This window comes from Argentina silus, assembly GCF_951799395.1.
Source record: "Argentina silus genome assembly, chromosome: Y".
Lineage (NCBI taxonomy): Eukaryota > Metazoa > Chordata > Actinopteri > Argentiniformes > Argentinidae > Argentina > Argentina silus.
The window spans coordinates 34,747,159-35,035,516 of NC_139654.1; the positions used below are offsets into that span (position 1 = coordinate 34,747,159).

At 45.8% G+C, this 288,358-nt stretch overlaps 1 protein-coding gene and 2 pseudogenes across 7 annotated transcripts; 1 reads left to right on the forward strand and 2 right to left on the reverse strand.

Annotated features, from left to right (window-relative positions):
* Nucleotides 1-2,640: 2,640 nt before the first annotated feature.
* Nucleotides 2,641-134,805, reverse strand: LOC310824087 (girdin-like; annotated as a pseudogene). Its single transcript has 25 exons — nucleotides 134,509-134,805; nucleotides 134,008-134,113; nucleotides 132,254-132,490; nucleotides 123,283-123,341; nucleotides 108,781-108,864; nucleotides 108,001-108,141; nucleotides 82,743-82,909; nucleotides 76,528-76,605; nucleotides 75,838-75,996; nucleotides 68,568-68,719; nucleotides 68,347-68,474; nucleotides 68,200-68,204; nucleotides 67,615-67,677; nucleotides 65,296-65,433; nucleotides 59,863-59,953; nucleotides 58,962-59,470; nucleotides 58,520-58,728; nucleotides 56,833-56,866; nucleotides 56,433-56,638; nucleotides 54,083-54,250; nucleotides 13,004-13,165; nucleotides 12,258-12,296; nucleotides 11,209-11,462; nucleotides 3,927-4,004; nucleotides 2,641-2,855 (listed from the first exon to the last, which is right to left on the reverse strand). The product of its transcript is annotated as a girdin-like (transcript).
* On the reverse strand, nucleotides 30,873-31,779 carry LOC310823661 (phosphatidylinositol 3,4,5-trisphosphate 3-phosphatase and dual-specificity protein phosphatase PTEN-like; annotated as a pseudogene). Its single transcript has one exon. The product of its transcript is annotated as a phosphatidylinositol 3,4,5-trisphosphate 3-phosphatase and dual-specificity protein phosphatase PTEN-like (transcript).
* A 56,243-nt stretch (nucleotides 134,806-191,048) lies between the features above and the next one.
* Nucleotides 191,049-213,858, forward strand: LOC310824248 (translocon-associated protein subunit gamma-like). 5 transcript variants are annotated; one of them, XM_083697083.1, is made up of 9 exons: nucleotides 191,254-192,058; nucleotides 192,717-193,261; nucleotides 193,369-193,636; nucleotides 193,760-193,893; nucleotides 194,074-194,275; nucleotides 196,914-197,040; nucleotides 197,230-197,328; nucleotides 198,775-198,906; nucleotides 212,629-213,858. In XM_083697083.1, exons 4-9 carry the CDS (start codon nucleotides 193,762-193,764, stop codon nucleotides 212,693-212,695), a joined length of 759 nt encoding a protein of 252 aa, XP_083553209.1. In that variant the 5' UTR covers nucleotides 191,254-192,058; nucleotides 192,717-193,261; nucleotides 193,369-193,636; nucleotides 193,760-193,761; the 3' UTR covers nucleotides 212,696-213,858. The 5 variants fall into 5 exon arrangements, with proteins under 5 accessions (XP_083553212.1, XP_083553209.1, XP_083553210.1 ...); XM_083697084.1 differs by having other exon boundaries at nucleotides 191,254-191,892; XM_083697082.1 differs by lacking the exon at nucleotides 191,254-192,058 and having other exon boundaries at nucleotides 192,094-193,261.
* The last annotated feature ends 74,500 nt before the right edge of the window (nucleotides 213,859-288,358 follow it).

The following is a 288,358-nucleotide window of genomic DNA, read 5'->3' on the forward strand; positions in this document are numbered from 1 at the left end:
GCAGCCTCCTCCACCCTCCTGTCCACTCTTTCCTCATCCTTCAACTCTCTCTGTCCATAGACCTCAAGGCCGGCACGATCCTCTCCACACGCTCCCTGGCTGTCTGAAACCCTGCAAGCTTGTAGAATAGGGCTCCGGGCAGCTGACAGGAAATTGAGAAAAACTGGCCTCCCTGATGACCTAGAACCTTATTTCTCTCTCCTCCTCAACTACACCTCATCTGCATCAGCTGCTAAAGCTTCTTACTACCATTCCAAAATTCAATCCTCTGCCTCTGACCCAAGAAAACTGTTCTCCACATTTTCCTGACTCCTCAATCCACTTCCTCCCCCTCCTCCCTGTCTGCGGATTACTTTGTCACCTACTTTGAAAAGAAGGTTGATGACATTAGCAGCTCTTTCCCTCTACCTCTCACCAACACCTCTACTCCCAAACCCACTGTGCTACACCCGGTCTCTGGTTTATCAGATTTTTCCCCCCTCTCCCCTAATGATGTTCTAAAACTGGTCACATCCAAGCGGGCAACCACCTGCCCCCTCGATCCTATCCCCTCTCCCTTTCTCCAATCCATCTCCAAAGACCGTCTGTTCCTTACCACCTTAATCAATTCCTCTCTATCCACAGGATCTGTCCCAGCTGCCTTCAAGACAGCCAGAGTCAAGCCTCTTCTCAAGAAACCAACTCTTGACCCGTCTGCTGTCCATAACTACAGACCGGTATCCCTTCTCTCCTTCTTATCTAAAACCCTTCAATGTACTGTCTCTAACCAACTGTCTCACTACCTCCTTTAGAACAACCTCCCTGACCCTCACCAATCCGGCTTTAAGGCTGGGCACTCTACTGAGACTGCTCTTCTTGCTGTCACGGAGGCCCTCCACTCTGCTCAAGCTTCCTCCCTCTCCTCTGTTCTCATTCTTCTGGACCTGTCCGCTGCATTCAACACAGTAAACCACCCGATCCTTCTCTCCACCCTCTCAGAATTTGGCATCTCTGGCTCTGCACTCTCCTGGTTTGCATCCTACCTGGCCGATCGCTCTTACCAGGTGACGTGGAGAGGATCGCTGTCCTCTCCACAAGCCCTCACCACTGGGGTTCCCCAGGGCTCTGTCCTAGGGCCCTTACTGTTCTCCCTCTATACCAAATCTCTTGGCTCGGTAATTTCATCACGTGGTTTCTCCTACCACAGCTACGCAGATGACACTAAACTCTTTCTCTCTTCCCCCCCCTCTGACTCACAGGTGACAACACGTGTCTCTGCGTGTCTTGCAGACATTTCTGCTTGGATGTCAGCCCACCACCTCACGCTCAACCTTAACAAGACTGAGCTGCTCTTCCTCCCAGGGAAAGCCTGCCCTCTCCAAGACTTCTCCATCACAGTAGAGAACTCTACTGTGACCTCCTCCCAGTGAGCCAAGAACCTTGGGGTGATCCTTGACAACCACTTATTCTGTGTGGCGAACATCATAGCGATAACATGCTCCTGTAGATTCTTCCTTTCCAACATCAGAAGGATACGTCCATTCCTCACCAGAGAAGTAACACAACTTTTGGTCCAAACACTTGATCTCTCGCAGTGAAACGTGATCTCTCGCAGTGACTACTGCAATGCACTCTTGGCCGATCTCCCCGCCTCCACCATAAAGGCCTCTGCAGCTCATCCAGAACGCTGCTGCCCGTCTGGTGTTCAATCTCCCCAAATTCTCCCATGTCACTCCCCTCCTTCGCACCCTTCACTGGCTCCCGGTAGCAGCTTGCATCAGATTCAAGACCCTGGTGCTCGCCTACCAGGAGGCAAAGGGAACAACCCCTCCCTATTTGCAAGCAATGGTCAGCCCCCAAACCCCTGCCCGATCACTCCGCTCTTCCACCTCGGCTGGCCGCCTGGCACCGCCGCCTCTACATGGATGCAGCAGCCGCACTACTCGGTCACGGCTTTTCACTGTCCTGGCGCCTCGCTGGTGGAACGAGCTTCCCACTGCTGTCATGACTGCTGTCACTACCAATCTTCCGCCATAGATTGAAGACCCTTCTCTTCAGGCTACATCTTAACGGTCCCTCCTAAAGATCTCTTCACCCCCTGTACAAGTTTCTTGTAAAAAGTAATTTTTCCTTCTTCTAGCATTGTGACTGCCTATGGCCCCTGGTCCAAGCATTGATTACTTTATCTGACTGATGGATAGATGATTCACTTACTTAAACAAATGTATTTGTTGTAAGTCGCTTTGGATAAAGGAGTCTGCTAAATTCCATAAATGTAAATGTAAATGTAAATGAGCCATCTACTGTGCACACCACAATGGCAGGACATGTAGGGTTGTTTAATACATGGCACAGTTTTTGGCCATTTCATATTACATTCCCAGCATTAAACTGGTTGACGGCCCTGTTATTCAATGAGACAGTAATGGAAGTTTGTGTCCTGCAGGTCAATGGTCCTTACCTTGACCTCTCACACCAGTGGGGGGGTCTGATGACCGAGAGAGCGAGAGAGACGCATTAAAACAAAACCTTTCTTTTAATGATAAAAGAAAGAATACAGATATCCACAATAAAAACAAGGCTCTCTTGCTTTGCTCAACCTCTCTAGTTTACACACTTGCTTCACACACACACACAAACACACTCACTAAAGTCCACGCTCTAACCTTTGACCTTCAGCCTCTGCTTAGCCCTCTGTTTGGGCAGGGTGGCGAAGTTGATGGTGTTGGTACAGTAGGTCATGGATCCCAGCTTCTTCATGCGCTGCTGGGTGCTGTTGGTGGTCCCATTCCCCTCCTCCAGACCCTCCAGGTACTCACTGCTGCCCGTCCACTGGCCCCCCGCCAACGCCATGGTCATGAGCAGGTCATTCATGGCTGGGAAAGGGGGGGGGGGCTGAGTTTGCAAAGACCCGCTAGGATTGTGATTCATTCTAATTTGTATTCACTCAGTGGAAGAGGTGAATTGAAATTCAATTTTCAATTCTCAATCATTGAGAATCACCCATAGTTTTCTATGAGGATTTTCCCAATTCATGAATTTAATTTAATTTCAGTTTTGGCATAGTTTTGGCAGAACTGCACAGAACCGAGCAGCAGCATTCACGGAACACAGATCACAGCTACAGTCAGAGAGGCAGACCCATGTCAGCATGGCATGCACAAGATCTGAAATGCAGCTGAAGAAGGCCACACAGAGAAGAGAGAAGAGAAGGAGAGGGAGAGGAGAGAGAAAGAAATAAAGAAGGAGAGGAAAAAGCAAGAATAAAAGGCACTTGAAAGGCTCTATTTCAAGCCCTACATGGTGAGCGAGTAGGGAGAGAGCAGAGTGGTTGTGCTTGATTAATCATGCCTGCAACGTTGCAGTGAGAGGAGTGGCATGGATGCAGCTCACCACAGACAAAGATGAGGGGACACACACACACAGACATGGTACAGTGTAATGGAATGGCATACAGTACCTCCCCACTGCACTGTCAAAGACTGACTAAACCTAGACTACAACTAGAGCTCAGCTACACATACCACGACACAAAACTACAGTTCACAGCACACCACTACAAATCACAATCACATTACTTTTGGCATCAGTATTATGTTAATGTTGAATTGAGTTAGTACTTTAATCATCTACATTCATAAGCTCTTGTGATGAGCTCTTTTCATTACTTTAGAAGTAAAAAAAAATCTCACCTGTATCAAACAACACAACAATTAGTTAAGCTATTCGTTATCAATATGCAACTAGTGATTTGTGATTACAGATAAGTTATAGGCCTGTGTGTGACCTTCAATTAGTGATCAATAACAGATTAATAGTGAGAGTTTAGAAAGTGCACTACTGTCCTGTCTATTTAGAGAAATTAAAGAGAAAAGCTACAAGCTAACAGAAGACTAGCCAAGTGACGGAGGGTGGAGGAGAAAAACTGGGGCAAGTGGAGGTCTTACACATGGACCGGCGGTAGACGGCCTTCACTCTGTCTTTCTCCTTGGATCTGTTCCTCAAAAAGGGCAACCTTTTCAGAGCTGTCAGTGACCAGCCAAAGTGGAGGAGAGGAGAGGGGGCACAGAAACACCCACCCAGGAGGAGATGGAGGGAGTGAGGAGAAGAGAGAGGAGGGAAGAACAGATGAATGTTGTTAACAATGCTGAAAACCAGGGGGAGAGAACCAGTAGAACACACCGTTCTGAAGACTCAACAGACGGGGACAGAAAAAGAAAGACACACAACAATAATACTGTGGGGGGGACATGCAGCGTTCGGCCTGTAGAGGGAGCTACAGGACCGTGGCCGGGGTTGTGTCGGCGAGACTTTTGTTGCACACCTGCTGCGAATTAAGTCTCCTCGGCGAATGTTTAAGATGTGTGTGCTTCTGTCATTTCGGTAGGCGAGGTGAGCTGGGAACGGCAAGACGTGAGAGAGACTTTCGCCAGAGGCTGGAAAGCCCAAACAGTGGACAATTTGCTAAATGAATAAACGGGAAGCTGTTCCCTCAAACCAAACGCTGCGTCTGCCTCTGTGTACAACGGACATTGTTACAATTGGCGCCCAACTTGGGACACAGAGTAAAGGCGGAAGATGGAGACGCTAACAGCAGCACTATCGAGGATAACGCTCGTCCTCGAGCAACAGACGGCCCTGCAGCAGACCCAGCAGGCGACGCTGGAGGAGCTGACGGCGGCGAGGGTCGCGGACAGGGCCCTCCTCCAGGACTTCACCAGGGCCGGCGGGCCGGCGCCGGGGACCGGAGCGGCACCAGGTCCCCCCAAGGTCCAGCTGCAGAAGATGGGGGACCTGGACGACCCAGAGGCGTTCCTCGCGGTGTTCGAGGGGACGGCAAGGATCTCGGGATGGCCGGACCGAGAGTGGGCCTACCATCTGCTGCCCCTCCTGTCAGGGGAGGCGCAGCTCGCAGCCCACAGTTTGCCGGCGGCCGCCCAACGGGATTACCCGTCCCTGGCCCGGGCGATTCGGGACCGCCTGGGCCTGACACCGGAGGAACACCGGCGCCGGTTTCGGGCCATGACAATGGAGGAGGGGTGCCGGCCCTTCGCCTTCGCCCAGCGGCTGGGGGACAGCGCATGGCGGTGGCTGGACCCCGAGAACAACTCGGCGGTGGAGGTCGGGAACCGGGTGGTAATGGAGCAGTTCCTCGCGGGGCTCCCGGCCCGCACCGCCGCCTGGGTCCAGTACCACCGCCCCCAGGACCTCAAGACCGCCGTGGGACTGGCCGAGGACCATCTCTCCCTCCCACCGCGGAGGCCACAACGACCAACCCCGGCCCCGCGGCAAGGGGGGGGGGGCCAACGCAAAGGAGGAGCCGGGGGAGCAGAAGGAGAGAGGCCGGCGCCCGCCCCGAGAACGAGATGGCAGGAGCGCACCTATCCGGAACCGACCCCGGCCCCACAGGGAGCACCTCGAGCGACAGGGGGGGTGTGTTGGCGGTGCGAACGGCCGGGCCACGTACAGGCCGAGTGTCGGGCGATGGACGTGGGACGGGTCGTCCGCATCGGCGACATACCGGGCCCTCCCCCCGGACCAGGAGCGGCGTATCGTATTCCGGTAAGGATACAACATGATACGCACCAGGCATTCTTGGATTCGGGCTGCATGCAGTCCAGGCATTGTTGAAGGCATCGAGGGTGCGGGTGAGGTGTGTGCATGGGGACATTCACGAATATCCGGTGGTCGCTATCGAAATTCATTTTGAGGGGAAAAACCATAGTGTACAGGCGGCGGTTAGCCCACGCCTCACGCATCCCCTGATTCTAGGTGTGGATTGGGAGGGGTTTCCTCAAGCGGTAAAGAGGGCTACCGGGATGCGTGCACGACAGCTAGGGAGGTGTGTGGCGTGTAGTGTACTCTGTGCCGAGGCGGCGCCTCGCGACACTGCCGGGGAGCCGGAGCCGGCGGGGGCGCCTCACCCCGAGACTTCCCCGCCGAACTATCTTCCCCCTCGAGCAGTCTCGTGACGAGACCCTAAGATCAGCCTTTGACCAAGTGATAGCAATTGATGGTACTTTGATACGGCCAGACACGGTGCGCGCCCACCCCTATTTCGCGATTATCAGCGACAGGTTATATCGAGTAAGTCGTGACTCACATAGTCAGGAGGAAGTAACCCAGTTGCTGGTTCCCCGCAGCCGCCGCGAAATGGTCTTCCAGGCGGCTCATTTCAACCCCATGGCGGGCCATCTAGGGTATGACAAAACACTGCACCGTATAATGGCTCGATTTTATTGGCCGGGGATTCGGGCAGAGGTGCGTAGGTGGTGCGCTTCCTGTCGGGAATGTCAGTTAGTAAATCCCCCGGCCATTCCACGGGCCCCCTTGCGGCCCTTACCATTGGTCGAGAACCCGTTCGACCGCATTGCGATGGATATTATCGGGCCATTTGACCGGAGCACACAGGGTTATCGATTTGTGTTGGTCTTGATAGATTACGCCACCCGATACCCCGAGGCAATACCTCTGCGCAATATCTCTGCCAGGAGTGTAGCGCAAGCATTGTTTCAAGTCATCTCCCGCGTGGGAATCCCGAAAGAGATTCTCACCGATCAGGGCACTAATTTTATGTCACGCACCCTCAAGGAACTGTATGGCTTGTTGAACATCAAGGCGATTCGAACCAGTGTTTACCACCCGGCCACTGACGGCCTTTGTGAGCGGTTCAATCGGACCTTGAAGTCAATGATCCGGAAGTTTGTCCACGAGGATAGTCGGAATTGGCATAAATGGCTAGATCCCCTGTTGTTTGCGGTGCGGGAAGTTCCCCAAGCTTCCACCGGGTTTTCCCCGTTTGAATTACTCTACGGGCGTAAGCCCCGGGGTGTCCTAGACCTGCTTAAAGAAAATTGGGAGGAAGGGTCTAGCGACAGTAAGAGTGAGATCCAGTACGTCTTCGACTTGCGCACAAAGCTCCACGCCCTAGGGGCTATCTCACGTGAGCATTTGCTGCAAGCCCAGGAGCGTCAGAAACGCCTGTATGACAGGGGGACTACCCTACGAGAGTTTACACCGGGAGACAAGGTGCTCGTACTGTTACCCACCTCCAGCACGAAATTACTCGCGAAGTGGCAAGGGCCGTTTGTGGTCACACGTCGCATGGGGGACGTGGATTATGAGGTTATACGCTCGGACCGGGGGGATAGCTTGCAGGTGTATCACGTCAATCTCCTAAAAAAATGGAACGACGTGGTCACTGTTGCTCTGGCTACGATAGTTCCAGAGAGAGAGGAGTTCGGTCCGGAAGTCCCAAAATCGAAAGGCAGCACTCCGGTCGATATTGATAACCATCTCTCTGCTAGCCAGGCCGCGGACGTTGCAGATTTGCAGCTTAAGTTCGCCGACGTGTTCTCTCCCCTGCCCGGTCGGACTACGCTCATCGACCACCATATAGAAACGCAGCCGGGTTTAACGGTGCGCACGCGTGCCTATAGGTTGCCGGTGCACAAACGAGACGTTGTGTGCCGGGAGTTGGAAGCCATGCTGGAGCTGGGTGTGGTCGAGGAGTCCCGCAGTGATTGGTGTAGCCCCATCGTGCTTGTCAACAAGCCAGATGGGGCTATACGGTTCTGTGTGGATTATAGACGGGTTAATGCGGTCTCCAAATTCGATGCATATCCGATGCCCCGGGTTGACGAGCTCTTGGACCGGCTTGGTACGGCCAGGTACTTCACGACATTGGATTGCACGAAGGGATACTGGCAGATTCCACTCTCGCCGGCGTCCCGGGAGAAAACGGCATTCTCCACTCCGCTCGGGTTATTCCAGTTCACCGTGCTCCCTTTCGGGTTGTTCGGAGCCCCAGCCACTTTTCAGCGCCTCATGGACCGTATTCTGCGGCCGCACGCCGCCTATGCTGCGGCCTACCTAGATGACATTGTCATTCACAGTGACACCTGGCCGCAGCATGTGCGGAGGGTGGCTGCTGTTCTGCGGTCCCTGAGGCAGGCGGGGCTGACGGCCAACCCGAAAAAGTGCGTGATCGGGCGGAGGGAGATCCGGTATCTGGGGTACCACTTGGGACGGGGGGAGGTGCGACCGCAGATTGAAAAGACTGCGGTCGAAAAGACTGCGGTCGTGCCAAGCCGGTCCAAGAGCTCGTCAACCCGGGGCATCGGGTAGGCATTGAATTTGGAGACCGCATTAACCCTTCTATAATCCACACAGAACCGTATAGACCCATCCGGCTTGTTGACAAGCATGATGGGGCTACACAAGTCACTGCGGGACTCCTCGACCACATCCAGCTCCAGCATGGCTTCCAATTCCTTGCACACAATGTCTCGTTTGTGTACCGGCAACCTATAGGGGTGTGTGCGCACCGTTAAACCCGGCTGCGTTTCTATATGGTGGGAGAGAACACGTCAGCGAACATAGCTTGCAAATCTGCAACGTCCGTGGCCTGGCTAGCAGAGAGATGGTCATCAATACCGACCGGAGTGCTAATTTTTGATTTTGGGACTTCCGGTCCGAACTCATCTCTCTCTGGAATTATTGTAGCCAGAGCAACAGTGACCACGTCGTTCCATTTTTTAAGGAGATTTACGTGATACACCTGCAAGCTATCCCCCCGGTCCGAGCGTACTACTTCATAATCCACGTCCCCCATGCGACGTGTGACCACAAACGGCCCTTGCCACTTCGCGAGAAATTTCGTGCTGGAGGTGGGTAACAGTACGAGCACCTTGTCTTCCGGTGAAAATTCTCGCAGGTTAAATCCCGTGGTAGAGGCGCTTTTGACGCTCCTGGGCTTGCTGCAAATGCTCGCATGAGATAACCCCTAGGGTGTGGAGTTTTGTGCGCAAGTCCAGGACGTATTGAATCTAATTTTTACTGTCGCCAGACCCTTCCTCCCAATTTTCTTTAAGAAGGTCTAGGACACCCCGGGGCTTACGCCCGTAGAGTGATTCAAACAGGGAAAACCCGGTGGAAGCTTGGGGAACTTCCCGTACCGCAAACAGCAGTGGATCTAGCCATTTATGCCAATTTCGACTATCCTCGTGCACAAACTTCCGGATCATTGATTTCAAGGTCCGATTGAACCGCTCACAAAGGCCATCGGTGGCCGGGTGGTAAACACTGGTTCGAATCGCCTTGATGTTCAACAACCCGTACAGTTTCTTGAGGGTGCGTGACATAAAATTGGTGCCCTGGTCGGTGAGAATCTCTTTCGGGATTCCCACCCGGGAGATCACTTGAAACAATGCCTGTGCTACACTCCTGGCAGAAATATTGCGCAGCGGTATTGCCTCGGGGTATCGGGTTGCGTAATCTATCAAAACCAACACAAATCGATATCCCTGTGTACACCGATCAAATGGCCCGATAATATCCATGGCAATGCGGTCGAATGGGTTCTCGACCAATGGTAAGGGCCGCAAGGGGGCCCGTGGAATGGCTGGGGGATTTACCAATTGACATTCGCGACAAGAAGCGCACCACCTACGCACCTCTGCCCAAATTCCCGGCCAATAAAATCAAGCCATTATACGGTTTAGTGTCTTATCATATCCTAAATGGCCCGCCATGGGGTTGAAATGAGCCGCCTGGAAGACCATTTCCTGGCGGCTACGGGGAACCAACAACTGCGTTACTTCCTCCTGACTATGCGAGTCACGACTCACTCGGTATAACCTGTCGCTGATGATCGCAAAATAGGGATGGGCGCGCACTGTGTCCGGCCATACCAAAGTACCATCAATCGCTATCACTTGGTCATAGGCCGATCGTAGGGTCTCGTCACGAGACTGCTCGAGGGGGAAGTCACCTAGCAACGGGTAGTTCGGCGGGGAAATCTCAGGTTGAGACCCCCCCGCCGGCTCCGGCTCCTCGGCAGTGTTGCGAGGCGTCGCCTCAGCACAGAGCACATTACACGCCTCACACCTCCCTCTCTGTCGTGCACGCACCCCGGTAGCCCGCTTTACTGCTTGAGGAAACCCCTCCCAATCTACACCCAGAACAAGGGGATGCGTGAGGCGCGGGCTAACCGCCGCCTGTACACTATGCTTTTTTCCCTCATAATGAATTTCGATAGCGACCACAGGGTATTCGTGGATGTCCCCATGCACACACTTCACCAACACCCTCAATGGCTTTAACAATGCCCCCGGTCGATGCAGCCCGAATCCAAGAACGCCTGGTGCGTATCGTGTTGTATCCTTACCGGAACACAATACGCCTCTCCTGGCCCGGGGGGAGGGCCCGGTATGTTGCCGATGCGGACGACCTGCCCCACCTCCATCACTGGGCAATCCGCCTGAACATGGCCCGGTTGTCCGCATCGCCAACATACCCCCCCTGCTGCTCGGGGTGCTTCCTGTGGGGCCAGGGCTGGTTCTCGATATCCCCGCCCCTGCCATCTCATCCTCGGTGCGGGCGCCGGCCTCTCTCCTTCCGGTACCACGGCTCCTTTGGTCGCCGGGGCTCCCTTGGTGGGAGGGAGAGATGGTCCTCCGCCAAGCTCATGGCGGCCGCGAGATCCTGGGGCCGGTGGTACTGGACCCAGGCGGCGGTTCGGGCCGGGATTCCCGTGAGGAACTGTTCCATCACCACCCGGTCCCCGACCTCCTCCGCCGAGCTGTTTTTCGGGTCCAGCCACCGCCACGCGCTGTCCCGCAGCCACTGGGCGTAGGCAAAGGGCCGGCTTCCCTCCTCCATCGTCAGGACCCGGAACCAGCGATGGTGTTCCTCCGGTGTGAGGCCCAGGCGGCCTCGAATTGCCCGGGCTAGGGAGGGATAATCCCGTTGGGTGGCCGCTAGCAGGCTGTGGGCAGCGAGCTGCGCCTCACCTGACAGGAGGGGCAGCAGATGGTATGCCCACTCGCCTATCCTGTCTGATGTGTAGATGTGCTCTGTGTAACAGGTAAGGGCTTATATAGTGAATGTTTAATACTCACCTCTGCTCCTCTTGTGTTTGAGGGAGACATAGACCCTGCTCTACTCCAATTGTTGATAAGTAGATCTATTCTAGACCCTGGTCTGTTAAACAGGTGAGATGTTCTCTGGGCCTGAATGTCTAATACTCTGTTCCTCTTGTGTGTGAGATACACACCTAAACCCTGCTCTATGTACACACTGCTACTTCTCTGTTTTGCCTTCTTGCCAGGTTACCCTCACAAAAGAGGTTTCCAGGTTAAACAAAGGTTAAATGAAAACAAATCTGTTGGTTGTGCTTTCTGTTTAATAGATAAGGGTGTTCTCTGGGCCTGAAAGTCTAATACTCACTGCTACTCCTCTTGTGTGTGAGCGTGTCATCCAGGGAGTTGGACCCTGAGCCGAGGGAGGAGCTGTCCTGACTGTCCTGAGGAAGACCCAGGAAACCCTCGCTAGACTCTGACCTCATAGGGGTCAACGTCAGGGAACGCATCCTCTCTCTGCTCTTAGTTTTGATCAACTTCTTCATCTTCAGAGCGATCCAGTTACCTCGTCTGAGGAGGGAGGGAGGGAGAGAGAGAATGAGAGAGGGGGGTTATTTTAACCTAATCTTTGAGTTTTTTAAACATCTGCCACAGATAGACAGAATCTGTTGCAATGAGCATGTTGGTTCGGCACAGATATCTGGCTGTAAGGGATGTGTACGCCACGGGCAATGTATGTATTGTACTGTATATACACTCACTGAACACTTTATTAGAAACACTATACTAATACTGGGTAGGGCTGTCGTAGAATTTAAATCATAGTATTTTGAAATAAAATACCGTTAACTAGAGCTGTTGTTTCATTCAGAGACTTTATTCACAGAGAAAGAAGCCGTTTCAGATTTGCAAAGTTGAACCCCTTCCACTTCCGTTACCTGTCTTTTTATAAACATCACACAGGTCAACGCCCTCCATTCAACAAACTTCTAATTCCTGTCTACATACACCAATAACATTCAAGAACTACATTTCGTCATCCAGGGGGCTACTCCCACCTGACCTGGCGTCGGTCAGTCTGCTGAGAGATCAATTGACCCAGGCTGTTTTCTAAAGCCTTTTGTCCTGGCTGTTGACAACTGTGTTTATTACTCATCTATCCTGTCCTTAGATCACTCTATCCTGTTTCTGCAGCTTTGAACCATTGTACTTCATTGTATTCATACCCTCTGGTCAGCCCTCACTTTAACCTCACCCCTCCTTAATTGCACTCTTCAAATATTCTTAAGACCATCTGTTTTCTTGTGACCTTTTCCCCTATGTGTGGGATTACAACCCTTATATGTCTTTAAATGTCGGAAACATTCCTTTGAGATTCTGGTCCATGATGACATGATTGCGTCACGCAATTCCTGCAGATTTTTCACTCTGGGAGTTGAGGGTGGAGTTCTCCACCTAGAGGCGGGGGGGGGGGATTGGAGTACATTTTCAAACAAAAAGTTGGAAAACAAGTTATACACAGGACAAATGACATGAATGGCTTATTCAGAAATGCAGCATTTAGCATTGAGTTTTCCACATTACCTGCTACACCAGGGATAGCATTGACTTGAATTGGTCTAGATAACCTGATGATGAAGAGAACCTCAACAAGCCCCACACAAAGAACAGGTTTAAATAGAGGTAGAGGTTATTTCTGGTCAATTGGGGGCGCTGTGCATACAGTCTGTAGACTGATGGTGAATACATCTGAACTCTAACTCTGATCTGGATGAATATCAGTGGTCATCATGTTTACGCCAGTTCAAATCCTGCTCAGATCTAGATGTTACCACAGCTGAACCTCTGCCATCAACTCAATTTAAAAATAGTTGTTGTGGAGAAAAGGCGGGAGAGTGGGCTGGGCTTAGGTGGGGTTTAGAATGTAGTGTGTAGGGAGGATTACAGCAATGATCATTGGTATACAAGAGGTTGTAGGACAGAGCTACGAAAGTTGTGTGTAGGGGGCAGGGCTGACCTGTAGCTTGGTGTTCTGAGTCTGGAGTGTAGTGTGTAGGGGTTAGGGTGTAATATGTAGGGGGTTAGTGTGTAGGGGTTAGTATGTTGTGTGCAGGGGTTAGGGTGTAGTATGTAGGGGTTAGAGTGTAGGAGGCTGAGCTGACCTGTAGCTTGGCGTTCTGGGTCTGTAGTGTAGTGTTGTTCTCCTGGAGAGACGTGGTCTGTCTCTGTAGAACCAGGATCTGAGCCTGCAGGTTACTGGTCTGAGTCTCCAGCTGCTTCAGGTTTGTACGCAAGGCCTGCTTTAATGCCTACAGGGTGGCATTCTGCATACACGCACACACGCACACAGGCCCTTTGCAGTATGGTCACATCTCATATTTAAGATGATGGTAATGTTCTCCCCTGCTGCTGTCATTGAACAGGTCTTATGGTAAATTTCTATAGAAAATAAAGATTCCTAATTCCACAAAGGAAAGGTAGAGAGAGAATTAAAACCAGGATGGCCAGGGATTGATTTGTGAGGGGAGAGTAGTGGAGATGTTTTTAAGGTTACAGGAGGGAGCAAAGGTTGGAGAAAACAGATGACCAGGGCATGGGAAAGCAGGATATGGTCAACAGAAAAGGGAGGCAGTGTGGTGGAAGTCTAGGATTTTCCACTCTGTACTTCAGCTCTTCGGAGGTAAGAATCAAGAAACAAGTCCTGAGTAGCCACAATAGCTGAGTCCGGTATTTATTGCTTGCAAACAAGAGACAAGAGCGTAACAGCAGCCCAGCGTAGATCCGGGGGTCCGTTCAGCACAAGTCTCAAGAGACAATTATCAGGGTTGTCTTTTATACAGTTTAAACATAATGGTAGGCGCCGCCAAGGCTATCGGCTGATGGGCTTGTGTTTACGTGAGAGAGGGCGGGAGAGAATGAACAATGGGGAGACTTTCTTACTGATCAATCGGCGTTCAACATTTCACACCTATCGGCAAGATATGTCTGTTCCCCCATTACTGCGCTCCCTCACCACTCCCTCCGAAGTCACCGCTGTTCATATGGTAAATCATACAGTGCTTCTCAGAACAATGGCTATAGAACTGTAGAGGTGTGGCAAGAGAAAATGTCATCACAGTAGTTACACAAGTTGTATCAGTCATGAAAGTGTATAACCTGAAAATAGTTCTATCAATGTATTTTCCATAACAATCCCTCCTTTTAACATTTAATTCCTTGAATGTTAACAACACTTCAGCCTAAATATCATATTTCACAGGACGGAGGTTATCATATCCTCCTCGTCCGCATCAGATAAGTTGTACCCGGGAAAGGGATCCAGGTTAGAAAGGTCATCCCCTGTCTCCATTCGTTCGAGTACCATGTTAGTTGTCATTATATGGGTGGCCGCCCTCCTTGTACATGCCTTGCAAACCACCGACATCACTATACAACAGGTCATCAAGAAAGCGATAATTGCACATATGGTAACCAGCAACTTAGCTATTGAGGCCCCCCATGGCCCGAGCACTTGACCCATTGAGGTGAAAACATCAAAGCCATGGGTTTGGTGGAGCATCTCTATACCTCTGGGTGTTCCCTCTACCAAATCCTTTACCTGGCTAGTGGCATCTGGGATGTATGTACAACATTCGGTACCAATAACGTGGCAGACCCCCCCTTGGGAAGCCAAAATCATGTCCAGAGGCATTCTGTTTTGCAGGGCCATCGTTCTAGTCTCATCTAGTTCTTTTGCTACTTCCGAAATAGCCACTGTGGTAAGATTCTTTGGCCAAAAGAGAGTGCTCTCTTGTGTATGTACAAAGTGCTGCAATTTCCCTGTTATCTGCACGCCTGATTAAGGGCATCACATATGCCAAATAGCAAGTTCCACCTGCAATTTTAGGTACACAACTGTAAGCTTTTGGACCGCAGACTAAGTACACTTGCTCTGGCAGTGGTTTAGCTACGATGAGGTCGAATTGGGTTTGGTTTCCTGCGTTATCCTGACAATCACTCTTTCCCAGATAAACTTGGCCTCTTGTCTTATTAGAGAAACAGTATGTCACATTATGTAGCTCATATACAGCCACTGGGGATCGTGGCACCGAACAGTTCCGTGGTTTCAGGGGATCGTGAGGAGGCAGGGATGTGTTGGCAGATCCAACAATCAGTCATGTTGCCTTGTCTAGCGTAATCCACCATTATTCTTAATGCCAGATTGTCTCTGCTCGCATGTGTCGGAGCCTCTCCTCCAGGCTCGGTTCCTCTAACAATAAGAGCAACAATCAGAAAACATCCGATCACCATCCTCACCCCTCCGGAACCCCACTCCTTAGGCCGCAATCGTCTCTGCGGCTTCATGGTGTTTCAATTATGTTGGAATCAGAGGTTACTAGCACGTGATTCTTGTTGGAGCCCTGCGGTGGCTCAGTGTTGTCCTTGTCTTGGGCCTTACCACTTCTCTCCTCCTGGCTGGTCACGCCTGGTCCCGTCGTGTTGCCCCTGGGCTGGCCGCTGACGTCTAGTCTCGCTGGGTCGCTCCTGGTCTGCCCGCTGATGGCTGGTCTCTCCAGTGGTGGTGCCTTCTTGCAGTGTGTGACATGTACCCACGTGCCTCTCTCTGCTACTTTTACCGCAGACTGCGTGACGAGATGTACCTGGAAAGGACCCAACCACCATGGACTGCTCCTGTGTTTTCTCCTGCAGTTCTTGATCAGCACCCACTCCCCTTGCTGGATGTCGTGGAGGGGTCGCCCTAGCGGTGTGAAGAGTGCCTCCTTCACGGTTCTGTGGATGCCTCTTAAAACTCTGGTCAAGTTAGCACAGTATGTTAGCATAGAGTAATTTGCATATTCAATGGTTAGCTCACACCCATTATGTGGTGCACCTATTCCTGTGTTCATTGGTCTACCAGTCAGGATCTCATGAGGAGACAGGCCGTTCTTTGCCCTAGGCCTCCCTCGCATAGCTGTGAGGATCAATGGAAAAGCTTTAACCCAGTTCAGTCTGGCTTCTTCACACCCTTTTGTCAGTTTCATTTTGATGAACTCTCCAATATCACTCTCCACTATCCCTCCACTCTGGGGGTGATAAGAGCAGTGAGTTTTTTCAAGTCCACCCCTAAGTATTCAGACATTTTGTGTGACCAATTGTCACTCGACAATTTCCTAGGGATTCCCCATCATGGCACTACTTCAGTTACCAATGCTTTCGCCACTTCTGAGGAATCTGCTTTTCCCGATGGAAAAACCTCAACCCATTTAGAAAACATGCCCACAAAAACTAAACAATATTTCTTTCCTTCGCAGGGGTTTAACTCAACAAAGTCCATCATAACATGATCAAATCGGCCATCAGGGGGAGGATGGCTTGATTGGGGAACCATTTGCCCTCTTTCTACGTTATGCCAAATTCTGTGAATAATTTGAAAAGCCTTGGGTGTACCAATGCTTATTTACAATATCCGTCATCCCCCCTTTTGACACATGTGACAACACTTCATAAAAATAAAATAAACATTTTGGTAAACATGGGTTATCATTCGGGCCAACCCAAAACAAAAAAAATAACTGGTGTTTCTTAGTAATTATCTTAGGTATTTTAGTGATTGCGTCTATTCTGTTTGTACTCAGGCTTTTGCCCTCCCTGGTGAGCTTATGGCCCAAAAACAAACAACAACAACAACTTTTACAAACAGTAATCTCTGCAATCTTGCCTTGTGGCTCTGTTCTGCCAAATATTTTAAGGGTGCCTACCCCCTTTCAACACCAAATTCTTACTAAATAGATACTAAAGTTATCTCTTATAGCTGCCCAAATACTGCTGGGTTTTCAACGTAGCCCATAGGGGCTCTAGACCATGTATATATCTATCTATCCATCTATCTATCTATACCTATCTCTATATATATTATTGTGGGGGGACATGCAGCGTTCGGCCTGTAGAGGGAGCTACAGGACCGTGGCCAGGGTGACGTCGGCGAGGCTCCGTTGCACACCTGTTGCAAATGAAGCCTCGTTGACTAGATGGTTTAAGATGTGTGTGCCTCTGCGTTGGAGGAGGAAGGAGGGCGACAGGAAAGTCGCCGAGTGTTGTGGATTTACGAACATTGTATAAAATAAACGGGATTTCCCAGATCACTGAACCTCGACTCCGCCTCTGTGTCACGGAACCTGTTACAGTGGTGCCCAACCTGGGACACAGCGAAGGCGGAGAAAAAGGGAATGGAGGCGTTAAGCGTGGCTACCGGAAGGATGGCCCTTATACTGGAGCAGCAGGCCCACCTCCAGCAGGAGCACCTGACCGCGGTGAGGGAGATGGTGACGGCAAGGGCTGAGGACCGTACCCTCCTCCTGGAGCTCGTCGGCGACATCAAGACGGGGCCGGCGCCCGGGTCGGCACAAGGTCCCCCATTTTCTGGAGGTGGACCTTGGGGGGACCTTGTGCCGACCCGGGCGCCGGCCCTGTCTTGATGGCGCCGACGAGGCGTTCCTGGTGGTGTTCAAGGGGACGGTGAGGATCTCGGGGTGGCCAGACGGCGCGTGGGCACACCATCTGCTGCCCCTCTTGTCAGGTGAGGCGCAGCTCGCTGCCCACAGCCTGCCAGCGGCCGCCCAACGGGACTACCCGTCCCTGGCCCGGGCAATTCGAGACCGCCTGGGCCTCATGCCGGAGGAACACCGTCGCCGGTTCCGGTGATGGAGGAGGGGAGCCGGCCCTTTGCCTACGCCCAGCGGCTGCGGGACAGCGCGCGGCGGTGGCTGGACCCAGGGAACAGCTCGGCGGAGGAGGTTGGGGACGGGGTGGTGTTGGAGCAATTCCTCACGGGGCTCCCGGCCCGGACCGCCGCCTGGGTCCAGTACCACCGGCCCCAGGATCTCGCGGCCGCCGTTACCTTGGCGGAGGACCATCTCTCCCTCCCGCCGCAGGAGCCCCGGCGACCAACCCCGGCCCCACGCCAGGGGGCGGGGGGCCGGCGCCCGGAAGGAGCCATGGTGCCAGAGGAGGAGAGACCGGCGCCCGCCCCGAGGACGAGATGGCAGGGGCAGGCATGTCGAGAACCGGCCCTGGCCCCACAAGAAGCACCCCGAGCGACAGGGGGGGTGTGTTGGCGATGCGGACGGCCGGGCCATGTACAGGCGGAGTGCCCAGTGAGGGAGGTGGGGCAGGTCGTCCGCATCGGCGACATACCGGGCCCTCCCCCCGGACCAGGAGCGGCGTATCGTGTTCCGGTAAGGATACAACATGATACGCACCAGGCGTTCTTGGATTCGGGCTGCATGCAGTCCATGATCCAGGAGCGCCTGGTTCGGCCGGGGGCATTGTTAAAGGCATCGAGGGTGTTGGTGAAGTGTGTGCATGGGGACATTCACGAATACCCTGTGGTCGCTATCGAAATTCATTTTGAAGGGAAAAAGCATAGTGTACAGGCGGCGGTTAGCCCGCACCCTCACGCATCCCCTTATTCTGGGTGAAGATTGTGCATGCACCCCGGTAGCCCTCAAGCGGTAAAGAGGGCTACCGGGGTGCATGCACGACAGAGAGGGAGGTGTGAGGCGTGTAATGTGCTCTGTGCTGAGGCGGCGCCTCGCGACACTGCCGAGGAGCCGGAGCCGGCGGGGGGGTCTCAACCCGAGATTTCACCACCGAACTATCCGCTGCTAGGTGACTTCCCCCTCGAGCAGTCTCGTGACGAGACCCTACGATCGGCCTATGACCAAGTGATAGCGATTGATGGTACTTTGGTACGGCCGGACACAGTACGCGCCCACCCCTATTTCGCGATTATCAGCAACAGGTTGTACCGAGTAAGTCGTGACTCACATAGCCAGGAGGAAGTAACCCAGTTGTTGGGTCCCCGTAGCCGCCGGGAAATGGTCTTCCAGGCGACTCATTTCAACCCCATGGCGGGCCATTTAGGGTACGATAAGACACTAAACCGTATAATGGCTCGATTTTATTGGCTGGGAATTCGGGCAGAGGTACGTAGGTGGTGCGCTTCTTGTCGCGAATGTCAGTTGGTAAATCCCCCAGCCATTCCACGGGCCCCCTTGCGGCCCTTACCATTGGTCGAGAACCCATTCGACCGCATAGCCATGGATATTATCGGGCCATTTGATCGGTGTACACAGCGATATCGATTTGTGTTGGTTTTGATAGATTACGCAACCCGATACCCCGAGGCAATACCGCTGCGCAATATCTCTGCCAGGAGTATAGCGCAGGCATTGTTTCAAGTAATCTCCCGCGTGGGAATCCCGAAAGAGATTCTCACCGATCAGGGCACTAATTTTATGTCACGCACCCTCAAAGAACTGTATGGCTTGTTGAACATCAAGGCGGTTCGAACCAGTGTCTACCACCCGGCCACTGATGGCCTTTGTGAGAGGTTCAATCGGACCTTGAAGTCAATGATCCTGAAGTTTGTACACGAGGATAGTCGGAATTGGCATAAATGGCTAGATCCCCTGTTGTTTGCGGTACGGGAAGTCCCCCAAGCTTCCACCGGGTTTTCCCCGTTTGAATTACTCTACGGGCGTAAGCCCCGGGGTGTCCTAGACCTTCTTAAAGAAAATTGGGAGGAAGGGTCTAGCGACAGTAAGAATGAGATTCAATACGTCCTGGACTTGCGCACAAAGCTCCACGCCCTAGGGGTTATCTCACGCGAGCATTTGCTGCAAGCCCAGGAGCGTCAAAAGCAACTGTACGACAGGGGAACTACCCTACGAGAATTTACACCAGGAGATAAGGTGCTCGTACTGTTACCCACCTCCAGCACGAAATTACTAGCGAAGTGGCAAGGGCCGTTTGTGGTCACACGTCGCATGGGGGACGTGGATTACGAGGTAGTACGCTCGGACCGGGGGGATAGCTTGCAGGTGTATCACGTAAATCTCCTAAAAAAATGGAACGACGTGGTCACTGTTGCTCTGGCTACAATAATTCCAGAGAGAGATGAGTTCGGTCCGGAAGTCCCAAAATCAAAAGTTAGCACTCCGGTCGGTATTGATAACCATCTCTCTGCTAGCCAGGCCACGGACGTTGCAGATTTGCAAGCTAAGTTCGCGGACGTGTTCTCTCCCCTGCCCGGTCGGACTATGCTTATCGACCACCACATAGAAACGCAGCCGGGTTTAACGGTGCGCACGCGTCCCTATAGGTTGCCGGTACACAAACGAGACATTGTGTGCAGGGAATTGGAAGCCATGCTGGAGCTGGGTGTGGTCGAGGAGTCCCGCAGTGACTGGTGTAGCCCCATCGTGCTTGTCAACAAGCCGGATGGGGCTATACGGTTCTGTGTGGATTATAGACGGGTTAATGCGGTCTCCAAGTTTGATGCCTACCCGATGCCCCGGGTTGACGAGCTCTTGGACCGGCTTGGCACGGCCAAGTATTTCACAACGTTGAATTGCACGAAGGGATACTGGCAGATTCCACTCTCGCCGGTATCCCGGGAGAAAACTGCATTCTCCACTCCGCTCGGGCTTTACCAGTTCACGGTGCTCCCTTTCGGGTTGTTCGGAGCCCCAGCCACTTTTCAGCGCCTCATGGACCGCATTCTGCGGCCGCACTCTGCCTATGCTGTGGCCTACCTGGATGACATTGTCATTCACAGTGACACCTGGGCGCAGCATGTGCAGAGTGTGGCTGCTGTTCTGCGGTCCCTGAGGCAGGCGGGGCTGACGGCCAACCCGAAGAAGTGTGTGATCGGGCGGAGGGAGATCCGGTATCTGGGGTACCACTTGGGTCGGGGGGAGGTGCGGCCGCAGATTGAAAAGACTGCGGCCATCGCTGCCTCTCCGCGGCCCAAGACGAAGAAGGAGGTGAGGGCCTTCCTGGGGCTGGCTGGCTATTACCGGCAGTTCGTGCCGGGGTTTTCAGAGCTGGCCAGTCCCTTGACGGACCTCACCCGGAAGGGTGCCCCGGATCCGGTCCAATGGTCGGGCCAGTGCCAGGGGTCGTTCGAGGCCCTTAAGGGAGCTCTTTGTGGAGAAACGGTCCTGTATGCGCCTGATTTTAATATCCCTTTCTCCCTACAGACGGACGCGTCGGATAGAGGGCTGGGAGCAGTGCTGACCCTGCGAGTGGAGGGGGCTGACCGGCCGGTGCTGTACCTGAGCCGCAAACTATCGGAGAGGGAGGGCCGGTACAGCACGGTGGAGAAGGAGTGCCTGGCCATCAAGTGGGCGGTCGGCGCCCTCCGCTACTATCTGCTGGGTCGCGCTTTCACCCTCTACTCCGACCGTGCTCCCCTCCAGTGGCTCCACCGCATGAAGGATGTGAACGCGAGGATCACCCGGTGGTATCTCGCGTTGCAGCCCTTCAACTTTTCGGTCGTGCACAGACCGGGGGCGCAGATGGTCGTGGCAGACTTCCTCTCCCGTGCAGGGGGGGGGGAGTAGGTTGTCGGCCGTCGTGTCCCCGGCCTGTGTCGGGCGGTGGGGGTATGTGGGGGGACATGCAGCGTTCGGCCTGTAGAGGGAGCTACAGGACAGTGGCCATTGTGACGTCGGCGAGGCTCCGTTGCACACCTGTTGCAAATGAAGCCTTGTTGACTAGATGGTTTAAGATGTGTGTGCCTCTGCGTTGGAGGAGGAAGGAGGGCGACTGGAAAGTCGCCGAGTGTTGTGGATTTACGAACATTGTATAAAATAAACGGGATTTCCCAGATCACTGAACCTCGACTCCGCCTCTGTGTCACGGAACCTGTTACAATTATATCATATCACTTATCCTTAAAGCGAAATGCGAACCAGAACTGGGAACCCTTATGTACAGGAAAACTGAAGAACGCATTAGCTAGGTCGACCACTGAGAAATATGTAGCATTACTTTGTATATGTGTAATTAGTATATGGATCCGTAACAATAGAGGTGCGCGCTTGGACTGCTTCATTAACCTTTTTAAGATCCCGAACAAAGCGCCAGGTTTGTGGTTGGCCTTCCTGTTTGGCCTTTTTTACGGGGAACATGAGAGTACGACAAACGGAGGTCAGGACATGCAACAATAATGCCTCTTTCCAATAATGCCTAAAAAGCTGGTGTAATATCATCTATGGCTTCTCTCTGAACCAAACTTTTTCAACACTCATCCTGAATTTCCGAGACCTTAGCTGTACAATGAAAATTATCTTTATCTGTGAACGGTTTAGGTGTTCTATCCGTAAAAATAATTTAGCAATGCATTACCCAACGACATGTTTTGATTGGTTTTATCTCACCGGGTAATGTCGTTGATGGGACCCCTCCCGCCTCCTTCTTATCAGCCCGCGGTGCCATCAGGGGTCGGTACCGTGGTGGGCGGATAGAGAGGTGGTCGAGATCCACATCAACCTGCTCAGACAATAAAACTATCGGACACTAGTTAGAAGACCCTAGCCTACCTACTTGTGGTTACTTTCCTGATTCAACTTTGCATCTACCTTCTTGATTCAACTTGCTTTACCTTCTAGATTCAACTTGCTTTACCCTCCCTGGCTTCCCCTTACCTTCCTCTTTCATCGTTAGCTGCTTCGCCTGTTTCTTGTTGTGACCGTCTAATTGTCACCTCCGATTTCCATCCCCAATCCTTCCAATCTACCGTTCCATAACTTCTTTATTTTACCAGCAACATGATTTATTCCACTTGTTAAGTGTGTACATTATTTATGGAGCTTGTTTTCTCCACCCTTGTTTTACCGTGGTCCCCGTGTTTGTTTGTTCCCGACTCCCTACTTTTTGATATATTAAAACCCCCGCTTTAAGAACACTATACGCTGTTGTCTGAGTATCTCTCCGCACTTGGGTCCACCACACTACCACCCACCCTAACACATTGTCTTCAGACCCAGGTACGATCAGACATTAGGAAGGACTTTGAAATGTTTGATGGGACAATACAAATTGCGCGATCGCTGAAAAATCATACTGAAGCGGATCATTGAGATGTTAATTCAACGTGGACACTCTTTTAAGAAGATTGCTTGTGACAAACTAAAGACTTCAGTAACTAAGCATAACCTGCAATAAAATCTGCAAATTAATTACGACCCTGCAAATAAATAAATTATGCGCGCAACACTGAACGAATATACAGATGGCAAGAATGAAACAAAGTGATTAAATGAAGACGCTGTTTATTTGTATGTTGATGCGACATATGTATAGGAAGGAATAATTATTTATAAGACCAAACAAAATAACCGAGATCATGTCTGAGGAACAAACGAAGCAACCCGAAAACTCTCAAGAGGAGGCCAAAAGCCCAGACACGGATGAGCCCGATCAAAGCAAACTTGGTATTGAAGAGCTCAGCGCAATGCGTCGCGGCAAACTTGGGCATTGCACTCGAAAAATGAACGAAATTAATAATGACATGATAAGATTTGGTAGAGGCGATGCTGATGCTGTGAAAGCACAATTGGAAGAGTTTCAGAAAATATTGAAGACATTTAAGAAATCTCATGAATCTGTTCAAATGCTGCTATCTGATGACGTGAAAGAAAATGAAAATGTTGACTGGTATGAACCGAAGATTGCAAAATGTAATGACTTTATTTGACAAATTGAGATATGGTTAAAACGTCAGCAAGACCCACAATCACTTGTTGATGTGCATGATAGTGTGTCAATTGTATCTAAGAGTCGTTCAAAGGCATCATCAGCCCATTCAGCGCGAATTAAAATTGCTGTGGATAAAGCTGATTTACTGGCCAGAGCTAAATCCTTGAGAGAGAAACACAAAATGGAAATGGAAAAGGTTAAACTACGAGCTAAAATGGAAGCATTTCAACTAAGAGAGGATCTTGCTGTCACAAATGCCAAACTACAGGCCCTAGAAGAAATTGATCCAACTGAATCTGTCACGCCTGAGGTTGCTTTCTGGTGACTCTGGCGCCCCCCTCTGGCTATACGGGTCAGTGCCTCCCAATCTACCTCAAATCATACCACCTGTGTGTTCTGTCCCCTGTTTTAAAAATAGCCTGTGTGTTCCCCATGTCTTCGTCTGAGATTACACCTGTTGTTTGTGAGTACCCTGTCTGTCTGCTTGTATCGCCAGTCCCAGTGATTCCCGTTTGTATTATCATTCCACTTGTTAAGTGAGTACTTTATTTACGGAGCTTGTTTTCTCCACCTTTGTTTTACCGTTTGGTCCCCGTGTTTGTTTGTTCCCGACTCCCTACCTTTGATATTAAAACCCCCGCTTAAGAACACTTTACGCTAGAGAATATAGTATTCACCTTCTGTCAAAAGGGGATGACGTCACATGAATTTAATCATCAAAAATAATACTTGAAAATTATAAGTCCCGCCCCTTTGGGGCGGATGTGGTGTGTGTTGATGCTTGCACAATGAGGCGTTGGTGAGAGGCCAAGGTGTTCTGCTGTTTGTGAAATTAGATTTAGGAACTTGACAGTTTTTTGAGGATGTGGTCACCCCCATAGGATATAGAACCATTAGAATGGTTGGATTAGGGGACCTTTTCTCTTTCTAGGAACCCAGGGGCCCTGAACTGTCTGAAGACCAACCAAGGGCCAGCTAAAGTTTGTCACTGATAAGTGCTGTGTGATGTGTTGTGATGACTTCATGCTGCATACATACATCTATGTCAAAATTGCATATGAGGCTTAAAATAAAAGCTCAATACTGAGGGTTAAAATGTGCAATTAAAAAAAAAGGCAATTAAAAAATGGTTAGGCTGCTACTCTAGTGGTAGTAATGTGTTCAATAATGAAGAATAAAAATAAGTGTTCAATAATGAAGAATAAAATGGGAATTGTCCCATTACTTTTGGGTACCCTAAAATAGGGGGACGATGCATAAAAAGTGTTGTAATTTCTGAATGGTGAAACTGTACACAAATACCATCAAATAAAATCTGAGAATCTCTACTTTGGATTTAAAATATTTTTAAAAGAAGAAAAAATGCTTCACTGTCCCATTACTTACGCAAAGCACTTTATTTGAAACTTGGTCAACTTAACTTAATAAACTTCTGTTTGAAGTGGCTATTTAAACAAATTTGGTTTACAAAATTCCCCTGGCTCATAGACTATCAGGGGTAAGGAACCATCTGACTAAAGGTGTACATTGCTGAACTAATCATTTAATGCGGAAACCCAGGCCTCACCTGCTGCACTTTGGTTACCTTGTCTTTATAGATGGAATCCATGTTCGAGTGTGTTGTCCTGACCAGCACCTTCACTATTACCTCAGCATGCTGAGTGCTGAAGTCTGTTAATAAGAACAGAGAGTACATCATACAGTATACATTCTCATACTTTATTTGCCTTTACTTTCCTCCTTGCCCTCAAAATAAACAAACACAAATCTTTAACCACTAAATCGTTTTGAAAAGTTAGTGAATAAACACAATTCTTTAACTTTTGCTCTAGGGCAAAGTGAAGAAGTGTGCCCCTATCTATCTGACGTCCACTCAGAAGTGCCCCTATAGGCAAAGGTCATAGACACTTATGTGCATCTTCATACTCAAAGGGTTGGTTTAACTCACCCAGATTAAGATTGCTGAATGCCATCCTAATGGAGATCATTGATTAAACATGGTTTTAGTCTAGGAGTAGACTTAAAGGATAAATTAGTAGAATTACAGGGGTAGTTTCACTTCCTTGTGTGGCGAAAGTGCTTTCCAGGTGAAAGGTGAGGGAATCATATGTCACTCCACTTCAACCACTGGTAAAGGCAAGTCATCTCATTTCGAGAAGCGCACATCATAGCAAATGCAGTCCAAGATTTTGAATTTGAGCCAAAATTAAACATATTTCCACTCAAACGATTATTTCCTGGCTACAATAAAATCGTTGTAAAACATCATGGATAAGCACAGGACATTGTATTCCAATTTGAAAAGTTCTGGGTCAGAGAAACCAACAGAATGAGTATCAAAAACTTTCACCTGGGTCAGAGAAACCAACAGAATGAGTATCAAAACCTCCTAATGGAAGATGTGTGACGGTACTTTCATTATTTCAAATAACATAAACTTCAAACCGTTTTCTTCAAGAAGTCGAACCACTGCATGAGTATCGAAAAATAGCTTTCTGTTTCCAGACTTTGTTATATCTGTCTTCAAATCATATTGCAGGGCTTTGGTGGAGGTGCTCAGCTCTGAAATAAACATAAAAATGCAACGCTTAGAGATATATACAGATAAAAGAAAACTTCAGATGTCATGTTAAAACATAACATGGAAATAAACCTGGGGTCTCATTTATCAATGATTTGTAAGCATAAATCTGTGCCTAAACCATGCATGCGTACGATAAACAACATTTATCAAGGTGAACTGTTGCTTGAGATGACCATGCATACGCACAATGCCAAGTGGTAGAATGAGGGAATTGCTTGTCAAACACAAACAAGGAGCAAGTGAAGTAACAAAGACTGTGTTTCAAATATGGGTGTTTTTATGTTTTTGTCTATGTATTTGTATGCAACTTGTGTGATGCAGAGTTGAGTTGCAGTTGCAGCTAATGGACTGCGCAATGCGGTTGAGGTCCGCCGAAAGTCCATTGATTTCAATGGGATGGGGTGCGCACCATTGCCCCTCAGCAGCTGCATTTTGGACTTTTAGATGCAGCCAGTGAATGACGAAGGGCAGTGCACCCCAAACCAAGGGACCGCCGTAAAAGCTATTGGCTAAAAAGACAATTCCCAATGCAATTCCAATGGCAGCGTCTGTATTGTTCCTGGCCAAATTAGCTTGATTCCAGCGTGACTTTGGTGTTCTCCAATTACTTAAAATATACAAATTCATGCATTGGCTGTCATATTTTCTTTTATACCCCAGATCGGACGAACCATGCTAGGCATCCAGAAGTGCCACAATAATTTAACACTAACACTACAGTACATAAAATCACATTCTGTGTGCAGTATAGGCCAGTACATCCATTATTCTTTAGTATATTTTCAATAATAGTTGTAACATGTAGCTATAGTGCAAAATCATGAACACCACATGACAATATAGGAGCCCAATAAAAATGTAATGATGATTTATTGATTTTAATGATGACTAGGCCTATGATGCGTAATAAATAGTTCATTATGACAATAAATACACTGATTACACTAAATTATGAGACTCTTATGTTAGAAATTCTGAATTTGCAAAGGGCATCATTTGATGGTAATCCATTACTTGTAATAACTAACCATGTCCAACTATATAATAGTGCTGAAATATTTATGACTGTACTATATAATTTGAATCATTATTATAAAATTACTGCAATTGCTACACAGTTTGTTATTGATCTACCACATGAATTCGCGCCCCAAAAAATGTGTATAAAGCTTTGATAATGTGTGCGCCTAGTTTGAACTGATCAGGTGTGTGTCAAAATGCTGTCTTGTTGTGAAAGTATGACATTGGAATGCATTTTTATGGGACAAACTAAGCAACATAGCCTATTGAACTATGGCCATGATACTTATAATTTCTAATTATTATAATTTCATTTCAAATTGTAGGCATAGGCAGAGACTGTATATACTTGAGATATGCCACTCCCTTGAGTTACTATTGGTTTTGCGAGAGACTGGGAAGATGGAGCCAGTGCCATGCGGGGACACATTACTTAACAATTACCACAGTTATAGAATAGCAGTGGTCTTTGTTATGTTTGCATGACTAGGATCGCGTCTATCTCGCGCCGTTTCCCTAGTAATGCAGGTGTAAATCTAGAGTGGGAGGCTAGGCCAAAGTCAAGTAAAGTCTATTTTTAAGCCATTACAACTACCTTTAAGGATCAAATTTGCACAATAAATGTTTCTACAAACTTCAGCGATCTAAAAAACCGAAAGAAAATGTGCTATCATTTTGGGTGTGAGTGGAGTTTTTGTCCTGCCCTCCCATAGGCGACCTGTCTGAAAAAACAGCATTTTGTCTCCTTATTTAGTGAACCGGGTTTCTTTAAAGAGGCTTTGGCATAGGCATATTTACTGTACATTAGCCTACACATCGTTGAGAACACCGAAGTTAGCAGCATCGTTTCTCTCGAATGACTCCAGAGTTTGCCAGTCTTCATGTGTCCAGGTTAATTATTATTTGTTCTACATCCATTTGGTGGAAATACGCTTTTAATTAGGTACGTGCAGAACGTCATGTCGTCAACTAAATACATATTTTCGATTGTCAATACATATCTGTTGACAATCGCAGTGAAATGTTAATCAAGACTTGGTAGTACTGAGGGACGCCGCCATGAGATAACCGTGGCTAGTGATGGACGATATTAAGGTTTATTTGGCTCTTTAAAATCGGTGATATTTGGACCATGTTTTGTATGGGATGGTAATTTACTTCGGATTATGCAAGTGCATAATTACTATACACATCGTGACTGAATGTATGGCATTCTATAAGTATACTGCAACCGTTCTCTGGAGATCGATATGCTCTGGATCAAAGTGTTAATTCATTTCTCAAATAATTACCATTCGAGTAAACTTTGAATGCAGTACTCGAGTTTCTCACATTACCTAACTTCTATACTTTTTTTTAAAATGTTGTTGTTGTTTGTGATGTGAGCTGCTGTAACGCCTTAATTTCCCTTCAGGGATCAATAAAGTACCTATCTATCTATCTACTTTGATGATTTGGCTACATCGAGAATAAAATGAGATGTAGTAGGCTAGATCTTGCAGAGTAGGAGATCAAAACTTCGGTCAAGGCGAAAATAGCACCGAAACTCTTCACCAAAAAGCTATCATTGTTGAATGAAAGACAACTTGTGATCCACCTGTATTTATATCAAATACATTTTTCGAAGGAAGATTAGCCAATTTTTGGTGGTTCATCAACTTCCGTTAGAAGACTATATTATAGATCCTAACACGCGACGCGAGATCCCTGCCCGTTACAATAGAATTAAACGTGATATCAAAGCTTTTTCGCTCACTAATAAACAACAAGTGATCAACTTTTCAGTTGTTTTTGATAAGAGACGCCTTCTCCCCTCAGGTAGAACACTGCCGTTTGGTTACTGAGTTGTTATTACCTGTTATCACCTGTTATTACCTAGGTTCACAATAGACTGTGTTCACAATATTACCGGATGTTTTCTATAGTTCTGTAGGAACATTATTTGAAAAAATGTATTCTACAATGTATCCTAATGGTGTTTTATTGTATTTGAAAAATGTATTCTACAATGTATTCTACGATGTACAGTCATGAGAAAAAGTTAGGACACCCCCCAAAATATTAAGTTATTCTCTTAAAAATATGGACATATCAATATGTTATCTTCTTTCTAACAATGTCTATAGATAAAGGGGATGTAATTGAACAAAAAACTATGAAAATGTAACTTTGTAATCATTTATTTAACGAAAAATTAACAATAATGCCAATTCCTACTGAGGAAAAAGTTAGGACACCCTATGCCCTAATAGCTAGTATTGCCCCCCTTGGCTGAAATAACCTCAATTAGACGTTTCTTATAACTGTCTACAGGTCTCTGACATCAATTGGGAGAAAGTTTTTCCCACTCCTCCTTGCAGAATTCTTTCAGCTGTGTGATGTTCGAGGGGTGTCTTGCATGCACAGCCAGTTTCAAATCAATCCACAGCATCTCAATAAGATTAAGATCCGGGCTTTGACTTGACCATTCCAGAACTCTCAATTTATTTTTCTTGAGCCATTCCTTGGTAGATTTACTGGAATGTTTTGGGTCATTGTCATGTTGCATGGTCCACATCTGCTTCAGCTTCAACTGTCGAACAGATGGTCTCACATTTTCCTCAAGCACCCTCTGATACAATACAAAATTCATAGTGGATTCTATGATGGTGAGCTGACCAGGCCCTGCTGCAGAAAAGCAGCCCCAAACCATGACATTTCCACCCCCATGCTTCACAGTTGGTATGAGGTTCTTGTTCTCAAATGCTGTCTTGGTTTTGCGCCAAACATGTTTACTCTTACTGTGCCCAAATAGTTCAACTTTGGATTCATCTGTCCAAAGCACATTGTTCCAGAAGTTCTGGTCTTTCTCTAGGTGTTCTCTGGCAAACTTTAGTCTTGCCCTGATGTTTTTTTTTGACAGCAGGGGTTTCCTCCTTGTAATGCAAACTTGTTCAGTCTCTTTCTTATGGTGGATGCATGTACTTTGACATCAATTGTGGCAAGAGATACCTGTAGGTCTCGTGATGACATTCTGGGATTGTTGGAGACTTCTTTAAGCATCTTTCGGTCAGCTCTTATGCTGAACTTGCTTGGGCGGCCTGACCTGGCCATGTTGGTGGTGGTTTTAAATGTTCTCCACTTGTAAATTATTTTCCGGACAGTGGAATGGCCAATTTCGAATAGTTTGGAGATCTTTTTATATCCCTTCCCAGACTCATATGCATCTACAATTTTTCTTCTGAAGGCCTCAGAGAGCTCTTTTGATCTCGCCATGGTGATGCAACTCACTTCAACAATCAAGAGCAAACCAAACTAAATATCTGAGGCTTAAATAGGACAGGCTCCTCCAAAATCCTCTGTAACGATGTTCTAATCATTTGCACCTGATGTGGTTCTCTTTATTATAATTTTAGGCATTTTAAGTGGAACTAAATGTGGGGGTGTCCTAACTTTTTCCTCACAAGAAGATTGCATTTCTATTAATTACATTTTACCAATCATTTTTTAAATAATTTGTTTCAGTTGTATTTGTTTAGTTATATTACCTCAATTTTTCAATATTGTTCAAATGAATATCAAATGTCCATATGTTTGAATATGTTGAAGAAGACAAAGGTTTTCATAGGGTGTCCTAATTTTTTCTCATGACTGTATCTGTAGTTAATAAACTTAGATGAAGAAAGGAAGCTGCAGAGGTCCGGATGAGCCAGTTTAATCGTCTTTAATTAATCATAACTTCATCGTTACAATCCACGGCCAGATGTGGGGGTTCCTATACAGTCAATGATGTCCCCTCTTCCTAGTCTAGCCGTTCAGTCTTATATACAGAACAGCATGCTTTATCTTCCAGATTTGGGCATTGAGCATGGAATCCCTAGGCGCGTTACTCTAAACATTTTCAACCTATACTATGGTGATGTTCATAGCCTTAACCAAATAAGCCAGTCTATTGTGTCCTTTTTCATCATCTTGTTCTGCTTGTGGAAGAACTCCACTTTGATGTCTTCACAGACAGGCAGTGGCTGGGGGAACTCAAAGTACATACGCTTGTCCTCTCGCCTTGTGTGCACTGGGTTGGACGTATGGATCTTTGACTTTTAGTTGATAAACCACAAACTGCGGATCCCAATGCCAATTCCCTTTCTTGAAGCCCTGAGGAATCGGGTCACTCCTGTTTTTAATGGTACTGTCCCTGCAGGTGCCTCCACTAAACATGGGGAGCATCTCAAACACCATTTTGTGAAAGAGCAGAGCGATGGGCTTGTACTCTAGCTGGTTCTTCAGAAGGTAGCTGTAGTAGTACACATAGCGTCGCTGGCTTGGGATTGTGACTCCCTTCTTGTCTCTTGTCCGCACTTCCCCGTAGAAGTCGAGTGCTTCCTGTGCCTCCAGGAACTTCCCTCGGTGGAGGAGATAGGCGCAGATCATGACGCCGGTGCGGCCCTTCCCTGCCTTGCAGTGGATGGCTGCCCCATGATGGTCATCCTCGCTTAGCCACTGGTCCAGGTCTTCACAGAATGGCTTGATTAGCTCCAGCTGAGGCGGGTTGTGGTCTTCAAAGGGGTACCGTGCAACTCTGCAGTTAAACTTCGCGGTGTCATAATGTCGCTTGGCGCAAAGATTATATATCTTGTAATGATTTTTGTGTTTTGAGTCCAGAAACCGTACTACATCGTCTATATTGTTTCTGTAGACACCCTCAAGTCTTTCTGCAGGAAAGCCCATAGCAATTATATTCGGATAAATATAGGTCAAGTCCAAGTCAAACCCATCTTCCTGGTATCTCCTTTTGTTTTGGCTGACAATTTCCTTTATTATTGCAGCCATATCTGTGACAGGAGTCCTTAAGGTATTGAGTTTAAGAGAGAGTATTGTTGCCTTTGTACGCAACGCTGCCAATATGTTTCTCCCTCCCAATCCCGTTGGTGTCACCACTAGCTAATGCTAGTTAGCCGGAGAGCTGTCGTTGACAGCTAGCTAGTAAAGTAGCTAGCTAGAATGGCTGCTCCTGCTGCTGGGTCATAAAGGAGGGCCTTACTCCGTTCCACCACAGGCCCGATGGACTGGGTGATGGAGGCCATGATAGGTGTATAATCTATTAGCGCTAGGAATGTAGCAATCGAAAATAGTTGTATTGGTCAATAGCTCAAAAGTATAGTCTAATATGCAAGTAGGACTCTACAGCCTTGATGGCATGTGCTCCTCAAGCTTGTGTCTCGTGATAAGTTGACCTTGCGTCTCAACTTTATTGGAGTGTATAGTGTCTTGTGGCTAGATACAGGTAAATGATGCTCCAAAATCAACCATCATTTCTAATGAATGACCATTAACTTTTACCCAAACTGTTGGATCTTCTTCCGGCTTAGACACTACCAGCTGACACCCCCCTTTCAGATTCTCTGGGCACCCCTAAAACCCCTGCTCCGGGCCCCTGTTCGGGTATAGCCTTATTTGGTTAAGGCTATGAACATCACCATAGTATAGGTTGAAAATGTTTAGAGTAACGCGCCTAGGGATTCCATGCTCAATGCCCAAATCTGGAAGATAAAGCATGCTGTTCTGTATATAAGACTGAACGGCTAGACTAGGAAGAGGGGACATCATTGACTGTATAGGAACCCCCACATCTGGCCGTGGATTGTAACGATGAAGTTATGATTAATTAAAGACGATTAAACTGACTCATCCGGACCTCTGCAGCTTCCTTTCTTCATCTAAGTTTATTAACTACAGATACATCGTAGAATACATTGTAGAATAAATTTTTTCAAATAATGTTCCTACAGAACTATAGAAAACATCCGGTAATATTGTGAACACAGTCTATTGTGAACCTAGGTAATAACAGGTGATAACAGGTAATAACAACTCAGTAACCAAACGGCAGTGTTCTACCTGAGGGGAGAAGGCGTCTCTTATCAAAAACAACTGAAAAGTTGATCACTTGTTGTTTATTAGTGAGCGAAAAAGCTTTGATATCACGTTTAATTCTATTGTAACGGGCAGGGATCTCGCGTCGCGTGTTAGGATCTATAATATAGTCTTCTAACGGAAGTTGATGAACCACCAAAAATTGGCTAATCTTCCTTCGAAAAATGTATTTGATATAAATACAGGTGGATCACAAGTTGTCTTTCATTCAACAATGATAGCTTTTTGGTGAAGAGTTTCGGTGCTATTTTCGCCTTGACCGAAGTTTTGATCTCCTACTCTGCAAGATCTAGCCTACTACATCTCATTTTATTCTAGATGTAGCCAAATCATCAAAGTAGATAGATAGATAGGTACTTTATTGATCCCTGAAGGGAAATTAAGGCGTTACAGCAGCTCACATCACAAACAACAACAACATTTTAAAAAAAAGTATAGAAGTTAGGTAATGTGAGAAACTCGAGTACTGCATTCAAAGTTTACTCGAATGGTAATTATTTGAGAAATGAATTAACACTTTGATCCAGAGCATATCGATCTCCAGAGAACGGTTGCAGTATACTTATAGAATGCCATACATTCAGTCACGATGTGTATAGTAATTATGCACTTGCATAATCCGAAGTAAATTACCATCCCATACAAAACATGGTCCAAATATCACCGATTTTAAAGAGCCAAATAAACCTTAATATCGTCCATCACTAGCCACGGTTATCTCATGGCGGCGTCCCTCAGTACTACCAAGTCTTGATTAACATTTCACTGCGATTGTCAACAGATATGTATTGACAATCGAAAATATGTATTTAGTTGACGACATGACGTTCTGCACGTACCTAATTAAAAGCGTATTTCCACCAAATGGATGTAGAACAAATAATAATTAACCTGGACACATGAAGACTGGCAAACTCTGGAGTCATTCGAGAGAAACGATGCTGCTAACTTCGGTGTTCTCAACGATGTGTAGGCTAATGTACAGTAAATATGCCTATGCCAAAGCCTCTTTAAAGAAACCCGGTTCACTAAATAAGGAGACAAAATGCTGTTTTTTCAGACAGGTCGCCTATGGGAGGGCAGGACAAAAACTCCACTCACACCCAAAATGATAGCACATTTTCTTTCGGTTTTTTAGATCGCTGAAGTTTGTAGAAACATTTATTGTGCAAATTTGATCCTTAAAGGTAGTTGTAATGGCTTAAAAATAGACTTTACTTGACTTTTGCCTAGCCTCCCACTCTAGATTTACACCTGCATTACTAGGGAAACGGCGCGAGATAGACGCGATCCTAGTCATGCAAACATAACAAAGACCACTGCTATTCTATAACTGTGGTAATTGTTAAGTAATGTGTCCCTGCATGGCACTGGCTCCATCTTCCCAGTCTCTCGCAAAACCAATAGTAACTCAAGGGAGTGGCATATCTCAAGTATATACAGTCTCTGCCTATGCCTACAATTTGAAATGAAATTATAATAATTAGAAATTATAAGTATCATGGCCATAGTTCAATAGGCTATGTTGCTTAGTTTGTCCCATAAAAATGCATTCCAATGTCATACTTTCACAACAAGACAGCATTTTGACACACACCTGATCAGTTCAAACTAGGCGCACACATTATCAAAGCTTTATACACATTTTTTGGGGCGCGAATTCATGTGGTAGATCAATAACAAACTGTGTAGCAATTGCAGTAATTTTATAATAATGATTCAAATTATATAGTACAGTCATAAATATTTCAGCACTATTATATAGTTGGACATGGTTAGTTATTACAAGTAATGGATTACCATCAAATGATGCCCTTTGCAAATTCAGAATTTCTAACATAAGAGTCTCATAATTTAGTGTAATCAGTGTATTTATTGTCATAATGAACTATTTATTACGCATCATAGGCCTAGTCATCATTAAAATCAATAAATCATCATTACATTTTTATTGGGCTCCTATATTGTCATGTGGTGTTCATGATTTTGCACTATAGCTACATGTTACAACTATTATTGAAAATATACTAAAGAATAATGGATGTACTGGCCTATACTGCACACAGAATGTGATTTTATGTACTGTAGTGTTAGTGTTAAATTATTGTGGCACTTCTGGATGCCTAGCATGGTTCGTCCGATCTGGGGTATAAAAGAAAATATGACAGCCAATGCATGAATTTGTATATTTTAAGTAATTGGAGAACACCAAAGTCACGCTGGAATCAAGCTAATTTGGCCAGGAACAATACAGACGCTGCCATTGGAATTGCATTGGGAATTGTCTTTTTAGCCAATAGCTTTTACGGCGGTCCCTTGGTTTGGGGTGCACTGCCCTTCGTCATTCACTGGCTGCATCTAAAAGTCCAAAATGCAGCTGCTGAGGGGCAATGGTGCGCACCCCATCCCATTGAAATCAATGGACTTTCGGCGGACCTCAACCGCATTGCGCAGTCCATTAGCTGCAACTGCAACTCAACTCTGCATCACACAAGTTGCATACAAATACATAGACAAAAACATAAAAACACCCATATTTGAAACACAGTCTTTGTTACTTCACTTGCTCCTTGTTTGTGTTTGACAAGCAATTCCCTCATTCTACCACTTGGCATTGTGCGTATGCATGGTCATCTCAAGCAACAGTTCACCTTGATAAATGTTGTTTATCGTACGCATGCATGGTTTAGGCACAGATTTATGCTTACAAATCATTGATAAATGAGACCCCAGGTTTATTTCCATGTTATGTTTTAACATGACATCTGAAGTTTTCTTTTATCTGTATATATCTCTAAGCGTTGCATTTTTATGTTTATTTCAGAGCTGAGCACCTCCACCAAAGCCCTGCAATATGATTTGAAGACAGATATAACAAAGTCTGGAAACAGAAAGCTATTTTTCGATACTCATGCAGTGGTTCGACTTCTTGAAGAAAACGGTTTGAAGTTTATGTTATTTGAAATAATGAAAGTACCGTCACACATCTTCCATTAGGAGGTTTTGATACTCATTCTGTTGGTTTCTCTGACCCAGGTGAAAGTTTTTGATACTCATTCTGTTGGTTTCTCTGACCCAGAACTTTTCAAATTGGAATACAATGTCCTGTGCTTATCCATGATGTTTTACAACGATTTTATTGTAGCCAGGAAATAATCGTTTGAGTGGAAATATGTTTAATTTTGGCTCAAATTCAAAATCTTGGACTGCATTTGCTATGATGTGCGCTTCTCGAAATGAGATGACTTGCCTTTACCAGTGGTTGAAGTGGAGTGACATATGATTCCCTCACCTTTCACCTGGAAAGCACTTTCGCCACACAAGGAAGTGAAACTACCCCTGTAATTCTACTAATTTATCCTTTAAGTCTACTCCTAGACTAAAACCATGTTTAATCAATGATCTCCATTAGGATGGCATTCAGCAATCTTAATCTGGGTGAGTTAAACCAACCCTTTGAGTATGAAGATGCACATAAGTGTCTATGACCTTTGCCTATAGGGGCACTTCTGAGTGGACGTCAGATAGATAGGGGCACACTTCTTCACTTTGCCCTAGAGCAAAAGTTAAAGAATTGTGTTTATTCACTAACTTTTCAAAACGATTTAGTGGTTAAAGATTTGTGTTTGTTTATTTTGAGGGCAAGGAGGAAAGTAAAGGCAAATAAAGTATGAGAATGTATACTGTATGATGTACTCTCTGTTCTTATTAACAGACTTCAGCACTCAGCATGCTGAGGTAATAGTGAAGGTGCTGGTCAGGACAACACACTCGAACATGGATTCCATCTATAAAGACAAGGTAACCAAAGTGCAGCAGGTGAGGCCTGGGTTTCCGCATTAAATGATTAGTTCAGCAATGTACACCTTTAGTCAGATGGTTCCTTACCCCTGATAGTCTATGAGCCAGGGGAATTTTGTAAACCAAATTTGTTTAAATAGCCACTTCAAACAGAAGTTTATTAAGTTAAGTTGACCAAGTTTCAAATAAAGTGCTTTGCGTAAGTAATGGGACAGTGAAGCATTTTTTCTTCTTTTAAAAATATTTTAAATCCAAAGTAGAGATTCTCAGATTTTATTTGATGGTATTTGTGTACAGTTTCACCATTCAGAAATTACAACACTTTTTATGCATCGTCCCCCTATTTTAGGGTACCCAAAAGTAATGGGACAATTCCCATTTTATTCTTCATTATTGAACACTTATTTTTATTCTTCATTATTGAACACATTACTACCACTAGAGTAGCAGCCTAACCATTTTTTAATTGCCTTTTTTTTTAATTGCACATTTTAACCCTCAGTATTGAGCTTTTATTTTAAGCCTCATATGCAATTTTGACATAGATGTATGTATGCAGCATGAAGTCATCACAACACATCACACAGCACTTATCAGTGACAAACTTTAGCTGGCCCTTGGTTGGTCTTCAGACAGTTCAGGGCCCCTGGGTTCCTAGAAAGAGAAAAGGTCCCCTAATCCAACCATTCTAATGGTTCTATATCCTATGGGGGTGACCACATCCTCAAAAAACTGTCAAGTTCCTAAATCTAATTTCACAAACAGCAGAACACCTTGGCCTCTCACCAACGCCTCATTGTGCAAGCATCAACACACACCACATCCGCCCCAAAGGGGCGGGACTTATAATTTTCAAGTATTATTTTTGATGATTAAATTCATGTGACGTCATCACCTTTTGACAGAAGGTGAATACTATATTCTCTTACGCTGTCGTCTGAGTATCTCTCTGCTCTTGGGTCCACCACACTACCACCCACCCTAACAGAATCTCGGACCAACATGGACCCAGCGGAGATACTCAGGCTGCGGGAGGACGCCGCAGCACAGCGTGAAGTTTTAGCTCAGCATGAGCAGGGGATGCAGCAGGTGGCCGAGAGCCTCCGCCAACTCAGCATCATGGTCCGCTCCATGTCGGAGGCTCGGGAGGCCGCCGCTGCACCCGCACCGACACCACCTGCTCCAGCTCCCCAGATCCCAGCACGAGAGCCCCGCCTACCACCGCCTGAACGCTACGGCGGATGTCCGGAGGGCTGCAGAGAGTTCCTCACCCAATGTTCCCTGGTATTCAGTCTGCAGCCCTCATCCTTTCCCACGGAGCGCCCCAGGGTGGCTTACATCATCACCCTGTTGACGGGCCGCGCTCTCTCTTGGGCTACGGCCGAGTGGGAGCGTCAGACGCTGGCATGCTCCGACGTCGCTCTCTTCACCCGGGAGATACGGAAGGTTTTCGACACCTCCCGGGCGGCGTCGGGGCAGGAGGCCGGCCGTCGCCTCACGGCCTGTCGGCAGGGTGAGCGCTCCGTGGCGGACTACGCCGTGGAGTTCAGGACCCTGGCGAGGGAGGCAGGTTGGGAGGAGAGTGCACTGGTCGTCCTTTTCGCCCAGGGGCTCGCGGAGGTGATGAAGGACGATCTCGCCTTCAGAGAACTCCCGGAGCAATTGGACGACCTCATCGACCTCTCCATACGCGTGGACAACCGTCGCCGGGAGCGACGGTTGACACGCGGCGCGCCTCCCTACCCAGAACCCGTCCCCCGGGGGAGGACCCTCAGGAGGAGCCCATGCAGTTGGGGGCAGCGCACCTCTCGAAGGTGGAGAGACAGCGCCGCCTGAGCGAGGGGCGCTGCCTGTACTGCGGCCGGTCGGGTCACCGCTGCGCTGCCTGCCCGGAGAAGTCAAAAAACGCAGGGTCCCGCTAGTATCTGGGGGGGTGCTAGCGGGACGGGATCCACCCTCCATGCCTGGAGATTCCCGGACCTTTCTCCGGAGCGCAGTGCAGTGGGGCTCCGGCCCACAGAGGGTCCTCGCCCTGGTCGACTCTGGAGCAGCGGGGAACCTGATGGACACGAGCCTGGCGGCTGGATGGGGAGTCCCGCTCATCCAGCTAGCGGAGCCCATCCCGGTCCGGGCTCTGGACAGTCGGCCCCTGGGAGCTGGCCTCATCACCCAGTGCACTATCCCTGTGCGCCTCCAGGTCGAGGGGGCCCCTTGGGAGGAGGCCCATTTTTTCATCATTGAGACTCCTGACTGCCCCCTCGTCCTGGGTCACCCCTGGCTGGCTTCCAGCAACCCCCAGATTAACTGGGCCACTGGGCAGGTTGTTCTGGGGGTAGGATCGACCGTCCACCCCTGTCCATCCGGTTCCCTTACCCCCATTCCCCACCTACTGCCACCCACCGCCACCGTTCCCGATCTAACCGGTGTTCCCCCGGAGTATTGGGACCTGGCGGAGGTCTTTAGTAAGTCACGGGCCAAGAGCCTGCCACCCCACAGGTCCTACGTCTGCGCTATTGACCTCCTGCCGGGTTCCACGCCTCCTAGGGGCCGCTTGTTCTCCCTGTCCCGACCTGAGACATTGGCCATGAGGGAGGACATCGAGGAGGCGCTCGCCGCGGGACACATCCGACCTTCCACGTCCCCGGCGGGTGCAGGGTTCTTCTTCGTGGCCAAGAAGGACGGAGGACAGCGGCCCTGCATTGATTACCGGGGCCTGAACGCCATCACCATCAAGAACCGCTACCCACTCCCCCTCATGACATCGGCATTCGAATCCCTGCAGCAGGCCCGGGTCTTCACCAAGCTGGACCTACGCAACGCCTACAACCTGGTGAGGATCCGGGAGGGAGATGAGTGGAAGACGGCGTTCAACACTCCAAGGGGCCACTATGAGTACCGGGTCATGCCCTTCGGGTTGGCCAACGCCCCGGCGGTCTTCCAGGCGTTGGTCAATGACGTCCTTCGGGATCTCCTGGACCACTCTGCCTTCGTCAATCTGGACGACATCCTAATTTTTTCTAAGGACCTGGCCCAACATAGGCTGCACGTTCGCCAGGTCCTGCAACCCCTTCTCCGCCATCAACTTTTTGTCAAAGCGGAGAAGTGCTTGTTTCACCAGGAGACAATCTTCTTCCTGGGATTCATCGTTTCCAGGGGGGAGCTGCGCATGGACTCTGCCAAGGTCAAGGCAGTGTTGGACTGGCCCCAACCCTCCTCCCTGAAACAACTACAACGCTTCCTGGGGTTCGCCAATTTTTATCGCCGCTTCATCCGGGGGTTTAGTGCCCTGGCCGCTCCCTTGACCGCCCTCACCCAGTCCAGCCGCCCTCAATTCGCTTGGTCCCCCGAGGCAGAGAACGCGTTCGCCACACTCAAGCGGCGCTTCACCTCCGCCCCGGTCCTGGGGCATCCGGATCCTGCCCGACCCTTCGTGGTGGAGGTGGATGCCTCCGACATTGCAGTGGGGGCGGTGCTCTCCCAGCGGTGCCTTACGGACGGGAAGGTCCATCCCTGTGCCTTCTTCTCCTGTCGGCTGTCCCCAGCAGAGCGGAATTACGACGTGGGCAACCGTGAGCTGCTGGCGGTCAAGCTGGCGTTGGAGGAGTGGAGGCACTGGCTGGAGGGCGCCGTCCAGCCGTTTGAAGTGTGGACGGACCACAAGAATCTGGAGTATATCCGGGGGGCCAAGCGGTTGAACTCCCGTCAGGCGAGGTGGGCGCTCTTCTTCACCAGGTTCACCTTCACCATCTCATACCGCCCAGGGGCGAAGAACGTCAAACCGGATGTCATCTCCCGTCAGTTCGACCCGGTGGACCTGGTGGAGACCCCCGACCCCATCGTTCCGGAGACGCTCATCCTCGCCCCTGTGTCCTGGGACATCGAGAGGGTGGTCAGAACGGCCCTGGGGCGGGAGCCAGACCCCGCCGGGGAGACTCTACGATCCCAAGGCTGCGCGCGCGCGGCTGCTCCTCTGGGCACACGCGTCCTCCCTCACGGGTCACCCAGGGGCCGCCAGGACCTTGTAATTCATCCAAAGGAGGTTCTGGTGGCCCACGGCAGAGGGGGATACGCGCGCCTTCGTGGCAGCGTGTGCGGTGTGCGCGCGCAGCAAGAACCCCCGTCTGGCCCCGGCGGGTCTCCTCCGGCCCCTTCCCATCCCAAGCGTCCCTGGTCCCACATCTCCCTGGACTTCATTTCAGGCCTTCCCCCTCCGACGGGTTCACCACTATCCTGGTAGTGGTGAACCGGTTCTCCAAGGCGGCCCACTTCATCCCCCTTCCCAAGCTGCCCTTGGCCCAGGAGACCGCGGACCTGATGGTGCAGCATGTCTTCAGGATCCACGGTCTCCCCCAGGACGTGGTGTCAAATCAGGGTCCCCAGTTTGCCTCCAGGTTCTGGAAGGTGTTCGCCAACAGCCTCGGCGCCTCCGTCAGCCTGGACCTGGAGGGCGTGCTGAGGTGCTACGTCTCCGGGAACCCTGCGACCTGGAGCCGGCGACTGGCCTGGGCCGAGTACGCCCACAACACCCTCCTCTGCTCCTCCACTGGCCTGTCCCCCTTCCAGTGCCAGTTCGGTTACCAACCCCCCCTGTTCCCTGAGCAAGAGGAGGAGGCGGAGGTGCCTTCGGTCCAGGCCCAGGTCAGTCGGTGTCGCAGGACCTGGAGACGTGTGCGGGCGGCGCTCAAGAAGGCCTCGGCCAAGTCCCAGCTCCAGGCCAACCGCAAGCGTCACCCGGCCCCGGTCTTCCGCCCGGGCCAGAAGGTGTGGCTCTCGACTCGGGACCTTCCCCTCCGGGTCGAGTCCCGGAAGCTGTCCCCCCGCTTCGTGGGCCCCTTCCGGATCATTAGGCGGGTGAACCCGGTCACCTACAAGCTGCGGCTCCCCCCCTCCATGCGGGTTCACCCGACCTTCCATGTCTCCCTCCTCAAGCCCGTCATCTCCTGCCCCCTGGCCCCCCCCCCCCCGCCCTGCTCCCCCACCTCGTCTCATCGGAGGACAGCCCGCCTACACGGTGGACCGTATTTTGGGGTGTAGACGGGTGGGGAGGGGGCTGCAGTACCTGGTAGATTGGGAGGGGTATGGCCCGGAGGAACGGACTTGGGTGCCCTGGCGGAGTATACTGGACCCCGCTCTTATTACTGACTTCTGCCGCCTGCATCCTGGGGCACCTAAGTAACGGCTGGTGCCGTTCGTCGGGGGGGGGGGGTACTGTCACGCCTGAGGTTGCTTTCTGGTGACTCTGGCGCCCCCCTCTGGCTATACGGTTCAGTGCCTCCCAATCTACCTTAAATCATACCACCTGTGTGTTCTGTCCCCTGTTTGTATAAATAGCCTGTGTGTTCCCCATGTCTTCGTCTGAGATTCTCCCCGTCGTTTGTGAGTACCCTGTCTGTCTGCGTTGGGATGTTGAGTCCGATACATTCTTCTTTGACACCACTCTGAAACAACAACCAGTTAGTCGAAGGAGAATCTTGTCTGTGCTCAATTCTGTCTATGATCCTATGGGATTCTTATCACCAGTTATGCTCACAGGAAAACTGATACAGCAGGAGCTGTGTAAGATCAACTGCGGATGGGACGATGAAATCCCAACTGCCCTTGCGTCAAAATGGAGCGAGTGGCAGAAAGATCTTCACATGATCTCTGACTTCAAGATTAAAAGATGCTACAAACCCGTGGATTTTGATGTCACTGACACCCAATTACACCACTTCTGCGATGCCAGTGAGAGTGGCTATGGGACAGTCAGTTATATAAGATTTACCAGCAGAAGCAGACCTCCTCACATTGCGTTTGTGATGGGGAAAGCAAGGGTTGCACCCCTGAAAGTGGTCACGATTCCCAGAATGGAGCTCACCTCAGCGGTTTTGGCCGCCCGTATTGACAATATGCTCAAGAAAAAACTGGAGCTTCAGATCTCAGACTCCTTCTTCTGGACTGATAGTACATTCTGAATGACACTCAGAGATTCAAGACCTTTGTGGCTAACCGAGTATCTGTGATCCGTGACCTGACACAGAAATCTCAGTGGCATCACATTAGGACTGATCTCAACCCAGCAGACAATGCGTGTAGGGGAATGCGAGCTGAGGCTTTTCTGAAAGAAGGATGTTGGCTTAACGGTCCAGACTTTCTGGCCAAATGCGAAGCTGACTGGCCGAAACTTTCCACAGAACCACTGGTGCTTTCTGACAGTGACTCAGAGGTAAAGAAAACTGTTGTGGCCTTCGCTACAGCAGCACATGAAGACCCTCTGACTCGCTTTATTGAATACTTCTCATCATGGGACAAACTCATCAGATCTACGGCGTGGCTTTTGAAGTTCAAAGGGACTCTGAGACACTTGATCCAATTGAAAAAGGCAGGTAACTCACACAGTGCATCAGTTAAAAAAGAATATGCGAAGGACAAGCAGCTATCCGACGAGCAGCTATCCTTGCAGGATTTTACAGATGCTGAGGAATCACTTGTTGCTTATGTGCAACAGAAAGCCTTCAGGGATGAAGTGAATGCCTTACGAGCAGGCCAAGCTGTAAGAAGGAGTAGCAGACTCTACAAGTTGGATCCCATTCTTAATGATGGAATACTGAGAGTGGGAGGTAGATTGAGTAAGTTGGCTATGCCGGAGGACTTTAAACACCCGGCCATTCTGTCTAATGTAGACCACTTCTCAACACTTCTTCTGAACCACACCCACCATCTGGTAGGTCATTGTGGAAAAAATCAAATGCTTTTAAGCTCAGGACAAAATATTGGATTCTCAAAGCGAATCAGGTTGCAAGGAAAATAACCTGCGATTGCACACTCTGCAGACGATGGCATGGCACTGCTATGAAACAGAAAATGGCTGATTTACCACTCACACGCATAACACCAGATCTTCCCCCGTTCACTCACACTGGCTTGGACTATTTTGGGCCCATAGAAGTCAAGAGTGGCCGTAGCAGGGTGAAGAGATACTGAGTCTTGTTTACATGTCTTGCCAGTAGAGCTGTACACTTGGAGATGGCTTACTCCATGGATACAGATTCATGTATCTCAGCCTTAAGAAGATCCATCTGCAGACGTGGTCAAATCAAAGAAATTGTTTCAGACAACAGAACAAATTTTGTGGACGCAGAGCGAGAATTAAAAGAAGCACTTGCTCACCTAAACATGAATAAAATACAGGATTCAATGAATGCAAAAGGCATCAAATGGAGTTTCAACCTGCCTTATGGTTCTCACCACGAAGGCGCGTGGGAACGTCTCATTCGAATCATAAAGAAAATCCTTTACTCCATCACAAAGGAACAGACTTTAGATGACGAATGTCTTCAAACTGCCTTGTGCGAAGTGGAGGCAGTTCTCAATGCCCGTCCCATTACAGTAACATCTGGAGACCCTAAAAATCCTGAACCCCTAACTCCAAATCACCTTCTGCTCTTGAAAGTAAAACCCATTCTTCCACCTGGGCTCTTTTCCAAGCAGGATGGCTACTCTAGAAGAAGGTGGAAACAGGTTCAGTACCTATCAGACCTCTTCTGGAAGAGATGGACACGGGAGTATCTTCCCTTAATGCAGGAGAAACAAAGATGGAATGAGGTCAAAAGAAATCTGAAACCTGGAGACATAGTACTGATCATAGATGAGACCTCTCCACAAAACTCCTGGCCTATGGGACGTATTATGGAAACCTTTCCAGATGCAAAAGGCTTTGTACGTCGTGTCAAAGTGAAAACTCAGACAGGCATCTTAGAAAGACCTATTACCAAGCTGTGTCTTCTCAAAGACATGTCCTGACTGACCATCTTACAGACCTGACTGACTGACTCACACACTGACAAACTCCACACTACACTGCTCACAACATAACATTTATTTCGATAAGATCTTGAAACCTACTGAAATCCTTTTCTATGCACAAGAGTATATTTCACATTTTGAATGAGTAAAGAATACATATGAATCTGTTGGATACTTACCTGTTGATTTTTATGATGAAAAATGAAATGAAATGAAATGTGTAAATGTGAAATAATATGATTTTGAAAAGGACTATTGAAAGGACTATTGAATGAATTTTGAGAACATTTTTTGAGAAAAGACTTTGAAATCCCCTTGACTTTTTATAAGGGCTTATTTTTTTGAAAGAAAACCTTTTTTGATGGACTTTTCATGAACTATTGAAACAAATATGTGAAAAAAAAGAAGAAATGTGAATAATGTGACAATGGACTTTTGAACTGTGTGGCTCCTGTGGATATTTTATGTTATGAATTGCCTTATTTTGGCCAATTAGGGGCCGGAGTGTTGGAGCCATTTTGATATTTATGTTTGCAAATGAATTTGAGTGATTTAAGATTGATGAAATGCTATTGAAATAATTATTATATTTAAGTTTATGAAATATGGTTTAATAGTATGATGAATTATGGTTTACAATTACGTAATTCTATGTGTGAAAACTGTGATTGACTGCCGTGTTCTGTCTGGCCAATTAAGTGTGACGTGTGACGTTCTGATTGACAGATGTCTAATATAGGGATGGGTCACCTATGACCAGGTAGAGCGGAAGTAGCAAACAATTTTTCAACCGTGTGAATGCGATAGAGACATCTTTGTTTGTATTTTGAGTTAGAAGGGAACAAATAAATTAATCTATACTTTAAGACGCGCGTTGTCCGGATTTATCCGCTCTCAGAAGCGGCCGCTGAAAAGCTGCCACTACACATACCAAATAGGATTTTACAACTGCCAACCTATTACCAAAATAGGATTTTCAACAGTACACCCATACCAAATAGGATTTTACAACTGCCGACCTATTACCAAAATAGGATTTTACACTGAAGATTTTATAACAGCGACCCAGGACCCAGCTGAGGTTTTTGCTCGCACAAATATTGTGGTCTTACCTCTTCCGAGTTCAATGGCTTTATGGACTCGCCGTGCCTGAGAACTCCGTCCCTCTCCTTTCAGGCGCCTTTCTCTCAACCTTTGCGTTCTGAACTTTCAAAGGGAGGATTTCGGCTCCAGGAATATATCCTGTCCGTATACAAGTTTTGACCTTCTTGGCAGAGAGACGACGAACTCAGGGCAGGCAATCCCGGACGAGCCCCCAAATTGTGGTGGAAGTCTAGGATTTACCACTCTGTACTTCAGCTCTTCGGAGGTAAGAATCAAGAAACAAGTCCTGAGTAGCCACAATATCTGAGTCCGGTATTTATTGCTTGCAAACAAGAGACAAGAGCGTAACAGCAGCCCAGCGTAGATCCGGGGGTCCGTTCAGCACAAGTCTCGAGACGATTATCAGGGTTGTCTTTTATACAGTTTAAACATAATGGTAGGCGCCGCCAAGGCTATCGGCTGATGGGCTGGTGTTTACGTGAGAGAGGGCGGGAGAGAATGAACAATGGGGAGACTTTCTTACTGATCAATCGGCGTTCAACATTTCACACCTATCGGCAAGATATGTCTGTTCCCCCATTACTGCGCTCCCTCACCACTCCCTCCGAAGTCATCGCTGTTCATATGGTAAATCATACAGTGCTTCTCAGAACAATGGCTATAGAACTTTAGAGGTGTGGCAAGAGAAAATTTTATCACAGTAGTTACACAAGTTGTATCAGTCATATGAAAGTGTATAACCTGAAAATAGTTCTATCAATGTATTATATAATAAACACTGCACTGGTAGGCGAAGATAAGGTCAACCGTGCCAGGCCCTAGAATGACAGTGATAAACTTAATGAGCTCATCACCAATATGAAGTAACACAAGAACTGTCTTCACAAATAGGAGGGGAAACCAGGCCGTGACGAGATGTAGGAATTGAATGTTATTGGTGGATGCAGCTGGGAAGTATAAGTGATTTGCATATGAGGGAGGTAACCTATTTGAAACTATAAAGCGGTTGACTGAAAAAACAACGTGGTCGCCTTTGCAAATGTGAACGACTTTTATTACTTGTGAATAAAAATCTCTGGATAAACCATCAGCTCTCGTCTCTGGCATTTTATTTCTAAATATTTTTTTACTTGAAATTCCACCACATAATTGGCGCCACAAACAGGATTGGATCAACAAGACTCGCATCATGAACTATCGTTGAGAAAGGAACTGGACGGATTGCACAAATTAAATGGCCATAAAACTGAGGTAAGGAGAATTCCTGCTTTGGTATAGTAAATGTGTGTAATTCGCTCTGGGTCTCCCGACTTGACGGGAGGACACTAGCATGAGTCTTACCAATAAAGATACCAAATTTAAGATTTGAACTAGAGCTGTTGGGGATTTCAGAAAAATGTGCATGCACTAACTGTAAATAACTGTAAATAAGTTCAGGCCCAAAGATTGGGTCACATGTGCAAGTCCCGTGGGTACCGCAGAATTGAAAAGAGATCAATACTGGGCTGAACGGACGGGCAAAGAGCTTATGAATACCGCGGTATTATCAATCAATTCAGGTCTGCACGGGTAAACAGAAGTTTATGGATACCGCTGAGTTGAATTGATCAATATGGGTCTGAACGGATAAGCCAGAGAGTATTTATAAACTGTCATGTTGAGGAAGTGAATTGACAGAAAGTTGATTGTATAGACTGAAGCCCAGTGAATAAACTCTGTATTTGTGTTGAGGAAGTGTATCAAGTATAGTGTTGAATTGCTGGGCAGAAGTGTGTACTTATGATATAATTAGCTCTGATTATGTTGAGGAAGTGTATTAATGAGAAGCTGGTTATATAGACTGAAGTTCAGCGAATAAACTCTGTGTTCGTGTCGAGGAAATGAATCGGATTGTGGGGGGACATGCAGCGTTCGGCCTGTGGAGGGAGCGACAGGACCGTGGCTAGGGTTACGGAAACGAGGCTGGTTGCGCACCTGTTGCGAATGAAGCCTCGTTAACAAAATGGTTTAAGATGTGTGTGCCTCTGCTTTTGGAGGGGGCTGGAAATCTGCGACTGAAAAGTCGACAAGCCATTATTGAGTGTTAATAAACGGGGTTTGCCCTTACCACACCTACTGAGTCCGCCTCTGTGTCAAAGGATCCTTGTTACACGGATATATTGTTGAATTGCTGGACAGAAGTGTGTAATATTACTTGTGATATGTGTTGTGAAACGTCACATTAGTACTGTGACGTATGCGGAAGTAGATGAGAAGGCAGACAGTAGTGGTTTTACTAGTGCTGTGTCGTGCTATATTTTTGTGCTATGTTTTGTTGTTGATTTCGCTGTGTCGTGCTGTCGAGTGAAATATAGTTGTGTTGTGTGGGAGTAAAGCAACAGAAGGGAGACAGAAATCCTGTATAAAACTGTTTGTCGGGTGTTGAGAAAGATAGTTAGAGTATAGGATGAGTAAGGAGGACAAACGTCTAATCGAATAGAAAGATTGTAGACTTTATATACAGAAGAATAAAGAGCACACATTTTTTAGATAACAATTTCGGTGTGCCTCCCAAAGTACAAAATAACAAGAATATAGATTCAGGAGTATACGGTAGTGGCAGGAAGCCATCTTTTTCTCTTAAAGGAAACATTTGTCAAAATGAGAACACCAGATAGAAGAGACAACTGTTGGCCAATTGGGATAAAAGCTGTAAGAGACACAGTGGAAACTGACTTTAGGAGACAAAGATAAGATAGAATAGAACATCTGAAAGAAAAGAAGGGCTGCGCGCCATCTTGGGCCGTCACTCAAGTGCGACGGTATCAACCTCGAAGTGGAGGTATTAGTTCAAGACGATACGCAGTGTGCTGAGCTGTTTCTGTATTCTATGATTTAAAGCAGTTAGTTCTAAGTGGAAAACTAAAACATCTTTATTGTAAAGTGTATGCTGTGTGAAAGTAATTTTTGACTTGTAGAATTACATGTCTAAGCTCAGAGTGATTTATTTCAGTCTCTAAGGTACCATACACACACACACACACACACACACACACACACACACACACACACACACACACACACACACACATACTCACACACACATATACTCACACTCACACTTTACACCTAGACACACACACAGACACTCATATACACACACACACACACATATACTTACACTCACAATTTCATACACATACACAAACACACAGTTGTTAATTGGAGACAGTGGAAGAATATCAATAGATGTTCCCCCCCTATGTGTATATCCCTCAATTTAATATAAAACCACGACCCAAATTAACGATAGTTGTCACGAGCAAAGGGATAAAAATAAGAAGAGCACGGTGAACACCTCGCCCTATCATAGTGGTAACCTCAGACACTCAAAGGTGGGTTAAGTAAATGATTCAAGCTCCAAGAACAGGAACTAATAGGGACTACCATGACAACTTCGGTAGACATACTAGCAAACAAAAAAAACCTTTTAGATAAAGAAATAAAAAAGATGTCAGAAAAATGGGAAAAACTAACTAGTAAATTTCCCACAAAATGGCCTAAGGAAGGGACATTTATGTACGAACTGGGCAATCATAGTGACCAGGTAGTAGAGAGAAAAGAGATGAGGAAGACGACGAAAGACCAACAACGCGAGTGTTGTGAGATAGGGAAAAGTTATTTCCACCAGATAAATTACAGTGCCCCATCCTGATAAAAGGAAGGCAAGGACACTATGTGCCCTGGGCAATGCAGGACATGCAGGGGATAGTCAGCAGATTACCTGACATACATGAGGGAGCAGGCAAATGGATTAGAAGCTTTGAGGAAGAGACAATGGGGAAGCTGCTGGCGGTAGGAGACCTCAACGCCCTGCTGGCCAAGGTGCTAGGAGTGAAAAAGATGGAAGACATCCTCCTGACCTGTGGACTGGGACCGGCAACAGACGGTGCCGCACTCGATGGGATCGGATTTGATCGAGCCAGACCCTTCATGTGGGATACCCTGAGAAAAGAATATCCACAAAGGCTGGATCCTAAGACTGTGAAGGGAGACCCACTGGGAGAAACCGAGAACCCTGCCACATACCTGCACAAGCAACTGAAGAAGTGGAAACAAGAAACTGAAGCAGACCCAGAGGGAGACCCACTGATGACAACTCTGTTTACAACTGCAGTGGTGGAAGCCATGCCCACTCAAGTGAGAAGCAGGTTAGAGGATATGGTTGGACTCACGTCAAAAACACACAAAGAGTTCTGTGATCATCTAGTCCATGCAGTGGAAAAATACCGGAAGGATGAACTAAGACAAAAGGAGCAAGAAAAGGAGATCCAGAGAAAATTAACACAGCTCCAACTGGGGAACTCACTGAACAAAGCAAAAAGAAGATACAAGTGCTAATGTCTGCCGAAACCGGGGAACCAGTTCCACATCAGAACCACCTCCAGTGCCGAAGCCTCAGGGACAAGAGCAATCCTCCGTACCTGTAATCAATGTGTATACCTAGCAGCCCCAGCAGTCTCAGCCATGAAGAGGAAGGCAGAGACCCCAAGGAAGGTTCCAAAGAACAGACCCACCAGGCCCACCCGGCGTGTGCTGGGGATGTCAACAAGCAGGACATACCCGAAGGAATTGTACAACTAATCCTATGGTAAATTTAAAGACAATATAAGGGTTTGTAATCCCACACCTAGGGAAGAGGTCACAGGAAAACAGATGGTCCTAGAACATTTGGAGGATGCAGTAAAAAGGGGTGAGGTCAGATTGAGGAGTTTGCTATAGGTGAAGAAAACAAAGGATCAAAGCGGGAGGAAACAGGATAGAATAATTAAAGTTAGGGTAATTAAGTAATAAACAAAGTTGTAAACAGCCAGGAAAAAAAGGCTTTTGAAAATAGCCTGGATGTCAGCAAGGTCAGACCAGACAAATTGACGCCAGCCCAATGGGCTGCGCACACCTTGATGACGAAATATAGATCTTGAATGTTATTGGTGCAAGTAGAAAGGAAACAGAAATACGTTGGATAGAAGGTGTTAACCTGTGCGAAGTCTATAAAGACAGGTGACTGAGGAGATAACGGGGTCAACTTTGCAAACCTGAACGGCTAAATATTCTCTGTGAATGAAGTCTTTGAATGAATCAACAGCTCTGGTTAACGGTATTTTATTTCAAAGTATTATAACTTAAATTCTACGACAATCCATGGCAGCCGAGGGAGAATGGACAACAGGGCTATGGCCAGCAACAGCAGCAGCCTCCTCAAGGACCAGCCAATCCCTATGGGGGACCAAATTACAGTTACTAGGGATACCCAATAACAATATACACACATCACAGGACAGTGGAACTGTTAGAGTAGGGAAGGTTTGTTCTAACGCAGGCTAGAAACCTGTCATATTGGTCGTTATTAACATACCCAGACATCACTATTAAGAGATGTAGCACAGTAAATCCAGCTGAGCTAATACCACTGGCAGATGAAGGGGAAGAACATGGTTGTATAGCACTGTGGGGGGACATGCAGCGTTCGGCCTGTAGAGGGAGCTACAGGACCGTGGCCAGGGTCATGTCGGCGAGGCTCTGTTGCACACCTGTTGCAAATGAAGCCTCGTTGACTAGATGCTTAAGATGTGTGTGCCTCTGTTTTTTGAGTAGGTGGGCTGGGAACGACGGAGGAGGTTTAGAGACAGACGACTGGAAAGTCGCCAAAACCTTGAGACAGGCTGAAAAGCCATATTGAATGTCTGTGCTAATAAACGGGACCAAATCCCTCACTAAGATACTGCGTCTGCCTCTGTGTGAAAAGAACCTTTGCTACAAGCACACTCGCTAACATTCACAAAGTTAAGACCAGACCTAGAATCAACACCCTTATTAGATGCAGAAGAGACATATTGGATCACTGGTGCGCATGGTTTTGACCATTGTGCAAGGGGGGAAGTTGTGAGAAAAATAAAACTTCAAGGGTATTGGTCACCCTATCTACAGGCAATGGTAGACAACGCATTAGCAGAATGCACAGTATGCGCACAAAACAACGTAAGAAAGGGAATCACAACACCCTTAGGACACATACCGGTTCCAGATGGACCATTCAAACATTTAGTAATGGACTATGTAGACATGATAAAAAAGGTAAATGGAAAAAGATACATGCTTGTTGTCATAGATAGATTCAGATTTGGAACACCTAATGAGATTAGCTCAGATAACGGTGCAGCATTTATTCAGAAAACTGTGAAACAAGTCTTACAACAATTAAGAATAAAACAAAGATTGGGTTGTGTCTACCATCCACAATCACAAGGAATGGTAGAAAGAATAAATGGTACCCTCAAAACAAAGCTGAATAAGATATGTGCCAGTACAAAGCTTAACTGGGTAGATGCCTTGCCACTTGCATTAATGAGCTACCGCATGCAGACTAACAGAAACACGCACTTAATACCGCATGAAATGCTTACGGGTCGACCCATGCCAGTGCCAACACTAAGAGGACCTTACAAAGGACCGCCACTGGAACAACTCCAGATGGAACCCCTGCCAAATCCAATTACACCAGGGGACCAGGTGTACATCAAAGTGGAACGAGCCAAGGAGAGAGGGACCATACGAGGGTCCCGAGGCAAGCACTTGCCCAGACCAGAGACGAGGACGAAGGGACGGGTGAGATCGCACAGGAGGACCTGGAAAGCAGGTACAAAGGCTGTACAGGGGCCGGAAACCCAGCCCCCAGCCGGACGGGAAGGACAGTAGAGCACGGGGGATCCCGGGGAAGGGACTCGTGCTATATAAAATAATAATACTAATCTATTTGCTGTCCCAAGTAGAACAAGTAGGCCCTGTCGATAGATAGTGATTGTAGTGTTAGGACTGATGTTTTGTTGTATTATGCCTCTCTTGAGATCTTTCTTTATACAGAGTACAGTTAAGCAGATGAGTGTGACAGCAGGGACAGCTCCGATAGCAGGCAGCAGAGTTGGAGAACAACCAGAACTATATCTTGTTCCTGACTGGGAGGAGGAGGACAGTGAGTCTTCTGCCCCCTCAGACGACGAAAGGATCGTCTAGACTCCCAGCCATGACCCTCGAGCTCCAACAGTTACACCTACTCGAGAATACTACTGCTCCATTCATTAAAAAGAAGAACCCCTGGCCATATAAAGGACTGTGTTCCACTTGGAAATATTTGCGATTTATTGGACAATGATGTATTTTATGGTATCATGTATAACAACTATTGTTTGTATTACTGATAAAATGTCCATATTGAAAGTGTGTAAAGAGGCAACAATGGGAAGGTCATAGATTCAGGGACACAGCAAATGATCCCTTATAATGGATAAGTATAGGTCTCATTACAGGTTGATTTGTTTTACAATATTTTACTTTTTGTTAACAATTGAGAAACCATATAAATGTGAAGGAAGTTGTTGCTCATGGGGATAGGTGCTCAGTTACAGACTTGTAACGTGGTTGCTCAAGGTTGGCTGGATGGTATGAGAACCGCAGGGGAATTTTCCTGGTAGATTGATATTGAATAAGAGGCTAGGTTTTTCGCCCCTGCCTGTAAAAGAGACATGTCCCCAGGAGTTGGAGTTTTTTGTAATAATGATGTAACACAAATGTTATTTTTCACTTATATGATTCATTTATATAATGTTTTTAATCACTTACATGATTTTTTAGTATATCATTTTAAACACTAGTATAGGATGTGGGACTATTAAGTCCCAAAGGTGGGAATATATGGTAAATTTCTATAGAAAATAAAGATTCCTAATTCCACAAAGGAAAGGTAGAGAGAGAATTAAGACCAGGATGGCCAATGATTGATTTGTGAGGGGAGAGTTTTTTAAGGTTACAGGAGGGAGCAAAGGTTGGAGAAAACAGATGACCAGGGCATGGGAAAGCAGGATATGATCAACAGAAAAGGGAGGCAGGTATAAATCTAACCAGTTGTGAACAATCCAAATGTACAGGACAAACAAGCTGAGAGCAGAAGATGGAAACAAGATACACTTTTTCCGTGAGAAAAACAGGATAAGGGAGAGAGGAAAACCCTAATAAACACAGCACTGGTAGGCGAAGATAAGGTCAACCGTGCCAGGCCCTAGAATAACAGTGATAAACCTAATGAGCTCATCACCAATATGAAGTAACACGAGAACTGTCTTCACAAATAGGAGGGGAAACCAGGCCGTGACGAGATTTGAATGTTATTGGTGGATGCAGCTGGGAAGTATAAGTGATTTGCATATGAGGGAGGTAACCTATTTGAAACTATAAAGCGGTTGACTGAAAGAACAACGTGGTCGCCTTTGCAAATGTGAACGACTTTTATTACTTGTGAATAAAAGTCTCTGGATAAACCATCAGCTCTTGTCTCTGGCATTTTATTTCAAAATATTTTTTGACTTGAAATTCCACCACAGTCTCTCTTGAAAAATACATTTGATCTTAACCTGGATAAATAAAGGTTAAATAAAGAAATACAGATACATCAGTGAATCCATTGTACTGTACTCACTTTCCTCTCCACCTCGATGAGGTGGTCTTTAACCTTGAGCAGTTTCCTGGTGGTCTCGTGGCTCTCCTTCTCCCACTTCCCACTTCTGAGAGTCTTCTCCACCTCTCTGCTCTACACCATCCTCTCCTCCTCCTCCCTCTGACGTAGGGCCTCATAGTTCTTCTTCACCTGCACAGGTCAAAGGTTAAACCTCCAACCCATAACACTGGAACCTCCAAGGAGCTGTAGCTTTGGTGCCACACCTAAATACAGTTAAGTCCATATATATTTGGACTCTGACACAATTTGTGTTATTTTAGCTGTTTACCAAAACATATTCAAGTTACAGTTATATATGAATATGGGCTTAAAGTGCAGACCCTCAGCTTTAATTTGAGGGTATTCATATCCCAATTGGAGGAAGGGTTTAGGAATTACAGCTCTTTAATATATAGCCCCCTCTTTTTCAAGGGACCAAAAGTAATTGGACAATTGACTCAAAAGCAGTTTCATGGACAGATGTGGGCCTTTCCTTTGTTATTTTCTTATCAATTAAGCAGGTAAAAGGTCTGAGTTGATTCCAAGTGTGGCATTTGCATTTGGAAGCTGTTGCTCTGAACGCACAACATGCGGTCAAAGGAGCTCTCAATGCAAGTGAAACAGGCCATCCTTACGCTGCAAAAACAAAAAAAATCCATCAGAGAGATAGCGGCAACATTAGGAGTGGCCAAATCAACAGTTTGGTACATTCTGAGTGAAAAAGAACGCACTGGTGAGCTCGGCAAGACAAAAAGGCCTGAATGTCCACGGAAGACAACAGTGGTGGATGATCGCAGGATCCTTCACATGGTAAAGAAAAACCCCTTCACAACGTCTAGCCAAGTGAAGAACACTCTCCAGGAGGTAGGCATATCATTATCCAAGTCTACCATAAAGAGAAGACACCGCTGGGAGAGCACTGCCCCCACTGCGATGTCAGAGGCATCCACCTCCACGAGAGCAAATACAGAGGGTTCACCACAAGGTGCAAACCATTCATAAGCCTCAAGAATAGAAAGGCCAGATTAGACTTTGCCAAAAAACATCTAAAAAAGCCAGCCCAGTTCTGGAACAGCATTCTTTGAACAAATTAAACTAAGATCAACCTGTACCAGCATGATGGGAAGAAAAAAGTATGGAGAAGGCTTGGAACTGCTCATGGTCCGAAGCATCATCTATAAAACACGGTGGAGGCAGTGTGATGGCATGGGCATGCATGGCTTCCAATGGCACTGGGTCACTAGTGTTTATTGATGATGTGACAGAAGACAGAAGCAGCCGGATGAATTCTGGAGTGTTTAGGGATATACTGTCTATTCAGATTCAACCAAATTCAGCAAAGTTGATTGGACGGCGCTTCACAGTACAGATGGACAATAATCCAAAACATACTGCGAAAGCAACCCAGGAATTTTTTAAGGCAAAGAAGTGGAATATTCTGCAATGGCTGAGTCAATCACCTGATCGAGCATGCATTTCACTTGCTGAAGACACAACTAAAGGCAGACCCATGAACAAACAACAACTGAAGACAGCTGCAGTAAAGGCCTGGCAAAGCATCACAAAGGAGGAAACCCAGCATTTGGTGATGTCCATGGGTTCCAGACTTCAGGCAGTCATTGCCTGCAAAGGATTCTTGACAAAGTATTAAAAATGAAAATTTTATTTATGATTATGTTAATTTATCCAATTACATTTGAGCCCCTGAAAATAGGGACCTGTGTATAAAACTGGTTGCAATTCTTAAAAGTTTCATATGATATTTTTGTTCAACCCCTTGAATTAAAGCTGAAAGTCTGCACTTCAATTGCGTCTCGATTGTTTCATTTCAAATCTATTGTGGTGGCGTACAGACCCAAAATTATCAAAATTGTGTCACTGTCCAAATATTTCCGGACCTAACTGTATATCTGAGATGTAAGACAGTGATACTCGATCCTGGTCCTGGAGAGCTGCAGTGGATGCAGGGTTTTTTTCAGCTTAGCCACACCTGATTAACCAAATGAACCAATTAACTGATCTTCAAAACCTTGATTAGGGGACAAAAGCCCGCAGCACTGTGGCTCTCCAGGACCAGATTGAGGATCACTGATCCATAATTAGCTTACCCTACAAAAAATATATATATATACATACACATACTGTATATATAATAAATATATAAATAATAAATAAATAAGAGAAGAAATGTGTTATGTTGTAACACACTGTATAAGGCTCTCTGGGCTGTGGTTTTGTACAGAGTGTACTGTAAATATTTGCTAGCTCATCGTTTGGGGACCGACTGTAGCCTTTGCTTGTTCATTGTTTTTATTTCCTTCATTGCACGCACTGTTTTGAGCTCCTGGTGTTGCTGTTGGTTGAGGTTGGAGGACTCCTGCAGTCTGGCTTCCAGGGCGGGGATCTTCTCCTCTTTGATCTCCAGGGAGGACTTCAGAGTGGACTCTAACTTGGACTCCAGCAGCTTGTATCTGAACATAAAAGGATATTTGTTCATCATAATCATAATAATCATATACAGATCAAGGTCATAAATATCTTGCTACTGTACTAGTGGTAGCTAGTGTGCCCACTGCCTACTATGGACCTTCACTTATGTGATTTTGTCATGCAGTGTAATCATGAACATAGTGGGTGTATCAGATTGTGTGTGTGTGTGTGTGTGTGTGTGTGCGTGTTTGTGTGTGTGTGTGTGTGCGTGCGTGCATACGTGTTACCTGTCATCAGAACACTGTGATGAGTCTTCAGTTTCTCACTCACCAACTCCTGTACAACACCATCAAACACACGCTCTGAGTCACATTCTAAAGCCTATCATGATAATCCCTGTTTTTCACTGCACCATGAAATACACAGTCACTGTCATGACATGACAGCCGTAAACACGCGTATGATCAGCCTTATGGGGGGTTGTGATATTGAACACTCTTTCGACATGTACTGTACTTGACGTAACATATCTGTTAGTAAGGAGATCTTCAACCTTATTCCTAAAACTGGACATTCTGTGCTTTATTATAATCACAGCCCATGTTTCTCTCTCACCAACTCCTGTACTACAAACACACAATCTGAGTCACTCTAAGTAAATAATTCCTGTTCTTCACTCAATCATCAAGCACTGAATCACTCTAAAACCATAACCTCTGTTCTATCCTTCATTAATAAATAATCCTGCCTCAACACTTTAATGGAACAGAGTAGAGTTCCAAGTTAGATGAAAAGTCAAGGGAAGGTTCTACTATCAAAATAAGACTTTGCAAGCCCAAAGTTTCTTCTGGAACTTATTTTTCAAGTTCTCTTTCTTGTGAATGTACAGCCTGCTACTCCTCCTACAACTTTTAAGATATTCACACCAATCCAACTTTCCCCCACTGAAACCACTCTCAACCACTTAACCAACTCTACCACACTCAACCAACCAACTCTCTACCCACTCTTTTTCATACCATTTATGCTTATTGAGCTGTAACAATGTTCGTTCGTGGTCAGAGGCAGACGCAGTGTGTGGGTGAGGGAATAACCCGTTTATTAAGACAATACTTGTAATACTTTAGAGAGTCTCTGGCTTTTCAGCCCTTCACAAAGTTCGGCGACTTTTCAGTCGTCCTTCTTTCTCGCTTTCTCCTGCTCCGCCGTTCCCAGCCCACCTACTGCACAAACAGAGGCACACACATCTTAAGCATCTAGTCAACGAGGCTTCATTTGCAACAGGTGTGCAACGGAGCCTCGCCGACATAACCCTGGCCACGGTCCTGTAGCTCCCTCTACAGGCCGAACGATGCATGTCCCCCCACATGAGCATAACAAAACACACCTAAACTATGTAGGAAGAACTTCCATTCAGATGTTTGATACTATTTACACTTTTTGAGCTTTACTCAAATGTGCATGAAATCCTATTCATGCCTATACCGCCGTATGCACAACCTAAACTACTTAACCTATTAACTTAAAATCAAGCTTTTAAATGCAAAGACTTGTGTAACTTGAAAAAAACGTTTTCATACATTTTTGAGCTGTCCTCGAATTTGCCTGAAATCCTACTTCATTCCTATGGCCATTAGTTCCGAATGGGGACATTTCGAAATGTATCTCCTCTTTCCTCTTTAAGCTTGACAACTCAATTCAACTTCAACATGTGTAGACTGACTCTACTTAAATAACTTTCATTCAGATTTCTGATACTCTTTAGATTTTTTAAACTTTAAGCCTTTTTAAGTCGCATAAGTTCCAATGAGGAGCATACTGAGCATACTATGGTCATACTCAAAACACATATTTTAAGATTGACCGTCCAATCCAGCTTTAAACTGTATCCACTGCCATATTAAGACTTTGCAAGCCCACAAAGTTTCTTCAGGAATTTCCTTTTCTAGTTTATACAAGTTATCGAATTGAGATTATATACACTCTTACCTCTCTCAATGCGGCCAGCGTCTTCTTACTGACGGTGCCAGTTTGACCAGCTCCTTATTCTCCTTCTCTAGGTCTTTTACTCTGGTGCAGGAGTCCTTGAAGAAGATCATCTCCTTGCCCAGCGAGCGGTTCTCCTTCTCCAGCTGAGTGACCCTCACGTTGCTGTCATCCAGCTTTGCGTCCTTGATCTCCGCCTGCTGTCTTAGACGCTTCAAATCAAATCAAAATGTATTTGTATGGCACATTTCATTCCTCAGAGTAATCAATAATAGATATGCACATCTTTCACTTATCTACTGGTGCTGGGCCAAGAATGAATTATGTTAGCAGATTATGTGTGCGGGCTTTTCTTCATTGTTTGAAATTTCATTCATATAACATCATATAACATTTTCCATTAAAAATACATTTTAAAATAAAACAAAAGGGAGATATTAAAAACCTTATTTTCCTTCTCTAGTTGTTTCTTGTCCTTCTCCAGCTGAGAGCTCTCCTGCTCCAGGGTCTTGTTCTCCTGCTTCAGCTGCTCCAGACGCTTACTGGGGATCTTCAGCTCCACCAGGCTGCATTGCAGGCTCTGGTTCTCAGCCTCCACATCCTGCAGCTCCCCTTCCTGCTGCTGTTCTCCAGGGCCTTTTGTAGACACTGGTAGCTCACCTCCAGCCTCTCAGACTTCTTGGACGAGGCCCTCAGGAGCTCCAAGCTCCTCTTCAGCTGGCTCCTCTCACTCTCCAGCTCCTGGTTCTCCAGTTCTAGCTGGGAGGCCTTGGCCCCAGCTGAGCGGTGGTTCTCAGCGGCGCGGCGGAGGTCTAGGTTCTCCTCGTCCAACTGTGCATTCTCCTTCTCGAGAGCCTCCAGCTGGAAGGAGGTGCTCCTTAGACCTTCTACCTTCTTCTTCAGATGACGACACTCAGCCTCCAGATCAGCGTTCTCCTTGTCCAGAGCTAACACCTGGATGACGAGGAAAATACACATCAATATATGCCTCAATGGCATCAATATGTATACAATAAATGTTAATATATATATTATATGAAATGTAACATTTTTCTCATTCAAATCAAGTACATAGAGCAGTTGAGAGATAAAGGCTTTATAACAAGCAAGTCAGTAAAAAACTATTGGGAAGGAAAGATAGTTAACTTGTATACAAAGTAGACATCAGGTATATGGACAATGTAGAGACCAGTGATGCATGGAATGGAATAAGGAATGGTATGAAACACGTGTTTGATACCATTCCTCATTCCATTCCATGCATTACACAATGAGCACGTCCTCCGATTTTTACCACCACCAGCCTCCACTGGTAGAGACAGACACCAACGTATAGAGAGCCAGACCTTGTCACAGGTGATGCCCAGGCTAGCCACACGTTTCTGCAGGCTCTGCGGTCTGGGTCAGGTGGTCGTTCTCCTGCTCTAAACCCTTCACCTGGAGGATGTGAGAGCTTTAACATGAGCCATGTTGTTTTACACATGTTTTCTGCAATAGAACATACAGTGCCCTCCACAAGTATTAGAAAGAGGAAGCATTTTGTCTTCTTTTAGCTCTATATTCCAACAGTTTGGATTGGAAATCAAACAATTACTATGGGGTCAAAGAAGAGATTCTCAGCTTTAATTCAATGGGATTTTTTTCAGATTCACCATTTAGAAAGTACATTGTCCCCCCTATTTCAGGGCTCCAAAAGTATTGGAAAAATCATATAATGTCCAAATACAAGTAGTATTTGATCGACAATCCTTTGCATGCAATAACTGCCTGAAGTCTGCGACCCATTGACCCCACCAGACGCTGGGTATATTCTTTTTTTTGAGGCCATTTTGCCTAAAATTATCATCAGGACATTAAATGCATGTTCATATTGGATTTAAATCTGAAGATTGACTTGGCCAGTCAAGAACTTTCCGCTTTTTGGCCCTGAACTCCCTGGTTGCTTCAGCAGTATGTTTGGAGTCATTGTCTTACTGTATGATGAAGTGCCATCCAATGAATTTGGAGGTATTTGCTTGTACTCAAGCAGACAAGATGTTTCTGTGCACTTCTGGATACATTCTTCTGCTGCTGTCAGCAGTAACATCATAATTAAGACAAGTTAGCCAGTTCTTGTGGCAGCTATACAGTAAATGTGATATTTCAGTTTTTTATTTTTAATAAATTAGCAAACATTTCTAAAAACAGTTTTGGCTTTGTCATCATGGGGTATTATGTGTAGATTGATGAGGGAATTTAATCAATTTTAGAATAAGGCTGTAACATAACAAAATGTGGAAAGAGTGAAGGGGTCTGAATACTTTCCAAATGCACTGTACATGCCCAAACCATAGAACCCCCACCACCATGTTTCACAGGTATGCTGTAAATCTTGGGCAAATCCTTTTTTCTTGCAATCACTCTGGTACATGATAATATTCGTCTTATCTGTCCACAAGACTGTTTTCCAGACCTCTGCAGGCTTTGTAGGTACATTTTAGCAAACTGTAACCTGACCATCTTTTTTGATAACTAGTGGTTTGCACTTTGCAGTGAAGCCTCTGTAGCTCGGCTGGTGACGTATTCTGTGGATGGTAGTCTCTGAAACATTCACTCCTACCTCCTGGAGAGTGTTCCTGATCTGTGGAAAAGTTGTTTTTTTTCTTTTCTTAAAAGAGCATTATGGTGAGCATTCTTCGGTCATCCACTGTAGAAGTCTTCCTTGGCCTACCAGCCCGTTTGCGATTGCTGAGCTCACCGGTGCTTTCTTTCTTTTTTAATGACGTTACAAACTGTTGATTTTGGTAAGTCTAAGGTGTTGGCTGTTTCTGATGGATTTTTTCTTTTAGATATATCAGCCTCATAATGGCTTCCTTGACTTTCATTGATGTCTCTTTGGTCCTCATGTTGACAGACACCAATAGTAGACTCTAAAGGCAAATGCAAAGCCTAAAATCAATACTAGACATCGACACCTCTCTTACGCCTGCATAAAGGATGTGACGGCACACACCTGACTAACCAGAAACACAAAATAATTTTCCAATACTTTTGGTGACATGAAATAGTATGAAAAGGGTTGTAATTTCTAAATGGTGAAGCCAATCTGAAAAAAGAAAACACTGAATTAAAGTTGAGAATCTCTACTTCAACATCATAGCAATTGTTTTATTTCAAATCCAAACTGTTGGAGTATAGAGCGAAAAGCCTCTTTCCAATACTTGTGGAGAGCACTGTATATTATCTAAAGTACATTCTGCCTGATGTAGCCCATTGTCCCATTTTTTTTTACTATGAACTGTGTAAATTGTATGCATGTAGCCTATGTATAGATGCATGCATGTCTATGTGCTAATGCCCCTGTTTAAACACAGATGCCTGTTGCAACAGGCATTTGTCCTTTTACTGTAAACATCCTAAATTAAATTGTGTGTGTGGCCTCATTACAGCTCCGTCTGCAGTTGATTTCCCCCGGGTGCCACGCAGAGCTTTCTGAAGGACCAGGAGAACGCTCACACAAAGACTGCTCTCTCCTCACTCAACACACAGATTAACTGGTAATGTCATTGGGGTTTCTTGGGACAAGATTCAATCAAATTCAGCCTCTCGGCCCACCTAAAATGAAAGTTGTTTGTCAGCGAAAGCATTTGTGTGTGTGATGGAGATCAGTCCATCACGGGTTGGGAGTGTATGGGTGCAGGGGTATATGTTGTGTTTAGGTGCTTGTGCAACACAGGGGAGAACTCATGGGTCTGCGGTTGTTGGGCAGTCATGAGGGGCGGTTCTGCAAAGAATAAAAGGTATGAGTACGCGGCTAACACATTGGTACTCACAGCTGTAAATAACATTAACTATAAATAACATTGTTGAGTTATTGTGAAACATTGGTATTCTACATTTAACCCTCCTATTATGTTAGGGGTCAATTTGACCCGATTCAATGTTTACTGTCTCTAAAAACATGGTTAACATACTTTTTTCAGCTAGATTTTTTATGACCTAACTTTATGGGGTAAACATGGTAAACATGAAATTAACCAAAGACATGTCCTGTACACATTTTGTACGCATCGGTCGTGTTGGGGTCATTTTGACCCCTAGCACTATTGTTCTATAAAACCCTGATTTCTATCTTGTTTTTGTTGTGTTGGATGATACTGAGGGCACCTACACGTTTGTGTGTGTGTGTGTGTGTGTGTGTCTGTGAGGAGAAAACATAGTTCCCACGAGATCTCTGATCATTCAAGAAGCAATGAGAGAGGGAGGACATATTTCCCGCGAGAACTCTGACAGGACTCATAACAACTATGACAGTTCTCATAACAACTCTGATAATTCTCGCAGCATGGGGGGTGGGGCAAACATATAACCGCGGGAATAATTCTCGCAGTATGTGGGGTGGGGCAAACATAGTTCCCACAACAACACTGATAATTCTCGCAGTATATGGGATGGGGCAAACATAGTTCCCGCGAGAACTTTGATAATTCATGCAACATGGGGGCGGGGACAACGTTATAATAAGGGCTGCACACTAGTGATGGGCAAATGAAGCTTTTGTGAAGCACTGAACCACTTGAGCCAATTGTTTCGAAAATGGGTTCATTACTCGAAGCTTCAGTTACAGTGACCTCTCCTGGCGAAGTGCAAGGCTGCAGTCAAATTAGGCAGGCTAGTTGGTGGACAGGAGGCTTTTAATTACACGCACGCACGCACGAACACACACACACACACCTCAATGAGCAGTGTTGGAGAAACTACTTTACTTTTGTAGAAAAGATCTTTTGTTCTGAAGCATCTTTGCTTTGATCACCCTTGGATTTAAAATATTGTAACGACCCTGTGAAAGGCCCGTTAGCAACTCCGCCAAGGGAGTTACCTCTCTTGGTGTTGTGGCTAGCGCGGCCGGTTTGTAAGCGAAAGATTGCGAGTTCGATACCCGCTTAAGGCAAGCTGCTCTACCCCGCCGTTGATACAGTATCTTTGCTTTGATGAAATTCTTTGATGCACACACACACTAAGACTGAATATCATGTTCTATTTACAAATAAAGATTGATGAATGTGTGTATTGTGTTATTGAGGAGAGAGTGCTGGGGAAAATATGGCATAGGTTGGGTGTGTTTGTGTAACTATGGCAGGGGGTGATTATGTGGGATGGGGAACACTCAAAGATTACAAGAAGAACACTCAGAGAATCCAAACGCAATACCAACAACTCAACAGCAACAACGCACATACTACGACAATCCACAAATTGTGCATTGTTTAGAGCGGTTATAAAGTGTTGAGGCACTCAAATTCAAAACTGTCGCAACCTATCACCTGTCAGAATCGAGACGAGGCAGTGCCAGTGAATCACCTGATTGGACCGCGAACCAGTCAGGTGATTCATTCAGGCAACGAAGCAGTTGCTGCTTCGGACGTCATATGTCACATGATTTTTTTCGCACCAAAGCAAGCTTTGAAGCAGTGCTTCGATGGAATTGTTGTTCAGTGTTTGAAGCACGTATCGAAGCTTCAGTGTCAAACTGCCATCACTACTGCACACACAGCCCTCTAAACCATTTCTCTTTGCATTTGTGCCTCAACTAAACATTTTGAAAATGACCACCAGACAGAGGAAAAGATTTGCTGCCACTGAGGTTCTGTCACAGATCTTTCAGGATGGAAGTGATATATATGAGGATGTGTCTGAGACAGAGGATAATGTTGAGGAGGACTCTGATTATGCGGCATCCTCCTCTGATGAGAATGAAGCCAGTGAGATAGGACATTCTGACCCTCCTGTGGTTTCTCAAACACAAATAAACCCCCTTGTCATATCTCAACCACCAAGAAACATGACATCCAAAAATGGAAAGCTGCTATGGTCTGGATCCCCAGTTACAAGACAGGGTAGACTGACTGCAGCTAATGTCATCAAAATGGTTCCAGGCCCCACCAGATATGCTAGCAGTCATATACAAGACATACAATCTGCATTTGAATTCTTTAATGAGCACTTAATATCAACATAAAGCCCTGCAAACACCAAAACATAATTTGTTTTTCATTTTAGGTCAATGAATGAGATAGTACAGTGATTTGCATATTTCGCAATAGTCATATACAATCAATACTTGATGTATAAGGGGAGGTTGGGGGCAGTCATGTATCATTTACTGGCCTATAAAGATGGTCAGTAGAAAGGCCTAAAGTAGCTGAGAGAGAAACTTGGTTAAGACTTTCAGTTAAAATCATTTTCTGCATGTTTACATTGCTCGGGTCAAATTGACCCGAAACATCAAAGTTGTAAGTTTATTTGAACATAATAGGAGGGTTAACATTGTATATGGGAGATGAATGAAATGTAGAATGTGTGTATATACTCACCTGGTTGTGATTGCAGTTCCTGGTTCACCGGCAAAAGGAGTCCTCAAACCACAGGGACAGCCTATATCGTTCCGGAAGCTCCCATTGTTAATTGAACGGGGGGATGGGATTTGTGGCTGGAGAATATACTGTGTCCTTTGCACAGCCTAACAGTGATTGTTTGTTTTTACCTACCTGTGATACTTGGTTATGTGTGATTATGTGTCAAAATAGATGTTAGATTATTTTAATTTGGTTTGTGTACATTGTGGAGCTCCCCTCTTACTTGGTTTGTCCTACGTTAATCATGTCACCTGGGAGGGTATTTAAGTGTGGCCATTGGAAGTGGGTTGTTGGTGAGATCTGTACCAATGTTTTTTTTTTTTGCGCAACATGTCTGCCTCCTCACTGAACCGCCATCTGTGCTAAAGCTTACAGTGTGTATACCTGTCTCTCAGAGTTCTCCCTCAGTGTGTCAAGGGTCTTCTTCAGCAGACCTTTCTCCTTCATCAGATCAGTACTGAGGCCCTCTGCGCTGCGTAGACCTTCCCTGTCTGTGTTCAGCTCACTCTCCAGCTGGGCCAGCTATAAACACACACACACACACACACCTTTATTAGAGACCAAATGACAGCATGCAGTATGGCCAGGCATCCAACCCATCATTTCATTTCAATTCAAGAACTCATTATTTTTCTATGATGACCTTATTAATTCAATCCACACCTAACCATAGTGATGGGCAAATGAAGCTTTTGTGAAGCACTGAACCACTTGTGCCAATTGTTTCGAAAATGGGTTCATTACTCGAAGCTTCAGTTACAGTGACCTCTCCTGGCGAAGTGCAAGGCTGCAGTCAAATTAGGCAGGCTAGTTGGTGGACAGGAGGCTTTTAATTACACGCACGCACGCACGCACGCACGAACACACACACACCTCAATGAGCAGTGTTGGAGAAACTACTTTACTTTTGTAGAAAAGATCTTTTGTTCTGAAGCATCTTTGCTTTGATCAACCTTGGATTTAAAGTATTGTAAAGGCCCGTTAGCAATTCCGCCAAGGGAGTTACCGCTCTTGGTGTTGTGGCTAGCGCGGCCGGTTTGTAAGCGAAAGATTGCGAGTTCGATACCCGCTTAAGGCAAGCTGCTCTACCACGCCGTTCGCTACAGCATCTTTGCTTTGATGAAATTCTTTGATGCACACACACACTAAGACTGAATATCATGTTCTATTTACAAATAAAGATTGATGAATGTGTGTATTGTGTTATTGAGGAGAGAGTGCTGGGGAAAATATGGCATAGGTTGGGTGTGTTTGTGTAACTATGGCAGGGGGTGATTATGTGGGATGGGGAACACTCAAAGATTACAAGAAGAACACTCAGAGAATACAAACGCAATACCAACAACTCAACAGCAACAACGCACCTACTACGACAATCCACAAATTGTGCATTGTTTAGAGCGGTTATAAAGTGTTGAGGCACTCAAATTCAAAACTGTCGCAACCTTTCACCTGTCAGAATCGAGACGAGGCAGTGCCAGTGAATCACCTGATTGGACCGCGAACCAGTCAGGTGATTCATTCAGGCAACGAAGCAGTTGCTGCTTCGGACGTCATATGTCACGTGATATATGACGTCCGAAGCAAGCTTCGAAGCAGTGCTTCGATAAAAATTGTTGTTCAGTGTTTGAAGCACGTATCGAAGCTTCAGTGTCAAACTGCCATCACTACCTAACCATGTTAATAATATTTCTATAGCGGGATGTGAGCTCCATGATGCATCACCCTGCGCACACGCACTGACGCACGCACGCAATATTCTTCAAAAGGCAGGCTGATTGCTCATGAAAGATTTCCAGCAAGCAACTAATTCTGTCAAAGCAGCTTCATTCAAAACAGGCTGCAAATTGCTTGTCTACAGACAGCCAGTTAAACCGCTGTTATTGTCCAAGTCCAGCATAGATTCACTTTTAAATGTGCTAACCCTAACCTTTTATAAACCCAAACCCAGTGACATTCTCTAACTCTGTCTCTCTTGTTCTCTTTGTGTGAGTAAGGGAAAGGCACATGTTCATGCTTTCGATTAAGAGCACAGAGAAGGTTACGTGTCTGAAAATAGCAGAGACAGAGAGAGAGAGAGTGTGATCTTTAGGGAGGAGTGTTAAAGTGCCAAGACTGGGAGAGAATAGAGAATAGGAAATAGTCTGGCTTCTTTCAACTCTCTCACTCTGCCATGAGAGGGCTGAGAAGATAAGTGTTGGGGTGAAATATAGGGGGGCTGGCACTAGATGCTAACGTGGGGTAACAGCCCAGGCTGCTATTGTTCGCTGTGATAAGGAGCCAGTGTGGACTCCATGGTTAGTGGGCTGGGCAGAGTAGAGGGCCTGTTTAGAGAGCAAATGCATAGGCCACTGTGTAAGTGTAAGAAACGAGTTGACGAGACTTTATTGTAGGGGACATGTAGGCATAAGGTTAGGAGACAGGTAAAAGGAAAGGTATATGATACAGGTGCAGACTTCAGTGTAGTGTAAAGGTGTATGGTGTCGTGGTCAGCTTTGGCCAGGCATGAGGTAGTGTAGTCTCTAGTATAGGGGACAGGTATGTGAGGTACATGTATAACAGGTATAGCAACCCTCTGAGTGAGCTTCTGGTTCTCCCTGTCGACCTTGGCCAGGTATGAGATAGTGTAGTCCCCAGTATAGGGGACAGGTACATAGGGACAGGTATATGAGGGACAGGTCTATGAGGTACAGGTGTACTAACCCTCTGAGTGAGCTTCTGCTTCTCCTTGTCAGCCTTGATGAGGCGTGTGGGGGCGTCTTCAGACTTTTTATGTCCATGCACCAACCTCACCAAGTCAATTTCCTGTATGTGCAAATATACTTGGCCAAATAAAATAATTCTTATTCTGATTCTGATTTATCTGGATCCAAGACCAGTTGACCTGATAAACATGTTCTAAATACAGACTCTGAGCTAATCCAGGTCCTGGAGCCATTACATATTGTCACGCCTGAGGTTGCTTTCTGGTGATTCTGGCGCCCCCCTCTGGCTATACGGGTCAGTGCCTCCCAATCTCCCTTAAATCATATCACCTGTGTGTTCTGTCCCCTGTTTGCATAAATAGCCTGTGTGTTCCCCATGTCTTCATCTGAGATTCTCCCCGTCTGTCCGTCCGTCCGTCCGTCCGTCCGTCCGTCCGTCCGTCCATCCCTCCCTCCCTCCCTGTGATTCCCGTTCGATTTGTTATACCACTTGTTAAGTGTGTACATTATTTATACGGAGCTTGTTTTCTCCAACCTTGTTTTACCGTTTGGTCCCTGGGTTTGTTTGTTCCCCACTCCCTACCGTTGCTATATTAAAACCCCTGTTTTAACACGACTGAACGCTGCTGTCTGAGTATCTCTCCGCACTTGGGTCCACCACACTACCACCCACCCGAACACATATTAATTGCAGGACCTAATCAAGTGTAATTAAACCCAGGCTGCTCACCCTCTGTTAAGTCAGGGGTCTTGGAGAGCTGCTCCAGTTCCCAGCCCAGGTGGAGAGGCTCGTCCATGCTCTGTTTCTGGGCCATCTCCAGCACAAGATTCTCCTCCATCAGCTCCTCAATACGCTTCCTGACACACACACACACACACAATATTTAAACCCTAAACACCCCCACACTCTCATTCTCTCTCTCCATCCTTCTCTCTCCCATATTCTCTCACCATCTCCATGTCGTGTATTTCTTCGTGGACTTCAGGTGCAGGCTCTCCTTCTCCAGTTCATGGAGTTTGTCGGAGCGATCTCTGGTGCCTTCCAGCTGGTCCTCCAGCATAGCCTTGGTCTCTAAAAGCACCTGGTTGTCTTCCTTCAGCTCCTGTTAGGGTAAAACAAGTAATGAAACCTCTGTATCAACAAGCCTTACAGTGTAATCTTACTACATAGCCAAGTTCAGCCAAGCTGAGCTGAGCTTAGCTTGGCTGGCCTGGTTAAGTATGTTATACAGTTGTGGTCAGAAGTTTACATACACTTGTAAAGAACATGTATGTCATGGCAGTCTTGAGTTTCCAATCATTTCTACAACTCTTATTTTTCTGTGATGGATTGATTGGAGCACATACTTCTTTGTCACAAAAAACATTCATGAAGTTTGGTTCTTTTATGAATTTATTATGGGTCTTCTGAAAATGTGACTGTGGGGGGACATGCAGTGTTCGGCCTGTAGAGGGAGCTACAGGACCGTGGCCAGGGTTATGTCAGCGAGGCTCCGTTGCACACCTGTTGCGAATGAAGCCTTGTTGACTAAATGGTTTAAGATGTGTGTGCCTCTGCGTTCGAGAGAGAACGGCAACAGGAAAGTTGCCGACTGTTTGAAAGGGTGGAAAGCCTAATAAACGAACAATTCCCTCAGCCCAACACTGCATCTGCCTCTGTGTGTCACGGACATCGTTACAGTGGCGACCAACGTGGGGCACACAGAAATGGAGGCGTTAAGCGCGGCCATCGGAGGGATGGCCCTCATACTGGAGCGGCAGGCTCAACTCCAGCACGAGCAGCAGTCCGCAATGGGAGAGATGGCGACGGCGAGGGCTGAGGACCGTGCCCTCCTCCGGGAGCTCGTCGGGGCCATCAAAGCGGGACCGGCGCCTGGGTCGCCACAAGGTCCCCCCAAGGTACACCTCCAGCAGATGGGGGACCTGGACGACCTGCAGGCGTTCCTGGCGGTGTTCGAGGGGACAGCGAGGATCTCGGGGTGGCCGGACGGCGAGTGGGCGTACCATCTGCTGCCCCTCCTGTCTGGCGAAGCGCAGCTCGCTGCCCACAGCCTGCCAACGGCCGCCCAGCGGGACTATCCCTCCCTCGCCCCGGCGATTCGGGACTGCCTGGGCCTTACCCCGGAGGAACACCGTCGCCGGTTCCGGGCCATGACGATGGAGGAGGGGAGCCGGCCCTTTGCCTACGCCCAGCGGCTGCGGGACAGCGCGCGGCGGTGGCTGGACCCAGGGAACAGCTCGGCGGAGGAGGTCGGGGACCGGGTGGTGTTGGAGCACTTCCTCACGGGTCTCCCGGCCCGGACCGCCGCCTGGGTCCAGTACCACCAGCCCCAGGATCTCGCGGCCGCCGTTGCCTTGGCGGAGGACCATCTCTCCCTCCCGCCGCAGGAACCCCGGCCCCGCTCCAAGGGGCGGGGGGCCGGCGCCCGGAAAGAGCCGTGCTGCCGGAGGAGGAGAGGCCGGCGTCCGGCCCGAGGACGAGATGGCAGGGGCAGGCATGTCGAGAACCAGCCCTGGCCCCATGGGAAGCACCCCGAGCGGCAGGGGGGGTGTGTTGGCAATGCGGACGGCCGGGCCATGTGCAGGCGAATTGCCCAGTGATGGAGGTGGGGCAGGTCGTCCGCATCGGCAACATACCGGGCCCTCCCCCCGGACCAGGACAGGCGTATTGTGGTCCGGTAAGGATACAACACGATACGCACCAGGCGTTCTTGGATTCGGGCTGCATGCAGTCCATGATCCCGTAGCGCCTGGTTCGACCGGGGGAATTGTTAAAGGCATCAAGGGTGTTGGTGAAGTGTGTGCATGGGGACATTCACGAATATCCTGTGGTCGCGATCGAGATTCATTTTGAGGGAAAAAAGCATAGTGTACAGGCGGCGGTTAGCCCGCGCCTCACGCATCCCCTTATTCTGGGTGTAGATTGGGAGGGGTTTCCTCAAGCAGTAAAGCGGGCTACCGGGGTGCATGCATGACAGAGAGGGAGGTGTGAGGCGTGTAATGTGCTCTGTGCTGAGGCGGCGCCTCGCGACACTGCCGAGGAGCCGGAGCCGGTGGGGGGTCTCAACCTGATATTTCCCCGCTGAACTATCCACTGCTAGGTGACTTCCCCCTCGAGCAGTCTCGTGACGAGACCCTACGATCAGCCTATGACCAAGTGATAGCGATTGATGGTACTTTGGTACGGCCAGACACAGTACGCGCCCACCCCTATTTCGCGATTATCAGCGACAGGTTGTACCGAGTAAGTCGTGACTCACATAGCCAGGAGGAAGTAACCCAGTTGTTGGTTCCCCGTAGCCGCCGGGAAATGGTCTTCCAGGCGGCTCATTTCAACCCCATGGCGGGCCATTTAGGGTATGATAAGACACTAAACCATATAATGGCTCGATTTTATTGGCCGGGAATTCGGGCAGAGGTGCGTAGGTGGGAGCTTCTTGTCGCGAATGTCAGTTGGTAAATCCCCCAGCCATTCCACGGGCCCCCTTGCGGCCCTTACCATTGGTCGAGAACCCATTCGACCGCATAGCCATGAATATTATCGGGCCATTTGATCGGTGTACACAGGGATATCGATTTGTGTTGGTCTTGATAGATTACGCAACCCGATACCCCGAGGCAATACCGCTGCGCAATATTTCTGCCAGGAGTGTAGCCCAGGCATTGTTTCAAGTAATCTCCCGCGTGGGAATCCCGAAAGAGATTCTCACCGATCAGGGCACTAATTTTATGTCACGCACCCTCAAAGAACTGTATGGCTTGTTGAACATCAAGGCGGTTCGAACCAGTGTCTACCACCCGGCCACTGATGGCCTTTGTGAGAGGTTCAATCGGACCTTGAAGTCAATGATCCGGAAGTTTGTACACGAGGATAGTCGGAACTGGCATAAATGGCTAGATCCCCTGCTGTTTGCGGTACGGGAAGTCCCCCAAGCTTCCACCGGGTTTTCCCCGTTTGAATTACTCTACGGGCGTAAGCCCCGGGGTGTCCTAGACCTTCTTAAAGAAAATTGGGAGGAAGGGTGAGCATTTGCTGCAAGCCCAGGAGCGTCAAAAGCGCCTATACGGCAGGAGAACTAACCTGCGAGAATTTACACCGGGAGACAAGGTGCTCGTACTGTTACCCACCTCCAGCACGAAATTACTCACGAAGTGGCAAGGGCCGTTTGTGGTCACACTTCGCATGGGGGACGTGGATTATGAGGTAGTACGCTCGGACCGGGGAGATAGCTTGCAGGTGTATCACGTAAATCTCCTGAAAAAATGGAACGACGTGGTCAATGTCGCTCTGGCTACAATAATTCCAGAGAGAGATGAGTTCGGACCGGAAGTCCCAAAATCAAAAGTTAGCACTCCGGTCGGTATTGATAACCATCTCTCTGCTAGCCAGGCCACGGACGTTGCAGATTTGCAAGCTAAGTTCGCGGACGTGTTCTCTCCCCTGCCCGGTCGGACTACGCTTAACTACCACCATATAGAATCGCAGCCGGGTTTAACGGTGCGCACGCGTCCCTATAGGTTACCGGTACACAAACGAGACATTGTGTGCAGGGAATTGGAAGCCATGCTGGAGCTGGGTGTGGTCGAGGAGTCCCGCAGTGACTGGTGTAGCCCCATCGTGCTTGTCAACAAGCCGGATGGGGCTATACGGTTCTGTGTGGATTATAGACGGGTTAATGCGGTCTCCAAGTTCGATGCCTACCCGATGCCCCGGGTTGACGAGCTCTTGGACCGGCTTGGCACGGCCAAATATTTCACGACCTTGGATTGCATGAAGGGATACTGGCAGATTCCACTCTCGCCGGTATCCCGGGAGAAGACCGCATTCTCCACTCCGCTCGGGCTTTACCAGTTCACGGTGCTCCCTTTCAGGTTGTCCGGAGCCCCAGCCACTTTTAAGCGCCTCATAGACCGCATTCTGCGGCCGCACTCTGCCTATGCTGCGGCCTACCTGGATGACATTGTCATCCACAGTGACACCTGGGCGCAGCATGTGCATAGTGTGGCTGCTGTTCTGCGGTCCCTGAGGCAGGCGGGGCTGCCTGCCTCAGGGACCTGCCAACCCGAAGAAGTGCGTGATCGGGCGGAGGGAGATCCGGTATCTGGGGTACCACATGGGTCGAGGGGAGGTGCGGCCGCAGATTGAAAAGACCCAAGACGAAGAAGGAGGTGAGGGCCTTCCTGGGGCTGGCTGGCTATTACCGGCAGTTCGTGCCGGGATTTTCAGAGCTGGCCAGTCCCTTGACGGACCTCACCCGGAAGGGTGCCCCGGATCCGGTCCAATGGTCGGGCCAGTGCCAGGGGTCGCCCGAGGCCCTTAAACGGTCCTGTATGCGCCTGATTTTAACCTCCCTTTCTCCCTACAGACGGACGCATCGGAAAGAGGCCTGGGAGCAGTGCTGACCCAGCAGGTGGAGGGGGCTGACCGGCCGGTGCTGTACCTGAGCCGCAAACTGTCGGAGAGGGAGGGCCGGTACAGCACGGTGGAGAAGGAGTGCCTGGCCATCAAGTGGGCGGTCGGCGCCCTCCGCTACTACCTGCTGGGCCGCGCTTTCACCCTCTACTCCGACCATGCTCCCCTCCAGTGGCTCCACCGCATGAAGGATGTAAACGCGAGCATCACCCGGTGGTATCTCGCGTTGCAGCCCTTCAACTATTCGGTCGTGCACAGACCGGGGGCGCAGATGGTCGTGGCAGACTTCCTCTCCCGTGCAGGGGGGGGGGAGTAGGTTGTTGGCCGTCGGGTCCCCGGCCTGTGTCGGGCGGTGGGGGTATGTGGGGGGACATGCAGCATTCGGCCTGTAGAGGGAGCTACAGGACCGTGGCCAGGGTTATGTTAGCGAGGCTCCGTTGCACACCTGTTGCGAATGAAGCCTCGTTGACTAAATGGTTTAAGATGTGTGTGCCTCTGCGTTCGAGAGAGAACGGCAACTGGAAAGTTGCCGACTGTTTGAAAGGGTGGAAAGCCTAATAAACGAACAATTCCCTCAGCCCAACACTGCGTCTGCCTCTGTGTCACGAACATCGTTACAGTGACAAAATCTGCTGGGTCAAAAATATACATACAGCACCTTGAATTATCAATTTTGGTGATGTAGAAAGTTGTGTCAATCAAATTTGCTTTGTGGCATGGCCTCTTAACTTCTTATGAGTGATTATGATTGACTATAGCTGGTGACTTATTTCAGCCCATTTAAATAGGGCTTGTTTGATACACTCATTACATTCAGCCAAAAACGCTACAATGGGAAAATCTAAGGAGCTCAGCACGGATCTGAAAAAGCGCATCATTGACTTGAACAAGTCAGGAAAGTCACTTGGAGCCATTTCAAAGCAGCTACAGGTCCCAAGATCAACTGTGCAAACAATTGTTTGTAAGTATAAAATGCATGGCACAGTTGTGTCACTGCCACGATCAGGAAGAAAACGCAAGGATGGTCAAGAGTCAACCAAAAAGCAGGTCTGCCATGAATTAGAAGCTGCTGGAACACAGGTGTCAGTGTCCACAGTCAAGCGTGTTTTACATCGCCATCGAAGGAAGCCGTTGCTCCAGAAGCGGCACCTTAAGGCTCGACTGAAGTTTGCTGCTGATCACATGGACAAAGAAAAGGCCTTCTGGAGGAAAGTTCTATGGTCAGATGAAACAAAAATTGAGCTATTTGGCCACAATGACCAGAAATATGTTTGGAGGAGAGAAGGTTAGGCCTTTCACTCCAAGAACACCATACCTACCGTCAAGCATGGTGGTGGTAGTATTATGCTCTGGGCCTGTTTTGCTGCCAGTGGAACTGGTGTTTTACAGAAAGTAAATGGAATAATGAAGAAGGAGGATTACCTCCAAATTCTTCAGGAAAACCTACAATTATCAGCCAGAAGGTTGGGTCTTGGACGTAGTGGGGTGTTCCAACAGGACAATGACCCCAAACACACATCAACGTGGTAAAGGAATGGCTAAATCAGGCTAGAATTAAGGTCTTAGAATGGCCTTCACAAAGTCCTGACTTAAACCCCATCGAGAACATGTGGAGTGTGCTGAAGAAACAAGTCCGTGTCAGAAAGCCAACAAATTTAGTTGAACTGCACCGATTCTGTCAAGAGGAGTGGTCAAAGATTCAACCAGAAGCTTGCCAGAAGCTTGTGGATGACTACCAAAAGCGTCTAATTTAGGTGAAAATGGCCAAGGGACATTTAACCAAATATTAGCATTGCTGTATGTAGTGTGGGACGGTGGTAAATGGAGTATATATCTCGCCTCGCTTTGTCTCTGCTGTTTCTGCTGTCCCTCTCTTGCCCCGTGTTGTCTTTGGCAGGACCATGTATGGAGTTCCTGCGCCCCAAGGGGCCACAGCTGCAACCCGTGGAGATAATCACCGTATGCCCATACATGGAGTTCCTGCCCATCAAGGCACAGGTGAAGGGCATCAGCAGGAGCAGCAGAGACGGTACAAAAGTAGCCCACGGAGCACCCAGTGGAGAGGAGTTGCTACGGCGAACCAAGGAGCAGTTGATGAGAGAGAGAGAGAGAGAGAGAGATCGAGATCGTCCAGTGTATGACCCCTGACCATAGGAGAGCCCGCTACGTTGCCAACCTTCGCCTGTCTGACTACCCCGCTGCCGCCCCGACCTGGAACGTAAGAGGACCACCCACCGTGTACCGAACCCCCCTGCTATCTTCACGACACGACGCCTTCTCACCCCCACCCTCTCTCTATCATTTCCCTCTCCCCGCTAACCGAATAAACATCTTTGATTATAATTCTGGTGTGGACCTCTCTGCTTACACTGTGTTTGGGTCCGTGACGCGCCCGCACACCCCGGCGGCCGTCACAGTATATTTTTGACCCAGCAGATTTTGTCAGCAGATTTTCAGAAGACCCATAATAAATTCATAAAAGAACCAAATTTCATGAATGTTTTTTGTGACAAAGAAGTATGTGCTCCAATCAATCCATCACAGAAAAATAAGAGTTGTAGAAATGATTGGAAACTCAAGACTGGCATGACATACATGTTCTTTACAAGTGTATGTAAACTTCTGACCACAACTGTATGTTTCCACTATAGTTGCTGAAACAGTGCTGGAAAGGACAATGTGAAAAGAACATTTTTCAGCCAGCACAGTATGGTTCTGGTCCGGCCTGTGGTGTGTAAGGAACTAAATAAAATTGTTTTCAATTAAAGATACCGTTAAGACTTTAATCTAAGTCTTGCTTTGGCGTACCTTTACTCTAGCTTTGTAGAACTCGATGTCGCGGAGCCTCTCCTTGTAGCGTCCCACTTCACTCTCCAACTTGTCCACTCGTATGGCCTTCTCCCTCAAAGCGTCTAGCTCGTCACAATAGGCCCGCACTGAACGGGCGTCTGGCAACAACTGCAGGCTCTGGAGGGAGGAAAACAATACATGACATGTCAATGCAACAAAGAGAAAAATGGGCCTCATACACGCACACGCACACGCAGGCTGTGTGTAGTAGCCATCAGGGTGTGCAGCAGTATAAAGCTAAAGGGATGCGGTGTGTGTAGATGGAAAGTGTGCCACTGGCATTTTAAGAAACCCTTCAAATCAACTCAAGTGAATCAGTGTATTCGGTGGACAGTGATGCTGGTGTTAAGTAGTGGGATACGACATGTGTGTGTGTGTGTGGTAGGGTAAAGTAGGGAACAGTGGGTTAACTGTCTGTGTTTACAGCTCTGACATCAGATGTAGAGAGCTTCCAGTTAGTTGTTGTTTTTAGGGTCTGGTCTGGAATTGAGCGGTACGGTAGCTAAAACCTAGCTCAGAATGGCTGAGACTGCACAGAGAGCAAGTCTGAAAATGATCATAGGCTACATGCAGAGGACAGAACCCACATCTGTATTGGTTTGGTCTGACCTGTTGCTCTGTGCTGTGTTGGTTTGGTTGGTACTGTACCTCCTGTTGGATCCTCCTAAGCTCTGTCTCCATGTTCTCTAGCTCCTACAGTCCAGAAGCTGCTCACTTTTCTCCTCCCTGAGAGAGAGAGAGAGAGAAATACCTAATCTGTAAACACACATACACTTACTGAACAGTTTATTAGGAACACTATAATAATACTGGGTAGGGCCTCCCTTTGCTTTTAAAACAGCCTCAATTCTTCGTGGCATTGATTCCACAAGATGTTGGAAACATTCCTTTGAGATTCTGGTCTATGATGACATGATTGCATCACGCAATTCCTGCAGATTTTTCAGGTGCACCTTCAAGCTGTGAATCTCCCGTTCTACCACATCCCAAACGTGTTCTATTGGATTCAGATCCGGTGACTGGGAAGGCCACTGAAGAACACTGAACTCATTGTCATGTTCATGAAACCAGTTAGAGACGACTTTTGCTTTGTGACATGGTGCATTATCATGCTGGAAGTAGCCATTAGAAGATGGGTAAATTGTGGCCATGAAGGGATGCACATGGTCAGCAACAATACTCAAATAGGCTGTGGCATTCAAGCGATGATTGATCGGTATTAACGGGCCCAAAGTGTGCCAAGAAAACATTCCTCACACCATTACACCACCTCCACCATGAGAAGGTGTACAGGTGTTCCTAATAAAGTGTTCAGTGAGTGTATATTGCTATGGAAAATACATTGATAGAACTGTTTTCAGGTTATACACTTTCACATGACTGATACAACTTGTGTAAATACTGTGATTACATTTTCTCTTGCCACACCTCTAAAGTTCTATAGCCATTGTTCTGAGAAGCACTGTATAATTTACCATATGAACAGCGGTGATTTCGGAGGGAGTGGGGAGGGAGCGCAGTAATGGGGGAACAGACATATCTTGCCGATAGGTGTGAAATGTTGAACGCCGATTGATCAGTAAGAAAGCGCCGATTGATCAGTAAGAGAGTCTCCCCATTGTTCATTCTCTCCCGCCCTCTCTCACGTAAACACCAGCCCATCAGCCGATAGCCTTGGCGGCGCCTACCATTATGTTTAAACTGTGTAAAAGACAACCCTGATAATCGTCTCTTCAGACTTGTGCTGAACGGACCCCCGGATCTATGCTGGGCTGCTGTTACGCTCTTGTCTCTTGTTTGCAAGCAATAAATACCGGACTCAGATATTGTGGCTACTCAGGACTTGTTTCTTGATTCTTACCTCCGAAGAGCTGAAGTACAGAGTGGTAAATCCTAGACTTCCACCACAATATACACACTTAAAACAGCCTGACTCACAATCACAAGACTCTTTAACTGTTCCACATAATTGTTTGTTGTAACTAAATTTGCCTTAAAACTCGATTCTTCCTTGGGGGGATTTTACCCTCATTGCCTAGGTTCACATAAACTAAGACATTTATCCTCCAGAGAGGAAACCATGGCACTCTGTTCTCTGTCAGGGGATGTTGTTAACATTGTATGCAAGTTAAATTATCAAATGACATTATTGTAAATAGCGAATCATATTAGATATTATTCGAGTCAGGGCTATTCACAGTGCTCAGGTCAGAATATAAGGATAATCAATTTATGTCTATATCTGACAACATTAGTCTACAATATAACAGCATTACAAGAGGGAATTTGCACCATTGATGCTCCAAAAGTGCCATGTATTTATTTGTCTATCAGGGAGACCAATGATTGATGTTGTGGTGAGAAAACAAGCTCTTCCTGTGTCATTCCAAACCTCCATCATCACACAGCTACAAAGCTGCTCTTTTGACCCTCTGAATGACTCCATGACCTCCTCCAAGGCACACATGCAAATACTGTATCTCGCAACTGTAGAAAAGCTAGCTTTAGTTCCCCTGTAGCACTGTCATAGGTTCCCTCCCCTGTTATACTGTCAATCTAGATAACAGCTAGTTCAATGACCTATTTCACTAGATGTTATCTAGCAGTCTCTAACTACCCAGTAAACTCCTGCTTTACTCTCTCTGGTCCACTGATCATCTGAGGGCATGCCAGATTACTGTTCTCCAATGACTCTGCCTGCCTCGGTTGTAGGCCTGCGGTATGCACACCTGTTTTCCAGCATTCCTGCGACACGCATGTTTAAATCACACATGGCTGGAGCTGCAAGCATGGAATAAAAACCTAGAGCTAGTGTTCTGCCGCTGCTACACACACACACACACACAGAACAGCAAAACAACCTCTCATTTCCCTCAGTGTTCAGTATAGACCAGGACGAAGTCAGGAGACAGCCCAGGAACACTTATTTACAGTTGAATGGGCATGTCTGGTGGACGTCCGGAAGAAATTGCGCCTTGCCTGTTGTCAATTCCTTTGTTATTGTAATGTATACAGCATAGACCAACTGGCTCTCACACCTATGTTCTATTGTCGTGTGGTATTTAAGGACAAGGACAGCAAGATCTCCTGTGTTGTCCTTGACACACATAGCATTAAACATATCGTTGAACTTCCATTTGTTTGCTACAGTTATATGTTACTTTGAAACTGTTAAATGTGTTGATACTCTATTCTCATTCTTCCTATATGCATTAATGTGATGTTGTGTGCTAGATAAAGGTTCTGTTAAAACAGCACGACATAATTGTGACCAGGTTCTCCCGTTAATGTCTAATGTTCACATGCATCATTAACAACACGTTAGAGTCGAGCCATCGGCTTCAGGTATTGGCTTGAGTGTAAAATAGCACTTTGAGTGTTCTTAATGGAATCTAGGATCCAATATGATCGAGTGTCTGTCACACAGGGATGAGCAAATCATTATGAAATTATTTTGGAGTCAGATATAACGTAATGTTAACTTGTGTTAGTTGGTCATGTGACCATACTTGTGTCAAGTCCGCTGAATCATATTCATAACCGTCTGAAGTTGCACTGGGGAATAAATGTTTGTTTTTATTCTTAACCCGTCCAGTCCTCTCTTTTCTCCAATGTTTTTATCACAGTTCTTCATAGTAAGGGCCAGGAGTTTTTCCTTATCACGTGACAAAGCCGGTGTTTTCATGGAATATTCTAGCAGAGAAAGTCACATGGACAGTGTACTGCATGCCTTCAGCAGGACATTCCTCAGCAGCCAGTAAACACAATCAAATTAGATTCCTGTTTATTGTGTTTTTATAAAGAGACCTATAAAGAAGAAAATCTATGACGTACAGCAGCTAAGGAGGCCTCTTCTCATCTGATATAACCCAGGATCAGACCTACATGGGTGACTGCAGGACAGAGACAACTTCAAAGTTATTCCAAATGCCTACCTACACAAACCACTTAGATGTTACGAGGAAGTGATCATGAGATCCACAGACTCAGCAGTTTGTGCATCATTAAAAAAACACTTCCTGCAGAAACAGAGGCACTTCTCGTAATAATGACCTCTCCCTTTGATAAAACTGACTGACTGATTGCTAGCTCTTTGTGTCTCTATAAGGTTAATGGTCTCTATAGACGAAGCTCTATTATTCATGTCAACAATGCTAAGAGCCCTTGCTCCATCACATCAGTACAGTGTATGTTCCGTTTGGTGGGCAGTGAACTTCAGTAGCAGAGACCAGGGTTGTGTTCAGAAGGCTCCAAAACAGGAGAACACTTTATGAAAATGTTCAAGATCATTTTATGAAATTACGAGATAAATTGTCACCCCAGGCCCAAGGTTTACAGATGTACTGTAGGATCCTCCTCTGACAAACAGCTGAGTCATGGTTCTCATCTCCTATGACACACAGTAGCTACATTAATTTGTTATTCATCATCAGACAGTCATGAGACAGCAGATGAGGGTCAACTCCTGGTAGACAGAAAATACTATATATGGTCCATCCACAAAAATGGAACCAATGGGATGTTTACATATCTTGTGCGGGCCAATAGTGTGCTTTGTGCTCCTGAGGGGGGCATGTTAACAGGTTTCCATGAGAGCCAATGAGGTGTTTAAAGATCCCTTTTGGACCAATGGGGCAGTTACGTCACTGAGAGGGGTCACTGGGGTTCTGACAGTTCCGAGAAGGGCCATAGATATCCACGGATATGGCACATTAAAAACGGCCATGCCCCTTTCAGGGACAACAAAGGGGTCTTATCTGCCGCAATGTAAAATAGCCTATTTTTGTCTACCTCTGATTTTCGCTGCTTTTTTTGTATTTCAATAAACTTTCTAGTATGTCTGTGATGTCATATATACTGTTTACTGTTTACTGTATATACTGTTCATACTGTATATTTTTTAGTACTTTTATTTTATTTTATTCTATTTTAAAACTTATTCTATTGTTGCACTACTCTGTGGCACTGTCACTTTTGCATTTCACTGTATACTTGTATGCATGTGACAAATAAAGAATCTTGAATCTTGAATTGTAGTCTCACGTAGCCATACCTCTAAATCACGTTGTTCTCACACCTCTTTTGGAGGTCTGGAGAATTTCAGATTAGCCGTGGGAGAATGTGCTCGCAATTTCATTGGATGTTACATTCCAAGAACGCTGCTCCCACATACCCATAGAACGGTTGCTTGTTGTTGTGCGCCTTTTACAACCAGGTAGGACTACTTTGCAGAGAGTTCTTGCCAATGCTAGCTTGCAACATTGAACAAAATGGAAGAAAACCTGAAGAAAAAAATGAATTTAGTTTTTTTGTAGCCCCGCCCAAGCAAGGTATTTGATTGGTTTAACATGTCGCGAAGCATCACTTATTTCAAACAGGTTTCCATTGTTGTCCAACAACTGCTGTAATGACTGTAGTACGCAGGCAGAGGACTCAAACGCACAACTCAGAAACAAAATCTTGAATCAAAAGAATAGTCTTTACTTTCCAAAAACAGGATTCGGTACACAGGTAGGTAGTAGGCAGTAAGGGTAAGGCATATAATACGATAAGGAGAAGGCAACAGACAGAGTCAAGGAAATAGCGGAGATCAAAAACCAGGAAAACAAGCATAGATCGCTGGTACGTTTGGCACAAAGGACAAAGACGAACTGGCACAGAGACAGGGAAACACACAGATTAAATACACAGGAGAGGAAAGGATGATGAGAGACAGGTGACACCAATCACACAGACGGGAAACACACAGGTGCAGGAAGTGAAGTGTCTGAAATGAGAGACAAAGTGAGAAAAACGAAATAAAACAGGAAACAATACATACAGGAAACAATACAGGAAACAAAGACAAACATAAACTAAGGAACAGGGTGAGATGTTACAACCGCAAAATCATTAAAAGACACTTGGCCTGTAAACTGCCACTGAGTTCATCGTCACAGTTCGCCAGCTAGCATTGAGTCTGTAGGCTTTTAACGATTTTGCAGTTGTTTAGCAACAATGACCGATAAATATGTTAGTAACAACACCACAGGCAGACTAGAAAGTTTATTGAATCACAAAAAAAGCAATCACAGCAAAAAACGAAGGCAGACAAAAATAGGCTATTTAACATTGTGATCAATGAGGGGACCGCTCTCTTGTCCCCTCAAAGGGGTGTGTCCTCCATTTGGAACGCCATCCTGTGGGTATCTATTACACTTCAATTGCTTGTGATAAGCCAATTTACAGTACTAGTAAACAAGCCAATGAGAGTCCAGTTGAAGGCGGGGACATAAATTCTGCCCCCCTTGTTGAGATCCCTTTCCCCGATTGGACAGAATGGCCACACTGTGATCTCTCACTGTGATGTTTACAAGCCCTTGGAATTTGTTGACTCTGAAGTGTCATATGACTGGTATTGATAGGATGATGTCTGATTGGTTCCCCTTACAAACTCTTGCTTTAAATACTACGGTTGGAAGTCAGGTATAAAGCAGAATGTTGAGGAACAGATTCGCTCTTCGTTTTCTGGTCAGAGGTCCCAGCTGTTGTTCTGTGAGTATCAGACCATGTGATCTGTCGTTTGTTTCTCCCTCTGTCTCTCCCTCTATCTATCAATCATTTACCATGAGGGTAGAATTGTAACATTTCTCTATGATGTATTTGCCTCGTAATAATTGTATAAGTTTACAATATTAAGCCTCATTTGATTTATTCCCACTATTCTTGTTCTAAAATCCAAACTCAACAATTCTTGGCACAGTGTTAATTGAATTACTTGGAGTCAGAATATTAATATTAAGAAATGCTTTGTTATTAACAATACATGGCCAAATCTCCATATTGTAACTGCTAACCTATAAGGCTCTACACAGTATACTCACAGTTCCTGTCTGAAGCGTCTGATCTTGGCCTTGGCATCTGCCAGCTCCACTGCCAGGTGCTGGCGGCTTTCTGTGCATATGCTGGGCGAGTTGTTGGGTAACTGGGCACACAGGGCTGGGGGAGAGTACTGCCCACAGTCCCTCTCCTGGGTCAGCTCCACTATAATCTGATAGAATAGGACAGAACAGAACTGGGTCAACTCCACGATGGTCTAATAGGATAGGACAGAACAGTGAGATACAACATCATTTAAATACATGCTTCTAGAGAGCCTGCGAGTGCCAGTTTTCGCGAGTGCCTGTTGTGGTGGAAGTCAAGGATTTACCACTCTGTACTTCAGCTCTTCGGAGGTAAGAATCAAGAAACAAGTCCTGAGTAGCCACAGTATCTGAGTCCGGTATTTATTGCTTGCAAACAAGAGACAAGAGCGTAACAGCAGCCCAGCGTAGATCCGGGGGTCTGAAGAGACGATTATCAGGGTTGTCTTTTATACAGTTTAAACATAATGGTAGGCGCCGCCAAGGCTATCGGCTGATGGGCTGGTGTTTACGTGAGAGAGGGCGGGAGAGAATGAACAATGGGGAGACTCTCTTACTGATCAATCAGCGTTCAACATTTCACACCTATCGGCAAGATATGTCTGTTCCCCCATTACTGCGCTCCCTCACCACTCCCTCCGAAATCACCGCCGTTCATATGGTAAATTATACAGTGCTTCTCAGAACAATGGCGATAGAACTTTAGAGGTGTGGCAAGAGAAAGTGTAATCACAGTATTTACACAACACAGTTTTTACTCTAATGTTACTGTTACTACAAATGCTACTACAAATTCAGATACTGCTTACACTGCACTACTTATACTATACTGCACTACTATACTGCTCATATACTGCACTACCTGTATATACTGTTCACACTGCACTTTTCTGCTTTTTTGCACTTCTGGTTAGACGCTAACTGCATTTCATTGTCTCTTGTACTCTGCACAATGACAATAAAATTGAATCTAATCTAAACAAGTTGTATCAGTCATATGAAAGTGTATAACCTGAAAACAGTTTTATCAATGTATTTTCCATAACAATCCCTCCTTTTAACATTTAATTCCTTGAATGTTAACAACACTTCAGCCTAAATATCATATTTCACAGGACGGAGGTTATCATATCCTCCTCGTCCGCATCAGATAAGTTGTACCCGGGAAAGGGATCCAGGTTAGAAAGGTCATCCCCTGTCTCCATTCGTTCGAGTACCATGTTAGTTGTCATTATATGGGTGGCCGCCCTCCTTGTACATGCCTTGCAAACCACCGACATCACTATACAACAGGTCATCAAGAAAGCGATAATTGCACATATGGTAACCAGCAACGTAGCTATTGAGGCCCCCTGTTACGGGTGGAGAGGTCTTTTTCTGTTAGACCTGGGGTGTTTTGTTTGTTTGTGTTTCTCTCTCTTGTGTTCCAGTAGGTCCCTCCTGTCAGGTGAATCAGTGGGAATGCCTGGCAGCTGGGATCCTTCAATCAAGTCCTCATTTGTTCATCAATTAACCCCTACCATACCCTATTTAAGTTATTTTGTTTGGTTCCTCAAGAGGAGTGGCAGTCCTCATTTGGTTTGGCTAAGTTAGAGAGGTGGCAGCTCTCCTTTTGTTTTTTGATACTTTGTTTAGGATGTATTTTATGTTCCTGAGTTTTCACTTGGTTTATTTTTCAGTTTGTTTACCTTTTTGTAAACCTTGTTTTTTTTCTCTTCTTTTTTCAGCCGGGCACAGAGTTCGAGAGGTAGGGTAATTAGTTACACACCTGCAGGTTTACATCTTGTCCTGCACACACGTAGGGTACCCCTTGTATTAGTACGTCAGAGAGCGGCGACGCTAACCCTTGTATTGTTTAGGTGCTTCGGCGCCGGTCATGGGGATTTGTTTAGGGGGTTAGCCTTGGGGTTGTTTTTGAGTTATAAGTTTAGATTTAGTTTTTTCCTGGGGTTTTTCCTTTAGTCGTCGCTGCATAGCTCAGGGGGTTGGGTCTATGTTGTGTCTCGTTCTCTGTGTCCCGTGCTGCTGTAAATAAATTATTATTGAACAGATTTTTGGTTGTCGCTGGTCTCCTTCGTTCATGCTCTCACTGTCCTGTGTTGCGCCAGCGGTCCTCTACCACCAGGGGGTTTGGGTGTAACACCCCCCATGGCCCGAGCACTTGACCCATTGAGGTGAAAACATCAAAGCCATGGGTTTGGTGGAGCATCTCCTCTACCTCTGGGTTTTCCCTCTACCAAATCCTTTACCTGGCTAGTGGCATCTGGGATGTATGTACAACATTCGGTACCAATAACGTGGCAGACCCCCCCTTGGGAAGCCAAAATCATGTCCAGAGCCATTCTGTTTTGCAGGGCCATCGTTCTAGTCTCATCTAGTTCTTTTGCTACTGCCGAAATAGCCACTGTGGTAAGATTCTTTGGCCAAAAGAGAGTGCTCTCGTGTATGTACGAAGTGCTGCAATTTCCCTGTCATCTGCACGCCTGATTAAGGGCATCACATATGCCAAATAGCAAGTTCCACCTGCATTTTTAGGTACACAACTGTAAGCTTTTGGACCGCAGACTAAGTACACTTGCTCTGGCAGTGATTTAGCCACGGTGAGGTCGAATTGGGTTTAGTTTCCTGCGTTATCCTGACAATCACTCTTTCCCAGATAAACTTGGCCTCTTGTCTTATTAGAGAAACAGTATGTCACATTATGTAGCTCATATAGCCACTGAGGATCGTGGCACCGAACAGTTCCGTGGTTTCAGGGGATCGTGAGGAGGCAGGGATGTGTTGGCAGATCCAACAATCAGTCATGTTGCCTTGTCTAGCGTAATCCACCATTATTCTTAATGCCAGATTGTCTCTGCTCGCATGTGTCGGAGCCTCTCCTCCAGGCTTGGTTCCTCCAACAATAACGGCAACAATCAGAAAACATCGATCACAATCCTCACCCCTCCGGAACCCCACTCTGTAGGCCGCAATCGTCTCGGCGGCTTCATGTTGTTTCAATTATGTTGGAATCAGAGGTTACTAGCACGTGATTCTTGTTGGAGCCCTGCGGTGGCTCAGTGTTGTCCTTGTCTTGGGCCTTACTACTTCTCTTCTCCTGGCTGGTCACGCCTGGTCCCGTCGTGTTGCCCCTGGGCTGGCCGCTGACGTCTAGTCTCGCTGGGTCGCTCCTGGTCTGCCCGCTGATGTCTGGTTTCACTGGGTCACTCCCGGTCCGGCCGCTGATGGCTGGTCTCGCTGGGTGTTTTACGACTCCAGATGACAACTCGTCTACGTCTAGGGGCGGTAGAGGAGTCGCAACAAAAAGGTAGTGCATCAGACTTATTGTAGGAATTAAACAGCCACAAACCACAATTCACTATATACAATTATTTATTTCCTCTGGGAAAACACAAAAAAAAAGACACGCCAAGGAGAAAAGGGAACTATGAGCGGTGCCAAAGCAAAGATATCATAAACAAAAGTGATGTCCTAAACTAGTGCAATAGTAAGCTATACTACCAGGGCTATGCTAAAGTGCTATGCTACACTAGACTAGAACATACATGGGGCGGCACCCACTCCTAACCTGGTGAATTGTAACAGAGATGAGCCTACGTGTTGGAAATGTAAACCCATGGGTCTCATAGGTGATTACCTATTCACCTTACCCCTATGGCGTACATTTAACAGACAGACAAATATTGAGAAAAGAAGTATACGTAAACAATGACGTAAATATACCAAAAGAAAACTAAATGTAAACAAGTACGTCGGAGGTTCCGATCAACCAGGCAACAGCGAATCGACAGCAAACATAAGACTACAGTACAAATGGGTCGACTCCCGAGGGGAAGTCCAGCGGAGCTTTTAAATTACACGGACAGCCCTCTGATTGGTCAGGAATGGTGATGAATGATGGGGACGAATGGCCAATTGCTGACGGACACCTGAATGTAGAGTGACAGGTTAAGGGAAAAACAGAAGGAAACACAAAACACAACAAGGAAACGCACATGTAGGAGTGGGAACGTAACACTGGGTCAATCCGGGTCTGCCCGCTGACGTCCCCACTGGTCTCTCCAGTGGTGGTGCCTTCTTGCAGTGTGTGGCATGTACCCACGTGCCTCTCTCTGCTACTTTTACTGCAGACTGCATGACGAGATGTACCTGGAAAGGCCCCAACCACAGTGGACTGCTCCAGTGTTTTCTCCTGCAGTTCTTGATCAGCACCCACTCCCCTTGCTGGATGTCGTGGAGAGGTCCCCCTAGTGGTGTGAGGAGTGCCTCCTTCACGGTTCTGTGGATGCCTCTTAAAACTCTGGTCAAGTTAGCACAGTATGTTAGCATAGAGTAATTTGCATATTCAATGGTTAGCTCACACCCATTATGTGGTGCACCTATTCCTGTGGTCATTGGTCTACCAGTCAGGATCCCATGAGGAGACAGGCCGTTCTTTGCCCGAGGCCTCCCTCGCCTAGTTGTGAGGATCAATGGAAAAGCTTTAACCCAGTTCAGTCCGACTTCTTCACACCCTTTTGTCAGTTTCATTTTGATTGCCCTGTTCTCACTCTCCACTATCCCTCCACTCTGGGGGTGATAAGAGCAGTGAGTTTATTCAAGTCCACCCCAAAGTATTCAGACATTTTGTGTGACCAATCGTCACTCGGCAATTTCCTAGGGAAATTGTGGCACTACTTCAGTTACCAATACTTTCGCCACTGCTGAGGAATCTGCTTTTCCCGATGGAAAAACCTCAACCCATTCAAAAAACATGCCCACAAAAACTAAACAATATTTCTTTGTGGGGGTTGTTTAACTCAACAAAGTCCATCATAACATGATCAAATGGGCCATCAGGGGGAGGATGGCTTGATTGGGGAACCATTTGCCCACTTTCTATGTTATGCCAAATTCTGTGAATAATTTGAAAAGCCTTGGGTGTATCAATGCTTATTTACAATATCTGTCATCCCCCCTTTTGACACATGTGACAACACTTCATAAAAATAAAATAAACATTTCAGTAAACATGGGTTATCATTCGGGCCAACCCAAAACAAAACAAAAATCGGGTGTTTCTTAGTAATTATCTTAGGTATTTTAGTGATTGCGTCTATTCTGTTTGTACTCAGGCTTTTGCCCTCCCTGGTGAGTTTATGGCCCAAAAACAAAAATCAACAACAGCAACAACCTTTACAAATAGTAATCTCTGCAAGCTTGCCTTGTGGCTCTGTTTTGCCAAATATTTTAACAGAGTCACCGTGTTCTTCTGACAGGTTTCTTTGTCAGTTTAACAGATCAGAAGTCCATCAACATATTGGATCAGGGTGCTACCCCCTTTCAACACTAAATTTTACTAAATAGAGTTAAAGTAAAGTTATCTCTTATAGCTGCCCAAATACTGCTGAGTTTATCTATCTATCTATCTATCTATCATATCACTCATCCTTAAAACGAAATGCGAACCAGAACTGGGAATCCTTATGTTCAGGAATACTGAAGAACGCATTAGCTAGGTCGACCACTGAGAAATATGTAGCATTACTGGGTATATGTATGTAACGAGTTCCATTGTACACAGAGGCAGAAGCAGTGGTGTGATGAGGGAATTTCAGGGTCCTTCCCCTGAAAGCAGAGGCACACACATCTTAAACCCTTTTGTTAGCGAGGCTTAATTCTCAACAGGTGCCCAACAAAACCTCGCCTCCGTAACCCTGGCCACGATCCTGTAGCTCCCTCTACAGGCTGAACGCTGCATGTCCCCCCACATACCCCCACCGCCCGACACAGGCCGGGGACACGACGGCCGACAACCTACTGCCCCCCCCCCCTGCACGGGAGAGGAAGTCTGCCACGACCATCTGCACCCCCGGTCTGTGCACGACCGAAAAGTTGAAGGGCTGCAACGCGAGATACCACCGGGTGATCCTCGCGTTCACATCCTTCATGCGGTGGAGCCACTGGAGGGGAGCATGGTCGGAGTAGAGGGTGAAAGCGCGACCCAGCAGGTAGTAGCGGAGGGCGCCGACCGCCCACTTGATGGCCAGGCACTCCTTCTCCACCGTGCTGTACCGGCCCTCCCTCTCCGACAGTTTGCGGCTCAGGTACAGCACCGGCCGGTCAGCCCTCAGACCTCAGACCAGCCTGTCTGGCACCAGCAACCATGCCACGTTCAAAGTCACTTAAATCACCTTTATTCCCCATTCTGATGCTCGGCTTGAACTTCAACAGGTCGTCTTGACCATGTCTACATGCCTAAATGCATTGAGTTGCTGCCATGTGATTGGCTGATTAGATATTTGCGTTAACGAACAGTTGAACAGGTGTACCTAATAAAGTGGCCGGTGAGTGTGTGTGTGTGTGTATATCTATATATATATCATATTATATTATATGACTGTGGGGGGACATGCAGCGTTCGGCCTGTAGAGGGAGCTACAGGACCGTGGCCAGGGTGACGTCGGCGAGGCTCCGTTGCACACCTGTTGCAAATGATGCCTTGTTGACTAGATGGTTTAAGATGTGTGTGCCTCGGCGTTCGAGGAAGAAGGAGGGCGACTGGAAAGTCGCCGAGTGTTTTGGTTTTACGAACTTGATGAATACGGAAGTATTACAAACATTTTATAAAATAAACGGGATTTCCCAGAACACACAACCTCGACTCCGCCTCTGTGTCACGGAACTTGTTACAATGACTTTTCCTTAAAGCAAAATGCGAACCAGAACTAGGAATCTTTGTGTACAGGACTACTGAAGAACGAATTAGTTGGGTTGACCACTGAGAAATATGTAGCATTACTGGGTATATGAGTAATTAGTATATGGATCCGGAACAATAGGGGCACGCGCTTGGACTGCTTCATTAACCTTTTTAAGATCCCGAACAAAGCACCAGGTCTGTGGTAGGCCTTCCTGTTTGGCCTTTTTTACGGGGAAGATGGGAGTACGAAAAAAGCTGTCAGGACATGGAACAATAATACCTTTTTCCAATAACGCATCAAAAACTGGTGTAATACCATCTACAGCTTCAGGGGATACTGCGCCTGTCGCAGTCTGTGAGGCCCCTTGGGTACAACAACCAGCGGCTGCATATTCTTTATAAGACCAACGTCATATCTGGTGCTGAGCTCAGAGAGCAGACGGTACTCCCGATAATCGACTGTCATCTGCAGTCATTACAGTTCCCACAAACTGAGCGATGTTATTTTGCTCTGGGATAAGGCGTACACTTCGTATTCCTACAAACGTACACTCTAACCGGCTACGGTAAGCCCTTGCTGTCGAGTACTCGTCCCCTCCCTCACGAGACCCAGTCTCTTACTTGGTTGCAAGATGATACCCGAGGCCCTACATCCTGCCCCCGTTACGGCTTAGCGAGAGATACATGGGGGTCTGACCCGCGTATCTCACGAAACTCATCCTTTGTACTCCTTACAGACACAGCGCAATATCCCTGGTCAATCCAATAAAGCCACTGTCCTTACAATAAGTCCCTCTTCTCTCTAAACCAAACTTTTTCAAAACTCTCATCCTGACTTTCGGAGACCCTAGCTGTACAATGAAAATTATCTTTTGTCTGTGAACGTACAATCTTATAACTCTTAGCTCGGCTTCTGCCAACAATCTCTGTGCAATTGATCTCAGCCCGGAGACGGGCAAGTTCCATCCGTAAAAATAATTTAGCGGTGCATTACCCAACGGCATATTTTGATTGGTTTTATCTCACCAGGTAATGCCGTTGATGGGACCTCTCCCACTTCCTCTGACCGTCCATAGCCCTCTTCGTGCCCCTCGGATTGTTGACAGTAATTCCGTGTTTATAGCTCCGTTTCTCTCCTTCTTATCAGCCTGCGGTGCCGTCTGGGGTCGGTGCCGTGGTGGGCGAACAGAGAGGCGGTCGAGATCCGCATCAACCTGCTCAGACAATGAAACTATAGGACACTGGTTAGAAGACCCTAGCCTACCTAACTTGCGTTTATCTTCTTGATTCAACTTGCTTTACCTTACCAGCAGCATGATTTCCAAGCCTATCTCCCAGTATACTAATCTGTCTCTGGCGAAAACTCCCGTTCAATGGAAAATCCAAATCTCCCACATAGGCAATTGTTTGCATGTCCATCGACCATATTTTTCAATTATTATCTTGGCGAACCCCTCCGTGCTCGAAGGCAGCGGGTTCGCCTTACTGGCAGCTTTCCCCATTCTCAAATTAGTGTAGCAACTTTTTCAGGTATTTTAGAAAGGTTAAGTGTCGTCAACGACAATAGGTGAGTTCCTTACCTTTTATTCACGTGTCTCCACACCGGTCTTTTGCGCGTTTCATGCAAATTCTAGGTATACCAAAAAACTGTGTGTCCTCCAGACATTGAGTGTCCCCGACACTCGGATTTTTGCTAGCACCCAGTCCTACACGAGGCCTAGGATTTTTAATTCACAAATATTGACTCACCTCTTCCGAGTTCAATGTCTTGTTGGAATCGCTGTGCCTGAGAACTCCGTCCCTCTCCTTTCAGGCGCCTTGCTCTCAACCGTTGCGTTCTGAACTTTCAAAGGGAGGATTTCGGGCTCCAGGAATATATCCTGTCCATATACAACTTTTGACCTTCTTGGCAGAGAGATGACGAACTCAGGGCAGGCGGTCCCGGACGAGCCCCCAAATTGTGGTGGAAGTCTAGGATTTACCACTCTGTACTTCAGCTCTTCGGAGGTAAGAAACAAGTCCTGAGTAGCCGCAATATCTGAGTCCGGTATTTATTGCTTGCAAACAAGAGACAAGAGCGTAACAGAGAGGGCGGGAGAGAATGAACAATGGGGAGACTTTCTTATTGATCAATCGGCGTTCAACACTTCACACTTATCCACCTTTCTGTCGGCAAGATGGGCCTGTTCCTTTGTTCTTCCTCTCCCCCCACTACTCCCTCTGAAACTACCGCTATCCATATTGTAATTATCCGCCGTTTCTCAAAACAATGGCTATAGAACTTCAGAGGTGTGGAAAGAGAAAATTTAATCACAGTATTTACACAAGTTGTATCAGTCATAAGAAAGTGTATAACCTGAAAACAGTTCTCAGTGTATTTTCCATAACATCCCTGCCGCTGAAAAACATCCCCACAGCATGATGCTGCCACTACCATGCTTCACCGCGGGGATGGTATTGGCCAGGTGATGAGTGGTGCCTGGTTTCCTCCAGACGTGACGCTTGGCGTTCAGGCCAAAGAGTTCAATCTTGGTTTCATCAGACCAGAGAATCTTGTTTCTCATGGTCTGAGAGTCCTTTAGGTGCCTTTTGGCAAACTCCAAGCGGGCTGTCATGTGTTTTTTACTGAGGAGTGGCTTCCATCTGGCCACTCTACCATAAAGACATGATTGGTGGAGTGCTGCAGAGATGGTTGTCCTTCTGGAAGGTTCTCCCACAGAGGAACTCTGGAGCTCTGTCAGAGTCTACCATTGGGTTCTTGGTCACCTCCCTGACGATGGCCCTTCTCCCCCTATTGCTCAGTTTGGCTGGGCAGCCAACTCTAGGAAGAGTGTTGGTGGTTCCATACTTCTTCCATTTAAGAATGATGGAGGCTACTGTGTTCTTGGGGACCTTCAATACTGCGGAAATGTTTTTGTACTCTTCCCCAGATCTGTGCCTCGCAGGGTGGGAATTTCACGACGGCCAAGGTGGCCTTTGTGCCCCTGTCAAAGTTCCAGTGTAAACAACGCTAGTGACGCGTGGTGGGCTTTTATGGAATTACAGCCACCCTAGTGCGCACAGTAGGCTAGTCCCGTGTCTGTGGATCAGAGCGGTTGCTCTGCTGTGATTGTTCCAAAATAGAAAAAGTATTAACATCACATGCAAGAAGAACGTCAACCAGCCTCCTCCTCAGCCTCTCAAAACGGGAGCAAGACAAGCACAGGTAAGCAAGCGGGCCAAGCTGTTTTGATATGGTTTAACTGAAGTATGTGGTAGTATTTGACAGGACCTAACATTTACGTTTTTATAGAAAGTACTATTGATAGGTAATTACCATTGTATTAGCCTATTTAAAGTCGACTTGTTAACGTTACATTTTTTTTGCGTCATGAAAACTAGCGATAGCTAGCTAGTTGGGATAGCGCTAACGTCTTCCCTTCCTCAGGGAAAAGGGGTCGACATCTAGTGTTGCTTCTACTAGCAGATAGCTGTCAGCTACGGTCAGCTTTGAATCTAGTATTTTTCTTGCTAAGCGGTTTTGCTATAATACATGACTGACTTATGTGGTTTATGGCTGAACTTAACGTATACGTTTAAGAAACACTATTGCTATTCAGCCATTTGTAATCTTAAAATGACTGGTGTTCACAGAAAAGGAAGCCATCTATCCAAACCTCCTTCATCTCATCAGGATTGTACTCGTCTTCCCTGTCTCCACAGCCCAAGTTGAACGCCAATTTTCAACTATCAAGAGGATCCAAGGAGACTGGCGCTTGAGATTGAAATTGAAAACAATAGAAGATCTCTTAATTAAATCACAGGGATGTGATCCCTTGGAATACCAAAGCGAGGATGCAGTGGCAAGGTGGTGGAGAGCTGGCCTCTCAAGCAGGAGACCAGACATTCAGCCATATGGGCCAAGACTGAACTCTGACCCTGTTCCAGATTCTGATTCCGAGTCAGATTAAAATAATCCAACTCCCTGTCTCTCTCACTCACACTCTCTCCGTCTCCGTCTCTCTCATACAGTCTCTATCACTCTCTCTCACTCACATTCTCTCTCTCTCTCACACACACACACACAGTCTTAATCTCTCTCTCATTCACATTCTCTCTTTGTCCCCCCCACACATTCTCTCTCTCTCTCTCACACACTCTGTTTCAAATTCAAATTGAGCTTGTATTGTTAAGGTAGTTTTGTTTGTGTGTTTGAGTGTATATATGTTCATATTTAGGTGATGTAAATTTCACCTCAGCAGGTTCCTTTTTTATGGCAGGGAGGAGGCATTTCTCTTTCTTTCCTCTTAGATGAACTCAGGCAGGAGATTCATTTTGCCATCTTTTCAAAACAGGTTAATTTGTTATTTTCCAAAAAGGTTTTTTCTAATATATTTAATATATTGTGCACTGCACTGTGTCAGGAGAAAGTGTATGTCTGATACTTCTGTGTTTAGGTCACAGTGGTGGCTGTTGTCTTTCTGTAGCAGTTTTTGTCTGTACCTTCTCACTTCTATGGCCAGGCTGTGCACACTGTTTCAGCCTCTCTCTCTCACTCACATTATCTCTCTCACAATCTCTCTCTCTCTCACACACATTCTCTCTCTCACACACATTCTCTCTCTCTCTCTCCCATACTCACAGTCTCTCTAAATGCAATGTTTTACAATGTTATTAAATTAAAACAAATGTTTTAATACATAATTAATGTTGCTTGGTGAATGAGAATGTTAAGGTATTAATCTGAAAGGTAAAACCAGCGTAATTTAACCCAACGGCCTTTGTGCCCTGTCATGTGGCCTTTGTGCCCTTAAAAAAAATGTGAACGGGAAGGCCAAATGGCCTTGCCCCTAAAATGACGAAATTCCAAGCCTGGTGCCTCGACACAATCCTGTCTCTGAGGTCTACGGACAATTCCTTCGACCCCATGGCCTGGTTTTTGCTCTGACATGCACTGTCAACTGTGGGACCGTATATATACAGGTGCGTGCCGATCCAAATCATGTCCAGTCAATTGAATTTACTACAGGTGGACTCCAATCAAGTCGTAGAAACATCTCAATGATCAATGGGAACAGGATGCACCTGAGCTCAATTTCAAGTGTCATAGCAAAGGGTCTGCAAACATTTCTAAATACCTGTTTTCGCTTTGTCTTTATGGGGTATTGTGTGTAGATTGATGAGGAAAAAAATAAATGGAATCCATTTTAAAATAAGGCTGTAATATAACAAAATGTGGAAAAAGTGAAGGGGTCTGAATACTTTCCAAAGGCACTATTATTAGGTACACCTGTTCAACTGCTCGTTAATGCAAATATCTAATCAGCCAATCACATAGCAGCAACTCAATGCATTTAGGCATGTTGACATGGTCAAGACGACCTGCTGAAGTTCAAACCCGAGCATCAGAATGGGGAAGAAAAGTGATTTAAGTGACTTTGAACGTGGCATGGTTGTTGGTGCCAGACGGGCTGGTCTGAGTATTTCAGAAACTGCTGATCTACTGGGATTTTCACGCACAACCGTCTCTAGGGTTTACAGAGAATGGTCCGAAAAAGAGAAAATATCCTGTGAGCGGCATTTCTCGGGGCGAAAATGCCTTGTTGATGCCAGAGGTCAGAGGAGAATGGCCAGACTGGTTCGAGATGATAGAAAGGCAACAGTAACTCAAATAACAACTCATTACAACCAAGGTATGCAGAAGACCATCTCTGAACGCACAACATGTCGAACCTTGAAGCAGATGGGCTACAGCAGCAGAAGACCACACTGGGTGCCACTCCTGTCAACTAAGAACAGGAAACTGAGGCTACAATTTGCACGGGCTCACCAAAATTGGACAATAGAAGTTTGGAAAAACGTTGCCTAGTCTGAGTCTCAATTTCTGCTGCAACATTCAGATGGTAGGGTCAGAATTTGGCGTAAACAACATGAAAGCATGGATCCATCCTGCTGTATCAACGGTTCAGGCTGGTGGTGGTGTTGTAATGGTGTGGGGGATATTTTATTGGCACACCTTTGCCCCCTTAGTACCAATTGAGCATTGTTTAAACGCCACAGCCTATCTGAGTATTGTTGCTGACCATGTCCATCCCTTTATGTCCACAGTGTACCCGTCTTCTGATGGCTACTTCTAGCAGGATAACGCGCCATGTCACAAAGTTCACATAATCTCAAACTGGTTTCTTGAACATGACAATGAGTTCACTGTACTCCAATGGCCTCCACAGTCACCAGATCTCAATCCAATAGAGCACCTTTGGGATGTGGTGGAACGGGAGATTCGCATCATGGATGTGCAGCCGACAAATCTGCAGCAACTGTGTGATGCTATCATGTCAATATGGACCAAAATCTCTGAGGAATGTTTCCAGCACCTTGTTGAATCTATGCCACAAAGAGTTAAGGCAGTTCTGAAGGCAAAAGGGGGTCCAAACAGGTACTTGCAAGGTGTACCTAATAAAGTGGCCAGTGAGTGTTTATACAGTGGGGGAAATAATTATTTGATCCCCTGCTGATTTTGTTAGTTTGCCCGATTACAAAGACATGAGCGGTCTATAATTTTTATGGTACTTTTAGTTGAACCAATAGAGACAGAATATCAACAAAGAAGTCCAGAAAAAACACATTATATAAAGTTATAAATTCATTTGCATTTGATCGAAGGAAATAAGTATTTGATCCCCTACAAACCAGCAAGAATTCTGGCTCATACAGACCGGTTATATGCCCATGAGGCACACAGATTACTCCTGTCACTTTAAGAAAGTACTCCTAATCTCTGCTTGTTATGGGTATAAAAGACACCTGTCAATAGAATCAATCTCTTCCATTCCAACCTCTCCACCACCATGGGCAAGACCAAAGAACATTCAAAGGACATCAGGGTAAGAGTTGTAGACCTGAACAAGGCTGGAATGGGCTACAAGACCATCAGCAAGAAGCTTGGTGAGAAGGAGACAACTGTTGGTGCAATTATTAGAAAATGGAAGAAATACAAAATAACCATCAATCGCCCTCGGCCTGGAGCTCCATGCAAGATCTTGCCTCGTGGGGTAAGGATGATCATGAGAAGGGTGAGGGAGGAGCTTGGTAATGATCTCAAGGCAGCTGGGACCACAGTCACCAAGAAAACCATTGGTAACACACTACACCGTAACGGATTGAAATCCTGCAGTGCCCGCAAGTTCCCCCTGCTCAAGAAGGCCCATCTGAAGTTTGCCAATGAACACCTTAATGATTCAGAGAAGGCTTGGGAGAAGGTGATGTGGTCAGATGAGACCAAAATTGAACTCTTTGGCATAAATTCGACTCTTCGTGTTTGGAGGGAGAGAAATGCTGAATGCTACAATCCCAAGAACACCATCCCCACCGTCAAACACGGAGGTGGAAACATTATGCTTTGGGGTTGTTTCTCTGCTAAGGGTACAGGACGACTTCACTGCATTGAGGGGCCAATGGACGGGGCCATGTACCATAAGATCTTGGACGAGAACCTCCTTCCCTCAGCCAGAGCACTGAGGATGGGTCGTGGATGGGTCTTCCAGCATGACAATGACCCAAAACATACAGCCAAGGCAACAAAGGAGTGGCTCAAGAAGAAGCACACTAAGGTCATGGAGTGGCCTAGCTAGTCTCCACACCTTAATCCTATCGAAAATTTGTGGAGGGAGCTGAAGCTTCGAGTTGCCAAGCAAAAGCCTTGAAACCTTCAGGATTTGGAAAGGATCTGTAAAGAGGAGTGGACCAAAATCCCTCCTGAGATGTGTGCAAACCTGGTGACCAACTATAAGAAACGTCTGACTTCTGTGCTTGCCAGCAAGGGTTTCTCCACCAAGTACTAAGTCATGTTTTGCTTGGGGATCAAATACTTATTTCCTTCGATCAAATGCAAATGAATTTATAACTTTATATAATGTGTTTATTCTGGACATCTTTGTTGATATTCTGTCTCTATTTGTTAAAATAAAAGTACCATAAAAATTATAGACCGCTCATTTCTTTGTAATCGGGCAAACTAACAAAATCAGCAGGGGATCAAATAATTATTTCCCCCACTGTATATATATATATAAGGGAACACTTAAGGGACTGTAGCAAGGTCCGTGACACACAGAGGCAGACGCAGTGTCGGTATGAGGGAATTGTTTGTTTATTTTTAGTTCGCTGAGGACTTTTCAGTCTCTGTTTCTTCTCGCTAGCTTTTCAGCTGTAATTCTCTCTGCTCCGCCGTTCCCAGCCCACCTACTGAAAGCAGAGGCACACACATCTTAACCATTTTGTTAAACGAGGCTTCATTCGCACCAGGTGCGCAACAAAGCCTTGCCCCGTCACCCTGGCCACGGTCCTGTAGCTCCCTCTACAGGCCGAACGCTGCATGTCCCCCCACATACCCCCACCGCCCGACACAGGCCGGGACACGACGGCCGACAACCTTCTCCCCCCCCCCCCCCTGCACGGGAGAGGAAGTCTGCCACGACCATCTGCGCCCCCGGTCTGTGCACGACCGAAAAGTTGAAGGGCTGCAACGCGAGATACCACCGGGTGATCCTCGCGTTCACATCCTTCATGCGGTGGAGCCACTAGAGGGGAGCATGGTCGGAGTAGAGGGTGAAAGCGCGACCCAGCAGGTAGTAGCGGAGGGCGCCGACCGCCCACTTGATAGCCAGGCCCTCCCTCGCCGACAGTTTGCGGCTCAGGTGCAGCACCGGCCGGTCAGCCCCCTCCACCTGCTGGGTCAGCACTGCTCCCAGGCCTCTTTCCGATGCGTCCGTCTGTAGGGAGAAAGGGAGGTTAAAATCAAGTGCATACAGGACCGTTTCTCAACAAAGAGCGCCCTTAAGGGCCTCGAACGACCCCTGGCACTGGCCCGACCATTGGACGGGATCCGGAGCACCCTTCCGGGTGAGGTCCGTCAAGGGACTGGCCAGCTCTGAAAATCCTGGCACGAACTGCCGGTAATAGCCAGCCAGCCCCAGGAAGGCCCTCACCTCCTTTTTCGTCTTGGGCCGCGGAGAGGCGGCGATGGCAGCAGTCTTTACAATCTGCGGCCGCACCTCCCCTCGACCCAGACACCGGATCTCCCTCCGCCCGATCATGCACTTCTTCGGGTTGGCCGTCAGCCCCGCCTGCCTCAGGGACCGCAGAACAGCAGCCACACTCTGCACATGCTGCGCCCAGGTGTCACTGTGAATGACAATGTCATCCAGGTAGGCCGCAGCATAGGCAGAGTGCGGCCACAGAATGCGGTCCATGAGGCGCTGAAAAGTGGCTGGGGCTCCGAACAACCCGAAAGGGAGCACCGTGAACTGGTATAGCCCGAGCGGAGTGGAGAATGCAGTCTTCTCCCGGGATACTGGCGAGAGTGGAATCTGCCAGTATCCCTTCGTGCAATCCCATGTCGTGAAATATTTGTCCGTGCCAAGCCGGTCCAAGAGCTCGTCAACCCGGGGCATCGGGTAGGCATCGAATTTGGAGACCACATTAACCCGTCTATAATCCACACAGAACCGTATAGCCCCATCCGGCTTGTTGACAAGCACGATGAGGTTACACCAATCACTGCGGGACTCCTCGACCACACCCAGCTCCAGCATGGCTTTCAATTCCCTGCACAAAATGTCTCATTTGTGTACCATTAACCTATAGGGACGAGTGCGCACCGTTAACCCCGGCTGCGTTTCTATATGGTGGTCGATAAGCGTAGTCCGACCGGGCAGGGGAGAGAACACGTCGGCGAACTTAGCTTGCAAATCTGCAACGTCCGTGGCCTGGCTAGCAGAGAGATGGTTATCAATACCGACCGGAGTGCTAACTTTTGATTTTGGGACTTCCGGACCGAACTCATCTCTCTCTGGAATTATTGTAGCCAGAGCAACAGTGACCACGTCGTTCCATTTTTTTAGGAGATTTATGTGATACACCTGCAAACTATCCCCCCGGTCCGAGCGTACTACCTCATAATCCATGTCCCCCGTGCGACGTGTGACCACAAACGGCCCTTGCCACTTCGCGAGTCTCCTTGTCTCCCGGTGTAAATTCTCGCAGGTTAGTTCCCCTGTCGTATAGGCGCTTTTGAAGCTCCTGGGCTTGCAGCAAATGCTCGCGTGAGATAACCCCTAGGGCGTGGAGCTTTGTGCGCTTTTACTTTTACTGTCGCTAGACCCTTCCTCCCAATTTTCTTTAAGAGGGTCTAGGACACCCCAGGGCTTACGCCCGTAGAGTAATTCAAACGGGGAAAACCCGGTGGAAGCTTGGGGGACTTCCCGTACCGCAAACAGCAGGGGATCTAGCCATTTATGCCAATTCCGACTATCCTCGTGTACAAACTTCCGGATCATTGATTTCAAGGTCCGATTGAACCGCTCACAAAGGCCATCAGTGGCTGGGTGGTAAACACTGGTTCGAACCGCCTTGATGTTCAACAACCCGTACAGTTCCTTAAGGGTGCGTGACATAAAATTAGTGCCCTGGTCGGTGAGAATCTCTTTCGGGATTCCCACGCGGGAGATTACTTGAAACAATGCCTGCGCTACACTCCTGGCAGAAATATTGCGCAGCGGTATTGCCTCGAGGTATCAGGTTGCGTAATCTAACAAGACCAACACAAATCGATATCCCTGTGTACACCGATCAAATGGCCTGATAATATCAATGGCAATGCGGTCGACCAATGGTAAGGGCCACAAGGGGGCCCGTGGAATGGCTGGGGGATTTACCAACTGACATTCGCGACAAGAAGCGCACCACCTACGCACCTCTGCCCGAATTCCCGGCCAATAAAATCAAGCCATTATACGGTTTAGTGTCTTATCATAACCTAAATGGCCCGCCATGGGGTTGAAATGAGTCGCCTGGAAGACCATTTCCCGGCGGCTACGGGGAACCAACAACTTGGTTACTTCCTCCTGGCTATGTGAGTCACGACTTACTCGGTACAGTCTGTCGCTGATAATCATGAAATAGGGGTGGGCGCGTACTGTGTCTGGCCGTACCAAAGTACCATCAATCGCTATCATTGGTCATAGGCCGTTCGTAGGGTCTCGTCACGAGACTGCTCGAGGGGGAAGTTACCTAGCAGCAGATAGTTCGGCGGGGAAATCTCGGGTTGAGACCCCCCCGCCGGCTCCGGCTCCTCGGCAGTGTCGCGAGGCTCCGCCTCAGCACAGAGCACATTACACGCCTCACACCTCCCTCTCTGTCGTGCACGCACCCCGGTAGCCCGCTTTACCGCTTGGGGAAACCCCTCCCAATCTACACCCAGAATAAGGGGATGCGTGAGGCGCGGGCTAACCGCCGCCTGTACACCATGCTTTTTTCCCTCAAAATGAATCTCGATCGCGACCACAGGATATTCGTGAATGTCCCCATGCACACACTTCACCAACACCCTTGATGCCTTTAACCATGCCCCCAGTCGAACCAGGCGCTCCTGGATCATGGACTGCATGCAGCCCCAACCCCGCGGGTCCGGGGTTGGTCGCCGGGGCTCCTGCGGCGGGAGGGAGAGATAGTCCTCCGCCAAGGTAACGGCGGCCGCGAGATCCTGGGGCCGGTGGTACTGGACCCAGGCGGCGGTCCGGGCCGGAAGCACCGTGAGGAAGTGCTCCAACTCCACCCGGTCATTGACCTCCTCCGCCGAGCTGTTCCCTGGGTCCAGCCACCGCCGTGCGCTGTCCCGCAGCCGCTGGGCGTTGGCAAAGGGCCGGCTCCCCTCCTCCATCGTCAGGGCCCGGAACCGGCGACGGTGTTCCTCTGGGGTGAGGCCCAGGCGGTCCCGAATCGCCCGGGCTAGGGAGGGATAGTCCCGCTGGGTGGCCATTGGCAGGCTGTGGGCAGTGAGCTGCGCCTCGCCTGACAGGAGGGGCAGCAAATGGTACGCCCACTCGCCGTCCGGCCACCCTGAGATCCTCGCCGTCCCCTCGAACACCGCCAGGAACGCCTCCGGGTCGTCCAGGTCCCCCATCTTCTGGAGGTGTACCTTGGGTGGACCTTGTGGCGACCCGGGCGCCGGTCCCGCTTTGATGGCCCCGACGAGCTCCCGGAGGAGGGCACGGTCCTCAGCCCTCGCCGTCGCCATCTCTCCCATTGTGGACTGCTGCTCCTGCTGGAGTTGGGCCTGCCGCTCCAGTATGAGGGCCATCCCTCCGATGGCCACGCTTAACGCCTCCATTTCTCTGTGCCCCACGTTGGTCGCCACTGTAACGAGTTCCATTGTACACAGAGGCAGAAGCAGTGGTGTGATGAGGGAAAGGTCCCGTTTATTCATAAAGGTTGGTGATAATTGTTTGTATCTGGCTTTCCAGCCCTCCAAACACTGGAGGGCTGTCCTTCCCCTGAAAGCAGAGGCACACACATCTTAAACCCTTTCGTTAGCGAGGCTTAATTCGCAACAGGTGCGCAACAAAACCTCGCCTCCGTAACCCTGGCCACGGTCCTGTAGCTCCCTCTACAGGACGAACGCTGCATGTCCCCCCACAATGTGTAATTAGTATATGGATCCGTAACAATAGGGGCGTGCGCTTGGACTGCTTCATTAACCTTTTTAAGATCCCGAACAAAGCGCCAGGTTTGTGGCTGGCCTTCCTGTTTGACCTTTTTTATGGGGATGATGAGAGTACGACAAAAGGCTGTCAGGACATGGAACAATAATACCTTTTTCCAATAACGCATCAAAAACTGGTGTAATACCATCTACGGCTTCCTATCTCAGGGGATACTGCGCCTGTCGCGGTCTGTGAGGCCCCTTGGGTACAACAACCAGCGGCTGTACATTCTTTATTGTTACGGGGTGAGAGGTAGTGTGGTGGACCCAAAAGCGGAGAGATACTCAGACCACAGCGCGAAGTGTATGAGAACGGATATCTTTAATAGTAACGGGTAGGGACAACGGGAACAAACAAACACTGGGTCAAAACGATAAAACAAAGGCGGAGAAACCAGCTCCGTAACAAAAGTACTCACTTAGAAAGTGGAATAATATAAACACAGGAACAGGCGATAATAGCTGGGCTACGAACAGACAGACGGGCACTATGCACAAACGGGGAGGACACGGAGAGAATCTCGGACAGGGACATGAGGGAACAGACAGGCTAAATAGCACCGAGGACAGAACACACAGGTGTGAAGCAGATGAGGGTGATCCCGGCAGATTGGGGGGCCCTGACCCGTGTGGCCGGAGGGGAGCGCCAGAGTCACCAGACAGAACCCTCAGGCATGACACTTTATAAGACCAACGTCATATCTGGTGCTGCGCTCAGAGAGCAGGCGGTACTCCCGATAATCGACTGTCATCTGCAGTCATTACAGGTCCCACAAAATGTTATTTTGCTCTGGGATAAGGCGTACACTTCGTATTCCTATGAACGTACACTCAAAACGGCTACGGTAAGCCCTTGCCGTCTGCGAGTACTCGTCCTCTCTCTCACATGAGACCCAGTATCTTACTTGGTTGCCAGATGATACCCGATGCCTTACATCCTGCCCCAATTACGGCTTAGCGAGAGATACATGGGGGTCTGACCTGTGTATCTCAAAATCCTTTCTACTCCTTACAGACATAGCGCAATATCCCTGGTCAATCCAATAAAGCCATTGCCCTGACAAGAAATCCCTCTCCTCTCTAAATCAAACTTTTTCAAAACTCTCATTCTGACTTTCGAAGACCTTGGCTGTACAATGAAAATTATCTTTATCTGTGAACGTACAATCTCTAATTCTTAACTCGGCTTCTGCCAACAATTTCTGTGCAATTGATCTCAGCCGAGAGACGGGCAAGTTCCATCCGTAAAAATAATTTAGTGGTGCATTACCCAACGATATATTTAGATTGGTTTTATCTCACCGGGTAATGTCGTCCATGGAACCTCTCCCGCCTCTTTTTTATCAGCCTGCGGTGCCGTCAGGGGTCGATACCGTGGTGGGCGGACAGAGAGGCGGTCGAGATCCACATCAACCTGCTCAGACAATAAAACTATAGGACACTGGTTAGAAGACCCTAGCCTACCTAACTTGCGGTTACTTTCCTGATTCAACTGTGCGTTTATCTTCTTGATTCAACTTGCTTTACCTTACCAGCAGCATGATTTCCAAGCCTATCTCCCAGTATGCTAATCTGTCTCTGGCGAAAACTCCCGTTCAATGGAAAACCCAAATCTCCCACATAGGCAATTGTTCGCATGTCCATCGACCATATTTGTCAATTATTATCTTGCCGCACCCCTCCGTGCTCGAAGGCAGCGGGTTCACTTTACTGGCAGCTTTCCCCATTATCAAACAGGTATTTTTGAAAGGTTAAGTGTCGTCAACGACAATAGGGTTAGTTTTTTCTTTTTTTTTTACGCGTTTCATGCAAATTCTAGGTATACCAAAAACTGTGTGTCCTCCACACATTGAGTGTCCCCAACACCTTTTCTCGATTAGTGTGTTAATCAGCCCGTTGGCTCTCAGCGAGAATTTTATCTAGATTCAAAAAACAGAAAAAGAGACTGCAAACCTAAGCCCGGTTTAGGATTTTCAACTGTTCCAAAGAGTCGACCTAGCCCGGCTAGGATTTTCAACTGCCGACCTGGTCCAACCAGGAATTTACCAACAGTCGACCTTAGCCAGGCTTAAGATTTCCAACTGTTCCAAACAGTCGACCTAGCCCGGCTAGGATTTTCAACTGCCGACCTGGTCCAACCAGGAATTTACCAACAGTCAACCTAAGCCCGGTTTAGGATTTTCGCTAGCACCTAGGCCACGAGGCCTAGGATTTTTAATTCACAAATATTGTGGACTCACCTCTTCCGAGTTCAATGTCTTTATGGACTCACCGTGCCTGAGAACTCCGTCCCTCTCCTTTCAGGCGCCTTTCTCTCAACCTTTGCCGACGACGAACTTAGGGCAGGCGGTCCCGGCCGAGCCCCCAAATTGTGGTGGAAGTCTAGGATTTACCACTCTGTACTTCAGCTCTTCGGAGGTAAGAATCAAGAAACAAGTCCTGAGTAGCCACAATATCTGAGTCCGGTATTTATTGCTTGCAAACAAGAGACAAGAGCGTAACAGCAGCCCAGTGTAGATCCGGGGGTCCGTTCAGCACAAGTCTGAAGAGACGATTATCAGGGTTGTCTTTTATACAGTTTAAACATAATGGTAGCGCCGCCAAGGCTATCGGCTAATGGGCTTGTGTTTACGTGAGAGAGGGCGGGAGAGAATGAACAATGGGGAGACTCTCTTACTGATCAATCGGCGTTCAACATTTCACACCTATCGGCAAGATATGTCTGTTCCCCCATTACTGCGCTCCCTCACCACTCCCTCCGAAATCACCGCTGTTCATATGGTAAATTATACAGTGCTTCTCAGAACAATGGCTATAGAACTTTAGAGGTGTGGCAAGAGAAAGTGTAATCACAGTATTTACACAAGTTGTATCAGTCATATGAAAGTGTATAACCTGAAAACAGTTCTATCAATGTATTTTCCATAACACTGTCTTCCCCCGCGTCTCAAATAAAAACTGCTTCTATTTGAGATGCTATGCTCCAAACTTGTATGTTCGCTGGCGCACGCACACCAGTGTAGTCTCTGTGTTAGTCATAACCTGCTCCTGTGTGTACCTCATTCCATGCATTACAATGAGCCCGTCCTCCAATTTATACTTCCACCAGCCTCCCCGGATGGACACAGTAGCACCTCTCCTCTCCTGCTGATGTGTCAAGTAGAGGCAGTGTCATATTAGTGCTCAGATTAGGACAGGCCCTGCCACAGAACCCTACCTGGATCAGACCATTAAACCCAAACCCCAAACATAATGAAAAGCCCCATGCAAATTGGCCTAGTGAAGTTAAGGCTCAAGTATAGGGCATAAAATGGCAGCCCACTCGCTGGGGTGAAATTGGGGCGAAGTTTAGAGATGGAGAGGAGGCTGAGGCTCAAGTTATGTATAGGGCATTAATAGTGCCCTTTGGTCTGGGTTTGAACCTATCAAGGCTCAGATATTGGGCACTCCACGCACTCAGTCACAGAGGTGAAATTAGGGCTGGGTTTGGATATTGAATGGAAGAGATGGATTTAAATGGACTGTGAGAGAGGGAGAGGATATTAAATGCACCCCACCAGTGCCCATGTGAGGAAATTATTCCTAAATTAAGGCTTTGAATGAACAGCGGCTAGCCTCCTCCACTGGTGCTCTAGAGACCATTATAACCCCCCCACCCCTGCACACACGCACACACACACACACACACTCCACAGCAGGCCTTAATCAGCCACCTCTAGTTTACACAACGCTCGCGCACATGCACGCGCACACACACATTTACACTCTATATAGACAGTTTACATTTTCCACCTTCCTTCATTTAGTCAACATTTTATGTAGGCTCAGTAAACAGGGACCAGTGCAAACAGTACTCTCTAGACACTAGTAGAGTACTGTTGTTTTAATTAATATCCAGTCCAGTACAGCCACTGGTACAGCTATACAGTAGTATTCCACAAGTACAGTCCGCTACCTCCACTATAGGGGAGGCTGGTGGAGGTAGAAATCGGAGGACGGGCTTGTTGTAATGCATGGAACGGAATGTGGTATGGTATCTCATTCCATTCCATGCATTATAATGAGCCCGTCCTCTGATTTCTACCTCCACTGCTCCACTAGTACTATTATCAATCCTCTGCCTCTGACCCAAGGAAACTGTTCTCCACATTTTCCTTACTCCTCAACCCACCTCCTCCCCCTCCCCCCTCCTCCCTCCTCCCTGTCTGCAGATGACTTTGTCACCTACTTTGAAAAGAAGGTTGATGACATTAGCAGCTCTTTCCCTCTACCTCTCACCAACACTGCTACCTCTCCTCCCAAACCCACTGCGCTACACCCGGTCTCTGGTTTATCAGATTTTTCCCTGATGATGTTCTAAAACTGGTCACATCCAAGCGGGCAACCACCTGCCCCCTCGATCCTATCCCCTCCCCCTTTCTCCAATCCATCTCCAAAGACCTCCTTCCGTTCCTTACCACCTTAATCAATTCGTCTCTATCCACAGGCTCTGTCCCAGCTGCCTTCAAGACAGCCAGAGTCAAGCCTCTTCAAGAAACCAACTCTTGACCAGTCTGCTGTCCATAACTACAGACCAGTATCCCTTCTCTCCTTCTTATCTAAAACCCTTGAACGTGCTGTCTCTAACCAACCGTCTCACTACCTCCTTCAGAACAACCTCCCTGACCCTCACCAATCCGGCTTTAAGGCTGGGCACTCGACTGAGACTGCTCTCCTTGCTGTCACGGAGGCCCTCCACTCTGCTCGAGCTTCCTCCCTCTCCTCTGTTGTCATTCTTCTGGACCTGTCCACTGCATTCGACACAGTAAACCACCCGATCCTTCTCTCCACCCTCTCAGAATTTGGCATCTCTGGCTCTGCACTCTCCTGGTTTGCATCCTACCTGGCCGATCGCTCTTACCAGGTGACGTGGAGAGGATCGCTGTCCTCTCCACAAGCCCTCACCACTGGGGTCCCCCAGGGCTCTGTCCTAGGGCCCTTACTGTTCTCCCTCTATACCAAATCTCTTGCCCCGGTAATTTCCTCACATGGTTTGTCCTACCACAGCTACACAGATGACACTCAACTCTTTCTCTCTTTCCCCCCTTCTGACTCACAGGTGGCAACACGTGTCTCTGCGTGTCTTGCAGACATTTCTGCTTGGATGTCAGCCCACCACCTCAAGCTCAACCTTAACAAGACTGAGCTGCTCTTCCTCCCAGGGAAAGCCTGCCCTCTCCAACCACTTATCCTGTGTGGCGAACATCACAGCAACAGCACGCTCCTGTAGATTCTTCCTCGACAACATCAGAAGGATACGTCCATTCCTCACCAGAGAAGCAGCACAACTTTTGGTCCAAACACTCTCACCTTGACTACTGCAACGCACTCTTGGCCGGTCTCCCCGCCTCCCCGCCTCCTCCGCAGCTCATCCAGAACGCTGCCGCCCGTCTGGTGTTCAATCTCCCCAAATTCTCCCATGTCACTCCTCTCCTCCGCACCCTTCACTGGCTCCCGGTAGCAGCTCGCATCAGATTCAAGACCATGGTGCTCGCCTACCGGGCAAAGGGAACAGCCCCTCCCTACTTGCAAGCAATGGTCAGCCCCCAAACCCCTGCCCGATCACTCCGCTCTTCCTCACCACCTGGCACCGCCGCCTCTACGTGGATGCAGTAGCCGCACTACTCGGTCACGGCTTTTCACTGTCCTGGCGCCCCGTTGGTCAGAGTCGCTACCAATCTTCCGCTGTAGATTGAAGACCCATCTCATCCATCCCAGGCTACATCTTAACGGTTTCTCCTAAAGACCTCTTCACCCCCATTACCCCCCTGTACAAGTTTCTCTCCTGTTAAAAAAAAAATATCCTTCTTCTAGCATTGTGACTGCCTATGGCCCCTGGTCTGAGCATTGATTACTAATTATAGATGATTCACTTACTTCAACAAATGTATTTGTTGTAAGTCACTTTGGATAAAGGCGTCTGCTAAATGCCATAAATGTAATTACATTCATTCATATCCAGTCCCCTACCGTGCCTCAAGCTGTTCATCCCTCTCATCCACCAGGCGTTTGAGGTGGAAGGCCATGTTCCTGGAGAAGGAGTCCAGTTCCTCAGATGACAGCTCTCCTCCCTCCAGCCACTGGAGGTCTACGACATTCTCCTGGTTGTGGGTCAACTTCAAACCAAACAACCACATTACATTACCCTCACACTCTGCCTGCCCATGTACCATCCCACTAAACAGGACACCTTCAAAAAAACAACCACATCAAATCACCTTTAAAACAATATATAAGAGGACCAGACGTGTACATTTCAGAGACATGGGAACACTTATCTACAGTGAGGACTGCAGCTGATATGTTCCACATGAACTATTACATATATTTAACTGATGAAAACTCCTGGAAGTTTCTTTCAAAATGAGCTTAAATAGCTGAGTATCTGTGGGGGGACATGCAGCGTTCGGCCTGTAGAGGGAGCTACAGGACCGTGGCCAGGGTTATGTCGGCGAGGCTTCGTTGCACACCTGTTGCAAATAAGCCTCGTTGACTAGTGCTTAAGTAGTGTGTGCCTCTGCTTTTTCAGAAGAAGGGCTGGAAAGCGGGCACTGGAAAGTCCCAACGAACATTGAAACAAACATTCTGAATAAACGGGAGATTTCCCTATTACCGACACCGACTCCGCCTCTGTGTTTAGGACTTGTTTACAGTATCCCTGCACCAAAAATTGAGAGAAAAACTCACAAAAGTCCCAGCCAAGGTTTAGTGTTTGAACTGGCTGTCCTCATAAAATAAATGTTTTTGTGTCCTACCTCTGGGATGTGGAAGGCGATGGCAGCTTTAGTGTCAAAGTCCAGAGTCTGGATCCTCTCAATATACTCTTCTTTCTTCTTGCACTGCAAACAGAGACGGAGATCAGGGTTACACAGAGAAGACAGACAAATAGATTACAGACAGACAGACAGACAGGAAGTTACACAGACAGGAGTGTGGAATGTTGAGAGGGTCTTCAGGAGGTCAGTTCGGCAGCTTCCCAAACACAGGACAATAAGCTGAGCCCTGCTTGGCTGGGCTGGAGGAGGGATGGGTAGGAATGTGTATAGGTATTATCATGGTCTGCGGTAACTGTGTGTTGAGAACAGTTTTCTGTTCATTCTGTTGGCCAGAGTGTACAGTTGGCAGGGGTTTAATAGGTGCACACCTACATTTCAGCGGGATACGTAAATAAGTCCCGCTGCTGCAGCAAATTCATGGTGTGAAGTGTTGCCGAAAGCCACCACAAGGTGATAAGAGCTGTGAAGGATGCCAGATGCGTCTTGCATTTGCAAACATACATGTTTGTTTACATATGACAGTGCGTACAAACAATAATCACCATCAGATTATTTTGTACTCCTGGAAAGTTTTAGTCAATTATTTAGATACATCGGGAAAGGAAGAAGATCTGATGATGATGAAATGATAAGATATACTGTACCTTCCTCAGAGCCAAACGGGGCAGTTTTACTGTAGCCTCTAAGTAGCCGCTAATATACAGCATCAAGGACAGGAAAAACTGTGAGGGGGCTACAGTGAGGGGGGTGCTGCCTAAAATGTTGCAAGGGGGTGAAGGGAGGGCTGTGTTGCATATCACATGTTAAACAAGCAATTCTCGTGACTTTTGATGGGAGAATAATGTAGTGGTTAGTGTGATTGAAATGCATGAAATAACCAGATTTCAGGTTTATGACACAAGGCCTATAAACAGCTCTGATAAGCGTTGCATATATTTGTCAGTATGTCAATCCCAATTCATCCAATCATGCGCTGCAATCTACAGTAGCAGACGCCTATGTCACCCCAAGCTGAACAGACGAGGACGGTTCGGCGCAGACATTTTCTTGACTACAATGTTACAATTGAGAAAAACTACAAAATGTCTAATGACCTGAACATGAACATTTTCCGGTTCCGATTTTACAGTGACAACCTAGTTAGCTAGTTAATTGATACATTTCTTAAAGTTCTTGATACATTTAATAGGGTGTGACGGCCGCCGGGGTGTGCGGGCGCGTCACGGACCCAAACACAGTGTAAGCAGAGAGATCCACACCAGAATTACAGTCAAAAATATTTATTCGATTAGCGGGGAGAGGGAAATGATAGAGAGAGGGTGGGGTTGAGAAGGCGTCGTGTCGTGCACGGGCCCCGCAGGAGATCCGTCGTCGGGAAGATAGCAGGGGGTTTCGGTACACGGTGGGTGGTCCTCTTACGTTCCAGGTCGGGGCGGCAGCAGGGTAGTCAGACAGGCGAAGGTTGGCAACGTAGCGGGCTCTCGGACGGTCTCGGGGTCGGGCTTCAAAGGGGGCTCTCATATGGTCAGGGATCGTACACAGGTCGACGGTAACTTGGCTTACTCTCGCTCTCATCCACTACTCCGTGGTTCGCCTTAGCAACTCCTCCCCTCTGGGTGCTCCGTGGGCTCCTTTTGTCCCGTCTCTGCTGCTCCTGCTGATGCCCTTCACCTGTGCCTGGATGGGCAGGAACTCCATGTATGGGCATACGGTGCTTATCTCCATGGGTTGCAGCTGTGGCCCCTTGGGGCGCAGGAACTCCATACATGGTCCTGCCAACGACAACACGGGGCAAGAGAGGGACAGCAGAAACAGCAGAGACAAAGCGAGGCGAGATATACACTCCACTTACCACCGTCCCACACTCGCGCATGGGCTTAGGCACGGGGCGGGCGCCACAAGGGTTAGAAAATCAAGTTTGTCTGCGGGCGCTCTACTAAACTATAGAACGGGCGTCGACGGCCGCTATGGGGTCTAGAGAGGCAAAAATCTAGTTTATTATAGCAGCTCATGAATTGCAGAGATGAAGAGTGGAAATGGTTTCAATATCAGCTTATTTTTGCTCTCATACCGTCATCACACATTCTCTCACAGCGCAGAGAAAGGGCAAATGATTTAGCGCAGTCTGACATGAATAAGCGCGAGTCAGCTTTAATAATGTAACGTATTGATTACAGAATGAAGTTAGGAAAGTAAGGATGTTGGGTTTCAATGGGATTGAGACTGGATAGAAAAGTAGCCTACATTTGTTATCATTAACACTCACTTACTATCACTAACCCTAAGCCTAACCGTCATAATAGGGTGCGAACGTCCACATTTTCAGCAAGGGCAGCCTCATTCACACAATGTAATAATAATAATAATTATGCATTTATTTTGTATAGCGCTGGATAGTTTGAAGGGGGAGAGCGCGCTGGATAAATTGTCACACCTTTGTTTGTTAAAGGGAAACGATCAAGAAAAATATTACCCTCCCCCATCAACCATACAGTATATCCTAAGAATAAACGTTCAAGTCCTGGCTGGCTTGGGAACTTGTAGTTTCAACAATAAAACAATAACAAAAACACATCTCGCTCCAGTCACACAGAATTGTTGGTTTTTGACTGAAGTCTGTGAATAGAGACGCGCCAAAAGTGAGATTTGTTGACACAGGTCTGTTTGCTACAGTTGGCATAGAGAACAACTGGTCACCAGTAGGCTAAATCTCGATTTTCGTTAAAACATGGAAGAAATAAAATAATGTCGACGTCAGCTATCTTATTATGATGAGTACAACCTTCAAACATCACGTGTGTAATGTAAATCACCAATATAATGTATGCACGAATCGAAAAACATGATTTGTCAGCAGTATTTGAAAACGTGAATAAGACCGTAAATAAAGAAATGATGATACAAGCTAGACCAACCTTTTTTTTGCCTACCGAGAAAACGCAACGCACAGTGCAGACGCATATGGCGTAACAACCACTCTCTTTTCAAACGTCCTTCACAGCTCTTATCACCACCTTAAAGTTAAGCTACTGTATACAAGCTAGACCAACCATTTTAGTCTACCGAGGCTATGACGTACTGTACAAAACACAGCGTGTTTGAAACAACTGATACAGCAAGCTTACAGTACAGTACTCTTGCAATGTAAACATATCCATCATGCTCAATGATGCTTCCTGGTGGTTGTTTTGCCAAGGTGAATGACCTGAAATAGAACACCCGGGTGCCGTTGCGGAACTCCCGCGACATCGTCACACCAGTTGGGATTTTCTAAACTTCTGCCTACTGTAGCCTGAGATCCTAGGAAAGCCAATATGGGCTGCTTTAGAAGCATAAATTATAGCACAATGGCACGTTCAGTTTGATATCCCAACATTTTAATCAAATCAACATATACAGTGCCCTCCATAAGTATTGGAAAGAGGATGCATTTTGTCTTCTTTTAACTCTATACTCCATTTGAAATTAAACAATGAAACAATGAAATTAAACAATGACTATGAGGCAGAGATTCTCAGCTTTAATTCAATGTTTTCTTTTTTTCAGATTGGTTTCACCATTTAGAAATGACAACTTTTTTTACACATAGTCCCAAAAGGGCACCAAATGTATTGGACAATTGGGTTGACAGGTGTTTCTGGTTAGTCAGGTGTGTTCCATCACATCATTTGTGCAGGCATAAGAGACCTGTCAATGTCTAGTATTGATTCTAGGCTTTGCATTTGCCTTTGGAGTCTGCTATTGGTGTTTGTCAACATGAGGACCAAAGAGACTTCAATGAGAGTCAAGGAAGACATTTATGAGGCTGAAATATCAGAAATCTAATGTGAAACATAGCCAAAACCTTAGACTTAACAACATCAACAGCTTATAACACCATTAAAAAAAGAAAGAAAGCACTGGTGACATGTTTCTCTTCACAGATAATATTTAGAAACCCATGTGCGGATGCCATACGTTTCAGTCTTATGCTTTTCAGAAGATGTTACTCAAAGCCAGACCAGTGGCCTCTGAAGTAACACAGAGGAGCAATTACTGTCAGTCTATTAACTCTCTAGCCCCCAATAGAATTCTATAATATACCTGCAGTTTACTGGGGTTTTGCCTTCAATGATTCCATTTCTCTAATGTCTGAAATAATGGTGAATAACTCAAAATCTAAGAATAAATGTAAATTACAAGTTCATTTACTTTAAAAAATGAGAGGCTAAACTTTATTTCGTATTAGAATCCCCTTCACAATTTGTCATAAATCCTAACCACACTATCAATGGGTACAGATGAAAACATTAACCAGCTAGCCAGCTACAGTATGGCTCTCACCTAATTGCCTGCCAACACTCACATCCCTGGATTGGGTTCTAACATGAAAAATTACTGGACAGATATCACCAAAGGTACAGTAATCTTGTCATGGTTTTCACCTGCATTTTGCTTTGCTAACTTACAGTTTCATTTTTAGTCACTTTTGTATAGTTATTTTCTGCAACTAGAGGAAAAGTCAACCTTGCAATTTAAATTGTTGTTGTATGCCTCAGAAATAGCTAAAATGTGTCACTACTCAAAGGCAACTAGCTACTGGCACTAGCTATCTAGCCTGTGTGTTGCCATATGCACATGTGCATTTACCTGTGGGGAATCTGAGTTCCCAACATTCTTGCTGAAAGTGATGAAGAATTTGCTGTTTCTCTTTTGCTAGATAGCTAGAGCTAGATCGCTAGTGCCGGTAGCTAGTTGCCTTTGAGTAGTGACACATTTGAGCTATTTTGCTATTTCTGAGGCATACAACAACAATTTAAATTGCAAGGTTGACTCTTCATCTTGCTTATCTGTTGATATTTCAGTTTTTTATTTTTAATAAATTAGCAAACATTTCTAAATACCTGTTTTCGCTTTGTCATTATGGCGTATTGTGTGTAGATTGCTGAGGACAAAAATAAATTGAATCCATTTTAGAATAAGGCTGTAGCATAAAAATGTGGAAAAAGTGAAGGGGTCTGAATACTTTCCGAATGCACTGTAGAATGCCGAGTGCATAGTGAATATGCATAGTGCATTTGGTCATTCAAGTTTATCTACAGATGTAGGTGTGTTGACACTGCCGTATATCGTCTTTTTCAGGGTTTCCCTGAGTCTTTCATTAAGTGGCTTTAGACCGCGCATGGGGCATATTCTGCTTCCTGTTTGTTATATTGTTAAGCATATTACAGATTTTGATACCGGTTCAAAGGTGATCTATTATGCAAGCTTTCGTATTCTCATCTTTTCGTATTCTCATCTTTTCTTCTCATCAGTTATTTACTTTGTTTATATTGGCCTGCAGCTTGTCATCTGTCTCTTCAGACAGATCAGTGGTGAACCTGTGTCACTGCAGCTATATTTGACCATGTTTCACAGAAGCAAAGCGTGTGAGAATAGGGTGAGCACAACCTCACATAGAATTTACATGGCCTGCCTGGAGTAAAGCCAGGACTACATTTCTGCAACACAATTTGTAGTTAACCTGACCCTATCTGCAGTGAACATGGCAAATCAATTTAGCAAAGATATACAGTGCCTTCGGAAAGTATTCAGACCCCTTCACTTTTTCCACATTTTGTTGTGTTATTGACTCAATTTAAAATGGATTAAATTAAAAGAATTTGCCATCAATCCACACACAATACCTCAGAATGACAAAGCGATAACACATTTGTATAAATTTCAGTAAATGTATTAAAATTGAAATACCTCATGTACATAAGTATTCTGACCCTTTGCTATGACACTCTTAAAATGAGCTAAAATGCAAAAATGTAATCAACAAATCATTCAATAAGTTGAATTGAGTCCATCTTAATGATAATAGTTCATGTAACTTTGGAATTAATATCTTTGTTTTTATAGGGTCTCTGATTTGCATAGGAATCAATTACACACTGTGTGGATCAGGTTGTCATTACAAACTGCTATGATTAAAACGTAATCTTTGATAATGCATCGTATATGGTTTTTTTAGAAGGATCTTTGCTTCTCTTTTGTATCCTTTCTGATGACTTGACAGTATTTCAATTTTACCATGAGCTGTTGTAAGGAGCCAATCTTATCAGACCATTCAAAACATCTTGATCAATATTATGTTATTCTATTGATTGTGAGTGTGTGATCTGCCTGTGTCAAAATGGCTTGTTTGCAGAAAGTTGTTTCCCAGGGGACATTTGCGCCATGCATGACAGCCTCGGTCGGAGGAGAGCTACAAATCTATGCTATTGTGTTGTTATTTGTGGCCTATTGTGTGCAGAACGCCTCTGCTAACTTTTTCTAGGACCGACAAACACTACTGGACATCGGAACAATCTCCACTCAACGCAACTTTGTCCCACCACTATTGGACCCCGCTGTACTGCTCGCCTACCTGCTAGGGCCTATTCCCCAGAGTAGTCGGCATGGGAACAGAGCGGGGATTCTGACCAGATTAAGACCCAGAGTGAATCGTCGGCCCTTCCTGTGTATGCTCCTCGCCAATGTTCAACCTGGACAACAAACAGGATGAACTCAGAGAAAGGATGACTCTCCAGTGGGATATTAAAGCATGCAGTGCCCTCATCTTTAGCGAGACCTGGCTTACTACTGCAGTTCCAGACTCCGCCACTGTTGATGGCTACTCGCTACACCGGCAGGACAGGACTCTAGACTCCGGTAAGGGGAAGGGAGGCAGTGTATGCTTTATGATAAACAACAACTGGTGCACAGACATTGAGACTTTGTCTACCCTCTGCTCTCCGGACCTCAAATACTTGATGATAAAATGCAGACCCTTCTATTTGCCATGAGAATTCTCATCCGTCATCATTAGCGCTGTGTATATACCCCCCCAAGCCAATACTAAAACTGCACTGAAAGAACTGTATAGGATAATTAACAGGCAGGAAACGGCACATCCTGACGCCGCTTTCATTGTGACTGGGGACTTCAAACTGAATAGCCACCTACAGTGGGGGAAATAAGTATTCAACACATGAACTATTTTTTAGTTCAACATTTCCATTGCAGCTATTCACATGAAATTTAGGCCAGACATTGGTATGAACTCAATAAAACTACACAGCTAAAGAAATTGTAACACTCCAATCCATAAAAAAAAAGTTATGTGCAATAAAGGGGAATGACACAGGAAAGAAGTATGCACATAGCTTTTTTTATGGCCTCCTGACACAAAGACGAAGGAGTCAACCTGTGGAGTCCATCGAGGAAGGCCTGAGAGGAAGGCCAAACTACTAAGTATTTTTATTCTATTTGATTCTTTTTTCACAGTGTATTTAGCGCTACCTACATCTTGTATTGCCCACAAACCCTCTCTCTCTAAACCTGCAAATATCACAATGTGCTTTCTCCCCATGACTGTTATTTCATCACTCAGGAGGACAGAGACACTGCACCCCCCCTCGCAACCCACCTAATCTAGTCTACCCACAATGCTCAACTGAGCACTACCTCACTGTCGCGGGAGGACTTTGGAACTGCCAGTCAGCCTCTGCTTTCCGGACCACTATCTCAGCCTATGCCTGCTTCATGTCCCGCCACTTCCTTGCTCTCACAGAGACATGGATTACACCGGAAAACACAGCTACTCCGGCAGCCCTCTCTGATGCCTACTCCTTTTCTCTTTCCCCTAGACTCTCTGGTCGAGGGGGAAGCACAGGGCTCCTCATCTTACCGAAGTGGTCACATAATGTCTTTCCCCTGTCACACTTGTCCATATCCACCTTCGAATTCCATGCTGTTTCTGTCACCTCCCCTGTCAAACTTCACATTGTTGTTATCTATCGTCCCCCAGGTCAGCTTGGCGACTTCTTAGAAGAGATGGGTGTCCTTCTCAGCTTTTTCCCTGAGAACGGCACACCGCTCACACTACTGGGTGACTTCAACATCCAGTCAGAGAAGCTTCACTTCAGCTTACTCCTCTGACTCATAAGGCGGGCAATCAGCTCGACTTTGTCTTCACCAGATCCTCCCATACCTCCAACCTTACTGTTACCCCTCTTCCAGTTTCTGATCATCATTTTGTATCCTTCTCCCTTCCCCTCAAATCCACCCCCTCCCAGTCAGACTCTACCCACACTGTATCCTCTCGGCTTCACTGCAAGGTGCAAACCACTAGTTATCCTCAAAAAGGATGGTCAAGTTACAGTTTGCTAAAAAGTACCTTAAAAGCCTTGTAAAAACTCAGTTTGTAATGACAACCTGATCCACACAGTGTGTAATTGATTCCTATGCAAATCAGAGACCCTATAAAAACAAAGATATTAATTCCAAAATTACATGAACTATTATCCTTGCATTAAGATGGACTCAATTCAACTTAGAGTGATTATATACTTTTTTTTTTTTGTAATTTATTTTATTTACATTTTTAGAGTGTCATAGCAAAGGGTCTGAATACTTATGGACATGAGGTATTTCTGTATTTCAATTTTAATAAATTTACAGAAATTTCAAAAAACATGTTTTCGCTTTGTCATTCTGGGGTATTGTGTGTGGATTGATGGCAAATTCTTTTAATTTAATACATTTTCAATTGAGTCTATAACACAACAAAATGTGGAAAAAGTGAAGGGGTCTGAATACTTTCCGAAGGCACTGCATCTTTGATGACGCTCCACAGGAATTCAGTCAAATGGGAAATCAGTTTATTACAATGGTCAATTGGAATGGAAAATGGTATCGCACCATTATCTCTGGGCGCAGCTGAAGACCTGTGGAGAACTCTGTTTATGAATGAATACTATTGTTATTTTACAATTTGCCAGAAGGCATCCCCATTTGATAAAAGGTCCTTTGATGTTTTCTGTAGAAATTCCATTTGGTCTGGGATGTCATAAAAGGTTTTCAGAACTTTTGTTCGAAGAGTCAGCTTATCTGATTTCCTACGCGAGTTAGCATGGATAGTCTTGCAAAGACAATCTTTTCATATTTGACTAGTTTCTTAGAAAATGGTGTTGTGGACAGATAAGATTAATATTATCATGGACCAGAGTGATTGCAGAAGGAAAGTTTGGAGAAAAAAGGATCAGCCCAAGATTTATAGCTGCCACAAGAACTGGGTAACTTGTCTTAATTGATGATGTTACTGCTGACAGCATCAGCAGAATGTATTCTGAAGTTTACAAAAACATGCTCGAGTACAAGCAAATGCCTCCAAATTCATTGGATGGCGCTTCATCACACAGTAAGACAATGACCTCAAACATACTGCCATAGCAACTAGGGAGTTCAGGCCAAAAAGCGGAAAGTTATTGACTGGCCAAGTCAATCTTCAGATTTAAATCCAATTGAACATTAATTTCATTTCCTGATAAGATTCTAGGCAAAAAGACCTCAAAATACAACTGAAGATGGCTACACGACAGGCTGAGCATTACCAGGGAATATACCCAGTGGGGTCAATGGGTCGCAGACTTCAGGCAGTTATTGCATGCAAAGGATTGTTGACCAAATACTAAACATGAGTACTTTATTTGGACATTTTTTTCAAATACTTTTGGAGCCCTGAAAAAAAAAAAAAAAAACTAATGAAAAAATAACTTTCTAAATGGTGAACCGAATCTGAAAAAAAAGTATTGAATTAAAGCTGAGAATCTCAAATCCAAACTGTTGAAGTTTTGAGCTAAAAGAAGACAAAATGCTTACTCTTACATTTACATTTTTGGCATTTAGCCTTTATCGAAAGCGACTTACAACAAATACATTTGTTTAAGTAAGTGAATCATCTATCCATCAGTCTTCATAAGAAAAAGAAACCTATGCTAGGACCAGGGGCCATTGGCAGTAACAATGCTAGAAGAAGGAAGAATTACTTTTTTTATTTTTTTTAATTAATTTCTTTAAAATGTAGCCTGAAGAGATGGGTCTGCAATCTACGGCAGAAGATAGGTAGTGACTCTGCAATCCTGACAGCAGTGGGGCGCCAGGAGAGTGATGTTGTACAGGAAGAATCTACAGCAGCGTGCTGTCGCCATGATGTTCGCCGCACAGGACAAGTGGTTGTCAAGGATCACCCCAAGATTCTTGGTTGTCTGGGAGGAGGTCACAGTAGTGTAGAGAAGTGTTGGAGAGGGCAGGCTTTCCCAGGGAGGAAGAGCAGCTCAGTCATGTTAAGGTTGAGCTTGAGGTGGTGGGCTGACATCCAAGCAGAAATGTCCGCAAGACACGCAGAGACACATGTTGCCACCTGTGAGTCAGAGGGGGGGAAATAGAGAAAGAGTTGAGTGTCATGTGCGTAGCAGTGGTAGGAGAAACCATGTGAGGAAATTACCATGTGAGGAAATTACCTCACATATTAGAGATGCCCAGTTCTGAGGGTGGAGAGAAGGATCTGGTGGTTTACTGTGTCAAATGCAGCAGACAGGTCCAGAAGAATGACAACAGAGGAGAGGGAGGAAGCTCAAGCAGAATGGAGGGCCTCCGTGACAGCAAGGAGAGCAATCTCAGTAGAGTACCCAGCCTTAAAGCCCGATTGGTGAGGGTCAAGGAGGTTGTTCTGAAGGAGATAGTGAGACAGTTGGTTAGAGACAGCACGTTCAAGGGTTTTAGATAAGAAGGAGAGAAGGGATACCGGTCTGTAGTTATGGACAGCAGACGGGTCAAGAATTGGTTTCTTGAGAAGAGGCATGACTCTGGCTGTCTTGAAGGCAGCTGGGACAGATCCTGTGGATAGAGAGGAATTGATTATGGTGGTAAGGAACAGAAGGAGGTCTTTGAAAATCGATTGGAGAAAGGGGGAGGGGATAGGTTTGAGGGGGCAAGTGGCTGCCTGCTTGGATGTGACCAGTTTTAGAATATCAGGGGAGAGGGGGGAAAGAGCTGATAAGCGCAGTGTAGAGTTTGGGAGAGTGTAGCGCAGTGGGTGGGAGGAGTGGTAGCAGTGTTGGCGAGAGGTAGAGAGAAAGAGCTGCTAATGTCATCAACCTTCTTTTCAAAGTAGGTGACAAAGTCATCTGCAGACAGGGAGGAGGGAGGAGGGGGAGGAGGTGGGTTGAGGAGTGAGGAAAATGTGGAGAACAGTTTCCTTGGGTCAGAGGCACAGGATTGAATTTTGGAATGGTAGTAAGAAGCTTTAGCAACTGATGCAGAGGAGGTGTAGTTGAGGAGAGAGGGATAAGGTTTTAGGTCATCAGGGAGGCCGGTTTTACTCCATTTCCTCTCAGCTGCCCAGAGCCCTATTCTACAAGCTTGCAGGGATTCAGACAGCCAAGGAGCGCGTGGAGAGGATCATGCTGGCCTTGAGGTCAGTGGACAGAGAGAGTCGAAGGACGAGGAAAGAGTGGACAGGAGGGTGGAGGAGGCTGCATCAGTGGATCGAAGGGAGAAGGATTCAACAGAGGGTAGGGAGGATAAGACAGAGGAAGAGAGAGCGGTGAGGGAGAGGGTACGCAAGTTGCGATGAGAGGATACAGTGTAGGTACAGTCTGACTGGGAGGGGATGGATTTGAGGGGAAGGGAGAAGGATACAAAATGATGATCAAAAACTGGAAGAGGGGTAACAGTAAAGTTGGAGGTATGGGAGGATCTGGTGAAGACAAGGTCGAGCTGATTGCCTGCCTTATGAGTCAGAGGAGAGTGGGACAGGGTAAGGTCGAAGGAGGAGACAAGGTCAAGTAGTCCAGATGAGTGAAGCTTCTCTGACTGGATGTTGAAGTCACCCAGTAGTGAGAGCGGTGTACCGTCCTCAGGGAAGAAGCTGAGAAGGACATCCATCTCTTCCAAGAAGTGGCCAAGCTGACTTGGGGGACGATAGATGACATCACATTTACATTTATGGCATTTAGCAGACGCCTTTATCCAAAGCGACTAAGGAAGTTTTTTTTAATTTATTTACAGGAGAGAAACTTGCACAGGGGGGTAGTGGGGATGAAGAGGTCTTTAGGAGGGACAGTTAAGATGTAGCCTGAAGAGATGGGTCTTCAATCTACGGTGGAAGATAGGTAGTGACTCTGCAGTCCTGACAGCAGTGGGAAGCTCCTTCCACGAGCGGGCGCCAGGACAGTGAAAAGCCATGACAGAGTAGCGCGGCTGCTGTAACCACGTAGAGGCATTTACAAATGTAAATGTAGATAACAATGTGAAGTTTGACTGGGGAGGTGACAGAAACAGCATGGAATTCGAAGGTGGATATGGACAGGTGTGACAGGGGAAGGACATTATGTGACCACTTAAGGTGAGATGAGGAGTCCTGTGCTTCCCCCTGGACCAGAGAGTCTAGGGGAATGAGAAAAGGTGTAGGCATCAGAGGGGGCTGCCAGAGTAGCTGTGCTTCCGGTGTAATCCATGTCTCTGTGAGAGCAAGGAAGTGGAGGGACATGAAGCAGGCGTAAGGTGAGATAGCCTCTGCTTTCCGGACCACTGACCGGCAGTTCCAAAGTCCTCCCGCGACAGTGCCGGTATAGTGATTGAGGGTTTGTGGGCAATACAAGATTACACTGTAATTCCCAAACATAAATTGTTGAAATAAGAAAAATGTGCCTAACTAACAGACCCCCTTGACCCTGAGAGCCTCTGTGGTCTCTCCCTGACCCTGCTCTACTAACCTCTCTCTCTGGACAGCAGCCAGGACAAGCCACCACCTGTCACTGTGCCAGCAGCACCACTCTGAGGGACAGAGCTACAGTACTCACCAAGCTAACAGTGAGATAACGCTAGCCGGAGTTAGAAGGTGTAGTGGAATTTAAATCATGGTATTTTGAAATAACATACCGTTAACCAGAGCTGTTGATTCATTCAGAGACTTTATTCACAGAGAACAAAGCCGGGTCAGGTTTGCAAAGTTGAACACACCTTTCACTTCCGTTACCTGTCTTTTTATAGACATCACATAGGTCAACACCCTTCATTCAACAAACGTCTACTTCCTGTTTACATACACCAATAATATTCAAGAACTACATTTCGTCATCCCGGGGCTACGCCCCATTTGGCTTGGCGCCGATCAGTCTACTGGAGAGATCAATTGACCTAGGCTGTTTTCTAAAGCCCTTTTGTCTTGGCTGTTTACAACTGTGTTTATCACCCATCCATCCTGTCCCTAGATCACCTGATTATGTTTACTCAGCTGTGTACCATTCTACTTCAAAGCATCCATACCCCCTAGTCAGCCCCCACCTATCTGATCTCACCCCTCTGAGATGTTCCAGGACCATCTGGTGTCCTTGTGACCTTTTCCCCTAGGTGTGGGATTACCACGGCTAGTATTTGTCTTTAAATTTACTATAAAGGCTAATGCTAACCTTAGTAAGAATTACTCATAACTGTCTGTGTTCTATACTAGTTCAGACCATGGAGCAGTTGGAAAAGGTTATATGTTAACGGTGAGCTACAGCCAGCCTGAGTGTAGAGCAATTATAATAATATCAATTCCACATGAATGTTTGGCAGAGACTTTTGGCTATATTTTGTTGATAGCAAAGCATATCTAATAGTGATAATTACATTGTAGTCAGATTATCAATATGTGCAAAGAATTGTTGAGTTTGTGCTTATTTAGTGCAAGAAAGGTCAAATTGAATGAGGCTTTAATAATACTGTATGCTTATACATCTATTATAAAGCAAATACTTCATAGAAAATGTTTACATTCTAATAGAGAGAGAGAGAGAGAGATGACCACCAGTCATCACAAAACATTGCTACTCACAACATGATGAGAACCTCACAACAGGACACAGGAAAAAGAGAGAGAGCTTTTCCCTGACCTCTGCTTTTTATATCATCCTAAAAACCACAGTATTTAAAATTAGGAGCTGTTGATAAGGAGACCACCAACCATCATTCATCTTATTACATCTAAACTGATGACATCACAGCTTTGACACCTCGGGACATTCCACAGAGCTCACAGCCATTTGTATCTGGGGGATGGTAAACTTGAAGATTGGGGCAGAATTGAAATTGTCCCACTTCATGACTAAGAATGGTTAACAATGCTGAACTGAGACAGGGTCGCTCATCTATTGCAATAGGACAATACAGTTGAAAAGGTCACTAATGTAAGATTGCTTACGCTAGCCTGAGTAAGAGTTCATATAACTATAATGTTGACTAAAGTCTGAACAGTGGAGTTATTGAAGAAGTTACTCATTTTAACGGTTATGGCTAAAGCTGACCTGAGGAAGAGTTACTCATCTAACTGTTGCTGTGCTCATGTTAGTAATGGAGTTGTTGAAAAGCTTACTGATGGTCAAAACACTAGTGAGTGACGAAGAGCTGCTCATAACAGTTAGTAGTACAGTAAGTATTCATACAGGAAATGTATGTTAATGGTAGCAAAACTGTTCAGAGGAAATGTTAAAATGATTAAAGGGACAGTTCACCCACTTCTTGTATATTTATGCTGTTATAGCTGTTCTGTACTCTGTCATGTGTTGTATGTGGACCCCATGAAGAGTAGTGCATGTGCAGTTGCTAATGGGGATCCTGATAAACAAACAAACAAGTAAATAGACTTACCTGGACGGCACAGCCAAGCACCAGTAGCAGCAGCTTCTTCATCTCCTCCAGGCCTTGCTCTGCAGACAGCAACAGTTAGTGTTATAAGATATATCTTAATACTGCCAGATACTGTATGTACTGTAGGTTAGCAAATGTACATTTTAAAAGAAGAACAAAACAATGCTTTAACTGTTGTTTTCTCAATAAATACTCAATAAATCAATAACATCTCTCGATATTTTCATTGTCAAGAGTTGTTATTGACCAAGAAGGCAATTCTGCACAGTATCAATACATAATCAGCACCGGTAAAAAGATAACTGCTGACGATCAAGCTGATATTGTTGCTGGATTTGTAGACAGGCTGATTATTACCATGGCATTAGTGTGGGAAATACAGCTTGGCTAAATTTGTGACCACTACATCCATTTGCATGTGAATCACTATCTGTGTTTATGAGCCAAAGGAATTGCCTTGTTAACTATAACTGTTATCACTTTACAATTCAACTGCCATCATTGTGTCACAGGAGAGTGACACGCCCTGCCAAAGTCTTAGCTGGCGATTGTGATGTTCCTAAACAAAAGATTTTTAAGTGTTTTTTTAGCATGAGACAGCTGTGACAGATTAGTAACAACAGGCGTGTTTACCCAGAAAAAACGACCACACAGCACAAATTAAATCCCGACAGCAGGAACATTTACATTTACATTTATGGCATTTAGCAGACGCCTTTATCCGAAGCGACTTACAACAAATACATTTGTTTAAGTAAGTGAATCATCTATCCAACAGTTCATCATAAGACAAAGCAATCAATGCTCACACCAGGGGCCATTGGCAGTCGTAATGCCAGAAGCCAATTATTATTTTATTTTTTAATAATTATTTATTAACAGGAGAGAACTTGTACAGGGGGGAATTAGGGGTGAAGAGGTCTCAAGGGTTGGGGTTAGGGTTAGTACAGGGAGGGTAGTCGGGGTGAAGGAACACATACATCATCGATATCCATAAAACCAAAGGAAAGACAGTGAGGATTGATATGCATACAGTGGGGGAAATAATTATTTGATCCCCTGCTGATTTTGTTAGTTTGCCCGATTACAAAGAAATGAGCGGTCTATCATTTTTATGGTACTTTTAGTTTAACAAATAGAGACAGAATATCAACAAAGAAGTCCCGAAAAAATTTTAAAACATTATATAAAGTTATAAATTCATTTGCATTTGATCGAAGGAAATAAGTATTTGATCCCCAAGCAAAACATGACTTAGTACTTGGTGGAGAAACCCTTGCTGGCAAGCACAGAAGTCAGACGTTTCTTATAGTTGGTCACCAGGTTTGCACACATCTCAGGAGGGATTTTGGTCCACTCCTCTTTACAGATCCTCTCCAAATCCTGAAGGTTTCAAGGCTTTTGCTTGGCAACTCGAAGCTTCAGCTCCCTCCACACATTTTCTATAGGATTAAGGTCTGGAGACTAGCTAGGCCACTCCATGACCCTAGTGTGCTTCTTCTTGAGCCACTCCTTTGTTGCCTTGGCTGTATGTTTTGGGTCATGCTGGAAGACCCATCCACGACCCATCCTCAGTGCTCTGGCTGAGGGAAGGAGGTTCTCGTCCAAGATCTTATGGTACATGGCCCCGTCCATTGGCCCCTCAATGCAGTGAAGTCGTCCTGTACCCTTAGCAGAAAAACAAGCCCAAAGCATAATGTTTCCACCTCCGTGTTTGACGGTGGGGATGGTGTTCTTGGGATTGTAGCATTCAGCATTTCTCTCCCTCCAAACACGAAGAGTCAAATTTATGTCAAAGAGTTCAATTTTGGTCTCATCTGACCACATCACCTTCTCCCAAGCCTTCTCTGAATCATTTAGGTGTTCATTGGCAAACTTCAGATGGGCCTGTACATGTGCCTTCTTGAGCAGGGGGACCTTGCGGGCACTGCAGGATTTCAATCCGTTACGGTGTAGTGTGTTACCAATGGTTTTCTTGGTGACTGTGGTCCCAGCTGCCTTGAGATCATTACCAAGCTCCTCCCGTGTAGTTCTGGGCTGATCCCTCACCCTTCTCATGATCATCCTTACCCCACGAGGCAAGATCTTGCATGGAGCTCCAGGCCGAGGGCGATTGATGGTTATTTTGTATTTCTTCCATTTTCTAATAATTGCACCAACAGTTGTCTCCTTCTCACCAAGCTTCTTGCTGATGGTCTTGTAGCCCATTCCGGCCTTGTGCAGGTCTACAACTCTTACCCTGATGTCCTTTGAATGTTCTTTGGTCTTGCCCATGGTGGTGGAGAGGTTGGAATGGAAGAGATTGATTCTATTGACAGGTGTCTTTTATACCCATAACAAGCAGAGATTAGGAGTACTTTCCTAAAGTGACAGGACTAATCTGTGTGCCTCATGGGCATATAACCGGCCTGTATGAGCCAGAATTCTTGCTGGTTTGTAGGGGATCAAATACTTATTTCCATCGATCAAATGCAAATGAATTTATAACTTTATATAATGTGTTTTTTCTGGACTTCTTTGTTGATATTCTGTCTCTATTTGTTAAAATAAAAGTACCATAAAAATTATAGACCGCTCATTTCTTTGTAATCGGGCAAACTAACAAAATCAGCAGGGGATCAAATAATTATTTCCCCCACTGTATATAGGTATGATGAATGTGTTTTCATTGTGTGGTTGTGGGTGGGGGAGTTGGTTGGTCTATAACTTACCAATGGTGGTCAAGGCCTCAGAATGAGTTCCACAGTGTGTGTGTGCATATGTGTAAGCATAAGCGTGCGTGTGTCTGTGTGTATTATTTGCGTGCGTGTCTCTATCCATGTGTATTTTGTACACAGTGGGTTGATCAGAGCCCAGGGCAGCTTTTCAGTGTTGATAATGCTCCCCTCCACCACAGTGCTCTAATGGCTGAAGCCACATAAAAAAGCCACATGGACAATCACTCTCAGATGGCTCAGATACCGACACAGCCCTGGGGTTGAAGGTCAAAGGTAACAGACTGGCTGCTTCTGTGTCTAATGTAATACACACACATGGATAGAGACTGTTCTGTAGAAAGTGCCATGCAAACATATCAGAGAAAATATTGTAAAATCAATAAAATTCTCAAATCTGTCAACATACTGTCAACACAGAACTAGTGGATGTTGTAATATAAATAGTCTTCATTGGCATCTACTGAAATAGAAAGACGTGGGTTTTCAAGAATAAAGTCTCCAATTCCCGCACCAGCAGGCTCAGGAATAGCTTCTTCCCTGCAGCTGTTACTCTGCTGAACTCAGAATCCCAGCGGTAGCCCATGAACTCATGGAACCCTCTTTTGAATTTTCGGGATCTTTTTGCTGATGTAATGAAAAAGCAGCTCATAGCTTTTAGTACCTCCTTATGGAGCACAACACTGTCAGTTTGTGTTTTTAAGGTTATTTTTTTTGTTGAGTGGGCAGTCCCACTATTATATTTTTCATTTTTATTGGATTGAGATAGTGAAGAAAGACAGGAAAGTAAAGAGGAGAGGGTATGTCAGTAGGGCATGGGCCGGATTCGAACCCAAGCCGACATGGGCATATGTGTGCACTGTAGGCTATGGTGCTAGATCACTGGACCACGTCAGTTTGTGTTTTTAATTGACTTAATTCTACAGAATGTTAGTTGTAATACTGGATATACACGCATCACTGGTCTCCAGACTAAGAGAGGGGGAACAAAGATGTCTACTGCTCACAACTGGCGCAGTAATGGTCTGACTGTCTGCTAGGAGAGACTTAAGACTGCAGACCTACACACTGGATGACACACGAGGAAAACCGAAGAATGTGTGGAAAACACAAAATGCACACAACAAGTACTGTCCTCCAGCGAAACCAAAGAAGCATCAACAACAGAGAAATAATGGAAGAGGATTTCCTGACCACATTCTCAAAAGTTGACAGCAAACTATTGGTGAGCATGAATGAACAACTGAAAAAGCTTGATCTACTCGCAGGGGTGATGGCCGATATAGAGTCGCGGTAGACTATAACAATAAACTCATAGAAGACATAAGGACAGAAAACAAAGCCCTCCAAGCCACGGTGACCACCCTCCAAACTACAACAGAAAAAGCAAATTAAAACTACAATACTGGATTTGACATGCAGAAGTATGCAGCACAATATCGTCATAATGGGAGTGGAAGAGGGAGAAGACGAGGATTACATAGCGATGGAAAATAAGGTGAACACATTCATGAAAGAACAATTTCAGATGACAGTGGAGCAGGTTGAAAAGCTGGACTTCCAATAAACCATGACCCATTGTTGCAATGCTTACCCATTTTAAGATGAAAGTGGCAGTGCTTGAAAGAGGAAGGGAACTGAAGGGAACAAATTAGTCATCAATTAACAATATCCCCAGGAAATCATGGAGAGAAGACGTGCACTATATCCAATTCTCAAACAACACAGGGTACAGTGCACAAGGTCCGGCTGGTTTTGGATAAATTATACATCAACCACGAACTCTTCAGGGATCCCAAGATAACTACCTGGCTGTAAGTAACCCTGCCATGCTGTGACAGCAGCATAGAAACACTTACAGTGGGGGAAATAATTATTTGATCCCCTGCTGATTTTGTTAGTTTGCCCGATTACAAAGAAATGAGCGGTCTATAATTTTTATGGTACTTTTATTTTAACAAATAGAGACAGAATATCAACAAAGAAGTCCAGAAAAAACACATTATATAAAGTTATAAATTAATTTGCATTTGATTGAAGGAAATAAGTATTTGATCCCCTACAAACCAGCAAGAATTCTGGCTCATACAGACCGGTTATATGCCCATGAGGCACACAGATTAGTCCTGTCACTTTAGGAAAAGTACTCCTAATCTCTGCTTGTTATGGGTATAAAAGACACCTGTCAATAGAATCAATCTCTTCCATTCCAACCTCTCCACCACCATGGGCAAGACCAAAGAACATTCAAAGGACATCAGGGTAAGAGTTGTAGACCTGCACAAGGCCGGAATGGGCTACAAGACCATCAGCAAGAAGCTTGGTGAGAAGGAGACAACTGTTGGTGCAATTATTAGAAAATGGAAGAAATACAAAATAACCATCAATCGCCCTCGGCCTGGAGCTCCATGCAAGATCTTGCCTCGTGGGGTAAGGATGATCATGAGAAGGGTGAGGGATCAGCCCAGAACTACACGGGAGGAGCTTGGTAATGATCTCAAGGCAGCTGGGACCACAGTCACCAAGAAAACCATTGGTAACACACTACACCGTAACGGATTGAAATCCTGCAGTGCCCGCAAGGTCCCCCTGCTCAAGAAGGCACATGTACAGGCCCATCTGAAGTTTGCCAATGAACACCTAAATGATTCAGAGAAGGCTTGGGAGAAGGTGATGTGGTCAGATGAGACCAAAATTGAACTCTTTGGCATAAATTCGACTCTTCGTGTTTGGAGGGAGAGAAATGCTGAATGCTACAATCCCAAGAACACCATCCCCACCGTCAAACACGGAGGTGGAAACATTATGCTTTGGGGTTGTTTCTCTGCTAAGGGTACAGGACGACTTCACTGCATTGAGGGGCCAATGGACGGGGCCATGTACCATAAGATCTTGGACGAGAACCTCCTTCCCTCAGCCAGAGCACTGAGGATGGGTCGTGGATGGGTCTTCCAGCATGACAATGACCCAAAACATACAGCCAAGGCAACAAAGGAGTGGCTCAAGAAGAAGCACACTAAGGTCATGGAGTGGCCTAGCTAGTCTCCAGACCTTAATCCTATCGAAAATTTGTGGAGGGAGCTGAAGCTTCGAGTTGCCAAGCAAAAGCCTTGAAACCTTCAGGATTTGGAGAGGATCTGTAAAGAGGAGTGGACCAAAATCCCTCCTGAGATGTGTGCAAACCTGGTGACCAACTATAAGAAACATCTGACTTCTGTGCTTGCCAGCAAGGGTTTCTCCACCAATTACTAAGTCATGTTTTGCTTGGGGATCAAATACTTATTTCCTTCGATCAAATGCAAATTAATTTATAACTTTATATAATGTGTTTTTTCTGGACTTCTTTGTTGATATTCTGTCTCTATTTGTTAAACTAAAAGTACCATAAAAATTATAGACCGCTCATTTCTTTGTAATCGGGCAAACTAACAAAATCAGCAGGGGATCAAATAATTATTTCCCCCACTGTATGTCTAGCAGTATGATTATCATGCTACTTTCTGGTTGACAATTATCAGGATTAATGGTCATTATTACCATATCACCAACAACCATGCCACGTTCAAAGTCACTTAAATCACCTTTCTTCCCCATTCTGATGCTCGGTTTGAACTTCAGCAGGTCATCTTGACCATGTCTACATGCGTAAATGCATTGAGTTGCTGCCATGTGATTGGCTGATTAGATATTTGCGTTAACGAGCAGTTGAACAGGCGTACCTTATAAAGTGGCCATTGAGTGTATATTGGCTTATTGCGCAAAAACTATTCTTTTTCACAGTCAATATATTGGAGGGAATGCTCACTAGGGTCTCTACTAACCAAATAAAATTTGTTTTGGAGGGGCATTGTGTTGTACATCCAGCAACACTGTATTTTCCACACCCTTCTAAGCCCCCAATGAAACACACTGTAATACCCTGTACATGGGATACATATTGCCGTATAGAGCAAAAACGCATTGACTTACTTGAGTTAATCCTCTTGGCCCCCTTGGGAGCATATGGCGTCCACCATGGCTCTCCACTTCATTCTCTTCTGGCTTTTGCCGCCAGATAGGAGAGCCCCACTCTGCTAATTTCTTGAAGAGTGGAGCATCTCCAGTTGTTTTTTGGCCATCCCTGTTTCCTTTTTTCTTGTGGGTTGTAGTCCAATGCTTATCGTGTTATGTTTAATGTGTCTTTCCTGAGTGTATGTCAGATCCACCTCCATTTTCTTGTCCTGATTACTTTGCTGATGGCCTCATATTTCATTTTCTTCCACAAGTCATTGTTGTATGTTTTGTTTGCCCACCATATTCTAAGAATGTAACGCAATTGAGTTGTTGATGAAGACTTGTCGCTTATTGATTAGGGATTGCGTGGTTTTCCATGTTTCACAGCCACAGAGAAGGACAGATTTTACATTTGTGTTGAAGATGCGGATCTTGGTGTTTATGGCCAATAGTATGGGCGGAGTAAAAGGTCAGCAAAAGTTTCAATTATGCAGTGCCCCATGATATGGACAGCATATATTGATTCTACAGACTCTTCTGAGTATTTCCTCCAGTACATTTACTGTGGCGCCTCGAATAGTTTTTACACTATAAGCCAATATATATTTAATATACAGTGATTTGCATTGTGGTCAATGGTATAGGCGGAGTAAAACGCCAAGAACACTTCCAATTATGCAATGCCCCATAATATGATACCGTATATTGTTTCTACAGATTCTTCTGAGCATTTGCTACAATACATTTACCGCGGCGCAGAGAATAATATTTACATTATAAGCCAGTATATATTTCAAATACTGTGATTTGCATTGTGGCCAGTGATATGGGCGGAGTAAAAGGCCAGCAAAAGTTGCAATTATGCAGTGCCCCATGATATTTTTCATGAATCATGAATAAATACAGGTTTATCACAGTTTTTACGCTGTATGTATGATATCAAATCAATCTTTTTTGCAGCTTTGCATAGTGAATACTGTGAAAAAGGAGTAACTACATGGGGGGGAAAATATCAACCAAAAATATAGTTAAGTAAATGAATGCAGAGAACATAGCTAATATATATTTAAAAAATTAAATAAGGAATCATTATTTTGATGGTATTATTGTTAATTTGCTGGTCCTCATTAGTTTTGGAAGGAGACTGTGTTGTACATCCAGCAACATTATATTTTTCACCCCCCCAATGCAATACACTGTAATACACTGTACATAGGATACATATTGCCTTCTAGAGCAAAAACTATTCTAAGCGCCGCAGTTAAAGCATTGTCGGAAATATTCAGTAGAGTCTGTCGAATCAATATATGGTGTCATATAATGGGGCACTGCATAATTGGAGGTGTTCTTAGCCTTTTACTCCACCCATACCATTGGCTACAATGCAAATCACTATATGAAATATATATTGGCTTATAGCGCCATGGTAAATGTATTGTAACAAATACTCACTACTCTAATAGAAGTGTCTGTAGAATCAATATATGCTGTCAAATAATGGGGCACTGGCCGTTTACTCCGTCCATACCATTGCTACTGGCTAGGAGGGTTTAGTCAGTGCTTAACTGTGGGTGCCCAGGGTACGGCTGGTGTTTGGGTTCCTGCTGGAGGCCTGGAGCCCTGGCCAGAGTGAGGGGTGAGTGTGTGTGGGGATGGGGATGAAGGGCAGAGAGACAGAGATGGCGCCTCCTACAGCTGCCACGGTGTGTTGGTGCGCACTTCTTTGTTTGTTTTTAGTCTTTAATTCTGTTAATTGTGATTCCACTCGTATTTCACCAATTTTTTTCAGTCTGCAGGCCTAGTGTGGGGATGGAGGACAGAGAGGCAGAGAGAGGCCTAGTGTGTGGGTGCTCTGAAGGTCCAGCAGGGGGACCCCAAGTAATGATGGAGAGGAACAGAGAGTGACAGAGAGAGGCTGAGCAAGGAGGGTCAAAGTGGTGCTGCTGAAGCAGGGCACTGAGATATACTTTCCTGAAAGCTGGGTTCCACCACTGGTTGGTATAGCTGTGAACCATTTTATCTGTTCCGATGTGACCCAGTGAATGAATCTGAGTAGGCTAATAGCTTCCGAGGGGCCATAGTCCTTTGACCATACCACCACACCACATCTGGGCCCAGTTTGGCTCCCGATTCCATCCAGAACCCCTTCTCTGCAGCCTCCTGCATCTGTTGGATGTGTTTCGGCTTATCGATGGTGTACACTGCCCACAGGGATGGAGTTCATTTTGCTGCCGCCTTTGCAGCTCGATCAGCTAGGTCGTTACCTTTGCTCTCTTCCTTGTCAGCTTTTGTGTGAGCTTTAGTCTTGATGATGGACACTTGCTCAGGTTTCTGTAGGGCCACGAATAGATCGTAGACCATCTCTCCATTCTTGACTGGCGCTCCTAATGCAATGAGGGATCTTTGATTCCTCCAGATTTTTCCAAAGTCATGAGTCACACCGAAGGCGTATCTTGAATCTGTGTAGATGTTTGCGGTTTTCCCTTGTGCTAGATTGCATGCTTCAGTGAGGGCCCACAGTTCCGCTTGCTGTGCCAGAGGCTATCACATCGCTGTCAGTGGTGACAGCCCATCCAGCCTTCCGCACTCCGCACAAATCCACCATCTGTAAACAGTATCATGTCAGGGTTGTCTAAGGGTGTGGATTTCATCTGCCTGGTCCATGACCAGGTCTTGACAATTGTGCTCCAGGATATCGTCTGTTTCAGGTGGAGATATCATTGTGGCACAGTTGGATAGAGTTCCCATTTACATTTACATTTTTGACATTTAGCAGAAGCCTTTATCCAAAGTCACTTACAACAAATACATTTGTCTAAGTAAATGAATCATCTATTCATTAGTCATCATAAAAAAAAGAAATCTATGCTAGGACCAGGGGCCATTGGCAGTCACAATGCTAGAAGAAGTAAGAATTCCTTATTTTTTTTTAATTGTATTTATTAACAGTAGAGAAACTGTACAGGGGGTAGTGGGGATAAAGAGGTCTTTAGGAGGGATAGTTAAGATGTAGCCTGAAGAGATGGGTCTTCAATCTACGGCGGAAGATAGGTAGTGACTCTGCAGTCCTGACAGCAGTGGGAAGCTCGTTCCACCAGCGGGGCGCCAGGAGAGTGAAAAGCCGTGACCGAGTAGCGAGACTGCTGCATCCACGTAGAGGCGGCGGTGCCAGGCGGCCAGCCGAGGTGGAAGAGCGTAGTGATCGGGCAGGGGTTTGGGGGCTGACCATTGCTTGCAAGTAGCGAGGGGCTGTTCCCTTTCCCGCCCGGTAGGCGAACACCAGGGTCTTGAATCTGATAACAGATCTGATAACACCAGGGCATAAAAAATACTACCAACAACACACTGATTTTAAACAAGATTAAATTAACTTACTCAGTCTAGAGACAGGCTTCACCCCTCACTCCAAATTTTCCCCTCTTGATGGAGATATTGGACGCTTCCAAAACCGTCGACCACTTGCTCCATCGTGACACAGTGACTTGAGCTGCTCTGTTCATGGTCAGCAGGACGTGCACCAAATGTGGCCATTTGACAATCAACTTTGGTCGAGAGTGATGCTGGACAACAGTCCCACAGCAAGGTATGTTGCTTGTAGGGCTCGAAGGTCACAGCATCAAACTTGGCTGAATAGTACCCCACAGGTCATCGTCGATCTCTGTGTTCTTGTGTGAGGACGGTGGTCATGTATCCGTCTCTCTCAGACACATAAAACACAAAAGGCTGTCCATTGTCTGGTATTCCAAGAGCTGGAGCAGTGCTCAGTGCTGCTTTTAACTTCTGGAATGACTGTCTTTGTTCTTCATTCAGTTGAATTGGACTCTTGGACTCTGGTTGACCTTTCAGCAGTTCGTTCAGGGGTTGACATATTTCAGTGTCTGCATCTACCCAGGCTCGGTTGTAGTTGCACAGTCCAAGAAGGATCTGAGTTCTTTGACTTTCGTTGATTCCGGAGTCTGTTGGATTGCCGCAGTTTGGTTTTGAGTGATTTCTCGTTTTCCCTGGGAGATCAACTGACCCAGGGAGGTCACTTGTTGCTGCACCAATTGAGCTTTGTCTCTATTTGCTTTGTGACCCTTTATCTGAACATGGTCCAAGAGGATCCTGAGGTCCGTCTTATGCTCCTGCTCATCCACAGAGGACATCAGAGATCTCTGGTGCTCCGGGGACAGGCAAATTGTTGAACAATTGGGTGAAGCATCTGTTTTTTGGGTTTGAGTTTGTTGGGTTTGAGAGTAGTTTGGATTGTTTGAGTAGTTTGGTTTGTTAAGGATCTTGTCTTCTCCCCTCTGGGATTCCTGCCATTTTCTTTTCCTGCAGTCCAGGTCTTTTGCAGTAGTGACACTCTCCTTCCCATCTAGGTGCTCGATTTTGGTTATTTGAGACCGTTCTTGTAGAACCTCCTGTTCCTATGTCACGATCGATCCAGTTGTGAAAATCTTGTCACAAGGTCACCATACCCTGTATCTCTCCAGTCTGCATTTATTGTGACCATGCTCCTTCGGAGTCCCTCTCTCACCTCGTGCATCAGTTGGTGGTTTAGGGCTCCATTGGTTTTCTTGTCAATGTTGTCTGAAGTTATGGAAGGCATGTCACTGTGTCTGAGCCACGTCTGATGGGGCTTCTGGAGGCACTTGGTTATCTCAGTCCAGTCAGTGGTGGCATGGGAGGCTGCAACCACCCATGCGTGCATACTCTCCCCGGCTCCAGGCAGGTTCTGCCCATCGTCAGCCAGAGTGACCTCCACTCTTTGTCTCAAGGCTTCACTCTCTCGAGGATTGAAGAGTAAACCTGGAGTGCATCGTTGGGATTCCATCCGTAGATGTTCTTCAGACATTGCACTTGTTCCCAGGATTTGATGCCTACTGTTTGTGGGTGTGATACCTCTTTTGACCACTTGTCGACATCCTTGGGGTCAGGGACCTGGTGTGTGAAGAAGAGCTTTTCATCCTCGGGGTCTTTGCCAGCTTTTCTTCTTGGTTTGTTAACCTTAACTCGTCGTACATTTATCTCTTTAGTTTTGGTTTTGGTCTTTGTTGCAACAACATCATTATCAGACCAAGAGAATGAATCTGAACTGTAAACTCCATCGCCTGGCACTGCAGCTGCCATTTGCTTGAGTTCTCTCACAGGGTAGAGGGTTGGTGGGGGAGGGGCTGGCTCTGGAAGAACACCCTGGCCTTCTTCTCTGCTTCAAGTCTGACTTGCTCTGCGTCGAGCCTGGCTCGTTCGTCTTCCACTGTGAATTGAGCCAACGCCCTGGCCTTCTGCTCTGCTTCAAGCCTGGCTTGGTCAGACCACAGGGTGACCACGCCCTGGCTCTCTGGTCTGCATCAAGCCTGGCTCGTTTGTGCTCCGCTATGGATTCAGCCAACACCCTAGCCCTTTGTTCTGCTTCCACTTTGGATTCGGCCAGCGCCCTGGTTTTAGTTTGTTCATGCTGAAGCACTCCGTTGTACTGTAAAATTATTTTCTCACACAAATTACTCTTACTACTATCAATGACCATTGGTGTTTTTTCTCTCCAGCTTTCATACACTGAATTTTACCCCATGCTTTTTGAATAGCGTCTACTGGCCATAAGCCTTTATCATACATTTTTATGTTGTATTTGCTAATTATCTTGCTTCTAATCTTATCTAATTTTAGGTGTTTTCTGATGTCTAGAACCAATTCATCAAGTATTTTTGTTATTGACATATCAGGAGCGGCTCTGCCTCCTTTTTCAGTCATGGGTTTATCGATGCTATTTTCTTGAAGTGGCATTTCTTGTTTTAGTTTTAGTTTCAACCCTAGTCGTGATCAATTACTAGAATAAAACGATAATCAATGGACTGACAGGACAACAAGACAATGAAATAATGGACTGACAGATTAACAGATTAACAGGACATTTTGTAGTTAACCAACACAACAGATTGTGCATACATACAGAATATACAGAATTCGGAGAGTAAAAACACAGAATTTGGACAGTAATCTTTATACAGAATTTGGACAGTAGTCTTCTTACTATTACTGGTTTCAAATTTCGGAAATGATTATACAGAATAAATACCAAGTAAATAGCGACTCAAAATTAAGAGGATGAACAGATATACAGTGCCTATAGAAAGTCATCATACCCTGTGAAATATTTACCTTTTGTCACATTACACCCTGGAAATTAAAATAAATCAAATCTAACTTTTTTGAGCTGTATGTACACATTATAACCCTCATCATCAAAGTGAAAATAAAAAAAATTAAAATTCTGGACAATTATTAAAAATTAATTAGTGAAATACCTGGTTTGGTTAAGTGATCAGCCCCTGAGAGTATACCATTATAAACTTGCTCAGGTGCAACCAATCAACTTCCAGATCAAACACCAGGCTAATTGCCCCCCACCTGAAATCAATTGTAGTGGTTTTGATTACTTCAGAATAAAACCAGCTGTTTCTTGAGGATACCACTACTAGAAGTGCATGGTTCTGCAAAGAATTCACCATGGTTGGAAAAGTACTTTCAAAAGGCCTCTGGGATAAAGTTGTAGGAAGGCACAAGTTAGGTGAAGGCTACAAAAAGATTTCGAAGGCTTTAGCTATCCCTCTGAGTACCGTTCAGAGCATCATTAAGAAGTGGAAGGCGTATGGCACCACCAACACCTTGCCTAGATCAGGCCGTCCAAACTGGATGACCGAGCCAGGAGGACATTGATCAGAGAAGCTACCAATAGGCCAAAGGCAACTTTGAAGGACTTACAAGTCTTTATGGCTGGGACTGGTCTGTCTGTGCATGTGACAACAATCTCACAAGCTTTACACAAATCTGGCCTTGTATGGCAGGGTAGCAAGAAAGAAGCCTTTTCTGAAAAAGTGCCACACTCAGTCTTGTTTGTGCTATGCAAAAACACACCTGGAAGATTGTATTGCCATGTGGAAAAAGGTTTTATGGTCAGACGAGACTAAGATTTAACTTTTTGGACTGAACTCCAAGCGCTATGTTTGGCGAAAACCAAACACAGCACACCACCCAAAACACACCATACCTACTGTGAAGCATGGTGGTGGCAACATTATGTTGTGGGGATGTTTCTCTTCAGCGAGGACTGGGCAATTGGTCAGGATTGAAGGGAAAATGGATGCTGCCAAGTACACCCAAATTCTTGAGGACAACCTGCGTCCCTCTGCTGGACAGCTGAAGATGGGCAGGTCATTCACCTTCCAACACGACAACGATCCTAAACATACCGCCAAAAGAACAACGCAGTGGCTTAAGGATAGAAAGGTGAATGTCCTTGAGTGGCCAAGTCAGAGCCCTGACTTAAATCCGATAGAAAATCTGTGGATGGACTTGAAGAGAGCAGTCCATTGCTGCTCACCACGGAATTTGACTGAACTCGAACAATTCTGCAAGGAAGAATGGGCAAATATTCTCCAATCTAGGTGTGCAAAGCTAGTAGAGACATATCCAAACAGATTGATGGCTGTAATTGCAGCAGAAGGTGGCTCTACAAAATATTAAATCAGGGGACTGATGACTTTTCCAACCCTGTTATTCTTGTTTTTCATTTTTTATAAATTTTCAGAACTGTCGCCTTTTTTTTCATTAGTTTGATGTTGTATGGCTAAATTTGTACATAAAGCTGGAAAAAGTTTTTTTTTAATGGGTTTTGATTTCAGGCTGTACGACAAATATAGTAACTATTTCAAAGGGGTATGATGACTTTCTATAGGCACTGTACATGTTCTTTACAAGTGTATGTAAACTTCTGACCACAACTGTACTCCAACAGTTTGGATTTGAAATCAAACAATGACTATGAGGTTAAAGTAGAGATTCTCAGCTTTAATTCAATGTTTTTTTCTTTTTTCAGATTGGTTTTACCATTTAGAAATTACAACCCTTTTTATACATAGTCCCCCTATTTTAGGTCACCAATGGTATTGGAAAATTGGCTTGACAGGTGTTTCTGGTTAGTCGGGTGTGTTCTGTCACATAATTTGTGCAGGCATAAAAGAGCTGTCAATGTCTCGTATTGATTATCAACATGAGGACCAAAGAGACACTGAAAAATCTAAACAAATCAATCAGAAACATAGGCAAAACCTTAGACTTACCAAAATCAACAGTTTGTAACATAATTTAAAATAAAGAAAGCACTGGTGAGCTCAGCAATCACAAACGGGCTGGTAGGCCAAGGAAGACTTTTACAGTGGATGACCGAAGAATGCTCACCATAATAAAAAAAAAAAAAGAAGAACTGTCATACAGATCAGGAACACTCTCCAGGAGGTTGGCGTGAATGTGTCAGAGACGACCATCTGCAGAATACACTAGTCACCAGTTGAACTACAGAGGCTTCACTGCAAGGTGCAAACCATTAGTTATCCGCAAAAAGGATGGTCAGGTTACAGTTTAACCTAAAAAGCCTGCAGAGGTCTGGATAATGGTCTTGTGGACAGATAAGACAAATATTATCATGTACCAGAGTGATTGTAAGAGGAAAGTTTGGAGAAAAAAGGACCTTCCCAAGATTTACAACACACCACCTTATTTGTGAAACATGGTGGGGGGGTGCTATGGTTTGATCATGTATAGCTGCCACAGGAACTGGCTAACTTGTCTCAATTGATGATGTTATTGCTGACAGCAGCAGCAGACCATGGTTAGCCAGCTAACATAACGGTAGCAGGAAAGAACAAATGGCAGCAGGCAAAACGCAATCATAAATGAAAAGCTTCAAATTGACTGAAACATTGCTGTTAATAATGCTTAATATGGACATGACATTTAAATGTTGAATTCCTTCACTACACTCACATGATGCTTGTGTAGGAGACAAAATATATTGCCTGCTCAAGTACAAGCAAATGCCTCCAAATTCATTGGATGGCACTTCATCATACAGTAAGATAATGACCCCAAACATACTGCTGAAGCAACTAGGGTTTTCAGGGCTAAAAAGTGTGAGGTTCTTGACTGACCACGTCAATCTTCAGATTTAAATCCAATTGAACATGCATTTCATTTCCTGATGATAAGGTTTTAGGCAAAAAGACCTCAAAACAAACAACAACTCAAGGCTGCAGTCCAGGCCTGGCAGAGCATCACCACAGAAGATACCCAGAGTCTGGTGAGGTCAATGGATTGCAGACTTCAGGCAGTTATTGCATGCAAAGAATTGTCGACCAAATACTAAACATTATATGATTTTTGGAGCCCTGAAATAGGGGGAGTATGTTTAGAAATGTACTTTCTAAATGGTGAACCAAATCTGAGAAGAAAAAACATTGAATTAAAGCTGAGAATCACTTTGACCCCATTGTAATTGTTTGATTTCAAGTCCAAACTGTTGGAGCGAAAAGAAGACTAAATGCTTCCTCTTTCCAGTATTTATGGAGGGCACTGTATTATACTAAACAGTTGTCACTAGCGGCCCATAAGCCATTTATCCTGAGCGGTGTGTGGTTGAACTTTGACAGTATATCATGCTCACCAACATGTCAAAAGGAAGATAAATGGAGGACCTGCTCTGCAGGGTGATGTCAGCAGCAATCAAAGTGAGTAACAATCAGTCCTGTTATTAGCTCTATATTTAGGCTACCTGTGTGGATCACCATCATGGGCTCGTAATAAGCCACTACTGACCAAATAACTCTTTTCTGATGATGTACCCAATGACAGACCTGATGATTATAGGCATATTGAGGTCAAAGGTCATTCAATTTTAGCAGAGACCTTGTTGATAGATGTGTAATTAGGGAAGCATGACAAAGTCATCATTGCTGGATATGACCACTTGAATTAAGCCATGCCTAAATATGTTTCACCTCGGATAGAAGTGGCTGAGCCTTTAATAGATCTAATTTCACACAGATCCCTCTCAATGGGAGATTGCTGGAAATGTGGACACGTCCTCTTGTATTTGGCTACTGGCCGTATAGCTACTGTGCATGTACCATAATGGGTCTGGCAGAACTGTCAGTCCGTAGATTGATAGGATGATGCAACATGGTGCTATCCACCAAATAGGCAGTTCTGTGACTCAGATAGTCACACCAGGCCCCTGCGCATACCTGGGGATTATTTCTTAAACAAGCAGTATCCCCTCAGCACGTTTTGTCTCTGTCTGTCTCTCGCCTACATTTAATCATGCCCTGAAAAGAAGTGGCATAAATTAACTGGAGAAGTCTCAAATTGTTACTGTAGGTTATATGGCTGATTATATGTGGAGTTTTGGTTGCATACAGCTTTTGGAGTATAAGTGTGGGGGGACATGCAGCGTTCGGCCAGTAGAGGGTGCTACAGGACCGTGGCCAGGGTGCGGGAGCGAGGCTTTGTCGCACACCTGTTGCGAATGAAGCCTCGTTAACGAATGGTGTAAGATGTGTGTGCCTCTGCTTTCAGTAGGAGGGCCGGGAGAGCAGCGAGGGGGACTGGAAAGTCGCCGAGAAGAAGACCAAATAAGAAGAAGAAGAATAATAGTGAATAATAAACGGGTTGATTGCCACACCAACAACCTCGACTCCGCCTCTGTGTCACGGACTGTGTTACAATAAGATCTTTGATCTCTGCAGGCTTTGGTTCCACTGAAGTACTAACACAACTGAGCAATTATTCATCAAGTGATCATTGTTCCCCAGGACAAGGGCTGAAAAACACTGGAAATACACAATGCAAACGGGAAATAATCATATGTAAGTGAGGCAGTTCACATGAGAGAATACATATCATGGTTTTAGGACACATGAGATGTTCTTGAGACTTAGAGGTGTAAACTGAATGTTCCCTGTATCCACCAGGCCCATATTCTCGCAGGTGTGAGTTTGAGTGAATGTATATATTAGGAACCTGAAGGGAACTCTGGCCTAGATATCTCTGACCTGAAAAGCTCTCTGATGAGAGGGAGGGCTTGGGGGACAGCTGAAAGGACTAAACATTATGTGTGTGTGACCTGAAACATGCCAACAGCAGCTATACAAGGTGCTCCTCTGGCTGGTAGCAACTACATTCTTAGCCGTTTTTCTCTCAACTTAAAGTGAGTTGGGCAGATGTATTTTCACATTCTCTCTGCTTTTAGCATCTAGAAACTCAATCTCCTTCTATGTCCAGCTACATGAACAAACCAGAATTCTACAGTGGACAAGAGTACTTTTAAGGACCAAAATTAAAGATTAAATTCAGCAAGGATGCAAACATGATTAGTCAGTTGTGGTGAAACCGTGTCTCCGAAACCTAACCTGACTCACCTGATCACACAACACTGACGTTAGAGGCCTAAGTAATAGACAGACCACAACAGGGTCATCATCATGGTAATAAAGTCAGCAGACAGAATGCTAAATAAAAACAACATTTAATCTATTCATTAACAGTAATTGAATAATTTTCAATACAGTTCAAATCGCTACAGAATGATTCTCAGGCATGGGTACATTTTAAAATAGAATATTATTCTAAGCAGCAGAATACTTTACTCAATATATATACACCTTTATTTCATGATTATTATGATTATTGTAAGCTCGTGTTCAGCTTCAGGGATTCAGACATATTGGCGTCATTGCTAGTGTTATGTATGTGAATACACAATAACATAGGCACTATTTTATGTTAACAGTGTTAGTACCAATTATAATGAATATTATACCATTATAATTGAGTGATGTATGTGTGCAGTGATATGACACAAGTAACACTTGTGATTGAACTTGTCCGTGAACAGTAAAGTCATGTTGAACTGTAACTCGTGGTTCCTTCATCTTTATTGCTGTTGTAACTGAGGCAAATACACAACAGAAATAGCGATGAGAATTGTGAAGAATCCCTGCTGTGCAATGCCACAAAAGAAGGGAGAAAAATGTCCTTCATTTGCCTTAAAATTACGCTGTTTGCCCACCCCGCATGGATGCTAATTTGATTGACAAGCTAGCCAAGGAAGGAGGTGGGGGCACATGAGGAAAAAGATCAAAGGAAAAAGTGACTGGATATAAAGTGAGTAAAAGAAACTAAACAAATCGAAAATGGCTAGTTGTGTAGGACAAATTGACAGTTTTGACAGTACTGTTAAAAATTGGTGTACTTATGTGGAGAGACTTGAGCAATATCGTTTGGCCAACGAGGTAAAGGCAGAGAGTGTTACGAATCAGAGCTAGTGAACCCAAATGCAGAATGAAGGAATAGGGGGAAGAGGAAGGCAGGGTAGACTGGGCACGCAGGTAGGCAGGGCAGGCAGACGGGTAGTCAGACAGGCAGGGGTTGATATACAGGTAGAAAGTTCTAGGAGAGGCAGAAGCACAGTCCAGAAAAACACTCGTAGATCTGAAACCAGGAATCAACAGACTAGAAATGCTGGGATGTATAGGTAGAAAGTACTATGACGAACTGGCGAGGAATGAATGAAAAACCGGAGTATAAATCACAGAAGGGTGATGAGGAGCCAGGCTTAAATGCTGGTCAGATAATTAGACACAGGTGTAGCCAATTAACTAAATAAAGTGAACACATGAAAGCAATGAGGAGTTCCTGGTGGCCATTAGTTGGCCAGTGGAGGAAGCAGCCTCTCTGTCTGGCTGTTCGACTGGGGATGGTATCCAGAGTAGAGACGGACCGTTTCCCCGATGAGGGTACAGCAGGTCCTCCAGAACCGGGCAGTGAACTGTGGACCCCGGTCGGAGACGATTTCCAGCGGGAGACCAAACACCCGGAAAACATGCTGGGCCATGAGTTCTGCAGTCTCTTGGGGAGAAGCATAAGTCAACAGGTTTTTGAGAAACGGTTAACTATAACTAATATGGTGGTGTTACCTTGTGAGGGTGGGAGACCAGTGATGAAGTCCAATGATATGTGAGACCAAGGACGGTTAGGAATGGGAAGGGGGATGTAGTAGACCTTGAGGGCGTAACCAGGAGTTCTTGTTCTGGACGCAGACGGGGCAGGCAGCAACGAAGGACCGCACATCTCTCTCCATGGTGGGCCACCAAAACCGGCTACGGATGAAGTCCAAGGTCCTTGTGTTTTTCCGGATGTCCAGTCAGACGAGATGAGTGCCCCCACTGCAAGATTTGGAAGCGAACTGGTGGACCACCACCTGGGTCCTCCTCTGTTGCACCCTGGCAACAACTGTTTCAATCCTCCAGGGAACCGGTGCCACAATCCGGGAGCTCGAGAGAATGGGGTTAGGGGATTCCTCTAGTTCCGGCGTGTCAAAGTGCCTGGATAGGGCATCAGACTTCTGATTCTTGGAGCCAGGATGGTAGGAAAGGTTGAAGTCAAAATGGTTGAAGAAAAAAGCCCACCGGGCTTGATGGGAGTTTAGGTGTTTAGAGTCCTGGATGTAGGCCAGATTTTTGTGGTCAGTCCAAACAATGAAAGGATGTTGAGAGCCCTCCAGCCAGTGCCTCCAACTCCTCCAGAGCCAGCTTGACATCCAACAGTTCCTTATTCCCGATGTCGTAGTTACGTTCATGACTAGGTACTCATACTGACCAGTAGGCGTTGTGGCAGCCGGATGGGAGTAAGGAGGGGTATGGTAATAGAGGGCAGATATGTAGCAGTGCGCTGGCTCCAACCCATGCCCATATTAGGGCTTTCTACTCAACAAGCTGTACCAGAGGAGAATCACAGTGCACCTGAGAGGAATCACTGGGCTGAGTGGCCGTGCTACAAAGAGAGGCACGGCACTCAGTCCAGGGAGAGTACCGCGAGGGAAATCAACCGGAGGGTTAGGGTTAGTAGTAAGAGAAGTGAAATGTGCCGTTCACCGTTGTGATCTTTATTTGAATAGGAGAACCTGCTTGTGTACCAAACCTCGACCGTCTGACTACCCCACTGAAAGACCCGACCTGGACCATAAAATAATCTGCCCCCAGCTCTCGACCCATGACGATTCTCCAGGATTACGGATTAACTGCCAACTACCATTGACTCTCTTCCCCTCCCCTTTTCCTCTGGAAGTACAATAAAACTCTGATATTTCATTCCTTGGTTTGTGAATATTGTTTATTATCTGGTTTGGTTTCATGGCAACTCCACACTCCCTGGGGTTTGTCACAGTGTGTTGAAGGCAGTCTTCCACTCATCTCCCTCATGGACACGGATCAGATTGTAGGCATTGCGGAGGTCTAGTGTAGTGAAGACCGTTGCCCCCTGAAGGAGTCTAAAGGCAATGGATATAAGCGGGAGAGGATAGTCGTTTTTAATAGTCACTTTGTCAAGACCACGGTAGTCGATGCACAGGTGGAGACCTCCATCCTTCTTCCCCATGAAGAAGAATCCAGCACCAGCTGGTGAGGTGGAATGGCGAATGAAGCCAGTAGCGAGAGCATCGCGGATGTACTCCTCCATGGACGCCGTCTCAGGGTAGAGAAAGAAGATTCTACCCCTGGGGGGACAGGAACCAGGGAGCAAATCAATAATGCATTCGTAGGGTCGATGGCAGGGAAGAGATGTGGCCCTCCTCTTGCTGAACACCTCCCCCAGGTCGGTGTATTCAGGGGGGAACCCGGGACGGGCTGAAGACTGGAGAGGCTGAGGAGAGGAGTTAGGGAAGAGGCAGGTGGCATGACAGGTAGGCCCCCATCCTATCACCTCACCGAGGGCCCAGTCAATCTGGGGGTTATGACGGGCCTGTTATGGTCAGAGCTAAGGAACCCAAGCGCAGGACACGTATATAAAAGAAACAGGTTTTAAAATGAAGGAACAGGGGGAACGGGAAGGCAGGGTCAAATGATAAGCGGCTGGGTAACAGGGTAGACAGGGCAAGCAGGGTGGGTATGCAGGGCAGGCAGGCAGAAACTGGGCAGTGGTAATGTAAGCACAACAAACGATCTGCCGATGAGTGGATGTGAAGCCGGGGTTTAAATACTGCAAGTTGATGAGCAGATGAACCGCAGGTGTGAAGATCAAGCAGATGGAGATGATGAGGTGAACTGGATGGCTGGAGCCACGCCAACACACATACACACACAGACAGACAGGGGAGAGGGAGAGAGACTGACACAGGCTAGGTGGAAGTGGAGGGCGTGACAGGGCCAGCCACGGGTGACCAAGAACCACTGGGAACTCTGGGGAGTGGATGAGGTGGAACTGGATGGTTTTGTGATGTTGATCCTCCACACAAAGACGTAGAGGGATGGTGAGGTGGCGAACCCGTCCGGAACCCGGGTGTCTACTGTCAAGAGTGGTAATGGTGACAGGTTGGTTGAGACTGGCCAGGGGAGTCTTGGCTGTTTGGCCAGGTCGATGTCCATAAAGTTGACAGCTGCTCCGGAGTCTATAAATGCCTTGAGAGGATGGAGGTGGTTCTCTCAAGAGATGGAGGCTGCCAACAGGACACTGGACCTGGAGGACTCGGGAGGAATGATGGGACTCGTCACAGGTCTCCCACTCCTGGACGAGTCTGTCCTTTTCCCAAGAGCTCTGGACAGGCTGAGCAGAAGTGGCCTGATACTCCACAATAGAGATAGCGTCTCTCCCTCATCCTGAGATCCCGTTCCTGTTGAGTGAGTCGGGTCCTCCCCAACTGCATCGGTTCCTCGACCATAGACCGAAGGGGACTCAGGAGACTGTTCGGGACTCGGGAAATGAGGAAGCTGTAGACCGGCGCTCACAACACCCATATGCGATTATCCGCATGTATGGACATCCATATCCACAAAGGCATCAAAGTCATAGGCGGTTTCTTGGGTAGCCAGGTAATCCTTAACCTCCTCTGTAAGCCTGTGGTGAAAAGCGGTGATAAAGGACCTCAGTCCCGACCGTGCCTCCCGTTTCCTCTCTGTTTCTCTCCCCTGTCGGTCTGTGTGTGTGTGGGGGGGGGGGAGTATAGGCGTGGCTGCAGCTCCGGCTCCTGGCTCACCTGTTGGGCATCAACTGACTACTCCCTGGCTCAGCTGTGTTCCATCAGCTCATCAACACTCAAGTTTATCTACCCCAGTTATCCACTCACTCCTCGCCAGATCATTGATTCAACTTCAGTGGTAGCATTCGTTCTCGGCCCCTCTGTTTTTTTTTTTTATTCCTCGAGTATTCCGACCCTAACTGCTGTGTGCTGTTCTAACAGTGTCTTCAGTGTTTTCAGGATCTATCTGCCTGCCAGCCACTCTCCACCCCAAGCCTGCCTCTTACAATCACAAGCTTTTACCCTGCTCCTGGAGCAAATAAACTCTCCTTATTTTCAATCCCTGTGTCTGTCTGCATTTGGGTCCGCCTACTGTCCATAACAGAATGATCTGGCCACTGCATGGACTCAGCAGATTCAGACCACCTTCGCCAAGCTCTCGCCACCCAGGGCGTCCTCGTGGGCCAACATGACCAGGTCCTCCGCAAGGTGGTGGACGCTATCAAGAATCTCATGGGCGAAGTGGCTCAAATCAGACATCAAATGACCCAGGTTGCCGCTCAGCTAACCATCTCAGCCCCCCCAAGCCCCGGCTGTTCCCCCTGCTCCAGTACAACCTCCTGCCCAGCCAGTTTTCCCGCTCAGAGAGCCTCACATCCCGGCGCCGGAGCACTACGCTGGGGAGATGGGTACGTGTCGGCCGTTCCTTATTCAGTGTTCTCTCGTGTTCGAGCTACAACCCACCACCTACACCACAGATGATGATGTAATATTCTTTTTGATAATTACAATGAGCTCACCACCAATATTGTAGCAACCCGAGAACTCTCTTTAGAAATGGGAGAGGAAACCAAACCATGACGAGGTATAGGAACCGGGTGAATGATATTGGTGGCGAGCAGCCAGGAAGTGTAAATGATTTGCATATGAGGGATGGAACATGAATTTGAATTGTATAAACACATGGTGTACTGAAAGAAAAAAGGGAACTGCTTCACGAACCACTTCAGCTTTTGTTATTCGTAATAAAAGTCTCTGAATAAACCATCAGCTCTAGTCTTTGGCATTTTATTTCAAAGTATTTTAACTTGGAATTCCACCACACCCTCCGGCTGTCTGTTCAATGTGTCTTGCCCGGCGAAAGAAGCCATGGAGACATCTGCGACTCCTTAGCCGCAGGTATCATCAGGCCATCATCTTCCCCCCGTTGGTGCTGGATTCTTTTTTGTCGCCAAGAAAGACCACTCACTGCGCCCCTGCATTGACTACCGTGGGTTGAACAACATCACTGTTAAAAACAAGTATCCCCTTCCTTTAATCAACTCTACCTTCGAACCTCTCCAGGGTGCCACCATCTTCTCCAAGCTTGACCTCAGGAATGCCTACCACCTAGTCCGCATCAAGGATGGAGATGAATGGAAAACTGCTTTCAATACCCCTTTCGGCCACTTCGAGTATTGGCTCTGGTCAATGACGTCCTCCATAATTTTTTGAACCAGTCAGTTTTTGTTTATTTGGATGACATACATATTTTTTCCTGGAATATGGACGAACACATCCAACATGTGAGGCAAGTTCACCAACGGCTCTTTGAGAACAAACTATTCGTGAAGGCAGAGAAATGTGAATTCCATGTTCCCTCAGTGAAGTTTCTTGGATACATCATCGAGAGTGGTTAGGTGAAGGCGGCTCCCGAGAAGATCCAGGCAGTGGCAGAATGGCCCATCCCCACATCACGGAAACAACGGTTTCTGGGCTTTGCCAACTTCTACCAGAGGTTTATCCGGGACTTCAGCCATGTGGCCGCACCACTGACTAGACTCACCTCCTCTACAACCCCCTTCACCTGGACACAGGACACAGACACAGCATTCACTATGTTGAAGAGACGCTTCACCTCAGCACACATTCTCACTCAACCTAATCCTTCATGTCAGTCGCGCCGGATATTGGAGTCGGTGCGGTCCTGTCCCAACGGTCAGCCTCCGACCAGAAACTCCACCCCTGCACCTTCTTCTCCCGCCGGCTGACCCCCGCTGAACATAACTATGATGTTGGGAATAGAGAACTGCTCACGGTCATGCTGGCCCTGGAAGAATGGAGACACTAGTTGGAGGGTGCTGAACAGCCATTTGTTGTATGGACAGATCATAAGAACCTGGCTTATATTCAGATGTTACTACTCCCTGGCTCAGCTGTGTTCCATCAGCTCATCAACACTCAACAGTTTATTTACCCCGGTTATCCACTCACTCCTCGCCAGATCGTTGATTCAACTTCAGTGGTAGCATTCGTTCTCAGACCCTCTGTTTTTTGATGACTAGAGTATTCCAACCCTGACTGCTGTGTGCTGTTCTAACAGTGTTTTCTGTGTCTCCAGGATCTAACTGCCTGCCTGCCTGCATGCCACTCTCCACTCTGAGCCTGCCTCTTACAATCACAAGCGTTTACCCTACTCCTGGAGCAAATAAACTCTCCTTATTTTCAATCCCCGTGTCTGTCTGCATTTGGGTCCGACTATTGTCCTTAACACTCAGGGTTTCATCCACTATCAGCGGCGAGAGTGCGAAACTCGATGGCAAAGTCTGCCACACTCCTTGAGCTTTGGCGGAGAAACAGAAGACTATTGGCCGCCTTGCGTCCACTAACAGGATGGTTGAAGACCCTCTTCATCTCCCTGGTGAAGAGGTGATAGTTGAAACTTAAGGATGTCTGCTGGTCCCAAACAGCTGTGGCCCAAGAGAGAGCTCTACCGGTGAGTGCTGAAATATGCCACTTTAGTGCGATCATTAGGAAACATAGCAGACTGTAATTCAAAGATCAAGGAGCATTGGGCCAGAAACCCCCAGAACCCACCCGTAAAATCATATGGGTGACACCTGAGGTAGAGGGAGTGACATTAAAGATGGAGTTGGATACTGGGGTAAGCAGTCGTAGGTCCCTGGCTTGCTGGGTAACGGGCTCAGGATGAATTGGTGGAGGTGGGTCAGTAGGAGATGCCACCTGAGACTGGCGTTGCTGGATGGCCATGTGCAAATGAAAGCAGAGTGATAATAAATCATACCCAAAGAAAACAGGAAAGAGAGACAGAAATGTACATCAGGTCACTGAAACAGACTCAAGTGATTCAAATGAAGAGGAGTTGTCATGTCTTGAACTTGATTTTCTTCAAGGGACAGATCGTAAAATCATATGGGTGACACCTGAGGTAGAGGGAGTGACATTAAAGATGGAGTTGGATACTGGATACCTCAGTGATACACGTGAGAAAATATCTCTTAATGGAAAACTGAAAAAGTGAAAGTGAAACATGAGAATGAAACACAGACTTTGGAGTTATACGTGCTGCAAAATGGAGGTGTAGCTTTATTTGGACGTTATCTGGATGATATTATTGTCACTGGAGTTGATGATGACACACACTTGCCAAACCTACAGGCGGTTCTGTCTGGACTGGAAGAGTATGGACTGAGAGCCAACAAGAGCAAATGCGAGTTCTTTGAGGACTCCATCGAGTATTGTGGTCACACCATTGACAGACATGGCCTGCACAAATCTCAGGACAAAATCGATGCTGTTCATTCTTGGGCCTTGTCAACTATTACCACAAATTTGTACCAAAAACCTCTCCACTGTGTTGCACCCTTTGAACTGGGCACCAAATGGAAGTGGTCAAACAAGCGTTCAAGACTGTTAAACTTCAAAGGAGGTGTTAACACACTTTGACTCTGGCCTCTCTCTGTGCCTTGCCTGCGATGCTTCTCTGTATGGCATCGGCACCGTATTATCTCACAAGATGACTGATAGAACTGAGCGACCAATCGTTTTTGCGTCGAGATCTCTGAACTCCACAGAGCGCAACTATGTCCAAATAGACAGAGAAGGCTTGAGTCTAGTATGGGGGGTGAAGAAGTTGAATAAGTATCTACACGGAAAGCACTTCACGTTGACTACCAATCACCAACCCCTTGTGTCAATCTTTAACCCTTTAACCCAATCTTTAAAGTGTCTTCCAACGATGACAGCAGCATGCTTACAACAATGGGCTCTGTTCCTAGGTGCTCACACCTACACCAGAGTTTAAAGGGACTAAACAACACGGAAACGCTGATTGACTCTCTCGCCTTCCACATGAGTCACATCCTGCTGAGGACTCAATGGCTCCAGCTGGTGTGTTCCACTTGACGAACAGAGACCCTACCATATCTAAGGTATATGAATTGACAGTGAATGGATGGCCAACCCGACATTCACCTCGTGACCCCCAGCTACCTGAGTACTCCACCCGACGAGACCAGCTATCAGTGTGTCAAGGCTGCGTCATGTGAGGCACACGCATCATTGTGCCACCCAAACTGCATTCAAGAGTGTTGGAATCACTGCACAAAGGACATGTCCTTTGACCCATGTGATGTACATTACTCGATGAATGAAATGGTTGATGCCTTTAATAGTAACTTGAGCAATGCATTAAACAGATTTGCTCCACTTAAGATTAAAAAGAGGTCACACGATATCACCTTGGATAAATAGCACTATCCGTAATCTTAAGGGAGTATACAGAAAAGCGGAACAGATATGGAGAAAAACTAAATTAGAGATTCACCGTAGCATTTTTAAGGAGCACATTAGTACTTGTAACAAGGCTATTAGTTCGGAAAGATAAGCTCACTTTTCAAAGATTATTGCAGACAATGGTAAACATTCGAGAGTACTGTTCTGTAATCCGAGAGTACTAACTATTGATCAGTTAGTAAATCCCGCAACAACCTCTGACATTCTTAGCCTGAACTCTGTTTCAAAATGTGAGGAATTTGCAAAAAAATTTCACAACAAGATAACAACCATTCGAGCTGGTACTGTCAGAAATAGTAGTATTCCATATGATCTGCTCTGTAACAGGCCGGCAACTATGAGAAATTTTAATAGTATCCCTGACGCAGAACTCGACAGAATTATAACACAGAGTAAATCGTTAACCTGCTGTCTCGACCCTGTCCCTACAAAACAATTTAAAAAAAATTAACAGTGTCTCCACATCAGTCCTAATATAATTCTCTCTCGAGACTGGAATTTTTCCCAACGCATTTAAAACTGCTGTTGTGAAACCACTATTGAAGAAATCAAACTTAGATTATAATATCCTAAGTAATTACAGGCCGATATCCAATTTACCCTTCATGAGCAAGATACTTGAAAACGTTTTTAACCAACTAAACAACTTTTTAAATGAGAATGATATTTTTGAGAAATTCCAATCTGGTTTTAGATCTAACCACAGCACAGAAATGGCATTAACCAAAATAGTTAGTGATCTTAGACTTGGCGTTGCCGCAAACAAGGTCTCAGTTCTTATTCTTTTAGATTTGAGCGCAGCTTTCAACACAATCAATCGTCTGGAAAAATGGGTTGGTCTCTCGGATTGTGTCCTAAACTGATTCCAAACATAACTTATTTTTATAGTCCATGTGGCTTGGGCTGATTGGTGGAATGGTGATTGATCAACCAGGAAGTGGGCGGAGCCTTCGGACCATGGACCATATGGAGCCTGCTGCACAACATTAAGGAGACAAACACAGAACACACACAACAACAAACACAGACCCGGGCGGAGCGTAGCTGCGACCGTCACAACTTACTTAAACAAATGTATTGTTGTAAGTCACTTTGGATAAAGGCGTCTGCTAAATGCCATAAATGTAAATGTAAATGAATGATCTGAGTGCCTTATGCTCCCTGACTGCCTGTTTATCTGCAATTAATCAATGAATGAATAATAACTTTCTGAAACTAAATGAGGATAAGACAGAGATTTTCTTGGTTGGCCCCAAGAACAAAAGAGATATACTCTCAAAAAGGCTAGGAAATCTGGCCTATCAGATTAAATCGGAAGTAACAAGCCTAAGTGTAGTTTTGAACCCCACATAAATAGGGTGACCAAGATAGGGTTCTTTCACCTGAGAAATATAGCCAAGACATTTGTTTTTAACCCAGCAGGATGCTGAGAGGCTAATTCATGCTTTTATATCAAGCAGACTTGATTATTGTAATGCTCTTTTTACTGGCCTCCCTAAAAAGACAATTGAGAAGCTACAGCTGGTTCAGAAGTCCCTTGACGGACCTCACCCGGAAGGGTGCCCCGGATCCGGTCCAATGGTCGGGCCAGTGCCAGGGGTCGTTCGAGGCCCTTAAGGGGGCTCTTTGTGGAGAAACGGTCCTGTATGCGCCTGATTTTAACCTCCCTTTCTCCCTACAGACGGACGCGTCGGATAGAGGGCTGGGAGCAGTGCTGACCCAGCGCGTGGAGGGGGCCGACTGGCCGGTGCTGTACCTGAGCCGCAAGCTGTCGGAGAGGGAGGGCCGGTACAGCACCGTGGAGAAGGAGTGCCTGGCCATCAAGTGGGCGGTCGGCACCCTCCGCTACTACCTGCTGGGTCGCGCCTTCACCCTCTACTCCGACCATGCCCCCCTCCAGTGGCTCCACCGCATGAAGGATGTAAACGCGAGGATCACCCGGTGGTACCTCGCGTTGCAGCCTTTCAACTTTTCCGTCGTGCACAGACCGGGGGTGCAGATGGTCGTGGCAGACTTCCTCTCCCGTGCAGAGGGGGGGGGGAGTAGGTCGTCGGCCGTCGGGTCCCCGGCCTGTGTCGGGCGGTGGGGGTATGTGGGGGGACATGCAGCGTTCGGCCTGTAGAGGGAGCTACAGGACCGTGGCCGGGGTTGTGTCGGCGAGACTTTTGTTGCACACCTGCTGCGAATTAAGTCTCGTCGGCGAATGTTTAAGATGTGTGTGCTTCTGCCATTTCAGTAGGCGAGGAGAGCTGGGAACGGCGAGTCGCGAGAGAGAGACATTCTGGCGAGGCTGGAAAGCCCAGACAAGTGTGAAATTTGCTTAATGAATAAACGGGAAGCTGTTCCCTTAAACCCAAACGCTGCGTCTGCCTCTGTGTACAACGGACTTTGTTACAGTGCTATACAAATGTAAACGTATTATTATCTCAGGGTAGTAAAGATGAAAAGATGCTAGAAGCTACGTCTGGTGGCCTGCCATAGACAGTCAAATAGAAGACCTAGCTGATGCCAGCAGATACAGCACCAGCCCCAGACCACGCCCCTCCACACATGGGAGTGGCCTACTGCCCCCTGGCAGCGTATCCACATTGACTATGCAGGACCCTTTATGATGGTAGCTCCGAGAGCGGAGCAGAAGGCTTTCCAGACAGCTGAGGTGAACTGGGGTCCTCGGTCCAAAACGATGTCACAGGGTAGGCCGTGGACCCGGAACACCTCCTTCACCAGCAGGTCCGCTGTCTCCTTGGCAGATGGTAGCTTAGGCAGGGGCAGGAAATGGGCAAACTTACATACTTACGGTCCACAACTGTCAGAATGACCATCTTACCGTCGGAAGTAGGCAGACCGGAGACAAAGTCGAGAGCCAGATGAGACCAAGGACGACGAGGTATGGGCAGAGGGCGCAGCAAACTTGAACTGGGCCAGGTGGAGGTCTTATTCTGGGCACAGACAGGACAGGCTGAGACAAAGGACTTGGACTTCCGTCAGGGACGGCCACCAAAACCGTCTACGGAGGAAGGCCAGCGTTCCGGTTATACCAGGATGACAGGTAAGAGTGGAGGCGTGAGCATATTGCAGCACACAAGACCTTACCATGGCAGGGACAAACAGGCGACCCGGAGGGCCGTTTCCGAGGTCGGGTCGGGTCTGCTGCGCGGCTTTTACTACCCCCTCAATCTCCCAGGTGATGGCCACGACGACACAGGTGGCGGGTACAATGGTGTCTGGGGAGGAGCTGGACTCACATTCCTTCCCATGCAGGCGAGATAAAGCGTTGGGTTTGACATTTCTGGTGCCGGGCCTGAAAGTGAGCACAAAGTTAAACCGACCAAAGAACAGCGCCCACCTGGCCTGACGGGCGTTGAGACGCTTAGCCGTCTGGATGTACTCCAAGTTCTTGTGGTCTGTCCAGACTAAGAAGGGTTGCTCCGCGCCCTCGAACCAATTCTTCCAGCGCCAGTTTCACCGCCAGAAGCTCACGGTTACCCACGTCGTAGTTTCTCTCTGCCAGGGAGAGACGGTGAGACAGGAAGGCACAAGGATGGAGCTTACCATCCTCAGAAGAACGCTGTGAGAGGACTGCCTCCACCCCGATGTCCGAGGCGTCCACCTCCACCATAAACTGCTGGGACGGGTCCGGCTGGATGAGGATAGGTGCTGAGGTGAATTGGGTCTTAAGCTCCAGGAAGGCAGCCTCCACCTCGGGAGGTGAGAGCTGTAAGAGGGACCGCTATGCGGCTATTGTTACGGATGAACCTCCGATAAAAGTTGGCAAACCCAAGGAACCTCTGCAGTTGCTTACGGCTGTTTCAGCGGCCATTCAAGGACCGCTCTCACCTTGGTAGGGTCCATCCCCACCTGCCCACTGGCAATGATGTACCCGAGGAAGGAAACTGACGGGGTATGGAACTCAAACTTCTCCATCTTCACAAACAGGTGGTTCTCCAGGAGCCGTAACTTGGTGTCCATGGCTTGCCGCTCAGGCTTAGAGAGGCTGTAGAGGCGGCTGCTGGGGAGAGGTGCTCCAGGCAGCAGTTCAATGGCGCAGTCGTAAGGGCGGTGAGGTGGCAGAGATCGGGCTTGCTGCTTACTAAACACCATCTGAAGGTTGTGGTACTCAGGGGGAACCAGGGTCCGGGATCCGGGATCTCTGGCCTAGGAGCCTGGTTAGGAACAGAGAGACACAGGGCAGATCGCAGACAAGAGACATGAGCGGGACTCCAACTGGCGATCCTGGCTGAGGCCCAGTTGATTAGGGGGTTATGTTTAACCAGCCAGGGATGTCCCAGAATGATGGGCACATACGGGGAACTAAAAACCAAAAAGCTCACCTCCTCCTGGTGGTTACCGGACAACAGTAGATGGACAGGTGCCGTTACTCTGGTGAGGAGCCTGCCATCCAGGGCGTTGGCCTCTAACGGCTGATCCAGAGGTACAATGGAAAGACCAAGCTGCACCACCACCACAACATCCAAAAAACTTTCGTCAGCACCTGAATCAATTAATGCAAGCAGTTCCGTGGACTGACCTTTCCAGGTGAGGGTGGCGTGCAGCTGGATCCGGGGGCGGGGAGAAACAGAATCCTCCCCTCTCCTGACGAGCCTGCTGGTTTAACGGGTGGAGTGGACAGGCGGCAAGGAAATGGCCGGGCTGGCCACAGTACAGACAGGTGTTACTGGCGAGGGGACGTCTGCGTTCCTCCTGACCGAGGCGGAAGCGGCCCAGCTGCATCAGCTCAGCCCCCAGTGAGGACTCACGCCTCGGTAGTTCTCGGGTTGCGTCGGCCCCCATCGACCGGGCTTGGCTAGTCGGTCTGGCGGGGTCGGAGCTCGCCGGGCAGAGGAGTCGTCGGGGAAGAGATTCCCTCGCTCCTTTCTTCGCTCATGGAGGTGGTTATCAATACGAATTGCCAAGGCAACAAGTTCATCAAGGTCTGAGGGTTCGGGATGCGACAGTAGTTCGTCTTTGATGGACTCACTCAGCCCACCGGAAAACGCTGCTTGGAGCGCCTCCTCATTCCACCCGCTCTCAGTGGACAGCGTGCGAAACCCGATCGCATAATCCGCTACGCTCTGGAGTCCCTGATGGAGGGAAAGAAGTCTCCTTGAGGCGTCCCTCCCACGAACCGGATGGTGGAGGATCTTATGCATCTCCGCCGTGAAAGCTGGGTATGACACGGTGAGGGGACCCTGTCTCTCCCACAACGCTGTCGCCCACTCCAGAACGACTCCCCGCGACTAGGACAAGGGCTGCTGTTCGAAAACAAGGTCACACTGCATTAGGAAAGAGCGACTGATCCCAGCTTCCCGTCATACCGCTCCGGTGCGGGAACGCCACCCTCACCTGGAAAGACCTCCTCTCCCCTCCTACCTCTCCCCTGCTACCCCCCTGTACAAGTTCTCTCCTGCTAATAAAATATATTTAAAAAAAAAAAAATGTGCCTACTGGCATTACGACTGACAATGGCCCCTGGTGTGAGCATTGATTACTGTCTTATGATGACTGTTGGATAGATGATTCACTTACTTAAACAAATGTATTGTTGTAAGTCGTTTTGGATAAAGGCGTCTGCTAAATGCCATAAATGTAAATGTAATGTAAAATGAATCCAAGGCTCCTTGACCGATGGTGGCGACAGGGCGGATGGGATTGGAGGAGCACCGGCAGCCGCACCCATCTGGCACTGGATGCTGGACAGGGTAACAGCCAGGTCGTGGAGATTCTCCACAACCTCCCGTAGGGTAATGTCGTGCTGGCCGAGGACAGAACTCTGAGCAGCTACTGTCTGGCGAACTGATTCTAGGTTTGCTGGGTTCGTCGTGGCCGGATTGTACTGTTACGAATCAGAGGCTGAACCAAATGCAGACGAGGGACAAGCATGTAAGTGTAAAGCAAGTAGTTTTAATAAGAAAGGTTTTAACAGAAGAGGATGAGGCGAGGCAGGCAGGAGGGTAGTCAGACAGGCAGGGATCGAGCAGGCAGGTGGGTAGTCAGACAGGCAGGCGGGTAATTGGATGGGTAGGGTTCGAGCATGTTGGGTATCTTTGTGAATGGCAAGCAGGGTAGGGTAGCAGGGCGGAACTAGCAGCAGGTGCAGGGCATTTGTAGTGATGAGTAGATTACTGGATCACAGACAGGTGTGCTAGTCACTGCACACCTGAGGTCATGGAGGCGGAGTCGTGACAGTACTCCCCCTCCTCCGGGCGACCCACCGGGCTTGTCCGGGTGCAGACGATGGAAGTCCCGAATGAGGGCAGGGTCCTCCTCGTGACAGGTTTAGCCGAAGTCTATCCGAGGTCGGTACTCCAAGACCGTGAGAGCCGAAAGACAATACACTACTGTTGTTAACTCACAGTTACCTGGCTGTGGTAGAAAGTTTATTCATAGACACAAAAATAACTCATGCTGGCACCAAATGACAAAAATTATATTTAACTAACACGCTTTGGATTTCCTTCTCAAATGTCCCAGATGTTATCAGAAATCGATGCAGAGAGAGAGAGAGGCAGAGAGAGAGAGAGGCAGAGACAGGTCCCTTTCAACTGACTTCAAACCCACGATTTCCTGGATGCCATTTTAAGGAGAGCAAACTTTCCAGTGGAGGGTCCAGATCCCTATGGCTAAACAGAAGACGGTAAGCACTGTTGGAGATATCAGAAGCATGGCATTGAGTTATGCTTGAAGTGATTATTATTCTGTGTCTAGAAACATGTGCAGTCAGTCCAAGCCTGCCGCTACTGAAATAGACATGGGAGTTTGCTGGATATTCATCAGCAGAACACTGTCTGGGTGTATGTTTATATGTATGACAGTTTCAGGTATTTATTATGATATTCATTATATTTTAGTCATCATTAGAAACTGAAGGGAGTCGACAGCAGGAGAAAGAACAGTGAGAAAATGTATTTATTAATTTTAATTTTGTAATTAATCTAAATTAACATGTAGTTAACTAGTAATCCTCCTGATACACTTGCATCTTCTTCTACAGTTCACCAGTAGCTCTGCATTTGTGTCAAAGGCTTTTATGTGATGTCACTGATATTTTTCTATGTGTCCACTGGCACACTCAATACTGACTAGGCAATCCTATCCCAGGGCACATCAGGACATGTTCCCCTGGGACTGTCAATGTCAAACCCTAATGAGGATGCTCGGTTTGGGACGCTCACATGTCTTCGAGCTGTCGGGTCTGGAGATGAGTCTTGTAGCTAATTCTCCCTTCTGCCCGCCGAAAGCTCCCCTACTGTCTGCACTCTTAAATGGCTTTCCACACATACTGTATGAGGCCCTTTCATTACCTACTGTAATCCTTTACACACACACACAGCTGGACATAGAGGGAGCTAAAAGCAGAGAGAATGTGAAAATACATCAGCCCAACTCACTTTAGGTAGAGACAAAAACAGGGGTAAGAATGTAGTTGCTACCAGCCAGAGTAGCACCTTGTATAGCTGCTGTTGGCAGGTTTCAGGTCACACACACGCACACACACACACCCCCTCCCCTTCCCACTTTAAATGACTCTGGGTATCTGAATCATAGTTGGCTTAAAGCCACCACACCACATTTATTTGACACACACACACAAATGATGGGGTAGAAGCATCCCCATACTGTCAAATATCAGAACTAGTGAACTCAAGTGCAGCACACAGAGTCGGGACACAGGTATAAAAATAAGAGCATTTTAATAAGGGACAAAACAGGGAAAGGGTAACAGGGTAGACTGGGCACGCAGGGCAGGCAGAGCAGACAGGGCAGGCAGGTGAGGCAGGCGGGTAGATCAGGCAGCAGTCGGTACACGAGAGGGCAGTCCAGAGTCAGGCAGATAATCCCATAAAGGGTTTTCAGGCGGAGGTCGAGGCAGGATAAGGCAGTCCTAGGAAGAGCAGATAATCCGGTAGGGGTTAGGCAAAAGCACAGTCCGAAAACACACAAAGTCATAAACCAGGAAAAACAACAGGCGAGAAAGGTGTGTAGATGGTGATGTGAATGATCGGCAGGAGCCTGGAGCCTGGCTAGGTGGAAGTGGAGGGCGTGACACACAGTACATTCTGACTGCGAATGTGTATAATGAAGTCCTCTGCTGGGCCTCTATCCTGTTTGGCTCTGTCTAGCATTAGGAAGTTGTTCAGGATGTGGCAACATGATAAGGATTTTTAATCAGCTACTTTATTAATACGCTTAATGAAAGGCTGTAGCGGGTGACAGTTGGGTAACAAGATGGAGCTCAACTGCTAAGCTGGTTGACAGGGAGGCATAGGAAGTGATATAACAAACACTGATATGATGCCGTGAACACAAACTCTATGGTGGGGCATTAGTGTGAGAGAGAACATTATTGATAACAGGACACTAGGAACAACAGACGTGACCTCAGGACAGGATGAGGCAGAGGAGGAGGGGAGAGAGGAAGGCAGGAAGCCTGACTCACGTTGTCACCGTGCAGCTTCCAGTGGGTCATGTAGATGAGCTCCTTAGTGTGGTCCTTGCCCATGATCTCCCCGTTACACTACACATCCAGCTGGGGAGAGAGCACACACACACACACACACACACACACAGGTCATTTCATGGACCTGAATGCCACACCTGAATGGCATTCATTATGCTTGGGGCCTTCAGCCTTCTTTCGTCCACACAATAATGCATTTACTTGTTTAGCGCTTTTCTCAGACACTCGATTTAATAGAGGGAAAAACAATAGATAGATAAATAAAAAGCACAGTTTTACAAAAGCAGAGTAAAGTAAAAACAACAATAAAAAATACTTAAAGATTAAAAGCGAGTTTAAAAAGATGGATTTTGAGGGATTGTTTGAAGGAGGAGAGCATGCTGGATTCTTTTATGTGGTTTGGGAGTGTTCCAAAGAGAGTGGGGGCTGCAGTTGAGAAAGTACTGTCCCCCCACTAAAACACTGCTTAATCAAACATTCAACTTTCATCATTTGGGGAATATTAATGAAAAGTGTAAGTTGAAGTACATTTTTATACTTTTTGACTTGTCTGTGAAACAGTAGAGAGATGCACCACCACGAGCTGCCAAAACCAGCTAACAGTAAGGGTTAGCAGTAGGCCTATATGTCTGAACTATCTATCTAGCGTAGCCTACCTACCAACATGACATGGAAAGAAACATGCGAGCTGGCGGATGGCTCTCTTGACTATGTAACGGTCAGGCTATTGAACCCAAATGCAGAACACAGAGAAATAGGCAGATGATGGTAAAACCCAAATGATGGGTGTATTTATTGTTGAAGCAAGGTAGAGCTAGGTAGAGGATGAGGGGGCCAAGGCAGAGAGGGGCTGAGCAGAGTTCTGGTACGGGCATTACAGAGGTGACGGGGCCTGGGCGAGGAAACCAAACGAGGGGGGGCTCTAGGACGAGCAGAGGGCTTCTAGGACAAGAGCCCAGGAGGGCAAAGGGCAAGGCAGGCAGGAAACAGGAGGCTGGAGTCAGAGGCAGGAGTCAGGCTGGGGTACTGCAGCATTTACATTTCAACCTCATATGACAACTGTAACAAACAACTGTGACCTGTGTCATTACAACAGAGATCTGAGCTAAACAAATCTCTGGCAAAATTTAATTACAGAGATGAAGAGTGGAAATGGTTTAAATATCAGGTTACCTTAACGAGGACAAAGCAAGGACAACCAACTCATTTTAAAAAAAATATCTACTCTCATGCCATCATTCTCATTCCTCCCAAATACACTACAATTCGCTCACCTTCCCCCACAACAATGACCTGTTCTAATAACGGTACATAGAAACTCCTGTTATCATCAACATATGTAAATACAACTACAGAATTAAAAGTGTATGAGGGCTTGTCTCCCGGGAATTTAGGCTCTATACAGAACCCCCGACCAACCCTCAGATAACAGGTTATGGATCCTCAGCCTGAGGGGTCTTACCCTGTCAGATGCTGACTGGTCCTATGTAGGTTGGTGTCGATTAGATTCACTCCGCTGTTAACGGTCTACATCCCATAGTTCCTCCCATATCTTCCTCTACCCACCTCAGCTGCACTGAAAAATCACCCCAATCCTAAAAACTGTACACAGAAGTGGGTAGTCTCTATGGTTAATGACCGCTCTAATCTGATATGAGTGCCAGTTGGTGTGGTATAAAGGGTTTATTGGTAAGGATAATTTACCCAAAGGAGGTAATAAGGGACCAGATATAACCCTTCAGATCCTAAGATGTATTATGCACAGTAGTCTATAATATTTTATGTTACCAGGAGGAGGTAAAAAGGCTCATGAGGGATGGAATGACTAAAAATGAAAAAAATAAAAAAATAAAAAAATAATAATAATTAAGAATTAAGATTGAGAAAACTGTTCCTTTAAATGCAGGTTAAATTCTTTAATGATGGCTTAAAACATTGCGGCATTACAGGCAGAGTGATTAAATGGTAAAATGCTAGTATTCAAAAAATGATAAAAATTAGAAAAGAATAAAACCTATCAGTCTGTCCCTACTCTGCCTGTGAAATTTAGAGAAGTCCCAGTTTCACTCCGTCGAGCATAGCCGGTTCCTCTATCCGCCAGAGCTGTTGTTATACAAACAAAGGTCCGCCAAGGTCCTCCGTTGTACTCGAGTGGAGAGTCCTGTAGTCAGAATTTAATCAGAATGTGAGCTCCGGTCACAGAGATTCTGCTCGGGTGCTAGAGTATGAAAAACTCCAGTTTCCATTCCGGGGTATTCTTCAACACACTCAGTCCTGCTCCGGGCCTCCAGGTGTTACGCTCTGCAGCGGGGAATGACCGTTGTACTGCTCCAGGGAGCTCTTTTTATTATTTGCAATGGGGCTTTCCTTTACCCCCACCCTTTCTTATCTAGTTCATTTTGTCAGGCATAGAATTCGATCTAGTTCTCAGTCAAGCATAGAATTCGATCGAGTTCATTACATCACCCTGAGTTCGCACCCATGCTTAGTCATGGGCATAAGGGCACCTGTTGTTATGTCTACTAGACATACTTATCACTCTCATGCTCAAACATGGACTCAAGGACACTTTTTATTGTGGACTTCTGCAACCTACTCTATTAATCCTTTTTGTGCCATACTAATCAAGGGATTTCTCAAAGTTAACATTTAGTACATATGGTATACAATCAACATTAGCACACATGATTAGCCTACTTCAGTAATCATTTCTGAGTAAGAATTATACAGTCAAACATTAATGCATTTGGTTGCCTACTTCAGTATCAGTTAAACCGTTATCACTACGAGGTCCAACCAGAGATGTTGACCCGGAGTCATACACTACCCTTATAATTTCTCTTATTCAGTTTTGCCTTTTGCACGTATTTGAACTCATTTATCATGAACCAATTATATATATTTGACTCAACTTATCATTAATCAGTTACACACATTTGAATCAACTTATCAGTTACATACATTTGAATCAACTTATCATTAATCAGTTACACACATTTGAATCCACTTGTCATCAATTAGTGGTTACACACTTTTGAATCAACTTATCATCAATCAGTTACACATCAAACAGGGTCATTCCATAGAGGAAATCAAGGAAGGACACTTCTCCTCCATAGGCCATTCCTGGTGGGGAATCTAACTGAAAATCCTCTGTGTCTAGAGTAAGAATCGGCATCGGGTCATACCTCTGTATCTTTATGTCATGGGTTAAATCGAAGCTGAAGACTGTTTCAGGAGCCTCCTCGGAGGTCCACAGTCCCATCAGGTTTGGCAGGACAGGATCTTCAGGAAACTCAGCCATTGGCTCCAGTATGATCAATTCTGTTTTTGTGAGCGGCGAGTATGGGGACTGAGGTCAGGCGGTATCTCTATCTCTGATCACTCCGGTGAGGAGATATCCCCTGGCTCCGATGGGCCCTGTGATACTTTTGGTGGTGGTGGCATGACCTCCTTTCTCTCATGCACCCTTCTGCCCCCTGTGGGCCTCTGCACACTGTACTTTGCCATTTTGCTAGGGGTTTGTGTAGTGTCAGGCCTAGGTCTGTTGGCCTCAGTCTTGGTGTCTTCAGAGGCCTTCTGTCCACAGGGGGTATAGATTAACCCTGTTGTCGCCTCAGACGTGTCCTCTTCCTCCTTTATTAATGCTCTCTTGGTCTTTGAAGTCCCCTTTGTTAAAACTTTTTTAGTTGTCATTTTTGTAGTTGATGCTCTGTCAGAAGTGGTCCTGTTAGTTGATGGTTTGTCAGTTGTGACTTGGTAACCTTGGGTGTGGTGTTTAGGCCGGGAAAAGGCCATCCTAATCTCGCCCTCGGCGACAGGCTATAATAAGAGTCATATAAAGAGTCAAGTCAAGTGAGATGCACAGGATAGAGGTTGTTAACGGTACAATTAAATGTGTTGTTTGCAAGCTTACTCTCAACAGTAAATAAGGCAATAAGTGTAAGATAAAGTGAGCAATACAATGTCCAGTAACACTGGACACAATGTGCTGGTTTGTGCTGTTATTAGATTTTTATTCAACACTGCCCTAGCCACTGATTCTATTCAAATGTATTTAATATGTGTTAATATTTGGAATGGCCCTACCCACTGATTTGGCCCTACCCACTCTCCTCCGACTCATAACACGGGCAATCAGCTCAACCTTGTCTTCACCAGATCCTTCCATACCTCCAACCTTACTGTTGCCCCTCTTCCGGTTTCTGATCATTATTTTGTATTCTTCTCCCTTCCTCTCAAATCCTCCCCCTCCCAGTCAGCCTCTACCCACACTGTATCCTCTCATCGCAAAATGCATACCCTCTCACTCACCGCTCTCTCTTCCTCTGTCTTATCCGCCCTACCCTCTGTTGAATCCTTCTCTCCTCCCAAATCCACTGCGCTACACCCGGTCTCTGGTTTATCAGATTTTCCCCCCCTCTCCCCGAATGATGTTCTAAAACTGGTCACATCCAAGCGGGCAGCCATCTGCCCCCTCGATCCTCCCCCTTTCTCCAATCCATCTCCAAAGACCTCCTTCCATTCCTTCCAAGACCTCCTTCACTGACTCCCGGTAGCAGCTCGCATCAGATTCAAGACCCTGGTGCTCGCCTACTGGGCAGCAAAGGGAACAGCCCCTCCCTACTTGCAAGCAATGGTCAGCCCCCAAACTCCTGCTTGATCACTCCGTTCTTTCACCTCGGCTGGCCGCCTGGCACCGCCGCCTCTATGAGGATGCAGCGGTCGTGCTATCCGGTCACAGCTTTTCACTGTCCTGGCACCCCGGTGGTGGAACGAACTTCTCACTACGGAGTCACGGCCTTCCGCCATAGACTGAAGACCCATCTCTTCAGTCTACATCTTGCCTGTCCCTCCTAAAGACCTCTTTATCTCCACTACCCCCCTGTACAGTTTCTCTACTGTAAATAAAATTAAAAAAACAACAACTAATCCTTCCTTCTTCTAGCATTGTGACTGCCAATGGCCCCTGGTCCTAGCATCGATTTGTTTTTCTTATGATCAAAATTATTTTATTTGGTGAGGTTGGTGCATGGACATAAAAAACAAATAGCAAATATTGACAAGAAATTTACAAAATAGCAAAGTATTAACAAAATAGCAATAACAAATTTACAAATTTACAAAAAAGAGCAGCAGAACAATACATCTTGTAGGCTGTGTGAGACTAAATGGCAATGAGGCTAGAGGCTGTGAAATGGTTGTGGGGCATGTACACTATAAATTAGAATAATTTTAAATAATTATAGTCAGTGCATTGTTTGTGTGACAGGGTGGGGGGGGTGGAAGACCCAGAGTCAGTGAGAGGCAGGGGGCTTGGTTATGAGCCCCACTGCCATGGGGAAGAAACTGTTCAGGTGGCGCAAGGTTTTAGCCTTGATTGACCGGAACCTTTTGCCGGATGGAAGTCTCTGGAAGAGGTTGTGACCAGGATGGGAAGGATCAGCGATGATCTTTCCTGCTCTCTTACTGGTCCTGGAGTGGAACAGGTCTAGGAGAGATGGCAGGTTGCAGCCGATGACCTTCTCGGCTGACCGAATGATCCGCTGCAATCTGCCTTTGTCCTTGGCAGTGGAGGCAGCGAAGCAGACGGTGATTGATGAGCTGAGGATGGACTCAATGATGGCTGTGTAGAACTCGACCATCACTTTCTGCGGCATGTTGAATTTCTTCAGCTGCCGCAGGAAGAACATCCTCTGCTGGGCCTTCTTGATGGTGGAGGTGATTCTCCGCCCACCTGAGGTCCTTTGAAATTATTGTCCCCAGAAATCAGAATGACTCCACAATGTTAACTGGGGAGTCACACATGATGAGGGGGGTGGTTGGGGCTGGGCTTCTCCTGAAGTCTGCTACCATCTCTACGGTTTTTAGGGCGTTCAGCTCCAAGTAGTTCTGGCTGCACCAGGAAGCCAGGCTGTCAACTTCCTCTCTGTAGGTGGCCTCATTACCATTGGAGATTAATCCAATGAGGGTTGTGTCATCCGCGAACTTCAGGAGTTTGACAGAAGGGTGGCTAGAGGTGTAGCTGTTGGTGTAGAGGGAGAAGAGTAGAGGAGAGAGCACACAGCCTTGTGGGGCTCCGGTGCTGATGGTCCGGGGCTCCGAGACAAGCTTGCCCAGCCGTACCTGCTGCTTCCTGTCTGTCAGAAAGTCAGTGATCCACCTGCAGGTGGGCTCAGGCACGCTCAGCTGGGATAGCTTGTCCTGGAGGAGAGCTGGGGCAATAGTGTTAAATGTAGAGCTGTCCACAAACAGGATCCTGGCGTAGGTGCCGGGGGAGTCTAGGTGCTGGAGGATGAAGTGAAGTGAAGTCCCATGAAGTCCCACGAGCCTAAATGACTTCCGCCCAGTTGCACTCACGCCCATCATCATGAAGTGCTTCGAGAGGCTGGTCTTAGCTCAACTCAAGACCTGTTTACCACCCACACTGGACCCCTTCCAATTCGCCTACCGGCAGAACAGGAGTACAGAGGATGCCATCTCAACAGCACTTCACTCCGCCCTGTCCCACCTCGACAATAGCAACACCTATGTGAGAATGCTGTTCATTGACTTCAGTTCAGCTTTCAACACCATCATCCCCTCCAAACTGATCACCAAACTCAGTGAACTGGGCATCAATACCTCCCTCTGCAACTGGATTCTGGACTTCCTAACCAACAGGCCGCAGTCTGTTAGGCTACACAACCACACCTCCTCAACCCTCACTCTGAACACCGGCGTTCCACAAGGCTGTGTGCTGAGCCCCCTCCTTTACTCCCTCTTCACCTACGACTGCACACCTGTACATGGCTCAAACACCATTGTTAAGTTCGCAGACGACACAACAGTGATTGGTCTCATCAGCAACAACGATGAGTCGGCCTACAGGGAGGAGGTCCAGCACCTGACAGTGTGGTGCACCGACAACAACCTGGCTCTCAACACCAGGAAGACCAAAGAGCTCATTGTGGACTTCAGGAAGTCAAAAGCTGGCACACACACCCCCATCCTCATTAACGGGACTGAGGTGGAGCGAGTCACCAGCTTCAAGTTTCTGGGTGTCCACATCTCTGAGGATCTCTCCTGGACCCTCAACACCTCTACCCTGATTAAGAAGGCTCACCAGCGTTTCTTCTTCCTGAGGAGACTAAAGAAGGTCCATCTGTCTCCTCCGATCCTGGTGAACTTCTACCGCTGCACCATCGAGAGCATCCTCACCAACTGTGTCACAGTATGGTATGGCAACTGCTCTGCATCTGACCGGAAAGCACTGCAGAGGGTGGTGAAAACTGCCCAACGCATCACCGGTTCCTCACTCCCCTCCATTGAGGCTGTCCAGGGCAAACGATGCTTGCGTAAGGCACGCAGCATTGTCAAGGACACTTCTCACCCCAACCATAGACTGTTCGCCCCACTCCCCTCCGGGAGGCGCTACAGGTCTCTCCGCACCCGAACCAGCAGGTTCAGAGGCAGCTTCTTCCCTGCGGCTGTCACCCTACTGAACTCCAACTCTGCACCTAGGTGACAACCTACCAACCCCTGCACCCCCCCCCCCCCCCCCCCCCCCCCCCCCGGACAATTGCACTACTCTACCCTACAGTATTCCTATAACTGTACATACTGTATCCTCACTTGTACACACTGCTCTACTACATACCACTGCTCTTCTGTACATATCTGTCTATACTGTTCATAATGCACATATCCTTATATTTTTCTTTTAATACTACTGTTAAGACACTGCACATATCTGTACATACTGTACATACCTGTTTATACTGTTCATACGGCAATTTATATTTATTCTCCTATTTACTCTAATGTTACTGTTAATACATATATACTGCTTATACTGCATTGCCCATACAGCTCATATGCTGCTTACACTGTTCATACTTTTCTGCTTTTTTGCACTTCTGGTTAGACGCTAACTGCATTTCGTTGTCTCTGTACTTGTACTCTGCACAATGACAATAAAGTTGAATCTAATCTAATCTAATCTAATGTTGACTGCGTCGTCTACAGACCTGTTGGCTCTATTGGCAAACTGCAGTGGGTCAAGGAGGGGGTTGGTGATGGCCTTGAGGTGGGTGAGCACGAGGCGCTCAAAGGTCTTCATTACCACAGAGGTCAGGGCGACTGGTCTGTAGTCATTAAGGCCTGTGATCCTCTGCTTTTTGGGAACTGGGATGATGGTGGATGTTTTGAAGCAGGCAGGTACCATGCATTCAACCAGTGAAGTGTTAAAGATGTCCGTAAACACTCGAGACAGCTGGTCTGCACAGAGCTTCAGTGTGGAGGGGGAGACAGCATCTGGTCCAGCTGCCTTGCATGGGTTCTGTTTCTTTAACAGTTTGTTGACATCTCTCTCCGGGATGGAGAGAGGTGCGACGGGGGGGGGGGGCTGTAGAGGTTAGTGTCTCTGTCCAGGCTGGGAAGAAGAGGTGTGATAGCTGTGGGGGAGGGTTGGTTTGACTCATGTGTCGATGATTCACTTGCTTTTGACAAATGTACTTGTTGAAAGTCGCTTTGGACAAAGGCGTCTGCTAAATGTCAAAAATGTAAATTGTAAAAAAACGAGATCAGGTGAATACAAAGGTCTGAATGAGATTGCCGGTTAGGTGTCAATACCTAGCAGATGGCTGAAGTCAACAATTGATAATACTGTATAAATTGGGCCCACGGAGAGGGCCAAGTTATTCAGTAGAGCTCTGCTGGATCCTAAGTGCGGAAGCTTACTTTTCTAAGCTTTGTGATACTTTGTGTTACTACTTTTACCTCAAATAAAGATTACTTCTTTCATCAAGATCAGACCTTATACTATCCTTGAGGGCTGATCTGAGGAGAAAACTTTTTTGAACAGACACATGACATTACAGACCCCAAGAGCCTTTTAATGATAGAGTTGAACAGTGCTTATGGTTTAATTGGATAACATTGATAACACAGTAGTGACTCTCTACATTACAGAAAGCTAGCTCGATACAAGCGCATATCAGCTAAATTACACATCATTCGATCCATACATTTCACGTGTGCATGTGATTGTGGTGAGACGCACGGGCTGAGCCCTTCATAATGATTAGGGCCGTCACAGCCAATGGCTTGCGTCACCGTCCTATTTATTCTGAGGTAGCGTTGTATCGGGAGGCGCCACAATTTGTCTCCTCGTTACTTCCTGCTACGCGAACCCAGTCAACTTGCTACCGGTAGTGATGGGCAAATGAAGCTTTTGTGAAGCACTGAACCACTTGAGCCAATTGTTTCGAAAATGGGTTCATTACTCGAAGCTTCAGTTACAGTGACCTCTCCTGGCGAAGTGCAAGGCTGCAGTCAAATTAGGCAGGCTAGTTGGTGGACAGGAGGCTTTTAATTGCACGCACGCACGAACACACACACACACACCTCAATGAGCAGTGTTGGAGAAACTACTTTACTTTTGTAGAAAAGATCTTTTGTTCTGAAGCATCTTTGCATTGATCACCCTTGGATTTAAAATATTGTAACGACCCTGTGAAAGGCCCGTTAGCAACTCCGCCAAGGGAGTTACCTCTCTTGGTGTTGTGGCTTGCGCGGCCGGTTTGTAAGCGAAAGATTGCGAGTTCGATACCCGCTTAAGGCAAGCTGCTCTACCCCGCCGTTGATACAGTATCTTTGCTTTGATTAAATTCTTTGATGCACACACACACTAACACTGAATATCATGTTCTATTTACAAATAAAGATTGATGAATGTGTGTATTGTGTTATTGAGGAGAGAGTGCTGGGGAAAATATGGCATAGGTTGGGTGTGTTTGTGTAACTATGGCAGGGGGTGATTATGTGGGATGGGGAACACTCAAAGATTACAAGAAGAACACTCAGAGAATACAAACGCAATACCAACAACTCAACAGCAACAACGCACCTACTAGACAATCCACAAATTGTGCATTGTTTAGAGCGGTTATAAAGTGTTGAGGCACTCAAATTCAAAACTGTTGCAACCTGTCACCTGTCAGAATCGAGACGAGGCAGTGCCAGTGAATCACCTGATTGGACCGCGAACCAGTCAGGTGATTCATTCAGGCAACGAAGCAGTTGCTGCTTCGGACGTCATATGTCACGTGATTTTTTTCGCACCAAAGCAAGCTTTGAAGCAGTGCTTCGATAAAATTGTTGGTCAGTGTTTGAAGCACGTATCGAAGCTTCAGTGTCAAACTGCCATCACTAGCTACCGGTATGTACGCTCTTCCTATGTACGCTCTGGCTAATTTGTTTGTAGCATGGTAATTTACTCTTTACACGCTGTGGTCGCTTTGCAGCGCTTCCACCTGTTGCTTGGCGGTGTCCTGTCTTGGTCAGTGGTGCGTGCTGGGCTATTGATCGTGTAACATTCTGTGTGGATTCCTACCGAACGTAAACATTCAGCCGAGCTCCATGAGCTCGCTGGTTGGAGTGGGAAGTTGTCAACTTCCTGGTATGTATCCCTTACCTTGGATCTCTATTGCTCTTAATAATAATAATAATAATGCATTTTATTTGGAGGCGCCTTTCAGGTCACCCAAGGTCACCTTACAGAAAAGAAGCAAAAGCAAAAGCATGACATCAATCATTTAAAAACAAAACAAACAACACATCAAGACAAAAACAAGTGAAGTGCAGAGTGTCCAATTTATGGATAGTATGCCAGTTTGAAAAGGTGGGTTTTGAGTTGGGACTTGAATGTTGTGATGGAGTCTGACTGTCTTATGTGTGGGGGGAGAGAATTCCAGAGCTTGGGTGCTGAGCAGCTGAAGGCTCGGGCACCCATGGTGCTGAGGCGTGACGTGGGGATGGTTAGCAGTCCAGCAGAGGTTGAGCGAAGGGAGCGGGAGGGAGTGTATTCATGGAGGAGGTCACGGAGGTAAGTGGGGGCTAGATTGTGGAGGGATTTGTAGGTGAGGAGAAGGTTTTTGTACTGGATGCGGTAATGTACCGGGAGCCAGTGAAGTTGGATGAGGACAGGGGTGATGTGGTCAGATGATTTAGTGCGGGTGATGATCCGGGCGGCCGAGTTCTGAATGTTCTGCAGTCTGTTGATGAGTTTGGTGGGGAGTCCGGTAAGGAGGGCATTACAGTAGTCGATGCGTGGTATGACAAGTGAGTTGACCAGGATTTCAGTGCTGGATTGGGTCAGTGATGGACGGAGTCTGGAGATGTTGCGGAGGTGGAAGAATGCAGTCCGGGTGATGTTCTGAATGTGGGAAGTAAATGACAAGGTGTTGTCCAAGATGACGCCGAGGCTCTTGACTTGGGGGGAGAAGGGTACGGGGAATCCATCGATGATGATGGGTGGAGCTGGGGTGTGTTGTGATTTGGTGAGGGTGGATTTGGAGCCGATGAGCAGTACCTCAGTTTTGTCGCCGTTAAGTTTCAGGAAGTTCCTGCTCATCCAGCTCCGGATGTCTTCCAGGCAGGTGATGAGGGAAGTGGGAGGGATGGCGGCAGTGGGTTTGGAGGAGATGTAGACCTGTGTGTCATCAGCGTAGCAGTGAAAATGGACCCCATGGTGACGGAGGAGTGTGCCCAGGGGGAGGAGGTAAATGGTGAACAGGAGTGGACCCAAGACTGACCCCTGGGGGACACCCAGTGAAACACCCGAACACCCAGACTTGTGGTTGCTTAGTTGAACGAATTGTTGGCGGTCAGTGAGGTATGACGTGAACCAGGACAGTGCAGCACCAGTGATCCCAATGCCAGCCAGGCGGTCCAGGAGCAGAGGGTGGGAGATGGTATCGAAAGCTGCGCTGAGATCGAGGAGGATGAGAATGGTGAGTAGTCCGGAGTCAGCTGCACGGAGGAGGTCGTTGGTGATTTTGACTAGGGCTGTTTCAGTGCTATGTTTTGGACGGAAGCCAGATTGGAAGGGGTCGTGGAGATTGTTTGTGTCAAGGTGGGACTGTAGTTGTGCGGCGACCGCCCTTTCAAGTGTTTTGGAGATGAAGGGGAGGTTGGAGATGGGCCGATAATGGTTGAGGTCGGCTGGGTCAGCACCAGGTTTTTTCAGGATGGGTGTAATGGCAGCCAGTTTGAGAGTGGGGGGTACAGTACCAGTAGAGAGGGATGAGTTAATTATGTTGGTGATCATGGGGGAGATGGACGGCAGACATGCTTTGACAAGGGAGGTGGGAAGAGGGTCGAGCTGACAGGTGGTGGTTTTGGCTTTGTGGATGAGTTCTGTGACGGTGTGTTCTGATACTGGGGTGAAGTCAGAGAGGGGGCTGATGAAAGGTTGGCCAGTGGTGATCATCCAGGGCGGATCGTTTGAGATGCAAGATGAGGCCAGTTGTTGGTGAATAGTGTTGATCTTAGAGCTGAAGAAGTCCAGAAAGGCAGTGCACTGATTGGTGGAAATGTCTGGAGGGAGGGTTTTAGGAGGCTGAAGTAAGTGACTTACTGTTGAGAAGAGGACTCTGTTGTTACCTGAACCAGTGTTGATGAGGTTGGAATAGTATGAGGATTTGGCAGTGGTGAGGGCATTCTTGTAGTGATGGAGGTGGTCTGAGTACATTTGGCTGTGTACAGTGAGTCCAGTCTTTTTGTAGAGTCGCTCCAGTCGACGGCCAGTGGTTTTGAGCTGGCGAAGTTCAGGGGTGAACCAGGGAGCAGTGTGAGTGAATGAGACTGAACGGGTTTTCAGGGGAGCCAGGGTGGTGAGGGAAGAGGAGAGGCAGTTGTTATAGTGAGTCACCAGGTCAGCTGAGGAGGATGCTGGGGGAGGGTTGGGGTAGGAGCTGATCAGGGTGGAGAGGTCTGTGGTGTTGATATGTTTGATGTTTCTGAAGGAGATGGTCCGTTGTTCCTTGACTTTGTGTAGTTGGGTGTGAATGTCAAAAAGTACAGCTTTGTGGTCGGAGATGGGGAAATCAGTGACATCAAGGTTGGTGGGAGTGATGTCAGTACAGCAGATTAAATCCAGTATGTGACCTTTGTTGTGGGTTGGGAGGTTGACGTGTTGTGTGATACCAAGACAGTCCAGGAGTGATGTGAAGTCGTTAGCAAAGGTACAGGATGGGTTGTCAACGTGGATGTTGAAATCACCGAGGAGGATCACAGTGGGGGACATTGCGCATACGGCTGTAAGTAGTGATGAGAATTCGTTGAGGAAAACAGCAGAGGGTTTTGGTGGTCTGTAGATTGTAACAATGAAGGTGGGTTTGGGGCCTGTGAGTTTTACAGCTAGACATTCAAAAGAGGAGTGATGGGGGACTGTGACGGCAGTGACTTTGATGTTCTCACGGTGAAGAAGAGCGAGGCCACCCCCTCTCCCAGTAACATGGGGTTTACTAAAAAAAGAATATCCTGGTGGGACGGCCTCATTAAGATGGGAGAAGTCATTTGGCTGTTGCCAGGTTTCAGTGAGGCAGAGAATGTCCAGGTTGTGGTCAACAATAAAGTCAGTGATCAGAAGAGCCTTGTTACTGAGGGATCTGGTGTTCAATAAACAGAGTTTCAGACAGGTGAGTGGAGTGTAGGAGGTTGCTTTAAGCAGGGGGGACAGTACACTGTGATTGACAGGACTGGCAGAACGGGCAGTGTGAGGAGGGGGGCGGGGCCCAGTGGACCAGAAGGAGCGGATATTTACGTTGCTGTTGTGTTGGGTGTACTGAAAGTTCCGTCCAGAGCCACGGTGGATGTACCTTGGTCGTTTGAGGATGTAATGGTGGGATGCAAGCTGAGGAGGGGGGATCCTTGAGAAGGTCCGGAGACGTAACAACTCCGTTACCGAGTACTGGAGCGGCAGAGATGCGCTCGTGAGAGTCAGACAGAGCGCAATCCAGAGAAACAAATTAAAGATCCACATGGTGTGAGATCGGCAACGACGTAATCCAGTGGTGGGTGGTCCAGGTGATGGCGAGCTTCACTGGAGACGGCTAGCCGGCCGGCAGGTGAACACGGTCGGGTAGAGGTGTAGCAGGGAGGCGGCGTCCTCCGCGGTGACAGCAATCCGCGGTCGCAGGTAAACGTCCGAGAGTGCTGGCAGTGTGGCAGCGGACCGGTCCGAACGGGCGTGCTTCGTGGGGCACACCAGAGCAGGCTATCCAGCCACAGAGTGCGGAGAGGAGCCACGGGAGTCCCGACAGGTGAGCCCTGTACCGGCGAAGCTAGCCTCCGGCTAACGCGTGACGAGGCAGTAGCAGTAGACAGGTAGAGACCGATGTTTTGGTGTCGCAGAGTGACGAATCGAGGAAGCCGAATTGAGCAGAGGGACTTTAAGTCCAACATTCGTGACAGACAAGCTTGATGGATCGATTTGAAGCATCCAAAATAGTGATAGTAGTGCGAACAACGCGGAGGCGCGGCAGCAGCTTGCCAGCGATCCCTACACACATGTCCGTGCCTACTGCTGTTTTTGCCATACGTTGCTTACCTGCATAGCTGCCTCATCCGTCCTGTGCTAGCCACTTGCCTGGAAGATAGAGGCGAAGACGCTAACAACTGCATCTTTTAACTTATCCGGCTATCTGTTGTCTTGTCCTTGTGTGTTGTCTGTCTGTGTTGCAATTAGTGTGTGTGTTCTGGGGAAGTTTTGGTTAATTTGGGGGATTTTGTTTATGGTTTGCTTTAGTCTTGCTTATGTTAACCCACTGGCAGGAGGCCTTTTTATAGCTGCAGATCATCAGTGATCTGCTTAGCCGCCCAACCATAGCCTTTGTCATTCTGTATAGTTGTGTGTTTATTGTTTGTTTATATATTCCCTCACCTCCTTTCTCTCATTTTATTTCCAGGTGCTGAGTGCCCAAGGCAGGGAGGCAGCTAGATCCCCTCGGTGGTGGTGTCCCCTTCCCTGTGTGTGTTCACGTGTGCCTCCTGGATTTTCTCTTATTTTGCCATTTTGATCCTGTTTTGCGGTGTGTATGTGCGAGCACGAGTGACTGATTGGTGCTTTTGGACCCCCCCCTCCGTCTCCTGGTATCTCGCCCCCTGCTGGTAAGCCTCAGCCCTGATAGCTCTGTCTCCCCCCCTACTCTCATACAGTGTGATTTAAACTTGTCCTGTTTGTTATACGTGGGGCCTCTATTTTTATAATAATAAAGACAACTTATTTTTTGGAACCTCGTCTCTGGTGCCGTTAGTCAACGAGCATGTGTGCTAAATTGTAATTGTGAGTTCATTGGTTAATATTTCCCTGGGTGCAATTCCCAGGGTGGCGTTGTCTGCTACCCCTTTATTGCTACTGCCACATTGTTCTATTTTGTAAATTTGTTATTGCTGTTTCGTTAATATTTTGTAAATTGTTTGTTAATATTTGCTTACATATTGGGGGGGTTTTATATAGTTTTTTTTGTCCCATGCACCAACCTCACCGTCAATTTCCTGTATGTGCAAATATACTTGGCCAAATAAAAGAATTCTGATTCTGAAACGCACATCAGCTAAATTGCACCTGGAAAAAAAAACATAAAATACACATGCACTCATAATTCTGATTATTACGCAATATCAAAACCTGGAAATGACCCGGATATAGACGCTAACCGAGCATCTGAGCACCCAGATTTCCCGCTATACCGGCAACATTGTCACACAAGCGGCAACCTTTTAAACTCTGACCCACTATATAATTTACCATGAGGGTACAATGTAACATTTCTCTATGATGTATTTGCCTTGTAATAATTGTATATGTTTACAGTTTTATTAAAGTCTCATTTTATTTTTTCTCACTTGACCATTCTTGCTCTAATCTACCCAAATTCAACAATTGCAGATAGTGTTAATTACATCACTTCGAGTCAGAATATTAATATTAAGATAGGCTTCGTTATTAACAATACATATGTTACACAGAAGGTCTGAGGAACCAAACGACGGCACACAGAGAGGGTAGATGAATCCCGAAGGCGTATTTAATAATAAAAGGGAAAAGGGTAGGGGAGAGAAGGATAATCCAAATGAGAGTAGTCCAGGGTTCGGCAGGCACGCGGGTAGTCAGACAGGAATGGGATAGGTCCGTGGAAGGTAGACGAGGGGGAAGACGAGGGTTCTAGGGGATCACAGGAGAACGCGGTGAAACACAAAACAAACACGGGACAAAATGAAAAGGCTGGAAGCGTATGTGATACTCAAAGAGTTACCGTGGGACACAGTACAAAAGTGGTCTCAAACCACTTGTGTAGCAGCAACGCCCTCCCGAGTCACTTTACACCCACAACTTGCATGTTAAACATGGGACCTTGACCTCATCTAGGCAACTTTGATAAAGTTTGCAGATGTATTGTAGTAGCGTTGTGCCTCCCACATAACAAAAAATAGCTGAAAGGCGCGCAATAATTCCATTAAAATCATTCCAATCAGCCTGTTATATACTGAAAAGACCTTCTGAAACGTGTGTGGAGAGGACAGATAACTTGTTCACAGAACTTGACACTTGTATGTTGACCCGGGCCATCGTTGTTGTAGATAGATTATTGGTAATATCAGTTTCCACACAAAGGTTTGGCAGAGACCTTTGGCTATATTTTGTTGTTGGCAAAGCATATCTAATATTGATAATCTGACTCCAATGTAATTATCACTATGTGCAAAGAATTGTTGAGTTTGTGCTGATTTAGTGCAAGAAAGGTCAAATAGAATTAATCAAATGAGGCTTTAATAATACTGTATACTTATACTACTTATACTTAACTATTACAAGGCGAATACGTCATAGAGAAATGTTACATTCTAATAGAGAGAGAGAGAGAGATGACCACAGGTCATTCAAAACAATGCTCCTCACAACATGATGATAACCTCACAACAGGACACAGGAAAGAGAGAGAGCTTTTCCCTGACCTCTGCTTTTTATATCACCCTATCAAGGGACATAAGCATCTGTTCAACTCGATGATTAAAATGAAATCACTTAAATCCTCCCCAAATAATATGCTCCAGGCAGGAATCGAACCCTGCGTCCCACGCGTGAAGGAGCAGGGACGTCTATATCAGGCCACGCAGACTACGTCAGAGAGGGAGGTGTGGAAATCCAAATTGGTGAGAAAATTTACTGTGGTAAACGGTGATTTGATTTTAATGATCGAGTTGAACAGCACTTATGGCTGCCTAATCTTTAATTATTATAAATAATGTAGTGACTCTCTACATTACATAAAGCTTGTTACGGTCCCTCCTCCTAACCGACCCTCTGGCACCACCTTGAGGCCCCGGCGATCATCGCTGGAGCGTCTAGCTTCCAGTCGACAGCGCACCTATTCCCTATCCCCAATCAGCGTACTGTGACTTACGGGAAACCTTTCCACGGACCCGCAGACGCTTCTAGCCCTCCTGAGTATCCTAGCTATTCCTTGTGTTTTGTCTTTCCCTTGTTACTCACCTCATTCTCCCGTGCCCCTCCAGAACCCTCGTCTTCCCCGGACCCCTCCTCGTCTATCCGTTCCACGGACCTCGCCCCTACCCGCTCTCTACTACTGGACCTCCCGCTAACGACCCCTGGACCGGACCTCGACGACCCCCTTGGATTATCCTTCTCTCCCCTACCCCTCTCCCTATTTCTTATTATTAAATACGCCTTCGGGTTATACACCACTACCCTCTCTGTGTGCCGTCATTTGGTTCTTCAGACGTTCCTACGCAACAAAGCTAGCTCCATACAAACACATATTAGCTAAATTACACCTAATTTCCAGAAATACAAATGCATGTTAGCTAAATTATAAATAATTTACAATCACTAAATACAAACGCATATTAGCTAAATTGCACCCGAAAAATCCATTAAATCCATAATTCAGATTATTGTGCAATATCCTGGAAATGACTGAGCATCTGAGCCATCTCCGTACCCGAGTCAGACACCGATGGCGTTATTTTTGTGCCAAAATTCTGTGCGCGTGAAGGGATATTTTGAGCGCACAAAGAAATGTTTTGCACACACATAAACTTAGGCCTATCTCTTCCATGGAGACTGAACATGCATCGACTACCGGGGTCTTAATGACATGACGGTTAAAAACTGCTACCCACTCCCCCTGATGACATCTGCTTTCAAGTCCCTACAGCAGGCCCGGGTCTTCACCAAGTTGGACCTTCAAAATGCTTACAACCTGGTGAGGATCCGGGAGGGGGACGAGTGGAAGATGGCCTTCAATACGCCTAGGGGGCACTACGAATACAGGGTCATGCCCTTTGGGTTGGCCAACGCCCCGGCAGTCTTCCAGGCGTTGGTCAACAACGTCCTTCGTGACCTCCTGGATCAATGTGTCTTTGTCTATAGGGACGATATCCTTATATATCCTTGGTCCAATATAGGCAGCATGTTCGCCAGGTTCTTCAACGCCTTCTCCGTCATCAGCTATATGTGAAAACGGAGAAGTGCGTTTTTCATGAGGAGACCATCTCCTTCCTGAGATTTATCGTCTCCAGGGGGGAGCTGCATATGGACCCTGCCAAGGTCAAGGCAGTGTTAGACTGGCCCCAGCCCTCCTTCCTAAAACAGCTGCAGAGGTTCCTGGGCTTCGCTAATTTTTATAGGCGGTTCATCCGTAGCTTTAGTGCTCTGGCTGCCCCCTTTACCGCCCTCACCCAGTTGAGCCTACCTCAGTTCGCTTGGTCCCCCGAGGCGGAAAACGCCTTCGCCACACTCAAGCGGCGCTTCACCTCTGCCCCGATCCTTGGGCATCCGGATCCTGCCTGGCCCTTCGTGGTGGAGGTGGATGCCTCAGACATCGCAGTGGGTGCCTCAAGGACGATAAGGTTCATCCCTGTGCCTTCTTCTCCCGTCGGCTGTCCCCAGCAGAGAGGAATTACGACATGGGTAACCGTGAGCTGCTGGCAGTTAAGCTGGCGTTGGAGGAGTGGAGGCACTGGCTGGAAGGCGCCGTCCATTTACATTTATGGCATTTAGCAGACGCCTTTATCCAAAGCGACTTACAACAATACATTTGTTTAAGTAAGTGAATCATCTATCCAACAGTCATCATAAGACAAAGTAATCAATGCTCACACCAGGGACCATTGGCAGTCGGATTTTTTTTTTTTAATATATTTTATTAGCAGGAGAGAACTTGTACAGGGGGGTAGCGAGGGTGAAGCGGTCTTTAGGAGGGACTGTTAAGATTAGCTTGAAGAGATGGGTTTTCAATCTACGGCGGAAGATCGGAAGGTGGCGGCGGTGCCAGGCGGGCAGTCGAGGTGGACGAGCGGAGTGATCTTGCAGGGGTTTAGGGGCTGTTCCCTTTGCCACCCCGTAGGCAAGCACCAGGGTCTTGAATTTGATGCGAGCTGCTACCGGGAGCCAGTGGAGGGTGCGGAGGAGGGGCGTGACATGGGAGAATTTGGGGAGATTGAACACCAGATGAGCGGCAGCGTTCTGGATGAGCTGCAGAGGCTTGATGGAGGAGGCAGGGAGTCCGGCCAAGAGTACATTGCAGTAGTCAAAACGAGAGATCACAAGTGCTCGGACCAAAAGTTGTGCTGCTTCTCTGGTGAGGAATGGACGTATCCTTCTGATGTTGTAGAGGAAGAATCTACAGGAGTGTGCTGTCACTGTGATGTTCGCCACACAGGAGTGGTTGTCAAGGATCACCCCAAGGTTCTTGGCTGTATGGGAGGAGGTCACCGTAGAGTTTTCTACTGTGATGGAGAAGTCTTGGAGAGGGCAGGCTTTCCTTGGGAGGAAGAGCAGCTCAGTCTTGTTAAGGTTGAGCTTGAGGTGGTGGGCTGACATCCAAGCAGAAATGTCTGCAAGACATGCCGAGACACGTGTTGCCACCTGTGAGTCAGAAGGGGGGAAAGAGAGAAAAAGTTGAGTGTAATTTTTCACGTGGTTTCTCCTACCTCACCTACGCAGATGACAGAGCCGAGAGATTTGGTATAGAGAGAGAACAGGAAAGGCCCGAGGACAGAGCCCTGGGGGACACCAGTGGTGAGGACAGCGATCCTCTCCACGTCACCTGGTAGGAGCAACCAGCCAGGTAGGATGCAAATCAGGAGAGTGCAGCGCCAGAGATGCCCAATTCTGAGAGGGTGAAGAGAAGGATTGGGTGGTTTACTGTGTAAAATGCAGCAGACAGGTCCAGAAGAATGAGAACAGAGGAGAGGGAGGAAGCTTAAGCGGAGTAGAGAGCCTCTGTGATAGCGAGGAGAGCAGTTTCAGTAGAGTGCCCAGTTTTAAAGCCGGATTGGTGAGGGTCAAGGAAGTTGTTTTGAAGGAGGTAGTTAGACAGTTGGTTAGAGACAGCACGTTCAAGGGTTTTAGATAAGAAGGGATGTAGTTATGGACAGCAGACGGGTCAAGAGTTGGTTTCTTGAGAAGAGGCTTGACTCTGGCTGTCTTGAAGGCAGCTGGGACAGATCCTGTGGATAGAGAGGAATTGATTAAGGTGGTAAGGAACGGAAGGAGGTCTTTGGAGATGGATTGGAGAAAGGGGGAGGGGATAGGATCGAGGGGGCAGGTGGTTGCCCGCTTGGATGTGACCAGCTTTAGAACATCCTCAGGGGAGAGGGGGGAGAAATCTGATAAACCAAAGACTGGGTGTTGCGCAGTGGGTTTGGGAGGAGAGGTAGCATTGTTGGTGAGAGGTAGAGGGAAGGAGCTGCTAATGTCATCAACCTTCTTTTCAAAATAGTGCAAAAAAGTTTCCTAGGGTCAGAGACAGAGGATTGAAATTTGGAATGGTAGTATAAGGCTTTAGCAGCTGATGCAGATGAGGTGTAGTTGAGGAGGAGAGAGATAAGGGTCTAGATCATCAGGAAGGCCAGATTTTCTCCATTTCCTCTCAGCTGCCCGGAGCCCTATTCTACAAGCTTGCAGGGTTTCAGACAGCCAGGGAGCCCGTGGAGTGGATGATGCCGACCTTGAAATCTGTGTACAGAGAGAGTCGAAGGATGAGGAAAGAGAGGACAGGAGGGTGGAGGAAGCTGCGTCAGTGGATGGAAGAGAGAAGGATTCAACAGAGGGTTAGGGTTAGGGCAGATATGACAGAGGAAGAAAGAGTGGTGAGTGAGAGGGAGCGCAGGCCGCAACGAGAGGACACAGTGTGGGTAGAGACTGATTGGGAGGGTGAGCATTTGAGAGGGAGGGAGAAGGATACAAAATGATGGTCCGAAACCAGAAGAGGGGTAACAGTGAGGTTTGAGGTATGGGAGGATCTTGTGAAGACAAGGTCAAGCTGATTGTCCGCCTTATGAGTGGGAGGAGAGTGGAACAGGGTAAGGCCGAAGGAGGATAGAAGGTCAAGCGTTCCAGACGAGTGAAGCTTCTCCGACTGGATGTTGAAGACTCCCAGTAGTGTGAGCGGTGTGCCGTCCTCAGGGAAGGAGCTGAGAAGGACATCCATCTCATCTAAGAAGTGTCCAAGCTGACCTGGAGGACGATAGACAACAACAACGTGAAGTTTTACAGGGGAGGTGATAGAAACAGCATGGAATTCAAAGGAGGATATGGACAGGTGTGACAGGGGAAGGACATTATGTGACCACTTAGGCGAGATGAGGAGTCCTGTTCCTCCTCCTCGAGCAGAGAGTCTTGGGGAATGAGAAAAGGAGTAGGCATCAGAGAGGGCTGCCGGGGTAGCTGTGTTATCCGGTGTAATCCATGTCTCTGTGAGAGCAAGGAAGTGGAGAGACATGAAGCAGGCATAGGCTGAGATAGCCTCTGCTTTCCGGACCGCCGATTGGCAGTTTCAAAGTCCTCCCGTGACAGTGAGGTCATGGTCAGTTGAGCATGGTAGGTAGATTAGATTGGAAGGGTTGCGAGTGGAGGTGTAGCGTCAATGTGTCCTCCTAATGGAGGAAATAACAGGAATGGGGAGAAAGCACATTGTGATTTTTTTTTTTTTTGCCGGTGTAGAGGGAGAGGGTTAGTGGGAAAAGTATACACAATACACTCAGGGTAATAAAGAAATTATCAAGATAGAATAAAAATACTTAGTAGTATGGCCTTCCACTCAGGCCTTCCTCGATGGACTCCACAGATAGACTCCAATGTCTTCGTGTCTGGAGGCTGTTGCTCTGCGATCGTTACGAAATAAATGCAGATTCTGTGATTGCTGATGACTAGCAGGGTGGCATCCCCTCCCACCTGATGATCAGTTAACGACCAGACAGGTTGAGCGTGGTCCAGGGTGAGCAGGAGTTAAATACCTGGCAGGATGGTGTTTAGGCCCTCCCACTGGAGATTGACAGCACTTCACAGCTAATTGACTTCAAACAGATGGCTTGAAATAGAAACTACTTAAGGCAGGATAGCCAAACAAACAACTCTTAATAGCACTCTGATTAGAGACAGATTAAACTGATTTACTCAGACTGGAGAACAGGCTTCACCAGTCACTCAATCCCAAATACATTGGGATTGGGATTCAAACAGGAAACAGGAATGGGCTAGGTCCGTGGAAGGTAAACAAGGGGTAATCCAAGGAAGACGAGGGTTCTAGGAGATCACGGTGAAACACAAAACAAACACTGGAAACACTGGAGGATATGCAAAGGCTGGAAGCGTATGTGATACTCAAAGAGTTACCATGGGACACAGTACGTTCTGGCACTGGAGTGGAGTTCAGGCAGGGTTCTTATAGGGCGGTGATTGCTGATGGTTCGCAGGTGTGCTGAGTGGAGACAGGGAACAGGTGCGCTGTCGACTGGGAGGTGGACGCTCCAGCGATGATTGCCGGAGCCTCAGGGTGGTGCCATAGGGCCGGTCAGGGAGAGGGACCGTAACACTTTAGTTTCATACAAATGGTGTAAGCAGTCGAGAAAAAATACATATTCCAATCCCAAAATGAGTATTGAATCCAATAAATAACCAAACTGTTAGTGTTGTTGTTAACAAACACTTACATTTGAGACAGAAATGCTTGGTAATATGTAAATAACATACTAAAAGTATATTAACCTTATATTCTAAACATACTTCATTTTATATTTTTTTATTGGGATTCTTTCAGGATATTCTACAAATGTTTTTGTTCAAAGCTGTCGCTGAGATAGTTTACTCATGGCCCAAGACGACCAAGATATTTACTTGCCAAAACAAATTTTCTAATTGATCCCATTCGAGGTGCAACTGCAGTTGAAAGACCAGGTTACCTCACTCAGAGACTCTAAAAAATAATTGTATATAAAGTATAGGATTACGAATGTTTGAAATACAAGTACACTATTCTATAAGTATACTCAAGTACACATTTATGTTCTGTGAGTATACTTAAAGACAGATTCAATTACATGACAATATAGTATAAGTTTTGTAATTATAATAAAGTACAATTTAAAATACATTCAATTCTAATATTTTTGTAAGGAAGCAAGTTCGCTACATTCAAAACATTTTAGACAAAGTACATATTGACTTCAGTGGTGAACTCTGTCTCTAGACTAAGTAAAATGAATCTTGTATTAGACTCAGTGTGTTGTTGTAGCCTTCCTGCCAGAAGCCTAGTCCCGAGTTTCTGTTGGGAATAGACTATGCTTGAAGCCAATTGCTGTGAAGTACCAGTGGGAGGGGCTGAACATTTTGCGAACTACTAAAGTGCCTGCCAGCTCCCCACGCCAACAAAGTACATTTTGATTTCAGTGGTGAACTCAGACTAGCTGGTCGTTAACTGAGTCATCAGCAATTACAGAATCTGTACTTCTATCCTGACTGTCTAAGAGCGACAGCCTCTGCAACAGCCTCCTGACACAAAGACAAGGGAGTCAATCTGCGGGAGTCCAGCGAGGAAGGCCTGAGAGAAGGGCCAGACTACTAAGTATTTGCTTTCTGCTTTCACTACTCTTAAGTGTATTTAGCGCTACCTGCATCTCATATTGCCTACAAACCCTCTATCTCTATAACTACCACAATGTGCTTTCTCCCCATTCCTGTTATTTCATCCCTCAGGAGGACACATAGACGCTATACCCCCCGCTTGCAACCCATCTAATCTAGTCTACTCACTATGCTCAACTGACCACGACCTTGCTGTTGCGGGAGGACTTTGGAACTGCCAGTCAGCGGTCCAGGAAGCAAAGGCTATCTCAGCCTATGCCTGCTTCATGTCCCTCCACTTCCTGGCTCTCTCAGAAAAAAACACAGCTACTCCGGCAGCCCTCGCTGATGCCTACTCCTTTTCTCATTCCCCTAGACTCTCTGGTCGAGGGGGTGGCACAGGGCTCCTCGTCTCACCTTAAGTGGTCACATAATGTCCTTCCCCTGTCACACCTGTCCATATGCACCTTCAAATTCCATGCTGTTTCTGTCACCTTCCCTGTCAAACTTCACATTGTTGTCATCTATCGTCTTCCAGGTCAGCTTGATCACTTCTTGGAAGAGATGGATGTCCTTCTCAGCTTCTTCCCTGAGGACGGCACTCATAAGGCAGGCAATCAGCTCGACCTTGTCTTCACCAGATCCTCCCATACCTCCACCCTTACTGTTTCCCCTCTTCCAGTTTCATTTTGTGTCCTTCTCTCTTCCCCTCAAATCCACCCCCTCCCAGTCAGACTCTACCCACACTGTATCCACTTGTCACAACCTGAATCTCCTTCACCTCTGTCTCACTATCTCCTTCAGAACAACCTCCTTGACCCTCACCAATCCGGCTTTAAGGCTGGGCACTCTACTGAGACTGCTCTAATTGCTGTCACGGAGACCCTCCATTCTGCTCGAGCTTCCTCCCTCTTCTCTGTTCTCATTCTTCTGGACCTGTCCGCTGCATTCGACACAGTAAACCTCCTCTTCACGCGCCCTCACCACTGGGGTCCTCCAGGGCTCCATCCTAGGGCCCTTACTGTTCTCCCTTTATACAAATCTCTCAGCTCTGTAATTTCCTCACATGGTTTCTCCTACCACTGCTACTCTGATGACATAACTCTTTCTCTCTTTCCCCCCCTCTGCCACACAGGTGGCGACACATGTCTCTGTGCATTTTGCAGACATTTCTGCTTGGTTGTCAGCCCACCACCTCAAGCTCAACCTTAACAAGACTGAGCTGCTCTTCCTCCCTGGGAAAGCCTGCCCTCTCCAAGACTTCTCCATCACAGTCGAGAACTCCACTGTGACCTCCTCCCAGACAGCCAAGAATCTTGGGGTGATCCTTGACAACGACTTGTCCTGTGCAGCGAGCATCACAGCGACAGCGCACTCCTGTAGATTATTCCTCTACAACATTCGAAGGATACGTCCATTCCTCATGAGAGAAGCAGCACAACTCTTGGTCCAGGCACTTGTGATCTCCCGCCTTGACTACTGCAACGCACTCTTGGCTGGGCTCCCGTCTCCGCCATCAGACCTCTGCAGCTCATCCAGAATGCTGCTACCCGTCTGGTGTTCAATCTCCCCAAATTCTCCCATGTCACCCCCCTCCTCTGCACCCTTCACTGGCTCCCAGTAGCAGCTTGCATCAGATTCAAGACCCTGTTGCTCGCCTACCGGGGCGGTAAAGGGAACAGCCCCTCCCTACCTGCAAGCAATGATCAACCCCCAAACCCTTGCCCAATCACTCTACGCCTCTATGAGGATGCAGCGGTCGCGCTGTTCAGTCGCGGCTTTTCACTGTCTTGGCGCCCCGGTGGTGGAACGAGCTTCCCACTGCTGTCAGGACTGCAGAGTCACTACCTATCTTCCGCCGTAGACTGAAGACCCATCTCTTCAGGTGACATCTTGACTGTCCCTCCTAAAGACCTCTTCACAGTTCCTCTACTGTTAATAAAAAATAACTGCCAGTGGCACCTGGTCCTAGCATAGATGTTTTCTTATGATGGCTGATGTATAGATGATTCACTTACTTTTGACAAATGTACTCGTTGTAAGTCGCTAAATGTCGCTAAATGTCAAAAATGGAAAATCAAACATAATACTACTGCACCAGCTAACATTATTTAGCTAATCATAGCAACCCCCTCTGCTAGGCTATGGTGGATCTGGTAAACAGGCTAAACTCACCATGTTGTTGTGGTGGGACCTCTGCGTCTTCTTCGAAATCAGAGTCAGAAGGTTCATGCATATATGACTGAATGAGACCGATTCTCCCTGCTAACGCCATCTGTAGCAAGCCATGTGAGTTTGTTTGTTTGTGTGACGTAGCAGGCTTAGCAGGGAGTATGGTAAATTTAAAGACATGTAAGGGTTGTAATCCCACACCTAGGAGAAAAGGTCACAAGAAAACAGATGGTCTTAAGAATATTTGAAGAGTGCAATTAAGGAGGGGTGAGGTTAAAGTGAGGGCTGACCAGAGGGTATGAATACAATGAAGTACAATGGTTCAAAGCTGCAGAAACAGGATAGAGTGATCTAAGGACAGGATAGATGAGTAATTAACAGTTGTAAACAGCCAGGACAAAAGGCTTTAGAAAACAGCCTAGGTCAATTGATCTCTCAGTAGACTGACTGACGCCAGGTCAGGTAGGAGTAGCCCCCTGGATGACGAAATGTACTTCTTGAATGTTATTGGTGTATGTAGACAGGAACTATAAGTTTGTTGAATGGAGGGCGTTGACCTGTGTGATATTTATAAAAAGACAGGTAACGGAAGTGGAAAGGGGTTCAACTTTGCAAATCTGAAATGGCTTCTTTCTCTGTGAATAAAGTCTCTGAATTAATCAACAGCTCTGGTTAACGGTATTTTATTTCAAAATACTATGATTTAAATTCTACGACATAATTGGCGTCACAAACAGGTCAACTATCGTTGAGGAAGGGACCGGACGATTTATACAATTTAATGACTTGTTAGCGCTGTGTCATGACAGAAAACCGCCGCTTGTAGTTTTAGTGTAAAAATCGCTGTGTCGTGTTGTGATAATATTTGTAAAATTGCTGTGTCGTGTTGTGAAAATGTTTGTAAAAATCGCTGTGTTGTGAAACGCTTGTAAAAATTGTTATGTTGTGAGTGTTTGTGAAAGGAGAGAGTGATATTTCGTTGTGCTGTGTTATGTTGAGAGATATTCTGTATAAACACTGTTGGTCGGGTTAGTATATAACATAAGAGAGAAGACAAAAGTCTAATCAATTAGATATATTATAGAAATTAGATATAGAAGAATAAAGAGTATACATTTTTAGAGAACGGGTCAAGGTGTGAACTTTTTAGGCCTCTCAGAGTATAGAATAATGAGAATATAGTATGATATATAGTATATCTGTGTATACGGAATTGGAAGAAAGCCATCGGTGCCTCTTAAAGGAAACGTAAGTTACTTCTTGTAAAAACGAAATAATCAAAAGTAAGAATAGAGACAACCCTTTTGGGGTGTCGGAGTGTGATAAGTGGAGACGGTGAAGGAAAAACGGGAAGACCGCCATCTTGAAACGTCAGTCGAGTTGGGCGGTATTGTTGTAAAAGGGGGAGGGAACCAACTGAGTGGGTTGAGTGCGTATTATAACAATAGACTCCACAGCAGTTAGGTTTAGGATGAATGAATGAATGAATAAATAGATAATGAAATAAATAAATAAGATAAAATAAGAATATTTTATTGTATAAGTACATGCTGAGTGAAAGTGATTCTTAATTGAAGAGATTCATGTCTAAGCTCACACTGATTTAATTCACCTTCTAGGGACACACACACACACATCTTATATACTCATACACACATCACACTCACACATAGACACACACACCCACACACACATCTTATATACTCATACATACATCACATATTACACTCATACATACATTACACACTCACACACATAGACACAAACACATAATTATACTAATATAGACACACACTCATTCATACATTGTCATACATACAAATACACTCTCAAGCACACATACATACATGCAAATACACACAGTGTTGGTTATACCTATATTTGATTCCCAGGGTGTAAGACACCAATTGTGATTAGGATATCTCAAGCTGATTCCAAAGCTGTTTCCTAACATATTTCTTTAATCTTACAGTGATATCCTAGATAACCAATAATACAATATTGTTCTCTTTTGACAAAATTACAGAAAAGAGTGAGAATTAAGACATTTTACAATAACCCTAAAGAATAATTACTGCAAAAGGAAAGATAAAAGGAAAAATGGAGAAAGGGATTACCATGGTAACTCCAGTAGAAATATTAGAGAATAAAAACCCTCTTGAATAACCAAATAAAAGAGATGTCAGAAAAATGGGAAAAACGAACCAGTAAGAATTATACTAAGTGGCCTAAGGAAGGGACATTTGATGTTGCAGTGTGTAAGGAAATGGGAACACTGATAAGAAACCACAAACCTAGAGAAAATTCAAGAAAGAGACAGGAGAAAAGAAAGAGAGAAATAGACATGTTGAAACTGTTCAAAACAGAAGGGGAAGCAATGTTAAAAGAGAAGGGAAGTGAAGTGAGAAGGGGATCAAAACGCCCCCTAGAGCTTGATTGTTATGCAGAACTAAAATAAACCCTAAACCAGGTAGACAAAGGTGGGTGGAGGTCAGAGTCAAGACAAGAGAAGAGGACTAAACCATTGGAAGCCGGAGTAAGAGAGAGAGGAAAAGGGAAGGAACCAAGCGCACGCCGAACAGAGAAACAGCTATACAGCACACCCAGAGATGAGGGGGCAACCGCCTGGGAACCCAGAGATGACCCGAGGTCCGGTGACGAGGGACAGGAGGAGAGGAGGTCTGGGATAAGCCAGAGGGAGATAGACCAAGCAAAAACAATAGATGAAATACTCGGTGACTTGGAAGCAGAGAGTAGAATAAGACATAAGGAAGAATCCAGGACTACTGAACGAGAGTTGAGGGATAGGAGAAAGATAGGTCACCCAGAGAGATATCACTGCCCCATCCTGATAAAAGGAAATCAAGGACACTATGTGCCCTGGGGTATGCAGGACTTGCAGGGAATAATTAACAGATTACCTGACATACATAATGGAGCAGGTAAATGGATTAGAAGCTTTGAGGAAGAGACTGCAGGAAAACTGCTGGCGGTGGGAGACCTCAAAGCCTTGTTGGCCAAGGTACTGGGGGTGGCAAAGATGGAAGACATCCTCATAAGTTGTGGACTGGGAGGAGCAACGGGCAATACCAGAGCCGATGGGATGTAATTTGACCAGACCAGAAATGAGATGTGGACAACCCTGAGAGAAGAGGGGAAAGGGGTTCAACTTTGCAAATCTGAAACGGCTTCTTTCTCTGTAAATAAAGTCTCTGAATTAATCAACAGCTCTGGTTAACGGTATTTTATTTCAAAATACTATGATTTAAATTCTACGACAGGAGCTGTCAATCAAGCGTGCAAAGTCCGCGCCCATACAGCCCTCAGAACTGTCTGACCAGAAAGTTGAGCCGAACAAGAAGCTGTGTTTTATCATACTTATTGATGTTTTTTTTGCTTACAATTTTGGTGGATGTTTAAAATGATACTCAACATTGACACAAAACACAATTGTAACCATTTAATGTTGACTTTCCAGACCCTTTAAGGGCATGAAATTAAAGTATACTTTGAGTAAGTACACAAAAGTACAAAGTCAGTCCAACTTTAGTGGCTTTTAGTAAGTATAGAAAAGCATGAACGTACAGTGTCCTGTGTAAGTAATGGGACAGTGAAGAATGTTATCTTCTTTTGGCTCGACACTCCAAAATTTTGGATTTGAAATCAAACAATTAAAATGAGGTTAAAGTACAGATTCTCATCTTTTATCACTGCGGAGTGTCAGTGTTATGTGTAGGCAATTAGGTGTGTGTGTGTACAGAAAAAAAACAAAAATAAATTAAACATAAAAAGGGAATAAAAAGAGCACTTGAAATAGCAGCGTTACGTGGTAATAATAATTCTGCCGTTTTAGTGTCCAGATGCGCCTGCGAGAAACGAAGTGACTTCTTGTACAAACTTTTTATCTCCTCTCATCGTTGTCACACATGAATTGTGTGTGTGTGTGTGTATGGATGGATGGATGCATGCATGCATGCATGATGGAGTTGGATCCCAAATAGTGTCCTGTGCTGTGTTCTCATTAGTGGTGTACTCCTCCAGGATTTTTGACTCTTGCTTTCAGAGTTGATGTCGTTCTCAATTCTGACTCCAAAATTACAAACTGTCCTTGTGGGGGGACATGCAGCGTTCGGCCTGTAGAGGAAGCTACAGGACCGTGGCAAGGGTTACGGAAGCGAGGCTTCGTTGCGCACCTGTTGCGAATGAAGCCTCGTTAACGAAATGGTTTAAGATGTGTGTGCCTCTGCTTTGGGTGGAGGAGCTGAAAAGCTACGACTGAAAATAAACGGGGGTTTACCCTTATTACCACTACAGAGTCCGCGTCTGTGTGTAGGACCTTGTTACAGTCCTCAAATGAATAATCCTACAATGTGTGCGTGAGTGCTTAAAAACTATAAAAGTTGCATAGATAGATAGAAACTTTATTTATCCCAGGGGGAAATTCATGTTCCAAGTAGCGTACAGACATAGGGGTATCACACATAACATACACATACAACATTAGCAGTATTGTATACGAGGTGCAGTTGTAAATGTCTTTGCAGTTAGGTGAGGTGCAAAAAGGTAAGGCAGACAGTGCAATTATAGCATTAAATACTAAAAACGGGCTACATAAATATGGACTATTTTTAAAGTGCATTTAGTCCAGGCTGGTGGAGGGAGATAGGGGCTGTGTATGAGGCCTAGCATAGCCAGTAAACATTGTAGTTAAATGAGGTGAAACAGTGACATGATACATGATAGTGATGTGATACAGAGGGTGGGGGTTATGCAGAGAAGTCCATCTCTTTGCCCTTGATTGACATATTGTAAAGTTGTATGGCTCTGGGGACAAATGATTTAGTCAGTCTGTCAGTTTTGCTTGTCAGTGCTCGTAGCCTCCAGCTGATCAAGCTCTTCTGCTGGATGATGGTGTGGTACAGTGGGTGACCTTCATTGTTCATGATGGTGAGCAGTTTGCTCAGAGTTCTTTTTTCCATTACTGAAGTGATGCTCTCCAGTTCAGCTCCCACAACAGAGCCAGCTTTCCTTACCAGCCTGTCCAGTCGCCCGGCATCCCTCTTCTTAGTGCTTCCTCCCCAGCACACCACTGCATAGAAGAGAACGCTGGCGACCACAGACTGGTAAAACATCCCTAGGAGTTTGCTGCAGACATTGAAGGACCGCAGCCTCCTCAGGAAGTACAGCCGGCTCTGTCCTTTCTTGTAAATCGCATCAGTGTTGGCTGACCAGTCCAGTTTATTGTCCAGGTGGACCCCCAGATACTTATATGTGCTGACCATCTCCACATTGACTCCCTCAATGGAGACTGGTAGCAGAGCGGGCTTAGACCTACGGAAATCCACCACCATCTCCTTGGTCTTTGTAGTGTTGAGTTGTAGGTGGTTGAGTTTGCACCATTGCACAAAGTCCTCCACCAGGCTCCTGTACTCCCCCTCCTGCCCATCTCTGATACACCCCACAATTGCAGTATCGTCCGAAAACTTCTGCATGTGGCATGACTCTTTGTTGTAGCAGAAGTCAGATGTGTACAGGGTGAACAGGACAGGAGAGAGCACAGTTCCCTGTGGTGCTCCGGTGTTGCATACCACAGTGTCCGTGAGGCAGTCCTTCAGTCTGACGAACTGTGGCCGTCCTGTCAGGTAGTCAGCGATCCAGGATACCAGGTGGGCGTCCACACCCATCTGCAGGAGCTTGTCTCCCAATCTGAGGGGTTGGATGGTGTTGAAAGCACTGGAAAAATCAAAGAACATGATTCTCACAGCGCTTTTCCCTTTGTCCAGGTGAGAATGCGTCCTGTGCAGTAGATATGTGATGGCATCGTCTACTCCAACCTTCTCCTGGTATGCAAACTGTAGTGGGTCCAGTGCATGGCTAACCTGGGGTCTGAGTGTATGTAGAAGCAGTCTCTCCATTGTTTTCATAATGTGTGAGGTGAGTGCGACAGGCCTGAAGTCATTGAGTTCTTTTGCATGTGGCTTCTTTGGGACAGGGATAAGACATGATGTCTTCCACAGTGTTGGGGCCCTACCAAGACGTAGACTCAGGTCAAATAAGTACCTCAGCGGCTCTCCCAGTTCGGCAGCGCAGGTCTTGAGCAGTCTGGGACACACTTTGTCTGGACCCGCTGCCTTCCTGGGGTTAAGTCGCTTTAGTCCCGATCTCAAGTATGCAAGTATGACTTACTTGTAGGTAGATATCGCCCTGCAGGGGACACAATTTGTTATTAATCATTGAGTAGACCACCATAGAAGAAAAATATACCTCTTCCGCTCCTCAAGGAGCTATTTCCGTTTTTGTGCTGACGCACCGTTAGCCCTTTCAAACCTACTGTGCGCATACGTGTCAGTCTTTCAGTGTAGAGCTACCAACGGCCGGTAATATACGAACCATGGCACCCAAAGCCAACAGCAAGCAGCAATCCGAGGAAGACCTACTCCTTCAGGACTTCAGCAGAAACTTGTCTGCCAAGTCCACCGCGCTTTTCTACGGCAATGCACTCATCGTGTCTGCGATTCCCATCTGTAAGTGCTTAGACAAGTGTAGCTAGCATTGACCAGTGGAAATGGTTTGCAATGAGGAACATTTTTACCTTTAGAAGCTATACTGTTAACCTGCTAGCTAGCTCACGCCTGTATAGATGTCCCCAGTGCGAATTAAATGAAATGTACACACATAGACTGGTTGCGCCACACAAGGGAATTTCTACGTGACATTTTTGTTAGCTAGCTATGTTCTTGTTAAACCCCTGATTGATTGCCACTTTACTTACGTGGCATGAGTAGTGAACTATGTTTATTAGCTCGCTAAATTGCTTCATATGTCCGAGTTAATATTATGTTACCTGCTTTGTTGCTACCATCAGGGGTGCAAACTTGTCACCTTCCGGCGAAATTCGCCGTTTTTACCTCAAAATAGGTCATCCACGTGAATTGTGTAGATCTGCAAAAAAAAAAAAAAGAACAAAGGGGGGTCTCAGTCTCATCCAAGTCATCTGCGAGTCGGCGTAACACATTTTCTGTCGTGTCGTGAATCTACTTCACCCTGGGTCATCACATGATGCGCGAGCTAACATTTTCCTGTCTGCTCTGTCGGCTAAACTCCGCTGCTGCGTGTCTTGCCGCAAAGTTGAAATAACTTTTAGCTACTTCCAGGCAGCGTGGAGAACACACTCACGGTAAGCAACCTGTTTTCGAAGTAATAATGCCTGGTGGTAAGGTTAGCTTGGCCTGTCAACTTAGGTTTCTTGTAGCTAGCTAAGTTAGCTATGGCGCTTCTCCATGGACCAGCACGGCACGGTACAGGACGGCAAGCATGTATCTACGTTAGCATCACCAGCCCAGGTAGCCTAACTTTTTACCCCTCACCCGCTTCAATTTGTTTTGAATAAGAGAATTTGAAGAGGGGGATGCCCTTACTGTGGCTCAACTAGAGTCAGGTGTAGATGGAGCTGGTCCTGGCTGAAGCTAGACTCAGTGATGTAAAGGGAAAAGAATGTGTTCCCTATGTCACAGTTTTTTAAGAAAATAGAGAAACCAGGCCAGGTCTGCAAAGAGATCAATTATTCTACCAAGGGCTCCCATGCCCTTTTGGCACACTGTAAAACCGAAAAACATAGCCACAAAGGTGGCTGTGACTATTACGACCACACACAGTGTCACATCAATGTCAGCAACTCAGGGCCCATCACAGCAGGGGCCATCAATGCAGGGCCCTGAGCAGATGAGGGAAAGAGGTGCCAGTACCCCTGTTTTGAAAGGGTAGCGAATGCAGAGGTGAGTGTTGGTTAGCCAGTATGTGCTAGTTGTTATCTACAGTATATAAAGTCTTAAGCCTAGACTTTGATAAGCAGAATGGGAAATCCCCCATAGATGCCCCATTGTACAGTGAATCGCAGTATTGAATTATTTTTTATAATGATGTCGAGTTTAGTCATCACAAGCTATGTGCTTTGCAGGTGGTAATATATAAAATACTAATACTATTTTGTGTTTTTTCCAGGCAATGGTTATTGGAACCATTGCAGAACATTCCCTCCCCCTATCTGTAACTCTCGTCATCGTTGAGCTTGCCCAGACACTGGCTCTGGCTAAACCAGCTTTGGGGGGGCATGAAGCTATCCCGGACTGAGTGAGAGCACAATGAGAGCACATCAAGCTCCAATAAGAAGGTGCTATCAATTCTAGTAAGCTACTTCAATCAGGAGCTGAAGCATGTGGTAGTTTGAACACCTTGGCTCCATTGAAGTCCAAAAGGGGACTGCTGATCATTTGGAAAGGGCCCTAGTGACCTTTTTCAATTATCATAAAATCCCATTTGCCAACATGGTCAGTATGATGATGGACTCCTGTAACGTAATGCGAAGGAGCAAGTCCGGGCTGGAGACCAGAATAAGAGTGAAGTACTGTCAGAACCTCCTGGATGTTGATGGAGATTCCTGCCACCACATCCACAATGCCGCCAAACAGTTTGCTGCGCCCTTTGGCCACCACCTTGAGCAGCTCTTCACTGACCTCCACACAGACCACCAGTTGGCTTCAGACCAGGTAATTGTCATAGATATTGTGAAATATATGCCTACACCGGAAATATAATCGTTGCATAATGGCAAATAGGCTTAATAAGAGTAAGTCCTTTGTTTGCCTGTTTTCAGGTGAAATATCTGATGGAGATCTCAGAGTTCATGGGCATTCCAGGCACCGACCCACAGCAATTTGTGGCACACTGGTGGCTTTCGGCATATGATGTGGGCATCAGCGCTTGCCAAATGTTGCCTGCATACAAGGTACTGTACTTTGGATTCCTCAGTTAGGTAGACCAGACCCTTTACAAAGTCCTAGAGGAGATCTACAAGGACCACAGTGTTGGTGAGCGGGCAAAGGCCAGGATCCAGTATTTCCACCAGGACCTCAGAAAAAAAGGTACAGTTGTTGAAATGGACCTAATATTGTTTAGGGTTCAGCCCCCACAATCTTATGTGATTAGTCCTCTTGTATACTGTATGTAGCCCAAAAGCCATGTTTTATTTCATCTCTCTCTTCCAGGAATGACGCAAGTTGAGAAGGACAGAAAAGAAAGAGTGGTGAAGCTCTGTTTCGAGAGTCGCAATACGGACCTCCAGCTGAGCGTTTACCTCGGCATCATTCCCATCATGAAGGAGTATGTGATGGTGTTCCAGGTGTGTGTTTTCACATTAAGTGAATTATCAATCTCTGATAGATAAACTAAATAGGCCTATCCTTGTATGTTCTCATCAGTTAGATTGTGATATGAACAGACCCTCAACTGTAAGTCATGTCTGTGTATGGTATTAGAATTGTTGTCGTATTTTAGAATAACATGCCATAATTATTCACAGGGCAGCCAAACCCTTGTTCACAAGCTGTATGACAAGCAGCTTGGAGTGGTCACCAATTTCATGCCGTGCTTTGCCAAGGCTGAGCATCTTCACACCATACCAAAGAAGCTCATGGAGATGGATTTCAGGGACAAAATGCTGCCTCTCTGGGAGCTGTATGTTGGACCGGTGGCTGAGAAACTGAAGGCAGAAAATCCATCCGGTTAGTAAATGCATTGAAAATGACTAATCAAACATTAATCCATTTCTCTAGGTAAAAGGATTTAATTAAAAAAATTGTTTTATATATATATATATATATATATATATATATATATATATATATATATATATATATATATATACAGTGGCGGAAATAATTATTTGATCCCCTGCTGATTTTGTTAGTTTGCCCGATTACAAAGAAATGAGCGGTCTATAATTTTTATGGTACTTTTATTTTAACAAATAGAGACAGAATATCAACAAAGAAGTCCAGAAAAAACACATTATATAAAGTTATAAATTCATTTGCATTTGATCGAACGAAATAAGTATTTGATCCCCTACAAACCAGCAAGAATTCTGGCTCATACAGGCCGGTTATATGCCCATGAGGCACACAGATTAGTCCTGTCACTTTAAGAAAGTACTCCTAATCTCTGCTCGTTATGGGTATAAAAGACACCTGTCAATAGAATCAATCTCTTCCATTCCAACCTCTCCACCACCATGGGCAAGACCAAAGAACATTCAAAGGACATCAGGGTAAGAGTTGTAGACCTGCACAAGGCTGGAATGGGCTACAAGACCATCAGCAAGAAGCTTGGTGAGAAGGCGACAACTGTTGGTGCAATTATTAGAAAATGGAAGAAATACAAAATAACCATCAATCGCCCTCGGCCTGGAGCTCCATGCAAGATCTCGCCTCGTGGGGTAAGGATGATCATGAGAAGGGTGAGGGATCAGCCCAGAACTACACGGGAGGAGCTTGGTAATGATCTCAAGGCAGCTGGGACCACAGTCACCAAGAAAACCATTGGTAACACACTACACCATAACGGATTGAAATCCTGCAGTGCCCGCAAGGTCCCCCTGCTCAAGAAGGCACATGTACAGGCTCATCTGAAGTTTGCCAATGAACACCTAAATGATTCAGAGAAGGCTTGGGAGAAGGTGATGTCAGATGAGACCAAAATTGAACTCTTTGGCATAAATTCGACTCGTCGTGTTTGGAGGGAGAGAAATGCTGAATACAATCTCGAGAACACCATCCCCACCGTCAAACACAGAGGTGGAAACATTATGCTTTGGGGCTGTTTCTCTGCTAAGGGTACAGGACGACTTCACCGCATTGAGGGGCCAATGGACGGGTCCATGTACCGTAAGATCTTGGACGAGAACCTCCTTCCCTCAGCCAGAGCACTGAGGATGGGTCTTCCAGCATGACATCGACCCAAAACATACGGCAAAGGCAACAAAGGAGTGGCTCAAGAAGAAGCACACTAAGGTCATGGAGTGGCCTAGCTAGTCTCCAGACCTTAATCCTATAGAAAATGTGTGGAGGGAGCTGAAGCTTCGAGTTGCCAAGCGAAAGCCTCGAAACCTTCAGGATTTGGAGAGGATCTGTAAAGAGGAGTGGACCAAAATCCCTCCTGAGATGTGTGCAAACCTGGTGACCGACTACAAGAAACATCTGACTTCTGTGCTTGCCAACAAGGGTTTCTCCACCAAGTACTAAGTCATGTTTTGCTTGGGGATCAAATACTTATTTTGTTCGATCAAATGCAAATTAATTTATAACTTTATAAAATATGTTTTTCTGGACTTTTTTTGTTGATATTCTGTGTCTGTTAAACTAAAAGTACCATAAAAATTATAGACCGCTCATTTCTTTGTAATCGGGCAAACTAACAAAATCAGCAGGGGATCAAATAATTACTTCCCCCACTGTATATATAATGTTTTCTAGAGTGTGCTGCAGTTTCTCGACACAGTGAAGACTGCGTACATGTCGACAGCAGCCTACATGCAGAAAAAGCTGCCACTGAACAGCAGGACCCTACAATCACTGTCTGCTCTGGACCCATTGGTGAGAGGCCACTCAGAGACTGGCATACTCCTGAAGCAGCTGACAGGGATGATGGGCCACTTGGTGCCACCCCAGTGTGATGTGCCACTGGAAGTGGTAAAGTTCAACGTGGATTCCACCCTTCCCCTGTACATTGATGGTGACAACATGGTGAACTGGTGGGCAAATGTGATTGACACTGGTAGGTACCCAGGCCTAAACCATGTGGTCGAGGGGCTCTCTCCATTTTCCATGGACCCATGGTGGATCATTGACAACAAACCAGTGCTGAGCAAAGCAGGAAGACTGCAGTGGAGGAGGACAGGCAAGCCAAAGTGAGGCACAGCTGCTCAAAAGAGGAAAAAAGCACTGGAAGTACTGGTACAGGCAAAGAAGGCAAAAAACTAATGTGCTTGGTGGGCTGGACTGGAGTGGGTGTTGTATGTCACTTAATGTAATTTATTTGTCATTTCACAAAATAAATACATCTTTACAATTCTAATAGATGCGACTGAGTTTTTATTATTGTTAGCACTGCTTCATATAGTAGGTCTGAATGTCACTGACAGGCTTTTGTGTCACTTGAACAGAGCTTGAATAGAAAAATGTAGCATGCACCATGGGAAGGGGCCTGGGCGCTGCACAATTAATCATTTTATTCGTTTTCAGGCCATCACCTGTTTGCACCCCTGTACCATGTTGTAGCTATGCTGCTAACAAGTCATTCAGATCTGATGTTTAGTGTATACGTAGCTGTTTTTGACTTTCTTGTTGTTTTGTTGTGGTTCAGGGTTGTTCTGGAGGATCTGGCACATGGACCTAGTCCAGTCAGCGGTTCTGTATGGAGTCATGACCCTAGTCAGCACCTACCTGGTCGCTTTCGCCTACAAGAACATCAAATTCGTCCTCAAACACAAGTAATTTCAGCACACACACACAGTTCATGTTGAACTATTGCCCCCCATATGGCCTTTCAGATATTGTTACAACATTCATATTTGCCACATGTCCAGCCTGCTAAGGGTTTGAATGAATGCCTCCATTAGTAAATCAGTCTTCCATATAGGTACATAAATAACACTAGGTGTGTTTTCGCTTCATCTCAGAGTTGCCCAGAAGCGTGAGGATGCTGTCTCTAAGGAGGTGACCAGGAAGCTGTCTGAGGCAGACAACCGCAAGATGTCCCGTAAGGAGAAGGACGAGAGGTGTGTTTTGGCTGTTAATCTCTGGGTTTGGGCAGATAAGATATCAAACACTCGGACAATGTTAGCAGAAGATCACATGAAACTGATGAGATGTATGATTAGGTCTTGGTTGGTGGTGGAATTTTAAGTACAAAAGGCAATTACAGGGACATGGTCACAGACAGTAAAAGTAATAAATGCAATCTCATAAGGAAAACAGTGTGATTCTTAAGAGGCGATATACAATGCCCTCCATAAGTATTGGAAAGAGGAAGCATTTAGTCTTCTTTTAGCTCTATACTCCCAACAGTTTTCATTTGAAATCAAACAATTAATATGGGGTCGGGGTCAAAGTCGAGAGTCTCAGCTTTAATTCTGTGTTTTTTGGGGGGTTTTCAGATATGGTTTACCATGTAAAAAGTACAACATTGTTTAAACATGCTCCCCCTATTTCAGGGCTCCAAAAGTATCTGGGGGGAAAAAAATCATATAATGTCCAAAAGTACTAATGTTTAGTATTTGGTCGACAATCCGTTGCATGCAATAACTGCCTGAAGTCTGCGACCATTGCAACCCACCAGACGCTGGGTATATTCTCTGGTGATGCTCTGCCAGTCCTGTACTGCAGACATCTTCAGTTGTTTGTTTTGAGGTCTTTTTGCCTAAAATCTTATCAGGAAATTAAATGCATGTTCAATTAGATTTAAATCTGAAGACTGACTTGGCCAGTCAAGAACTTTTCGCTTTTTGGCCCTAAAAAACTCCCTAGTTGCTATGGCAGTATGTTTGGGGTCATTGTCTTACTGTATGATGAAGCGCCATCCAATGAATTTGGAGGCATTTGCTTGTACTCAAGCAGACAAGATGTTTCTGTACACTTCAGAATACATTCTGCTGCTGCTGTCAGCAGTAACATCATCAATTCAGACAAGTTAGCCAGTTCTTGTGGCAGCTATAGCACCCCCTTGGGCAAATCCTTTTTTCTCCAAACTTTCCTCTTGCAATCAGTCTTATCAATACTGTTTTCCAGGTCCTTTTTAAATTATTTTTCTGATATTGACATCTCTTTTGTCCTCATGTTGACCCACTAAAAGCAGACTCCAAAGGCAAATGCAAAGCTTAGAATCAATACTGGACATTGACAGCTCTCTTATGCCTGCACTTATGATGTGACGGAACACCTGACTAGCCAGAAACACCCGGATAGGAACCAATAGGAATGCTGGGGCGCTTAGTGGCATAATGCGCATACCATAGCATCAAAAGGTTCCTGGTTTGATTCAGACCCCCGACATGCAAGATATGTCATCCCTCCTTTCTCACCCATCCTTCCTGTCAATCTCTACACTGTCTATCCCAACAAAGCAGAAATGCCCTAAAAAACATATTAAAAAAAAAAGGTATAGGAATGCCTACAGTGGGTTGTATCTGTGGTTCTTAATTCCCGTCTTCTCATCCTCATGTAAGGATCCTGTGGAAGAAGAATGAGGTAGCAGACTATGAGGCCACTACCTTCTCAATCTTCTACAACAACACCCTGTTCCTGGTCCTCGTCATCATCGCCTCTTTCTTCCTACTCAAGAACTTCAACCCCACTGTGTATCCTTTAATCATGATTATAACTAGTTATAATTGGTGAAAAGAATCACACCCTGACAACCCCTCATTGTTCAGTTGTGCCACTGTAGAGGAAATTTATATCAACCTACTGTTGTCTCTTATGGCAAGCCATTAGAGAATATAGTATACACATTGTGACAAAGTGATGACGTCACATAAATTTAATCATCGAAAATAATACTTGAAAATTATGTTGTGGTGGGCTGTTGATGCTGGTCCAATGAGACGTGGGGGGGGAGAGGCTAAAGGTGTTCTGGTGTTTGTCGGAATTTGACATTTTTATGAGGATGTGGTCACCCCCGTAGGATGTAGATCCGTGAGAATGGATTGGATGGATTAGGGGGGTCCCAGGGGCCCTGAACTGTCTGAAGAACCACCGGGGTTCAGCTAAAGTTTGTCACTGATAAGGGCTGTGTGATGTGTGGTGATGACTTTATGCTGCATACAGGCATCTATGTCAAAATTGCATATGAGGCTTAAAATAAAAGTTCAATACTGAGGGTTAAAATGTGCAATTAAAAAAAGGCAATTAAAAAATGGTTAGGCTGCTACTCTAGTGGTAGTAATGTGTTCAATAATGAAGGGTTAGGGTTAATAAAATGGGGGATTAAAAAATGTTTCAATTTTTAAAAATGTTTAGTTTCAAACGTGGGTCTGACCCATGTCGCGGACGTGTCACTGATAAGATCACGTGTTTCCCGGGCAAAAAGGTGTATATATATGACCCTGTAGTAGTTGTTGCTATATGACAGTGTCTAAAATGGCGTCTACAAGGATGGTGGGGGAATTGGAAGGGTGTTTATTGCCCCATGAGACGTGGGTGAGAGGCTAAGGTGTTCTGGTGTTTGTAAAATTAGTTGTAGCATCTTGACATTTTTATGGGGATGTGGTCACCCCCATAGGCTATAGAACCGTGAGAATGGATTGGATGGTTTAGGGGAATCCCAGGGCCCTGAACTGTCTGAAGACCAGCCGAGGGCCAGCTAAAGTTTGCCCCTGATAAGATCATGTGTTTCCTAGGCAAAAAGGTGTATATATATATGACCCTGAGAGCTGGTCACAAAGGCCCAAAGACTTGTGACAGCGGCATCTGATCGATCTCTCTCCACCATGGAGGTGCAATTGTGTGGAAATGGCTGTGTGTTCTACCTCTTGTTACCTGTTCAAGTGTTATGGTAACATCACACTGCAGGTCATTTCCTCATAATTACACGTGATATATCTATCTGATAGGCATCGCTTGAGTCTTGCATTGAGGTTCAACGTTTTTCAACGTTTGCCATGTGGGACAGTGAACCTGCATTCTGTAATCCTAGTTTTTGTAAGCTATCCTGAAGCATGTTCTAAATGTTTTTTCAAGAAAAAAGTGGCTTGAAAGTCTTGGGATCTTTAGCATTGAGCTGTAAGACCAAATTGTTAGGAATGTATTTGTTGGTCGTACAAAGCTTTTGGCTTTTTCCTTTTTTTCTACATGCCAATGGAACAGCATTTTTAGCACCTTTTTTTTAAATTTGAGATGGATATGGGAAGTTTAGAAACCAATGCTGGATAACAATACAATCTGACTTAAAGAAGCGTATTGCATATCTTTGAATATAGACATGTTGCATATGTAGGTATGTTCGCAAGTAACATGTCAGTAAAGAAAAGGGTAATGAAAGTCATAGCAGCTCACCACCAAAAATCAGAATTTGACTATGGGTATTGTCTCTTATTTTAACCCTTGGCTTGACATTTTAAATGTACAACATGTACCGCTATATTCCCATAGACACATATAGAGTTCATGAAAAGTATCACTAATTTGGACCGTTATCTCACATTTTGTTATTTAGGTCGATTTTTAGGATAGAACTTGAGTTGATGGTATTATTGTGGGAACTCAAATCAGTCACTCAGCTTTTTCTATTGGCTACCCTCATCAATGCAGAATATGTGCTTGTCCAATGAAATGTGAATGTTCTCGTTTCAGTACGCTGAACGCTTCATCTTTCACTCCACCGTTTCCTAAATCATTTTACCTCATATCCTTTGTTCATCCTAAATTTGTTTCTAATACTGCTTATTCATGTTTTAAGTTACCTATTTATACCAGCACCTTAGATTACCAGACCTGTACAACATTTGATAACAATGTTATTTTTGCACTAAAATAAAATGACTTTTGGAGCTATTGCTTGAGATGAGTCTAGTGTGTTTCAGATGGTTGGACGTTCAGATTGTTCTGTTTTAGAGAGGAGAGATGATGAGGGCAGGTGGATGTTCATCATGAAGCTTACTTTGTTTAATACCAGGCTAGTTTGTCGGGTGAGACCACACCAACTCATTGCATAGCTTGTTAACCAACTGGTCACGGATACACGTAATGTACGTGCACTACTAATTCAGAAATTCATTTTTACACCCCTTGGTCGAGAGGGATACTAACTAGCCAACTAGCATGCAGTGGGTGATATTACAGAGAATAATGCCTTTAATGTTTTATTACAGAAATAACTGCCAATAGGTTGTCATTGAATCTCCCCCCATAAAATGTTGCTGTTCATTAGTTATGATCTCAGTTTTGAGCTATGGTGAAGCGTAACAGTGCATATGCAAAACATTGTGAAACTGACATTTATTTTGACTTTTGTTGGACATTCAATATGTAGGCTAGGCTATATCTTACTGGTTGTTTGTAGTCTGTCTGTCTATCTCGAGTGTGTGGAAAGTATCCAGCAAATTGGTTCTTCGATGAATGTGTGTAGGCCTAGTACTTGTTTCTGTGGTCACCAAAACTACAGCATTTATAGAGAAGTCAAGCTGCAAAAATGCATCATGGAATGATGCCACTGGCCATGCAGGTAGAACTAGTTACATATCAGGATGTAGTTGAATTATCTGTCAACCTGTACATTTTTCATCGTTAGGGGACACAGTTTATCTGAAGCTAATCTATTTCCAGTGAATGGATATGTTCATGGGTGTGTGTGTTGTCATTCCAATGAGGGATAAGTGCTTAATTTGAGAGTGACCTGAACAATAGCAAGCACAGGATGTAAATAATGAAATCACATTTAAATCATACATGCACCTTTTCTAGTCTAGTACTTGCATAAAAACTAGGCTTAAGGGTGCCCTCTGATCAGATCTTGACAGTTTTTAGGGAAAAGGCACATTTAATTGCGAAAGAGTATGGTTATGAGGGGTCTGTTTTGTTTAACTAAATGGCATATCATCATGGATATCATAGACCAATTCAGCTCACCAGTAGGCACATTTCACGTGCCTCTGTTGCTTGAATGCAACAATTGAATTGGATTCAATTGGATTGTCTGTTGATCTTTTTTCATCATGCTTAATCGAGTTGTTGGGAGTGTTTTAGAGATTGTTTAACGTCGTCATTGCTCGGCTTTACCCTTTGTTGGTTTGTATGACTTCTTCAACTGGTCCCCACATGGATGTCTCAGTTCAGTTGTCAATCTCCATTCAAAATGGGGCTAAGAATAGTATAGATGGATGCCTTTTCCATATGACCCATATTTCTGTGTTGCAGAAGGACATTCAAGCAAACAATGTTAATAACAAAATGAAACGTGAATCTGGGTTTGCACTATTGTAGGCCTATAGCCTACTGCTGACCATCTAAACATCTCCTAAAAGTATAATATCAGATATATAGGCACAGTAATGCCTCTCTTTGCCTTTCTCCTATCTTCCCCTGAAGAGCTAACCTCCCCTTATAGTAGAGTATAACTTATTTTCTTAATTCAAAGGTAACAATAGGTAACACTGAATGTACTGAAAGCCAGAGTGTTGATATACTTTAAGAAATGACGTATCCACCTGTAATATGCGTATTATGCATGTTCATTAACTTGAACTTATTGACCCCTCAAATTGGGATAGTAAGAAGTCGAAGTTGTCTTTGTTTTCTGATGTCTGTTCTCTGGCAAAAATTGACCCTAAGAATGAGACTGATGGAACATTAGTCATGTTAGTCGTTGAATAGGCATCTACTAGAAAGATTGAATTTGAGATGGTGCGAAGATTGGTCCTACTTTGTATTGCCTGTTGAGGTGCTGTAATAGAGGAGCTGTTACCATAGTTGCGGTGTCGTGTGATCTTATTGTATGTTTAATTTTGGCTTCAGCTTTTACTATTCATATTCCCATCAGACGACAGTTTTTTCCTCAAGTAACCAACAGAAACAATTAATGTTTGTCACCTTTTGCGGAATGCCTGAAAATGTTATGGTTATCGTTAAACCCCCCCTACAACCTTTAATACGCGTAATGGCTCCATAACAATGATGCTTCTCGTACCGTTGTCCGTTATGGTTTATGAGTTGACTTCTCTTGTATTTTTGTTTGTTTAGCTTATGTCTAGATGTTGCTCTTTTATTCCCCAAAAATATGTATGATGGCTTCTGCAGGCCCTGCTACAGTATGATGGTCTCATATCTCACTCTGTCTTGAGTAGTCAACATTTTATTTTATTTTATCAGGTCTTTTTTGGTTGCGTTCATTTGGAGAACTATGATAGTCGTCACGCAGAGCTTGGCTCCATCCATCCATCGACTCGCAGCGACTCTATCCTGAGAAAGTACGGTTGCACAAGAAATCGGAGAACTTTCGGAGAGCTTCCCCAAACCGAACCAATGCCATATAGCTGAATTACATGCAACATGCAAGACCTCATAACTAATAATGCAAGGTATTTTGTATCTTTCCGAAAGCATTGAGGGCTTCAGAGCAACTTGGCTTTTTATATACCAACTTGGAAAATTACCTCAGAACGGTCTCGGGTGCTAGTGTTGTATATCCCTAATTTATGATGACAAAGATCAATTTTAGTGACCAAATGACACAAGCCAATACTGTGTACAAACTTTATCATTTTACTTCCTTTAACCTTTAGTTAAGCAAAATTTGTAATTATGGATGAACTTTGAATGTATGTACATTAAAGTTCATGGGACCAAATTTTGTAATTGGGAGTTCAAGTCTCAATGTTGTTATGTACGCTTGCAAATCCACCCTTTTTAAAATGTAGTAATACTGTAACTAAAACAACCAATGAACGCTCAGCAGACACTGAGTTGGGACTCATTTGTGTGGCAATATAAGCTGTAGTCATGACTGGATGATATATTGATGTACCAATGAAATGGATATTTAGATTTGCAATGAATCACTATCAATATTCCTGCAATATGTTTTGGTAGTATAAATAGTGGGCTGCGGATTGAAAGAAAGAGGCATGTTGATGGGATGTTGTATGCAGAGCAATAATGACTAAAGTCTGAGTTGGAGTTATGATTTGCTGAGCAGTGTAGATGGGCCAACGTTAGGTAAGATGCATGGCAGGTATCACTCTGAGCTGTACCCGGGCCTGGGGTCTCCAGCACGTCTTGTGGCAACTTTCATTTAACATTTAAGCATTGGTAGGAGGTCATCTAATTAATTGAATATAGGTTACATGTAACTTTGCAAACCTATAAGTAGTGTTTTTAGTGGTTCGTAGTTGGCTTATAGATGCCACTGAGTGATCATCAAGGATCTAACATCTGCATCTTGAAGTGATGTTATGCAGTGCCGCAATAAAACCAGCGAGGCTTTTCTTGCCCTTTGCCATTTAAAGCTGTTTGTTGCAACCAGAAAACGACAAGAACAGTAGCACGCTATTCATTATCCAAATTTGATACAGTTTTTGATATGACGATAGATGTATTTTTGCATGCTACATTTTACAAAGGGAATACACATTTGAAATTACTTTTCTCAATGTATTTGTGACATGATATACTGATGTAGTGGCCTATATCGGTCATTCAAGAGATCAATCGATTGAAAGGCACTGTACAGAGAAGGTTGTGTGGAAATTAAATTAAAGTTCTTATGTCATTCTTGTTGTCTGAGCTGAAAACATCCTGCATGTTATTGTTTTATGTGTGCCTTTTCAGAGATTTCCTTTCCACCTCCCATATACTGGGGTTGCCATCCCTATTTCATTTACATTGCCACATAAAATAATTTCTACATTAATTATCATGCAACCTTAAAAGTGAAGACGCTGCATAGAACGATCAGTATTTGTGTTTTGCACTTTCAAAGTAGTTTCAAAATTGCCCCACTTAAGGTTGGGCAAACTGACAAAAAACAACAATAAAAGACGAGGTAATTTAAGCTATCGATAGGAATTATAAGGAATAACATGACTTTGAAGAGCTTTTCTAAAAAGGTAAAAGATATATCTATATATTTATCTATCTATCTATATAGATAGATATTCATATATATTCATGAAGTATCTCATAAACCTGATATATGCTGCATTGACTTTTCTCATTTCTTTTTTTTCTTTTGTGTGCTTCATATTATCCAATAAAAAATTGTATTTCCCCTTTTTTGAGAGGTTTGATCATCACCTAAGGCTGTGCACTGGCCATGCAAAAGCTATTTTCTGATTAAGGAGGTCTTGAACAACATGTACTGCTACATGTTCACTGTCAGATGGAATGAAAGGGTATGTATGAATCTGAAGCGGAATGGTTACGTAGGATTGTGTAATTTATGCAATTGTTAACATTACATTTGATCAAAGGAATATTTCTAAAATGTAGCGAAGGTACTTTCCATGTTTTGCTTTGTAAGGATGCTGTATGTGTCCATATAGCCTAAAACACTGGGTTAAATCAATGAGGACTTAATGTCCACCAACACAACTATCGGGTACCTGGCGACTCCATGCTGTTCAATGTGACTGGTGACTCAGGTATTGCCGTGAAAGGGCTGTATCTGCTACTGTGTCCATCCCTGTCCTATTCCCCCGCACCTTTGTCTTAAGATAGCCTTAGAACTACACATGGAGTACATTCTTCTCGTACATTTGGTCTTAAAAAAAGTTGAGACATGAGAACATTGATTTAACCCAGTGTTTTAGGCTATATGGACACATACAGCATCCTTACAAAGCAAAACATGGAAAGTACCTTCGCTACATTTTAGAAATATTCCTTTGATCAAATGTAATGTTAACAATTGCATAAATTACACAATCCTACGTAACCATTCCGCTTCAGATTCATACATACCCTTTCATTCCATCTGACAGTGAACATGTAGCAGTACATGTTGTTCAAGACCTCCTTAATCAGAAAATAGCTTTTGCATGGCCAGTGCACAGCCTTAGGTGATGATCAAACCTCTCAAAAAAGGGGAAATACAATTTTTTATTGGATAATATGAAGCACACAAAAGAAAAAAAAGAAATGAGAAAAGTCAATGCAGCATATATCAGGTTTATGAGATACTTCATGAATATATATGAATATCTATCTATATAGATAGATAGATATATATATAGATATATCTTTTACCTTTTTAGAAAAGCTCTTCAAAGTCATGTTATTCCTTATAATTCCTATCGATAGCTTAAATTACCTCGTCTTTTATTGTTGTTTTTTGTCAGTTTGCCCAACCTTAAGTGGGGCAATTTTGAATTAATGTAGAAATTATTTTATGTGGCAATGTAAATGAAATAGGGATGGCAACCCCAGTATATGGGAGGTGGAAAGGAAATCTCTGAAAAGGCACACATAAAACAATAACATGCAGGATGTTTTCAGCTCAGACAACAAGAATGACATAAGAACTTTAATTTAATTTCCACACAACCTTCTCTGTACAGTGCCTTTCAATCGATTGATCTCTTGAATGACCGATATAGGCCACTACATCAGTATATCATGTCACAAATACATTGAGAAAAGTAATTTCAAATGTGTATTCCCTTTGTAAAATGTAGCATGCAAAAATACATCTATCGTCATATCAAAAACTGTATCAAATTTGGATAATGAATAGCGTGCTACTGTTCTTGTCGTTTTCTGGTTGCAACAAACAGCTTTAAATGGCAAAGGGCAAGAAAAGCCTCGCTGGTTTTATTGCGGCACTGCATAACATCACTTCAAGATGCAGATGTTAGATCCTTGATGATCACTCAGTGGCATCTATAAGCCAACTACGAACCACTAAAAACACTACTTATAGGTTTGCAAAGTTACATGTAACCTATATTCAATTAATTAGATGACCTCCTACCAATGCTTAAATGTTAAATGAAAGTTGCCACAAGACGTGCTGGAGACCACAGGCCAGGGTACCGCTCAGAGTGATACCTGCCATGCATCTTACCTAACGTTGGCCCATCTACACTGCTCAGCAAATCATAACTCCAACTCAGACTTTAGTCATTATTGCTCTGCATACAACATCCCATCAACATGCCTCTTTCTTTCAATCCGCAGCCCACTATTTATACTACCAAAACATATTGCAGGAATATTGATAGTGATTCATTGCAAATCTAAATATCCATTTCATTGGTACATCAATATATCATCCAGTCATGACTACAGCTTATATTGCCACACAAATGAGTCCCAACTCAGTGTCTGCTGAGCGTTCATTGGTTGTTTTAGTTACAGTATTACTACATTTTAAAAAGGGTGGATTTGCAAGCGTACATAACAACATTGAGACTTGAACTCCCAATTACAAAATTTGGTCCCATGAACTTTAATGTACATACATTCAAAGTTCATCCATAATTACAAATTTTGCTTAACTAAAGGTTAAAGGAAGTAAAATGATAAAGTTTGTACACAGTATTGGCTTGTGTCATTTGGTCACTAAAATTGATCTTTGTCATCATAAATTAGGGATATACAACACTAGCACCCGAGACCGTTCTGAGGTAATTTTCCAAGTTGGTATATAAAAAGCCAAGTTGCTCTGAAGCCCTCAATGCTTTCGGAAAGATACAAAATACCTTGCATTATTAGTTATGAGGTCTTGCATGTTGCATGTAATTCAGCTATATGGCATTGGTTCGGTTTGGGGAAGCTCTCCGAAAGTTCTCCGATTTCTTGTGCAACCGTACTTTCTCAGGATAGAGTCGCTGCGAGTCGATGGATGGATGGAGCCAAGCTCTGCGTGACGACTATCATAGTTCTCCAAATGAACGCAACCAAAAAAGACCTGATAAAATAAAATAAAATGTTGACTACTCAAGACAGAGTGAGATATGAGACCATCATACTGTAGCAGGGCCTGCAGAAGCCATCATACATATTTTTGGGGAATAAAAGAGCAACATCTAGACATAAGCTAAACAAACAAAAATACAAGAGAAGTCAACTCATAAACCATAACGGACAACGGTACGAGAAGCATCATTGTTATGGAGCCATTACGCGTATTAAAGGTTGTAGGGGGGGTTTAACGATAACCATAACATTTTCAGGCATTCCGCAAAAGGTGACAAACATTAATTGTTTCTGTTGGTTACTTGAGGAAAAAACTGTCGTCTGATGGGAATATGAATAGTAAAAGCTGAAGCCAAAATTAAACATACAATAAGATCACACGACACCGCAACTATGGTAACAGCTCCTCTATTACAGCACCTCAACAGGCAATACAAAGTAGGACCAATCTTCGCACCATCTCAAATTCAATCTTTCTAGTAGATGCCTATTCAACGACTAACATGACTAATGTTCCATCAGTCTCATTCTTAGGGTCAATTTTTGCCAGAGAACAGACATCAGAAAACAAAGACAACTTCGACTTCTTACTATCCCAATTTGAGGGGTCAATAAGTTCAAGTTAATGAACATGCATAATACGCATATTACAGGTGGATACGTCATTTCTTAAAGTATATCAACACTCTGGCTTTCAGTACATTCAGTGTTACCTATTGTTACCTTTGAATTAAGAAAATAAGTTATACTCTACTATAAGGGGAGGTTAGCTCTTCAGGGGAAGATAGGAGAAAGGCAAAGAGAGGCATTACTGTGCCTATATATCTGATATTATACTTTTAGGAGATGTTTAGATGGTCAGCAGTAGGCTATAGGCCTACAATAGTGCAAACCCAGATTCACGTTTCATTTTGTTATTAACATTGTTTGCTTGAATGTCCTTCTGCAACACAGAAATATGGGTCATATGGAAAAGGCATCCATCTATACTATTCTTAGCCCCATTTTGAATGGAGATTGACAACTGAACTGAGACATCCATGTGGGGACCAGTTGAAGAAGTCATACAAACCAACAAAGGGTAAAGCCGAGCAATGACGACGTTAAACAATCTCTAAAACACTCCCAACAACTCGATTAAGCATGATGAAAAAAGATCAACAGACAATCCAATTGAATCCAATTCAATTGTTGCATTCAAGCAACAGAGGCATGTGAAATGTGCCTACTGGTGAGCTGAATTGGTCTATGATATCCATGATGATATGCCATTTAGTTAAACAAAACAGACCCCTCATAACCATACTCTTTCGCAATTAAATGTGCCTTTTCCCTAAAAACTGTCAAGATCTGATCAGAGGGCACCCTTAAGCCTAGTTTTTATGCAAGTACTAGACTAGAAAAGGTGCATGTATGATTTAAATGTGATTTCATTATTTACATCCTGTGCTTGCTATTGTTCAGGTCACTCTCAAATTAAGCACTTATCCCTCATTGGAATGACAACACACACACCCATGAACATATCCATTCACTGGAAATAGATTAGCTTCAGATAAACTGTGTCCCCTAACGATGAAAAATGTACAGGTTGACAGATAATTCAACTACATCCTGATATGTAACTAGTTCTACCTGCATGGCCAGTGGCATCATTCCATGATGCATTTTTGCAGCTTGACTTCTCTATAAATGCTGTAGTTTTGGTGACCACAGAAACAAGTACTAGGCCTACACACATTCATCGAAGAACCAATTTGCTGGATACTTTCCACACACTCGAGATAGACAGACAGACTACAAACAACCAGTAAGATATAGCCTAGCCTACATATTGAATGTCCAACAAAAGTCAAAATAAATGTCAGTTTCACAATGTTTTGCATATGCACTGTTACGCTTCACCATAGCTCAAAACTGAGATCATAACTAATGAACAGCAACATTTTATGGGGGGAGATTCAATGACAACCTATTGGCAGTTATTTCTGTAATAAAACATTAAAGGCATTATTCTCTGTAATATCACCCACTGCATGCTAGTTGGCTAGTTAGTATCCCTCTCGACCAAGGGGTGTAAAAATGAATTTCTGAATTAGTAGTGCACGTACATTACGTGTATCCGTGACCAGTTGGTTAACAAGCTATGCAATGAGTTGGTGTGGTCTCACCCGACAAACTAGCCTGGTATTAAACAAAGTAAGCTTCATGATGAACATCCACCTGCCCTCATCATCTCTCCTCTCTAAAACAGAACAATCTGAACGTCCAACCATCTGAAACACACTAGACTCATCTCAAGCAATAGCTCCAAAAGTCATTTTATTTTAGTGCAAAAATAACATTGTTATCAAATGTTGTACAGGTCTGGTAATCTAAGGTGCTGGTATAAATAGGTAACTTAAAACATGAATAAGCAGTATTAGAAACAAATTTAGGATGAACAAAGGATATGAGGTAAAATGATTTAGGAAACGGTGGAGTGAAAGATGAAGCGTTCAGCGTACTGAAACGAGAACATTCACATTTCATTGGACAAGCACATATTCTGCATTGATGAGGGTAGCCAATAGAAAAAGCTGAGTGACTGATTTGAGTTCCCACAATAATACCATCAACTCAAGTTCTATCCTAAAAATCGACCTAAATAACAAAATGTGAGATAACGGTCCAAATTAGTGATACTTTTCATGAACTCTATATGTGTCTATGGGAATATAGCGGTACATGTTGTACATTTAAAATGTCAAGCCAAGGGTTAAAATAAGAGACAATACCCATAGTCAAATTCTGATTTTTGGTGGTGAGCTGCTATGACTTTCATTACCCTTTTCTTTACTGACATGTTACTTGCGAACATACCTACATATGCAACATGTCTATATTCAAAGATATGCAATACGCTTCTTTAAGTCAGATTGTATTGTTATCCAGCATTGGTTTCTAAACTTCCCATATCCATCTCAAATTTAAAAAAAAGGTGCTAAAAATGCTGTTCCATTGGCATGTAGAAAAAAAGGAAAAAGCCAAAAGCTTTGTACGACCAACAAATACATTCCTAACAATTTGGTCTTACAGCTCAATGCTAAAGATCCCAAGACTTTCAAGCCACTTTTTTCTTGAAAAAACATTTAGAACATGCTTCAGGATAGCTTACAAAAACTAGGATTACAGAATGCAGGTTCACTGTCCCACATGGCAAACGTTGAAAAACGTTGAACCTCAATGCAAGACTCAAGCGATGCCTATCAGATAGATATATCACGTGTAATTATGAGGAAATGACCTGCAGTGTGATGTTACCATAACACTTGAACAGGTAACAAGAGGTAGAACACACAGCCATTTCCACACAATTGCACCTCCATGGTGGAGAGAGATCGATCAGATGCCGCTGTCACAAGTCTTTGGGCCTTTGTGACCAGCTCTCAGGGTCATATATATATACACCTTTTTGCCTAGGAAACACATGATCTTATCAGGGGCAAACTTTAGCTGGCCCTCGGCTGGTCTTCAGACAGTTCAGGGCCCTGGGATTCCCCTAAACCATCCAATCCATTCTCACGGTTCTATAGCCTATGGGGGTGACCACATCCCCATAAAAATGTCAAGATGCTACAACTAATTTTACAAACACCAGAACACCTTAGCCTCTCACCCACGTCTCATGGGGCAATAAACACCCTTCCAATTCCCCCACCATCCTTGTAGACGCCATTTTAGACACTGTCATATAGCAACAACTACTACAGGGTCATATATATACACCTTTTTGCCCGGGAAACACGTGATCTTATCAGTGACACGTCCGCGACATGGGTCAGACCCACGTTTGAAACTAAACATTTTTAAAAATTGAAACATTTTTTAATCCCCCATTTTATTAACCCTAACCCTTCATTATTGAACACATTACTACCACTAGAGTAGCAGCCTAACCATTTTTTAATTGCCTTTTTTTAATTGCACATTTTAACCCTCAGTATTGAACTTTTATTTTAAGCCTCATATGCAATTTTGACATAGATGCCTGTATGCAGCATAAAGTCATCACCACACATCACACAGCCCTTATCAGTGACAAACTTTAGCTGAACCCCGGTGGTTCTTCAGACAGTTCAGGGCCCCTGGGACCCCCCTAATCCATCCAATCCATTCTCACGGATCTACATCCTACGGGGGTGACCACATCCTCATAAAAATGTCAAATTCCGACAAACACCAGAACACCTTTAGCCTCTCCCCCCCCACGTCTCATTGGACCAGCATCAACAGCCCACCACATCCGCCCCCAAAGGGGGCGGAGACATAATTTTCAAGTATTATTTTCGATGATTAAATTTATGTGACGTCATCACTTTGTCACAATGTGTATACTATATTCTCTGCCATTCACCAGATACAGACCCTCCAATTTCACAACACTTTCTGTGTTGAAGGGCTAGGTTGCAGGAATTATTTATCTTGTCCATGTAATCTGCAAGACAGAAGCATTCAAGCCCTCATGCATGATTGTGATGATCCTAACTTGAGGTTTGTGTGGTTGTGTGAATCAGGTGTTGATATCAAATTAGCCTTTTAATGCAGAAAAATGTGTTGCCCATGTAAATCTTAAACTAAAGTAAATGTGTTTGAAAAAGTACTTTTCTCCTTAACCCATTTTCCTCCAGTAACTATATCCTGTCCATCAGTGCCTCATCTGGACTCATTGCCCTGCTCTCCACTGGATCCAAGTAAAGGAGGAAAAAACCAAATTGAAGGCTGAGAAGAGGAAAAAGGACTTTGGGGTCAGGGAATGACTGAGAAATAGGAAATGAAGCTAGGGGATATTGTTTTGTTATAAATGGGAGGGAAGGGTTGGGGGAGAATTAAATACAATTCACATCATTTCAGTTGTGAGCCTTCATGAAATTCATAATCAAATGTCTGGAGCTCACTCCAGGTCTGTCTGTCCTTCTCTTTCTGTACCAATTAAAGAGGCCAGATACAGACTACAGATACAGACTAAAGACTATTGTCTTTTTTGTGTCTACATTATCATTTAAAAAGGCCTTAAAGCCTTTCATTAGCCACACAAGATTAGCCTATAAATGTATGTTCAGTAGTACCTTATCTATGTAAGAGATGCAGAAACTATCACTACATATAGTAGGCAGCGTTAATATATACATAGAGATAGCTATACTGTATAGATCTACCGAGACATACATTCACCTCCATATTAATTTGGATAGTTATGAGGACGTACAGAATGTTAGCTTTTATTTGAGGGTGTTTTTATACATAACTTACCATTTGGGGAGGAAGGAGAAAGGTAAAGTTGAGTGGGAGAGAGAGAATGCATCCGCCCCTCAGTGCAGTAATGGGGTTAATCGCACACAAGCACCGAGTCTTACTGCGGCTTAAAAATCAAGTTAGAGCTAACCTCACCGCTCTCATAACATTAACCTTGCTACTGAGACATGTGCGTGCGCACACCTCGTGACTGTCAATCTGCCACCCTGAGAGTAAAATATGACCTGAAGTTAGTGTTTTGCTGTTATTCTACAACCTAAAACTATCCCAACTCCTGTCCCTGTTACATCACAGGGACTGTGTGTGTGAAAGAGAGTGAGAGTGTGGGATGTAGATCGTTCCTGAGGCAGGGCTAGTTAGCTGAGTGTTTGTGCATGGACACGTTTGCGTGCCAATGTGTTTGTGTATTTGTGTGTGCATTCATGCAGTCATTTTAACCAGCTGATATTCACAAGGTCATGAAGGTGTTACACCACTCAAAACAAGGGGGGATGGGAAGGTGGCTGCTTAATCCAGGCCTATTAGTATTTGACTTCTGTGTTAAATAATATAACCGAAAACCTTGAAAGGATTAATAAAACACTAAAAACCAAGTCCAAATAAAATGTGACACTGCAACTGGCTTGTGTGAAATTCCTTATTTGTTCACCACCATTTAAACTTCAAGTTTATTTAAAGCCCAATATCATTGTTTGCAGTCTCAAATGGCTTTACAGGCCCACAGTTATACAAAACCATATGCTAGCCTACCTCATAAGCGGTCAATTAACTACTGCCGAACGGTGATGCCGTTTCCATAAGGTGCGTCCACTGGGTCGTCTGGCATTTCCTCCATTTACATTCATGGCATTTAGCGACTTACAACAAATACATTTGTTTAAGTAAGTGAATCATCTATCCATCAGTCATCATAAGAAAGTAACCAATGCTCAGACCAGGGGCTATAGGCAGTCACAATGCTAGAAGAAGGATTTTTTTTTCTTCCTCCACGGGGGTATCTGATCTGGAAGTGGCACGTGTCGCCGAGGGCGAGTCTAGTATGGCCTTCCCCCGGCCTGAACACCACTCCCAGAGTTACCCAGGTTATAATGGGTTAGGCCCAAAGCCTGAGAAGGGTCCTAATACAATGGGTAAGGCTACGGGTCACGCTGAGTATGTGCTATGGGTATGTACTCCGGAGGAGAAGCCGAAGGATGAGGAGGCATGGAACTCCCTCATTAGAAAGGGGCCACCCGGGATGGAGACGGAGGCACGGGCCGAGCCTAGCGAAAGGAGGGCATCCACCAAAAAGGAGAAATTACCCTTGAGCACCCAGGAGATGGAGCCAAAAACTATGGTGGACAAGGCTACGGATACCGCTCCGGTAAGCATTAAACGTGAGTTAAGGCCACGACAACAGTGGGCTGGTCTATACAACTGATTCTGACACCGAGTCGGCCGACTCCGGGTCCGCCTCTGATACATCCTACTATAGGCCGAAGGCTAAGCCCAGCAGGCACACCTACTATCGGCCCAGAGCTGTGATGGACAAACGTGTGGGTCTCAAAACTCCCGGGAGGATCACTAGAAGCCAGGGGGTGCAAGAAAAGAAGGTGGTTACACCACCACCCCCGCCAACATCACCGGCCCCGTTGAAACTGACGGAGGATCCCTCCTCGGATACACCAGAGGAGCATTCAACCAACAACTCCCCACTCCAGCAGGAGGAGGATGAGACAATGGAGTACATAGAGCTACCACCCAGCTGGGTGGTAGTGGACGAAGTAACCTCCCTTCCCGGCTCACCTGTCCATAGCTGTTGGCCCGTCGCCCCTCCTGTCTCGACTGACTCCCCTGGTTTGCCTCTTGCCCCTCTCCTCTCACCTGTCTCCCCCTATTCGCCTCCCACAACCACAGATGTCATTCAGGAGCCAGGGACCGATCCGGTCCCGCTTGAACAGATGGAGGAAGAGATGTCTGAAGGTAAACCTGAGTATGTGACAGTGGTTGTTGTACCAGAGGATGACCCAATGCAAAACCCCACTTTAGAAGTGGAGACCTTACAGGAGGCTATGCTACGGACCCCCCCACCAGAAATGTCTTGCGAGATCGACCTCACTGAGCTCTACGAGTTTTTCCTGCCACAGCTGTAGATGCCAGTCCTGGCCATGGAAGAGAGGATGGAGCCGTTCATCCGCCCTACCTTCCCGGATCAGTAAATGATAAGTTGATGCAAAACATATGTAACCACATAATTGCTTATAGATGATAAGATGATTCACAAATTGTGTAACTGCATAATTGCATATAGATGATGAGTAAAAATCAAAGATAATGTGATTGCATAATGACCTACAAATGATAAGTTGATTCAAACATATGTAACAGCCTAAACTGCATAGACATAACTAGAATGTGAGTGTATGACCCCGTGTCACTATATCTGCTTAGGCCTCGTTGTAATGACGGCCCGCTATCAAAGAAAGTGCTAAAAAATGTAAGAATAACCATGATTGATTGTGTGATCTTGCTCAGAAATAATCACTGAAGTAAGGTACTATATTACTGAAAGTTGTAGTCATGGTACAAAGTGTAACCACTGTAGGAAAGGGGATATGGAGTAAGGCCCGCCGGGAGGAGCAGGCCAGGTGGTGGAAAGTCCCCAACAGGAAAGTACCATGGCGTCCAAAATCAAGTGTGAACAGGTTAAGAGATGTGTAATACTAATAATATGAAGAATAGAATGATTTACTGGTTTTAGATCCTTTAAAATGATTGATTACTATATTGTTATACGGTTGGAGAATGTGTTGATGTGATAGGGCCTGAAAGCCATACTTGTTGAGGGACAGAGAAAATGTCCTAACCATAGTGTTGCGAAATCTGGTATCATAGCAACCCCCCTTCCTCTTTTTATTTTTGTAGTCTCTGGAGAAAATGCATTGCAGGCCTGCTCTGCAAAACAGAGACACACACTATGCAAAACATAGACACACAATGTTCAGACATAGACACACATACGCAAGGGTATAAAACAAGCTTCTCGGAGCATTTCGCTGGTCGCACCCCGCTGCGGAGAGTATGAACCTGAAGCATCGGAGCAGGAGAGAGTGTGTTGGAGACCAAGCCCGGAGCTCATACTCTGATCAAATTCTGACTCATGAATTGCAACCGCTGAACAGCTATTGAGGACAAGTTTCTTGACAGTACTTGGACAACATTTTTGTAGAATGTAGCTAGTGACTAGACCACACTCTGAAAACTCCACTGTTCCTCTCTCAGCACGGGGCAACGCCCTTGGCTGTTGAGGCTGTGGTAGTGAGGAAGACTGGGGTCTATTATTATAGGTTTTCACAAGTTCCTGGATCACATTTAGACATATTATTATAGGTTTTCGACAGTTTCACGGAAAATACTTGGACACATGATTTCAGGATCTTCATGATTTCAGGATCTTCATGATTTCAGGATCTTCAAAGATTTCAGGATCATCAAGATTTCAGTTCTTCAATCAATCAAAGAAAATAATTTTAGTAGATTTTCCAGGTCCTACTCGTCAGGGGCAAAGCTGAGGCCCTCCGCGGGGAATCAGAGCCCCTTGGCTGGGTCGAGGAAACTCAAGCTCTCCACCACAATCACGGCGGAAAGAGGAAACGGGTCCGCTCGACGGAGTGGAACTGGGGCCTCTCTAAATTTCACTGACAAACAGTAAAACAGGCAGAGTAGGGACAGAGGTATGGCTTTTATTACTTTTAGGATTTTTACCATGTTTCTATATTATATCTGATTAACATTTTAGAACACTGTCTGTTGCGTCAAAAGACAGAACCTTGAGCTTGAGCCCACACCTTGAGCTTGACTTTCTTTCTCACCTCGTCCTTGACTTCATACGGTCCAAATAAGTCCACTGTTGTGTATTCAAATAGTCTGGCTGGTGTTATTCGCTCGGATGGAAGGTCACTCATGATCTGCTGGCACTTTCTGGTCCTGGCCTTTCTGCACACCACACAGTTGTCAACTCTCTTTTTAGCCAGCTTCCGTCCTTTTATCACCCAGGCTTTCTTCCTCATCCGGAGGAGTGTACCTGCTATTTCTTCATGGTTTGCACCGTGGGCCTCTTGAGCTAGAAGAGTGGATATCCATGCCTCATATGGTAGAATCGGTACAGCAGTCTCGTCGTCATCAAAGCTCTGGAACCTTCCTCCACAAACTAAGAGCCCAGTCTCTTCATCTCTGTAAACAGCGAGTCTGTTGAGAGTGGTGTCTTGAAAGATTATACCTTCTTGAGCTGCAAGGAACAGGTCTCTTAGTGCATCTTCACACTCCCCAACAGTGAGTACAGCTTGTTTGGCTCTGGACCTCCAGTTTGTTGAAAGAATTTCCTCCCACTTTGGTTTATCTGAGGCTGAATTCTTGGTCAACACCTCTTTCCATCTCGTTGCAGCTCTCCAAACCCAGGCAACGACTCGGATCAGCCTGGTCAGGCTGCTGAATTTCCTGATGTCAAACAATTTTGTTACTGCAGAGCCGGCTGGTGGTCTTCGGATCTGAGTCTTAGGTTCATCTGGGTTATTTTGCCCATTTTGCTGTGCATCACTCTGACTTTCTTTCTTCTGAACTCTCCCTTCAGGAAGTACATCACTATTGTTTCTCTTGGCCTGCGCTCTGGTCAGTGCTGCTGAGAAAGATTTCCTTTGAAGTTTGTCTATGCCTTCCTTGGCATACGCGGCGACTTCTTTGGCTGACTTCTGTGGCCACTCTTCCACAGGTTGCCGCAGGAACGCTGGCCCATTCTGCCACATGGAATCTTCCTGGAGGTCTTCCGGGGCTGCCCCTCTCGTTATGACGTCAGCACTGTTCAGGCCTCCCGGGATCCACCACCAGTCTTCGACGGATGTGGATTTCTGGATCTCTCCAACTCTGTTCGCGAAGAAAGTTTGATATCCATAGCTGTCTCTCTGGATTGCTCCCAACACAGTTTGACTGTCCAGCAGATGGAGCCATCGTTCAATTTCCATTCGACTGTGCTTTTCGACGTACTTTCTAAGTCGTGCTGCATAGACAGCACCGCAGATTTCAGCTTTCACTGGTTCTCCCTTTTGGTCCAATGGTGTGAGCTTTGCTTTGGACTCAACCAATCTGACTTGGATGCCTTGCTCGGTCCTCCATCTGAAGTATACTACGGCTCCATAGCTCTTGTCACTTCCATCAGAGAACGTTATTCCCCAAGGTTTTCCAATCCAGTTGACTGGTGTGAGGCTTCTGTGGAAGGTGATTTGACCAAGACGTGTGTATTCCTCAAACAGTTGGATGGCTTCTTCTCTCAATTTTTCAGACAGAGGCTTGTCCCAAGTGTCTCGGGTCAGAGTTTTGCCTCCAGCTTCCTGAAATGCCTTTCTGACCAGAATGGCGCCCTTTTGTTTGGCAGGTGTGACGAGGCCTATTGGGTCATACAGGCTAGCTACTTGGCTTAGCAGTTCTCTTCTCGTCAGTGGGTTTGGAGTTTTCCCTCTCACCTCTTCATCAAGGAGATTTTGGCCAACTCTCATTTTCTTTTTCCTCTTTGAGAAATTGATTGAAGTCATGAGGTACAGTTTATCCTCTTTAACAAGGTATCCAACTCCAAGGGCTTTATTGTCTCCTTCCCTCATTTGGTTTGGGAGAATGAGTACTGTGATTGACTCTGCCCCTTGTTCTCCTGGTACGATCTCCTGCCTCCCACTTTGGCCTGACCGGACCCAGGGCTTGAGGAAGAACCCGCCTGCCTTCAGGATCTCTTCAACCCCTTTGATGTTCTGGTCCAGCTTTTGCAAGTCATTATGGGAAGTCAGGATGTCATCGACATAGGCATCCTCTTCAAGGATCCTACGTTCCTCCTCCAGGCAAGCGAACATGGGCAGTTTTGCTGTCTCTCTCATGGCCAGTTGCGCAATGCACCCTGCTGGTCGATCACCAATGTTGACTCTGGTGATGGCATACTTTTCAATCTCTCCCTCCTCAGTGTCTCTCCAGAGAAATCTGTGGAGGTGCATCTCCAGGTCTTCTAGCCACACAGAATTGTACATTTTCTTGATGTCGCCAAGGGCAGCATGGACGCCTCTCCTGAACCTGAGTAGTACCGCTCGGATGGGATTGAGGACATCAGGCCCTTTCAGCAGAAGGTCATTCATGCTGACCCCTTTAAACTTCTGACTGCTGTTACATACCAGTCGCACAGGTGTTGTGAGAGAGTGCGGGTTTGGCGCCACCAAGTGGCTGACATACCATACTGGTCCTTTCCAGCTGGCAATGATCTCTTTGGTGAGTTTCTTTGCTGCTCTTCTCTCCACCATCTCATGGACTTGAGCTGCGTATGCTATTTTCCACTCTGGCTCTTTTCTGAGTTGCTTTTCTGTTCTCAAGAAGGTGGCTTCCACCCCACTCCTGTTGTTGGGAAGGGAACTTGGATCTTGAATCCAGGGGTATTTTGTGTGCCAGTGTGGTTCATCACTGTGAGCATCTGCTTTGATGTAGGTGAGGCCTTTCCTTATGATCTCCAGCTCTCTTTCCTCACTCAGAGTCATTTCCTTCCCTCCTGGTTGACAGTTGCCGCACCGGCATCCTCCACACCTTGGTTCGCAAGCTGCTCCAATGCTGTCCCATTTCCACCAATCCAAGAACTCTCTGTGAGCAACTGTGCCTTTGGTTTCAGCTATGAACTCTTGTGTTTTAGTTATCTCTTGATACTTGACAGCGGTTGCTCTCATGGATCGAGCAAAGTGTGTTTCAGACCTGTGTGCGGCCATATCCACTTCTTCAAACAGATCTGGATGTGCTCCACCAACAGTCTTTCCTAGCGGGCCTTCCCATAAGACAAGGTCTCCAATCACCTTCACTCTTTGCGGAGCAAGTCTTCCTTCGCTTTGGCTTATCAGTAGCTCAATGCTCTCTGGTCTCCTCAGATCTCCTAGATTGACCTCTGGGAAGAACTTCTTGAGTTGCTCAGGTTTGATGACTCTGTGGATGTTGGCAATTTCATTGGGAGTGAGTGAGTGAGTGAGTGAGTGAGTGAGTGAGTGTGTGTGTGTGTGGAAATGCACCAACCAATGCCTGCTGTGTAGGGTTTAAGAAAGGTTGTGTCTCTGGTACCGGTGCGTTGTATGGGGTGGCTCCCACCGCGAGGTAGAGGTTGCACCATTATCGGAACACCATCGTAGGACCACTACGATGGGTCGACCGGGTCTCGCTGGAATGGGGACTGGCAGGGATGCACCGGGCCGGAGCTCTGTATGCACGCCCTGCCATAGAGGCAAATTCTTTATTTTTTGTTTATTGATTTTTTATACACAAATTGACAATAGTGTTAAAGTGCTTGTGAGTGACATATTACAGAAAAAACAACAACATACAATACATAGCAACTACAAGGAAAACACAACACAAACAGTCAGCTTGGTCATATTTCACATATTACAGTAAACATAGTAACCCTTTAGGTCAGAATAAAAATTTAAAATAATAAGTAAATAAGATAAAATGGAATCTTATTTGGGGAAAAGCCTTTCAATGTACAGTATATCGGATTTTTTCAAGCTGTAAATTATTGAACATTTCTTTTATCCACAGTGTGAGAAAGTGGTGTTGGTGATTTCCATCTCATTAGTATTAGATGTCTATCCAATAATGTTACAAAAGCTGTCAGATCCGCTTGGGGCTTAGGCAAAGGCAACTGAGGGATGCCGAACAGAGCAGTAATGGCATTAGGTGTCCCAGTAAGTGTCCCAGTTACCTCCGACAGAGTATTGAAAATCGCAGTCCAGTAGTTACGTCCACGACCAAAACATATGGTTTGCAGGTGTTTGATGACATTTTTCACAAGAGGAGTCAATATTGTCATCAATTTTGAAAAGCCTAACTTTGGTCCAATGAGTGCGTTGAACAACTTTGCATTGAATCAACCCGTGACTGGCGCAGACAGACAAGGTATGCACATGTTTAAGAATATCCCCCCCAAAGTTCCTCAGACATCCCCTCCCCCAAATCCTCCTCCCAAAGAGCCTTCACAGAATTCAGAGAGGTTGAAGATAAGGTTTGGATTTGACTGTAAATATATGAAATCTCCTTTTCTGATGCTGAACGACTCATATATGCGTTCATCTCCTCACTTTTGGACTATTGCAATGCCCTGCTCCTCGGCCTCCCCTCCCATCTGCTCAACAAACTACAACACGTACAAAACTCTGCTGCCCGTCTCCTCACATCCACCCCCACCTGCCATCACATCACCCCTGTACTCCAGGACCTCCACTGGCTACCTGTCCATCAAAGGATTGTTTTCAAAGTCCTGCTCCTCACTTGTAAGGCCCTACATGGGTCTGCCCCAGCCTGTCTGTCTGAGCTCCTCATGCCACACTGCCCCACCCGCTCCCTCCACTCCGCTGACTCTGGCCTCCTCACTGTTACCAGAACCAGACTCCACACTATGGGTGACGCTATACAAATGTAATGTATTATTAACTCCTATTTTGAAGGACTTTCAAAAACCTGTAAGTGGGTTTGACAACCAAACTATAGGTGCCAGCTCCAACTTAATTATCAATGTGGTCTACTCATTGATTAACGCAAACCAGCTCAGAGCACTAACCACAAATCGTTGAACACAGAGAATGTTACGGATGGGGGTCGCGCTCCCCAGTGCGGTCCCTAGGTGTCTCTCCCTCCGTCCTTCCACTGTGCCACCCAATCACAAACTCATTCCTAGCACCTGTGCATAATTGTCACAAATACTATATGTACCCTCACTTCCCTTCACTCCACGCTTAGTCTTCACTGTTGGCCGCTTCACGAGCGTGAGTTTTCTGAGTACATCAGTATTATTTGGAGACTGTGATCCCCCATTTTGTTTTCGAGCTTTGAGTCTGTGTTTTGTATCCTGTTTTGTCTACTCTTTCTTTCCTTCTTTTGTTTAGCACAGCTCATCCGCCTCCCTTCCTCTGCACCGCACCTGGGTCCACTTACAACATCAAACCCTTACAAGAGAAGGGGTAAGTAGTGGATAGATATACCAACAAATAAAATATGTGAACCTGCACGGTGGACATGTTTAAATTAGGAATGTGTTGACAAGGACATCAGGATTTCAAGTATGGGCCATGGGGCAAAAAACATGATCACAGCTGTACCGTACTTTGGGAGATCTTTACATTGTACTGTATGTAAAGATGTGTTGAATCGGTTTGGTGCAAGCTGAATCATCCCCACAATTCAGGAAATAACTGTCCCAACTGTGCAACCACTGTGGAACCATTGCAAATAATGTTGCATGATTTCACATGAGGGTTAGTTTTCAAAGCATTTATAAGTACATTTATAAAGCATTAATAACTGGCTCCTGATTGCAAGCTCCCTATTTGGCAAGTGAATATGAATGTGAATGTGAACATCTAAACTAATAAGTTATAACTCTTTGCAAATGGTTTATAATTCAATAATAAACTTGTTAAGTGATTTATTAACTAATTATAAACCATTTATAAACCCTTTACAAATGGGACCTTAATATAAAGTGTTACCATGTAAAGTGTTACCCAATTTTCAAAGGAGACACTCAGTGCACTAGCAGAGTACAGTAATTGGTTTAAACAAACCAACCCAAAATAGTCAACTCTCCCCTACAACCCCGCTCCCTTCAGGACCTCTCCTGTTCCTGCAGTTACCATGCGATAGTTCTGTAGCGATGATTCAACGTTGGATTAGAGTCATGCTGATATTAGCAGAAGCATGGCTGAAGAGCGTGGGAGAACGCAAATGACAGCTTATGGCGTGTCTAACTTAAGAATGTTGTTTAATCAGTTTACAGATTCAATTCAGGGAAAGTATACAGTACCTGAGACAAACTACCTGTCCAGGAGGAAATACACAGGCATCTTCGCATTGGGTTTTAGTGTGATAAACATTTCACATTTAAGGTGATACCAAATCTACTCCTCATGAGGGTTTTAAATTGGCATACATATACACTACTAAGTGAATTGCAATATACAAATTATATGAATTTGGCTTCTGTTGAAGAGTATGTAGCATCCACAGAGGTATCCATTTTACACATCTAGAGGGGGACAGGGGAAGAGGTTTTTCAAGGTCAAGACCCACATTCTGCCCATAGGAACAGGAAATTACTAATCTGCTCTATACTTGTGTCAAAAAGTATAGCAGAGCTGCTGTTCTTAATTTCTAACATGGCACATATTTGATTGCACATACGTATTCAACCTCAAAATCGATTCACTAGATTGGTAATCCAATGCACAGCAGCATGGTGAACCTCTTTTAAGGAGTTCCCTCATCCTGCTACTTCTCCTTCTGGCCACCAGACTCTCCATTTTGTTTCTTATGTTATGTCTTTTAGTTAATTGGCACCACCTGTGCCCTGTTATGTGACCAGCTGAAAAGCCTGGCCCTTTTTGTTACTCTGTGTTCAGTCTTGAACCTACTATGTTGTATGTACCTGTATACCTAAGTGTCTAGTAAAGTTCCTACTTTTTGGATTATTGCAAACCTTGACTCCTGCATTCTTCCTGCACTTGGATCCACACCACTCCACCACGTTACGCCTCTTCAGCGATTAGGTTAGATTTTTTGGGGGGGTATTTACAGCAATCTGTTGATGGGACTTGCTGGGTTTGCAAAAGCATGAAGCCCTAACTTGCATAAAAACTTAAATAAATGGAGATAAAGTAGGAAAAATCTACGCTCATGAATCGACTTCTGCATAAAACAATTTATTTATTTCCATTCCTCCATAAACTGCAACTACATCCCCCATCACAGCAGTACTGTAGGCCTAAGACCTTGGAATGGCTTTCCATGACATTACAAAATATGTTTTAAGTTAGATATTTAGAGTTGTCAAAAGCCGAAAAAAGACAGTAATTCGATTGAGCACCATAACTCTAAATCTGACCAATGCACTGACAGGGTTTTCCAGCACACTCAGTTTTGTTGGGCTACTGTACTTCAAACAACACAGACAATACTCAGCACAATGCATGAAGCATGGTGGATATGCTTACAGTGTGTTTACAAACATTACACCAGATTAATTAGGTGAAAAGTATGTTATGTTGTTTCCTTTCCAAAGTATGAGTTGTTGTTTCCATTTGGATATAATGTTTCTCAGTTGATTCCACGCATTTCAGTAGTAGGCTACTGTATATGGTCACAGCGCGCTCACAAAGCAAAGAGCGCAGTTCATGACATATGTTTTCTGCTCTGGCACTGAACAGTATTTCACATGATTGAAATGATAAATGAATCAGTCAAAATTGTTTACATGCCATGTGCAATGATGAGAATAAAACAAATAAACAGCTCTGATCAGGAGAGCGTGACATATATTTGTCAGTATGTCTGATCACGCTCGCATTTTGGCTATTTGTCCAGAGCATGTTGTCAGAAGAAGTCTGTTCCACCCCTCTCTACCCAGCGAAAATTGTGCCCATTAACTGTTAAACATGAGAGCTTTGTTTGGCCGCGTGTGATATTATAAAATGAATCTTTTAACTGTAAACACATCTATTTAATCTAGATTGTTGAAAGACACGGTGATAAAATATTTGTATTTGATATTCAAGACGTGTGCACTGTGACAAGTCGCAAATGAAAACCAAAGTTATTATTATTTGTGAGTTTATTGCACATTGTTTATGACATTTCAATAAAGAATGAATGCAGAAATAAAAATGCAGAAAAGTGTTTATTTAAGGTCGTACATAAAGCATAGTGCGTACATGTACTGTACACTCCAAGAACAACCCGGGAGGTTGGGCTCTCGGTGAACACCAAGGACTCGTTGATCCTGTCCTAGCAAGAGCCTACTGTATGTCAACGCGCACCACCACACAAAGTGATCGCATATACAGTAGTGAGAAAGACCAACGTCATGCGAAACGGATATGACTGTTATTATAGCCCTCATATACTTGTAATTACAAGCTCCAATTATACTGTGTCATCCAAGGCCAAATCCCATGGGTAGTTTATATAGTTTCTCTGGGAGATGAGTCCCAGAGAGAGAGACATAACCTGCTAGCCTGAAACATCATTTCTTTGTAACATTGAATAAAGTACCCTCTCCAAAAGATGTCAACCTTCAGATCTCTTTATTTCATCTCATTGCAAACCTGGAAACGATTGTGTTGCTGCGAAGAAATTACACATACAGTTAGGTCCATATATATTTGGACTCTGACACAATTTTTGTTATTTTAGCTGTTTACCAAAACATAATGAAGTTACAGTATATAATGAATATGGGCTTAAAGTGCAGACTCTCAGCTTTATCCACATCCAAATTGGAGGAAGGGCTTAGGAATTACAGCTCTTTAATATGTAGCCCCCTCTTTTTCAAGGGACCAAAAGTAATTGGACAATTGACTCAAAAGCAATTTCATGGACAGGTGTGGGCTATTACTTTGTTATTTGTTATTTCTTTATCAATTAAGCAGGTAAAAGGTCTGAGTTGATTCCAAGTGTGGCATTTGCATTTGGAAGCTGTTGCTGTGAACGCACAACATGTGGTCAAAGGAGCTCTCAAGTGAAACAGGCCATCCTTATGCTGCAAAAAAAATAAAAATCCATCAGAGAGATGGCGGCAACATTAGGATTGGCCAAAGTTTGATATCTGAGAGAAAAAGAACGCACTGGTGAGCTCGGCAACACAAAAAGGCCTGAATGTCCACGGAAGACAACAGTGGTGGATGATCGCAGGATCCTTCACATGGTAAAGAAAAACCCCTTCATAACATCCGGCCAAGTGAAGAACACTCTCCAGGAGGTAGGCATATCATTATCTAAGTCTACCATAAAGAGAAGGGTTCACTACAAGGCGCAAACCATTCATAAGCCTCAAGAATAGAAAGGCCAGATTAGACTTTGCCAAAAAACATCTAAAAAGGACAGATGAAACTAATGTCAACCTGTACCAGCATGACGAGAAGAAAAAAGTATGGAGAAGGCTTGGAACTTCTCATGGTCGGAAGCATACCACATCATCTACACTGCTCAAAAAAATTAAGGGAACACTTAAGGGACACATCAGATCTTGATGAATGAATTATTGAAGTTGAAAATCTTTACTGATGTACATTGTATAATTTGTTGAGAACAAAATAACGTAACAACGGTCAATGGAAACCAAAATCATCAACCCATTGAGGGCTGGATTCAAAATCACACCGAAAATCAAAGTAAAAAATTCAAATCACAGGCTGATCCAACTTGTGTGAATTTTATCACGGCAACTCATGATGTGATTCAGTAGAGTGTATGGCCCATACTTCTTCAGTCAAAGAAGAATGTATCGGACTCAACATCCCAACGCATGCCAAGTGCTCTATCTACAGGAAGCTTGTCTTTGTCAAGATCAATGTTCTTTACTTCTTTTGCCCTTTCCTCTGCAGGTAAAGACGCAAGGACAGAACGACTGTTGCTGGTCCATTTGGTAAGTTTAAATCCTCCAGTTGCACATATTTTCTTCAAGTTCTGAACTAGACTAATGGCTTGGTTTTCATCTGGAACTGATTTAACACAATCATCCACATAGAAATTGTGACGAATAGTGTTCAGTGCTGAGCTATCAGCTTTTCCTTCATTATCCTCAGCCGTCTGCTTGAGGGCAAAATTTGCACAGTTGGGAGATGAAACTGCACCGAATAGATGCACAGTCATTCGGAATTCTCTCAGTGCTTGAGTAGTGTCACCACCTGGCCACCACAAGAACCTCAGAAAGTCCACATCCGTTTCAGGAATCTTCACTTGGTGGAACATTCCTTCGATGTCCCCCATCACAGCTACTGGTTCCTGTCTGAACTTCAGAAGTACCCCTAGCAAGGTGTTCGTAAGGTCTGGGCCTTGTAATAACTCTGTGTTCAAAGAGGTACCTCGGTAGGCCGAAATACAGTCGAAAACCACCCGGATTGTCTTTTTACGCTTGTGGTACACTCCGTGGTGGGGAATGTACCAGAGTCTTCCATCAGTCCGGTGGACCTGTTCTTCAGGTACCATCTCTGCATGTCCTTTCACTAAGACATCATTCATAAAACACACAATCATTCTTAAAAGACTCATCCTTCTCAAGTTTTTTCTTAAGGCTATATGCTCTTTGTTCAGCCATTTGCCTATTATTTGGCATACGAAGATCATCCTTACGGAAAGGAAGTCGGATTTCATAATGACCGTCTCTTTTTCTTAAGGATTCTTTCATGATTTGCAAAAACCTTTTATCCTCAAACGAATGTTCGGCTTTCTCTTCATAGGTCAATTCTGGAAAGTCTTGGTTGTATTGTTGGATCAGAAGATCGCCCAAGCGAGCCACTGATATTCTATTCGTTGTTATCTGTGGTCGTCCATGTTTGTCAACATGTGAGCTGATTCCCAGTGGGCCATTCACTATCCATCCCAGATGTTTCAGAACGGCATAAGGGCCATTGTCTTGGCTGTTGATGACCTTGAGTGGTTCCATAGCTTTGGGGATGTTCACCCCGATCAACAGACTCACATCAGCTTTAATGGAGTTCAACTTGACCTCATTAAGGTAAGGCCATTGTTTAAGATCTTCTTCTCTCGGGATGTTTTGATCGCTTACAGGAATAGCTCGTTGTGTTAAGACCTCTGGAAGTTCTATGAATTCTTTGCCATCAAGGCTGCATACTTCCAGTCCATATATTTTGAAGGTTTTCACAGATTTTTCATAACTCATGGTTTGAAGCATTTGAACAGATTCATGAGATTTCTTCAATATTTTCTGACACTCTTCCAATTGTGCTTTCACAGCATCAGCATCGCCTCTACCAAATCTTATGTCATTATTAATTTCGTTAATTTTTCGAGTGCAATGCCCAAGTTTGCCGCGACGCGTTGCACTGAGCTCTTTAATACCAAGTTTGCTTTGATCGGGCTCATCCGTGTCTGGGCTTTTGGCCTCCTCTTGAGGGTTTTCAGGTTGCTTCGTTTGTTCCTCAGACATGATCTTGGTTATTTTGTTTGGTCTTATAAATAATTATTCCTTCCTATACATATGTCGCATCAACATACAAATAAACAGCGTCTTCATTTAATCACTTCATTTCATTCTTACCATAATTTATTCATTTACAGGGTCGTAATTATTTTGCAGATTTTATTGCAGGTTATGCTTAGTTACTGAAGTCTTTAGTTTGTCACAAGCAATCTTCTTAAAAGAGTGTCCACGTTGAATTAACACGTCGGGATCTCAATGATCTGCTTCAGTATGATTTTTCAGCGATCGCGCAATTTGTATTGTCCCATCAAACATTTCAAAGTCTCTCCTAATGTCTGATCGTACCTGGGTCTGAAGACAATGGAAAACGCCAGGTTACTCACGAAGAAAGCAAGCAGATGCTGAACGTAGTCCAATGTATTTCCAAGCACAGATCGAAGATGCAATCCACAAGTTTCTTTGTCCAACGTTTCGGAGCGCAATTTTTCAACTTAATGTAGTGGCAGCTTTTCAACGGCCGCTTCTGAGAGCGGATAAATCCGGACAACGCGCGTCTTAAAGTATAGATTAATTTATTTGTTCCCTTCTAACTCAAAATACAAACAAAGATGTCTCTATCACATTCACGCGATTGAAAAATTGTTTGCCACTTCCGCTCTACCTCGTCATCCCTATATTAGACATCTGTCAATCAGAACGTCAGACGTCACACTTAATTGGCCAGACAGAACACGGCAGTCAATCACAGTTTTCACACATAGAATTACGTAATTGTAAACCATAATTCACCATACTATTAAACCATATTTCATAAACTTAAATATAATAATTATTTCAATAGCATTTCATCAATCTTAAATCACTCAAATTCATTTGCAAACATAAATATAAAAATGGCTCCAACACCAGGCTATGGAGTTTATGGCTCAGATTCATTCTCTTCCTCTGATGATGATGTTGTTGCAACTCAAGAGATAAATGTACAACCAATTAAAGTTAGGAAACCAAGAAAAAAAAGCTGTCTCAGATCACGATGAAGAAAAACCCTACATCACACACAAGGTTCCTGACCCCAAGGATGTCGACATGTGGTCAAAAGAGGTATCACACCCACGCACAGCAAGTCTCAAATCCTGGGAGCAGGTGCAACGTTTGCGGGGAATTTATCAATGGCATCCCAACGACGCACTCCAGGTTGACTCCCATGTGCTCAACCCTTGAGAGATTGAGGTCTTGAGACTAAAAGTGGAGAACGTTCTGGGTGTAGATGGGCAAAACATCATGTGGTGGAAGTCTAGGATTTACCACTCTGTACTTTAGCTCTTCGGAGGTAAGAATCAAGAAACAAGTCCTGAGTCGCCACAATATCTGAGTCCGGTATTTATTGCTTGCAAACAAGAGACAAGAGCGTAACAGCAGCCCAGCGTAGAACCGGGGTTCGTTCAGCACAAGTCTAAAGAGACAATGATCAGGTTCGTCTTTTATACAGTTTAAACATAATACAGGCGCCGCCAAGGCTATCGGCTGATGGGCCTGTGCTTACGTGAGAAAGGGCTGGAGAGAATGAACAATGGGGAGACTTTCTTATTGATTAATCGCCGTTCAACATTTCACACCTATCGACAGGATGCGCCTGTCCCCCCACTATTGCTCTCTCCTATCACTCCCTCAGAGATCACCGCTGTTCATATGGTAAATCATACAGTGCTTCTCAGAACAATGGCTATAGAACTTTAGAGGAGTGGCAAGAGAAAATGTCATCACAGTAGTTACACAAGTTGTATCAGTCATATGAAAGTGTATAACCTGAAAATAGTTCTATGAATGTATTTTCCATAACAATCCCTCCTTTTAACATTTAATTCCTTGAATGTTAACAACACTTCAGCCTAAATATCATATTTCACTGGACAGAGGTTCTCATATCCTCCTCATCAAATAAGTTAAACCCGGGAAAGGGATCCAGGTTAGAAAAGTCATCCCCTGTCTCCATTCGTTCGAGCACCATGTTAGTTGTCATTATATGGGTGGCCGCCCTCCTTATACATGCCTTGCCAACCACCGACATCACTATATAACTATTTTTCATCAAGAAAGCGATAAGTGCACACCTGATTAAGGGCGCCAAATAGCAAGTTCCACCTGCATTTTTAGGTACACAACTGTAAGCTTTTGGACCGCAGACTAAGTACACTTGCTCTGGCAGTGGTTTAGCTACGGTGAGGTCGAATTGGGTTTGGTTTCCTGCGTTATCATGAACAATCACTCTTTCCCAGATAAAATTTGCCTCTTGTCTTATTAGAGAACAGTATGTCACATTATGTAGCTCATATACAGCCACTCCGTAGGCCGCAATCGTCTCGGCGGCTTCATGGTGTTTCAATTATGTTGTAATCAGAGGTTACTAGCACATGATTTTTGTTGGAGCCCTGCGGTGGCTCAGTGTTGTCCGTGTCTTGGGCCTTGCTGCTTCTCTCCTCCTGGCTGGTCATGCCTGGTCCTGTCGTGTTCTGGTCATGCCTGGTCCTGGCCGCTGATGTCTAGTCTCGCTGGGTCGCTCCTGGTCTGCCCGCTGATGGCTGGTCTCGCTGGGTCACTCCTGGTCTGCCTGCTGACGTCCCCACTGGTCTCTCCAGTGGTGGTGTCTTCTTGCCGTGTGTGGCATGTACCCACGTGCCTCTCTGCAGACTGCGTGACGAGATGTACCTGGAAAGGACCCAACCACCATGGACTGCTCCAGTGTTTTCTCCTGCAGTTCTCGATCAGCACCCACTCCTCTTGCTGGATGTCGTGGAGATGTCCCCCTAGTGGTGTGAGGAGTGCCTCCTTCATGGTTCTGTGGATGCCTCTTAAAACTCTGGTCAAGTTAGCACAGCATGTTAGCATAGAGTAATTCACGTAGCATTGGTCTACCAGTCAGGATCCCATGAGGAGACAGGCCGTTCTTTGCCCTAGGCCTCCCTCGCCTAGCTGTGAGGATCAATGGAAAAGCTTTAACCCAGTTCAGTCCAACTTCTTCACAGAAAATATGCCCACAAAAACTAAACAATATTTCTTTCCCTCGCAGGGGTTCAACTCAACAAAACAACCAAGTTCATCATAACATGATCAAATGGGCCATCAGGGGGAGGATGGCTTGATTGGGGAACCATTTGCCCTCTTTCTACACTATGCCAAATTCTGTGAATAATGCTTATTTACAATATCCGTCATCCCCCCTTTTGACACATGATCTTCTCCATGTGACAACACTTCATAAAAAATAAAATAAACATTTGGTAAACATGGGTTATCATTTTAGGCCAACCCAAAACAAAAACAAAAAAATATATAACAGGTGTTTCTGAGTAATTATCTTAGGTATTTTAGTAAATGTGTCTATTCTGTTTGTACTCTGGCTTTTGCCCTCCCTGGTGAGCTTATGGCCCAAAAACAAATAACAATAACAACAACAACAACAACAGCAACACCTTTACAAATAGTATTCTCTGCAGGCTTGCCTTGTGGCTCTGTTCTGCCAAATATGTTAAGGGTGCCTACCCCCTTTCAACACCAAATTCTTACTGAATAGATACTAAAGTTATCTCTTATAGCTGCCCAAATACTGCTGGGTTTTCAACGTAGCCCCTAGGGGCTCTAGACCATGTATCTATCTATAAATCAATCAATCAATCAATCAATCAGCCTACCTATCTATCTATCTATCTATCTATCTATACCTATCTATATATATATATCATATCATATCACTTATCCTTAAAGCGAAATGCGAACCAGAACTGGAATCCTTATGTACAGGAATACTGGAGAACGCATTAGCTAGGTCGACCACTGAGAAATATGTAGCATTACTTCGTATATGTGTAATTAGTATATGGATCCGTAACAATAGGGGCGCGCGCTTGGACTGCTTCATTAACCTTTTTAAGATCCCGAACAAAGCGCCAGGTTTGTGGTTGGCCTTCCTGTTTGGCCTCTTTTACGGGGAACATGAGAGTACGACAAGCGGCTGTCAGGACATGGAACAATAATGCCTCTTTCCAATAATGCCTAAAAAGCTAGTGTAAATATCATCTATGGCTTCTCTCTGAACCAAACGTTTCCAACACTCATCCTGAATTTCCGAGACCTTAGCTATACAATGAAAATTATCTTTATCCGTGAACATACTTAATAATTCTAATTCTTAGCTCGGCTTCCGCCAACAATTTCTGTGCAATTGATCTCAGCCGAGAGACGGGCAAGTTCCATTCGTAAAAATAATTTAGTGGTGCATTACCCAACGATATAGTTTGCATTACACGTCTTTCTATTCTAATCCCATCTTCTGAACACCACAGATTTAGTCCTATCCCACACATCAAGTCTCTACCTAGTAAGTTGATTGGGCAGCAGTCAGATAATATGAATGAATGTTTACCATATTGATAACTATCTTCATCATACACTGTGAATCTCTCTTTTACCCCTCTTCCCTCTGCTCCGACTATGGTGATTACCCTTCCACTGAGTTTCGGTGGGGGTTGCCAATCTTCTGTTCTTAAGACAGAGTACCCTGCTCCTGAATCTATTAACAAATGTACCCGATCTGCCAGCCACCTTCAATGTTATTCTAGGTAGTACCTCATATGCACTTTCTTTCCTAATAGCCTGTATGTCTAGTTGTGGTGTACGTGTGTGCTTGCGTATTGGTTTTATCTCACCGGGTACCGCCGTTGATGGGACCCCTCCCGCTTCCTCTGACCGTCAATACCCTTCCCGCTTGCTCGGGACATTCTCTCTGCCAGTGGTCCTCTGCTTGGCAGCGGAAACACCCCATCTGATCGTTCTTGCTGCGCTTGCCTCCGAACCTTTCTCGCCCTCGATTGCGTCTGCCTCGGGCTCCGTAAGTCGACGATGGGTTCGGGCGAGCCAGATCTGCCCGTGGTGCTGTCAAGGGTCTGTAGGGTGGAGGACGGACAGAGGAGCAGTCGAGATCCGCATCAACCTGTTCGGACAAGAATACTATAGGACACTGGTTAGAAAGCCCTGGCCTATCTGACTCAACTTGTGGTTCCTTTCCTGGCTTTACCTTTTCTAATTCGACTTGTTTTACCTTCTTAAACTGTTCAGCCTGTTCTTGTTGTGACTGTCTAACTGCCCCCTCCATTTTCCAAGCCCAAAACGCCTTCCAATCTACTCGGCGTGACCCTTGTTGTAACTTCTTAATTTTATCTGTAGCATAATAATTTAATACTTCAAGCCTGTCTTCTAGCATGTTAATCTGTTGTTGGCTAAAGCTACCGTTCAATGGAAAACCCAAATCTCCCACATAGGCAATTGTTCGCATGTCCATCGACCATATTTTTCAATCATTATCTTAGCGCATCCCTCCGTGCTCGAAGGCAGCGGGTTTGCTTTACTGGCCGCTTCCCCCATTATCAATTAGTGTAGCAACTTTTTCAGGTAATTTAAAAAGGTTAAGTGTCGTCAACGACAATAGGTGAGTTCCTTACCTTTTATTCACGTGTCTCCACACCGGTCTTTACGCGTTTCATACAAATTCTAACTATTAGGTATACCAAAAAATTATAATAGAAAATATATGTATATATTCATATGTGTGTGTCTTCCACACGTTGAGTGTCCTCGACACCACTTCTCGAAGTGTGAATCAGCCCGTCGGCTCTTAGCAACCAGTTTATCTAGATTAAAAACAAAAACAGAAACACACACAAACAACAAACTGCAGACCTAAATAGAATTCACCCGGACTTTAAACTAATCTTTACACGGACTTTTAAACTAATCTTTACACGGACTTTTAAACGTGTGGGACTACAACCTAATCTTTACACGGACTTTAAACGTGCGGGACTACAACCTAATCTTTACACGGACTTTAAACGTGCGGGACTACAACCTAATCTTTACACGGACTTTAAACGTGCGGGACTTCAACCCAATAGCTAGCACCTAGGCCACGAGACCTAGGATTTTTTTTTTACAAATATTGTGGTCTTACCTCTTCCGAGTTCAATGTCTTTCTGGACTCGCCGTGTCTGAAAACGCCGCCTCTCTCCTTTCAGGCGCCTTTTCTCTCAACCTTTGCGTTCTGAACTTTCAAAGGGAGGATTTCGGCTCCAGGAATATATCCTGACCGTATACGAGTTGACCTTCTTGGCAGAGAGACGACGAAGTCAGAGCAGGCGATCCCGGATCGAGCCCCCAAATTGTGGTGGAAGTCTAGGATTTACCACTCTGTACTTTAGCTCTTCGGAGGTAAGAATCAAGAAACAAGTCCTGAGTCGCCACAATATCTGAGTCCGGTATTTATTGCTTGCAAACAAGAGACAAGAGCGTAACAGCAGCCCAGCGTAGAACCGGGGTTCGTTCAGCACAAGTCTAAAGAGACAATGATCAGGTTCGTCTTTTATACAGTTTAAACATAATACAGGCGCCGCCAAGGCTATCGGCTGATGGGCCTGTGCTTACGTGAGAAAGGGCGGGAGAGAATGAACAATGGGGAGACTTTCTTATTGATTAATCGCCGTTCAACATTTCACACCTATCGACAGGATGCGCCTGTCCCCCCACTATTGCTCTCTCCTATCACTCCCTCAGAGATCACCGCTGTTCATATGGTAAATCATACAGTGCTTCTCAGAACAATGGCTATAGAACTTTAGAGGAGTGGCAAGAGAAAATGTCATCACAGTAGTTACACAAGTTGTATCAGTCATATGAAAGTGTATAACCTGAAAATAGTTCTATGAATGTATTTTCCATAACAATCACTGGAGCCTGGGAAAGTATTCAAGCATGGGTGATTACAGCCTCCTATGCCACCACTGACTGGACTGAGGTAACCAAGTGGTTCCAGAAGGCCGCTGAGTACTTTCCGGACTTCGAGGAATGCTTCCGTCAGACGTGGCTCAGACGCAGTGGCTTGCCTGCCATAACTTCAGCCAAAAATCTAGAGGAATCAAGGATTTCTCAATGCATTAGGAGTGCCAGTCAAGAATGGAGAGATGGTCCATGATCTTCTGGTGGCCCTACAGAAACCTGAGCAAGTGTCAATCATCAAGACTAAAGCTCACACAAAAGCTGACACGGAAGAGAGCGAAGGCAACAACCTAGCTGATCGAGCTGCAAAGGTGGCAGCAAAACGAACTCCAACTCCCATGGTGTACACCATCGATACGCTGAAGCACATTCAACAGATGCAGGACGCTGTGGAGAAGGGGGAAATATGGTTCTGGATGGAATCGGGAGCCAAACTGGGCACAGATGCAGTGTGGCGGTATGGTCAAAGGACTGTGGCCCTTTGGATGCTATTACCCTATCTGGCTACTCAGATTCATTCACTGGGTCATATCGGAACAGACAAAATGGTTCACAGCTACACCAACCAGTGGTGGAACCCAGCTTTCAGGAAAGAGGCAGAAAGAGTTTTGTCTCGCTTGGTACGTCTTAAGTTTGAGGACCCTGGTACTTGTTAGAATAATTTTGAATGACATTGCCTGCTGTTTTTATATTTCTTACTATTAATTTCTGTATTTTCTTATTTTTGATGATTGGACTTTGTTTTCCCACTAAAGTATAATCAACTGTTGTAACTTTTCTAGCTGTATAGCTGAAGTAGCCTTCACCCCTCCCAGGGTTTAATGGTATTAAGTTCCAGAATCTGACGGCAATTCTGTATGAGGATACTGTCCGAGAGACAACGGGGGGGGTGTTAAGTAAATGAAGGAATGTAATCACTTTTTATTCTGGCTGTTTTTTATACTTTTTATGTTTTGATGTCTTTATTGTTCATTTCGGTAATTCTTCATTATTATACTTTGTTTAAAATAATCATAGGGGGGATTGTCCTGTGATTTCTGTATTCTATTTTCAAGTATTCTATGTGCCCCTCACCTCTGGCCAAATAGCAACTTATCAAATACACAATGCAAAGACTAAATAACACCAGGTGCTAGAGACATTTTTGACGTTTAGCAGACGCCTTTATCCAAAGCGACTTACAACAAGTACATTTGTCTAAAGTAAGTGAATCATCTATACATCAGTCATCATAAGAAAACAAATCAATGCTAGGACCAGGGGCCATTGGCAGTCACAACGCTAGAAGAAGGAAGGATTATTATTATTATTCTTATGATTTTTTTTATTATTATTTACAGTAGAGAAACTGTACAAGGGGGTAGTGGGGATGAAGAGGTCTTTAGGAGGGACAGTCAAGGTGAAGCCTGAAGAAATGGGTCTTCAGTCTACGGCGGAAGATAGGTAGTGACTGCAGTCCTGACAGCAGTGGGAAGCTCGTTCAACCAACAGGGCGCCAGGACAGTGAAAAGCCGTGACCGGATAGCGCGACCGCTGCATCCTAGTAGAGGCGGCGGTGCCAGGCAGCCAGCTGAGGTAAAAGAATGGAATCAGGCAGGGGTTTGTGGGCTGTCCATTGCTTGCAAGTAGGGAAGGGCTGTTCCCTTTACCGCCCCGTAGGCGAGCACCAGGGTCTTGAATCTGATGCGAGCTGCTACTGGGAGCCAGTGAAGGTTGCGGAGGAGGGGGGTGACATGGGAGAATTTGGGGAGATTGAACACCAGACAGGCGGCAGCATTCTGGATGAGCTGCAGAGTGCGTTGCAGTAGTCAAGGCGGGAGATCACAAGTGCCTGGACCAAGAGTTGTGCTGCTTCTCTCGTGAGGAATGGACGTATCCTTTGGATGTAGATGAAGAATCTACAGGAGCGCACTGTCGCTGTGATATTCGCTGCACAGAACAAGTGGTTTTCAAGGATCACTCCAAGATTCTTGGCTGTCTGGGAGGAGGTCACAGTGGAGTTCTCGACTGTGATGGAGAAGTCTTGGAGAGGGCAGGCTTTCCCAGGGAGGAAGAGCAGCTCACAGTTGTTAAGGTTGAGCTTGAGGTGGTGGGCTGACATCCAAGCAGAAATGTCTACAAGACATGAGGAGTGAGTAAAATGTGGAGAACAGTTTCCTTGGTTCAGAGGCAGAGGATTGAATTTTGGAATGGTCGTAAGGAGCTTTAGCAGCTGATGCAGAGGAGGTGTAGTTGAGGAGGAGAGAGAGATAAGATTTTAGGTCATCAGGGAGGCCGGTTTTACTCCATTTCCTCTCAGCTGCCCAGAGCCCTAATCTACAAGCTTGCAGGGTTTCAGCCAAAGAGCGTGTAAAGAGGATTGTGCTGGCCCTTGTGGACAGAGAGTGTCAAAGGATGAGGAAAGAGTGGACAGGAGGGTGGAGGAGGCGGCATCAGTGGATCGAAGGGAGGAGGATTCAACAGAGAGAGCGGTGAGGGAGAGGGTTCGCAGGTTGCGATGAATGGATACAATATGGGTAGAGTCTGACTGGGAGTGGGTGGATTTGAGGGGAAGGGAGAAGAATACAAAATGATGGTCAGAAACTGGAAGAGGGGTAACAGTAAGGCTGGAGATATGGGAGGATCTGGTGAATACAAGGTCAAGCAGATTGCCCGCCTTATGAGCCGGAGGAGAGTGGGAAAGGGTAAGGTTGCTTCCCTTTCTCACGTAGTTCGCGTGGCATGATAGAAATGTCCCTGCTCTTTCACGCAATGATGTGCAGGGTTTGATCCCTGCCTGGAGCATGTTTTTGAGGGGCATTTAAGTGATTTTGATTTTAATGATCGAACAGATGCTTATGGCTGCCAAATGTTTAATTGGATAAATACTGTAGTGATTCTCTACATTACATAAAGGTAGCTTGATACAAATGTACAGTACCTTCGGAAAGTATTCAGACCCCTTCACTTTTTCCACATTTTGTTATGTAACAGCCTTATTCTAAAATGGATTAAATTCATTTTTTCCCCTCATCAATCTAGACACAATACCCCATAATGACAATGCCAAAACAGGTTTTTAGAAATGTTTGCTAATTTATAAAAAATAAGAAACTGAAATATCACATTTACATAAGTATTCACACCCTTTACTCAGTACTTTTGGCAGTGATTACAGCCTCAAGTCTTCTTGGGTATGACGCTACAAGCTTGGCACACCTGTATTTGGGGAGTTCTTCTCTGCAGATCCTCTCAAGCTCTGTCAGGTTGGATGGGGAGCGTCGGTGCACAGCTTTTTTCAGGTCTCTCCAGAGATGTTCGATCGGGCTCAAGTCCGGGCTCTGGCTGGGCTACTCAAGGACATTCAAAGACTTGTCCCGAAGCCACTCCTGCGTTGTCTTGGCTGTGTGCTTAGGGTCGTTGTCCTGTTGGAAAGTGAACCTTCGCCCCAGTCTGAGAACCTGCTCCAGAGCGCTCAGGACTTCATCAAGGATCTCTCTGTACTTTGCTCCATTCATCTTTCCCTCGATCCTGACTAGTCTCCCAGTCCCTTCCACTGAAAAACATCCCCACAGCATGATGCTGCCACCACCAGGCTTCACCATAGGGATAGTATTGGCCAGGTGATGAGTGGTGCCTGGTTTCCTCCAGACGTGATGCTTGGCATTCAGGCCAAAGAGTTCAATCTTGGTTTCATCCGACCAGAGAATCTTGTTTCTCATGGTCTGAGAGTCCTTTAGGTGCCTTTTGGCAAACTCCAAGCAGGCTGTCATGTGCGTTTTACTGAGGAGTGACTTCCGTCTGGCCACTCTACCGTAAAGGCCTGATTGGTGGAGTGCTGCAGAGATGGTTGTCCTTCTGGAAGGTTCTCCCATCTCCACAGAGGAACTCTGGAGCTCCGTCAGAGTGACCATTGGGTTCTTGGTCACCTCCCTGACGATGGCCCTTCTTCCCCTATTGCTTAGTTTGGCCAGGCGGCCAGCTCTAGGAAGAGTCTTGGTGGTTCCAAACTTCTTCCATTTAAGAATGATGGAGGCTACTGTGTTCTTGGGGACCTTCAATACTACAGCAATGTTTTTGTACCCTTCCCCAGATCTGTGCCTCGACACAATCCTGTCTCTGAGGTCTACAGACAATTCCTTCGACCTCATGGCCTGGTTTTTGCTCTGACATGCACTGTCAACTGTGGGACCTTATATAGACAGGTGTGTGCCATTCCAAATCAATTGGATTTGCCACAGGTGGACGTAGAAAGTCGTAGAGACATCTCAAGGATGATCAATTGAAACAGGATGCACCTGAGCTCAATTTCAAGTGTCATAGCAAAGGGTCTGAATACTTATGTAAATGTGATATTTCAGTTTTTTACACCTCATCAAAAAAAATGAGGCAGAGGAGTCGCTGTATTTGTCAACAACAGATGGTGCAGTCCTGGCTATATTCACGTGAAGGAAAGCGTCTGTCGTCCGGACATCGAACCTTTGGCCGTAGGACTTCGCCCAAATTATTTGCCACGTGAGTTCTTGCATGTTATTGTTGTGGTCGCATATATCCCCCCCTCTGCTGACGCGGAGGCAGCGTGTGAGACTATCCACGCTGTTATCGCGAGACTACAGACCCAGCACCCCAACACATTCATTGCAATCTCCGGGGATTTTAACCATGTCACCCTGACAAAGACACTGGCAACGTTCTCCCAGTTTGTGAAGTGCCCCACTAGGGAGAACAAAACAATAACGTATAACACCCTGTTATATGCTAATGTGAAGGATGCCTACATCTCTACAGCACTCCCCCCCTGGGCAGATCGGACCACAACCTAGTACACCTCAAGCCCATATATGAGCCTCTTGTCCAGCAGCACTCTGTGACCACTAGGACTGTGAGGAGATGGACACAGGAGGCTAATGAGGCTCTGCAGAACTGTTTTGAGACAACGGACTGGGAAGTTCTCTGTGAGTCACATGGGGAGGACATTGATGGTCTTTCACATTGCATCTCGGACTACATTAACTTCTGTGTGGAGAACACGGTACCTAACTAACCTGCTTTCCTAACAACAAGCCTTGGATTACAAGTGACCTAAAGGCCCTCCTCAATGACAAGAAGAGAGCCTTCAGGTCTGGTGACAAGGAGGAACTGAAGCGGGTGCAGAGGAAGCTCATGGAGAAGCTGAAGGAGTGCAGGGACACCTACAGGCGGAAGATGGAGGACAGCCTGCAGGACAACAACACGAGGTGTGGAGCAGCGTGAGGAAGATCACCGGCTACAAGCAGGCGAACGACCCGCAAGTGGCTGGCAATCTAGTCAGGGCCAAGGAGTTGAACCAGTTCTTCAACAGGTTTGACTCAGGGGGGCTCATTGTCTCCCTCCCCCCAGCTCCACCAACGACTCTCTACTCCGTCCTCCTTCTCCTTCTCCTCCCACCAGGTCCTCCAGCCCTGCTCAGCTACCGGACCAGCCCCCCTCCCCTCCCCCTGCCCTGTCTGGACCCATTCACACCTCTCACCTACCCCTTTGTCCCATCCAGTACCCTCTCCCTTCCCTCTCCCTCTCCAGCCCCTCTGACTCCATTCACACTTCCCCTCCATTCCCCTCCTCCTCCAGCCCCACCATTTCCTCACTTCACAACTCTTCAGCGGCCCCCATCATTCTGCCCTCCGACACCACTGCCACAGTTAACGACCCCCCCACCACCCCCTGCTCCAGTGTCTTCATCAGTATTGCTCAGGTGAAGAGAGAGCTGGGGAAACTGCAGGCTGCAGGCCCTGACGGTGTGAGCCCGAGGGTGCTCAAAGTCTGCGTGGACCAGCTGTGTGGAGTACTCCAGTGCCTCAGTATGGAAGGTCCCATCAATGTGGAAAACATCTTGCCTGGTACCGGTACCATAGAAAAGGAACCTCAGTGTTCTGAATGACTATAGGCCGGTAGCCTTGACATCCCACATCATGAAGACCATGGAAAGACTGGTGCTAGCACACATTAGGCCCCTGGTGAAGACATCCTTGGACCCTCTGCAGTTTGCCTACTAGGCAGACATTGGTGTGGATGATGCCATCATCTACCTGTTACACAGAGCTCACTCCCATTTAGATAAGGCTGGCAGCACTGTGAGGATCATGTTCTTTGACTTCTCCAGTGCATTTAACACCATACAGCCCTTACTACTTATGGATAAGCTGCTGAGGATGCAGGTGGACTCCCCCATTGTTTCCTGGATTATGAACTACCTGACCAACGGGCCATAGTTTGTACGGCTGCAGGGATGTGTGTCAGACAGGGTGGTGAGCAGCACTGGCACCCCCCAGGGGACAGTTCTGGCTCCATTCCTCTTCACCCTCTATACCTCAGACTTCAGGCATAATACAGATACTTGCCATCTGCAGAAGTTCTCGGACGATTCTGCTATTGTGGGATGTGTCAGTGGAGGCCAGGAGACAGAGTACAGAGGACTGGTGGACAGTTTTGCTGAGCGGTGTGAGCAGAACCACCTGCTACTCAACATCGGCAAGACAAAGGAGATAGTGGTGGACTTTAGGAGGACTAGGGTCCCCCTGTCTCCTGTTTCCATCCAGGGAGAGGATGTGGAGGTGGTCCAGAGCTACAAGTACCTGGGGGTGCACCTGGACAATAAACTGGACTGGACTGGTAACACAGATGTCTTGTACAAGAGGGGCCAGAGCCGGCTTTATTTGCACTAAGGAGCGCTATAGGAGATCTTTTCTGCCTGCTGCAATAAGACTGTACAACTCCTCCTCCGGCTGGCTCGATCGGGGTGATCAGACTCAGGCTGGGGGATGTTAAATCATACTGGACTGTTCTTTACTGTATATGTTTCAGATGTCTGTTTTATTCATTCTATTGTCACTTTATTTTGTTGTTGTTTGTGATATGAGCTGCTGTAACACCTTCATTTCCCCTCAGGGATCAATAAAGTACCTATCTATCTATCTATCTATCTATGTGAAATCCTTTGGTGAGAATGTCCTCAGAGAAGGAGGAATCAAGCTGTGTGTGCAATTTAAGGTTTGGATTTAGAGCATCCTTTATCCTTAATCCCCCCTCTCACCCCCTGTCACGATGCATCTCTTTGGCTAAATATGTTAGCTCTGTGATGCCCCCTCATTTACTTCTGTTTGAAAGTTTCTTTGGATTGGTAAAACGAACACATTCACGTCGCCCACTTTGGTTATATGTGGACATTAGCAGAGGAAGTGAGGGTTTTCTATGCTTCAGCTCTCCTCTCTCCGTCTCTCTCACACTCTGTCTGTCTCTCTGTCTCTCTCTCCAGATTGTCACCAGAGGTTGTGAGACGTCAGTGATCACCCTGTGTAGGAACGGCCTGGGCCGACTTGGTTTCCATGTGAACTTCGAGGGCATCGTGGCCGACGTGGAGCCCTTTGGTTTTGCCTGGAAGGCAGGGCTGAGGCAGGGCAGCAGCCTGGTGGAGATCTGTAAGGTGGCTGTGGTCATCATCCAGCCTTGTGAGGATGGCGCCCCCCGCAGGTAACTATTGACCCCTCACACGCCTTACTTGCCTGGCTTCAATTGTCAAACTGTAACAGTCTACCAAGTCATAACACATCGACAGAAGCTTTTGGCATGGCCCCTATGTGGAACATTTGTCTATGTTTGCCGGACACCACTGGAACTGGTCTAAGCAGTTTTGCTGGCCATTGAAAGACACTTACCGAAATGTGGGCCACACAACACACCATTATACACAAAAAGCATACATTAAGTAATTGTATATGGTAGTAATGGGCTGTATAATGTTCATAATGGGCTGAGCTTGAACCATCTATGACACTTGTCAACAGATGTGTTCAGGCAGTTTAGTGGAGTTATTTGCCGTGCAGGATTGCCTAATTCTGTAGGAGTAAAAGGGCTATAGGGGAACACATTTCCCATCACCCACATCTCAGAGCTACACTAGAATTACTGACCACAATGGGAAAAGGAGCAGCAGAGGTCTTATTTCCAGCCACTATGAGTTTTCTCCCATTGTTCTTCTATCAAATTGAGAGTTGAAAGGTCATATGAAGAATCTTGAGGGCCCTCAAGTTGTTTAGCTACTTGCTCTTTGAGTTGCAAAAGTGTTTCAGTCAACAATAAGTGCGCCAGTTTATCCACTTTTTATCTCAAGGGAAAGGAATTTAACAGGGGACTGCTGAAAGTCCCTCATGGCCAGAGAGATGAGAGGCCAGTTGAACAACAATGATGGACAAGCTCTCAATGACCTCCAGACGATGACCAAGGCCTTCATGGAGGACTGTTTTTCAAAGCATATTTGAGGGGGAATGTTCAACTGTGCTTTTACAGTTACAAGTTGACAGTTTACAGTACCAAGACTGAGGCCAACAGACCGAGGCCTGACACTACACAAACCCCTAGCAAAATGGCAAAGTACAGTGTGCAGAGGCCCACAGGGGGCAGAAGGGTGCATGAGAGGAAGGAGGTCATGCCACCACCACCAAAAGTATCACAGGGCCCATCGGAGCCAGGGGATATCTCCTCACCGGAGTTATCAGAGATAGAGATACTGCCTGACTGGGTGGTATTGGACGAGGCCCTCAGCTCTCCCTGCTCACCTCAGTCCCCATACTCGCCGCTCACAAAAACAGAATTGATCATACTGGAGCCAATGGCTGAGGTTCCTGAAGATCCTGTCCTGCCAAACCTGATGGGACTGTGGACCCCCGAGGAGGCTCCTGAAACAGTCTTCAGCTTCGATTTAACCCATGACATAGAGATACAGAGGTATGACCCGATGCCGATTATTACTCTAGACACAGAGGATTTTCAGTTAGATTCCCCACCAGGAATGGCCTATGGAGGAGAAGTGTCCTTCCTTGATTTTCTCTATGGAATGACCCTGTTTGATGTGTAACTGATTGATGACAAGTTGATTCAAAAGTGTGTAACCACTAATTAATGATAAGTTGATTCAAATGTGTGTAACTGATTAATGATAAGTTGATTCAAAAGTGTGTAACCACTAATTAATGATAAGTTGATTCAAATGTGTGTAACTGATTAATGATAAGTTGATTCAAATGTGTGAAACTGATTAATGATAAGTTGATTCAAAGGAGTGTAACTGATTAACGATAAGTTGAGTCAAATATATATAATTGGTTAATGATAAATGAGTTCAAATATGTGCAAAAGGCAAAACTGAATAAGAGAAATTATAAGGGTAGTGTATGACTCCGGGTCAACATATCTGGTTGGACCTCGTAGTGATAACGGTTTGATAACTGATACTGAAGTAGGCAACCAAATGCATTAATGTTTGACTGTATAATTCTTACTCAGAAATGATTACTGAAGTAGGCCACCATACTAATGTTTGACTGTATAATTCTTACTCAGGGATGATTACTGAAGTAGGCTAATCATGTGTGCTAATGTTGATTCTATACCATATGTACTAAATGTTAACTTTGAGAAATGCCTAGATTAGTATGGCACAAAAAAGGATTAATAGTGTAGGATTGCAGAAGTCCACAATAAAAAGTGTCCTTGAGTCCATGTTTGAGCATGAGAGTGATAAGTATGTCTAGTAGACATAACAACAGGTGCCCTTATGCCCATGACTAAGCATGGGTGCGAACTCAGGGTGATGTAATGAACTCGATCGAATTCTATGCCTGACAAAATGAACTAGATAAGAAAGGGTGGGGGTAAAGGAAAGCCCCATTGCAAATTATAATGCTGCAATGCTTTAAGCCATCATTAAAGAATTTAACCTGCATTTAAAGGAACAGTTTTCTCAATTTTAATTCTTAATTATTATTATTATTATTATTTATTTTTTTAGTCATTCCATCCCTCATAAGCCTTTTTACGTCCTCCTGGTAACATAAAATATTATAGACTACTGTGCATAATACATCTTAGGATCTGAAGGGTTATATCTGGCCCCTTATTACCTCCTTTGGGTAAATTATCCTTACCGATAAACCCTTTATCCGCAACCACACCAACTGGCACTCATATCAGATTAGAGCGGTCGTTAACCATAGAGACTACCCACTTCTGTGTACAGTTTTTATTTGGGGTGATTTTTCAGTGCAGCTGAGGTGGGTAGAGGAAGATATGGGAGGAACTATGGGATGTAGACCGTTAACAGCGGAGTGAATCTAATCGACACCAACCTACATAAGACCAGTCAGCATCTGACAGGGTAAGACCCCTCAGGCTGAGGATCCATAACCTGTTATCAGAGGGTTGGTCGGGGGTTCTGTATAGAGCCTAAATTCCCGGGAGACAAGTCGCAAAAACCAACCAACGCTATGATGAAACTGGCTCTCATGAGGACCGCCCCAGAAAAGGAAGACCAAGAGTTACCTCTGCTGCAGAGGATAACTTCATTAGAGTTACCAGCCTCAGAAACCGCAAATTAACAGCACCTCAGATTAGAGCCCACATAAAATGCTTCACAGAGTTCAAGTAGCAGACACATCTCAACATCAACTGTTCAGAGGAGACTGCGTGATTCAGGCCTTCATGATCGAAATGCTGCAAAGAAGCCACTACTGAGGAAGAACAACAAGAAGAAGAGAATTGCTTGGGCCAAGAAACACAAGGAATGGACATTAGACCAGTAGAAATCCGTATTTTGGTCTGATGAGTCCAAATTTGAGATTTTTGGTTCCACCCGCCGTGTCTTTGTGAGACGCAGAAAAGGTGAGCGGATGGTTTCTACATGTGTGGTTCCCACCGTGAAGCATGGAGGAGGAGGTGTGATGGTGTGGGGGTGCTTTGCTGGTGACACTGTTGGTGATTTATTCAAAATTCAAGGCACACTTAACCAGCATGGCTACCACAGCATTCTGCAGCGACATGCCATCCCATCTGGTTTGTGCTTAGTGGGACAATCATTTGTTTTTCAACAGGACAATGACCACAAGAAGGAGAGTGATGGAGTGCTGCGTCAGATGACCTGGCCTCCACAATCACCCGACCTAAACCCAATTGAGATGGTTTGCGATGAGTTGGACCGCAGAGTGAAGGCAAAGCAGCCAACAAGTGCTCAGCACCTCTGGGAACTCCTTCAAGACTGTTGGAAAACCATTCCAGGTGACTACCTCATGAAGCTGATTGAGAGAATGCCAAGAGTGTGCAAAGCTGTCATCAAAGCAAAAGGTGACTACTTTGAAGAATCTAAAATATAAAACATATTCTGGTTTGTTTAACACTTTTTTGTTTACTACATAATTCCATATGTGTTCCTTCATAGTTTTGATGTCTTCAATATTAATCTACAATGTAGAAAATAATAAAAAATAAAGAAAAACCATTGAATGAGAAGGTGTGTCCAAACTTTTAACTGGTACTGTATATGAAAGTTATTCATTTATAATAATAATAATAATAATAATAATAATAATAAACTTTATTTATGTAGCACCTTTTTAAAACAGTGTTACAAAGTGCTTTCCAAATGTGCAGCTGAAACAGATATGCAAATAAAAACAAAAATATAAGAAGGAGAACACAGTAAAACACAACATATTAAAAAGAATAAGGCATCAATTCAAGGCTAGTCTCTAAAAATTATTTTTAAGAGAGCTTGAAAAAAAAAAAAAAAAAACAGATCTTGCTAGCCTAATATCCTTAGGCAGGTCTTTCCAGAGTCTAGGGGCCCGAATGGCAAAGGCACGGTCACCTTTTGTCTAGACTCTGGAATGGTCAGAAGGGCCCTTAGATAGTTATAACTATGATACATGATATGACAGACAGGGGCAAAAAAGAACAGTCAAATACAGACAGTTGGCAACTACAAATAATTTGTTGGATACGGGCAGTAAAACTGAAAATATAATTTGTTTTATTCTCGTCTTTGCACTAAACATTTTTTATTGATTCATGAAAACTCTCATTTCAATCATGTGAAATACATTCAATGTGAACTTGGGGTGCCAGAGCGGAACATTAATAACACAAACTGCGCTCTTTGGTTTCTTAGCGTGCTGTGTCCATATACAGTACCTTCGGAAAGTATTCAGACCCCTTCACTTTTTCCACATTTTGTTGTGTTATCGACTCAATTTAAAATTGATTAAATTAAAATACACACAATACCCCAGAATGACATTTCACTGCATACTTGTATGCACGTGACAAATAAAGAATCTTGAATCTTGAAAACAGGTTTTTAGAAATTTCAGTAAATTTATTAAAATTGAAATACAGAAATACCTCATGTACATAAATATCCAGACCCTTTGCTATGACACTCTTAAAATTAGCTAAAATGCAAAAATGTCATAAACAAATCATTCAATGAGTTGAATTGAGTCCATCTTAATGCAAGGATAATAGTTCATGTAATTTTGTAATTTATTTTTATAGGGTCTCTGATTTGCATAGGAATCAATTACACACTGTGTGCATCAGGTTGTCATAACAAACTGAGCAAATGGAGAGGAACAAAACTGTTCAGGAATGTGACCCTGAAGCCTGGAGAGACTTACAAAAATCTACAAAGTTGAATGGTGGAGAGGAAAAAGCACAGTCGATGGGACAACATCATCTCAGGCACTCTACAAAATTGGTCTATAACCAAGTGGCCAAAAAGAATCTCTTAATGGAAAATAATCTATCTCATATCCATAATTGTGTTTGCAACAATGAATTCAAGTGATACAGCAAATAAAGTGGCTGGAAATGTGTTAATTTGGTTTTACTACAAAGCATTAAGTTTGGTGCAAATCCAGCACATGCAATGCAGTTTCGTGTGAAGAATAGTGGTAGCTGCATCAAGTTATGGGTATGTTTGTCACTGGCAGGGACTGGGGAGTTTGTCAGGATCAAGAGAAAATTATGAAATTTGCTCAGTTGGTAGTGCCATCCTAATCTACACAGTGTGTAATTGATTCCTATGCAAATCAGAGACCCTATAAAAACAAAGATATTAATTCCAAAATTACATGAACTATTATCCTTGCATTGAGATAACAGTTACGACCAAGATGGCGGCGCGCATGCATCGCGACGCTCGGTGTCTCTCCAGAGTTTGCGAATTAGTAGTCATTTGCTTGTTTATCTTAAGTATTCTCGCTAAAAACAGTTTAGCGTACATATCGTACAGCCGACAAGAACTTCTGGACATCGGTTCCGGCACTCCAGTCATCTTTATCGACGATATACCCGAGATTACCAAAACAGCGGGTCCAGCTAACTCCGCTACACCGACCGGAAGAGGCCCCAGACCGGCTCGGAAACGAAAACACAGGCGAGGGAGCCGAGGTGGGCTGAGAGCTAGGCTAAAGCTAACTCCACACCGACTCTCACTACCTAGCCTTTTCCTTGCAAATGTTCGTTCCCTGGCAAACAAGATGGATGAACTGCGGCTGCGGATCATCACCCACAAATGGATTAAGGAATGTAACGTCATGGTTTTCACTGAAACCTGGCTCAACAGCGAGGTTCCCGACAACGCTATCGAGATAGCAGGGCGCTACGTTCTCCGAGCAGACAGAACAGCAGGCGACTCCGGTAAGACCAGAGGTGGAGGGTTGTGCATTTATGTAAACAAGACGTGGTGCACGGATACTACCATCACCGAGAGTCACTGCTCAGCTAACCTGGAGTTTCTCATGGTTAAGTGTAGACCTTTCTATCTGCCCAGAGAGTTCACGTCAACTGTTATCACGGCAGCCTATGTCCCCCCGGATGCTAATGCTAAGATTGCTATGAAAGAACTGCATGCTGCCATTAGCAAACAACAGACTCTGCATCCCGAGGCAGCCTTCATTGTCGCGGGTGACTTCAATCACTCCAACTTAAAGACTGTACTGCCCAAATTCCACCGAAATGTCTCATGCCCCACCAGAGGAGACAGGACATTGGACCAAGTATACACCAGCATGGCTGATGCGTACAAAGCCGTTCCCCTCCCCCACCTAGGTCAATCAGACCACCTCTCATTGTTCCTACTGCCCAAGTACTCAGCACTCATCAAACGAGTGAAACCTATAGTGAGGACAGTCAAGGTCTGGCCAGAGGGAGCGGACTCAGCGCTCCAGCAGCGTTTTGGAAACACTGACTGGGGTGTGTTTGCCACTCAGGCCACCCATGACTCCCACACGGACATTGATTCATATGCCTCCTCTGTTTTGGATTACATCAATTCTAACATCAACAGTGTCACCACACTCAAGCGGATCACCACTTTCCCTAATCAGAAGCCATGGATGAGCAGTGAGGTCCGACTCCTGCTGAAGGCACGCGACATTGCCTTCAGATCAGGGGATGCTCGGGCCGATAGCTCATCCAGGGCTAATCTGCAGAGGGGCATCAAAAAGGCCAAGCACAACCACAAGCTGAGGATAGAGGATCACTTCAGGAACAACTCTGACCCCCGACGCATGTGGCAGGGCATCCAGGCCATCACAGACTATAAACCAACTAACACCTCACCCCTCTCCGTCGACGCCTCCCTGATGAGCTGAACCACTTCTATGGCCGCTTTGACAGGGACAACAAGGAGGTGGCCATCAAGGCTGTGCTCCCTGCGGATCACCAGCCCCTCACTCTATCTCCCACCGACGTGTGTGCGGCACTGAGCAGGACTAACGCACTCAAGGCTGCTGGTCCTGATGGGATCCCCGGACGCGTCCTCAATGCCTGCGCTGTGCAGCTGACTAAGGTTTGGACTGACATATTCAACCTGTCCCTAGCCCAAGCAGCTGTCCCCGCGTGCTTCAAGACCACCTCCATCGTGCCGGTGCCAAAACACTCCACTGCAACGAGCTTAAATGACTTCCGACCAGTGGCACTCACGCCCATCATCATGAAGTGCTTCGAGAGGCTGGTCTTAGCTCAACTCAAGACCTGCCTACCACCCACACTGGACCCCTTTCAATTCGCCTACCGGCAGAACAGGAGTACAGAGGATGCCATTTCAACGGCACTTCACTCCGCCCTGTCCCACCTCGACAAGACTAACTCTTATGTGAGAATGCTGTTTATTGACTTCAGCTCAGCATTCAACACCATCATCCCCTCCAAACTGATCTCCAAACTCAGGCAACTGGGCATCAACCCCTCCCTCTGCAACTGGATTCTAGACTTCCTAACCAACAGGCCGCAGTCTGTTAGGCTTCACAACCACACCTCCTCAACCCTTACCCTGAACACCGGCGTTCCACAAGGCTGTGTGCTGAGCCCCCTCCTTTACTCCCTCTTCATCTACGACTGCACACCTGTACATGGCTCAAACACCATTGTTAAATTTGCAGACGACACAACGGTGATTGGTCTCATCAGCAACAACGATGAGTCGGCCTACAGGGAGGAGGTCCAGCACCTAACAGTGTGGTGCAACGAAAATAACCTGGCTCTCAACACCAGGAAGACCAAAGAGCTCATTGTGGACTTCAGGAAGTCTAAAGCTGGCGCACACACCCCCATCCTCATCAACGGGACTGAGGTGGAGCGAGTCACCAGCTTCAAGTTTCTGGGTGTCCACATCTCTGAGGACCTCTCCTGGACCCTCAACACCTCCACCCTGATAAAGAAGGCTCACCAGCGTCTCTTCTTCCTGAGGAGACTAAAGAAGGTACATCTGTCTCCTCAGATCCTGGTGAACTTCTACCGCTGCACCATCGAGAGTATCCTTACCAACTGTGTCACAGTATGGTATGGTAACTGCTCGGCATCTGACCGGAAAGCACTGCAGAGGGTGGTGAAAACTGCCCAACGCATCACCGGTTCCTCACTCCCCTCCATCGAAGCTGTCCAGGGCAAACGATGCTTGCGTAAGGCACGCAGCATCGTCAAGGACATTTCTCGCCCCAACCACAGACTTTTCACCCCACTCCCCTCCGGGAGGCGCTACAGGTCTCTCCGCACCCGAACCAGCAGGTTCAGAGGCAGCTTCTTCCCTGCGGCTGTCACCCTACTGAACTCGAACACTGCACCTACCTGACAACCTACTACCCCTGCAACCCCACCCGGACAATTGCACTATCACTCCCCTCCCCTGCTCTTACTCAATACCACTGCTCTTCTGTACATATCTGTCCATACTGTTCATAATGCACATAATGCACATATCCTTATATTTTCTTAATACTACTGTTAATACTCTGCACATACTGTACATACCTGTTTATACTGTTTATACTGTTCATACGGCATTCCGCTATCTACCTCATGTTACTGTTAATACATATATATATACTGCTAGCCTGCATTACCTATACAGTTCATATGCTGCTACACTGTTCATACTGTAACTTATTTACTCTGCTATAATGCTAATGCTACTCATATACTGCTTACACTGCACTACTTATAATATATTGCACTACCTGTAAATACTGTTCATTGCACTTTCTGCTATTTTGCTTGTACTCTGCACAATGACAAAGTTGAATCTAATCTAATCTAAAAAAAGATGGACTCAATTCAACTTATTGAGTGATTTGTTGATGACATTTTTTGCATTTTAGCTAATTTTAAGAGTGTCATAGCAAAGGGTCTGAATACGTATGTACATGAGGTATTTCTGTATTTCAATTTTAATACATTTACTGAAATTTCAAAAAATGGGTTTTCGCTTTGTCATTTTTATGTGAGTATACTCGTACTATATTGAGACTGTGATGATCTCCCCTTTTGTTTCAAGCTTCAAGTCCGTGTTTTTGTATCTATTATGTTTGAGATAGATGGCAGGAATAATGCAGTTCGAGACGAGAGTAACGTTCAACTTCTTTACTTAACTGTGCCACTCACACTGACAACACATTCTCAACCCGCCAAAACCCCAACGGTCCTTACGCTGTCCCCTGCACTACGTAGTAGCGTCAGTACTGCGCACTGAGTGCGCATAACATCAAATGCACATATATAACATTTCCCCCTCCCCTCAAAAGCACAGAACCCAATTAAAAACAAGTAACAAAACTAAACTACTAAAATTAGTAGTAGAACGCCCTCAAAGCCTAGGCATGAAACTCAGTGACATAGTCTTTCAAATAAGTGGGGCGGCCCCAGTCCCGTACTGGCCGGCCCTCCCTAACCACTGGCGGTGGCCTTTCCAGAACAGCTGGGGGGTCACCCTGAGGTGGGCCCAGAGCATGGTCGAGCACTGGATCTGGCTGGAGGCCAGGAGGCACCAGATCAGGAGCTGGTTGAGGGTGCAGCTGAGGCGCCTGTGGCCATAGTGGCCCTCCCTGTGGGGGAGGGATTGGTGGCAGTGGGGCCACCAGTGGAGGAGCAGCCGGCTGTGGAGGGGTCCCCACTCCTTCATTCGGATTAGGCACTCTCCTCAGTCGCTTTGCATGCCAGCGAGATCCGTCACTCAGCATGAACGTGGCTGGACCCAGCTGGCGTCCAACCTGGAGGGGCTGAGACCAGTATGATGCCATCTTATTGCCACGATGAGGCCTACGGGCCCGGACCCAGTCACCCACCCGGAGAGCAGCACCCTTGACTCTGTGTTTCTGGTTGTAATACTGCTGCATTTGATGCTGGTGTCTGGTTACGGAAGCTTTGACCTGTGCTTGGGGGCTGCCCTTGGCAGGTGTTGTTGTGCTTTGTGCCCTGAGTCTGTCCAGCGGCAGTTGCATTTCTCGACCCAGCATCAGGAGCGCTGGAGAGGCCCCGGTTGTGCTGTGCTGGCTGGCCCTGTAGTGCATCAGGGTTTGGTTGAGTGCTGTCTGGAACGCACACCCCTGAGCCATGTGTGCTCGGATGCCGTTCTTAAGGCTCTGGTTGAGCCTCTCCACGCCTCCGTTAGCCTGGGGGTTGTAATATGCTGTGCGAATGTGCTTTATCCCCCTCTCCCCGAGAAACCTGGAGAAGTCTGCGGAGACAAACTGGGGCCCATTATCAGTAGTGATGGCGCGAGGCATGCCCCAGCGTGCAAAGACGCCCTCCAAGATGTCTGCGATCACCTGCGTTGTGACGGTCCCAGCCGGAACCACTTCGGGCCATTTTGAGTGGAGGTCATACAGCACTACCAGGAAGCGCTGATGGTGGGGGATTCCACGGCCGTGGATCTCCCCGCAGATGTCGAGCTGAAGATGTTCCCATGGGCGGGATGGCCATGGCACTGGTTGCAGAGGGGTTGGCACTGGAGGTCCAGTTTTTCCGCTGAGAAGGCATGGTGCACAGTCCCTGACGAGTGCTTCTATGTCGCGGTCAATGCCCGGCCACCAGACAAGGTCTCTGCACCTCTGCTTGAGCTTGACGATGCCAAGGTGCCCCTCATGTGCCATCGATAGCACACGCCCACGCAGGCCCATGGGCACCACTGTGCAAAGGCCCCTGGAGACGCAGACATTACCCCAGCATGAGAGTTCATCCCGCACCCTAGAAAATGGGGTGAGCTCATCGGAAACCTTCGCTGGCCATCCTGAGCGTATGTATGTTCGTAGAGCAGTCAGCATGGGGTCGCACTCCGATTCTTGCTGTAACTCCTCCAAAGACACGGCTGGCTGAAGAGGCGTGTATAGCATCTGGATGAGTTCGGGTTCTGTGTCGACACCCGGAGAGGCGATTGGTGTGGGGCCGTCGATAGACCGTGAGAGTAGGTCGGCGACCACGTTGTCCCTGCCGGGAGTAAACTTCGGCTCGTAGTCATACTGCCTCAGGCGTTCACCCCACCTATGCAGGCGCAGGGGTTTGTGGCCTGAACCCGAAGCCGTCAGCAGCGCGGTCAGGGCCTGATGGTCCGTTCTGAGGACGTAATGCCGTCCATAGAGGTAGAGGTGCCAACGCTCGGAAGCCCAGACACAGGCGAGTGCCTCGCGCTCACCAACGGAGTAGCGCTGTTCAGTAGGTGTCAAGGCCCTGGAGGCAAAGGCTACAGGCCTCTCTACCCCGTCCTGCACCTGTGACAGGACTACTCCAATTGCACGAGCCGAGGCGTCACAGGTGACGATGGTCTGGCAGTCCGGGCTGAAGTGGGCCAAAATGGGGGGCGTCGTGAGCTGGTCCTTCAGTGTTTGCACCGCCTCTGAACATGCCGTGGTCCAGTTCCACGGCTCCTCCTTCTTGAGCAGCTGGCGAAGTGGAGCGGTGGTCAGTGAGTAGTGAGGCAAGAACCGGAGGTAGTAGGCTGTCATGCCTAAAAACGAGGCCACCTGGGAGGGTGAGGTCGGCTCTGGGATCTTTTGAATTGCATCAACGTTCGACTGCAGAGGGGCAATACCCCTGGCCGAGAGACCAAAACCCACAAAGTCGATGGCCGGCGCCGCGAAGCAGCATTTCTCCCCATTCAGTGTCAGGTTGTTCTCCAGGAGGGCCTGGGCCACTGCCTGGAGGCGCTTGTTGTGTGTCTCGAGGTCCGGAGCGTGGACAACAATGTCGTCAAGGAACACTGCCACCCCAGGGATGCCTGCGAGGATGGTGCTCATCACCTTCTGAAAGCAGCTAGGGGCAGAGCTTAAGCCAAACGGCATCCGTGTGTATCGAAACATGCCGGTGTGCGTCACGAAGGCTGTGAGGTCCCTGCTGGCTGGGTGAAGTGGCACCTGTAGATAGCCCTGGCGCAGGTCTAGCTTGGTGAACACTGTCGAGCCATAGAAGAGCGCGGTGAGCTCCTCGGAGGTAGGTAACGGGTACCTGTCCGGAATCACCGCCTTATTCACCAGGCGGAGGTCAACGCAGATCCGTATCCCCCCTGATTTCTTCTTCGCGATGACCAAGTTCGAGATCCAGGGGGCGGCATTGACCTGCTCGATAATCCCCATTTCCAGGAGAGAGCCAAGCTCACGGGTGACATCATCCCTCAAGGCCAGGGGAATCCGGCGCAGGGGCTGGATGACGGGTGACACATCTGGATTCACCAGAGGTCTGTGTGTAAAGGCCGTGAGACAGCCCAGGCCGTCGAACAGAGTCGGCCACTTTTGCTGCCAAGTGGAGTCGACGTGGTGAATAGCAGAGCCGACGCCGTCCCTGAGCGTGAACCCCAGGCCCGTAAACAGGTCCAGACCCATAAGGTTGGCCCCCTTCCTGGCAATGTGAAAAGGGAATGACAGCAGGTGCTTGGAACCGTAGTGGACAGGGACATGGAGCACACCCAGGATATCTATCCTGGAGCTGTCATAGCCACATAGGGGAGTAGCAGGCTGTTCCAATGGCAGGTGGGAGAAGAACCTGTAGTAAGTGCTGGAGTTGAGGAGAGATGCAGCCGCACCTGTATCCATCAATAGAGGAAGAGTCACCTCAGCTAGCTGCACAGTGCATGTTTTGAAAGCCACCTGCCCAGCAGCCACATTCCTGATCTCTGTGTGATTATTGTGAGCAGGTGGGCGTCCCATGGTCTGGGGTAGAGCTGCCGGGGCAGAACGGCACATTATGGCAAAATGATTTTGTCTCAAACAATTTCTGCATTTTTGTCCCCTGGCAGGGCAATGTTGGGCTCTAGTATGATGTGATTTTGAACCGCAGTTCCCGCAGACCTCGGAGGTGCGCCTGTTGCTCTGCCTCTGTGCGACCTGCACTGGGAAACTCGCCTCCGAGCAGCACTGGCTGTCGTCTGTGGAGTGAGCGCCATAGTGCGCGTGATAGGTGGGCTGGAGCTGCTGAGTAGGCGCGTCCGCGATGGGTCGCGCGCCCGCGAACACAGTGGTACACTCAACAGCTGTCTCAACTTGCAGCGCTACCTCTACAGTTCTACCCAAAGTCAAATTGTCTGATTCAAGCAACAGTCTCTCTCTCGTTTTCTCACACAGTATTCCCTCGATGAACTGGTCTCGAATTATCTGTTCCTGCAGTGCCCCATAGTCACACAGGCGGGCCATGTCTCTCAGGTTAGCCACATAGTTACGAACGGACTCACCGGATCTTTGTAGCCGCCTCCTGAGCTTGTAGCGTCGGAGTAAAATCCTCTGTTGACCGGTGAAGTGATTCGTTAAAAGAGCTACTGTCTCCTCATAAGTTTCAGGCAGACCCAGGGTGCGAAAGATCCTTTGCCCCTCCACGCCGAGACAATGGCGAAGGAGCGCCATCTTCCTCTTGTCGGGTATATCATCATAGCCCAAAGCATCCAGGTACACCGTGAAATTTTCAACCCAATTCGCCCACGGAATTGGGGGGTCTCCGGGCACGGCAAGGAAAGGAGCGGGCGGGGGTAAACTAAAGTCAGCCATCCTCGTCGCCAATATTATGTTTGAGATAGATGGCAGGAATAATGCAGTTCGAGACGAGAGTAACGTTCAACTTCTTTACTTAACTGTGCCACTCACACTGACAACACATTCTCAACCCGCCAAAACCCCAACGGTCCTTACGCTGTCCCCTGCACTACGTAGTAGCGTCAGTACTGCGCACTGAGTGCGCATAACATCAAATGCACATATATAACAGTATCCTGTTTTGTCTACTCTTTCAAGTAAAGATTCTTTCTACTCGCTAACTACTCGTCCGCCTCCCTTTCTCTGCACCGCAACAGGGTCCGCTTACAACACCAAACCTTTACAAACGTTGTGGTTAGTGCAACTGAAAAGCATGTGGAAAAACTTGAAATGATCGGGTCTCAGGTAAATGACACATGGCCTACAGCTGATTCACCCAAGTGCACCCGGTAAACAGTTCTGATCATGAGAGCGTTGCATATATTTGTCAGTATATCAATCCCAACTCATCCAAACCTGTGCAACAATGTAGCAGGCGCCTATGTCAACGTGCACCACAACACAAAGTGATTGCATATAGTGAGAGAGAGAGCAACGTAATGCAAGATGGAGATGGAGTGAAGGTGAACACCTCCCATTTTGGCTATTTGTCCCAATTCCAATATATACCCCCATTTTATGTATCCAGCGAAAATGTCACCTGTTAAACAAGCAATCCAGGTGACTTTTGACGGGATAATAACATAGTGGTTAGTGTGAGTGAAAAGCGTAGAATCCAACAGCAGTCACACAATGTAACCAGTAGCCTAGATGATGCACATAGACTTCCACATATTGTCTCACACATTAATTAATAATAAACACCCCCGCAGCCCCCATTCCTACGTGCCTCATTGCAGGGAATAAGTTATTGACGAAATTGTTACAGTCCCTCCCCCTAACCAACCCTCTGGCACCACCTTGAGGCCCCGGCGATCATCGCTGGAGCGTCCAGCTCCCAGTCGACAGCGCACCTGTTCCCTATCTCCTATCAGCACACCTGTGACCCATTCCCAATCACCCACCTATAAGAACCCTGCCCAGTCTTCGCTCCAGTGCCAGAACGTACTGTGTTTATGGTAACATTCCCACGTAACCCACAGACTATTGAATATCCTTTTGTGTTCCTTGTGTTTGTTTTTCCCTTGTGACTCACCCGTGTTCTCCTGTGCCTCTCCAGAACCCTCGTCTCCCCTTGGACTCCCTTGTTATTCCACGGACCTAGCCCCTACCCGGTACGTCGATCCTACCCCTACCCCTCTGTACTACTGGATTTCCCGCTACTGAACCCTGGACTGGACCCCGACGACTCTCCTTTGGATTATCCCTCTCCACTATTGGATCTCCCACTACCGAACCCTGGACCGGACCCCGACGATCCCCTTTGGATTATCCTTCCTTCCCTTACCCCTCCCCCTATTAGTTATTATTAAATACGCCTTCGGGCTATACAACCATCTCTGTGTGTGCTGTCATTTGGTTCTTCAGATGTTCTTGAGTAACAGAAATGACCTGTAGGCTATAACTTATTAACTGCAATTTATTTTCAGACAACATTTGTGTCTCGCTCTTGGTGCAACACCCTGAAAACTGTGTTAACGGGGCTATGACGGTATGCTCTTGTTTCTGTGTTGTTTTGGCATTGGACTCTGGAAAGATGCTTATCTTATGCGTTTCAGAATTGTTTGAGCTTGGTTTAATTCGTTTAATTAGTTAAAGTGTGAGCTTTTTATGGCTGGGAAAGCCATAATGCATCTTATAGAGCATATATTCCATTTCATAATGGATTGTTAAGTGTAACCCAGACAAATAGAGCCTATTAATAATGCACTTCAAGTATTTTGAAATTAGTTAAATAAATAGTAAGAACTTGGAAAGATGATTTGTGGATGACATCATTATTATTTAGCAGTATTTCATTAGTTTTGCATTATTGAGAAACTATTCAATCAACCAATGAGAACCCTAAACTCGTTGTGAGTTAACCAATCAAAAGTGTAGATCCGCCCTACAGATCGCTCTGTCTTTTCCATATTAGCTCCCGTACTGATCAGACGTGTATGTACTATGCACTGAAGATTCCTGCCACGTGTGTGAAGAAATGCTTAAAAAGTAATTTTCCTTTGCAAGATCTGCTTAGAACTACTTACTTCTATTATTGAGAATATAAAAGACTAGTGTTACTTTGACCAGCGTCGAGTGAACTAGAGTGTGGAGTAGCATAGCTCCGCTAGCAGATAACTTTGTTAGCTATGAGGCTATCTATGGAGTTGTTCAGTTTTCAAAGACATACGAGCCTTCCACGAACCCACAATCTCCGAATCACCATTCCACAGTTCCTGTTCCAAGCTGCTGTAACCCTGGAAATATTTCCCTTGGTGAGTCAGTGTTTTCATTATATTAGCAGCGCTAGTCACAAACTAACGTGACGATAGCAATAGCATTCAATGGTTAAAAATTAGCCTACTGGCATTACGACTGCCAATGGCCCCTGGTCTGAGCATTGATTACTTTGTCTTATGATGACTGTTGGATAGATGATTCACTTACTTAAACAAATGTATTGTTGTACGTCGCTTTGGATAAAGGCGTCTGCTAAATGCCATAAATGTAAAAAATGTAAATGTTAGCACCACCAACATGTATGCCTTGCTAATGTGAAGTTAAATTAGCTAACTCCAGCTAATGATACAGTATCTCCGGTTTAAGCTAAGCTAAAGCATTGGAATTAAATGAATATTCGGTTGACTGAATACTAGTATTCAGTGGAAAAAATTGACACTTGAATTGATATGGAATTGAAATATCTTTATTGAATAAATTAGAAAGGAGATTACAATGAAACAAACATGTTGAAAGTACAAATTAAGAGGTAAATTAATGTAATTCAGAGAAAGGATATTAATTATTTCTTGTAGCTTTGTTCCGCAAGGCCGGGTTTTGTGGTTGAGTTGAGTTCATTCCCTTTGGATCCTGGATTTCGTCCTCTCCTGCTACGCTGCTGTTGGAGGAGCTGTGCGGAGCGTGGACTGGCGAGCCATTGTTGATTTGATCTGAGCGAAAAAAGGAGAGACATTGTGCATTGTGCCTTCTGGATTTCGGTAGGACAGATCCTTTGCATCCACACACACTTGAACCACTGGACGGACCCTGGTCCATGGACTGAGACTAAGTAATCACAAATCTCCTCATCCACTCATTGGAGTGTGGTACTGTTTTTGTAATGTTACTTTTTGAAGTTTATTAATGTTTGAATCCAGAGTATACATTATTGACAGTATACAGTATTGACACTGATATTTGATTTTGGGATGTGAATATTTGATTTTGGTTCTTTACAATCTTGTGGTTGAATCCATGTCAGAATAAGTTCTGGTTAAAATATCTTCTCGGTTTAATAACTACTAAGAGATAATTCTAACAAAGACCAAAAGACCTACTGGGTAATAACAAAATAGATTAAAGTTTTTAAAAAAAAGAAGAAAAACTCTAAATAATTAATATCTTATACTAAAATACTTAGTATCAATACAAAAGCAAGGTGTTAAATAACATAGTAAATGTTACGGTTCCCCCTCCCAACCAACCCTCTGGCACCACCTCGAGGCCGCAGCGGTCATCACTGGAGCGTCTTCCCAGTCGACAGCGCACCTGGACCCGATCCCCAATCAACACACCTGCGACACATCCCCAATCAGCACCCTACATAAACCCTGCCTGATCTTCACTCCAGTGCCAGATCGTACTGTGTCCCACGGTAACCCTTTGAGTGTTCCTTTACGTTTCTAGCCCTAGATTACCTCTCTCTCTCGTCCTGTGTTTGTTTGTGTTGTCACCGCGTTCCCTTGTGTCCACATCCAGATACTCCGTCCTCCCTGGTGTTTCCCCTCGTTGACCCTTCCACGGACCTAGCCCCCTCCCCGACTACTGGACCTCCCGGCTTCCCGACCATCTGCTCGTCTGACAACCCGCCTGCCTGCCGAACCCCGTGCTCGTCCGACTACCCGCCTGCCTGCCGAACCCTGGACCGACCCACGACTACTCTTTTGGATTATCTTTCTCTCCCCTACCTCTTTTCCCCCTCTATTATTAAATACGCCTTCGGGCTAAACCCCACCATCTGAGCGCCGTCATTTGGTTCCGTTGACATTCTAGTGTAACAGTAAATCCCTGTTTAGAACCAGGGATCAGGTTCTAAAAGTAACTAACCATATGAGTAAATGAATAATTAGTCATACTTATCTCACAAGAAGTGAAAAGCCTTGGGTTGTACTGTTAAAGAAAAAGGTGTTGATTACTGGCATTTAAGAGTTACTGATGTTCTCATTGTATCATTTTACATTCAAAATGTTATTGTTGTGTGTTGGTTTTCTACTTTTCTAAAAACAAATATATACAGTGCCTATAGAAAGTCATCATACCCCTTTGAAATAGTTACTATATTTGTCGTACAGCCTGAAATCAAAACCCATTAAAAAAAAAAAAAAAAACATCAAACTAATGAAAAAAAAGGCGACAGTTCTGAAAATGTATAAAAAATGAAAAACAAGAATAACAGGGTTGGAAAAGTCATCAGTCCCCTGATTCAATATTTTGTAGAGCCACCTTTTGCTGCAATTACAGCCATCAATATGTTTGGATATGTCTCTACTAGCTTTGCACACCTAGATTGGAGAATATTTGACCATTCTTCCTTGCAGAATTGTTCGAGTTCAGTCAAATTCCGTGGTGAGCAGCAATGGACTGCTCTCTTCAAGTCCATCCACAGATTTTCTATCGGATTTAAGTCAGGGCTCTGACTTGGCCACTCAAGGACATTCACCTTTCTATCCTTAAGCCACTGCGTTGTTCTTTTGGCAGTATGTTTAGGATCGTTGTCGTGTTGGAAGGTGAATGACCTGCCCATCTTCAGCTGTCTAGCAGAGAGACGCAGGTTGTCCTCAAGAATTTGGGTGTACTTGGCAGCATCCATTTTCCCTTCAATCCTTACCAATTGCCCAGTCCTCGCTGAAGAGAAACATCCCCACAACATAATGTTGCCACCACCATGCTTCACAGTAGGTATGGTGTGTTTTGGGTGGTGTGCTGTGTTTGGTTTTCGCCAAACATAGCGCTTGGAGTTCAGTCCAAAAAGTTAAATCTTTGTCTCGTCTGACCATAAAACCTTTTTCCACATGGCAACAGAATCTTCCAGGTGTGTTTTTGCATAGCACAAATGAGACTGACTGTGGCACTTTTTCAGAAAAGGCTTCTTTCTACCCTGCCATACAGGCCAGCTTTGTGTAAAGCTTGTGAGATTGTTGTCACATGCACAGACAGACCAGTCCCAGCCATAAAGACTTGTAAGTCCTTCAAAGTTGCCTTTGGCCTCTTGGTAGCTTCTCTGATCAATGTCCTCCTGGCTCGGTCATCCAGTTTGGACGGACAGCCTGATCTAGGCAAGGTGTTGGTGGTGCCATACGCCTTCCACTTCTTAATGATGCTCTGAACGGTACTCAGAGGGATAGCTAAAGCCTTCGAAATCTTTTTGTAGCCTTCACCTAACTTGTGCCTTCCAACAACTTTATCCCGGAGGCCTTTTGAAAGTACTTTTCCAACCATGGTGAATTCTTTGCAGAACCATGCACTTCTAGTAGTGGAATCCTCAAGAAACAGCTGGTTTTATTCTGAAGTAATCAAAACCACTACAATTGATGTCAGGTGGGGGGCAATTAGCCTGGTGTTTGATCTGGAAGTTGATTGGTTGCACCTGAGCAAGTTTATAATGGTATACTCTAAGGGGCTGATCACTTAACCAAACCAGGTATTTCACTAATTAATTTGTAATAATTGTCCAGAATTAAAAAAAATAAATCACTTTGATGATGAGGGTTATAATGTGTACATACAGCTCAAAAAAGTTAGATTTGATTTATTTTAATTTCCAGGGTGTAATGTGACAAAAGGTAAAGATTTCACAGGGGTATGATGACTTTCTATAGGCACTGTACATTTGAAGGAAGAGAAAAGAAAAGAAAAACAAGGAAGAAAGGAACAAAACATTCTCTTACCTTTTAAATATAACATACGTCTCCGTGTGATTCATTCTTGCTTGTGCATCCCATCCTCTTTCCTGAACGAATCTTCTGATATCTGGTCCATACCCAAATTCAATATACATATTCTAGTCACCGGTGTTCATACCGAAACACGGGTTCCATAAGCCCAAATGATTCTGAAAGTTATATACACTACAACCCATAATTAACAAGGTCAATGGATGGTCCACACCCTATACGTGAATGAAAAATTGTATTCCATCCTATCTGGTAGCAAAGTGTAGACACACACTGCTTCCACGTATCCAATGTTTCATTCCAGAGTCCAACGCCGAAACTACACCAACATCTAAATGAGAGCGTACCGTTATATAGCTTCCCTTTATGAATATATAAATTGCAGTGAATAAGTTACTTATTATATCGATGATGAACGGAGCTTGTATAAATATTTCTGTGTACAGTGCGCATTCATATTTTTAAAATGTCAGACCATAATTTATAGTCCAAATAGGCTGCAATTAATAATGCATCTCCGTCGTCCCAGCCATAGTCTCTCCCTTGATTCTGGGAAAACTGGTTCAGCAGCCTGGGCCAAAAGCTCAACATTTTGCATGCTCCTGCAATAAACGTGTTCAGGGACTTATAAGTCTAGCTTCAGCAAGTCCAACTATTGTTCTTGCTCATACTTATCGTGGGCTTACTTCAGCCCAAACTTTACACCACGTGTGTTGGTATGATTAGCCTACATATCGTGTTTAGAGTACTGACATTTTACTGTAAGGTTGGTCCTCATAGTCTTAGTCATACAGACTATGTTCTGCATTGTTGTCTAATGTAATGTCCCACCATGCCCATTTTTAGGTGCATTTTAGTGTCTTGCATTTCATTTCAGTGTCAAGGAATAACATATATAATAAACATCACATGACACGATGACATCACATATCAGTAGGTGAAAGCTCACATAAATTGCCTATGCTTTATAGATTTCTCCTGAAAGCACTTCCCTACCAGCAGTACAATTTTTGTACAGTAGATGTCACACACCTGGAAACAATACTAAAACAAGTGTACAGTAAAAATGTCCCCCATGAATGATGTAGCGCCCCTCTATAAAGGAGAGTGATGGAATGAAGCCTGTGAATAATGTTTATTCATACACTTTTTACGAAGACATTCTGCTTGTCTGTGTTTTACAATGCTGTGTCCCGATTGCACACAGGGAGGGCTTTTCTCTGTGACCAAAGAGAAAAATGATTTGGGCCATTAGGCTACTATCATACTAACTCTATTGATATAAGACGCCTGTACTTTAAACACAATAGGTGAAGACAAAATAATTGCACAGCCAAATTATTTGGTTACAAATGTGACTAACTATAAACCTAGGTTACACAACTCTGGTTTTCGCATTGATATAGGCCAAGTGTAAATTATGCTGCATAACAGACTTCACTCACAAATATTATCAGTCTTGCGTTGATTATTCCCTAATTCGTAAGGCTATATGCCTACTGCATTAGGCTACACTCCTAGCTCTACACTTTGCACCCTATTGTGACTGTTTAATGATAAATCAGTGTCACCTCGAAACTCCTAAACAATCTCTTTGGCATCTTTCACCATAGTTTCCTCAAAATTGGGCCAATCAGTGTAATTTTGTAAATGTTGCATCTGTATGGTAAGACCCATCATCCACCCAATCAAGTTTCATCAAAATTGTCAGTGGTGAGAGAAGAAACTTGACATACAAACGGACAGACGTGTGGATTTCACCGCTGGGGGACAATTAGTATGAATAAAATGGTCAGTATTCAGAGGATTTTGATCTTGTCTATTTAAATGTTATCATAGACATGGGCTACAGTATGTATCATATAATCCTCTTAGAGCAAGGGGAGTGCAAGAGGTAGCCTAATCTCCCGCAGTTCTGGGCCGATTGCCGTAGTTCGGGGCCGGGTTTGGGCTCCAATGAACCAGGCTGCCCATGAGCATTGAATCGTCTACTTTAGAATTGATTATTTTGCTTAGTTTTGTTTATTTAGATAAGATGTATTGGGTTGGGAATACATTCGGTTGACAAAAGAGAAAACTGCCAACTACAGTATTGATATGGGTATGGGTCTCTATTGGGTCATTATTCCGCCTAGTCAGTTAAGTAATGCTTTCACGGTGTTATAAGGAAAGGAAATAGGAAAGTCTAGCAACATTTTATGATAAGCCTACCCCTACATGAGGTAGAACCAAAGACAACCATGTTCTCCCATATTAAATGGATGGTTGTAACCTATACATTATTATTCATATAAATATTTAACTGCAAAAATGGTTACATTTGTAGATATTGTGACACATCCCATTAAAAATGTTGCTGAATAATGCCTGGCCGCATAGGGAGTTGGTACACATAAACTCATGTAGATTAAAAATGCTGACATTTCTAAAAGTTGATATCTAAGTCGTCAGATGTCTCACCTACACATTGTTGCATTGTATCTGTACAAGTACATAAAGATAATGTGGAAGGGTGGAAGTGGACAAATGAGGAGAGTTATTCCAAGAGGGTTTACACAGTTTTATTAATGCAGACAATAATATTTGCACGAACAAACTGGGGTCTCTGCAGAGTAATCCAAAGAAGCTATGACCATGTCTCCTCATTATATACATAAACGGGTGAACAATATCCACCCTTTGGCCCAAAACCCAATGGCTTACAAAAATTGGATCTGAACATTATAGTTTCGACATCCTTGTAATTTTGGCAAAAACATAATAGTTGCAACATCATAATAACTTGTTTTTCTTACTCCTGTATCAATAACAACATCTGGATCCTATTATGTCATAAGCGATTTCTAAGAAAGGCTATCACTGAACTTTCTGTCACCTCATTCTGGGATTTTCTACCACATATTCCCCCTTCTCATCATTCATCATTAAAAATAAAGGTATTAAACAACTAGAAATAGCTTCAGCAATCAGCTGGGTATTTGCAGATATGACATATGAATAATGAGTGTATGAGAGTAATAGATTCAACAATCAGCTATCCCTTATCTGTTGCCAAAGTCCATCCCACCTGGGCAGCAAAACGCTAACCCCTGATATCAGTGATCATCAAAAAGATGACTATCACTTGGATGGAGGTTTAACAACAGATATGAGCACCGCCTGGGAAACATCCTCTCCCTGTTTGGCGGGAAGTAGGTAAAACCCTAGCATTGCTCCTTTCCCTCAATATTAAGTCCAGTTTAATACTGACAACAAAAGTAAACAACAAATTATGAAAATGTTATGTGAGATGTCAGTGTAAGTACAAATACACTTGGAAACAGTCTTCGGACGATGGTCAACATCCTCTTTCAGATGTCAAGTTTATTGGTTCCACCACCTACTGGCCCTAAAAACACCAGGCAACTGCAGTGCCAGGCCAGAGCAATAGAAACTTTGTAGTGGCATATCCTCATCATCGTCCTCACCCCCCTCTGACCATGGCTTTGTTGGAACCCAGTCAGGATACAAGTCAGGCTGTTTGAGAGTTTGACCATTGGACTGCATCACCATCTGGGAGCTCAATTTCGACACCACAACCTTGCGGAGGATTGGAATACAACAGCAAAAACTGAAACTGGGTCTTGTTGGCACAGGTTGGCTGGGATGACCTGTGGTATGGGGGATGGCTGCGTCTGGCTGTTGGTGGCCCCTCCAGCCAGGCTCGGCAGTGGGGTCTGGTTGGTAGGAGCTTCTGTTGAAAGAGGGGTCAGAACAGTCAGACTGTCGAGACTCTCCCCGGCCTCGGTTGGCCAGGTGTAGCGGAGGAGTACCATTACCAGCCCGAGGACAGCAACTGCCACCATCACTCCCTCCGCCACCAAGAACATCTTCTCCCTCTCTCGGCTCCTGCTTCTGGATCAGCTCCTGGACCAGTTTCATCCTTCCCCTCGGCTCTGGTACCTGCAACTCTTACGTCCTCCTCTGGCGGAGCCTTAACACAGTGATTAAGATGATATCACGTGGGTGAACCCTTTACCTGGACTGCTCTCCCTGTTGACCGGATTACCTTGAACAGTCCTTCTCGTCGGGGGCCGTTCCACTTACGCCGGAAGACCTTCACGAACACCCAGTCTCCCGGCTGGATTGGATGTGCCTCTGGCTTCTCCGGTTCCTTCTCCTTTTCCTGTAAATATATAACTCGGTGGATGTGAGCTATTTGTCCCCGGTCCCTTAGGCAAATGCCTATATGCCGGCGCAGGCATGGGTCGACCCGTAAGCATTTCATGCGGTGTTAGTTGCGTTTTGCGGTTCACTCTACTTCTATAGGCCATGAGTGCTAAAGGTAATGCATCCACCCAGTTGAGTTTAGTGTGATCACACATTTTTGTTAGTTTTGCCTTCAGCGTACCATTCACTCTTTCTACCATTCCTTGTGATTGTGGATGATACACACATCCTAGTCTCTGTTTTATTCCCAATTTCTGGTAAACCCCTTTTACCATTTGTCAATAAACTCCCTTCCATTATCTGAACTTATCATACTCGGTATGCCAAATCTGGGGATAACCTCTCTACATAAAAATGTTACCACTGTGTCCGCATTTTTATGCTTTGCTGGTACTGCTTCCACCCATCGACTAAACCTGTCCTCAATAACCAACAAATATCTCTTTCCCTGTATTGGTCGAATCATATCTACATAATCCATTGTAATATGTCTAAACGGTCCCTCTGGTATTGGTATAAGCCCAATTGGGGTAGTTATCCCTTTTCGAATGTTGTTTTTTATGCATGTCATACATCTGCCCAGTATTGCATCTCCCTGTGCTTGTGATTTAGGAGACCATAGTCCCATATTTGCTATTTTCCTTAATACCTCCCCCCTTGCGCAATGGTCCATACCATGCGCATCGGGAATCACCAAAGACAATAGATCAGTTGTGGCCACAAATAACCCATTATGATTCCTCCAAACACCATCAGAGCCTTGAGACGCTCCCCTTTGCTTCCACAGGCCTTTCTCGGCCTGGGGAGCCGCATCCTGAATATCAACCAAATCTTGCTCTGTAATTTCAGCAGTTAACATCATGATGGCTTTTGAATCTACATTAGCCGCCAACTTTGCAGCTTCATCCGCTAAATTATTTCCCCTTGTCCGCAGGGAGGAATCTTTCTTATGTGCTTGACACTTTACAATAGCTATTCTTTCTAGGAAGCATCATAGCCTCCATCAGTGCTATTACTTGGTCATGGTGCTGGATTGGTGAACCATCTGTTTTCCTAACGCCTCTAGCTTTCCACGTTGCCCCAAACAAATGACAAACCCCATGAGCATAAGCTGAATCAGTATAAATATTCACAACACTGTCCTTTGCTAATTTACAAGCTTCCGTTAGCGCCACCAGCTCCGCTAACTGCGCAGAAGTTGTCTAGTCACTAAAGTATCTGAACTTAGCTGTACTACCGCATAACCTGCTTTCAACCCCTCTAAATCCCTACAGCATGATCCGTCAACAAAAAAGATAAGTTCCGCTAACGGTAATGGAACAGCGCACAAAGCAGATCTCAACTTAATAAATGACTGCACCTCTGATTCACAGTCATGCGGCTCACCCTCATGAGGGAGAGGTATCAAGTCTGCAGGGTTGACTGTATTATATGTTTTTATAGTCACATCTGGGTACTGCAACAACCTAGTATATGCCTGCAGACGCTGATTAGTCAACACAAATTTACCCCTCTCAATCAAATTTGCCAACTTGTGATGTGTGTGAATGGGAATGTCATACCCCATGGTTATACTGGAAGCTTTCTCATACATCAAATGTATTGCTGCCAGACCCTGATAGCAAGGCGGCAGCCCTTGTTCTACTGGTGACAAGGCAGTTGAATAGTAAGCTATTGGCTGTTTCTTTCCTCCTATACCTGTATTCTGTGCCAGAACTGTCGTGGCGTGCTGGAGTCGATGGGAAACAAACAGATGAAAAGGTCTTTCATAATCAGGCAACGCCAACGCTGGAACCTGCTGAAGGAGACACTTGATTGTTTCAAACGCCTGTTCTCCCTCAGCAGTCCACACCAACGGTGCCTGAAGTCTGTCAGTCCCCACAACTTTAATCATATTTCTTAAAGGCGCAGTAGTCAAAGTATAATTTTCAACCCAATCTGAACTATAGCCCGTCATCCCCAAAAATGTCATCATATTCCGCACAGTAATGGGTTTAGGGGCGGCCGATATGCCCCGAAGCTGAGATGGCAAGATACTTTTGGTGCCGTCTTGTAGCACTCGAGCCAAATATTCAGCTTTAGTTTTACAATACTGCACCTTTTGTTGGGAAGCCTTATGGCCCCCTTTTGCCAATTCTTGTAACACCGTGATTGAATCCCTGTGACACTGTTCCAGTGAGTCAGAGCAAATGATCATCAGGTCATCAACATACTGAATCACAGTACTGGTAACCTTGTGTTCTAAACCATACAGATCTTCCTTAAGCACTTTGTTAAATACATGTGGCGAATGTTTAAAGCCCTGTGGAATAGATGTATTGCTGACCACAATATGTAAATGTAAACAGATGTTGAGACCTTGCACTCAGTGGCACACTGAAGAACGCAGAACAGAGATCGATGACAGTGTAAAACCTAGATGTTGGTGGCACGTTTGTCAACAGCGTGTGTGGATTCGGCACCTCTGCATCATAGTCTTCCACTACCTCATTAACAGCTCTAAGATCATGCACTAATCGGTATCTAGACCTATCTGCTTTTAAAACCCGATGTATGGGAGTATTAGCTCCCGAGCGCGTATGTATAAGCACCCCTGCAGTCAACAGGCCTTCTATTGTACTTCCAATACCCTGCTCTGCCTCTGGCTTCATAGGATACTGCCATATGTTAGGCGGGCTACACCCTGGTTTAAGCACTATCTCTACAGGTTGAGCTGATTTAATGAGCCCTACATCTGTGTCGTGTTGAGACATAATTCTGATTTAATGAGCCCTACATCTGTGCCGACATAATTCTGTTGGTACTTGAGACAGCATGTCGCTAAACAAATCCTCATCGCTTTCTACCATAATGTGAGCATTGTTAGGCAACCTAACCACTTGTAGCACAGCTAGAGCCAAAAAATCTATCATAATGTTAATGTAATTTTTGTCTTCACTATGCTATATTTGTGGACACTGTGTCGAAGTCCACTTTTGTTCGCTCGCCTCTTTTACCATTGGCCCCAAATGTTTAGACTCATATTCCGGATTTATTTTTAGCGTAACATGCGGGATTGCATGTTCTATTTTAAATTGATCTTTTAAATACTCATTATTTAACACAGTCAGAGCAGCTCCTTGCTTACCTATTATTATTTAAGCTGAATCAATCTGCACCCGCTGTGGCTGTCCTTTCAGCCAGCGCTCATTTCTCTTTTCATCATTCTTCTCATAATATTGCAACGTGCAGTGAGATTCCAGCTCTGGCTCTTTGGACTGGGGGATCTGAGCCATTATGAAAGGCTCCCACGGACGGCAAACGCTGTACACTTCATCCCAGCCAGAAGACAGTGGACTCTTCACAGCTTTGGGCTTGCAAAGTCATTTGATACACACCACTTTCCATGCCAATTCCATTGATGGGAGTATTTTCCGAAATCAGAACTGGTAATGTTATGTCTCTGGAGTCCACCCTGAGGGCAACAGGTTCTGAGGTGGGGATCAGCTGCGTGGTTCCCGAGAATCCAACTGTCCTGACAAATTGTCCATTGAGGCATAGGATGGTGACACACAAGTGTATGCAGCTCCTGTGTCCACCATCATTGGTGTTGTTTTGCCTCCAACTTTGCCTTCATCAGCTGCTGTCGAGACCATGGATAGCTGATGCTCCCCCCTCAGATCCTCTGGGCACCCCTAGTAACCTTGATTGGGGCCCCCCCACCTGTTGGAGGGGCCTCGTGGCCCATTTGGGTTCCACTGGTTTCCAGGCGGCAGCGGTGACATCCAAGGGTTAATCCTACATTCTCTTCTTTGGTGTCCTGGCCGTCCGCATCCCCAACAAACCTCTAGTTGACCAGGCGCTCCTCTACGCCCATTTGGCCCTTGATTTTGGTAGACGTTTCCTTGTTTCCTTGTTGGAACTCTGCCTCTACTGTGGCCCCCATCCTCTTCCTCTCCCTACTTGGGGCTGAACAGAGCCATAATTGTTAATCACTTGAGGCTGGGGGCTATAGGCAGATGCAGGTGTTGGTGGGGGAGGGCCTTGACTTGGTGCTTCTACCACTCCTTGCACTTTATTTTTGCCTTCGTTGAGTTGCTGCTGAGTGAGTTTTCTCAGCTCAGTTCTATCACTTTCTCTTACTTTCTGTTCTTGACTCCTGAGCTTCTCCACTGCATGGGTCACATGGTCACAGAACAGGATATACTCCATGTCCAGCAGCCCCACGACGTCTTCCAATCTGCTGCGCACTGGACCAGGCAGGTCTTTCAGCACATTTTCCCGGAACATGGCTCTCTGAAGAGGGTCATCCCTAAGAAAGGCTATCACTGAACTTTCTGTCACCTCATTCTGGGATTTTCTACCACAATAAAACAGAATCAGGTGGAACATGAATGGAATACTTGTATTCAATAATAGCCTACATTAGGCAAAGTAGGCTTATGCCCCATCCTACACGGACGGTCAAACATCTGATCTTAACTTGATGTTGTCAGGCTACGTATCTTTTATACAAAAGGGCATTTTACAATGACATTGTCACAACGTGTGAAAGCAGGCAGTGGTAATGAACAACCTGTGCGTAATTGTAATTATCACTGACCTAAAATGCGCTATCGCTCTGCGCTCTGTGTAGGCCTATGGTGCTCAATCACTGCAGTCATTAGTTGCCACAATCTCACGTCTGCAGGCTTTAACTTGTTAACTGCAATCAGGCACGTAGGAAGGGTGTGCGTTAATGTGTGTGACAATATGTGGACATCTATGTGCGTCATCTAGGCTAGTGGTTACATTGTGTGACTGCTGTTGGATTCTACGCTTTTCAGTCGCACTAATGTTATGGAAAATACATTGATAGAACTGTTTTCAGGTTATACACTTTCATATGACTGATACAACTTGTAAATACTGTGATTACATTTCCTCTTGCCACACCTATAAAGTTCTATAGCCATTGTTCTGAGAAACACTGTATAATTTACCATATGAATACCGGTAGTTTCGGAGGGAGTGGTGAGGGAGAGCAGTAATGGGGGGACAGACGTATCTTGTGAAATGTTGGGTAGGTGTGAAATGTTGAACGCCGATTGATCAATGAGAAAGTCTCCCCATTGTTTTCGCTCTCTCGCCCCCTCCCTGCGTAAGCACAGGCCCATCAGCTAATAGACGTCATGGCGCCTACCATTATGTTTCATCTGTATAAAGACAACCTTGAGAATTGCCTCTTCAGACTTCCGCTAAACAGACCCCCGGATTTACGCTGGGCTGCTGTTAGGCTCCTGTCTCTTGTTTGCAAGCAATAAATACCAGACTCAGGTATTGTGGCTACTCAGGACTTATTTCTTGATTCTTACCTCCGAAGGGCTGAAGTACAGAGTGGTAAATCCTAGACATCCACCACACTAACCACTATGTTATTATCCCCTCAAAAGTCACCCGAATTGCTTGTTTAACAGGTGATAGACAACATTTTCGCTGGGTACATAAAGGGGGGGGGCATCTTCTGTCATTGTTGGAATCGGAACAAATAGCCAAAATGCGAGGTGTTCACCTTACTCCACCCCCCACCCCACCCTGTCACACACACACACACAATCCACTGACAGTGTAATTTATATTTATTTAAATTTAAAATTATTGTAATTTATAGTGTACATGCCCCATACCCATCTCAGTCTCTAGCCTCATTGCCTCTTAGCCTTACATAATTTATTGTTTTATTGTTCTATTTTGTACATTTGTTTTTGCTATTTTGTTAATATTTTGCACATTTTTTTTGTTCATATTTTTGCTTATGTATTGTTTTTTATGTCCCATGCACCAACCTCACCAAGTCAATTTCCTGTATTTGCAAATATACTTGGCCAAATAAAATAATTCTGATTCTGATTTGGATGAGCTGAATACTCACAAATATATGCAACGCTCTTGTGATCAGTACTGTTTATCGGGTACGGACGGGTGTACTCGGGGCAAATCAGCTGTAGGCCTAATTTATCTGAGACCCGATCAGTTCATGTTTTTCACATGCTTTTTACTCACACTAACCACAACATAATTCTCTCACAGTCTTCAATCTGGTTTACTTCCAGACTAAATACTTTCGTAATAGTAGGCTATGTGCTGCACATCACACTAATCGATGTGACAGGTATGGCTGCCACCATCTCCACAAAGCATCCTATGGATATTGTTTGCAAAACATTTAGCAAACATTTCTAAAAACCTGTTTGATGAGGAAAAAAAATAATTTAATCCATTTTTAGAATAAGGCTGTAGCATAACAAAATGTGGAAAAAGTGAAGGGGTCTGAATACTTTCCGAATGCACTGTAACATGCAGAAGTATGCAACATAATATCGTGATAATGGGAGTGGAAGAGGGAGACATGGAGGAATATATTGCGACAGAAAACAAAGTAAACACCTTCATGGCACATCTCTTTGGCAAAAAGGTACCCAACAAGATTCAAGATTCTTTATTTGTCACGTGCATACAAGTATGCAGTGAAATGCAAAAGTGACAGTGCCACAGAGGAGTGCAACAATACATTTAAAATAAAAAGAACAGCAGTATAAACAGCAATGTAAGCAATGTACACAATGGAATGACTATATACAATGGCTTTGACAGGTTGTCAGTACAGTTTATTACAGTGAGAGATGAGTCTGCAATGGGTAATTATGTGTGTGCGTATGTGTTACGATGTCAGTGAGTGTGTGAGTGACTTGAGGGGGGCACTGGTGGGGTCGTTGTTGATGATCCTGATGGCATGGGGGAAGAAACTCAGTCTTAGCCGCTCTGTTCTTGCTGCATGAAGGCGTTTGCCTGACCGCAGCAGCTGGAAAAGTCAATTTTTCAGGTGGTGAGGGTCCTTCATTATCCTGCAGGCTCTGGTCCTACACCTCCTGGTGTACAGGACATGGAGAGGGGGGGTTGGAGCTCCCATGGTCCTTTCTGCAAGGCGTACCACCCTCTGCAGAGCTCGCCTGTCCTGGGCCATGCTGTTACCGAACCAGACGGTGATGTTACCAGCCAGGATGCTCTCCACAGCTCCAGAGTAGAAGGACTGAAGGATCCTCCGGGAGACTTTGAATTTCCTCAGCTGCCTGAGATGGAACAGGCGTTGCCTTGCCTTTCCCACCAGTGTGCTGATGTGGGTAGTCCAGGTCAGGTCTTCTGTGATGTGGACTCCCAGGTATTTCAAACTGCCCACCCTGTCCACAGCAGTCCCACCGATGTCCAGCGCCGTGTAGGTCCTTGGTTGTTGTGCTCTCCTGAAGTACACAATCAGCTCTTTTGTCTTGGAGACATTCAGGAAGAGGCTATTCTCTTGACACCAGAGTGACAGGTCCGCCACCTTGTCCAGGTAGGCTTTCTCATTGTTGTCTGAGATCAGCCCCACCACGACTGTGTCGTCCGCAAACTTAATGATGGAGTTGTCGCTGGACCTAGCCACACAGTCGTGGGTGTACAGGGAGTAGAGGAGGGGACTAAGGACGCAGCCCTGGGGGGACCCTGTGTTCAGGATGAGTGAGCTGGAGGTGTGTCTACCCACCCTGACCACCTGTGGCCTGGCCGTCAGGAAGTCCAGGATCCAGGCACACAGGGGAGTGTTCAGTCCCAATCCAATCAACTTTTCAGCCAGTCTGGTGGGGACTATAGTATTGAACGCTGAGCTGTAATCTATAAACACCATTCCCACATAGCCCCCCTTCTGACTGTCAAGGTGAGAGAGAGTGGTGTGGAGGACCTGGGAGACTGCATCATCCATGGATCTATTTGGTCTGTATGCGAACTGCAGCGAGTCGGAGGGAGGGAGGAGCAGATGTATTCCTTAATCAGCCTCTCAAAGCACTTCATGACCACTGAGGTTAGAGCCACGGGTCTATAGTCATTCAAGCAGGCTGGGGAGGTGATCTTGGGCACAGGGACGATGGAGGATCTTTTAAAACAGGTAGGTACTACAGAATTAGCCAGTGAGAGGTTGAATATAGTGGTGAACACAGGAGCTAGCTGGTTAGCACAGGTCTTCAGTACTCACCCAGGTATGCCATCCGGGCCAGTAGCTTTCCTTATATTCACCCTCAGCAGAGCCCTCCTCACGTCGTGTTCCATCACGGAGAGTGCTTGCTCTGCCCCAGCGTATGAACTCCCATCAGCCGCGCTAGCCAGCACTCTGACGTTGTTGTTGTTAGCCGGCGCGCTAGCAGTGGTGTTGCCAGCCTCAAACCCTGCATAAAAAGAGTTCAGGTCTTCGGCTAGGGAGGCACCTGCACTCCCGGTTGAGGGGGGTGTGTTCCGGTAGTCCGTAATAGACCGTAGTCCTCGCCATAGGCTCCTGGTGTCGTTATTCTCCATCTGCGTCTGCATCCTGTCTGCATAGCTCCTCTTGGCGTCTTTCACTGCCCTCCGCAGTTTGTAGGACTCCGCTTTATACTCCTCCATACTGCCGGATGCCAGGCCGGAGTTGTAAGCAGCGGTGCGGGCTTTCAGAGCGGCGCGGATGGAACTGTCGACCGAGGGTTTTTGGTTGGGGTAGATCTTGACCGTTCTCGTTGGTACAATGCTGTCGGCTAATGTTGAAATGAAGTCCAAGACAGTCTCTGCAAACTCGCTGACATCGCTGGAACTTGATTGGAACATATCCCAGTTGACGTCACTCAGCGCGTCTTGTAACGCGGCCTCTGATTGGTCGGACAACCGCTTTCCCTCCCTCTTCACGACCGCTTCCTGTAGGATTCTTTGTTTGTAAACAGGCATCAACAAAATGGCGGAGTGGTCTGATTTCCCAAAGGGAGGGCAGGAAACAGCTTTGTACCCATTCTTAAACTGAGTAACAGTGGTCTCCCCTGGTGACACACGTGATGTGTTGGCGGAAGTTAGGCTTTTTTAAGGTTAGCCCTATTGAAATCACCTGTTACTACCATCGCCGCATCAGGGTGGTTGCTCTGATGCCAGCACAACGTATCGTGTAGGGCCGATAGCGCTGCCTCGGTGTTCGCCTGCGGTGGAATGTAGATGTGGAACTCCTGGGGAAGGTAGAATGGGCGGCATGAGATGGTCAGATGCTCCAGGTCCGCCGAGCAGGACCGAGAAAGTGTCGTTACATTGTTAGGATTACACCAGTTGTTGTTGGTCATGAAACAAACTCCACCACCCCTGGATTTGCCGGACTCCTCCGTTCTATCCGCCCGGAAAAACAGAGAAGGACTCGGAAGGGCAGATGACTCGGTCCGGTACCAACGAGGTAAGCCATGTCTCTGTTAGACAAAGGATGTTACAGTCTCTTACGTCTCGTTGGAAAGTAATCCTCGCCCTGAGATCATCTATCTTGTTCTCCAGAGACTGGACATTAGCAAGAAGTATGCTAGGCAGAGGTGGACGGTTGGCCTGAGCTCTCAGTCGGTTCCGAATGCCTCCCCGCTTTCCCCGGTGTTTCCTCCTCTTTTTAGATGCGCTCCCATTGTTGTTATCGTGGGGGGTCCTTCTGATCTCCGCCGGCCACGCCGGGTCAATGAAATAGTTGTCAAAAGTTGTAATTTACATGTAGAAGTGTGTTCTTGTCATAGGATATCAGTGCCAGTGAGTTTCTCACAAAGAGAGAATTTAGAAAACACATAAAAACTAAAGAAACGCACAGCCTCTGCGGAGCTCTCACAACGGCGACCGGCAACGGCGGCGCCATTTTCAACAAACCACGACCAATGCAATGCTTACCCATTACCCAAGATTCCTGGGGACAATAATTTCAAAGGACCTCAGGTGGGCGGAGAACATCACCTCCACCATCAAGAAGGCCCATCAGAGGATGTTCTTCCTGCGGCAGCTTAAGAAATTCAACATGCCGCAGAAAGTGATGGTTGAGTTCTACACCGCCATCATTGAGTCCATCCTCAGCTCATCAATCACCGTCTGCTTCGCTGACTCCACTGCCAAGGACAAAGGCAGATTGCAGCGGATCATTCGGTCAGCCGAGAAGGTCATCAGCTGCAACCTGCCATCTCTCCTGGACCTGTTCCACTCCAGGACCAGTAAGAGAGCAGGAAAGACCATCGCTGATCCTTCCCATCCTGGTCACCACCTCTTCCAGAGACTTCCATCCGGCAAAAGGTTCCGGGCAATCAAGACTAAAATCTCGCGCCACCTGAACAGTTTCTTCCCCATGGTAGTGGGGCTCACAACCAAGCCCCCTGCTTCTCTCTGACCCCCCCCCCCCCACCCTGTCACACAAACAATGCACTGACAGTGTAATTTATAATTATTTTAAATTATTCTAATTTATAGTGTACATGCCCCACAACCATTTCACAGCCTCTAGCCTCATTGCCATTTAGTCTCACACAGCCTACAAGATGTATTGTTCTGCTGCTCTTTTTTGTAAATTTGTAATTGCTATTTTGTTAATACTTTGCTATTTTGTAAATTTCTTGTCAATATTTGCTATTAGATTTTTATGTCCATGCACCAACCTCACCAAGTCAATTTCCTGTATGTGCAAATATACTTGGCCAAATAAAAGAATTCTGATTCTGATTACAAGTTGAAAGTGGCGGTGCTTGAAAGAGGAAGGGAACTGAAAGGAACAAAGTGCTCAAACAATGAACAATATCCCAATCATGGAGAGACGACGTGCACTATATCCAATTCTCAAACAACATTGATTGCAGGGCAGAAAGGTCTGGCTGGTTTTGGACAAATTATACATCAACAACGAACTCTTCAGGGATCCCAAGATAACTACCTGGCTGTGAGTAACCCTGCCAACCCCTTCAACCCCTTCATTCTACAGTTCGGTAGACTATGGGCATTAGATACTAGACTGACAATTTCAAGTTCAGGGGAAACACCATTGTGTTTCCAGGCTGAATAAAAAGTCCAGTAGCAGTGGTTGGGATGTACCGTTGGCTGTTGCTGGCATTGAGGTCAATGTAGCTTTTGTTGTCATTCTGGTAACTAGCAAGATAGTGATGTTGACTGATGTTAATTTATTTATTCTTTTTTGTTGTTGTAGTTGTTACAGTTTTTTGTTTTTTTACAGGCAGCCATGCAGCACGTATGGTAAATTTAAAGACAATATAAGGGTTTGTAATCCCACACCTAGGGAAGAGGTCACAGGAAAACAGATGGTCCGCGAACATTTGGAGAAGGCAGTAAAGAGGGGTAAGGTCAGATTGAGGGGTTTGCTATAGGTGAAGAAAACAAAGGATCAAAGCTGGAGAAAACAGGATAGAGTAATTAGAAGTTAGGGTAATTAAGTAATAAACAAAGTAATAAACAGTCAGAACAAAAGGCCTGATCAGACAAACTGACGCCAGCCAGGTGGCGCCAGCCTTGATGACGAAATATAGATCTTGAATGTTATTGGTGCAAGTAGACAGGAATCAGAAATATGTTGAATAGAAGGCGTTAACCTGTGTGAAGTCTATAAAGGCAGGTGACTGAGGAGATAATGGGGTCAGCTTTGCAAACCTGAACGGCTACATATTCTGCGGGAATAAAGTCTTTGAATGAATCAACAGCTCTGGTTAACGGTATTTTATTTCAAAGTATTATAACTTAAATTCTACGACACACGCTAGCTGTTTATTTGCCTAGCTAGGACCGATAGGGTATACTTACACAAGACTGCAAGTTTCTCTGACTGTGTTAATCAAAGATAATCCCATTCATAACAACCCTAACCCTAACCCTTGAATAAAAGATTTTTGGACCGACATGTCCTCTTCTTTAACAACTCGCCTTGTGTCCTGCATGTATAAGGTGTATATGTATATTCTTCTGTAACCGGTGAAGGCACCCCCCCATCCGCCACTGCCGACCCCACCTGCCCCACCTCAGAGACTGGAGCGGGAACAGGAAGGTCAGGGAGGTCCTCCAGAGAAACACCGACATCACCATCCTCCCTTCCCTCCTCTGGCTCAATAACCTCCTTCTTAATCCTATCCTCAATCGTCCCCTGAGCCGAGCTCTCAGCTTCCCCAGATGCTTCCAGGCTAAAGCCACTAGATGGCGCCAGCCCCCCACGCCAAGGCTCCCGACCAGCAATCCCCCAGTATCCACGTGACAGTCAACCCTGTTCATCCATAAGGGCCCCCACCATGATTCAAGCGCCAAATACCCCCTCTGAAGTTCTGAGCAGCCTGCTCAGGTAGAGATGCAGGTCGGGGGAGGGCCAGACTTTCGACACTACAGACCGGTATCCCTTCTCTCCTTCTTATCTAAAACCCTTGAACGTGCTGTCTCTAACCAACTGTCTCATTATCTCCTTCAGAACAACCTCCTTGACCCTCACCAATCTGGCTTTAAGGCTGGGCACTCTACTGAGACTGCTCTCCTTGCTGTCACAGAGACCCACTCTGCTCGAGCTTCCTCCCTCTCCTCTGTTCTCATTCTTCTGGACCTGTCCGCTGCATTCGACACAGTAAACCACCCGATCCTTCTCTCCACCCTCTCAGAACTGACCATCTCTGGCTCTGCACTGTCCTGGTTTGCATCCTACCTGGCCAATCGCTCTTACCAGGTGACGTGGAGAGGGTCGCTGTCCTCTTCACATGCCCTCACCACTGGGGTCCCCCAGGGCTCTGTCTTAGGGCCCTTACTGTTCACCCTCTATACAAAATCTATTGGCTCTGTAATTTCCTCACATGGTTTCTCCTACCACTGCTACGCTGATGACACTCAACTCTTTCTCTCCCCCCCTCCCCGGCACACAGGTTATGACATGTGTCTCTGCATGTCTTGCAGACATTTCTGCTTGGATGTCAGCCCACCACCTCAAGCTCCCCGCCTCACCCCCCTCCTCCGCACCCTTCACTCGCTCCCGGTAGCAGCTCGCATCAGATTCAAGACCCTGGTGCTCGCCCACCGGGTGGTAAAAGGAACAGCCCCTCCCTACTTGCAAGCAATGGTCAGCCCCCAAACCCCTGCCCGATCACTCCGTTCTTCCACCTCGGCTGGCTGTCTGGCACCGCCGCCTCTACGAGGATGCAGCGGTTGTGCTGTTCAGTCACGGCTTTACACTGTCTTGGCGCCCCGGTAGTGGAACGAGCTTCCCACTGCTGACTCCAGAGTCACTACCTTTCTACCTAGGACAGTAAAGATCTACCCCAACCAGAAACCCTGGGTCGACAGTTCCATCCGCGCCGCTCTGAGGGCCCGCACTGCTGCTTACAACTCCGGCCTGGCATCCGGCAGCATGGAGGAGTATAAAGCGGAGTCCTACAATCTGCGGAGGGCGGTGAAAGCCGCCAAGAGGAGATATGCAGACAGAATGCAGGCGCAGATGGAGAACAACAACACCAGGGGCCTATGGCGAGGACTACGATCCATTACGGACTACCGGCACACCCCCCCCTCAACCGGAAGTGCAGATGCCTCCCTAGCCGAAGACCTGAACTCTTTTTATGCACGGTTTGAGGCTGGCAACACCACCGCTAGCGCGCCGGCTAACAACATCGTCAGAGTACTGGCTAGCGTGGCTGATGGGAGTTCACACGCTGGTGCAGAGCAAGCACTCTACGTGACGGAACACGACGTGAGGAGGGCTCTGCTGAATGTGAACACTTGGAAAGCTGTTGGCCCAGATGGCATTCCGGGGAGAGTACTTAAGACCTGTGCTAACCAGCTACCTCCTGTGTTCACTACCATATTCAACTTATCATTGGCAAATTCAGTAGTTCCCACCTGTTTTAAAAGATCCTCCATCGTCCCTGTGCCCAAGATCACCTCCCCAGCCTGCTTAAATGACTATAGACCCGTGGCTCTAACCTCAGTGGTGATGAAGTGCTTTGAGAGGCTGATTAAGGAATACATCTGCTCCTCCCTCCCTCCGACCTTGGACCCACTGCAGTTTGCATATAGACCAAACAGATCTACGGACAATGCAGTCTCCCAGGTCCTCCACACCACTCTCTCTCACCTTGACAATCAGAAGGGGGGCTATGTGAGAATGCTGTTTATAGACTACAGCTCAGCGTTCAATACCATAGTCCCCACCAGACTGGCTGAAAAGATGATTGGTTTAGGACTGAACATTCCCCTGTGTGCCTGTATCCTGGACTTCCTGACGGCCAGGCCACGGGGGTCAGGGTGGGTAGACACACCTCCAGCACACTCATCCTGAGCACAGGGTCCCCCCAGGGCTGCGTCCTTAGCCCCCTCCTCTACTCCCTGTACACCCACGACTGTGTGGCTAAGTCCAGCGACAACTCCATCATCAAGTTTGCGGACGACACAGTTGTGGTGGGGCTGATCTCAGAAAACAATGAGGAAGCCTATCTGGACGAGGTGGCGGACCTGTCACTCTGGTGTCAGGAGAATAGCCTCATCCTGAATGTCTCCAAGACGAAGGTGCCCACCAGTGCCCCCCTCAAGTCACTCACACACTCACTGACATCATAACACATATGCACACACATAATCATCCATCTGCTGTTTATATTGCTTATACTGCTTATACTGTTCATATTGTTTATACTGTATATTTTTTAGTACTTCTATTTTGTTTTATTCTATTTTAAAACTTATTGTATTGTTGCACTACTCTGTGGCACTGTCACTTTTGCATTTCACTGTATACTTGTATGCACGTGACAAATAAAGAATCTTGAATCTATCTTCCACTCTAGACTTGAGACCCATCTCTTCAGGCTACATCTTGACTATCCCTCCAAAAGACCTCTTCACCCCCCACTTGATCAATGTGTATAAATACTCTTACATCAAACAATATTAAGACATACAGTTGTGGTCAGAAGTTTACATACACTTGTAAAGAACATGTGTCATGGCAGTCTTGAGTTTCCAATCATTTCTTCAACTCTTATTTTTCTGTGATGGATTGATTGGAGCACATCCTTCTTTGTCACAAAAAACATTCATGAAGTTTGGTTCTTTTATGAATTTATTATGGGTCTTCTGAAAATGTGACTGTGGGGGGACATGCAGCGTTCAGCCTGTAGAGGGTGCTACAGGACCGTGGCCAAGGTGCGGAAGCGAGGCTTTGTCGCACACCTGTTGCGAATGAAGCCTCGTTAACGAAATGGTTTAAGATGTGTGTGCCTCTGCTTTGAGGAGGAGGGCTGGAAAGCGGGGACTGAAAAGTCACTGAGGTCCTGACAGACACACATAAAATAAACGGGGTATCGAGTCCGCCTCTGTGTATAAGAACCTTGTTACAGTGACAAAATCTACTGGGTCAAAAATATACATACAGCAATGCTAATATTTGGTTAAATGTCCCTTGGCCATTTTCACCTCAATTAGACGCTTTTGGTAGCCATCCACAAGCTTCTGGCAAGCTTCTGGTTGAATCTTTGACCACTCCTCTTGACAGAATCGGTGCAGTTCAACTAAATTGGTTGGCTTTCTGACACGGACTTCAGCACACTCCACATGTTCTCGATGGGGTTTCAGTCAGGACTTTGTGAAGGCTAAGACCTTAATTCTAGCCTGATTTAGCCATTCCTTTACCACGTTTGATGTGTGTTTGGGGTCATTGTCCTGTTGGAACACCCAACTACGTCCAAGACCCAACCTTCTGGCTGATAATTTTAGGTTTTCTTGAAGAATTTGGAGGTAATCCTCCTTCTTCATTATTCCATTTACTTTCTGTAAAGCACCAGTTCCACTGGCAGCAAAACAGGCCCAGAGCATAATACTACCACCACCATGCTTGACGGTAGGTATGGTGTTCTTGGGGTGAAAGGCCTCACCTTCTCTCCTCCAAACATATTTCTGGTCATTGTGGCCAAATAGCTCAATTTTTGTTTCATCTGACCACAGAACTTTCTTTCAGAAGGCCTTTTCTTTGTCCATGTGATCAGCAGCAAACTTCAGTCGAGCCTTAAGGTGCCGCTTCTGGAGCAACGGCTTCCTTCTTGCACGGCAGCCTCTCAGCCCATGGCGATGTAAAACACGCTTGACTGTGGACACTGACACCTGTGTTCCAGCAGCTTCTAATTCATGGCAGACCTGCTTTTTGGTGGTTCTTGGTTGACTCTTGACCATCCTGACCAATTTTCTCTCAGCAGCAGGTGATAGCTTGCGTTTTCTTCCTGATCGTGGCAGTGACACAACTGTGCCATGCATATATACATGCATTATACTTACAAACAATTGTTTGCACAGTTGATCTTGGGACCTGTAGCTGCTTTGAAATGGCTCCAAGTGACTTTCCTGACTTGTTCAAGTCAATGATGCGCTTTTTCAGATCCGTGCTGAGCTCCTTAGACTTTCCCATTGTAGCGTTTTTGGCTGAGTGTAATGAGTGTATCAAACGAGCCCTATTTAAATGGGCTGAAATCAGTCACCAGCTGTAGTCAATCATAACCACTCATAAGAAGTTAAGAGGCCATGCCACAAAGCAAATTTGATTGACACAACTTTCTACATCACCAAAATTGATAATTCAAGGTGCTGTATGTATATTTTTGACCCAGCATATTTTGTCACATTTTCAGAAGACCCATAATGAATTCATAAAAGAACCAAACTTCATGAATGTTTTTTGTGACAAAGAAGTATGTGCTCCAATCAATCCATCACAGAAAAATAAGAGTTGTAGAAATGATTGGAAACTCAAGACTGCCATGACATACATGTTCTTTACAAGTGTATGTAAACTTCTGACCACAACTGTACATAGAGTGAAAAAGTACACAATGCAATACTGTACATCCTAAAAAATAGCTCTCTCTATCTCTATATACATCATTATGCCACATGATCATACAGAGCAGGAGCATGAGCAGCAAGTTAACATGGAGCTCATTAAGTAGGAGTAGACAAACTACAGATTGGGGCGTTCAGTGGCATAGCACACTAAGGCGCATACCATATCATCGCAAGGTCCCTGGTTCGATTCTGGCCATCGACATATCCTGCATGTCATCCCTCCTCTCTCTCTCTCACCAATCCTTCCTGTCAATATCTACTATCTCTATCCCAATAAAGCAGAAATGCCCTAAAACATATATTTAAAAAAATTGATGTTGATTAAGTTGATGGCAGCTGGAGAGTGTTTGGACCTTTTGGTCTTGAACTTGGGTATATTGGGTTGAGGTCTGAATGCTGTCACTGAAAGAGCATGACAAGATGGCCTTATCGAACATAACAGGAGGGCTGGAGGAGATTGATTTTAGTACTATGAGATCAAGAGAACTACCACCAATGTGTCTCTCCATGATCTTGAACATCTCTAGCACATTAACTATCACCATCACAGTCACCAATGTGTGTATAACGAACAGCGTAGGGTAGTCAATGGGTAAATTGAGCCATCTGGGGGTAAATTGACCAATTGACTTTTTCAAGTTTAAACCTAAGCATAATTTTAAAAAAATATTTACTAATGCATTTTCCTTTTCCAAATAGTCTTATTTCTTTTCTTAAAGGTAACTTTAAACAATATAAAACCAACCAAATGAAGTTTATTATTCAGAATCTTTTAATATTTGCAAGTGGTGATGTCGTAGAATTCAAGTAATAATACTTTGAAATAAATTACCGTTAACCGGAGCTGTTGATTCATTCAAAGACTTTATTCACAGAGAATATGAAGCCGTTCAAATTTGCAAAGTTGACCCTGTTTTCACTTCTGTCACCTGTCTTTATAGACTTCACACAGGTTAACGCCTTCTATTCAACATGCCTCTGTTCCTGTCTACTTACACCAATAACATTCAAGAATTACATTTTGTCATCAAGGTGGGCTACTCCCACCTGCCCTGGCGTCTGTTTGTCTACTTAAATCTTGATGAGCCCAGGCTGATTTCAAAAGCCTTTTGTTCTGGCTGTTTACAACTTTGTTTATTACTTATTTACCCTAACTTTTAATTACTCTATCCTGGTTTCTGGAGCTTTTGATCCTTTCTTTTCTTCACCTATATCAAACCCCTCAATCTGACCTCACCCCTTCTGACTGCATTCTCCAAATATTCTAGGACCATCTGTTTTCTTGTGACCTTTTCCCCTAGGTGTGGGATTACAAACCCTTATATGTCTTTAAATTTACCATAGTGAAACAATTTAATGTAATGCAAGTGGTGAAATCAAAGTAAAAAATTCAAATCACAGGCTGATCCAACGTGAATTTTATCACGGCAACTCATGATGTGATTCAGTAGTGTGTATGGCCCCCGCGTGCCTGTACGCACTCCCGACAATGTCTGGGCATGCTCCTGATGAGTCGGCGGATGGTGTCCTGGGGGATCTCCTCCCAGACCTGGATCAGGGCATCAGTGAGCTCCTGGACAGTCTGTGGCGGTACTTGGTGGCGTCGGATGCACTGATACATAACGTCCCATAGGTGCGCTCAATTGGATTTAGGTCAGGGGAACGAGAGGGCCATTCAATGGTATCAATGCCTTCTTCATCCAGGAACTGCCTACACACTCTGGCCACATGAGGCCGGGCATTGTCCTGCACTAGGAGGAACCCAGGGCCCAGCGTAAGGTCTGACAATGGGTCTGAGGATCTCATCCCGGTACCTAACAGCAGTCAGAGTACCGTTGGCTATGACATGGAGGTCTGTGCGACCCTCCAAGGATATGCCTCCCCAGAAACATCACTGACCCACCGCCAAACCGGTCATGCTGGATGATGTTACAGGCAGTTCACCACGGCGTCTCCAGACTCTTTCACGCCTGTCACATGTGCTCAGTGTGAACCTGCTCTCATCTGTAAAGAGAACAGGACACCAATGGCGGACCTGCCAATTCTGGTGTTCTCTCGCGAATGCCAATCGAGCTGCACGGTGCTGGGCAGTGATCACAGGTCCCACTAGAGGACGTCGGGCCCTCATGCCACCCTCATGGAGTCTGTTTCTGACAGTTTGGTCAGACACATGCATACCAGTAGCTTGCTGGAGGTCATTTTGTAGGGCTCTGGCAGTGCTCCTCCTGTTCCTTCTCGCACAAAGGAGCAGATACCGGTCCTGCTGTTGTGTTGATGCCCTTCTACGACCCTGTCCAGCTCTCCTCGTGTAATGGCCGGTCTCCTGGTATCTCCTCCATGCTCTTGAGACTGTGCTGGGAGACACAGCAAACCTTCTTGCGACCGCACGTATGGATGTGCCGTCCTGGAGGAGCTGGACTACCTGTGCAACCTGAGTGGGCTGCAGGTACCGCCTCATGCTACCAGTAGTGACAAGGACACTAGCAGAACACAAAACTGGAGAAGAATCAGTCAGGAAGGATAAGGAGAGAGCAATTGTCTGTGGCCACCACATGCAAAACCATTACCTTTTTGGGGGTTGTCTTGCTTTTGCCTCTCCAGTGCACCTGTTGTCACTTTCATTTGCACCAAAGCAGGTGAAATTGATTCACAATCACTTGTGCTTCCTAAATGGGCAGATTGATATCCCTGAAGTTTAACTGACTTGGTGTTACACTGTGACAATTAAGTGTTCCCTTAAAAGTCACCAACTAACAGATCTGAGATGTCTGGTTCGCTCTCATCCACAGAGCCCTCATACTCAGAAGTGTCATCAAGTGGTATGGGAACATCACTCTCCTCAGAGCTGCTGTTCACTGTGATTTTCTTCTTGGTTTGTTTCTTCTTGAGCTTTTCTTTTTCTTTGATGTTACTTTGCTTTTTCCCCTGCTGTTTATTTTTTCTCCCTTCATGACCCCTTTCAGTTGCCTGCTTTTCAGGTGTATCAGTTAGGATTCTTGTCTTCACACGCTTTCGCTTTGTTTGTGCCCTGGGATGCAGACTTTTGGGTAAGGGTAGAATTTCATCTGCAGACACATGCAGTGTGGCTGGGATGCAAATCTGTGTCACTTGGTGAAGCACATCCATGTGTGGGGCATGATGAAGGCAGCTCAGCAGTGATGGAGGTTGAAACAATGGGTGGATCATCTACAGCGGCAGACTGTAGCTCAGGGTTTGGCCTGTCTGATACCATGGATGGCTCATGGATGGTGGACCTGAATCCAGAAGTGATATTCCATAGTGTCATTGCTGACATGAAAGCCTCATTCACACATCCAGGGATCTGGTATATGTTGGCTGTTTTGCCTGGGTTAGATCTCATCCAACCATCAAGAGCTCTGTTGTAATAGGTCTTAAATGGACCATAAACACTCTTGCTGTCGCCGATATGGCCTTTTCCCGACCTGAACACCATACCAAAGGTTACCAGACCAGGCCAAGCAGGGTCAGAACAAGGGAAAGGACATCTAAAGACCAGGAGATGGCGCCAAAGGATACTAGCGATGCTCTGACTGCCAACAGGTGTAAGACAAGGCCTCCACTAAGGCGCAGCAAAACTACGCCACCACCCAGGGAGATGACCCCACCGGGAGGCCTAATCCTGGAATCAGAGTCTGAGCCTGAATCTACCCACTACCAACCGAAATCCATTCTCAAGAGGCGTAGCAGCGTGGCTACTCAGGCGACTCAAACCTCCGAAGGTGACGAGGAGATCACTATTAAGAAGAAGGTGAGGATCAATGCTCCAGAAAGACCCTTGGGAGGCCAAGGGGCGCATACAAAGAGGATGACCTCACCGCCACCACCATCAAAGGAGACATCACACCTAGAATGTGATTGTCATCTGCTGTGAGCTACCAGAGCCACCAAAGGAGGCCTCAACCGACACTACTCCACACCAGGATTGTGACTGTGTCGTCTGCTGTGGACTACCAGAGCTGCCACCAGGCTGGGAAATACTAGACCAAACGACCCCCGCACAAACCGAGGTAACCATACCAGAGCCAACGTCCCGAGTTGTGGCTGTAGTTGACCAGATCCTACCAAACCTGATGAGGCACACCGCGGCTGCAGATGTTCCTCTGTCTAATTCTATCTTCGACCTATACCCTGCACCGGGGCAACAGGATGTTCAAATGCCAACCCTTGCTCCAGAAACGGGGGAGATACTGAGCGGTCTACCAATGTCTGTGGAGATGGCCGACGGGGTCGACATCCTTGACCTCATCGATGAGATGTCCCTACCGCAGCTGGAGATGCCAGTACTGGATGAGGATTGCCAGGTCTTTACCCCTCGACCCCTGAAGGATAAGTTGATTCAAATATATGTAACCATATAAGCATTTCAGTGGGACCAGTGTATGAGGGTAAAACCCCACGTCAGCATACAGTGGGGGAAATAATTATTTGATCCCCTGCTGATTTTGTTAGTTTGCCCGATTACAAAGAAATGAGCGGTCTATAATTTTTATGGTACTTTTATTTGAACAAATAAAGACAGAATATCAACAAAGAAGTCCAGAAGAAACACATTATATAAAGTTATAAATTCATTTGCATTTGATCGAAGGAAATAAGTATTTGATCCCCAAGCAAAACATGACTTAGTACTTGGTGGAGAAACCCACGCTGGCAAGCACAGAAGTCAGACGTTTCTTATAGTTGGTCACCAGGTTTGCACACATCTCAGGAGGGATTTTGGTCCACTCCTGTTTACAGATCCTCTCCAAATCCTGAAGGTTTCAAGGCTTTTGCTTGGCAACTCGAAGCTTCAGCTCCCTCCACACATTTTCGATAGGATTAAGGTCTGGAGACTAGCTAGGCCACTCCATGACCTTAGTGTGCTTCTTCTTGAGCCACTCCTTTGTTGCCTTGGCCGTATGTTTTGGGTCATTGTCATGCTGGAAGACCCATCCACGACCCATCCTCAGTGCTCTGGCTGAGGGAAGGAGGTTCTCGTCCAAGATCTTATGGTACATGGCCCCGTCCATTGGCCCCTCAATGCAGTGAAGTCGTCCTGTACCCTTAGCAGAGAAACAACCCCAAAGCATAATGTTTCCACCTCCGTGTTTGACGGTGGGGATGGTGTTCTTGGGATTGTAGCATTCAGCATTTCTCTCCCTCCAAACACGAAGAGTCGAATTTATGCCAAAGAGTTCAATTTTGGTCTCATCTGACCACATCACCTTCTCCCAAGCCTTCTCTGAATCATTTAGGTGTTCATTGG

What these genes read in the sequence shown, in the direction of transcription:
- LOC310824248 (XM_083697083.1), top strand. Translation starts at nt 193,762, where the DNA reads ATGACGCAAGTTGAGAAGGACAGAAAAGAAAGAGTGGTGAAGCTCTGT. An exon ending in AAATTCGTCCTCAAACACAA is followed by an intron (nt 197,041 to 197,229) that starts GTAATTTCAGCA and finishes GCTTCATCTCAG; the next exon opens with AGTTGCCCAGAAGCGTGAGG. An exon ending in CGTAAGGAGAAGGACGAGAG is followed by an intron (nt 197,329 to 198,774) that starts GTGTGTTTTGGC and finishes TCCTCATGTAAG; the next exon opens with GATCCTGTGGAAGAAGAATG.